This window comes from Narcine bancroftii, chromosome 11, assembly GCF_036971445.1.
Source record: "Narcine bancroftii isolate sNarBan1 chromosome 11, sNarBan1.hap1, whole genome shotgun sequence".
NCBI classification, from domain to species: Eukaryota; Metazoa; Chordata; class Chondrichthyes; order Torpediniformes; family Narcinidae; genus Narcine; species Narcine bancroftii.
In genome coordinates, this window is record NC_091479.1 from 104,544,370 (window position 1) to 104,789,521 (window position 245,152).

General features: G+C 45.9%; 5 protein-coding genes across 19 annotated transcripts in view; 1 reads left to right on the plus strand and 4 right to left on the minus strand.

The window, feature by feature from the left end:
* The window catches only part of mybpc1 (myosin binding protein C1), a 101,064-nt gene extending 50,703 nt beyond the window's left edge, over positions 1–50,361 (minus strand). For 3 of the 4 annotated variants that reach the window (XM_069904429.1, XM_069904428.1, XM_069904430.1), the window contains exons 1-7: positions 50,252–50,361; positions 33,355–33,621; positions 15,156–15,197; positions 13,030–13,134; positions 9,987–10,135; positions 4,515–4,632; positions 1,607–1,655 (exon numbers count right to left, since the gene is read on the minus strand). In XM_069904429.1, coding sequence (XP_069760530.1) covers positions 1,607–1,655; positions 4,515–4,632; positions 9,987–10,135; positions 13,030–13,134; positions 15,156–15,197; positions 33,355–33,621; positions 50,252–50,279 — 758 coding nt within the window. In that variant the 5' untranslated portion in view covers positions 50,280–50,361. Of the gene's footprint in view, positions 1–1,606; positions 1,656–4,514; positions 4,633–9,986; positions 10,136–13,029; positions 13,135–15,155; positions 15,198–17,112; positions 17,132–25,508; positions 25,693–33,354; positions 33,622–50,251 lie in introns of all 4 variants that reach the window. The other variant, XM_069904431.1, reaches the window with a different exon arrangement.
* Positions 50,362–61,258: 10,897 nt separating this feature from the next.
* Positions 61,259–79,883, minus strand: LOC138745688 (transcription factor Spi-C-like). 2 transcript variants are annotated; one of them, XM_069902974.1, is made up of 6 exons: positions 79,797–79,883; positions 69,644–69,691; positions 69,462–69,555; positions 67,060–67,172; positions 65,377–65,491; positions 61,259–64,893 (listed from the first exon to the last, which is right to left on the minus strand). In XM_069902974.1, the coding sequence occupies exons 2-6, from the start codon at positions 69,644–69,646 to the stop codon at positions 64,565–64,567; spliced, it is 654 nt and encodes a 217-aa protein (XP_069759075.1). In that variant the 5' UTR covers positions 69,647–69,691; positions 79,797–79,883; the 3' UTR covers positions 61,259–64,564. The 2 variants fall into 2 exon arrangements, with proteins under 2 accessions (XP_069759075.1, XP_069759076.1); XM_069902975.1 differs by lacking the exon at positions 79,797–79,883 and adding an exon at positions 79,672–79,790.
* Positions 79,884–84,251: 4,368 nt separating this feature from the next.
* On the minus strand, positions 84,252–161,898 carry LOC138746272 (transcription factor Spi-C-like). Of its 7 annotated transcripts, none has more exons than XM_069904433.1 (7): positions 161,804–161,898; positions 157,381–157,468; positions 92,315–92,342; positions 91,467–91,569; positions 91,284–91,381; positions 86,798–86,909; positions 84,252–84,740 (listed from the first exon to the last, which is right to left on the minus strand). In XM_069904433.1, exons 3-7 carry the CDS (start codon positions 92,315–92,317, stop codon positions 84,346–84,348), a joined length of 711 nt encoding a protein of 236 aa, XP_069760534.1. In that variant the 5' UTR covers positions 92,318–92,342; positions 157,381–157,468; positions 161,804–161,898; the 3' UTR covers positions 84,252–84,345. The 7 variants fall into 7 exon arrangements, with proteins under 7 accessions (XP_069760534.1, XP_069760535.1, XP_069760536.1 ...); XM_069904434.1 differs by having other exon boundaries at positions 161,813–161,892; XM_069904435.1 differs by lacking the exon at positions 161,804–161,898 and adding an exon at positions 158,327–158,341.
* Positions 161,899–162,091: 193 nt separating this feature from the next.
* arl1 (ADP-ribosylation factor-like 1) lies at positions 162,092–176,800 on the plus strand. Of its 2 annotated transcripts, none has more exons than XM_069904440.1 (6): positions 162,092–162,192; positions 166,093–166,230; positions 168,728–168,809; positions 170,507–170,618; positions 173,917–174,095; positions 176,255–176,800. In XM_069904440.1, exons 1-6 carry the CDS (start codon positions 162,102–162,104, stop codon positions 176,283–176,285), a joined length of 633 nt encoding a protein of 210 aa, XP_069760541.1. In that variant the 5' UTR covers positions 162,092–162,101; the 3' UTR covers positions 176,286–176,800. The 2 variants fall into 2 exon arrangements, with proteins under 2 accessions (XP_069760541.1, XP_069760542.1); XM_069904441.1 differs by lacking the exon at positions 162,092–162,192 and adding an exon at positions 162,294–162,302.
* Positions 176,801–185,008: 8,208 nt separating this feature from the next.
* LOC138746274 (serine/threonine-protein kinase 38-like) lies at positions 185,009–243,161 on the minus strand. 4 transcript variants are annotated; one of them, XM_069904443.1, is made up of 14 exons: positions 241,571–243,161; positions 216,188–216,330; positions 212,915–212,966; positions 212,246–212,368; positions 208,253–208,336; positions 206,119–206,242; positions 203,666–203,820; positions 201,980–202,082; positions 201,817–201,878; positions 198,836–198,953; positions 196,546–196,669; positions 196,321–196,416; positions 192,029–192,120; positions 185,009–190,880 (listed from the first exon to the last, which is right to left on the minus strand). In XM_069904443.1, exons 2-14 carry the CDS (start codon positions 216,319–216,321, stop codon positions 190,753–190,755), a joined length of 1,395 nt encoding a protein of 464 aa, XP_069760544.1. In that variant the 5' UTR covers positions 216,322–216,330; positions 241,571–243,161; the 3' UTR covers positions 185,009–190,752. The 4 variants fall into 4 exon arrangements, with proteins under 4 accessions (XP_069760544.1, XP_069760543.1, XP_069760546.1 ...); XM_069904442.1 differs by lacking the exon at positions 241,571–243,161 and adding an exon at positions 234,903–235,010; XM_069904445.1 differs by lacking the exon at positions 241,571–243,161 and adding an exon at positions 234,903–234,999 and having other exon boundaries at positions 216,188–216,327.
* Between the last annotated feature and the right edge of the window lie 1,991 nt (positions 243,162–245,152).

The window sequence follows — 245,152 nt, forward strand, 5'->3', positions numbered from 1 at the left end:
GTATGGATGGTTGAATTTGCTTCCCTCTTTGCAAATATTACATGAAGAAGCCACAACCCCAAGATCCTTTCTGTTCTGGCATCACCTCAATAAGCTTCAAACTAAGCCACACCACACCACCACCTCATTGAAGGGCAGCCCCTGGTCCTCAGCCCCTGGACTTTGGGGACCTTGTGACCTCCTCAGCAGTCTGCACTCAGGCCTGGTCCCAGGCCATCACTTGCCCCTCTTCCGAGGTTATCTTCATGCCCATGGGTGCCTGGAAGGGGAGACATTCTTTGGATGGTGGGCATTGCAATGGTTGGAGTGCATTCAGGACGTGGACGGACGATTAATTTGAGAACCATGTAAAACTTTGCTGAAAATTATGTAATTGTGAAAATAAATCTCTAGTCAACGCGTGCCCGTCATCAATATATTGGTATACAAACCTCAAACTCAGCACTAGGAAGTTGCCTCATTGTCTCCATCCATTGAATTCCTTAAACAAAACACTTTTATTTCATCTGAAGACAGATGAAAGATTAAAGTGGGTGACTGCAAGGATTGTGACGGGGTAAAGTGGGGATTGGGGAGAACAGTCGGTCAGTAATTGGAAATACTGCTACACACAAGAGCTACAGTGGACCATAGACATTACAGCATAGGAAACAGGCCCTTTGGCCTTTCAAGTCCATGCCAAACTATTATTGTTCCCAGTCCCACTGACCTGCATCCAGCACAGACCCTTCCCATCCATGGACCAGTCCAAATTCCTCTTAAATGTTAAAATCGAGCCCACATTCACCACTTCAGCTGGCAGCTCGTTCCCCACTCCCACCGCTCTCTGTGTGAAGAAGTTCCCCCTAAACTTTTCCACTTTCACCCTTATCTCACTGATCCTCAATAGGAAACACCTACTTCCCGTCTCTTTATCTAAATGCTTACTTTAAATGTAATACTTACATTTTAAAGTATTGAAAATTACTTTAAAGCAGCGGTTTGCTGTGAACTTGCATGTTCTGCCTGTTTAAAGAGGAATGCCAATGGAGAACTGGTGCAGTGAGGCTTCAATAGTCCAACCTTTGGGAATTTCTGATGGATTGGCACCTGGCCCATGTCCCCTGCTCCCTCTCATTCACCAGGACCCTGGGTTCTGACCTCCCCGTAAACTTAAATGTGTGGCATCTTAAAACTAAGGGGATGGGAGGAATGAGAGTGAAAAGTAAAAGCAGGAATAGGTAGAGATGAAAGGTCTTATCTACTCATTCTGTTCTAACTTTCCCTCCTCCCCATGGTCTCTCCCTCTACCTGTCTCTCCCCTCTCCCTCATTCTGTCCAAAAATCCATCATCTCAGCTTATTTTACCCTCCACATTCCTGATATCTCCACTTTCCCTTTAAGTCTAACTCATGACTCTCGACCTGAAGTGTTGACTGACCACGGACACTTCCGAGTCCCTCCAGCTTCTGAATGTTTGCAGAGAGATGTGCCAATGTGTTGAGATGGAGAGAAGTGGGAGAAGGCTGGTGTGGAGCATAAACACCTCCAGGGATATGGTGGGCTAAATGGGGTGAACGGGCATCAAGGAAGACTTGGAATACCACGGAGGTTTTGTCATAGTTACCTGCGTTTGAAAGCAGCCCGGATATCGATCTGCTGAACCTCTGGGGCTTCTGACAATAAAAAGAGACAACACGAACAGTTTCATAACGGATTCGCTCGTCAAGTCTGGGCTGACCACACCAACATCTATCTAATCGATCCTATACAGGACAGATTGGAAGGGGCAATAGGGAAATTGCTTTACTTGGAAGGATTGAGTTTAGGAACAGGAAGGTTTTGCTGCAACTGTACAAGGTGCTGGTGAGGACCCCCACGCCCCCAACCCCCAAATCTGGAGAACTGCGCACAGTTCTGGTCTCCTGACTTCAGGAAGGATGTCCTGGGTGTGGGGACGGTGCAGAGAAGGTTCACCACATTGATTCCAGGGACGAAGGGTTGGCCTATGAGGAGGGATTGAGTTGACGGGCTGAACTTGCTGGAATTCAGAAGAATGAGAGTGGATCTTATAGAAACATATAAAATTATAAAGGCAAAGGTAAGATAGAGGTAGGCAAGTTGTTCCCATTGGTGGGGGAGACCAGAACGAGGGGACATAGCCTCAAGATTCAGGGGAGTAGATTTAGGCTGGAAATAAGGAGGAACTGCTTTTCCCAGAGGGTAGTGAATCTGTGGAATTCACTGCCCATTGAAGCAGCGGAGGTGACCTCAGTAAACAGATTTAAGACAAGGTTGGATAGATTTTTGCATCATAGGAGAATTAAGGGATATGGGGAAAGGGCAGGTCAGTGGAGATGAGCTGATCATCAGATCAGCCATGATCTCATGGAATGGTGGAGCAGGCTCGACGGGCCGGATGGCCGCCCCCTGCTCCTATTTCTTATGTTCTTATGTCTGAGACAAGGAGGGATAGAGGTACAAGGGATGTTGGAATCATTACTTGGAGACCACATTTGGATCGTTGCATTTCAGTTCTGGTTGCCCCATTACAGGGGGCAGAGGAGATTTACCAGTCTGTTGCCTGGATTGGAGAGCATCAAATGAAGGAAGGTAGACAGAGCTTTTTTATTTGAAGGAAAGGGTGGGAAGCGACTTAATAGAGATATACAAGATTATGAAGGGCTTCGATAGGGTGGGCGACCATTTATCTAGGGCCACAATAGCAAATACCTGAGGACATCTGTATAAAAGTTTAGGGGAGATATCAGAGATAAGTTTTTTTTTTATACAGAGAATGGTGGGTGCCTGGAATGCATTGCTGGGGGTGGGGTGGAGGCTTGTACAATAGGGACCAATCAAAATACTCTTAGACCGGCACATGGATGTGAAAAAGAGGGTGAGGTAGCAAAGGGCTAGATTGTTGTGGAGTAGGTTTACATAGGTTGCACCACATGGGCTGAATGGCCTGTATTGGGCTGGAATGTTATTTAAGATTGCACCACAGGATAACAAAGCTACAAAATAGGATGATCCAAACACCACCATTCACCTCTGGAGGGATGGGTCTGGAAAGTAGGGCAGCGACGCCAAACCTTGGTCTAACAACACTGAGAACTGCGTACAGTTCTGGGAGAAGGCCGGACTGGATGGATCAGGACACATAGACACCACACCTTTGAAAGGATGATTCCAGAAATTCAAGGGACTACCTCAGGTAAGGATGGACAGACTGGGGTCATATTCTCTTGAGCAAAGGAAGTTGAGGGAGGGACTGATGATGAAGGTCTTTAAAATGGTGAAAGGTTTAGGTTGGGCAGGTTCAGAGAATGTATCCATGTGAGAAGGGCAGAATCAGGGTGCATCAGTGCATGAAGGTCAGGGAGATGTCCATATGCAGATTCAGAAGGAGCTCCTTCACTCAGAATGTGCATTTGGTCCAATGGGGTAGGTCTGGGCCCCACGTTGAAGGAAGGATGGGCTGGCATTGGAGAGGGTTCAGAGGAGGTTTACGAGAATGATGGTGGGGATGAGAAGGATGAATGGCTCCTGGCAGCTCATTCCAGGCACCCACCACACTGTGCACATCTCCACCCCCCTTTACTTTTAATGCATGTCCTCTCGGGTTAGGGTTACTCTGGGAAAAGTTTTTGACTGTCTACCCTATAATTGCCTCTTATACTTTTATAAACTTCCATCAGGTTTTCCCTCAGACTCTGATGCTCCACAGAAAACAATCCAAGTTTGCCCAACCTATGCTTGTGACTTATTCTCTCTAATCCAGGGAATATCCAGGGGAACCACTCCTACACCCTTACCAAAACCTTCATATCCTTCCAGTGGTGGGGCACCCAGAGTATTCCAAGTGTGGGCAAACCAAAGCTTTATATAGATGCAACCTGACTTCCTTACACTTATAGAGAGGGTTCAGAGGAGCTTTACAAGGATGATTCTGGAAATGAAAGGGTTATCATATATGAGGAGTGTCTGACAGTCCTTGGCCTTTACTCATTGGAATTTAGGAGAATGGGGGGAGGAGTCTCATTCAAACATTTTAAATGTTGAAAGGCACACATAGAGTAGATGTAGAAAGGTTGATGGTATGACAGTCTGAGACAAGAGGGCACAACTTCAGGACTGAAGGGCATCCACTTAAAACAGAGATGCGGAGGAATTTCTTCAGCCAGAGGGGGGTGAATCTGTGGAATTTGCTGCCACGGGCGGTTGTGGAGGTCAGGTCTTTGGATGTATTTAAGGCAGAGATTGATAGGTTCTTGATTATCCAGGGTGTCAAAGGTTATTGGGAGAAGGCCGGACTGGATGGATCAGCTCATGATTGAATTGTGGGGTAGACTTGATGGGCTGAATGGCCTATTTCTGCTCCCATGCCTTATATTCAATTATTTGTTTTTCTTTGTGCCCTGGCTGTTGGGTGGAGTATAGGTTGGCTTGTCTGGATAGCACACAAAACAACATTTTTCACTGTAGCTTGAAGGAAGCAACAATTAAAAATGTTAAACAAAAATGCCTCTCACCTATGACTTCCAGATCGAAGGTGCAACTGTCAAACTTGTCCTTCCAGGTCACTTCACAACGATAGTTCCCGGCATAATTTTCCTTCGCTTTGATAATTTGCATTTCAAATGTGTGAATCTGTAAATGAAAAAGGATGTGGTTTTAACTTCACACTAACACAGAGTGATCCAGGCACAATATTCTGGAATCCTCCAAACAAATACTCTGCCATGAGTTATGTTTTGGGGACGGGATGGTTTGAACCCACTTTAAAAACGTTGTGTTGGATGTTGCCCTCAGGTTCATGAATCACAGTGCTATTTTCTCCGCTGATCCACCTTATCTGGAAATTTTGGAGGATGTTAACGTGAAGTGGAGCTTCCAATGGGAGGTGAACTTGGGTATAAAGTAAACGAGCCTTGGTCATGGCTGGTCCAAACATGGCTAGACCCCGACCTGTCCCAGGGCTGAGGTCAGTTAGACAGGCACAAAGCAGTGGCCACCCTCGTAGGCGTAACCAAAACCTGACTCGGGAATCTGTGGTTCTGCTTCTCTGTTTTTAAAAAAAATTTCAATTCAATTTTCTTTTTCAAATTTAGACATACAGCACGGTAATAGGCCCTTTCGGTGCAGACCTCATGCCCCCCAATTGACCTAAAACCCCTTATGAAAAACCCACGCAGACACAGGGAGAATATACAAACGGCACTGAATTCGAGCACGGGTCACTGGTACTGTAACAGTATCACACTATCTGCTACGCTAACCTTGATGTCCGTGGAAGCGCCCATGCCGATTTCTTGGAATAACTTCCTTAAAGTTCAGCATACTTCCCCCCCCAATCCCCGTCCATCAACAACTTCCACAGGGGCACCATCGAGAGCAGATTCACTGGAAGGATCCCAGTGTGAGACGGGAGCTGCTCTGCTCAAGGTCGGAAGAAGCTGCAGAAGGTGGCAAATGCAGCTCAGCACATCACGCAAATTTCCCTCCCCTCCACGGACTCCATCTACCTCCTCAACCACCTTGGGAAGGGCCCATCATTCCCCGAACACACTCCCTTCTCCCTCCTCCCCTCGGGAAGAAGCTCACACCAACAGACGGTTTCTTCTCGCAGCCATAGGCTCCTGAATGAACCCCTCGACTGTGCTCCTCATGCTGTGAAACAAAAATGTCTGTAGATGCTGTGATTGCTGAAGAAAGTCAGCAGACCCCACAGCATCCTTAGGTGGCTAAGATACACAGTACAACCAATGTTTCGGGCCTGAGCCCTTGTCAAAGTATTGTGCTGGGTGAAACACGATCGGATGCAGACGCTGTGATTGTAGTAAACACACCGAACTCAGCCGGCCTTTTCAGCGTCTATAGGAAACAAAGATATGTAGCCTAGTTTCAGGCCTGAGCCCTTCTTCAAGAGAAAATTATAAAATGCAGAATCAGGATATATTAGAAAGGCTCAGAAATCAAACAACAGGGGAGGAATCCAAACCAACAAAAGGTGTTAATTGAATGTGATAAGGGATGAGATAGAATTGATCAGGTCTATGCAAAAGGAGACGGAAGGGAAAGACAACAGGGAAGGTGGGGGGGGAGGGGGGAGAAGGGGATGGGGTGGTGCTTTAATGAAAGCCAGAGAAATCGATATTAATCCCAGCCAGTTGGAGGGAGCCCAGTCAGAGGATGAGGAGTTGTCCCTCCAATTTACAGGTGGTCTCGGTCTGGCAGTCCTTGCTTGGTGTTAATGGATTTCTCTCCCTGAAACCCATCTGAATCTATGCTCCTCCCTGCTACTTTGAACGGCGGTATGAATGTTAGAGCTGACTTGCTCAACTGTTTATGGAAGAACCTTCTCACTGTACCAGGTAGAATGTGACAACAAATCTGAAACTTCTGGCCCCCCATCTTCTTTCCTCTAGTTCTCATTCATCCTCTCCCTCTCCCCCCTCCACCCACCCCCTTCTCCTCTCCCACCCCCCTCCTATTCCCCCACCCCCTCTCACCCCCTTGCCCCCTTTCCCCTACATCCTTTACCCCCTCCCTCCCCTCACCGCTCTACCTTTCTCTCTCTCTCTCTCTCTCTCTCCCCCCTTTTTCCTTCTGTCACCTTTCAGAGCCAAGATATTTTCTCACCTTTCCTCATCATATCCAACACTTTTTGGCTGTTGGTGTGGATTTCCCCCCCCACCCCCAGCCCCCCCCCCTCTTCCCCCTTTCTCTCTCAACCTGCTTTTTGCTTATTCCTCAAGGAAGGGCTCAGGCACAAGATGTCAGTAATATATCTTCACCTCCTTTGGACGCTGTGAGATCGGCCAAGTTCCTCCAGCACTTCTATGTGTTTTTACTACAATCTCAGCATCCGCAGACCTTCGTGTTTCATTCCAGTGTTCAAAAGCAAGACTGGGAACATATGATGTGAATGCTTTTGGCAAGTCTGTGTGTTTGCCTTTGGAAAAGAAAAATTTGCAGACCCTGGGAACATTTACTTACAAAGGACTATCTCCCCGAGCTCAATTCAGTGGGTTTAAACGTTTTTTTAAACATACAACACGGTAACAGGCAATTTTGGCCCATGAGCCCGTCCCAACCAATTACACCCAATTAACCTACAACCACTGATACATTTTAAATGGTAGGAGGAAACTGGAGTCCCTAGGGAAAATCTCGCGTAGACACAGAGAGAATGAACAAACTCCTTACAAACGGCCCTGGATTCGAACCCAAGTCCCAATCGCTGGTGCTGTAACGTGTTGTACTAACCACTACACCAACCATGTCGTCTAATTGGACTGCATGAGGACAGGAGGAACAGCAGTCATTCTTTTCAAATTAATATTTGAGGAAGGAAGAAACCAACATAGGAAGATGCTGCACAATGTTTTCTAATGTTCTTGGATGTACCTGGATGGAAATGGGTGCACCCATCCCAGACACAACTAACTTAAAAATAGTCCAGGGCAATGGCACTTCATCCGCTTGGCCAAATAACTCCTGCATTCCTTAGATGGCCTGTGTCTCGACAGCTGAGAATAATTTACACTGGCATGTGTACAGCTTGGTTATTTGGGGAACAGAGCAGAGGATAAAGAGTGGAAGGACCAACCCCTGCAAACACTGTCCCAGCAATGGAAGTGCAATTGGAATCCGAGCCTCCTCCCTGAGGGAGATGGTTGGAGGTAGGCCCTCCCTCGCATGGGTTGGTGGAGTGTTGGGGGCTTTGAGACAACAACTGGCGGATCTCCAGGTCTCATTGCTACCTTCCAAATATGCAAGGACTCTGCTTCTATTCCATTTTCTTCAAAAGACGCACGGCGCCTGTCCGGGGTAAGGTGTTGGGGAGGGCAGAAGCAGCTGGTGGGGAATAGAGAATCCTGTTCCAGAATTAGGAATCACGGGTTATTCATAAAGGTTGGTTATTTGAGGCAGGGATTCATTGAATTTCTTTCTCATAGAGTTACTGCATGGAAATAGGCCCTTAGCCCCAACTTTTCCACACCAACCAAGTGGCCCACCCAAGCCAGTCTGACATGCTTGTGATCGGCCTAAGTCCTGCAAAGCCTTTCTTATCCAGGTGCCTGTCATGAGAGGGAAAGGAATTGTCCTCGAATTAGTGGAAGAAAAATCCTCACAGTTTTGTAAGGCAGAAATAGACAAGCAAGAGGATGAAAGGTTTGGAGTGGCAGAGCACAGTAGCACAGTTCAGAGACCTGGGTTCAATCCCAGCCTCTGGATCCATCTCTGTAGAGTTTGCACATTCTCCCTGTGACCTCGTTAGTTTCCCCTCGGACGTTACAGTTCCCTCCCATGTCCCACGACGTGGGTGAGTGATAAAATCCGAGGGTGGGAATGGTGGGAGCTAGATGGTCAGTGTGGCCCAGATGGGTGAAGGGCCACCTTCCACTCTGTGCCATGGGAATGTGGAGTTCAGATTCCAATCAGATCAGCCATTGTCCTTGTGAATGTGGGGGAGGTGCACGAGCTCACATTGCTGGGATGGGCATGAGGTCATCAGGGTGGGTCTGTTAGGGGAGCTGGCCTTTTGCCTGGGGGGAGATTGGTGGGTCGGCAGTAACGGGATCCTGCACCATGTTTCCACCACATCACACCCCAGTTAAAACTCGTCGCTCAATTCTGTGTGAACGGGTGAACAGTCATCAGTCAGCATCACACACCGTGGAATTTCAGCCGTTAATTCCCTCCAGAAACTCAGCATTTCCCCTCGGCGGAAGGGTCATATCCTGGAGTAGAGGATAGGTGCAGGTGGTGGGTGGGGAGATTTATTCAGGGTGTCTGGAGCTCACGGTGTGAGACCATACCTGGAGAAACACTGGCAAAGAACTTGGCCCTGGCCTTCATGTGCTGATAGGCAGCCGACATACCAAAGGACCCATCACACCCCTGCTTTATTCTCTTCTCCCTCTAGAGAGTGAAAGTGTGCTCCACCAGGCTTAAAGACAGTTTATTTCCCGTAGCTATCAGATCCTGAATGGACCTTCTCACTCACTGTACCAGGCAGAGTAAATGTGAACATGAACCCCACAACTTCTCCAACTGGACGGCATTAACACCGACTTCTCTGGTTTCTGAGAGACCTCTCCTGTTCTCCTTCCCTTCCCATCCCTCTGTCTCCAGCTCTCCACTCCCTTCCCTCCCCATTCATTGAGCCATCCCTTCTCCTCCTGCCTGCTGCTGTGCCCTCCCTCCCTCTTTCACCTGTTACCTCCTGCCTATGGGAATGTGCACCTCCCCCGTCCCTCCATTTTAGTCTGACGCCTGTCTACATTTTGCTTATACCTTGATGAAGGCTGAAGCCTGAAACATTGGTTCTGTATCCTTGTCTTTGCTACTTAAAGTTCACTCTTTGACCTGCAGAGTTTCTCCAGCGTTCTTGAACCCCACAATTGCGCTGCCACAATATCTTGTTACGTACCAGCAGATCTTCTCACTACACGTGTAACGTGCTAGCACTCACCTACATTGGATAGCTGCCTGAACGTTGGAACTGACTTTCTTGTGAAATAAACCCTTCTCCCTGTACCAGATATAACAGCAATAAGCTTGAACTTGGAAAACCAGAACAGGGAGGTGGTCTAAGGCTCGACAGCCAAACTAATGTACTTGCTCTACTTTCGTTCGTGGGAGCTTTCTGTGTGTGAATTGGTTACAGCTCAGATGCATTTATTTGGCTGTGAGGTGCCCTGAGGTGGTTTGAAGGGAACGTTAAGGCCTCTAGTGTAGTGTGGAGCTCTTAGTTTTAGCAAAGCAGAGACGTAGGTCATGAGATCAAATCCCAGCCCTGGACTTTGGTGGACTATCTCATAGTATTGGACGGCCAATGTAGGGCACACTGTAGTTAGTATGTGCATAGTGAGACCCCACAAATGGAGACCTGACCTGTGCTGGTTGAGGGGAAAGTTTTGGCCAGGGCTTCAAAAGGATATGAACGGGAAAGGACAATGCAGAGGGAGATGTTGTGACCAAGGGGCACGCCTCACCCTGGTGATTCTGTCGAAGGACTCCTTCAGCTGCAGGTGTTTCCCTGCCTTGCTGGCAAGGTCCAGCCACTTGCCCTTGAACCATTTTGCGTTTGGTTTCCTCAGAAGATCTTTGGCTTCCACCTTTGCCACGAAAGTGATATCCCCACCTTTGGAGAAAAAGATCCACACATGGCATCAGATGAAGTGTTCAGAGTACTCCCAACATGGCCTCACCAGGATCTTTGTCGTGACCCTAGCCAAAAGAAGTTCTCCTCCGACAGGGGTTCTGGGAGAGCATCTCTCACTGCTCCCCTTCTGAAATCCCCACTACTCTGAGGCTCCACCTCCCACCTGCCAGTCTGTGCTCTCCCCCTCCACCTCTCCCCTCCCCAAGTTTCACTTCCTTATTTGGGTCTGCTTGTTTTGTTTTGACATTTCTGAAGAAGGGGTCAGGCTCAAATCGTTGACTGCATTTCGTGGATGCTGTCTGAGCAGCCATGTTCCTCCAGCACCTTCGTAGCGTGTTCTCGTCCTCCAGGACCTGCAGACTCTGTGTTTGCCTCCATTTCACTGAACCAACTCCCACGCTCAGTGCCCGCTGGATGGGGGCAGATCTCATCACCCTGCTACTTTCAGGGAATGATGAAACTCCGGCATCGATGACACGGCAGCTGTTCATTCTAAATCCAAGATTGGTTGGGGCCACACCAGAGGCTGCAGTTGCAAAACACAGTTTGCTGGAGAAACTCAGCATCAGTGGGGAGGGAGGGAACGGTTAACGTTTTGGGTTGGAGCCCATCATCAGGAGATAAACAAGACAGTTAGCAGACACCGGGGTTGAGTGCAGAAAACAAATGCCCTGGAGAAACTCAGCAGGTCACGCAGCGTCCATAGAAAGTAAAACTGTCCAATACTGCCTGTGGCTGCTTTGTGATCTGCTAAGTGTCTCCAGCACAGATAGAACCCTTGATAAAGGCACTCAATTGATTAATTGTTGACCCACAAGTACTGAAGGATGCGGGGAAAGGGTCCTGGGGAAGATCCCTGTTGGGGCTACCTGGCAGGATCTTCCATGTCCTGGCGGATTTTCTGCTCCCTATCAATTGTTCCTGGGTGAGTAAGAAGGGATTGAGGCCCAATGAAATCCATGGACTTGTCTTGGTAATTCATCAATCAGAATAAAATTCTCAAATAAGTCACAAAGAGAATGTGCTACTGAGGGAATAATCAAGAACCATAATAGATCTCAACAGCATGGAAATAGGCCCTTTGGCTCATCTGTGCCAAACTATTTATTTTGCATAATCCCATTGACCTGCACCTAGACCATAGTCTTCCATACCCTTCTATCCACAAACCTATCCAATCTTCTCTTAAAGTTGAACTCAAACCAGCACTCACCATCTCTGCTAGCAGCTCATTCCATATTCTCATCACTCTCTGAGTGAAGGTTTCCCCTAATGTTCCCCTTAAACATTTCACCATTCACACTTAACACGTCCTATAGTTCTCGTCTCTAGTCACTTGCATTTATCCCATCTATACCCCTCAATTTTAAATACCTCTGTCAAGTCTACCCTCATTCTCCAATGCTCCAGGGAATAAAGTCCTAACCTGTTTAACCTTTCCCTGTAACTCAGTCCCTGAATTCATTCCATGCAACATCCTAGTAAATTGTATCTGCACTCTTTCTATCTTATTGATAACTTTCCTGTATTTAGGTGACCAAATCTGCATATAATACTCCATATTTGGTCTCACCAATGTTTTATACAGCTTCAATATAACATCCCAATTCCTATTCTCAATACTTTGAATTATGAGGCCAATGTACAACCCTCTCCACCTGTGATGTCACTTTCAGGGAATTATGTATCTGTATTCCCAGATCCCTCTGTTCTACCACACTCCTCAGTCCCCGACCATTACATTGCACATCCTTTCTTGGTTTGTCCTTCCAAAATGCAACACCTCACACTTGTCTGCATTAAATTCCATCTGCCATTTTGCAGCCCATTTTTCTAGATGGTCGAGATCCCTCTGAAACCTTTGAAATTCTTCTTCACTGACAACTACACCCCTAATCGTTGCACCACCTGCAAACTTGCTGATCCAGTTTATTACATTATCATCCAGATCATTGATATAAATGACAAACACCAATCCCTGAGTCACACCACTAGTCACAGGCCTCTAGTCTGAGAAACAACATCTACCACTACCTTCTGGTTTCTCCCATCCAGTCATTGTCAAATCCAATTTATTGCCTCACCATGAATATTGAGCGTCTGAACCTTCCTGTCTGATCTCCCATGTGGGACCTTGTCAAAGGCCTTACTGAAGTCCATGTAGTCAACATCCAGAGCCCTTCTTTTGTCAACATTCCGAGTTACCTCCTCAAAAAACCCTACAAGATTGGTTAAACATGACCTACCACTCACAAAACCATGTTGACTATTCCTAATCAGTCTGTGTTTATCAAAATACTCACCCACTACCAACATCAGGCTCACTGGCCTATAATTTTCTAGATTATTCTTAGAGCTTTTCTTAACGGAACAACATGAGCTACCTGCCAATCATTTGGCATCTCATCCATGGCTAAGGACATTTAAAAAACCCACCAGGGCCTCTGCATTTTGTACACTGGCCTCACTCAAGGACCGAGGGAATACCTTGTCAGACCCTGGGGATTTATCCATCAATTCTGAAGAAGAAGTTGGGTTGAAATCTTTGAAAGGACTACCCTGGGAGGGTTGGTAGCACTGGGGCAAAAGGGTCTGCAGCAATGAGAATAGGGAACAGCAGAACTGTTGAGACCAACCAACCAATGAATTTGATGAAATCTGCTCACCAAGCCCATCAAGGATCTGGTGGTATCAGATACAATTACTACATCCAGAAACATTGAGGTGGATACTTGAATGAATAAGAAGAATATGGTCTTAATGCAAGCAATAGGATTAGTGTGAACAGATCAGCATAAATGTGCTGGGCTAAAGGGCCTGTGTCTGTCCTGAGCAACTCTATGACTCTCATTGACCCGACACTGGGAACTCACCGACAGTGACAGTTCCGGTCTGGGGCCTCTCCACAAACAGACTCGACTTTTTGGAATCCTCCAATTTTTCTGCCTCCTCTGTCGACCCCTCTCCACACGACCACACTTCAGAAAGTAAAAGAAAGGGTGTTATAATCTGCATGGCGATACCAAAATGTCCCCTATTGTTTAGTGTATGTGCCCCTCCTGCGAACTCCGTGAATCGTGCTGTTAAAACACAGGTTAGCCAGGGGTAAAGGATCCAGTTTCAGTCATGGTGATGTTGGTTAGGGATGATGACATCGATGAGAATGAGAAAGGACCGTTTTGTGTTACACAGCACCAACCTGAATGAGATAAAGAAAGATTTGAGGTTCGGACTTCAGCAATCACACGGGAACGTAGGCGGCAATGCATCCTTCCCCGCAAACTGAACAAGGCATCACCATCGGAAGAGGAACATCTTGCTGGTGCAGATGTGGTTCACTGGGAGCGTCAGGGTGCCCGAAGGAAGGCGACAATCGTGGGTCACGTGTCAAAACAGCTGGAAGTTGAAGGTTACAGGCAGAAGTTTGTTTGCAGGGGACCTGGGATAATGTCAAAGGCAGGAATGACATTTGGAGGCTGCAAGGACTTTCAATTCCAGCCCCACCATCAGGAGCTCCGATCTGCATGTATTTGATGTAACTCTGGCCCTGTGGTGTTGCCGTGCTGTGACAGGGCCACCCCTGTCATCTGCCTCAGAGGGAGCAGTGATGTGGAGGGGTTCACTAGGATGATTCCGGGAATGAAAGGCTTGTCATATGAGGGACATTTGACACTCTTGTCCTGTACTTGTTGGATTTAGAATGGGTGGGATCGCAATGAACCTTTTCAAATGTTGAAAGCCATGGACAGAGTAGATGTAGAATGGTTGTTTTCCATGGTGGGAGAGTCGAGGACAAGAGGGGCGTCTGCTTAGAACAGAGGTGTGGAGAAATTTCTCCAGCCAGAAGGAAGTGAATCTGTGGAATTTATTGCCACAGGAGGCTGTGGAGGTTGGGTCATTGGGTATATTTAAGGCAGAGATTGGTAGGTTCTTGATTAGTCTGGGTATCAAAGGTTATGGGAGGGAGCTGGGCAGGGGGCTGAGTGGGAAAATGGATCAGCTCATGACGGATCAGCTCATGATTAAATGGTAGGGAAGACTCAATGGGCTGAATGGCCTGTTTCTGTTCCTAGGTCTTGTGGTCTGATGGGTTCAAGAGAGAGGGCCAGCGAGGGTGGCTCATCCATGTCAAAGGAGCAGTGGAGGAGAAGAGATTCTTCACAGGTGATTGATCCCACAGATACCCACAGCTTGCAGGAGAGCTTGTAGTTGGTTCCCCTGTGGCAAGTTCTTGGACAGGAGTATGGATTCATCAGCCAGTGCCAAGGACTGCCATCATCACCAGCTGGGAGATGGGCTGAAGGGCTTATTTCTGTGCTGTACGATCTGTGACAGGTTTCCGGAGTATCGAAGCTGAGGAGCGACCTGATGGAGGTTTATAAACTGATGAGATAGGGTAGGCAGTCAGCGACTTCTCCCCACCCTCCCCTTTCCAGAATGTAAAGTCACACAAGACAGGACGTAGGTTTAATGTGAGAAGGGGAAACATTTAAAGGAAATGTATGGAGCAAGTTATTCTCCCCTGCAGAGAGTGGTGGGTCCCTGGGAGTGGGACAGGGTTATGGGAAGCAGATACCATCGTGGTGTTTAAGATGCATTGAGACAGATACCAGGATAGGCAGGGTGCGCAGGGATATGGACCGTGTACAGGGAGGTGGGCTGGAGGACCTGTGCTATATGGTCCCATGTTCCGTGTCAATCCAAAAAAAGTGTTTGTCTATTCGTGTGGGCTTTATGTACTGCTACTAGTGTTGGTGAGGGCACTGTTACTTTAAGAAGCTGTGATGGCTGGTTAGTTTGGCAACATAGAACATTCTAGCACAGTAAAGGCCTTTCAGCCCACGATGTTGTGCTACCCTATGTCAACCTACTCTCGCGTAGAATTGAGTACAATTACGAGACCCACTGTACCCCGCTGAACTGAACCATGTAAACCGGAGGATGCATTGCCACCTGTGTTGCCCAAGTAGTGAGGTAGGTCGTTTCCCAGCAGACATACCCGAGTCCTTCCTGGCTGAGGCAGAATCGAGAGACTTCTCATCTGTTTTGGGAACAGATACTGGTCAAACTGGTATTCAAGTCACACAGAAATGTTAGCATTAACACCAGCTGCTAGATCACACAACTCCTCCCATCTCCCCCTCCAACTGCTCTGCCACACATCATGGTGATCTCCTTCATCTTCTCCTCTCAAACAGGGCATGTTAACCAAAGCCTCTTCTGGCCAATTCAAACCAACGCTCACAGGAGATGGGAATATCGCTCTCCATTTTAATGCTGCCAGGGCTGTAACCAGCAGAGTCTCAGAGAGAAATCTTTTTGTTGTTGGAGAATCGTAGAAAATAGCAGCAGGAAAAGGCCATTCAGCCCCTTGAGCTTGCTCCATCATTCAACACAATCATGGCTGATCATGGGACCTCAGACCCCTGATCCTGCTTCATCTCCACACCCCTTGGTCCTTAACTCGTCTGGTTACAAAAGGAATTTGTAGCCTCCAAAGTCAATATGAAGCTTGGAACCAGAGCACCTGCTGGTGAAACCATTATATTTCCATCCTCTTTCTTTCCTATTTGTTCTTGAAGGAACTGTGGCTGTTGGCATTGAAGAAATTCTCAAGAACCACTCAGATGGAGGGAGATTCTTTCCCACTGGTCCTGGGGGTTGGGGGGGGAATTGATAAGGGCATTGTGGGAACTGCAGACTCTGCCACAGGTGGGGGGCAGGAAGGCCTAGAAGGGGTGAGAGGACAGTAGGTGTCCTCATTCCATGCACTCTCCTGCTTCACTGAGAAAGGTACTACATTGTCCCATAGTGAACTCATCTGTCTCACGAGAAACCTCCCACCGTTCAAAACACACCAGGGTTGTAGGTCAATTGGGAGGGATGGGATTGTGGGCGGTAAGGGCCTGTTACCGTGCTGAATGTCAAAATTTAAATTTAGCCTGCAGGTCAATGTCTCCGGCACAGACTGGTCACACCATGCCAAAGGACAGCTGGGTTTTCATGGGTGCACCCTTCCTTTGGATATCTCTGGGCCCATCCTTCTCCCAGCCACCAGCCATCTAAGTTTTGAAGTCAAAACCACATTCTGCTGGAGGAACTTAGCAGGCTGAGCAGCATCCATGGAGGGAAAGAGCGGATGGTCAAAGTTTTGGGTTGAAACTGTTTCTTGAGTCTGGGGAAATGTAACAGAGAAGCCAGTGTAACGAGGACAATGTGAGAGGGATGGGACAGGGTCCCAGTGCAGTATCTCACACTGGTGAATATTTTAATCTCTTCTCTTCCCCACCTCCCCCCATAAACTCTGGCAGCAGTTTCACCACATGGACTGCAGTGGCTCACTGCTACCATCCTGAGGCCAGTCAGGGATATTGAGAAAAGCCCAGATCAGAATCAGGATTTATTTTCATGAACAAGTCATGAAATTCAGTGTTTTGGGGCAGCGTCACAGAGCAAACATTCATATTATAACCATCTTACATTACTATAAAAAATAAAAATACCAGTGCACGAAAAGTGAGGCCATGTCTTTGGTTCATTGATTATTCATGAATCTGAGGACAGAGGAGAAGAAGCTGTCCTTGTGCTCCTGTACCCTTTCCCTGATGGTAGCAGAGTGAAGAGGGCCTGGCCTGGGTGGTGGGGTCTTTGAGGGTAGAGGCTGCTTTTTTAAGACCCCACCTCATGCTGATGTTCTTGATGGAGTGAAGTCTGTGTCAGTGATGTCACAGGCCAAGTTCACAACCCTCTGGAGTTTATTCTTGTCCTGAGAGTTGGCGCCTCCACACCAGACAGTGATGCCACCAGCTGGAATGCTCTCCACGGTCCACTGGTAGAAGTTTCCGAGAGTCTTCGATGACATTCCGAAGTGCCTCTGACACCTTACAAAGAGGAAGAATCCACTTTGCCCTCCACAACTGCCCCATTCTATACGATCATGGCAGATCCACACCAACCTCCTCTTCTGCACCATTCCTTATTACCTCCAATTTTTTCATCTTTCGAATAGTGATCTGTCTCCAGCTCAAATACATGCAGTGATCTGGCCTACATCTCTGCTGGAGGAAGAGATTATCTCCCATGGGTAGGAGAGTCCAAAATGAGAGGGTTTAGCTTGAAGGTGAGGTGGAGAAAGGTTTAAAGGGGAACTGAGTGACAGAGAGTAGTGGGTCTGTGGAACGAGCTGCTTGTATGTTTAAAAGGACAGATTCTTGGATAGAAAAGTTTAGAGGGAGATGGGTCAAATGTAGGCCAATTGAACTAGCTCAGCATGGATGAGTGGGGCTGAAGAGCCTGTTTCTGTGCTGTATACCCTCTAGGTGAGATCACCTACAACCATATGAAACAGGGCCACAGGTTGAAGGCCTACTTCTGCACCTAATTTGTTAGGTCTTTGCATTCTTGTCACTGATAATGCAGTCCAGCAAGGAGCCAGCATGGATTTGAAGGGCTGAACAGCCTCTTTCTCTGCTGTTATTGGCACGATTGGCTCAGTCTGCCCCAAGACTCCCATCATGCTGTTCGTGGCCTGTCCCTGCCCCTTTCCCTCACGCACCCAGTACCTCTCCACTCCTTCACTGAGTGTCTCGATGCACCCTAAAGTTTCCTCCCTTTGACAATACCAGCGCCGATCCATTGCAAGCAAACTGCCCACTGCTACGATGGGCACAGGTGCCAAGGTGGAGGGCTCGACAAGTTAACACAGGTTGGCCGAAGCTTCTACAGTTTCAGAGGATTTATCTCCCCAGAGATAAATTGAACAGGGAAAAAGGCAACCTTTGTTCCACTGGTCAATCTCTCATTCGATTGGAAGATCCCCTCAGTCGATCCATCGTAACCCAACTGGATCCTTCACTTGTCTAGTTCCATAATGAGAATGAGCAGGAAAAATATTACTCACCCTGGGTTTCATTGGATGGCTGAGGACTAAGGGTTTCTTCTGCTCAAAGAAAGAATTATCAATAGGGGAAAAACATCAGTTCAAATGCTACTGTCTTAAAATTTACTTTTAAATTGCCCCTCTTTGGTGTTACCAATAATAAGCTCTTGTCTAAGCATCTGGCTGGGGGAGGTCACTGGGAGCTCTGCCAACACATGGGTTAAATGAATTAAAAGAGGTGGCAGAATCACAGACCACAGCAACGAGGAAGTGTACAGGAGGGAGATAGATCAGCTCGTTGAATGGTGTAACCACAACAGCAACCTTGCACTCAACATTAGAAAAACCAAGGAATTGATCATGGATTTCTGGAGGGAGAAAGAGGAGAACACAAACCAGTCCTCATCGAGGGGTCAGCAGTGGAGAGGGTCAAGAACTTTAAATTCCTGGGGTCAACATCTCTGAAGAACCATTCTGCGGCCTTCCTGTCAATGCAATTACGAAGAAGGCTCGCCAGAGGCTGTACTTCATTAGGAGTTTGAGGAGATTTGGTACGTCACCAAAAACTCTTGTAAATTTCTACAGGTGTATCGTGGAGAGTATTCTGACTGGTTGCATCACTGCCTTGTATGGACAGGACAGGAACAGGCTACAGAGAGTTCTGAACTCAGCCAGTGCTTTCAGTCTTCATTCCATCGAGGACATCTACAAGAGGGGGGTGTCTCAGGAAAGCAGCCTCTATCCTCAAGGACCCCTATCATCCAGGCCATGCCCTCTTCATCTCTGGTAGAGATGCCAACACAAGCTCTCTGAGTGCTGTGTTGAGTAGATCAGACCACATCATTATATTAATTAAATTTGACCTGGAGCGAGACCACTCAGCACAAAAACAGCTTCTTCCCTTCCACCAACAGAGTTCTGAACAATGAACTAGACACTATCCCATTTTTTCTCTTTTTTTAAAAATTTACGGAATTATAATTTAAAGTAATCTTGCACCTTGTTCTGTACAACATTGCTGCCGCAAAACAACACATTTTGTGACATGTTCATGACAATAAACCTATTCTGAAAACGTGAACATTACACAACACACACACAGACGTGCAACATAAAAAAGAGAAGGCCATTGTAAACAGTGTGGTGCATCATACAGGGGTGGCTGAGTCATATGTGAACCTTGGTGGTTAAATGAATGGTCATTAATTCTTAAATTTAATTTAGACGTACAGCACGGTAACAGGTCCTTAAGACCCACGAGCCCGTGCTGCACAATTACACCCAATTAACCTACAACCCCCAGTACATTTTGAATGGTGGGAAGAAACTGGAGATCCCGGGGAAAACTCGCAGACACGGGAGAATGTACAAACTCCTCGCAGACAGCCCAGGATTCAAACCCCAATCCCGATTATTGGTGCTGTAACCACGTTGCGCTAACCGGTAGGCCAACTGTGTCACCCTTCACAGGAAATATTCCGATTGAAGATTGGTACAACTGTGTCACCCTTCACAGCAAATATTCCGATTGAAGATTGGTACAACTGTGTCACCCTTCACAGCAAATATTCCGATTGAAGATTGGTACAACTGTGTCACCCTTCACAGGAAATATTCCGATTGAAGATTGGTACAACTGTGTCACCCTTCACAGGAAATATTCCGATTGAAGATTGGTACTGCCTCAATTGATTATTCCTACTGCAAAGCAGGAGAATAGCTCATCAGTGAATATTTTGTGCTAACCTTTGATCCAGAAACCCCATTGTTCCCCTGATTTGAAATATCCCTGGGCTGTTCTGGCACTCAGTCTGTGGTCTGTGATCAGCATTAGTGCATTCTCCTCCACACTAGTGGAATAGAGCGGGGGAATGCACAAGGACTTTTTCCCAGTGTAGGGGAATAGGTGAGCGGGGAGATTTAGGGGTGACTTTTGTTTATGCAGAGAGGGTGGGTGGAGGGAGTGTGGAACGGGCTACCGGAGGAGGTAGATGAGGTAGGTACTATTGCAATGTCTAAGAAACTTTTATACAGATACATGGAAAGGATGGGTTTAGAGGACATGGGTTAAGGGTGAAAGGGAAAAAGTTTAGGGGGAACTTCTTCACACAGAGAGTGGTGGAACGAGCTGCCAGCTGAGGTGGTGAAAGTGGGCTCAATTTTAATATTTAAGAAGAATTTGGACAGGTACATGGTTAAGAGGAGTTTGGAGGGCTATGGACTGGGTGCAGGTCAGGGGACTAGGAAGAAAAATGGTTTGGCACAGACTAGAAGGGCCAAAGGGCCTGCTTTCTGTGCTGTAATGTTCTATGGAGGGATACAGGCAGAAGGGACTAGCTGGGTGGGACGCCTTTGGTCAGTATGCACAGGTTGGGCTGAAGGGCCTGTTTCCCAAGCTGTAGGACTTTGATGTTGTTACCCTCAACAGGACAGAGCACAATTCCCTTAGGTTCATCCATAGCTAACTGACAAAGGACAATACACTCTTGCTTCACTCTCTTGTCTGAGTGTCACCTTTCGTTAATGATTTACCCAAAATATGTGTACAGCATGGAAATAGGCCATTCAGCCCAGCTCATCCATGCTAATGCCATTGGGTCCATAATCCTCTAATCCATTCCGATCCAAATGTCATAATAGTCCCCACCTCCTCCATATCCACAGCTGCATCTGTGCTCAAGGTGTGTGGAGGTAGAGATGCCAACACAAGCTCTCTGAGTGCTGTGTTGAGTAGATCAGACCACATCATTATATTAATTAAATTTGACCTGGAGCGAGACCACTCAGCCACTCTCACTATTCAATACACTCCTGGTTGATCTGTCCCAAGTCTCGTCTCCTCTTCAATGCCAGTTCCTCACTCCCTGATCTTAGAAAAATTCTCTTTGTTTAAATTCTCCCAGTGACCCAGCCTCACGAGGTACGAATTCCTCCCCTTTACGACCACCCCCTAATCTGTTGCCCTAGCGCTGCCAAGTGATCCAACACACAGGCGTCTGACCTAATTATAAACATGCTATGTGTCCGGGCATGACTGTGAGCAGGGGAAACCTAATCTCCCATACCATGACACTAAATACACTGTGGCCTTGGTCCATTGTGTCAAACCAGACCATGTTACCCATTTGTCCTGTCAAAGTACAGCTGCAGTCCAGAGAGAGTCTCGACACTGATGCAACTGGTCAAGCTGCTAATGCCCTCCCCCCACCCCTACCTCTCTGGGCAAGAAGAAAGAGGGAAAAGTTCAATAAAAATTTGTTCATCTCCTTTCTAATCAATGGGCCCATTTGTAGCCTGACATCTAATCTCAACAGCTGCATTCAGTTCCAGCCACCTTGATTGAAGTTCATTGAAGGGGTGACATGGTTGGCTTAGTGGTTAGAGCAACACTGTTACAGCGTCAACGGCCAGGGTTCGAATCCCGCGCTGTCTATAAGGAGCTTGTACGTTCTCCCCATGTCTGCGTGGGTTTCCTGTGGGGGCTCTGGTTTCCTCCCACCCTTCAAAAACGTACAGGGGTTAATTGGATGTAATTGGGCGGCACGGGCTTGTGGGCCAGAAGGGTCTGTTACTGTACTGTATGTCTACATTTAAATCTTAAATTACAGAGAAAGGATGCAGAAGCTACAGAGAAGGTGCAGAGGAGATTTACCAGGATGTTGGGGAATGTGTCTTATGAGACAAGTTTAGCAGAGCTGGGGCTTTTCTCTTTGGAGCGTAGAAGGATGAGAGGAGTCTTGATTGAGGTCTACACGATTATGAGAGGCGTAGTTATAGTGGACAGTCTGTGTGTGTTTCCCAGAGAAGGATCAGCAAACACCAGAGGACATGTGTAAAAGTGAATGGAAGGATGTTTAGGGGAGACGTCAGGGGTAATTTTATTTTTAAACACAGAGTAGTGGGTGACTGGAATGCATTGCCAAGGGTGGTGGTGGAGGCTGGTACAATAGGGACATTTAAAAGACTCTTTGACACATAGATGGAAGAAAAATAGTGGGTAATGAGGGAGGGAACATTTAGTCTTTGAGTTTATACAAGAACATGAGCAGGAGTCGGCCATCCAGCCCATTGAGCCTGCTCTACCATTCAGTGTGATCATGGCTGATCTGATCATCGACTCAACTTCACCTTCCTGCCTTTTCCCCATATCCCTTCATTCCTTTTAGGTTGCCACAACATTGTGGGCCGAAGGGGCTGTACTGTGCTGTAATGTTCTGTGTTAAATACTGCCAGTGACGTTGCCCAGATCCTATCCAAAAACAGTCTCTCATACTTTAGGCCAGAAACCACCTCTTCCATCACTTTGTCCTCAGGAAGAGGGTGCCTTGTCTCAGGATCTACAATGTAGAAACCTTGGCATGGGAATGGGTAGGCTTCACCGCTTTAATTATCCATCCTTCTCTGTTACATTTGGCCAGCTCATTCTTTCAAGCAATTAATCAGTCCTAAAGACATTTGGATCAAGAGTTCTTCAAACCTGTAATGAAATAAATAAACCCTTTATTTCATTTCAATGTTATCGAGGGTCAGACCCAGCAAATAACGGGTTCAATCTGGTAGAATTTATTTATCCAGAGATGAATAAATATAATTCAGTCTTAGAATAAGTTTCTCACATTCACTTCCACAGTAATGCAGAGTTAGTCGCCCCACAGTTAATCCACGGAGTCAGGGATTGTAACTGGTCACACAGTGTCTAACCTCCTGCTTGTGATGGTGGTGTAACCTTTGTTTGATCCTCATCGGCCTCAGCAACAGGACCGTGTTCTGACTGGCCTTGGAGAGCTAACATGATACAAAGTACACATGGACACATAGCCTACATACGTAGACATGTATGTGCACCGACTCACATGCACAGATAAATGCACACACTCTCCCCCCCCCACCCCACCCCAAACAGGCAGAATAGATGACAGCTGTGATACAAATTATCCCTCAGTCTCCAAACCATGCACTGAGTGGTGGGGGAGCTGATTAGCACTGAGATCTGTCTGCCAGGGAGATCAGCCTACTGAGGCCCCTGTGTCACACGCTGGTAGAACTGACCACGCTGCAGAAAAGTGGACCCAAGTGAGTGGGGTACAACGAACAATGAACAGAGATGCTTTAGCATCCCACTAACTAATATTTCACTCGCTGATGATTTAATGCAGCGAGGTTGCAGGCAGAGGGTAGTTGGGCGAAGCAATTAGCTCAAGTATTAATGTGCTCCAGAGCCATGGGGTCTTAACCCGGCTGAGCTGCAGTGGTTGCCGAGAGCTCACTGGAGTCTGACTGTACTCTTGCTGCATCTCCTTTACATGCAGGTGACAAGCAAAGCAAAAGCCTCATTCCTGGTGCCCCCAGACAACACAGGACCTCAATAAACTCTGCCTTGGAGAGTCTGGGTTCTTTGGATGAAAGCCCAAGAGTTTGGCTCCATTTCAGCAGTTCTGGATGGTGAAGCAACCTTGTGGAGTGAGTACAAATCCCGGAACGTAGGGTCTGGCCATCCAAACTTCAGCTTCGACCGCAGGTTGGCAAAAAGCATCGCTAAATCAGCTAACTCCAGATCCCAACAAGGATCATCTACCTCAAGGTGCACAAGTTTCAATGGGAGCTGATCTTACCCGTACTCTTCACCGCAAAGGAATATGCTCTATACGGCTATTTGGGGCATTTCCACGTTCATGGTTTTCTGAGGACAGACACCTCATTGGATAAAACATTCTTGCTCAGCTACAGCTGGGAAATTGTGCTGTAACTCGCAGGAAGTGTGGTCTGGTACATGGGGGGAAGGGCGCCCCCATCCAAGTGAAAGACCCAAACAACATTGTGCCTCATTGACCAATGAGATTGGAGGGTGGAACAACAGCAGAGAAGGAAATGTTCGATTTCAGAAAGAAAACAACATCAAAGTTACACTGTGGTGGGAGGGGGGGTTGGGGGGATGCGGGAGAGAGAGAGAGAGAGAGTGACAGGGATATGGACAGACAGAGACAGAGAGAGCAACACCTCAGACCTTTCTCCATTAAGTGTTTTTCTACTTTCCTCCCAGATGTTACACGACACCAAATCAGAAGATAGATCAACAGAGAAACACAAAATTTGGTTCTGGAGTCCTGGGCAAACAGTGAGAGGCTGGAGACACTCAGCAAGTCAGACAGGGTTCATGGGGGAGGGGGGGGTGGTCAGCCAACATTTCGCTCATGACCCCTATTCCTCCAGCATCTCACTGCCTGCAGAAGGTAGACGAGTCCACAGACCTTGCATTAACCTGTGTGATAATAGAAATAACTGGAGCAGGGTGCAGCACTCGGAGCAGGTAATGATTTCCACAGTGTGAAACGTTGGACGAGGGCTGTGAGATATGAAGACAGTTTAGTGGACCCGTCCAAAATAACCAAAAAAACCCCCAGCATCATCGGGAGCTGGAGGGGACTCCTGTTAGTAGAACAGATGAGAAATCCCGTTAGTCAAACAGTGGCAGGAAACACGAGTGTCTGTAGATGCTGTGATTATAGTAAAAACACAGAAATTCTGCAGAAACTCAGTCGATCTTGCAGTGTCCACAGGAGATAAAGATATTTTACCGATGTTTCAGGCCTGTGCCCTTCTGAAAATATTTACCTGTTGTTTTGAGCCTCAGGGTTGAAACGTCGGGTATATATCTTCAGAAGGGCTCAGGCCCAAAATGTTGGTTATTTATCTTTACCTCCCGTGGGAACTGTGAGACTGGCTGAGTTTCTCCAGCATTTCTGTGTCAAACAGTGGTACACAGCTGGGTGTCCTGACCCACTGTGACTCTTCCACCAAGGGTTAATAGGATGTGGGTGTACCATCACAACAGGGTCCACTTACCTGCCGGGCTTGCTGGAACATCCACTTCCTGTTCTGAAAATAAATTGGTCACCACTGTGATTATTTTATTACAAAACCAATTTCTTTGGAACAGCAGGCGTGGACAATATGTTTGTAAAGTCAGTGAATCTCTCCCCGCCTGTTTTCACTGACAGTATCTAGGAGTTAATTTTACTGAGAATGCTCTATTCTAGCTTGGAGCTTTTGACCTCCTTTGGCGTCTTTTTAAATTAATTACGCTTAAATCACAACCTAAGATGATAAAAAGCCGAGATGGTTAAATTTTGGCTCAGTACAGGCCCTTTCTGCTCAATTACACTCATTGCAGGCAATCCTGAACACCGAGGCTACTTCCCATCGCACCTACTTTTGACCCCTAGAACCTTCAGTTCTTTTCCCGAGAGGAAACTCAGTGGGTCAGGCAGTGTCCGTGGAGGGATGGGGGAGGCAAGAGAGCAATTGGAAGCTACTCCCAATGGAGGTCGCTCATCGCACTGAGTTCCTCTAGCCAGTCGTTTTTGATTGTTATCATTTCACTCACCAGCTGGTTTTGCGGGCGCACCTGGCGTGGCGGGCACACCTGGCGTGGCGGGCGCAGCCGGCGTGGCGGGCGCAGCCGGCGTGGCGGGCGCAGCCGGCGTGGCGGGCGCAGCCGGCGTGGCGGGCGCAGCCGGCGTGGCGGGCGCAGCCGGCGTGGCGGGCGCAGCCGGCGTGGCGGGCGCAGCCGGCGTGGCGGGCGCAGCCGGCGTGGCGGGCGCAGCCGGCGTGGCGGGCGCAGCCGGCGTTGCTTGACTGTCCGAAGCTCCTTTTCCATCTGCAAAGAGCATCAAAGACATCACACCCATTGGTTTCTCCACTGTCAAAACAAACTCACAGTAAATCAGAGGTCAATCCACAGGACTGTAAGAGGGGCAGAGAGGATCACGGGAGTCTCCCCTATCCCCATCGACGTGATCTACCAGGACTGTTGTCTGAAGAGGCTGTGCAAATCAGCGAGGACCCCTTCCACCCTGTACACAGCAGCTTTCAGCTGCTCCCATCAGGAAAGAAATACAGATGGATCAGAGCCAGCACCACCAGGCTGAGGATCAGCTTCTTCCCACAATTGAAGGAAACAATAATGGAACAGACTCGATGGGCCTGATGGCCTGCTTCTGCTTCTTTAACTTGGAAATAACTATACAAGATAGATCATAAATATTCACAGTAATCCTAGAGCAAAAAGGTGACTTTGGAATAGTGTAGATAGGCCTCGTGGTGTCCGAGCAGGTCCCTGATTTGTGTACTAAAGGGAGGTTAAAGAGCCTGATCACTGTTGGAGAGAAACTGTCCTTGAACCTAGAGGGTCAGCTCTTCAGGCTTCAATACTTTCTGCCTGAAGGTGGCAGTGAGAGAGGGAGTGACCAGGGTGGTGGGGGGTCCTTTATAATGATTTTCAGGTACAAGTGCTGCTGACAACATCGGTAAACTGATCCCACCAAGATTCACATGTCTGTCCATGGCCTCATGTTCCTCCAATTTATGGATGGGACAGTACCACACTTGATTTTCTGTCTGGGCCCTCTTCAGCCAGATGGAAATAAGCAGGGAATTCTCCCGTGTCAGCGAACCTGCTCTCTGTTCTCCCTCCCTTCCCTTTCCCCTTGTCTTCTTTCCCTCAGCTCCCCATCCCATTCCCTCTCCATTCATAGAGCCATCCCCCCTTTCCCTGTTTGCTGCTGTGTCCTCCCTCCATTCTCCACCTATTACTTCCTGCCTGTGGGACCATGTTCCTCCCCCTTACCTTTTTATTCGGACGCCTGCCGACTTTTTTCCAAACTGTGATGAAGGGCTCAAGCCCGAAACGCCAGTTCTGTATCTTTACCTTTGCAACATGAAGGACAGTGTATGACCTGTTGAGTTTCTCCAGCGTTGAGTTTTTACATCAATCACAGTTTAATTCAGTGTGGTTCTTGGCACTAGCTGTGGGATGAAGGTCGGCGCCCTTTCACAGTGGGGCCGATTAAACATTAAATCATTGCGGCACATTCTTACAAAACCTCCCTGCTGTTTTTATTTAAATGGAGATGCTTTCCCTTCAAGACCATTCTAGCTTATTGACCACATGGGAAAAGATTAAATCCTCAATGCTCCTGACCTGATCCCAGTGCTCTGCGTGTCCCAGTTGCCCTGTAAGTCAAGACCAGCCGACAGGTTGTTGGAGCTTTTAGTGGCCTGTTTACTTTGACACGTTCTAGTAGGTGATGACAAGACTAACGCGAAAGATGATGGCAATGCTCTCATGATGAGTGCCCTCTCCTTTGAGACCATAAGGCTCCAACAAGCTGGTTGCAAGAATAGAAATACATTGCCCAGAACCTCATCTGACATTGAATAATTGCGGATTGAATTTCCAGGGAACTGGAACATAAGCAAAGGATCAATATTAATGAGACAGGAGGTTTATCCGAAAGCCAACTGAGCCTGAGGAAGGGTCAAGTACTGAAGCTCAGCATCCCACAAACTGCTCATTTAAATTGGAAAAGATGACACTCAGAAGAAGGTTCTGGTGTTCTCCCTCACCCAGGGGAACAGGGTGAGACCTGAGTTTGGAAAAAAGGTTCAGTTCTTGTCAAGTTTGTTGTCTTTTGATTGTACGAGTACATCCAACAGCGTTCTCTGGTCCTCGGTGCAAAACACACAGACACACACCCGGACTTAACACACAGACAAACGATACACATGCAGGACAAGTATTTCATCCATACAAATAAATAGTTTTGTGAATACGAAAGTCTCGGGGGGGGGGGGGGGGTCAGTGTGACCCGTTCCTTTGGTCGTTCAGCATCCTCCCTGCCCGTGGGAAGAAGCTGTTCCTCGGCCTGGTGGTGCTGGCTCTGATATTCCTGTATCTCTTCCCCGATGAGAGCAGCTGTAAGATGCTGTTTGCGGAGTGGAAGGGTCCTCAACGATTTTCTGTTCCCTCTTCAGACACAATTACGATCGATCACATTAATGGCGGGGGAAGGAAGACTCCAGTGATCCTCTCTGCTACTCTTATGGTCCTGTGGATTGACCTCCGATCCATTTCTCTGTAGTAACTGTACTACACCGTGATGCAGCGGCTAGGACACTCTAGGTAGAGCTCCATAGTAGGTTGATATAATAGTGCTGGTACCTTTGCCCACTTCTTGCTGTTACATTCATGTGATATGTTCACAAGGCTAAAACGTACCTGAAGATCGATTGGGTGCAATTGGATGGCACAGGCCTGTAGGCCGAAATGACCCATTACTGTGCTGTATATATGTCTGGTGAGAGTTGGAGGCAATATGTGTTCCTGGAGGCTTGAGGTGGGACTACATGGGAGGGATGTGATTGGGGAACAGACTGACCTGGGACATAGAAGCATGCTTGGAGTGAGGTGAGGGGGGAACAGTGAAGCTCGGTAATTGTCAGTGACGGAAGGATGACGAGGGGCACTGGCAACAGAGGAACTGTCTATGCTGAGACGGAGTGAGCCAACATCTGAAGGTCATGGATTTAAAACCATTGACTAGACATGACAGGGGATGCAAGGAGACCTGTGAGCGTCTTCTCTCCGAGATAAGTCAGGATCAGAAGTGAATTCCACAGTTCATTTTGAGATTGAGTTGAGCAAGTGCTGGTGGTCAGGGAGTTCACAGAAGCCACAGACAAAAACAGGCATTCCCGGGCTAACCACAACTGCTCCTTCAAAAAGCTAGTGCAGACATGATGGGCAGAACAACCTCTTGCATCCTGCTGGCTTTTGAGTTTCTGCATTGACTTACAGGCCGCAGGAAGAGCACAAACACAATTATGGCCAACCTAAATATGTGGATAAAAGGAATAGAATGATGGGACATTCCATTGAGATTCCACTTGGCAATATCTGAACGAGCCTTTCAATTGCAACTGATTTACGGCCCTTGATTGATGGCCTGGTAGCCATCATTTATCCTGCACAGGTCTCCAATGAGGAACTTGTAATTCATTAACATGCATCCCCCACCTTGAACGTTGTGGCAGAATGTCACCCAGAGCAAGCAGGTAGTAGTGGAGGAGAGCCCTGTCCATGCCTTGCTGACAAATATAGAACACACATTGCTGCATTTGTTCTGAGATATCACTCTCCCTCAGGCGTGATAACTTTACATCAACCCCGAACAAACCCCTGGCCAATTCCACTGTATTGTCTCGAAACAGGAAAGTCTGCTGTCACTGTGATTGTAGTAAAAACACACCAAAATGTTGGAGGATCTCGGCCCGTCTCTTAGTGTCCAAAGGAGACAAAGGTATATTACTGATGTTTTGGGCCGAGCCCTTCCTCAAGGAAAGAATGAACAAGAAACAGGAAATCTCGGAATAGAGACAGAGTCGGCTGGGGGAGGAGTCCAGACCAACAACAGGTGTTAAGTGGATATGATAAGGGGAGAGGTGAGAATTGATCATTTCTGTGTGAAAGGAAATAGATATGTTGTTGTTTTTTTTTATATATACACACAGCCGCTGCAATCTAGGAAATTATTCCCAATTTCCCAGAACACAGTCTGTGTAAAAAGATCAGAACGAGAATAAGGACTCATTCCCATTCCGACATTTTACTTCCTCGACCCCAAGTTATTTTCACGGATCACCTACAGTCTAAACTGAATTACAGGTGATCCGTGAACAACGGGCTAATGAATAGGACGACCAGCCTCCTTAAACACCCCCCTTCAGGCCTTCTGTCTGCACTCACAGAGTGATACCGATATTTGGAGTTTTTCATTCCTGTGTGAGAGGCCACTTCCAGAAGGTAGGGAGACACTTCAGAACAGAAAATACACACAATCTGTATGTAAAACAACATAGGAGAAGAGAGAAACGAAGCTGGGAGAAGGCGACGGGGAACAAGTTGGGGGGGGGGGGGGCGGGGGGGGAGTGGTTTAACCAAAGCCAGAGAAGTTGATATCAATGCCATCTGGTTGGAGGAGGCCCAGATGGAAGGTGAGGTGTTGCTCCTCCAATTTGTGGCAGTCTCAGTCTGGCCATGCATGAGACCATGGACAGACAGGCCAGCAAGGAACTGGGACAGGGGATTGAAATAGGTGGTCACTGGGTGTAGCGTGTCGAATGACTCAAAGACTTGTTGACTCAAACCAAGGCTATTATTAACAAAAGACTGGAGCATAGTACATCGAGGTCAACCAGTCCAGACTGACCTGGGTCTGGTGAGGAGGAGCTCTTTATGACCTGCCAGTAGGTGTGGCTACGGCTCTCAGCCAATCATTATAATGATATGCAAATATATACAAATCTATCCAGTGGTGATAGGATCCCTTACTATCAGACTGGGAGAAATGAATTGTCTCAACAAACCACCTTAGAGCTGGTGAGTTCAACAAGGAGGATTCTAAAATACTGTTTAAAAAAAGAGGTACCAGTAATTTGTTTTGGACATCAGGCGTACCATCATCTTTGGAACTCTCTTCCAAAAGAGACCGAATCTTCAAAGCAGAAAATAAATTATTCTTGTTAAGCAAGTGGGCGCAAGTTTACTGGGGGTTTGTTGGCAGGCGGAGGTGGGGAGGTCAGCCCTGGTCTCACAGAATGGGAGAGTGAGCTGTAAAAGTACAGAAAAGATTTACAAGGATGTTACTGGGACTCGAGTGCTTTAAAACAGCCTGTTAATGGAGCCGACGATTTTATTAAAATTATGCGACCTCGGGGTCCGGGCCCAAGGTGGCAAAAAAAAAAAGCAGGGCCTGTGGATGGCAGCAGCCTCGAGGGGTTGCAGACTCCAGGGAAGCAGAGGATTGGTACAGAAAATGGGGAGACCACTCCCCGTTTGAGAAGGAAAAGCAGAGGAGACCACCCATGGGATGGTGACCACAGCGGCGGACTAGTGAAGGGTTCTGCAGCTGAAGAACAGGCTGTGGGCTGTTGGAGACTCGAGGCGAGGAACTTGCACAAGCTGAGGGCTGCAGGCAACTGCGGTCATGGGATTCACACCAGGCTGCGGACTGCTGGAAACTGGCTGAACGGGTACCAGGTTTCAGAACCAGGATGCGAGAGGGGGCCGAAGGGTCCCTGACCATGTCAGAGGTTTGGATCTGGAGCTCGGGCTGCCGATGATTTGGACTGGACTCTTTGTGGCTGCAGGGGCGGGAGGCAAATCCACAGACACTCGGTGACTTGGGGGGGCTCTTTTCCTTCTCTTTTTCAGACTGTAAGGAGCCTCAGCCAATTTCTGCCGATGGTGAATCTGTCTGCACTATGGCATTCGAAAGCAAATTCCATGTAATATTACACGGCAACAAAGGATTCGTGAACCATCTGGAGTTGGAAGAGAGTTTGGGGAACTGAGACTTTCTCCCTGATGTGTAGGAGGCTGATAGAGGGATCGTTTAGAGACTTACAAAATTATAAGGGGCACAGATAAGGTGCATATATTTGCATATCTTTATCCCCCAAGTAGATGAAAAAACCAAGGAGAAATTGATTTAAGGTGAGAGGAGAGATTTAAGGGAGAACTTGAGGGGCATCTTCTTCACTTAGAGGGTGGTGGGTAAGTGGAACGAGCTGCCTGAGGAAGTAGTGGAGGTGGAGACAGTTGTCATGGTCAAAGGCCATTTGCACAGGTAGGAAAGGTTTGGAGGGATATGGGCTGAATGAGATGACCTTTGTTGGTATGGACAAGTTGGGCTGAAGAGCCTGTTTCTGTGCTGGAGAACTCAATGACTTAATGGCAGAATGATCTATTCCTGCACCTAATTCCTCCATTTGTATCTCTGAAGGAGGGATGAGGCGGATTACAGAGAGAATTCCATGCCTTAGACAGCTGAGGGCACAGCTGCCAATAACAGAGTGATTATATTTTGTGGGTGGACACGAGGCAGGAACTGGAGAGCAGCATTTTAGTTATTTCTACCAGGCAGGACATGGGGTGGGATGGAGATTGGAGTAGCAGTCTCTGTTATACTGGAGTGGAGTGCTCACCCAGGCCAGGCCACACCAACACAAAGTACAACATGGTGGGCTGAAGGGACAGCACTGCTGGATCCCTTCCAACAGTAACACCACCACCTACAGGTGTCCCCCCCTCCACAGGTAACACCACTACCTGCTGGATCCCCCTTCCCCCACAGATAACACCACCACCTCTTGGATTCCCCCCCCCACAGTAACACCACCACCTACAGGTTCCCCTCCCTCCACCATAGGACAGATCCCAAACCAGCCAACCCGACCACAGCGGAGAACAAGGGCAACAGGAGCAGGACGCACCACATCTGCTGGATTCCCCCTCCCCCCACAGTTACACCACCACCTACAGGTTTCCCCTCCTCCACAGGTAACACCACCACCTGCTGGATCCCTTTTAACGGTAACACCACCACCTGCTGGATCCCCCTTCCCCCACAGATAACACCACCACCTGTTGGTCCCCCCCCCCCCCCCCACCACCACAGGTAACGTCACCACCTGCTGGATCCCCTTTCCCCCACAATAATACCTCCACAATCAGGTTCCACCCCCCACACAGGTGACACCACCACCTACAGGTTCCCCCCCCCCCACAGGTAACACCACCACCTGCTGGATCCCTTCCAACAGTAACACCACCACCTACAGGTGTCCCCCCCCCACAGGTAACACCACTACCTGCTGGATCCCCCTTCCCCCACAGATAACACCACCACCTCTTGGATTCCCCCCCCACAGTAACACCACCACCTACAGGTTCCCCTCCCTCCACCATAGGTAACACCGCCACCTGCTGGGTCCCCTTTCCCCCACAGTCTCGTAAATACTGCTATTACATGTGCATCCACCACTATTCCAGATACCCACCACTCTGTGTAAAGTATTGCCCCCCCCGCCCCCCCCCCATCTCCCTTAAACTTCCTCAACCTCACCTTAAGCACAAGTTCTTTCGTGTGTGATGCTTGTACCCTGGGGAAAAGGCTCTGACTGTCCATCCTATTGAAACCATAGTTTTATGACCCTCTATCTTCCTTCAGCCTCTGTTGCTCCAGAGAAAACAGCCCAGGTTTATCCAACCTCTCCCCACAGCTCATACCCTCGAAACATGGCGACATCCTGGTAAACCTCTTCTGTCCCCTCTCCAAAGCCCTCAGTACCTTCCTGTAATGCGGTGACCAGAACTGCATAGGTTATGTCATGTGACATCACAGCTTTGTATCAATAAGCATCTCACATGTGATCAATAGTGATCAGGCTGCGAGCAAAAATCTAAATGCTGCTGAAAACCCGAGATAAAAACAGAGAACACTGCAAACAGTGTCTGTGGAGAGAAGAACAGGGTGAATGGTTCAGGAAACACCCAGCAGGTCAGTCAGTCTCTATGGAGAGGGGAACAGGGTGAATGGTTCCAGTTGAAAGCCCTGTGCTAAAACTGGGAAAGGGAGAATAGCAGACCACAATATTTGAACAACAGAATGAATGAAATAAACTGCTGTTCCAGTCCTACCTTCTTCCTTGACTTTGAGTTCAAATTTGACTTTAGAGGCGCCACTGATGACTGCGTACACCACCTCATCCTCCTTTGTGACGTTGTTCACTATCAGCTTGTGTTGTGCTCCTTCCGACGTGACCGTGTACTTTTCGTTCCCTTGAATATCTTTGCCATCTCTCTGCCACTTCACCTTGGCATCTGCCTTCCCTACTTCTGCCACAAATTCTGCTGGATTCCCAGCTGTCACCTCCAAGGTCTTTGGTTTCTTGATGAAGGCCGACGCTGTGGATTACAAACCATTGTCACACTGCATCGTGCCCAACCGATCTCCGCTCCAAAAAAAACAATGTTCCCCTGGATGAGTTTGCAGGATGTCAGAAGGAGTCTTCTCAAATCACCCACCCAACCCATCACCCTTCACTCCTCCTACCCCCAACTTGCTCCCCTTTGCATTTGTCAGCAGCGCTGTGAGATACTTTGGTTCTGGATGAGTAAACAACCAGGTGCTTCCAGCTCAGAGTTCACGAAGAGTCAAACATGGAGAGGACCACTGGCTTCCATCAGCTAAATCTTGCACCATCGCTCACTAATCTCATTCTATTCTCCACGTATTCCCATCGACTGCCCTCACCCCCAGATTCCATCCCTCACCCACACACTAGGGATAATTTACAGTGGCCAATATATCCACCAACCCCAATGTCTTTTGGAACATGGAAGGAAGCAGGATCTCTTGGGGGGAAACGTGGAACATGCAAATTCCACATCAACAGCGGAAGGCGGTGTCTCCACCAGCTGCATCGATGTGTTGCCCTCATTCTTTTGTCCCCTTGGTTCTTAATCCCAATTAATATTCCCTGGATTGAGGCCGATAAGTAACACATCATTGAGATGGAATTCACACCACAGCAACATCAGAACAGTCGATCACACGTGAAGTTAAACTAGATCATCGTGATACCGTGACGAAAGGCTCGTACTTACCTGCGACTGGTGCTATGAATTATTCATTCGGAGTGGCGTGTGTGGGAAGGCATGCACAAGCTGGCCGCCATTAGTAATGCGCGCGCAGGGGTCGGAGCGAGGAGTTGTGATGACATGTGTGGGGGAGAGCCAATAGGTAGGCAAGGGGGTGGCAAAATTGGGCATAAGTAGAAGGGGAGACCATTGGGGACCATTGAGAACGGTTGGAGAATAGAATAAAAGGAAGGCAGATTTAAATTATGGGCACTGCAGGCTCAGGCCCAAAACTCTGGTTACCCTTTATCTCCTATGGATGCTGGCTGACCTGCTGGGTTTCTCCAGCATGTTTGGGTACTGCATTTACACGTGGAACTAAGCGCAAAGACACAGCTGATTCTGTACATGTTATCAACAGTAATACACAAGAAATAAGCAGATTTGTCTGTCACAGAAGTGAACGTTCTGGTAGATTTTAATTCCTTTTAAAATTTAATTTGGGGATACAGGCCCTCTGGCCCACGAGTCTGTGCTGCTCAATACCCTAATCAACCTACCACCCCTGTATGTTTTGAACAGTGGGAGGAAGCCCAGGCGGACATGGGAAGAACAAATACACACCTGACAGACAGCGCGGGATTCGAACCCTGGTCGTTGGCGCTGGAACAATGTCACGTTAACCGTGGCCACTCATATATTCCTCCACACATTGGCTGCCCACTGAGTTACTAACCAGCCCTTCATCCTCACCCAATCACCACATTACTGTTTGAGGGAGCTTGCTGTGTACAAACTGTTGCAAGACAGTTGCGCTTTCCAAAGAGGTGACTGGCTGCCAAGGAGAGGTGTGGGTTGGCAGATGGTAATGGCAATGAACTTCCAGCTTGTACAGCCGGTCCCTCCGAGGCATCGTGTGTGACCCTGTACTGCTACCTGGGGAGATGTTAGTGCCCCAGGCATCTCTGTGGAATCTTTGCCTGATCCCTACTGACCCAGTCCACAGTCTAACATTGCAGCCTGCATTATTCCAGCCTGACCCAATTGCATTCCACATATATTTTCCTGAACTTAATAGCAGAAGTGACACCAAGTTCCACAGTGTGTTGCCCATCCCTATCTATATTTATCCTAATAACCTTCAAACTGTTCCAGAACCACACAGTCATCCATTACCTTTCACATAATCCTCTCTGTGGACTTGTCCAACAACCTGAATGACATTCTGAAGCTAGTTTCTCAATCATTCCATATTGCTTTTAAAAATCTGTTTACATGTGTAGTTGTGTACAGTATTTTTGCGCTACCAGTATGTGGAAATCCTACCTGGCCCACAGGAGAAAAGAATCTCAGGGTTGTATGTGATGTCATGTATGTAATCTGGCAATAAATCTGAAATCTGAAAAAAATCTGCTCTGTGCCACGACTGGAATGGAACAACTTGCTTTACTGCTCAAGGAACCAGCTCACAGGGCAGCGGAAGGGCTGTATCTGGTAGTAATTATCCCGAGATTTATTTCTCATGACAAAGGAGGGGGCCATTCGACCCATCACATTGATGCCAGCTCTGAGCACTCACCTCTGCCCCATTTCCACAAGATATGGGAGCAGAAGTAGGCCAATCAGCCCATCAAGCATGCCCCGCCATTCCATCATGAGCTGATCTTTTCTCCCACTCTGCCCCACTCCCCTGCCTTCTCCCCATAACTTTTTACACCTATCAATCTCTGCTGTGGGCAGCACAGTCAGCAAAGCGATTAGTACAACGCTGTTACAGTGCCAGTGATTTGGACCAGGGTTCGAATCCCACTCCATCTGTAAGGAGTTTGTACGTTTGCCCCGTGTCTACATGGGCTTTCCCCAAGGGCTCTGGTTTCCTCCCACCGTTCAAAATTTACTGGGGGTGCAGATTTATTGGATGTAATTGGGCGGTACGGGCTCGTGGGCCGAAAGGGCCTGTTACCGTGATGTATGTCCAAATTTAAATTGAAAATTTAAATACACCAACAACCTGTCCTCCACAGCCACCCATGGCTGCAAATTCCAAGGTTCAACCCTTTCTGGTTTAAAAAATATTCTTCCATTTTAAATGGGTATCCTTCAATGCTGGAGTTTTGCCATGTAACCCATTCTCTCTCTCACGTTTATCAGCTGCACCCTGCTTCTCCCATTCACGGCAGCTAATTAACCTATCGGCCCACTGGTCTCTGGGATGCAGGAGGAACCCAAAGCACCTGGAGAAAGCCATGACAAAGAGAACAGGCAAACTTCACATAGACAGCCCCAGACGTCAGTGTGCATCATTTCCTCTGCCAATGGGCCAGTCACAAGGAGCTGAGGTTTCTTTTAATTCAGTTAATTATTATCATAAAATTCTCATCACACAATGGTGACTGGTAATCCACTGGGTGCTACATAAGCTCAGCTGGGTCATACATGTCCACCAGCCAACAACAGTGGTTCTCAACCTGTTCTTTCCACTCATGTACTACCTCAAGTCATCCCTTACTAACCACAGAGCACCTATGCATCCTATGTCATGGGTACTCTGTGGTTGGTAAGGGATTAGTTAAGGTGGTATGTGAGTGGAAAGAAAAGGTTGAGAACCATTGGCCAAGGAAATCTCCCATCCTTCCTCAGTTGTTCCTTTGCTCGTGGTATAAAGAGTAATAAGGAGAAGGTGGGAAGAGGGACTGAGTGGGGGAATGGATCTGCTCATGATGGAATGGCAGAGCAGATTCGATGGGCTGAGTGGCCTACAGGTTAGTAGCAAGCCAGTGAACCAATGATTGGGGAGATGTTGGATAAATTTGGAAAGGCGGGGGCTGATCACACGTGGTTCTGTGAGGGGAATCCTGCCTCGCTAATTGGATTGAGCTTTCGAGGAGGTAACTGAGAAGATTGATGAAGGCAGGGTGCTAGAGGTGGTCCATATCGAATTAAGCATGGTTTGAAGCAGGATGGTGCATGGAGGTTAGGACACAGGGTGAGCTGACTATGTGGAACCAAGATTGGCGATAGAAGGCAGAATGTAGTACTGGAAGAATGAGTGGAAATGAGTGAGTATGGTGCAACACAGCTCCCAGAGCTGGTGCTGATGTGCATTAATGACGGGTATGACATTGGAAGGTGGGATGAGTAGGTTTGCAGATGACCATTGAGTTGGTGACATTGGAGAAGTATTATCCAAGTCTACAGATAGAGATTAGATGGAAAATTGATTGAGTATTTGCACAAGGAAAATCATGGAGGACCCCTTCCACCCTGCACACAGCATCTTCCAACTACTCCCATCGGGGAAGAGATACAGGAAGATCAGAGCCAGCACCACAAGGCTGAGGAACAGTTTCTTCCCACAGGCAGGGAGAAGGCTGAACGACTGATAAACTGCTCATACAATCTCTCCAAGACCCCACAATACTGTGTTTACTGTATCTATATATGCATCCATGTCCTGCATGTGCATCACGTCTGTGTGTTATGTCTGGTTGTGTGTCTGTGTGATTTTGGACTAAGGAACGGGGAATTCGGTTTCAATTAGATGATCTTGAACTTGAATTTAATTCTGACAAGAATAAAGTTATGCACCTGGAAGTCATGTTGAGATTGGATAAAAACAGCAACTGATGGGGTGGTGAGGAATGTTGATAATCCGAGGGACCTTGGAGTTCAAGTAAACATCTCTGAAAGTGGAAACACAAGTAGGTAGGGTGGTGAAGAAAGCCTGTGGCATGCTTGCCTTCATAGGTTGAGTTGGATCATGATCTCATAACTGTCCCAACCTTTGTATGAACAGTTCATCAATCATTCAGCCAGTGGAAAGAAGCTGTTTCTGGTTAGACTGGACATGGAATATTACATTCAGTCTGGTCACCATGCTGTTGGAAGGGAGTGGGCATGCTGGAGAGAGTGCAAAGGAGATTCACCAGGATGATTCCTGGACTTATGGGGAGAAATTTGCTTATTTTCTATAGAGGGCAATAAAATGATGAGGGGCTTAGAGGGAGGAGTCAGAATTTATTCCATGGTAGAGGTACCAACAACAAGGGGGCATTGGTTAAGATGCTCATGGTGACTCTTTCTTTGCCTAACATTAAAGTAGATCATGTATGTAACATTTTTAACATGTTATTATGTGACAATAAAAGATGCCTTGAAGATGAGATGAGGAAGGTTCAAGGAGATCTGAGGGGTACGTTTTTCTTATTCACAGAGTGGTTGATAGGTGGAACATTGTCAGAGGAGATGGCGGAATCATATACAATCACTACATTGGACGGGTAGATGCTTAACTAGGCAAAGTGTAGAAGGATTCAGAGTGAAACACAAAAATCTGCAGAGGCTGCAATTGTGGTAAAAACACACAGAACTGCTGGAGGAACTCAGCTGGTCTCGCAGCATCCACAGCAGGTAAAGATCTATTCTGACATTTTGGGCCTGAGCCCTTCCTCAAGATGTAAGCAAAGAATAGGAAGGTGTCTGCTGGGAGAGGAGTCCAGGCCAACAAAAGGTGTTAATTGGATATGATAAGAGGCGAGATGAGAATTGATTTTGGCTCTCTGAAAGGAGACAGGGAAAAGGGAAGAGAGGGGGTCAGAGAGACAGAGCTGGGGGAAATGCTTCAGAAGGATGAAGTGGGGTGTTTAATGGAAACCAAAGAAGTTGATGTTAATGCCATCTGGATAGAGGGTGCCCAGACGAAAGATGAGGTGTTGTTCCTCCAATTTGCAGGTGGTCTCAGTCTGGCAGTGCATGAGATCACGGTCAGACATGTCAGCAAGGGAATGGGACAGGATATTGAAATGGGTGGCCACTGGGAGATCCACACTATTGCACTGGACAGAGTGTAGAAGGATTCAGATCCAATTCAAGCAAATTGAATTAGGGTAGCTGGGTAAAAGGGTCAGTATAGATGGGATGGGCCAATGGGTCTGTTCCTGTGCTGTGCCACTCTGTTTAATGCTCTATAAAATATTGTCCATCATAACTCCTTTAATCCTTCTACCAATCTCTGCTCCTTGGTGACGAACCCTCATTATCTGATAAAGTCCAGTTCTCGAGGAAACCTCTCCAACCTTTCCTCAGTTATTCTTTCAGGAAGGCAAGGCCTGTCTGTTTGCTCAACTTTGTCATGGCTAGTTCTTCAAGGCTCAATTCAAAATGGTGATTCAAAAGCCTTCCCTCTGCAGGTTACTCCCTTCTTGGCTTCTTTTTACTAACCTAATCACACAATTAAATTAATAACACCAATAATTACAGATGCCCTGTTTTAAAGATGAACAAGATGCCTTATTTGAATGGAGTCCTGTTCACCTGTCACCCTTCAATTATATGGTGGTGACAGACATTGGACCAGCCAGACATCAACCAAGTGTGAACCAGAACTAAACTTGTTCTCCTACATACTTCATAATGACTCCTGATGCCCATGGAGTTAAACAGGAAAGTCTACAGAGGATCTGAATGTAATTGTGATACAATTGACAAAAGTGCTGGAGAAACTCTGCAGGTCATGCAGCGTCTATAGGAGTGGTTCTCAACCTTTTCCCCCCACTCACTCATCCCACCTTAAGTAATCCAGTGTACGATCCAGTGACCATTGGGGGATCAGAGGTGAAGAGGATGAGCACATTTAACTTCTTGGGAATCACCATCTTGGAGGATCTTTCCTGGACCCAACACACTAATGGCATCGTGTAAAAAGCACGTCAGCGCCTCTATTTCCTCAGGAGTTTGCCGAGGTTTGGTATGACACCAGAAACCCTGGCAAATGTACTGACCGGCTGCATCACAGTCTGGTTTGGGACACCAATACTTCTGAGTGGAAAGGCCTGCAAAAGATAGTGGGCGCAGCCCAGGATATCACAGGAAAAATCCTCCCCACCATTGAGAACATCTACAGGGAACACTGCCGTTGGAGAGCAGCAGTGATCATCAAAGATCTCCACCACCCACCACACGCTCTGTTCTCACTGCTGCCATCAGGAAAGAGGTGTCGGTGCCACAAGACTCGCAGGTTCAGGAACAGCTGCTTCCCCCCACCCCCACCCCCCCCCCCAACCACCATCAGACTCCTCAACAACAAACCCAATCAGAGACTCATTTAAGGACTCGGACTTGTGCACTTTATTGATTTTTTTTCTCTCTGTATTGAACAGTTTGTTTACATTGTCAGTTTTTTAGCACTACCAAAAAGTGGTAATTCTGCCACGTCCACAAGAGAAGGAATTTCCGGGTTGAACGTGATGCCATGTATGTTCTCTGACGATCAATCTTAAATCCCTACTATTACCATCCTTTACCATCAGGGCTCTGTGGTTAGTAAGGGGTTACTTAAGGTGATATACGAGTGGAAAGAAAAAAGGTTAAGAACCACTGAGATTATAACCAATGTTTCCTCAAGGCCTCAGGCTTGAGATGCTGGTTATATCCTTTTGTATCCCACAGACAGTGCCATGACCTGCCGAGGTTCTCCTGCTGTCCACTCTGCAGTATCAGTTGTAACAAAGACGTCCTTAGTGCCGGCATTTCAGTTCCAGTGACCATATACTGTGACCAAACATGAAACCACTCACATTTCGGCACAGCAGATCCAGTCACATAGTATTGGCAGGCTCAGTGAAACGTATCCGAGAACTTTGAAGGAAGGTCACCTTCGAACGGTATCTGTTAATAGATGGAAAATGAGACCAATGCTCCCAGCTGTTGTCACCCCGCAGGATGCCCACAGTTCCCCTTACAGTTGGAGACTCGCCAAGATATTGAAGGATGCAGGAGAAGCGGTCCAGTGAGATTGGCAGCTCGCCAACAAGGGCTAAGAAAGTCAAGCTCAGCTCTCTTTGGGATCATTTCTGTTCACGGGAAGGATAAAGAAAGAAAATAGTTGACATTCTTCTCTCCTTCCTCTTCCCCTACGGCCTTACAGCCTTCTCTGACTTTTGTCTCCTCCCAGCCCACCTTATGTCAGCACTAACCAGCTGTAACCTGCATGGCTCGAGACCTCAGGGATTCCCCTCAGGACTCTGCCGCCAATTAAATATTTACTGTAGTGATGTCTACTGGAGGGGAAGCATTTTATACAAAGCAAGAGCCCACAAATCAATGAAATATATTATTGGATAACTTGCTTATTTTTAAAATGAAAAACATGATTTTTGGCTGTGGCCTGGGAACTTCTGGGCTGAAATGGTTTCCAAAAATAGATATGGGTAGCAAGGAAGGTTGTCTACAGCTATGGAGAGCACAGAACAGATGGAAAGTTGGTGTAGTACTGGCAAATTTAAATTTAGACATATAGCACAGTTACAGGTAATTTCAGCCCACAAGCCAGTGCTGCTCAATTACACCCAATTGACCTACAGCCCCCAGTACATTTGGAGGAAACCGGAGCCCCCGGGGAAAATCCTCCCAGACACGGGGATAACGTACAAACTCCTTACAAACAGTGCTGGCACTGTAACAGTGTTGCGCTAACCTCAGCGGTAGATGGAACTTAATCCTGACAAGTACAATAGGGACGTATAACAGACTGTTTGACAGGCACATGAATGTAAAATAAAGAGGGTTATGGGTGTGAGGGGGGAAAAGGGTAGATTGTTATGGAATTGGTTTACGTGGGTCAGCACGACTGTGGGCCGAAGAGCCTGTAGTGTCCTGCAATGTTCTATGTTCTAAGTGCAAGATGATAATATTGCACTTTAGGAAATAAGATGGAGGTGGGATATATGCAGAAAATGATAAGATGCTCATTCAGGTACATTGATGGAGAGGGTACTTGGTGACCAAGTTCATAGTTCCCGCAGTGTGATAAAGGCATAGGCCTTCATGGTTTGGACCATGGAATAAAAACATTGGGACATAATCTTCCAACTTTGCAAAATACTGTCAAGGAGTACTTGTACAGATCTGGGCATTACAACATTAGAAGGTCATGGTTGTGTTTGAGACGGTGCAGAGGAGATTCAACAGGGTGTTGCCTGGACTGCAGGACTTTAGAGATGGGAAGAGATTGGAATCGGCTGGGCTAGTTTTGAAGAGAGGGAGCCTGATCAAGACTTACAAAATTATGAGGCATTAGTATGGTAGATAGTAGGAAAATAATGTTCCCCATGGCAGTGGTATCAAAACCAAGAAGGCACAAGTTTAAGTTGAGAGGATGGAATTGAGTGGCAAGTTTATTTTCCACAGAGGGTGGTTGATATCTGGAAGCCGCTGCCAAAGGAGATGGTGGAATCATATACTGTCACTATGTTTGAGGTGAATTTGGACTAGCCATTCTCAACGGGGACCCACAGCACATTTAAGTAAAAGCATTGTTTTCTTCTCACCACATGTAACGTAAATGTTTTTTTTAATGTAGTCGGTAGGAGAGAAGTACAGAAGAAACCAAAACTTGACTACTTTGTGGGGTAGGGGGCCATAAACCTTGAGTCCTAAGGAGCCCATAACCAAAACAAGGTTGAGGATAGCTGGTTTAAACAGATGTTTAAATAGGCAAGGCATAGAATAATTGGGATTGGTTCCAATAAAGGTCGACATGGACACAATGTGTTGAAGTGCTGGTCTGTGAGAAGGAAGTCAGGTCTCGTTGGTCTATCCTGATATTTATAACCTAGTTCTGGCACCAACCCTGTGCTCACTTTGATATCCTCCCCAGTGCCTCAATAAACTGGTTATAACATGGCATCATTAGCTTGAGAAATCTCAGTGGGCCCCAGGGTCAGATCACCATCTTTGCTGGGATCAGTTCCTGGAGGCCGACTTACATCTCCCCACTCCCACAGAAACGATTGGTTGATTCACCCCCAATCCCGTCATCCACCTCCTGCTTCGCCAATCAAAAGTAAGCTGCCTCCTTGTTATGCCATTGGATGAATGGTTAAATAATTTAACTTCTGGCCCCACCTTCTCACCTTTCTGATGAACAAGTGTACAAAGTGATTGACAGAAAATAAACACAATGAACTTAAGCGCTTCCCTAACTTTTTCTCCTGGCTTTTCTCAGGCCCAGGAGACTATCCCTTTGGCCAGAGGTCCAGGATTATCTTGGAGCACTGGTATTTCCAACCAGGGCTAATGTCTGTAGCAGTGAATTCTTGACAGTTTTACTGCACATCAGTCACGCAATTGCCCAGAATTAAAACCAAGACATCATCTGGGTAATGTATGCCAAATGGTTTGCTATAAACCCCATTTGGTTCAGATTTCAGATTTATTGTCACATGACATCACATACAATCCTGAGATTCTTTTTCCCGCAGGCGCAGCAGAATTTATACTTAACAGAGGAACAGATGGACCTTGGGGTTCAAAGCATACATCCATGCATCCCTCAAGGTCACCGCACATATTGAAAGGATAGTTAAGAAGGCCGATGGGATATTCGGTATCATTAATAGGGGAAGGGCTGGCTGTTTTGCAGAAACTGCCAAAATGTTTAGCCTGGAAGTCAGCCTGAAGAAAACTGAGGTCCTCCATCAGCCAGTTCCCCACCATGACTACCAGCCCCCCCCCCCCCCCCCCACATCTCCATCGGGCACACAGAACTCAAAACGGTCAACCAGTTTATCTATCTCGGCTGCACCATTTCATCGGATGCAAGGATCGACAACGAGATAGACAACAGACTCGCCAAGGCAAATAGCGCCTTTGGAAGACTACACAAAAGAGTCTGGAAAAACAACCAACTGAAAAACCTCACAAAGATTAGCATATACAGAGCCATTGTCATACCCACACTCCTGTTCGGCTCCGAATCATGGGTCCTCTACCGGCATCACCTATGGCTCCTAGAACGCTTCCACCAGCGTTGTCTCCGCTCCATCCTCAACATTCATTGGAGCGACTTCATCCCTAACATCGAAGTACTTGAGATGGCAGAGGCCAACAGCATCGAATCCCCGCTGCTGAAGATCCAACTGCGCTGGGTAGGTCACATCTCCAGAATGGAGGACCATCGCCTTCCCAAGATCGTGTTATATGGCGAGCTCTCCACTGGCCACCGTGACAGAGGGGCACCAAAGAAGAGGTACAAGGACTGCTTAAAGAAATCTCTTGGTGCCTGCCACATTGACCACCGCCAGTGGGCTGATATCGTCTCAAACTGTGCATCTTGGCGCCTCACAGCAACCTCCTTTGAGGAAGACCGCACTGACAAAAGACAAAGGAGGAAAAACCCAACATCCAACCCCAACCCACCAATTTTCCGCTGCAACCGTGTCTGCCTGTCCCGCATCGGACTTGTCAGCCACAAACGAGCCTGCAGCTGACATGGACATTACTCCTCCATAAATCTTCGTCCACGAAGCCAAGCCAAAGAAAGAAGAAGAATAGGGGAAGTGAGTTCAAGAGTCGAGAGGTCATGATGCAATTCTACAAATCTCTGGTGAGGCCACTCTCAGGGTATTGTCTTCAGTTCTGGTCACCTCATTACATGAAGGATGAGGGCCCAAAGGAGATTTACCTGGATGTTAGGGAATGTGTCTTATGAAGCAAGGTTAGCAGAGCTGGGACTTTTTCTTTGGAGTGAAGAAGGATGAGAGGAGACTTGATAGAGGTCTTCAAGACTCTGCGAGACATAAATAGGGTGGACATCTGTACCTATTTCCCCAGCAAACACCAGAGGACATCTGTACATAGTGAAGGGAGGGAAGTTTAGGGGAGACATCAGAGGTAAGTTTTTTTACCCAAATGCAGAGAGTTGAGGGAGCCAGGGATGCCTCACAAGAGGTGGTGGTGGAGTCTGAAATATTTGGGGCTTTTAAGAGACTCTTAGATAGGCACATAGATGGAGGAAGGTTACGAGGTAGGGAGGGTTTAGTATTTTTTTGGTAGGAATATATAGGTCGGCACAACACTGAGAGCTGTAGTCTATGTTCTATGTTTGTTTCTGTGAAGTCTGAGTTGATTTCAATGCATTGAGTGGTGTTCTCATTGTTTAAACTACTTTTGTTAGTCCTTGAAGATCAGGGAAGTTTAATCTTCTTGACAAACACTGGGTTCTGCGCCTCCCTGTCAGTAGGATGGGTGGAGGAGATGGAGGAGGGTGTTGAAGGGGGGGGGACTGTGGATTACAGCCTGTAACTCAAAGTGGCTCCTTGTTTTTCCATGGTCCTGAAGAGCTGTCAACAAGCAGCTCCGCACTGACAGACAGCAACTGGACAGCACAGACTGGTTTGCAATTCCCTGGAATAAGGTGCTGACAACCGGTTGAAGACATATAATCTGCTCCACTAAAATCTGACCCCAAAGCTACTGCCCCCTCGTGACTGACAAGCAGTGGGCTGCTCCACCAGGCACTGCCACCACATGACTGACAAGCAGGGGGCTGCTCCACCAGGTGAGGTTGCTCCACTCTCTGTTAGCTTCTGTCCCTGAAATCTAGAACGTGACAGAGAATGGAAGGAAAAGGAGGAAGAGAATTAAAGGGGAGCCACCCTACCTTTGTAGAACCTTCAAACAGCTCCAGTGATACCAAAAGCCACTTACTGATCACAAAACATTTCTGTTCGACCAGAGTTTCCAGACAATTTATGTTCTCCCAAAACAGAATGATGGAAGTCTGGACATGAAGGGAATCTCAGAGTGATAGAATCTTACAGCACAGAAACAGGCCCTTTGGCCCATCTTGTCTAGTCCCATCTGTCTGCAGTTAACCCTCTAAACTTTTCCTATCCATGTACCTGTCCAAATATCATATAAACATTGTGACATTCCCCACCTCTACAACATCTGGGAGCTCATTCCACTCACCCACTCTCCTCTGTGTGAAGGTGTTGTCCCTCAGATCCCCTTTAAATCTTTCCCCTCTCACATTAAATCTACACCTCCAATTATGTACTTCCTCACCTTGGGAGAATAACTGCGACCATTCCCCTAATCCACACGTCAAACTCTGGCCCGCAGGCCAAATTTGGCCCGCGATATAATTATATTTGGCCCGCAAGATCATATTAAATATATTAGAGTTGGCCCGCTGGCCGCCGCGCCAGTATAGCGCATGCACACTGAAGGTGAAAATGAAGACGCCGGAGGTGTGGAGGGATCTCAGAGTCCCGAATCCCGGGGATTGGAGTGCCGCACTCAGCCCGCCCGGCTCCCGGACACACAGACGCGGCTGGAGTTGGGGACCATCCTCGCTGGGTCTGCGCTTCAGTGGCGACGCCGAATCGAACGTCTCGTTGGCGATGCCTTCCCCCTCGCTCCGTGCGCAGTGGACCCTGCCTCCCGCTCCTTTTGTTGGAGACGAGCCCGGCGCCGTGAGATCGCAGTTTAATCCCTCTCCAACCATGGGAGGGGGAGCAACGCGCTCTTCTCAGCCAATTCCTCCACCGCTCCGGACGCCAGCGTTTCAACGGGGGGTTCGGGTGCCTTCATCAGGCGACCGACCTGTTGGTCCAAGACAAGGGGAGGGCGTACAAACTCCACACAGACAGCACCTGAACTCGGGTGAACGTGGAGCTGCCACCCCACATTCCACATCTGGACTGTGTGTAAGATTGGGAACAGTGAGACGGAAGCTTATTTTGTTCCTGTGATTTAAGCCTTTCTTGGGGTGGCGGGGGGGGGGGGGGGTCTTTCTCTGACCACTTGCCTAACAATTAACCTAATCAGATGTGGAGTTACCACAATACAACAATTCTCAACCTTTTTCTTTCCACTCGCATCCCTGTGCCATTGGTGCTCTGTGATTAGTAAGGGATTGCTTAAGGTGGTCTGTGGGTGGAAAGAAAAAGTTTGAAGACCACTGCTTTAATCATCCCTCATTGACTCGTTATGTGCACGGTTTCAGAACGCTAAAGGAAATGGCCCAATGACAATTTTTCTCAAGCAAAATATTTCAGTAACAATTGGGTCTAGAGCAGTGATTCTCACCCTTTCCTTCCCACTCACATCCCACCTTAAGCAATCCCTTACTAATTACAGAGTTCCGATGGCATAGGGCACACATGTCAAACTCTGGCCCGCGGGCCAAATTTGGTCCGCGATATAATTATATTTGGCCCACAAGATCATTTCAAAAATGTATTAGAGGTGGCCCGCTGGCCGCTGCGCCAGTATAGCGCATGCACAGTAATACAACAAATCCCAGAATGCATTGGCGTCAGCCCGCTAATCGCCCACACCTCCTCTGTTTACATTCCAGGGTCTCACCGTGGACTCTGGTTTTGGGGCCTGGCCAGTGTCAGGGGAAGCCAAGGCCGCTTCCCAGCGCCCGGAACCGGAGGCCTCGGGCCTGACCTCGCCAGGACCGTTGCCCACTCCCCCTCCCTGCCGCAGGCCGACCCGCGACTCACGGTGACGGGGCCGCTGATCCGCCGAGATGCCGCCCTGCAGCGAGAGCCGATGCCCCCGCACTGTCGTTGTCCAACCCGATCGCCCGCAAACCCCACCCTCCCGCACACAGGCCTGAGTAAGGATTATGAACTTTAATCTCAGGATAAAACGATCTTCCAATAGTTTCATGTCACAGTGATCAATATATTCGTGGTTAAAAATGGTCCTGCACCTGGATACAAGCTCATTAGGCACAAAACTTGAAAAGTGTGTAAATCAAAGCATATCTGTACCAATGGAAAAAGGGCATGGCAAATAACCCTGCTAGAGTTCATGCCCACAATCAGTCACCCATTTGATTGTTTCAGGAATCATGTTATTCTCCCACATTCTCAATAGCCCTCAGATTTTACTATTCGACAGCACACTAGCAACATTTGACAAATCCTCTATAGAGAAATATTATTTATTGAATATTTTATTTCTCATTTGTTAATGCTTCTGGAAAGAGTTTATCCAAAACTATTATTAAACATTTATTTTAATAAGAAAAAGTTTAACATTACATATGTTGAAAGAAGAGAAAACATGCAGATGTTGTAGAAAGTTTTCAATAAATATTTAGTTCGGCCCTCGACTTAGTCCAAGTTTTTAATTTTGGCCCTCCGTGAATTTGAGTTTGACACCCCTGGCCTAATCTGATTTTATAAACTTCTATAAGATTTCTCCCCTCAAAACTCATCTCAGCCTCCTATGCTCCAAGGAGAAAAGTCCCAGCCAATCCAGCCTCTCCCAACTCAAACTCTCCAGTCCTGGTAACAACCTTGTGAACCTTTCCATCTGATATCCTTCCATTAGCCGGATGACCAGAAGAATGGAAGAGTGTGGACTTTGGAGGAAGCAGGCAGAGTTCCAGATGCCCACGGCTGGGCCAGAATGAAGATAAAAAACAGTTTAACATTCTTGAAATACTGCCTAGGGGTTCGAACCGGGATCGGAAGTTAGTTTTTCCAAGGTGCTGGTCAGATATTTGGCCAGGGTAATTTTTGTCAGAAATCATTCTCATGTTGTGTGAGGTGGCAGGAGGAACTGACGGAGGGCGAGGGTGCGTGTGGGACTGACGGAGGGCGAGGGCGCGTGTGGTGGTAGGTTGGACTGACGGAGGGTGAGGGTGTGTGTGGTAGTAGGTTGGGGAAGGTAGGAGTGAGCACAGAGTCGTTAAGGAAGGTCAGGACAGGGGCGGGGAAGGGGAGAGGGGCGACGCAGGGAAGGCAAGGGGTGTGAGGCAGGGAAGGTGAGGGCAGCAGGGTGGAGATGAATGCTTCAGACAATGGATTTGGGAATTGAAAGAACCCAGAGCCCTGGAGGGGAGTTAGGTGCTAAAGGTAAAAGGCAATTCAATGTTCCTGATGGGAAACTCTTCTCTGAAGAGGAAAGCGTGCCTGGGGTCTGTTACCGCCCCATCCTTCCCCACGGTGCCACCTGTTCACCTTGACTACACTGAATCAGAGCAAAAACGCTCGAGGAACTCAGCTGGTCTTGTAGTGTCCATAGGAGATAAAGGGAAGGTCAGAGCATAGGGATGACTGGTTGTGTCTCAACGTGTTTTTGCACCGAGGACCGGAGAATGCTGTTTCGTCAGGATGTACTTGTACAATGAGACGACAATAAACTTGAACTTGTGTGTAAGACAGAGTTAGATGGATTTTTGCTTAGTAAGGGTTACGGGGAACCATGATCAGCCACGATCTCATTGAGTATTCTGCACCGTTCTGGTCGCCCAGTTATAGGAAGGATGTCATTAAGTTGATAAGGGTGCAAGAGAGTACAGTATAGGAAGGCTTTAGCTAGAAGGAGAAGCTGGATAGGCTGGCCTTGTATGTCCTGGAGTGGAGGAAGCTGACGGGTAACCTCACAGATCTAAAATCGTGCGGGAAAAGGTGAAGGGTAGAGAAATCTAAAATTAGAGGGCATAAAGGAGTAAATTTTTCCCCACATGAGCGTGGTGAATGTGTGGAACGAGCTGCCAGATAAAGTGGTTAAGGCAGCGACTGTTAAACTTTTAAACCACATTCAGACAGATACATGGATAAGAAAAGTATAGGCCAAACACAGGCAAGTGGGACGAGCTGGGGTAGGCCACTTGCTGGCATGGACAAGTTGGGCCAAATGGCCTGTTCCCCTGCTGAAATTTTCTAGAACTAGTTGAGACTGACTGGAGACTGCAGATGCTGGAGTTTTGGTGCCCAATTGATCTTCCTTTCCCTTGTCATCTACTCTCTGTAAACGGTGCTCTAGACATGGCTGTGTGGGCCTGCTGGATGGAGGAGGGTGTGGAAGGGGTGGGGTGGGGTGGGGTATGGACCTTCAGGAGACTATAGGTGACATTATACCCCGAAAGTTGGGGGGGGGGGGGAAGAAGCCGAGGTGAGAGAGGCTGAAGGTGTGGGAGATGGAGACACGGGCAGGGGGAGAGGGGAGAGGCTGAGCCCGGGGGGGGGGGGGGGGGGGGAGTTGAGATGGAACAGTGGGATCAACCGGGGCAGCGGGCGCTCCAGTTACAGCCACCCATGCAGTTGGACCGGGACCCGGAGCCGGACCCAGAACCCGGACTAGACCTGGACCTGGAGTCGCACCGAGATCCAGCCCGGGAGCCGGGCCGGTGTGTCAGAGCACCTACCTCCTAGCTTTTTCAGTGGCTCTGGCATGGCCGGCGTTAATTCCCCGCGTTACCTGCTGCGGACCGTGACCCTCTCACCATGTCCCTCCGCAGAGCGGTGCAGGGATCCGCGGCTATTTTATACGGTGCAGACAGGACCCCCAGCCCCGCCCCACCCCCCCAGCCCCGCCCCACCCCCCCCCCCAGCCCCCTCCCCACCCCCCAGCCCCCTCCCCGCCCCCACCCCCCCCCCGCCCCAGCCCAGCCCAGCCCACCTCCCCATCCAGGAACGCCCTCTGGCAGAGACCCCATCAGGGCGGAGCCTCGGAAATCACTGCTGGAGACGGAGAGAGAGTGAATGAGAGGAGAGGGGTAAAGGAGGGAGGGGGAAGGGGAGGGGAGGGGGAAGGGGAGGGGAGGGGGAAGGGGAGGGGAGGGGGAAGGGGAGGGGAGGGGGAAGGGGAGGGGAGGGGGAAGGGGAGGGGAGGGGGAAGGGGAGGGGAGGGGGAAGGGGAGGGGAGGGGGAAGGGGAGGGGAGGGGGAAGGGGAGGGGAGGGGGAAGGGGAGGGGAGGGGGAAGGGGAGGGGAGGGGGAAGGGGAGGGGAGGGGGAAGGGGAGGGGAGGGGGGAGGGGAGGGGAGGGGGGAGGGGAGGGGGAAGGGGAGGGGGAGGGAAAAGGAGGGAGGGGAGGAGGGGAGGGGAGCGGGAGGGAGGGAGGGAAGGACAGGGGAGGGGAAGAAGGGAAAGCGGAGAGGGTGTGAATGACAGGGGAGGGAGGCAGGGAAGGAGACAGGGAGGGAGGGAAGGGGAGAGGAGGGAGGGAAAGAGAGGGTGTAGGAGGAGGGAAGGAGAGAGGAGAGGGGAGGAAAAGAGAAGGGGGAGACAGAAGGCCCTTTTATAGATTGGTTTCTTCTGCCTTGAAATCGCTTCACTTACCTCCATAAAGGTCCAGAGGAGGATTGGCCAGTCCACCTTGCTCCACATTCTCTCTGGCTCAGGTGAGGCGGGGTTATGTTAGAGGAGGGGCGAAGTTGTTCCACCTCATCTATAAAAGGATTCCCACTGAATGTGGCTCCAAAGGGGGAGGCTGACGATGTCAGGATGACGCCATCAGCCCGCGACCCAGGAGCGTGAATATATGATCAAAAGAGGCGATTACGTTGCGTAGGAGATCTGCCTGGGCCCAAAGATCTCTACTAGGACTCGTACCTGCTCTTCTGTCGCCATTTTCGGTATAGACCACTTTCCATATGTCACGGTGGTGAGCGGCACTGCTGGTCTTCCCACTCCACCTCCTTCAGCTTCAGAACCCGGTCACGATTCACCCCTGCATAAAAGCACCACACAATCTATGTGTTGATTATCAGCATAAAACGTCAATTTTCCTTTTGATTTAAACTTGAGCGGACGATTACACGGGGTTTAGCATTAAAACCCCAACAGAGTCCAACGTGAGGTCTGCTTGATTTTAGTAACCCCTTGCTCAGGGTTTTGGCCAGCACCTGCCTGCTCCTTCCTCGCATGAACTCAGCTGTGTCCTGGGCAGGAGCAGTGGGGGTGAGACACCTACATTGAAACCAGCTCAACCTCCCCAGGTTTTGTGCATTAGTTTTACCCCTCGCTGCGGTGCAGAAACTCAGTTGAAAGCCAAGTAAATTCATTGCTTTGCAAGTTGCCAGGGGAGTTCTCCAAAGCCCCTTTTATACAGAGCTTGAAAGCTGAATTTTCTCCACCTTTGAGTTCTGTGTAAACACCCTTTTATAGTGAAATTTAGTGAATTGTAAAGACAGGTTCCTCTGCTTTTAAAATGCTCTACTTACCTGCATAAAAGGTCAAAAGGTGGATTGGCAGGTCCAAAACAATCCAAGTTCCCTCCACCAAGGGTGGTAATGTCATAAGTGGAGCGACTTCGCTCCACCTCCTGTGTAAAAAGGGGCAGGGTTGATGACGTCACAACGACTTCGTCAGCCCGCGATCTAAGAGCTCAAATTTTAAAATGCCCATCTGTGAAAAAGGAGATTACGATCCATAGAAGTTCTGCCTGAATTCTAAGACTGCTCAAACAGATCTCCACTAGCGCTCCACGACCAATCTAAAATGGACCGGGAAGGGCTGATGACGTCACGATGATGTTTTCAGCTGGCGACGAAAGTGCAGGAAATTCAAATTCATTCTGGCTGCCCAGCAGTGACACTTCTGGGCGCGTATGTTTTATGACACAGTTAACACCAACATTGATGCGATAAACGTCCTGCTTCCTTCCCTTCGGGAAGCCGGCTTGCAGTGTGAAATGTCTCATGGAGCCAGCTTTTTTGTGCTCAGTGGGAACACGCAAAACCAGCTTCCCAAGACGGATCATGTCTACGGAGATACTACAGCTTTGCCATCTAAAAGAGGCCTCAAATCTCCTCTTTCTGCCGCGGTGTGAAACTGAGATAATCCTCTCGCAGTGGGAAGGGATTTGCATTTCGATGGCGCCTTCACATCCTTTGAGGAATGCAGTAAAGCTCCTCTGGGGGTCAAAGGAGAATCCGTTTACCTTGTGGTCGCTTTGTGACTGGAGTAAACCATTTCTCGGTTGTCTCATTTTCAGAGGTCCCCCTGTCTCAGTCTCGACGCTCATTGATCAGTTCTTCTGGCAGAAGCCAGCTGCTGTGTAACACAACGCTGGGGCATGTCAACCCATGAGTTAACCAGAGACCACTCAAATCCTCCTAAAATAACCCAAACATCCTTCAACACTCACTAGTGGCATGGAGAAAGTGAATAGTAGCAGCCCTTTTCACCAGGGTACACGATTCTAGAGGACATGATTTTAAGGAGAGAGGGTAGAGATTTAAGGGGGGCATCAGGTTACTTTTTCACCAAGAGAGTGGTCTGTGTCTGGAAGGAGCTGCCCAAGGAAGTGGGTACAATTACAATGTTCAAAAGGCATTTGGACAGATATCTGGATAGGGAAGGTCAGGCAGGAGATGGGCCAAATGGTCAGCATGAATGATTTGGACTGATTGACCTGTATGCCACCAGAACTTGCTGGTGACATGGCAGAGGAGTGAGCTGGTACACTGAGTCAACCCTACCTACCCACCTCACACCAACCAGACATTTTGTTTTACTCTACTTAATGTACCACAGAAGAAATTAAGGAGGGGAGTGGAGGGGTGGGAAGAGGAGAAGGGAGGGGTAGAGGAGAGGTGGGGAGTAGGGGAAGGGTGGGGAGGGGAGAAGAGGGGACGGGAGGGGATGGAGAATTGAGGGGAGGGGAGAAGGAAGAGGGAAGGGGAAAGGGTTGAAGGGAGGGAGGTTGAAAGTGAGGGGCAGGGAGTGGAAGGTGGAAGGGAGGGAAGGAGAAGAGGGAGGGGACAGGAGGGGAGAATGGAGTGGAGGGGAAGGTGGAAGGGAAGGGAGGGAGGTTGGAAGTGGGGAGGGGAAGGGAAGAAGGAGGGGAGGGCATTCAGCATTTACACCTCTGCCTCACACAGTCAACGACCACAGGGCTGCAGGATTGGAGAGGATGGGAGAGGATGAACAAACAGGTTGTTTTCTCTCGAGCATCAAAGGTGAGGCGAGACCTGATAGAGGAGTGTAAAATTATAAGAGACACTGATAGGGGAATCATTGAACACTTCAGCACTGTTGAGGCCCTTCATCCCATGATAGGTTCAGACTAGGGAGGCCCATTCAAACCTACTCCATGATGAATCTAACCCTTGTCTCCCTCAGGACAGAATTATTTTATCCCTCAATCAATTATTAACATGTGGTGGGATCTTGCTCTGCACAGACCGACTGCATATTGTGGTCAATATCAACCACACCCCCCGCAGTACCTTCATTAAGAGGCTTTGGGATTTTTTGTTGTCAGGCACTAATGAAATGCAAATATTTACCCTGGCATTTTTGGTTTATCTCATGTACCCAGTCAGGGGGTCAGTTATGTAACATTATGCATTGTTTTGACAAATCAATGCCTTTAATAGGAATTGGATTCAGCTGGAGTCCAAATATAAACTGGTCAGGCTGCCGTTTAAAGAGATGTGTGTCCCGATCAGGACAATAGAATCCCTGGCGACCCAGTGCACTGAGAGAGAATTTATAGGCTGCTTGTTTTTAGACTCGCTGTAAGCACTCAGGATCTTGCATTATTTTTGGACAGAGGGTTAAACCATCGAACTGATCAGCATGTGTCTGCCTGAGCACTGAGCAGTGGGATCTTACCTCTGAAAGAAACTGAGTGTGGGCGGTGGAGCAGAATAGATGAAAGAATTAGTTTGAAAAGGAGATGGGGAGAGGATGGGGTGGGTGGGAATGCAGGAAATTCATTGCCATCCTCACTCCATCAATCCTTCTCCCTACATTCACCGCTTCAAGTGTTAAATCAAAGTCAGATTTAATGTCAGAGAACATACATGATATCACACACAACCCTGAGATTCTTTCTCCTGCAGGCCAGGCAGAATTACCACATTGGTTGTGCAAAGAAATGTACTTAAGAAGATACTGTCCTTTGTTATATCTAAAGATCAGAATGGATTTATTAAAGGTCACTATTCACATTTTAATATCTGTAGGTTATTGAACATTATTTACTCCACTTTCGTTATAATTCCAGAATATATAGTTTCTCGAGATGCTGAAAAGGCTTTTGACAGAGGGGAATGGAACTATTTATTTGAAACATGAAGGAGATTTAATTTTGGTATGGGCTTAATATCATGGATTAAATTAATTTATTGTAACCCCCTTAGCAATGGTGGTTACAAATAAGAACAAATCCTCCTCATTTAGGTTGTTTAGGGGAACAAGACAGGGATGTCCCCTTAGCCCCTTGCTATTTCATCTGGCTTTATCCCTTAGAGACACTCATGAGGTTCAAGGGATTGTCAGGAATGGAGCAACTCGTAAGGTTTCTTTGTCTGCAGATGATCTATTAGTTTATATTTCTGCCCCCGAAAGATCAATCCCAGTGATGTTATCTGTGTTTTCTCACTTCACTGCTTACTCTGGGTGTAAATTAAACCTTCATAAAAGTGAACTTTTTCAGATTAATATGCAGGTGTGGTGGTACGCCATTAGGCAGGCGAACCGGCCCCGCTTGTCACGCACGCGGCGGGGCAGCCGGCCAAAATGGCGCCGTCAGGGATTTCCTCCCGACCTCGGTACTGGGCTCAGAAGCCTGCGCATGGGGACCCACATGACTCCTCGGTGATGTCGGGGCCCCCCAGCGCGGTTCTCAGCCAGGTCCGGGCTGGGAGTATAAGACCAGCCAGGCAGCCTGCAATCAATCAGTTTTTGCTCACTGAACTCAACCCGTCTGGTTGTGCGATCCTTCAGTTAGCAGTGGAGCCGCCGCTACACAGGTCCCTATCGACACCCAAGTTCCATTAAAGTTTGTCAGAGATAGTTTCACATACTTAGGGGTTAAAATGACTAAACAATTTAAAGATTTATATAAATTCAATTTTTCTCCTCTATACAAGGACAAGATTATCTTTTTCTAGGTGGTCTCCTTTATTAGGTCATATGAATGCAGTTAAAATGATAATATTATCTATTCAAGCGATTCCAGTTTTCATCCCAAAGTCTTTTTTTGATAATATTGACTCAAAAGTTTCTTCCTTTAATTGGAAGAACAAAAACCTCTTGAATGAGTAAATTGCATTTACAAAAATTGGAAAAAAAAAGGTCTGGCCCTTCCTTATTTTAGATTTTATTACCGGGCTGTTAATATTTGCTATTTAACTTTTTGGATTTTTTATTCTGATAAATTGGGATCATCGATTATGGACAGATTTTGAATTGAAATCTATACAACAGTATTCGTGGGCTCTTCCATTTAGTTTTTCCAAGATCAATAAGGATAAATCGAATCCAATATATTGCAAATCTGGTGCCAATTTAGGAATTTTTTAAATTTACAAACTTTGTTTGATCATAATTACTTTTTTCTTCCATTAATAATTGACCAATCCTCCTGCATCTGGAAAATCAAAGGTATTATTTCTTTTGCAAATTTATTTAAGGAAGGTTCTTTAATGTCTTTAAACAGCTGGCAAGTCAATATGACTTACCATATATTATTATTTTAGATATTTATAGATTAGAAATGTCTTAAATACCATATGACCAGACTTTCCATTTGTATATCCACCAGATCGAGTTGATATTATTTTTCAACTGAATCCTTTTCAAAAAGGATTAATTATACATGATAGATTATTGAAATGATGTCCAGTCCTTCACGATTAGATTAAAAACTGGAAGTTGAAAGATCCTTATCGGAGGATGTATGGGACAAGGCTCCAAAGCGGGATGTCAGCCCGCAACCCAGGAGCCCGAATATATGGTCAAAAGAGGCGATGACATTGCGATGGAGAGCTGCCTGGGTCCCGAACATCTCCACGAGCCCTCGGACCTGCTCTTCTGTTGCCATTTTCAGTATTGGCCCCTTTCCCTACGTTGGCTGTTGGATTTCCCGCCCCACTTCTTTCGGCTTCAGAACCCGCTCGCAATTCACCCCTGCATAAAAACACCGCAGAACTCTCCCTGGTTTTTCGGCTCAAGTCGAGTTCATGGCTCGATCACCCCCTTTCATTGTGTCCAGACTCGTCTCTTGCGGACCTGACACTCTCTCAACACAATGAGCAGGGACCGACAGCATTACTGTCCACGTTACCATTATAATCCTAATTTCAACCTGGTGTAAAAAGCCGCAGGAGTATTTCTGAGCTCTTCTTTGGAGAAAAACTAGTGGGTCAACACGACAGTAGATGCAGACCCCAAGGCTGTTGAGTTCCACGTCCCGGCCCTTTTATTTGCTGCCCAAAATCGCAGACAGAAATGGGGATTTGCTGTTTTGAATGTTCCTGTGCGAGGGACCAATGCCGGGATATCGGAGACTTCATCGTGGCAAAGTCTGTGTTAAAATCATAATCGAATTACTAAAACCAGAAAAGAAATTACAACATTGAGGCTCATGACAGAATTCCAGAACAAAACGTGCAAAGAGGAATGGTTTTACCCACTGCCTCAACGTTTTGTTGAAATTGCTCAGCAAAGAAAAATTTGCTCATGAAATTAAGTGTTGGATTTATATGAAATTAAATCAGTGGTTTCCCTTCAAAGGTGATGTTGATCGTTTGATCCCATGAAACATTGACATCTCCTAGGGAACAGTCATCGCACTGAGAGCCTCCATGAATGATGCTGGGTCTGTTATGGCGTCCTTGGTCTGTGGACATTGGCTGGAAAAGAAAAGAGTAAAATTTACCAGCTGAAACTCCACTAAACTGCAGCCATGTTGGACTCATTTGCTCAATTAAGAAGAGGACATGGCATCATTGAGGCTGGGCCAATGAGAGCACAGTCTGCTGTTACGGCTTGGCCAATCAGAGAGGGGTATTTCATGATCTGCGGACTCTTGGGCCCATGGTGTGTATTTTCCACACTGATCCCCCTCGTCATGTTGTTGCCCTGACCCTCCGAGGGTGGTCTGCATCTGGAACCAGCAGCCAAAGGAAACTGGGGACCATTACAATGTCCAGAAGCTATTGGGAGGGATGAATGCACAGGAAGGGTTCAAGAGGATCTGGGCCAAGTGCAGGTAAATGGGACTCGCCCAGAGTTCTAACTGGGTCAGCACGGACGAGTTGGGCCAAAGGGGCTGTTCCGTGACTCTACGATGATAAGAATTGCAGAGCATTGAAAAATGGGGCCATTCAGCCCCTCTCTCCCATTCAGTTATTTCTGTCCACGATGACTCACTCCACCCATGCACCTTGGTTCGATTATCCTTAACCTCTGCCCCTTGACCTGCAGTTGTGAAATTAGTGTTATGTTCTTCACTTCACTGTGTGAATGAAGGTGAGCCGATCTCTGGATCTCTACCCAAACAGCCTGGCCTGGGTTGAGTGGATCCTGTAAGTTTCAAACTTTGACCACTCGCCCCTCACTCCTCCCACAGAGGGAAGAATTACCTCCCACAGAGGGAGGAATTAACCCCTCTCCCCCCACTCCTCCCACAGAGGGAGAAATTAATCTCTCTCCCCCATTTGCCCCAACAGTCCACCCACACTTCCCTTTCCCACCCACACTCCCCTCTCCCACCCACACTCCTCAGGGAGAGTAATGAGCTCCTTCACATCCTTTAATCACTGACCCTAACCCTATTACCCAATTGTTCTCTAAGGGCTGAAACGACAAATCTCAGGCAGCAGAATGCACTTTGTTCCTGCATGTTGCAACTTTGAGATGATTCTTGAAGTTTAGGCTGAAATAATAATGTTGACAAGTGCCAGGAAATGTTGGCAACTGTGCAGAAAATGGCTCACCAGCTCCACCCTCTGCTGAGAGACTGTATCTGCTGGGTCCCTCCAGCTTCTCATGAGGCGCTTTCAAGCCGGGCAAGGTTAGCGCCCCACTCACAAGGCAACTTGAAAGGATCCGACCCGGTCAGCGGGCTCCTAAATCAACCAGGATCCCGTCCTACCTCGGAGGTGGTCAAGGAACCCAGTTAAACTTACCTGTGTCGCATCCACTGGCAGCTTGAAAACAAAAATGGCCAACCCAAAATTATTCCAGTGACGTCAGCACTTGTGTGCGTCAGTGGGCAGCAAGTGTCAGAAAAGGGGACATTATATCGTGGTTTAGACGTGCTTCCCAGGAAGAGAAGGTTAAAATCTTCTACTTCATTTCATCCGGTGAGTGAGGGACACGTCACTCACTGTGTCAGCGTGAGGGCGGGATCCCCCTTAAATCGCCGGGTTGGCAATTTAATGGGGCGATCCCCCTGCAGGTTAAAGATGCTGGGAGCACCTTCAACCCATTAAACCCCCCGGGTCCCAGGAGGGCTACCCAGGTGCAGCAGTTTAAAATCGCCTATTGAATGCAGATTATAAGGCCTGTTAATGGATCAGAGAGCCATACACTGTGGGCACACATTCGTTGGATCACCAAGTCCATGCTGATCATCAGACCTTGTCCCCAGGGGTAAATATCCAGCATTTCAACATGTTTTTACTGCATCACTACGTCTGCAGACTTTTGTGTTTCACCCCCTTCCGTTGTTCCCTGAGAAATCTCTTCAAGGGCTGCCTGCCCTGACACAGTTCTCCTCTTCAAAGGTAGGTCTGTGAGTCTTTCTCACTGCTCCCCCTCTGCACTCCCAGCTGCTCTCAAGCTCTACAGCTATGTTCTCACCTAGACTCACAACTATCACCTCTCCTCATCCAATTTACATTGTTTGTTGGCCTGGACTCCTCTCCCAGCCGGAACCGTCTGTATTCTGACACCTTCCTGTTCTTTGCTTATTCCTTGAAGAAGGGCTCAGGTCAGAAATGTCGACACTATATCTTTGTCTCCTGTGGACACTGCGAGACCGGCCGAGTTCCTGGGCCATTTCAGTGTGTTTTTACAATCACAGGATCTGCAGAGTTTCGTGCTTTAAAATTTAAACTTAAAATTAGACATACAGCACGGTTACAGGCCATCTTGGCCCATGAGTCTGTGCCATCCAATTTCCACCCAATTAACCTACACTCCCAGTACATTTCGAATGGTGGGAGGAAACTGGAGCCCCTGGGGAAAACCCACACAGATACAGGGAGAACGTACAAATCCTTTACAGACAGCGTGGGACTCGAACCTCGGTCCCAATCATTGGTGCTGTAAAGGCATTGTGCTAACCGGTACGCCAACCGTGTCACCCCATGTTTCACTCTAAGCATCTCCAATGACTGTCCTGGTTTCACCCACGTCAATGGAATGAGCAAGAAAGCACATCAAGGCCTCTACATCGCCAAGGCCTCTGCATCGCCAGGGCCTCTATGTCACCAGGGCCTCTACTTCACCAGGGCCTCTACTTCACCAGGGCCTCTACGTCACCAGGGCCTCTCCGTCATCAGGGCCTCTCCGTCACCAGGGCCTCTCCGTCACCAGGGCCTCTCCGTCACCAGGGCCTCTACGTCACCAGAAGCCTGAGAAAATTTGGCTCATCACCTGTACCCCTCAACAACTTCTGCAGGGGCATTGCTGAAAGCATCCTGTCAGGGTGCATCACTGTGCAGGACAGGAGGTGCTCTGCAGAAGAAACTGCAGAGGGGTGTTACTGCGGCTCAGACCCTCACACACACCCTCTCCTCTTCCCTCCATTGACTCCATCAGACACACCACCTTCCCTCCATCACTGTCTCACACACACATATACACACTCCCTTCCATCGACTCCATCACACAATCCCCTCCCATCACGCACACCCTCTTCCCTCCCCTCCATCGACTGTCTCTCTCACACACACACTCCCTTACATCGACTCCATCACACAATCCCCTCCCCTCCATCTATAACTCCCGATGCCTTGGAAAAGCAGTCAACATATTAAACGGCTCATCCTACCCTGGCCACCCCACCTCCCATCGGGAAGAGGATTTGTCAGTGTGAGATCACGCACCCCAGATTCAAGGACAGTTTATTTCCCACTGTTATCAGACTCCTGAATGAACCCCAACATAGTACTTCCTTTGTACCAACTCTGCCTTCTGCATTGTGTTTTACTTGTACTGTGTATAAGATGCCCACTGGACTGGTTATTAAACAACCTCTATTGCTCCATCTTGATACCTGTGTCAATAAACTTGAATTTGAAGCCCCTATTAACATTAATCCTAATTTATTCCCTCCACATTCCCATGAACTCCCCCAGATTACATCCCCCCACCCTTATGTTGGATGCAATTTGCAGCACCCAATTACCTGCACAAGTTTAGATTATAGAAGGGCCCCAGTACAGGTGGGGGTAACCCATGCAGTCATGGGGAATGTATCTCCAACCACCAGGAATGTAATCAACACATCTGAGAAAATGTGGAGGTAGGATGGCCTTGAAGGAGCAGAACGAGTCCAAGAGGTTAGGGGAAGATTCATGTCACCTCTCTCCCAAGCTAAGGGGATCCCCTTCACCTTGAGAAGATGTGCCCTCATGCATTTGAATCTGACACTTGGATTGTAAAAAATGTTTATTATTTTTTCAGAGTTAAGAACGGTATACACAGTAAAATACATGGTCGATCAGAAAGTCCACAGACATTCCTTACTTCCAGAAAGGCAGGATTTAGCTCAATGCAACAGGAGATGTTGTCCTCTTGCTTCATCTGTCTGGTAACAGAGCCAGTTGGTTTGGACAGAATTATGGTTTGGTGGTGGTGAAAGTAGGTTGCAGGTTAAAATCAAAGCTTAGAGAGCTGACCTGATAATTTAACCACGTGGAAAGGTTTTGGCACTAATGGTGTGGAAACAGGGAAGTCTACAGATACTGTGATTTGTAGTAAAAACACTGAAATCCTGGACGAACTCGACCAGTCTCGCAGCATCCACAGGAGATGAAAATATATTACCAACATTTTGGAGCTGAGCCCTTCTTCAAGGTATTTGGCCCTTGTGCTCAAAGATTGTACCAACATACCTCTTTGAGTGTCTTTCTGGTTCCATTCATGTCCAGTGGGCCAGTCTAACACTGTGTTGGATGGAGAGCAGAGCCAATGGACAGGCAAGCTCTGCTAATTGAAGTGTGTGGGTGGGGTCATGGCCTTGAAGGGCCAAAGGGCCTGAAGCCACACTGCTTGTCTCTGAGTCAAGACGTTACAGAGAAGGAAGGGCAGCTTTGTCATTTGGGGGTTAAATCCCAAACCTTCCTGGGGGCCAGGGTGGGGTCTGCAGGAGGAGGAGGCTTACTGCCTGACCACCTCACCCATCAACCTCAACACCCCCTCCCTCCCTCTCTCCCTCCTCCGTGGTTCCAATAGAACACTGCACAATACAGGCCCTTCGGCCCTCAATGTTGTGCTGACCATAAAAATGTACTAAACTCTCCCTACCCCGTAACCCTCCATGATTCTTCCATCCATATGTCTGTCTAAGAGTCTCTTCAATGCCCCTAATGTTCCAGCCTCCACCACTACCCTGGCAAGACATTTCAAGCCCCCACAACGTTCTGTGTAAAAAACTTTACCTCTGACGTCTCCCTGAACTTCCTTCCCTTAACTTTGTTCACACATCCTCTGAAGTTTGTGCTAATCCTGCCCTGGTAAGCAGGCGCTGGCTGTCCACCCTACCTTGTAGATTTCTTTTAAGTCTCCTCTCATCCTTCTGTGCTCCACAGAGACAAGTCCCAGCTCTGCTAACCTTGCCTCATAGACTTATTTCCCCATCCAGGCAACATCCTGGTGAATCTCCTCTGCCCCCTCTCCACAGCTTCCACATCCTTCCTGCAATGAGGTGACCACACTGAACACACACCAGAGATTTGTAGATTTGTTAGTGAGTAGTGTCCACATAATGCACTCACCCACCCAGGCCTCTCCCACAGCACCCCCATCCCTCTATGGCCAGAACCTGGAGATCAGCAGGTCTGTTGAAGGCCCCAGAGAGACCCCTCCTAATTCATATGCTGTCACCACCTGGCTCGCTCCCAACCCTCCCAGCAGCACCATGAGACTGTTCTCACAAGGACTGCAGTGACTTGAAGAAGCTTGAACCCACCTTGTCAAGGTTCATTGGTAAAAGGGCAAATAAATATTGCCCCAACCAGTGAGGTTCCTGCCCTCAGGGTGTGGGCATCTGTCATCTCTCCTGGATGGCGAGGCAGTACCTACTGTATATACATGTGTAATAGTCTAGGTTTTTGGACCAATTTTTTGAGTCAACTTTTGACCCCGGTAACTATCTGCATTGTGCGAGGCATTGGGAGTGCACATGGCCAAGACAAAGTGGCGTCTGCAGTTGGGGTGTCAGGAGCTCGGATGGATGGGCTGCTGGGGAGAGGGTCTGCGACCAGGAGCTCTGGTGGGCAAGTAGCCAGGGTGAGGGTATGTGGTCGGGGAGCCGGAAACTCGAATGGGCAGGTGACCAGGGTGTGAGTCTGTGGTGGGGGGCGTTGGGAGCTCAGGAGGCAGGCAACTGAAGCCAAAAATTGTTGGGGGGGGGGGTGACTTTTACATGGGTCATATGGAAAACATGATTTTTGGTCCTGGGGGTGGGGGATGAAGAGGGGGTTGACTATTACATGAGTATACACAGTACACTGGAACCAGTGAATTGCCACTAACAGGAAACGTGCCACACAGCTGGCACAGTCGTGAAACTGACTCACACGTGTGGCGGAGAGGTTCAGGCAATGGCTTTCACACTTGGGGAATATCAAAGTTGTGAGAATGTGGCCTCCTGACCAGGAACATCATGTGAATTCATTCGCAGTGAGAAGGAAAGGAAGTGAGTTGTGAAGAGTCAAAAGAAAGGAAGGATTTTTACAACTGATGCAACATAGAAGCTGCTTTGAGCAGAAGGAGCTCCCTCAAGCGCCAATGAAGTGGATATGGTGGACCATGGGCCTATGGGTCTGCTCCTGTGGTTTGACATGTGGCCTGCCAAACATGCAAAAGGAGTTTTGGGAAAATGCCTGATTCTAAAATAATAACTTGTTCAGTAGAAGTTGGTGGAGAATTCCATGACCTTGACTCCCTGAATGTAGAAGCATTTCCTAAATTCACTCCAAAGGCCTTCAAAAGCATCCTGTCCAGGGTGCACCACTGTGTGGGGCGGGGACTGCGAGGGGCGGGGACTGCGAGGGGCGGGGACTGCGAGGGGCGGGGACTGCGAGGGGCGGGGACTGCGAGGGGCGGGGACTGCGAGGGGCGGGGACTGCGAGGGGCGGGGACTGCGAGGGGCGGGGACTGCACTTTCTAAGACAATAAGAAGCCAGAGTGCTGTGAATATAGGTCAGGTCATCACACACATTCCCCTCTCCTCCATCACACCAACCCCCACCCTCCCCCAACAACTCCATCCATAACTCCCTCTGCCTCAGGAAAAGAGCCAACATATTAAAAGACCAAGCCCACCCTGGCCACACTATCTTCATCCCCCCTCCCCCATCAGGAAGAAGATTCATGAGTGAGGGATCGCGCAAGTTCAAGGACAGTTTCTTTCCCACTGTTATCAGACTCATGAATGAACCTCACAATAGTAGCCTGATGCTGCCTTTGTTCCGTACCACCTTTCCTCTTTGTGTAACTTTAGTGCTGTGCTTTGTTTGCTGTATGATAAATGATATGTTTACTGCTCTGCTCGCAAAACAACTTGTATCACTGCGTTTTGGTAAATGTGACAGTAAATGACTCCCTCAGAACAGCCCAGCAACAAGAAAAGATTCTCTCCCTTTTACTCCCAGCTCGATATCTTGCAGAAAGTAATTTATATTTATATAGTGTCTTTTAACATTGGAGAAGTGCCAGGGGAACTCAGAGGGCACTGTTTCTCCAGGGGCACATCTCCCATAGCAGCTCAGTTGATGATGGGGTAACTGATTGGCTTCTTGCTGCCTCCCTGCAGCCGGGCAATGATCTGCTGGCTGAACTGATAGGTCAACTTCCGCTTCACCTTGGTGATCTCACCGGTCCGAGAATAGTTCCTCAAAGCCCGAGCCATCTTCTGATAGGTCATGGTCTTCTTGTTCCCCTTCCTTCTCCCCCAGATCTCTGCCAACTTCTCCTTGTTTTGGGAGGAGAACTGGAAGAGACCTCTGGTGGGTTGGATCCACCAGATGCAGTGCCCCATCTGTGGGTTCTCCAGCATCTCAAAAAGGAATTGGAAGAGCCTTACCCTCCTCTTCCCTGCAGGGAGAAAGAGAGAGAGAGAGAGAGAGAGAGCGAGAGTGAAAGAGAGGAATTGAGTCAAGGGATTCAAAGAGAAACTAACCACTTTCCTGGTATTTCTGTTGCCGCCTGTGAACGTAGGATCGGATACTAACTAATTCCTGGCATGACAAGGTTGTTCTATCATGAGCAGCTAAAGAAATCACCGTATCTACTCGTGTAAAAGTTCATTTTTAAAAAATTCTATTTAAATTTAGACATAGAGCGGGGTAACAGGCCCATTTCAACCCATGAACCCGTGATGCCCAATTGACCTACAACCCCAGTAAGTTTTGATGGGTGGGAGGAAACTGGAGTCCCCAGGGAAAACCCACAGAGACACGGGGAGAACATCCAAACTCCTTACAGATAGCGTGGGATTCAAGCCCCAGTCCCTATTGCTGGCGCTGTAACAGCACTGCATTAACCACCCAAACTGTGTTCTGATGTTACAATCCTTACTCTTGTAGCTGTTGTTGCTTCTGAACATGCATTCTGAAGGCAAAGTTGGGCTGAATTCAGAGAGTCGAGAGCAGCCAGGGTTGTACGCACACTCTGCACCAATAGAGACCCCACGCTGCAACGAGAAGGGAAAAGTGGTCAGTAAATGGCTGGCTTGCCCATTCCCTTCCCCTATCCTGTGTGTCAGTGCCACCGTCTCAGCTTGCAATGCATTGAACAACCTCCTGATCAGTCTCTCCCTCCCCTATCTCTCTCTCTCTTTCCTTTCCCCCTGTCTCTCTCCCCTCCTGCTCTCCCTCCCTCTCTCTGCCAGGCATACGGAGCCTCTGAGAGACCACACCTGGAATATTGTTGATCCAATAAGGGACCCTTTGCCTCAGAGGGAGGGTACCAATGGTTCATTCAGTGGACAAATTCCTGGAATGTCGGGATTGTTGTACAAGGGGGCATTGGGTGGACAGGTTTGGAAGGGATCTCTGAAGCCTGTAAACCTCTGAGAGGGGTCAGGGTGCAGGAAGGCTGCTGGGGTCCAGAACTGGGGGTCTTTGACTCCGCTATGTGGCATGTAGATAAGGAGAGGGTGGTGAAGCTGCGGATCTGTGGGCTTCTACTGCGAGGCTAGACACTGCAGATTCTTCAGAAAGAGAGAGATCTCTGGATATCAGGTTCAGTGGCGTGGGAAGAGAATTGGAATGAAACAGGACCAGCTGTGAGGGGCCAAATGGCCTCTTCTTCTCCTGTGTTTCCATGTGGGTCTGTAGTTCTGAACCATGTTCATACAGGGCTCTTCAGCCCAACCTGTCCATATAGCCCTCTGTATCTATCTAAGCTAATCCCATTTACATGAATTGGGACCACACGCTTCCCTGCCTCAAGTTACTTGTCAGGATGCTTCTTAAATATTGAACATAGAATACATAGAAAATGGCCCTTCAGCCTACGTGTCTGTGCTAAACATGCAGTCCAAATCAAACTAAAATTCAGCTGCTCAACAATAAGATATCTCTACAGCCCTTCCTATTTATGTGTCTGTCTGGAAGCTTTTTAAACACTCCTAGAACCATGGGCCACATTACAGGACAGAAACAGGCCCCTTCAGCCCTTCTAGTCTGTTCCAAACCTTTTTTTTGCCTAGTCCCAGGGACCTGCACCTCGTCTATACCCCTCCATACCTCTCCCATCCATGTACCTATCCAAATTCTTCTTCAAATTCTTTTCCTGTTGTACCTGCTTCCACCACTACCCCTGACAGCCATTTCCAGGCACCAATCACTCCGTGTAAAATACTTGCCTTACACACATCTCTCAAACTTCCTCCCCTCACCTTCTCTCACTCACTGTCACTCTCACCAGTCTGCCTCTATCTCTCTTCCACTTTCTCCTGTTCTTCCTCTCTGTCACTCCTTCTTTCTCTCTCTCATTCTGTTTCCATTTCTCTCTAAATCTCCTGACTCTCTGAACCTCTTCCCTTTCTCTCTCCTTCTCCACCTGATTTCCCTTCCCCTCTCACTCCCTCTCTGTCCCTTTCCCTCCCTCTCCCCTCCTCTTCCTCCATTGTTTTCCCTCTCTCCCTCCCATCTCCTCACTCCTCTTTTCTTCCCCTTTTCTCTCTCTCCCTCCTACCCTCTCTCTCTCATTCTCTCTCTCCGATTCTCTGACTCTCCCATTATCCACAGTTCTTACCGGATGAAAGGCATAAAACTGGGATGGAAGAAATATTTCTTGAAAGGGTGAGTTCCTGTTCATGTTGGAACCAGGATGCCAACTTTCCATGGAGAATCCAAATGCACAGGATTCTGGAGGATACAGAAAACATTTGGCTGGATTGAAAAAGCCAAGTTTATTGTCATCTGATTGTACAAGTACAACCTGATAAAACAGCGTTCTCCCATCCTTGGTGTAAAACCTGCAGACACAACCAGACAGAACAGACAAACAATACATATGCAGGGCAAGTGTTTATATATCCATTTCTCTGCGGCAACCGTACCCACACTGTGATACAGCCGGCCAGGACACTCTTGATGGAGCTCCTGTAGAAATTTGGCAGGATGGTGGCCGGTAGGAATCAAATGCAGATTGGGGAGATCACAGTTTATTTTGAAGTCTTTCTTTCCCTCCTGATGTGGAGAATTTACTGGCACTCTCCGACAGAGGTTGGTGCACCAGATTCCATATTCAGTTCATCAGTGCTTCCTTTAGTTGATGGTTTTGGACAATCTCTCACTACCCCACTCACTCAGGCATCCAATACCTGTGTAAGAATCTTCTCTGTCCATCTGCCTCCCCATGCCAATTATCAGGTTCACCCTTAAATCACACAAGCAGGCCATTCAGCCCAATTGACTATACTGGCCCTTTCACTCACAGAAGCCTTTGCTCTCTCCATCCTATCTCTCCAGTGTAAGGTGCCAGTTGGAGGTCGGAATTCCTGAAGCAAGGCCTTCTTTCTCTCACTGTATGCCCAATCCCCCTTTACTTTCTGGCCCACAAGGTCATAGGATGGAAAGAGGCCAGATTTACCATCAAGGGATTAGTATGGATACATTTAAGACAGGGATGAGGAGGAACTGCTTTTCCCAGAGGGTGGTGAATCTGTGGAATTCTCTGCCAAATAAAGCAGTGGAGGCTGCCTCATTCAATGTATTTGAGAGAGATGGATAGAGTTTTGAAGGATTGAGGGTTATGGGGAATGGGCAGATTAGTCCACAGCCAAATCAGCCATGATCTTAGTGGATGGTGGGGCAGGCTCGATGGGCCAGATGGCCAACTCTTGCTCCTGTTCTGGGCAGCAGATCCAGGCATCTGATGCCCTTATTTCTGTTCTGGTGCCTCAAGGACCCCTCTAATCCCGTTTTATTCCCTTCTCCCCACGGAGAGGATCAATGAAGTCTCCCTTTGTCCTCCCCTCCATTGACGTGATCTACTGGGATCATTGTCTGAAGAGGATGCACAAAATCATTGAGGTCCCTTTCCACCCCACACACAGCATTTTCCAGCTGCTCCCGTTGGGGAAGAGAGACAGGAGGATCAGAGCCAGCACCACCAGGCTGAGGATCAGCTTCTTCCCACGGGCAGAGAGAATGCTGAACGTCCAAAGGAATGGCTCACGCTGACCCTCCGAGACTCTTACATTCATGAAATGATATTCATTTATTTATTTGTGTAGATGAAATACTTGTCCTGCATATGTATTGTTTGTCTGTATGTGTGTTATGTCTGGTTGTGCGTCTGCATGTTTTGCATCGAGGATCGGAGAACCCTGATGTGTCAGGTTGCACTTGTACAATCAGACGACAATAAACTTGACTTGAAAGACTCCCAGCTCCATTCATTTTGAGATGAGACAATAAGTTTGACTTGATTTTGAATGGCTGCCCCACAGTATCTGCCACCCACTCTCACCCTATAGTCCACTGACCGACCTCCATGTCGTTGGGAATGAGGGAGGAAATCAGAGAACCCAAAGAACACCCCCCACACAGTCACGGGGAGTGCGTGCAGATCCCACATGGACAGTAACGGAAGCTGGGATTGAACCTAGGCCGCTGGCGTGGTGACGCAGGGTCTCTGCATGCTGAGACACTGGGCAACGTCACTTTCAAACCCCATTATGTTCTCATCGGACCTTGTCAGAACATCATGCATCCTGAAGCGAAGACCCTAAAGCACTGCAACACAGACGCTGTAATTTGATTCAATGCCAGAAGGTGCTCAGGGCTGATTGGCCTCCTCATGTTCCCAATTAACACAATAAACCCATGAATGATGAAACATCCACTTTTGTGATTGTTAGTTCTTGTTGATTTCAATCCAGTTATACAGTGACCAAGAACTCTGCAAACGGAAGTGTGTGTGTGTGTGTGTGTGTGAGTGAAAATGAGTGAGTGTGTGCATATGTGTGCGTGTGATGTGTAAAATCTATACATGGTTGAGCCTGAGTGTGAAGTGTGCCCACGTGTGTGTGTTTGTGAGTTTGTGTGGATGTTTGAGTGGAGAGCCTGGATGATATGGACCCCGCCTCAGTGCCAGAGTTGAAGTCAATGCCCCGGTCCCAGAATAAGTGTGCGAACACCCACACGCACCTGAGCCCGAGGCAGCCTCCTGGTCAAGTACAAATGCTCGCTGCTGCTCATCCAAGAACTCCATGATCACTTCCAGATCCTCCACACACGGGTTCTAGATAAGGAAACAAACCTCACATCAGATCATGCCGTGTGTGAGCCATGGGGCTGCAGTGCACAGGCAAAGGAGAAACAGATCTTACCATAGTTTGGGGAGGGAGCAGTTATCCAATCTCCACTCAGATGCAGACCTGTGCTTAAGACACAGTAAATTAACATCAACCATGACAGTATACCCATTTATCACACCCACACCGAGATATACGGCCATGTATGAAGATTACATTTATAGAGCATCCACAAACATCCTACAGAGCGACAAAGCCAATGAGGTTCTTTTCGAAGAGTCCATAATAAAAGAACTCAACAGTGAAATTGAGCCAGGAAAGATCCCACAGTGACAAGGAAAGATAATCATTTTAACTACGTTTTGCATTGGGTGAATGTTGACAGTAGATGGTCCTTCTCTGTGATGTATTCAGGCCTGTTAACTTCTGCCCGCATACTAATGCCCTCTGTCAGTGCTACATTCCCTCAGCTGCGACAAGACTCATGTTTTGTCAAGACTCTCGTGTGCTGTGGAGGACACAGCAGCCGGCAAACCTACACCAGTTGTGACTGGTTGCATCACGGTCCAGTTTGAAGGTGCTAATCCACAGACAGGAAGAGGCCGCAGAGAATCGTGAGCTCGGCTAGCATTATCACGGGCATCACTCTTCAAGGACATCTACAAGAGGCAAGAAAGCAACCTCTATCCTCAAGGGCCCCCACCACCCAGATCGTGCCCTCTTTTCACTGTTACCATCGGGAAGGAAGAACAGGAGGAAAATCATGACACTGGAGAAACACAGCAGGTCAGGCAGCAATGATAAAGAGACATAACCAATGTTTTGGGCTTGAGCCCTTCATCAAGGTGAGGGGGTGCAGGAGCCTGAAACGAACACCCAGTGGCAATGGCTTCTTCCCCTCAGATTTCTGAACAATGAACCACAGACACTGCCTCACTTCCTCTCATCTTAGCACTAATTTATTTATTTTTAAATGTAATTTACAGCAATATTTGAACCTGTGAAGCTGCCACGAAACGGTGAATTTTATGACATGTTCATGACAATAAATTCAGATTCCTGACAAAGGTTCTTTGACCTGTAATATCTGTCTCACGTGCCGCAGATGTTGCCTACTTGTCTTGCAGCCTGTTACACAGACACACAATCACATGCTGGTTTGTGACCTAACTCCGATGTTCAGACTGTGCCCTTAGCCTTGTACCACCTGCTCTGCTTGTGTTCCCTGCTCAGGCTACCCTCCCACTTTAAAATGTGCGATTAAAGGGGAACTAATAGAGACTGATGAGACGAGAGGCATAGATAGGGTGAGCAGCCAGCACCTTATCCCCAGGGTGGCAATGGCCAATACCAGAGGACATCTGTGTAAGGTGAGTGGAGGGAAGTTTAGAGAAGATGTCAGGGGTAAGTTTTTTTTTTTTTTTTTTACACAGTGAGTTGTGGGTGCCTGCAATGCATTGCTGGGGGTGGTAGTGGAGGCTGGTACAATAGGGACCTTAGACAGGCACACAGATGCAAGAAAAATAGAGAGTTATGGGTGCGAGAGAGATATTAGGTTGTTGTGGAGTTGGTCTACATAGGTCAGCACAACATTGTGAGCTGAAGGGCCTGTGCTGTGCTGTAATGTTCTGTGTTTAGAACTTTCCACATTGCAAGGAGTACAAATCTAGTTTGTCCAATGTAGTCTTGTAGTTCAATCTTTTGGGAGTCCAAAGTAACCTACCCTCTTCACCCTTCAGGTCTAATCTCCTTCGCTGCAGGAGTGGTCCCCAGAACTGCCCAAGATGTTCTGGGGATGGTCAAATATGTTAATAATTCATCATCAATTCCTTGACTTTAGCTTCCTTTATCTTAGAGCAAGACGATCACATCATTTCTGGACAGCCATTAAACCATCATCTATTGACATTCCCTTAGCTAATTCAAATAATTCATCACTCATTAGAATCCATTTTGTTTTTCACACAGAGAGTGGTAGGTGCATGGGATGCACTGGTGCCGGCAGGTTCAATAGGATGACACAAGAGATTATTAGAAAGGTACGTGGAACTGAGAAAAGTGGAGAGTTATGTAGTGGGGAAAGAAGACCATTTTTGGCAAGAAGATCGCTTGCTCCAGGCAGTGTCGAATTAACTACCATCTGGGCCCCTAGGCTGAGCTCTAGCAAGACTCCCCCTGACTTGCTCCCCTGCCCCACCCATTGTGGAATAAAGTGATTGTGACATTAAATAACTTACGAGAGGTCTTCAAAGTGGTCAATATCGACTCCTTGGGGATTGATGGGACTATCCAAGTGGTTGAAAAATGCCAGGTGTTCAAAAGGGGGTTGATTGAACTTTTGAGGTTGAAAGAACTGTAGAATTCAAGGTGCCCGCCCCTGCCCAGGAGCCAAAAGTCCCTTCCCCTGCCCAGGAGCCCAAGGTCCCCGTCCCTGCCTGGGAGCCCAAGTTCCCCACCCCTGCCCGGGCACCCAAGGTCCCCATTCCTGCCCGGGCACCCAAGGTCCCTGCCACTGCCCGGGTGCCCAAGGCCCCCACTCCTGCCCTGGAGCATTTTTCTTGTTGGGAATCTGAGGTGCCTGCTCCCTTCTGAGCCTCTAGGCTTCAGCCTAATGGGTCCAACGATGAAATAAGTTTCTATCATGATGAGACCTCCCACTAATCAACTGTTATTTCAAGCAATGATGCCTCACTCACTACGGACAATTACTGAACGTCCTGGTGAATGTCAACATCTCCTATCTCTTACACTTTTCTTTTTTCAATTTTTCAAAATCAAACAGTATCACATTTGAAAGAACAATTATTTTTAATGTATTTTCTTTTAATATAATTCACTTCTCAGATACAAACACTATGTCAGCTTACTTGTAATTTCCTTCCTTCTCCCCAGAATTTGGAAAATTAAACAACAACTAAAACAATTAAAGTGAAAAAATGGTAAAGAGAAATTCAGCGTCTAATTGCCTTCCACTCTTTGAAGGGCTTTGCTGCTGTTGTCTTGATGTATTTTGTTGGCTTTTTAGAACTGTGGGCTGTTGTTATCACTGGGCACCAGAGTGTTCTAGATAAGATTGCCATATTTTGGCAAAAATATTGTACTTATTTCTTCAATTACATGTTATTTTCTCCATGGGCACACAGTTGTGCATCTCCGTGGACCATCGAGTGATGAGAGGAGGGAGTCAGACCTCCAAATGATGGCAATGGATTTTTTTGCTACTGACAGGGCAATGTCTACAAATTTAATTTGGAATTTAGTTTAGGTTTCCCAATAAATACAGTTCTGGATCCAGCAGGAAGTCTGTTCCCGTAATCCTAGTTAATATATGAGATAATTCCAACCAAAAGGGTTTCACCATCACACAGGTCCATGTGGGGTGTATAAAGGTACCAATAATCTAACCCACATCAGAAGCACATTTCCGATATCTCTGATTTTCCTTTATGTAATTTTTGTGGGAGATAGAATTGGTGCAAGAAATTATATTGTACCCATCTTAGTTGGGCTTTGATCACCGATGTTACACTTTCCCTACATTAATCTGACCAATGCACTTTATCATTCATTGTTCCCAAATCCGTCTCCCACTTCTTCCTCGACATTTGCAGGCCCAGTTTTGGGCTCTCACTTTGAAGTACAAAGTACATTCTGGATATAAATTTGGGAACACCACCCCCAGCTAAAGTAGCCCTTCCACCTCGTTCCCTTCAGTGGAGGTCATAGTAGGGCCCAATTGTTCCCTCAGGAAGGATGTTAACTGGAGAAAGTAGTGAAAGGTTCCAGTAGGCAAATCATATTTATCCTTCAGTTGTTCAAAGGACATGAGCTATCTATTCTCATATCTTTTACACTTTTCAAATGCAACATGGAATTAAGTTGAGTCATGATGATTGTCTGATGAACACTGTATCCAGGTCTATCACAGGCTCTGACCCCCCCTCTATTGCAGACATCTGTGAGAGGTGCTACTTCAAAAAGGCAGCCAACATCAAAATGGACACCCACCACCCTGGTCACAGCCTCTTCTCACTGTTCCCTTCAGGATAAGGTACGGGGGGGGCGTGGCAAGATGGCGTAGGGAACAGACGTGCCTTCCAGACCTCTCCTGACTCTGATTTATTGTTTGGTCTTTAAGTGCCCATTAAAGTTCTTTTAAAAGTTTATAAATAATAAGAGGTGTTGGATTAGTGCCTAATGGTTTATATGCAAAAAAAAGGTAAAAGAAAACATCAACAGACTGTTAAAAAACTACATTTTCCGAAATTGTCTGAGCCTACTTGTTAACAAGAAGCCAGGTCTCAGCGTAGAATGGATCCAGAGGAAGACGTACAGAGTTCGGCATTGAAGCTCCGTTTTAAGCCGGTGAGGCTCTTTGAAGGTCACATTCAACAGCTTTCGGACCAAAGAGCTGGACGGGTGCCAGTGTTTCACACAACGGCCACTGTGAGTGCTGTTACTCAGACTTTGACAGTTGAATCAGCTGGGGCGCCACCAGCTGGAGAGTTAAAGAGTTGTCATTCGACTGCTATAGTGGTGGCGCCGCAAAATGCACCTTTAATTACAACGGTTTTTCCAGACATCGATTCAGTGAAGATGATTAAAGAGATTTGGCTTAAAGATAACTCTGATCTTCAGTCTCCTGGCATTGCTGGGGGGACTTTGAGAGGGATTTTTATACGAAGTCAAACTGATAGAAAAGATACTAAATTAAGGGAAGGGACAGAAGATCCCGTGGTCTCTAAGGAACAGCAAGACCCCATTATGCCTGAACCTACTTCTGTTGAAATGTCTGTTAAGGATCTTGAAGATAAGATGTATTCTGTATCGAGTCACTTAGCTAATTTTGTGAACCTGTTTATTTCCAAGATTAATGCGATGGCGGAAGTCATTAATGGAGCTTTTAAGCTTGAAACCATTGAAAGATTTGAAATGTGTGATCAAGGTTTAGTCGATGCACAGGATCAACTACAAGATGAAAATAGAATAATTGAAACATTGCAGATCCAAAATAAAAATTTAGCAAAAAAGGTTGATTATTTGGAGAATCAATCTAGACGGAACAACGTGAAAATTGTTGGTTTGCCAGAAGGGATAGAAGGACCAGATCCAAGAAAATTTTTTACTGAATGGATTCCACGAGTGTTAGGACAGGATAAATTCCCTGAAGGTTTAATACTGGAACATGCTTATAGAGTTTTAAGAAGAAAATCTTTTTCAGGACAGAATCCAAGATCTGTTTTGATCCGTTGTTTAAACTATTGTGACAGAGAGACAATTTTACGTACGGCTATTAGAAATGCCCAGCAAAATAGATCTCTTTTGATGGTTCAGAATAATCCTGTTTTCTTCTATCAAGATTTGAGTCAAGAAATTATGTTTCAACGACGCGAATTTAATTCTGTGAAAGAACAGTTGTGGAAAAAAGACATAGGACAACATTCAGGTATTCTGCAGTACTGAAGATTTTTTAGGATGGAAATTAGCCAAAGTTCTTTGACAATCCTAAAGAGGTTATGGACTTTGCTTAGTCTCTACCAATCATGCAGTTTCAGGAACGATGTAGTCCTTCAAGGTCTCCAAAGAGAGTAGAGATGTAAGGTGGGATCCAGATTTTTAAAAGAAATGGAAGCAATGGTGACCGAAGTGGTAACGTTGATTTAAAAAAATAAATCTTTTACCTTTTTTTTTTGAGAAGAGTTTAAATAGTTTAAATAATGATGATAGTTTAATGAAATGGGAGTTGGGAGAGGGAACTGGGTGGGCACTAGTTTCCAGAAGTCATCAGCTACCTGTGAGTTATCTCACACCCAATATTTTGGGGGAGTTACCGCTTTGGGCGGTTTAAACAGGAGGAGGTAGTTGTGACCTCCGACCTGTTTTTTTTTCTTTTTAATTTTTGGGTTAAGAAGTGAAGGTTTTTTTAAATTATTTTTTAAAAATAAATATATTTTTTTAAATTCTTTTTGTTTTCTGATTGTAATTGAGAGGGAATTAGTAGGTTTTTTTTTCTCTCTCCTTTTTTTTCTCTTTTTTTGGGGGGTTTCTCTTTTTTCTTTCTTTTTTAAGAGGATGATGTCACAGAAGATAATAAGTCAAAAACTGAGGATGTTGAATTAGATGAAGAGGAAGATGAGGGGAAAGGTGATAAGAAGAAAAAGAAGAAAATTAAGTACAAATATATTGAGGGAGAAGAGTTTAATAAAATTAAGTTAATCTCGATAGAGAATTTTGAAGATGTTATAAATGAAGAATATGGAGAATTTTATAAGAGTTTGAACTTTTTTTATATAAGGGGAGGGGAAGGGAATAAAAAGTTTATCTGATTGTTTTTCGAAGGGATGTTTTTGTTCTCTCGATGAATTATAAAGGAAACTTGGTATTAATGGAAATTCTGTATTTATGTATTATTAATTATGATTTTTTGTATAACAGATATGTGGTTGATATATGATTTTAATATTTGAACTTAGTTTTAAAGTGGATTTCATTTGTTAAATACATGTATTATGTTTGATTTAAATATATGTTTAAGGGTATTATTTTAGTATTGATTTTTTTTTGTTGTTAGTAATTTTTTTTGTTGTTAAGTTTTATCCTTTTTTTTGTAAGTGGGGTTTTTTCTATTTTATTTACAACATTGTTAATTAATTCTTCACTCTTTATTTTGGGGGGGAGGGTTGGACTAATTTTAAATTAGATGATTAATGTTGTGTTATAATTATTGGGGGGGTTAATTTGTGTAGTTTAATGATGTAGTATTCTAATTTTTATTATCTTATTTTTTATTATTTCTTTAAATGTAATTTTTATTTTATTCATGTCATAAAATTTTAAATAAAGTTAAAAAATAAAGGATAAGGTACAGAAGCCTGAAGACTGGCACTCTAGGTTCAAGAATAGTGATCAGGCTCTTGAACCTCCCCTTGGTACATTGACCCACCCCACAAAAAAGACTGCCTGTGCTAGTGTAACGCCACTTCTTCTTTTCCACTAGGGGCCTTGCGAATATTTATTATGTATCTTTTGTAATTCTCGTCTCTTTTAAATTTAATTTGATGAAGATCATTGCACTTGGGTTTTTGTTCAGCTACAACAAGTAAGAATTTCAGTGCAAGGTACATTGTACAATGTATATGACAGTAAACTTATTTCCATTCCTATTATATTCCCTGAGATGGTACACACATTTCAATATTAACGAACCCTGCCTCTTGCTGGATCTTGAGGAATCTTCTCAAAACTCACTTCCATCTGCAATTTATTCAAAGAGTTCCGTTTCCTCCATGTAATTCCATAAAGAAAGCTCACCTACCATTCTGATGCCCCCCCCCCCCCTTCCTCTCTGTCCTTAACTCAGACTCTCCCTGTAGAGTTGAGAGCAAAATTTCAGATGATCTTCTTGCTTCACGTCATTTAGTTTTATTCTGTTTCCGTCCATCTCCTGATCCACCTTCCCATCTCCTCTTTACAACCAGCTTGTTTATCAAGGCCTGAGGAACTCGTTGGGTACCCGTCGGGTCAGACTGCATCTATGGAGCAGCGTGGATATTCAACGCTTCATATGGACTTGATAGAGGGTTTGAACCAAAACCATCCGGTGATCTTATCCCTCCACAGGTGCTGACTGACCCAGAGTCCTCCAACAGATTGTTTTTCTCTTCAGATTCCAGCATCTGCAGTTTTTTGTGTCTCCATCTTTATTATCCTCTCCTGACTCTGCTTCTCTCTCCACAGATGCTGGATGACCTGCTGAGTGTTTCCAGAACTTCTAACAGCATTCTGGCTGGTTGCATCACTGTCTGGTATAGAGGCGCCAACTCTCAGGACAAGAATAAACTCCAGAGTGCTGTTAACTCAGCCTGCGACATCACAGGCCCCAGACTTCACTCCATTGAGGACTTGAGGTGGTGTCTTAAAAAACCAGCCTCGATCCTCAAACACCCCCCCCCCCCACCACCCAGGCCAGGCCCTTTTCACTCTGCTACCATTGGGAAAAAGGTCCAGGAGCCTAAAGACGAGCACTTAGCGGCACAAGGACAGCTTCATCCCCACCGCCATCAGATTCCTGAATGATCAATGAACCACAGACACGTCCTCACTTGGAGTCTTCGTGCTCTATTTTTATTTATTGTTGTAAGGTGGTTTATATGGATATTTGCTCTGTGAAGCTGCCGAAAAACAATGAATTTCAAGACTTGTTCATGACAATAAATTCTGATATTTTTCCTTCAGATTTCCAGCATTTGCACGTAGCTGCTTTTCCTCATCCTCTGGGACATGAATCATGGCCTTTTTCCAACAGAATCCATCCTAATCATCTCCACTTCCCATCAACTGGATCTTTTCTTAATCCTCCCAACATTTCACAAGATCACCAGATATAGGAGCAGAAGTGAACCAATTAGCTCTGAGTCCGCTCCGCCAATCTAATCATGAGCTGATCCATCCTCCCACTCAGCCCCACTCCCTGGCTTTCTCCCCGTAACCCTTGATGTACTGTCAATCTCTGCCTTAGATACACCCAACGACCTCCCTGACACAGCCACCTGTGGCAACAAGTTCCATGGGCTCACGACCCTCTGGCTGAAGAAATTTCTCCGTATCTTTATTTCAGATCATATTTTCCTTCTTTAGCCTGCCTCTGCCTTGGACAAGATCCAGAGATTGTACTCTAAAATTTAGATCCTAACCAGAGGTACCCTCCTTAACAGGACCTGTTGCTACTTGTATACAAACAAGTTGGATTAACAGGTGATCTCAGCGCAGATATGGCCGCCGGTTCTAGATAACCCTTTTGAGATTTACAAGAACTAAAGCTCTAAAGTTTCAAAATCATGAGACAGGGGATCCATGGTTACACTGTTACAGTGCCAGCGATGGGGACCTGGATTTGAATCCCGCACTGTCTGTAAGGAGTTGGTACGTTCTCCCCACGTCTGTGTGGGTTTTCCCCGGGGCTCCAGTTTCCTCCCACCCTTCAAATCATACTGGGAGTTTATAGGTCAATCGGGTGTAACTGGGCGGCACAGGCTCATGGGCCAGACTAAATCCTTTTTAATTAAAAGTTTAAATTTTTAAAAATTAAATTTTGAAAGAAATTAAAAGAAATGGCTGTATTGATTCAATGACTTGGAGGAGGAAGTGGAGGGATTGGTTAGTGAGCTCGCAGGCTCATAGGTTGGAGGTGGTTTGGATAGTGTAGAAGGTTGTGGGATATGGACAGTATACCAAGTCGGGCAGATAAGTGGCAGATGGAGTTCAACCTGGAAAAGAGTGAAGGGTTGCACTTTGGAAGGTCGAACTTGAAAGTCCAGAACAAAGTTACTGGCAGGATTCTTAAAAGTGTGGAGGAACAGAGGGATCTTGAGGTGCTGGTCCAGAGATCCCGCTAGGTTGCTGTGCCCAGTGGTTGGGTGGTTAAGGAGGTGTTAGCTGGGGGTTGAGTTCAAGAGAGATTAGTTATTGCAACACACTTAGAGTATTGCATTCACCTCTGGTTGTCTCATTACAGAAAGGATGGGGAAACATTAGAGAGAGCACAGATGAGATTGACCAAGATGCTGCCCGGTTTAGAGAACATCTTACGAAGAAAGATTGAGCGTGCAAGGGCTTTTCTCTTTGGAGCGAGGGTACAAGATTATGAGAGGCATCAATACAATGGGCAGCCAACACCTTTTCCCCAGGACGGCAATGGCTAATATCAGAGGGCATCTGTTTAAGGTGAGTGGAGGAAAGTTTAGGGGAGACGGCAGAGGTCCTTCCTTCACACAGAGAGCGGTGGGGCCTGAAGGAAACGTTGCTACATAAAGAAGGCTGCTAAATTTTTCCAGCACTTTCGTGTATTGGGTGTGAGGGAGGGAGGGATGGGTTAGTTTGACATGGAGTTGGTTGGCACAACATTGTGGGCTGAAGGGTCTGCACTGTGTTGTAATGTAACACAAACATACGCACACACCTACCCCCTTATTCCCTGGCCACACACACACAGTGCCCACCCCCTGCCCACCGGGAAGCTGCTCCCCCCCCCCCCCCCACCCCCCCCACTGGGCTCGGGACCCTCGGCTCAGAAGCAGGACGTCCCAGCGCAGGATTCTCCGTACCTGTGTCCCCCGCGCCACGCTCCCTCCCAGGACAGGCTCCTGCACCGCGGTGTCCGTGGCGGTCGGAGGCACCGGCGGTGAACGGGACCCCTGTCCCAGCGCAGTAACGGAGGTCTGTTACTCACCGGCTCCAGCAAAAGTGCATGTCCCGCCGGCCCCTGCATCCTGTTTATACCCCGGGGGCCGGCGTCCTTGGCGAAGACAAGCCACCCCTCTCCCCCCTTGCTGGCTCCTCCCCGTGTCCCGCAGTCCAACGCTCCTATCCCTGAAGCGACCAGCACCCCGCCCCCAGCCTGGGAATGCCCCCGGCACCCATTTATCCCGGGGTGTCAAACCCAACCTGATCAGGCCGCACAGCATCAGAGACAGGCAGGTATGGACAGGTGTAACAGCCAGATGTTGGACATTCAGACAATGGGGACAGACAGATGTGTGGGGAAAGGGAAGTGTGGAGTATCCAGGTATGGGGAGGCCAGGTGTTGGATATCTGGGATAGGGTATCCAGGTGTGGGATAACCACATGCGCAGGAAGCAGACAGACGTGGGACAACCAGATGTTGCAGCATTCTGCATGTGGTGGACAGATGTGTAGGATGTACCAGGAGGGTAATAGCCAGGTTTGGCAGATCTGAGTGCAGGTGTGAGGGGCTGACAGGTGATGAACAGACAGGTGTGTGGGGGGATGGACAGGTGTGTGGAGGGATGGACTGGTGAGGGGACAGACAGGTGTGTGCGGGGACAGACAGGTGAGGAAATGAACAGGTAATGTGATGGACAAGTGTGTATGAGAAGATAGACAGGTGAGGAGCAGACAGGTGAGAAGATGGACAGGTGTGTGGGGGATAGACTGGTGAGGAGTAGACAGGTGAGAAGATGGACAGGTGTGTGGGGATAGACAGGTGAGGAGCAGACAGGTGAGGACACAGACAGGTGAGTGTGGGGACAAACAGGGGAGGGGATGGACAGGTGTGAAAAAGGATAGACAGTTGTGTGAGGGATATACAGGTGTGAGAAGAGACAAAGGTGAGGAAAGAGCCAGGTGTTGGACCCCAGGTCCAGATGAATCTGGCCAACCTCCATATGTGTCTGCTGCTGGAATGAAAATCCCCAAGGTGCCAGATGTTAGCTCAGCTCTAAATCCAAATGTTGTGTTGTCACTGATGTTGCCTCGGGCATGGGCACTGACCTGCCCCTTTACCCTCTGCCTCAGCTGGTGGATCCTTGGGTTCAGGTTGTAGGGGGAACCTTCTAGGGATCCTTGAGTTCAGGAGTCCTGGTGGGGAGACCACCTTGCTGTAGATGAGCAGCTGCTGTGCCTGTGGGAGGAATCCATCCCCCGGTGGGGAGCATTCACTGGGAACACTGCGTTCCCCACCCCACCTCCACATTGATGTGATTTACCCGCAATGTGAATATTCTTCTTCCCTGCCTTGGCCATTTCCACATTGTTTGTCCAGCCCTAAATGCCAAGATGTGGAGGGAGTGCATGCACCTCCTGGACTGGGGGAGAGGAGGGTGGAGGAATCGTTGAGATCCTATCTTTTCCCCTCTGCCATCAGATTTCTGAACAAACAATGATCTTCCTTTACATTTCACTTTTTTGCACTGGTAATTTATTTATTAAAATCTTGTATTTACGGAATTGTAATGTATAGTAAATCTGCACCTTGTTCTCCACAATTACTGCTTCTGCAAAACAACACATTTCACGACATGTTCATGACATTAAATCTGTTTCTGATTTCTGAACTGTTGAAAGGACAAGTGAATAGGCCCTTTGACATCCTTTCCATTTCTCTTGCATATCACAGGTTTGTACAGCCCTTCAGTCCATGTGTCCAGGCTGACCTTTTTGCCAATTCCAACCCATCCCATTTGCCCACGTTTGGACTGAATCCTGTTTCAGCTTGCCGATGTGTCTGTCTGCATGCCTCTTAAACGGAGCAATTCTGTCGTCAAGTCAAGTTGATTTCATCTGATTGTACAAAACACACAGACATAACACACATACAAACAGAACATATGCAGGACAAGTATTTCCTCTAGAAAATTAATATTGTTTTGTCCAAATGAGAGCCTCGGATGGTCAGTGTGAGCAGCTCCTTTGGTCGTTCAGCATTCTCACTGCCTTGGAAAGAAGCTGTTCCTCAGCCTGGCTCTAATACTCCTGTACCTCTTCTCCAACAGGAACAGCTGAAAGATGCCATGCCCAGGGTGGAAGGGGTCTTCAATAGTTTTGTGCACCCTCTTCAGCCAACGACACATTGGTGTGTCCTCTCTGCCTCTCTTATGGTCCTGTGGATTGATCTCCGATCCGTTTCTCTACAGCAACCACGCTGTACTGTGATTCAGCCGGTCAGGATGCTCTCGATGGAGCTCCAACAGAAGGTTGGCAGGATGGTGGCCGGAGGCCTTGCCAGCTTCAGTCTTCTCAGGAAGTGCAGTCACTGTTGTACCTTCCTGACAAGTGAGGAGATGTTGAGTGTCCACTATTTAGTGAACTCCAAGGAACTTGGTGCTCTCCACTCTCTCTACTACAGAGTTGTTGTTGTGTAGTGGAGGATGGTCGTTCCTGTTCCCCCTGAGATCCACGATCATCTCCGTCATCTTATCCACATTGAGACTCAGGTTGTTCCTCTCGCACCATTTCACAAGATTTTCCACCTCTTCTCTGTAGTGTGACTCATCATTGTTGCCAATTAGGTCAACGACTTGTGTCATCTGCAAACTTGATGACACTGTTGAAGCTGGACCTGGTGATGCAGTCGTGGGTCAGTAGTGTGAACAGGAGCGGCCTGAACGCACAGCCTTGAGGTGTTCTGCTACTGATATCTTCATCAACTCCAGCAGTGCGTTCCAGATAGCAACGACTTGGAATACTATACACAGTCTGGTCATTGGGATGTGGGAATAATCTCATTAAAATGGAAGGGGTGCAGGCCAGATTCACTGGGAGGTTACCAGGACTGGAATATGTGGCTAGAAGACAGATGTCATTGTTGAACAGGATATAAAAATTGTTCCAGGGAACTGGTAATGTAAGTGATAAGGAGAGACTGGAACTTTTCTTGCTGGAGTATTGGAAGTTGAGGGGGAACCTTATAGATCAGTGGTCCTCAACCTTTTACTTTCCACTCACAAAATCTTAATTAATCCCTTCTGAACCACAGAGCACTGATAGCATAGGATGCATGGAAAGAAAGAGGTTGAGAAACACTGTTATAGAGGTTTAGGAAATCTTGAGGTTTATAGACAAGTTGAATGGTCATAATCTCTATCCAAGTGTAGGAGAGTTGAAAACAAGAGATACAGGTTTAAGTTGGGGAGGGGTGATTTAAAGGGGACTTGAGGGGCACCATTTTCTCACAGAGGGTGGTGGGTGTGTGGAACGAGCTGCCAGAGGAAGTGGTGGATGTGGGGACAGTTACAAGATTTATATGACATTTGGACATGGATAGGGAAGGTTTAGGAAGTTGGGGCCAAATGCAGGTAAATGGAACTCACTCAGATAGACCACTGGGATGGCACGGACAAGTTGGGTCAAAGGGCCTGTTACCATGCTGTAAAGCTCCAGGACTCTAGGTCACTCTCTGGGTATTCAACTGGATTTGTTTTGTATTGAGTCTCACTATACAACATCCCTCTTCCCTGTATATATCTTGTTCTCTACACTCAACTGCCGACCTCTTTAGCCAAACCCCCCTCTCTCAGCCTAGATCTCTCCTAAAGTATAATTCCCCTGTGACCAAGGAACACCATTCCAGATTAAGGTGGGGTGGGGGGGTGGGAGGAAGAGGAAGATAGAGTTGTTTTACTTTATATGTATATATATATACATATAAAGGAGAAGGGGAAAAATAAATATTCCCAATTACAGTAGTGCAAGAAAAAAAAGTTGCATTTCAATAGTGCAGTCAGGTCTTTTGTGGTGCCAGAGTAGTTTGCATAGTGCAGGGAGATTCAAGAACATATTAGCCGTTGGGAAAAACTGTTCCTGGCTCCATCCCGAATGAGGTGAAGAGACGGACAGGTGAGTGTGGGGATGGACAGGTTCCATCCAGAATGAGGGCTCTCAGGGGAGGCCATTTACCGCTGTGATGAGAAGAAACCGTGCCAAGAGCTGTAAACATGGGGTACTCCCTGCCACAGGAAGTTGTCAAGGCCATTTCTTTAGATCTATTCAAAGGGGAGATGGACAAGGTTCTGTGAGCTAAAGGGATCAAGAGGTCTGGAGAGAAAGCAGGAATGGCGGACTGAGGTCACATGATCAGATGTGATCGTATTGAATGGCGGAACAGGCTCGAAGGGCCAAATGGCCATCTCCTGCACCTATTTCTGTGATTCTATTACGTTACCCTCTGAAAACTTATACTTTAACCCTGTTTAACTCAAGTCAGGACATACACTGTATTAAGTGGGGAATTCTTAATTGGTCATGAAAACAGATAATGCTGGAAGCACTCAGCAGGCGGGGCAGTATCTGTGGAGAGGGAAGCAGTCAATGTTTCGGGTGAAAGAGACTGCAGTAATATGTTGTAGAGTACCTGCCTGCACGCTGCATACACTCACACACACACAGGTTTTAAAATATGGGAGAACTTTATATTTACAAGTAGGAATGTGTTTTGTGTAGTTGTTGGGACAATTGGCACCATGAGGATGTGTCCAAGTTGTTCATGAGGTGTGGTCCTGTAACAACTCATTGTAGCTGTAGTTGAGGTGCCAGTGGTCCCAGCTGTAGTGTTGGTGGTCACTGTGGGGACAGGGGGAGGCCATCCCACCTCCCAGTCTCTGCAAGACCTGTGCGTCGAAGCGGTAGGTGAGCTTCCTGCGGACCTTCACAATCTCACCAGTGCGGCTGTAGTTCCTGAGGGCGCGGGCCATCTTCTGGTAGGTCATGGTCTTGCGATTGCCCTTCCTCCTGCCCCACATCTCGGCCACTTTCTCCTTGTTCTTGGAGATGAACTGGAAGACACCGGTCTTCCTGTCCACCCACTGAATGCAGTCAGACATCTCTGAATCTCGCAGGGATTCACTCAGGAACTCGTAGAGACGAAGCCTCTTCCTGCCTGAAACAGAGGTTGGAGTGAACAGAGAAACACAGGAAATGGAGATGCTGGGATCTTGAGTAAACAGGAGGGAGCTGGAAGGACCCTCTGACACAGGCAGCATCAAGGATCCTGATCCAAAATGCTGTCTGGCCATTTCTTTCCATGAATGCTGCTTGACCTTGCTGAGTACCCTCCAGATTCTCACTGTTTTCTCAAAGTGAACAGAGCTGGGTCAGTAAAATACACAAAATGCTGGAGAAACTCAGCAGGTCAAACAGCGTCCTTTATTTGGCAAAGGTAAAGATACATAACTGATGTTTTGGGCTTGAGCCCTTCATCAAAGTTTTTTTTACCTTGATTTACTTCAACCACAGGTCTACAGAAATTTGTGATTTAGAACTGGGTCAGTGACAGATCGGCAGGAAACGGAGAGTGGGAATAAAGGGATCCTACTCTGGTTGGCTACTGGTTTCCAGAGGTGCTCCACAAGGGTCTGTGTTGGGGTCACTTATTTTTATGTTGTATATAAACTATTTGGATTATGGAATAGATGGTTTTGTGGCTAAATTTGCAAATGATTCCAAAATAGGTGATAGGGAAGGTGGTGCTGAGGACACTGAAAGGCTGCAAAGAGACTTGGCTAGATGAGGAGAACAGGCACAGAGATGGCAGATGGAATACAATGTTGGAACGTGGATGGTCACGCAGTCCTGCTCTTTGGTAGAAGGAATAGATGGGCCGACTATTATTTGGATGGGGGGGAAAATTCTGAATTCAGAGGTGCAAAGGGACTTAGGAATCTGCATGCAGGACACCCTTAAAGGTTAACCTCGAGGATGAGTCGGTGGTGAAGAAGGTGAACACAGTGTTGGCGTTCATTTCAAGAGGAATAGGATATAAAAGCAGAGATGTGATGTTGAGACTCTATAAAGCACAGTTGTGACCTCACGGAAAACTGGGTACAGTTTTGGGCACTGTATTTGAGAAAAGACATGCTGGCTTTGGAGAGGGTTTAGAGAAGATTTACAAGAATGATCCCAGGAATGAAAGATTAGTATATGAGGGACATTTGTTGGCTGTTGGACTGTACTCGTTGGGTACAGAAGGATGAGGGGGGAACCTCATAGAGCTATTTTGCATGGTGAAAGGCCTGGACAGAGTAGATGTGGCAGGGATGTTTCCCATAGTTTGGAAGTCCAGGACAAGAGGGCACAACTTCAGGATAAAAGGGCCTCAATTTAAAACAGAGATGTGGAAACATTTGGTTAAACCACAGGGTGGTGAGTCTGTGGAACTTGTGGCCACAGGTGGCTGTGGAAGCGAGGTCATTTAAGGCAGAAATTGACAGGTATTTGATTAGCCAGGGCATCATTAGCCAGGGCTTCAAGGGTTATGGGGAGAAGGCAGAGAGTGGGGTTGAGTGGGATGAATCAGCACATGATAAAATGGGGGAGAAACCTCGATGGGCCAACTGGCCTACTTCTGCGCCTATACCTTGTGATCTTGTGAATGATCTTGTGATCTTGAGGATAGCACCACAGTGCACTCCATGGTCTTTAAGCAGTGTGGTTTGTGTACCAGGAACCTGAGGCAGCAGTTTAAGTGCTCTTGGTGCCAGTTGATGCCTGTTCTGCAGTGCAATACTGCAGATGGATCTTATCCCAGAGTTAAAGGGGGATAAACTGTGATGCAATTGGTGGACCCCAGCACCTAGTTCTGGCTGAGCTGGAGTCAGTGTACAGTGAACAGGTTTGCAGGGAGACCTGCTTACACCACAAAGTGAAAAGAGAAGAGTAAAACAAGGAAGTCAGCGGACACTGTGGCTGGAGTAAAATCATGATGCTGGAGAAAATGAGCAGGTCAAACAGTGTTCTTTATATGACAAAGATAAAGACATAGAACCAATGTTTTGGGCTTCAGCCCTGTGGGCATCTGCCTACATTTTGCTCATACCTTGATGTTGGGCTCAAACCTGAAATGTTGGTTCTTTGCTACATGAAGGAGGCTGTTTGACCTGCTGAGTTTCTCCAGCATTGTTTTTACACCATAGAGAGCTGTATGATAAAGAGACTAACCTTTCCCTTGCCTCGGGATGAAAAAATCTTGGATATGACTCTCTGAGTAATAGTTTGGAATCTGGATCCCGTTCTCATACATTAGTTTGTTGCTATCCATGTTAAAATCCACCTGGAGAAGGAAAAGAGAAGGCCTGCTTAGAATCACTGTGTTATGGCCTTTTCCCCCAGCCTAAAACTAGATGGATAAAGGCAAGCATGCCAAACGCTTTCTTCATTGCCCTGTCTACTTGTGACGCCACTTTCAGGGAACTGTGTACCTCTATCCAAGGGTCCTTCTTTCCACAACACTCTCCGTGGCCTTACTATTTACTGGTTTAATCTCCCAAAAGGCATCACCTCAAAATTATCCAAGTTGCACTCATTCTCCCATTCCTTGGCCCACTTCCCCGGTTCATCTCAATCCTGCTAGATGACCTTCCTCACTCTCCACTATATCTCTAATGCAATCTTACTGACCACTGCCACCTAAGCTGTTAATGTAGCCGACAGTGGCACAGATTCCTTCAGCACACCATTCATCACAGGCCTCTAACATGAGTAACAGCCCCTCACTACCACCCTCTGACACTTCCCAGCAAGCCAATTTTCAATGCAATTGGGCCTGCTCAACCTACCATGCTCAAAGGCCTTGCTAAACTCCATGTAAACAACGTCTACTGCCCTGCCCATGTCAGTCCACATGGTGATCTCTTCAAAAGTCCATTGACTTTTTTCCTAATGGTCATTTGTGCTTTTGATGGCATATTACAATATTGTTGAGGTATGGTTACCATAGATTATCTTCCAACCCAACTTGTGGACAAAATTGGCAGGAAGGTCTGTAGATCAGAACTTGTTTGTTGCCTGGAGATGCCTTGCATTGCCCTTGCTGTACGCTCTTCAACACTCACCTGGACCACAGGGCCAGGTCACTGAACTCATCATCACTGGATTACCTAGAATCTTGATGATGGTGGGGTGGAATGGTTAGTGTAGTTACAGCGCCAGGGTGCAGGGTTCAAATCCAGTGCTGCCTGTAGGAATTTGTACCTTCTCGCCATGTTTGTGGGGGTTTCCTCTCATTGTTCAAACAAAACTGTTGTAGGTTAATTGGATAATCACAGGCTGAAAGGGTGATGCCGTTTTCCTCAACTTAATACATTTAATTAAAATATGACGAGTCAGAACATAACGACTAAGGTTGAACGTGGGAGTTATCCCAGCCTCCTCATCCCACCAAATCAGCCTATCCAACTACTCCATTCCCACTTCAATCTGGACCATGGCCCATGGGAACCAATCCTCTTCACTCTTTGGGTATAGAGGCTCCTTGTGGACCCCATAGGATTTATTGCTGGCATATTAATGGCCTCCAGTGTGGTACTCCAAGTTCAAGTTTATTATCATCCGATTGTATAAGAACCCGATGAAAGAGCATTCTCTGGTCCTCAGGCAAACACACAATCGATACATATGTGGTACATATATAAAAATAAATAAATATTGCTTAATAAATAATGGTCTCAGGGGATCAGTGTGAGCAGTTTCTTTGGTCGTTCAGCATTCTCCCTGCCTGTGGGAAGAAGCTGATCCTCAGCCTGGTGGTCTCACTCTGGTCCTCCTGTACCTCTTCCCTAATGGGAGCACCTGAAAGATGCTGTGTGCGGAGTGGACATCTCAATCGAACTCATTGGTAATTTTTAGTGTAACAGATTAGAGGAAAATAAGAAATCTGTTACATCAGCTACCATCTCTCATCCCTACTTTACTGGTCAATAAACTTGAGGCCTATCTGAAGTAAAAGTAAAAACACACAAGATGCTGGAGAGACTCAGTGTCCAGTGTAGCAAAGGCAGAGACATAACTGACATTCCAGGCTTGAGTCTTTCATAAGAAAATGCTGGTGAGCATCAGAATAAAACAGTGGGAGAGGGAAGGGAGTGGGGGGGGGGGGGTACATCTGATCTTGGCCTTTTCTGACAACACCTCTCTTCCCTAAAATTAAACCCAAGCCTCCCCTTCTGGATGAGGGGCTCCAGTCTGTTCAACCTTCCTGACAAAATATATCTTATTCAGTTCACATATAACTAATGAAGGGCCTGTACTATGCTGTTCCACATTCTGCTGCTGGTTGAACGGAAAGTATCAGGGTTAGATTGGATTCAATTTCCTGGGGTGGACACATCTGGCTTGGTTTCAACATTGCCAGGCAATTGTCCGTGTGGTACAGCTGAAACACTAACTGCACTCTGACAGCCTGCATGGCATGTGGCCACGGAGTGAAAGTGGGACATTGTTGCCATCAAATTGAGGCAATCCTCATGGACGTAAACAGACCATTCAGTCCCACTCATCATGCCAACCAAGATGAAGGTCTGGGCTAGTCCCATTTGCCCGCATTTGGTCCACATTCTTCAAACTGTTCCTGTCCATAGATCTGTCCAAATGTCTCTGAACATTATAACTGCCCATTCTGCAGTTTTGTTTCCTCTGGCAGCTCATTCCAGAGACAGGCCACCCTCTGAGTGAAGAAGCTGCTCCTCTGAATTCTCTTGAATCTCCCCTCCTCATCGTCAACCTCTGCTTTCTGGCTCTAGAATCATTTACCCTGGGGGAAAAGAGTGAAATTCCCAGTACTGGCATGGACAGACATGCCTGCGATGGCCAGGTTAATGGGGCAGAGATTGAGTAGCTTTCTCCCTTGTTCTGTTTCACTCTCCATCTGCCATGGACTGTGTGGCAGCCAGTACATCCTGCGTCCTGTGTCACAGCATCTCCCCCAAATGTTGGTTAATGCAGTGAGACTGGGGGATGTCAGTAGATGACCATCAGGGGAAAGTTCCTTGCTCATGTTCCATGCAATGCCACGAGGATCCTTAGGATCTGGAGTCACCTTAAGATCTCCCAGGATCCTCCCTCCAAACCATATGTCTCTGCATCCCCTCCTTCCCCCTTCTGTTCCGAAACAGGACTGACCTGGGGTTTTGGTGGAGATGGGATGTCATTGATGGGTTATGTTCCACTGAGGACAGGAGTCAGATTAACTAATCTGAGGGACAGATCTCCCTGCGCGATCTGTTCCTCAAACAGATCGGATGTGGACCTTCTGATGGGTCAGCAATTCTTACCTACAGTCCTTGTTGTGCTCTTTCACAACCTGCAATTCAATAATATGTTTGTGGAATGCTGGAATCATTCAATTCCACAGCAGGCCATTTATCCCATCTACTGATGTGGGTTCTTTGATGGTTTAGGCAAATTAGCTACGTTTCTCTGATCTTTCCTGTTGTTCCTCTACTTTATTTAATTCCCTTTCAAACAGGTGATGACATCTTAAGCATTTCCACACAGTGCTGTTTTTAACACCTGTCACAGAACAATTCTGCTGTGGTCAGTCACATCTCCTCTTGACCCATCCATTACCTTGATCTACCCATCCTTCATTTTGCCCTCCTACCTCATTCTTGTTACCTTCCCCCTCTCATCTCCATTCACAGACCTTACCTATTTTTCTCATTCCTGATCCCTATCCCTGCACCTTCATTTTTAATCTAACTTTTCCACAATCCTGATCTCAGGACATAGACCTCATTGATTTCAGATTGATTGTCAGAGTACACACACACACACACACACACACATATATATATATATATACACAACCCTGAGATTCTTTTTCCTGCGGGCCAGGCAGAATTCCCACTAACAAACTGACTGCCATACAAAGAAAAGTTTTAAAAATCAATAAAGTGCACAAGTCCGAGTCCTTAAATGAGTCCCTGATTGAGTTTGTTGTTGAGGAGTTTGATAGTGGAGGGGGAGTAGCTGTTCCTGAACCTGGTGGGGCCAGTCTTGTGGCACCGATACCTCTTTCCTGATGGCAGCAGCGAGAACAGAGCATGTGCTGGGTGGAGGGGATCCTTGATGATGGCTGCTGCTCTCCGACAGTAGTGTTCCTTGTAGATGTCCTCGTTGTTGGGAGGGTTTTGCCCATGATGTCCTGGGCTGCATCCACTTTTTGCAGGGATTTCTGCTCAGGGGTATTGGTGTCCACATACCAGCAGATACACATGAGCTGTTGAATTAGCTCTCTCTCCTCTCACCCTCTCTCCTCCCCCCCTCTCTCTTTGTTCCTCCTCCTCTCCTCTCTATCTCTCCCTTGCTTTTCTCCTTTCCTTCTCTCCCCTCCCCCTTTCACTCTCTTCCCTCCTTCTCTGCCCCTCTCCACAGATTCTGCCTGACCTGCTGAGTTCTTCCCCTTTTTTAGAGTTTGTGTTAAAGGTCACGGAACATCATGCTTTAAACAGTAATTCCACCCACATGCAGCAAAGAACATCGAACAGTACAGCACAGGAACAGGCCTTTCAACCCTTGTGTCTGCAACAAACAGGATGCCCAAATTAAATCAGAACTCTGATGCATTATTCCATCTTCACCTGTCCTCACCCAAATAGACATTGTGTGCTTGGTCATCAGGGCCGAGTTACTTATATTTTGGACTCACCATGTCCTGGAGTGGCTGGAACTGGTTGTCTAGAGATTGGTAAGGTCCAGGTCCTGTCTCCTGATGGTGTTGGAAGTTGTACATTGAGTGTGGAGGACCTAAACAAGAAGGGAAAAGGGTTATCCAATGGCGCTGTGCCAATAACTCCAAGGTTCCCAGTGAAGTTCAGGGGGAGATACTTGCTTGGCAGGTATTGGAGACCGGTGTCCTGGCGAAACTGCTGAGGCTGCTGGTGGTATATCACCTCCAAGGCATCACTGAAGTAGTTGTCTTGAACCCAACAACTCTAGGAATCAAAAGAACAAATATATTAACTCACCTGTAAGTACAAAATACAAACACCCTTAACTTCTCATAGCAATCAAACGAATGGTTTATATTCCATAAGAAATAAGAGCAGGAGTCGGCCATCTGGCCCATTGTTCCATCATTCATTGGGATCAAGGCTGATCTGATGATAGGCTCATCTCCACCTACCTGCCCTTTCCCCATATCGCCGTTACAGTACCAGCGACAGGTTCGAATCCTGCACGGTCTGTAAGGAGTTTGTACGTTCTTCCTGTGTCTTTTTCCCGGGGCCTCCGGTTTCCTCCCACCATTCAAAATGTATCGAGGTTGTAGGTTAATTGGGTGTAAATTGGGCAGCATGGGTATGTGGGCTGAAAGGACCTGTTAAGGCAGTATATCTAACATTGTCTTTAATTTTTAAAAAAGTTAATTCCCCTACCATGCAAAAATTCTATCCCATCTTGTCTTAAATGTATTCACTGAGGCCGCCTTCACTGCTTCAATGGGCAGAGAATTCCATGGGTTCATCACCCTCTGGGAAAAGCAGTTCCTCCTCATCTCCGTCCTAAATCTACAACCCTGAATGATTAAATGAGGGAATCCAGTCTACCTTAAATGACCCCAACATGCCAAGACAGATAAAGGGAAAGGATAAATGCATAAAGATTGCCAGTTGCAACAATAATTTTAACAACAAGCAAGTAGAAGGGGAAGGGATCCATGCGTTTCCGAGGCTGACTTACCATGGTGAATGTCCCACGACGTGATGACCTGTGAAATGGAACATTGAAATCATTAACCCTCTCTCTTTCTCTCTGCACAGGTAACGAGTCACCTTGGCCAGGATCAACCTCGGCACTGTCCCGGGATGGCTGGGCGCTCGCGGCGTTGGGATGCAGACGGAACCTGGCTCAGGTGAGACCTACCTGGCTAAACTCCCTGCCAGTGCATTGGAGGCATTTTTAAATAGACGGGCTTGGCAACAAAGGGCGAGACGTCATGTCGTCACTCGATGAACGCCCGCCGTGGCCTGGACGGCCCTTCTACATTAACATCTCTCTGGGTCGAGAAAGAAGATCAATCTCAAACGAAAAAATCCAGAGCAGCCCTTAAATACGTGGAGTCGTTTTAGGGATTTTTAGTTTGTTCCCTCACTTCCTCCTCCTTGTCGCCCTTTGCAGCCACTTTTAAAAACTTATTCCCGGACTGAGTCAAGGAACTTTCCTCTGTACAACAGCAGGACGGCGTGGCAGCGCCCGGACCCTGGGTGGCAGCGCCCGGACCCTGGGTGGCAGCGCCCGGACCCTGGGTGGCAGCGCCCGGACCCTGGGTGGCAGCGCCCGGACCCTGGGTGGCAGCGCCCGGACCCTGGGTGGCAGCGCCCGGACCCTGGGTGGCAGCGCCCGGACCCTGGGTGGCAGCGCCCGGACCCTGGGTGGCAGCGCCCGGACCCTGGGTGGCAGCGCCCGGAGCCAGAACTGCAGCAGGATCGGGCTGCGAGATCCGCTGGGTTCCTCCGTGTGGGGCAGATTTACTGCACATCACCGCGTTGACAGACTTGGGCTTCACTCACCTCATCCAACCCCAACTTAACGCGTCTTTTAACAGCAGCATAATTTGTGTTTAATTTGAAACGATCTACTTTCTCGAGGACGCATGAATAAGGGGCAATTTCGCCCACCTAGTGCCTCACACCCCAGAGAACTGTGCATTTGGATCATTTGGAGGATTTGTGGACAGGATATCAATAAGATAGAAAGAGTGCAGAGATTGACTAGGATGCTGCCCGGACTTGAGTTAGAGGGAAAGAGTAAACAGTTGAGGGGAGATTTGATAAGGTATTTAACATTATGAGGGGGACGGACAGTGTAAATGTAGATCAGCTTTTTCCACTGAGGGTGGGTGAGATACAAACCGGAGGACATGGATTCAGGGTGAAAGTGGAAAAGTTTAGAGAAAATTTCTTCACACAAGGAGCGGTGGGATTGGGGAACGAGCTGCCAGCTGAGGTGGTGAATGTGGGCTTGATTTTAACATTTAAGAGGAATTTGGTCGGGTACATGGATGGAAGGGGTCTGGAGGGCTATGGACTGGGTGCAGGTTAGTGGGGCTAGGCATAAAAATGATTCAGCACAGATTAGAAGGGAAAGCAAAAAAATAGACTCAAAGGGTTACCCCACTGCAGCCACACTCTCTTCAACCCCCCCCCCCACCCCACCCCACCCCACCCCATGGGTAAGACGTTTCACAGGTGTGAGATCAGGTGCCCTCAGGTTGAAAGACACCTTTTCCCCCGTTACCGGACTCCTGAATAAAGATAATGTAATGATGCTGCTTTGCTCAGTCCTAACTACCCTCTCTCTGTAACTCTGCCCTTCTACACTTTACACTGGGTCTTACTTTACACTTTAAATTTGGTGTTATGTCGACCTCCTGTTCCACTGCCGTAAAGCATATCAATTAAATGGAGTCCCTTCTACATTGCCTGAGACTCTCACTGGAGCTTATGCCCCTCCCAATTCCAAGTGCAAACAGGCACTTACAAAGCTGCATAATGTGGATACCACGAGAACAATAGGCTCAATCCGAGATTCATTTAGGGACTCTTACTTTGAACATTATTTAATTTTTTAATTGAGATAGACAGCATGGTAATGGGCCATTCCAGCCCATGAGCCCATGCCACCTCAGTACAGCAATTAACCTACAAACCCCAATGTTTTGAAGGGTGGGAGGAAACCAGAGCACCCAGAGGAAACCCACGAAAGTGTACAAATTCCATGCAGACAGCAAGGGATTGAAACCCTGGTCCTGATGTCTGGCGCTGCAACAGCATTGTCCAAACTGCTCCACTAACCATGCTGTCCATGTTGTACTATGTATGAGATGCCTGCTGGTCTGCTCACAAAACAATTACCACTACATTTTCAGATGCATGTGATGACAAGGTTAAACTTGAACTTGGACAAAAGGTGATGATCCTGATTTTTTTTCCCCAGTAGCACCACGCCCACACTTCAATTTGCTGTACCTAAATACGAGTTGATTGGCCTGGATGGCACACAAAACAAAGTTTTTAACTGTATCTTGGTACATGTGACAATAAATAATTCAATTCCAGTCAATTCAATAAGAATCTGTCCATCTCCACAGTAAAGATATTTCAAGATAGCACTTCCGCCTGTGTGTGAGGAAGAGTTGCAAAGGTTCAAGTCATCCGACTGTACTGGTTCAACCCGACAAAATGACATTCTTTGGTCCTCAGTGCAAACAAACGGCATTCTCACTGCCAGTGGGAAGAATCTGTTCCTCAGCCTGCTGCTTTCAATACTCCTGTATCTCTTTCTCAATGGGACTAGCTGGAAGATTCTGCACACAGGGTTTTAGGGGCCAGTGCTGATTTTATCTGAGATCCCCGAGACAAAAGAAATTGCCCCATCTCTGTTTTAAGTGGGGTCTGTTTTTCCAGTAAGCCATTGTTCTAATCTAGACTCTCTCACTAGGGAAAATGTCCTCTCCACACCCACTGTGTGACGACCCCTCACCAGTGTTCAACAGTAAAATACAGAAGGCTACAGACACCTGAATGAAGTAAAAGCTCAGCAGGTCAAATGGTTCACTGTACTTTATACAGCAAAGTTAAAGATAACATAACCCAGTTTGAGCCCTTCATCAAGGTATGAACAAAATGTGGGCAGGCACCCGAAAAAATTATAGGGGAGGAGAGGCAGGGGGAGGAGCACGGTCCCACAGTCAGTAGGTAATAGTTGGATAAGGGAGGGAGAGCACAGCAGAAAACAGGGGGAGGGGGGAATGTCTCTGTGAATGGAGAGGGAAGGGGGTGGAGAGCTGGAGGAAAGGAGACAGAGGGAAGGGGAAGAGAGGGAGAACGGGGAGTGGTCTGGCAGGAACTGGAGAAGTCGCTGTTGATGCCATTCGGGTGGATATTGGATATTAGACCTCCAGTTTACGGGTGGCCTTGGTTTGGCCATGCACGAGGCCATGGACAGATGTGTCAGCACGAGGATGGGATGCAGATTTGAAATAATCGGCCACTGGTCACTCTGTCAATTTTTCGGACAGGGTGAGGGTGACCTGCGTCCAGTTTCACCGGTGTTCAATCAGGTGTCAGCACGAGGATGGAACACAGATTTGAAATAGTTGGCCACTGGTCACTCTGTCATTTTTGCGGACAGGGTGAGGGTGACCTGTGTCCAGTTTCACCGGCGTTCAATCAGGTCAATGTTGATCTTCGACCTCATTGCTACATTCCTGCACCAACCATATATCTCTTGAGATTCAAAGGTCTATTGCTTTCTGACTGGGGATCCCTCTGGCTACTCTGTGGGCTTAGTACTGTACCCATATAAATCTAAAACAGGAATCATGTTTCCTGATTAAAACCAGGATTAGAGTCAACATTCATAGTGAAATCAAATGAGTGCTTTAATGAAAGGGAACACCACCTGAACTCGATGCAGATCGCGCTTAGAGGAGAGAAACTATTTGGAAGTCCTTCTCTGTGTTGGAACCGATGCCTTGGATGGAAGAAACATTTGAGGGAGTGCAGAGCCGGAGAGGTAGTAAAACAAGTTATAGGATAGGATCCCAATAGTGGACGCAGACAAGCCCATTAACTGGCAGCAGTGAAACAAGCCATTGAGCCCATTGAACCTATGCTAGATACATTTATTACCACTTCCAGCTCAGTCCTTAGCCCTCCAGGCCACAGTTCTTCAAGGGTGAGCTGAAGGCGTGAACCTGACTGGGTGTTGTTCGGATGGGGTGATGTCCCTCAACACGTTAGAACAATCAGTAAGTCACCTCTTCCACCATCATTTTCAACACTGCAGTTCCCCGATTGTCACAATCGCTCCACAGCAGACACAATATCGCTGGCTCTCCACTCAGCTCTGGATCACCTCGAAAACAACAACTCATACACACGGCTGCTCTTCATCAACTACAGCTCGGTCTTCAACACCATTATTCCCTCAGTGATGGTCAACAAGCTCCAAACTCTGGGCCTCTGCACTCCCACCCCCCTCTGCCACTGGATCCTTGACTTCCTCATCAGAAGACCACAGTCAATATGAATTCAAAACAATGTCATCTCCCCCCCTCCCCCCCCCCCCCCCCCCCCCCCCCGATTATCAACACAGGTGCATCCCAAGGATCCACGCTTAACCCACTGCTCTACACATGATACACTCATGACAGTGTTGCCAGGGACAATTCCAAAGCCATCTACAAGTTTGCCGATGACACCAGAGTTGACATTAGAATACAAACAGCGATGAGGAAACGTATACAGGAAGGAGATCGATCAACTCATTGAATGGTGTAATGACAACAACCTCAGCAAAACCAGGGAGATGATTGTGGACCAGGATGAAGTCAGGGGTACACGAACCAGTCCTCGCTGAGGGCTCAGTGGTGGAGAGGGTCAAGAACTTCAAATTCCTGGGTATCAACATCTCTGAGGATCTGTCCTGGAGCTTCCATGTTGATACAATCATGAAGAAGGCTCAGCAGCGGCTCTGTGAGATGTTTCAGTACATCACCGAAGACATTGTAAACTTCTACAGATGTACCGTGCATTCTGGCTGGTAGCATCACTGCCTGGTATGGCGGCACCAAGACAAGAATAAACTCCAGAGGGTTGTTAACTCGGCCTGCAACATCATAGGCACCAGACTTCACTCCACAGTTGGCGTAGTGGTTAGCATAACACCTTTTTAGCGCCAGTGATTGGGCCTAGACTAAGGTTCGAATCTCACACTGTCTGAAAGGAGTTGTTTCATTCTCCCTGTGTGGGTTTCCCCCAGGGGCTCCAGTTTCCTCCCATTCAAGACATACAAGGATTGTAGGTTAATTGGGTGTAATTGGGTGGCAAGGCTCGTGGCTGAAAGGGCCTGGTATTGTGCTGTATGTCTAAATTTAAAAGTGTAATTTAAACATACAATTGAGAGCATCCCATCAGGGTGAATCACTGGTCACTTTTGCTCCATACTAACTGATCTCTCTCTGCACTTTTGTATTGTCTTTCTTTTTGTCCTATGTATGAGATATCTACTGGTCTGCTCTCAAAACAACCTCTATTACTGCATCTTACTACATGTGACAATAAATTTCAGGTGAATGTGAAATCATCCCCTGGGATTAACTGTAGTTGAGCAGGGGATTCCCTAGGTATTCTGTTTGAAATCGACACAAACCACAACTCAGTGGGGCTGTCAATCAAGATTCAAGATTCTATTTCTTATCGTGGTAATAAAACATTGTCATATTACATGAAATTTCTTTTTGCTGCTTCAAGGCAGACGGATTCACCACCAGAAGGAATTGCCAAAGTGCTTCTTACAGACAGAGAGAGAGAAGCAAAAGAGAGTTTCCGCAGAGTCCCCGAATGTCCATAGATTTGCCTCCAGCCCCTGCAGTTACACAGAGTCCAGACCATTGACAGCCCGAGCTCATGTAGGATGCTGAGTCAGAAAATTTGCCTATACTTTGACAAAGGGGCACAGGTCTGAAATATCGGTTACGTATCTTTGTCTTTGCTCCAAAAAGTACACTGTGTGATTCGTTGAGGTTCTCCAATGTTTTTGTGTAAAGTCTGCATTCTTCCTTGTTTAACCCCACTCCAGAGAATTATCTCAAAAATGGAAGCCGTGAAAGGGGACTACAAAGCAATTTATTTCCTACTTCGAATGGGTTACCCGAAACATAAATCGAGATGAAGATGGGAGCCAGATTTGGTGCACTAATTGATGAAAAAGGCCGGTCTGACTCATGTCAGGACAGCACGACCAATCCTACTAATGTCAGGTATCGACTGGCACACATCAGTATTTTTACACCATCTATATCTTAAGCCGCAAAAATCGCACAAATTTAAATCAGAAATATCAGATCAATGTTTTAGATGCAGCGAAGAATGTTTTTACATTCAACCTGGTCATGTTCCAAGGTGAGGCCTTTCTAGGAAGATTTAGGAAATATTCTAGAAGAAATCATTAAGAATTAATTTGTACAGATATCAGAATTGTTTTATTGGGAAATACAGCAGATGTCAGACCTCGAATGAGGCTGTCGAAACACCATTTAGAATTTGTAAAGATCGCTTTGGTGGTGGCCAGAAAGTGAACAGCAGTAACCTGGAAACCTGATTCCCATTTTGACGTGATTCATTGGAAAGCGAAAATATAGGCCTGAAACCCCTTGGAGAAAATACTTATAACCTGAGGAAAAAATACAATGTTTTTCTAAAAATTTGGAGTCTATATCTTCAACAGGTAGGTGTAGATTCTTAACGATGTCCCCCCTCCACCCCCATCCCATCCTCAGCTCCCTGCATCCATGAACCACTTGGGGTTCCGGGTAAGTCCAGATATTTGTCCCTTGGCAGGAGGTTGATGAATCCAATGAAACCTTTTATTTTTCTGTCTTTTTTTTCTTTTCTCTCTTCAATTCTATCAATGATTTCTCTCTTTTTTGCCTGGGGGTGGGGTGGGGGGGGGTGGAGTTTGGGCTTGTTCCACTTTTTCTTGTTTTTTTCTTTTCTTACTCAAAATCAATGTCAAATGGATAAGATTACGTTAAAATAACTGATGAATTTGAAAATATAAATAAATTAATATTTAAAGATGGAGGCACCGCCCCCCAACTCCAGTGTAAAGATGGAACATGGAAGTAAATGGAGCTGAGTCCACAGGCAGATAAGTCGTGGTTATATGGAACAGTGGGGCAGGCTTGACGGGCCGGATGGCTGATTCCTGTAGATCTGGCTGGAGAGAGTTGTTGAAGGGTGTTCCTCGAGACAGAGCAGCAGGTCAGGGAGAGCAACTCCAGATATTCCCTGCCTAATTCCACTCAACTCTGCTCTAGATTTGGAGAAATCTCCCAAACAAAATTGGATGGGAAAGTTTTATTCAGTGTCCCATCCCTGCAGGAAGAAATCCAGTGCAGAGATATCACAAGGGTGTATTTGGGGAGCATGGGCTTGTGGGCTGTAGGGGCCCATTAATGTTCTGTATGTCTAAATTTAAAAATCAAATTTAATTTTGCAGGTGTACAATTTAAGGCATCCCATCAGAATTCATCACTTGTCGCTTTTGTTCTCCCTGTGACTGTACTTTCATAGAGCTGCTTTCTTTTGTCCTATGTTTGAGATATCTACTGGTCTGCTCGCAAAGCAACCTCTATTACTGCATCTTGCTGAACATGACAAGAAACCTGAACTTAAAAGTTCCCCTGGTAGATTATGGAATAGATTGTATAGATTTGCTTTATTTCCTTCTGTTTATAGATTTCATCTGCAAGGAAAGGCTTAAAAAGAACATTTTTATGGGAAAATACGAGAGTCTCTTAAAGAAATTGTTTTCTTTTAGTAGCGGAGCTGCGAGACATGAGAACCAAGGCCGTGCTGGTCTTGAAACTCGTGCTAGATGTCTGCAGATGACAGGTCATGTGAACAGTCGTGAACAGGCTGTAGAATGGGAAGCTAAACCAGTTAAAAGGGTCGGTGCCCATCTGTGTATGAGCTTTCTTACAGAAAGACCCTATTGTAGTTGACACCACATCTTCCCGTGTAACAGAGCCAAGTGAATAAAGTTGTGTTGTACTCGTATTAGTTGTCAGACACTAAGTCTCTCGTGGACTCAACACGCTAATGTCATCATGAAAAAAGCCCGTCAGCGACTCTACTTCCTCAGGAGTTTGTGGAGGTTTGGTATGGCACCAGAAACTCTGGCAAATTTCCACAGAGAGGTGATGGAAAGTGTGCTGACTGGGTGCATCACGGTCTGGTATGGGGTCACCAATGACCCTGAGCATAAAGCCCTCCAAAAGATAGTGGACACAGCCCAGGACATCACAGGCAAAACCTTCGCCATTATCGAGAACATCTATAGGGAACGCTGCTGTCGGAGAGCAGCAGCAATCATCAAAGACCCTCACCACCCAGTACACGCTCTGTTCTCACTGCTACAATCAGGAAAGAGGTATCGGTGCCACAAGACTCGCACCCCCAGGTTCAGGAACAGCTGCTCCCCCTCCACCATCAGACTCCTCAACAACAAACTCAATCAGGGACTCATTTAAGACTCTCACTTGTGCACCTTATTGATTTTTTTTCCTCTCTGGATTGAACAGTTTGTTTACATTTCTTTATTTGTTTATATGTGTATGTTATGTACAGTTTTTTTTGCACTGCCAATAAGTGATAATTCTGCCTGGCCCGCGTGAAAAAGAATCTCAGGGTTGTATGTGAGTGGTGCCATGTATGTACTCCGACAAGAAATCTGAATTTGAATCGCAGAACTCCCAAAATACAAATGAATTAAACAAAATGACTAAACTAATGAAAATCAAACTAACCGTGGATGTTGGAAATTTAAGGTAAAACCAGGACGTGCTGGAAATGCTCAGCAAGTCAGGTAGCATCTGTGGGAAGAGAAACAGAGTGAACGTTTCATGTTGAAGACTCTTTATCAGAACCTGGGAGGAAAGAAAGGAAGTTCATTGTGCTGCAGCGAGGGTAGGAGCATGGTCTCCGATGGGGAAAACCAGGGTGACCATGGAATACGCTATAACAAGGTGATCTGGTCAACGTACAGGAGACCGCATTGTGAACACACTGACCTGATCTCCATTACGCACAGACTGTCCAATGAGAAGTTACTGAATATAACCGGTTAACTAAGGTGGCCATGTGATAAGCTGTAAACAAGGTTATCTGGCCAATGACTTGAATGGGAGCAGAGAGAGAGAGAGAGAAAACAGAGGTGGTCAGTCAACGCTTTGGGTGCGGAACCTTTATCATCCAAGATAAAATCAGTAAAATTACCACATAAAGGGTTTACCTCCACCCCCCCATTATACTTTCATCTATTTTAAATTCAAAAGTTTAATTAAAAAAAAATTCAGACATACAGCATGGTGACAGGCCCTTCTGGCCCACAACCCCATGCTGCCCAATTACACCCAATTGACTTGCAACCCCCATATGTTTTGAAGGGTGGAATGAAACCAGAGTCCCCAGAGAAAACCCACACAGGGAGAACATGCAAACTCCTTACAGACAGCACGGGATTCGAACCCTGGTCTCTGCTACTATAACAGTGTTGCGCTAACTGTACTGTCTTGATGAATAATCCTGACCCTAAGCGTTGACTGATCATTTCTACCCACAGATGCTGGCTGACCCACTCCATTTCTCCAGCGATTCGTCGTTTGTTCAGGATCCCAACATCTGTAGCTTTTCAAATAAATGTTAAGAGTTGCAAAATACAGAGCAGGAGGTTAGGTTGGACACAGAATCCAGGCGCAGACAGGTAAAAAGGAATTCAGAACAACCCCCTGATGTTCCAGGTGGACTTAGACAGTCAGAAATGTGGAACTGGAGATTTCAATATCAAATCCAAAAGGCAGCAAAGTGCCATGTCAGAAGATGAGGTGCACTTCCTCGTGTTTGTCTCGGATCTCATTGTAACAGCGCAGCAGGCACAGGCCCATAGCTGTGAGTGGGATGGAGCATTAAAGTGGCAGCTAACAGAAAGCTCAGGGGAAGAACATCGTAGCAAGGGCCCATCAAGCCTGCTCAGCCATTCAGTGTGATCATGGCTGATCTGATGATGGGCTCATCTTCACCTACCTGCCTTTTCCCCACATCCCTCAATTCCCCTACTATGAAAAAATCCATCCAACCTTAAATTTATTTACTGAGGTCGCCTTCACTGGGCAAAAAATTTCACAGATTCACTCCCTCTGGGAAAGGCAGTTCCTCCTCATCTCCATCCTAAATCTACTCCCCAGAATCCTGAGGCAATGTCCTCTAGTCTGATCTCCCCCGCCAGTTGTCCAACCGAGTTTCATTGGTTAATATATTGAGTGAGAGGTGGCCTCACTGTGACACATAGGTTTCCAAATGGATTGATGAGTGGATGTCATACAGATCTTCACTTGGGCTGGGGTGTCTGGAACTGGGGCGTGTGCTCCTGGACCCTGCACATTCAGGCAACCGTGAAGAAGTCACACGATCACCACTACTTCCAAAGGAGTCTGAGGAGATTTGGCAAGGTGTTCAGTACTCTGTCTTAACCCAGCTACACACGTTTTGTGGGAAGGTGTAGCCAGGATTTCTGGAGTATGGCAGCCACGGCACGTCCTGGGCATGGGTAAACTGCGCAATGGCCGTCTTTGTTACCCATAATTCCCCACGCAGCTGGAACTGCTCTGCCAATGCCAGGGAAATGCAGAATGGTTCCAGCTGCGTGGGGGATTATGAGTAAGGAATACGGCCATTTTGCCTGCAGAGGCTGCAGCTTCTAGCCGGGAAAGGCAGGCAGGTAATAAACACAAGACTTGGGTCACTTCAACACTCTTGGTGACTGGGAGTATTAAATCTCAATGTGGTATGGTGTGGCTCACAATCAAGGGTTCTGTTACTGGGGGAGGGGAGCCGGGGGGTACGAGAAGAGGGAGGGACTGAGAAAGGGGGGGGCAAGAGGAGGGGGGGCAAGAAGGAGGGGGGAGCAAGAAGGGGGAAGGGGAGGAGGAGGGGGAGTGAGAGGAGGGTAAATGGAGGGGGGCACAGGGAGGGGGAACAAGAAGGGGCGAGCAAGAGGAGGGGGAGTGAGAAGAGTGAAAGGAAGGGGGAGCAAAAGGAGGAGGAGTGAAGGGGCGAGAGAAGGGGAATGGGTGCAAGAGGAGGGGAAGTGAGAAGTGGGCGTGGGGAGTGAGAAGAGGGGGGAGCGAGGAGGAGGATTGAGGGGGTGAGGGGAGGGGGAGTGAGAGGAGGGGGAGCGAGAGGAGGGGGCAAGAGGAGGGGGAGTGAGAGGAAAGGGAATGAGAGAAGGGGGAGTGAGAGGAGGGAGAGTGAGAGGGGGGAGTGAGGAAGGGAAGTGAGAGGATGGAGAGTGAGAGAAGGGGGTCAAGTGAGAGGAGGGGGTGAGGAGGGGGAGTGAGAGGAGGGGGTCTTTCCCTTACGGAGGAGGCCTGGGTGGGAGTTAATCCACTAGTTCACTTCTAGGGCGCTGTGTCAGGGGGCACAGTTGGTCAGCGCCAGCCAAGTTGTGCATGAAAATTTCAGTGCTTGCCATTGGTGCTATTTACCTAGATACACTACTAGTTGTAACGTTCTTCCTGTGACCACAGGACCACAGGACTCCAGTTTCCTCCCCTGTCTCAGAGACATGCTGGCAGCTTAATTGGCTTCAATGACCCCTGCAAGGGCTTATTTCGACCATCCCTATATTTTATTCTTCCGACGCTCCCAGATTCTACCACTTACCTCCCGAATGGGAGCTCAGGAGCAATCCCAGTGGCGAATAAACCCACCGACCTGCAAATATTTAGGAGGAAACCCGGAGCACCTGGGGGGGTGGGGGGAAATCCACGTGGTCACAGGGATAGCATGTGAGGTCAGGATCGAACCCAGGTCTCTGGGACTGTGAGGCAGCGGCACTACCTGATGCACCACTGCACTGCCCCATTAACAACTGTGCTTCCAGTGGTGGTGAAGCACTCTGGAATGCAATGAGAGGGATATGAAAGGTGCTACAGAAATGCAAGTCCTTCAATTATTAGCTTTTCTTATCAATTGGCAGCTCCTGTTATTGCAGAATTACATTTAAATCCACCAAAGAGCCCTTTGAAAGCAAGGTATTGTGTTTATCAACTTCTCTGGTTGGCTGAATGATGATCAAAGGTTTTTGGCAGTCAGAGTGAATCTGCAAAAGGCTGGTTGTGTCCTATGACTTGGCAGCTGATTAGCGGAAGTTGGTGAGGCAGCTGAAACCATCACAGGGCTGAACTGAGAAGGCAGTGAAATTCCCCCTCTGCCATTTGTAAGGGTCATAAGATGAGGTGAACACAATGCACAATGGCGTGGACTATCGACCCAGAGCACTTCCAAAAATTTCCTATCCAACCTACACACAGAGTCCAGACTGTGGTGAAGCATTCAGGGATGCCCCCTCACTTCAGGGGGATTCTGGACTCTGAACATTTCCCAAAGAAAAGAAAGAATTACATCCAGAAGAGGGAAAGTAATTTAATGCAAGACATTGATCTGGACTGGAATCCCTCAAAAAGGCAGCCAATGTTCAGAGAACCTGTAACGTCCCACCCAGACACAGCCTATGGGTATGCAGAGAAGGCAGGAATAGAGTACTGAGGTCATATGATCAGCCATGATTGTACTGAATGGGCAGAATGGAAGGTTCAAGAGTGTGAAATCGCACACCATCGGGCTCCTGAATGAAACCCACAACAGTGCTCTCATGCTTGATATTAATTGATCTTTTCCCTATAACACCATACACTGTAATGTGCTCTTGTTCTTTGGCTTAGTACAGAATGAACTTGCTTGCAAAACAAACCCTTATCTCTGCATCAGGTATAATGTGACGCTAAAACTGAACCCCAATAAACCCCAATCAGTGCGGACTGACAAGAACAATCTTCATCAGCACTGGAGCATCCCAGGGCTGTGAACTTAGCCCCCACTCTACTCACTACACGCCTATGACCATGACTTTCAATATAACCACAACACCATATGCAAATTTGCTGGCGGTACCACTGTAGAAGGTTGTATAAAAAGGGGTGTTGAGTCAGTACGCAGGAGGGAATTTGAAAGCTTGACTGAATGGTGCACCAACAGCAAAACCTCACATTCAATGCCATCAAAACCAAAGAGATAGTTGTAGACTTTACAAAAGGAAAACCAGAGGTGGACGATCCAGTGGTCATTGGGGGGATCCAAGGTGCAGAGGGTGAGCAAATTTAAATTCCTGGGAGTCACTACTGTGGAGGACCTTTCCTGGAACTTGTATTGTAAGTCGCAATTATTGTAAGTCGAAACCGTGGCGTCGGGAACTCGGACGAATGGGCAGCCAGAGCGTTGGGAGCTCAGATGCGCAGGTGGCCGAGGTGTCAGGAACTTGGATGCACAGGTGTACGGGGTATTGGGAGCTTGGACGCGCGGGCGGCTGGGGCATCAGGAGCTCAGACGAGTAGGCAGCTGGGGCATCGGGAACTTAGATGCACGGGCGCTGTGGCGTCAGGAGCTCAAACGCGCGGGCAGACACACAGAAGGCCGAGACATCACAAATGCGGATAAACATTGGAGCTCAAGAACAAAAGTACAGATTCTGCCCATCGTAACTTTGAATTATTGTAAATCAGAACATCGTAAGTTGGCATCTATCTGTAATGATATAGTGAAGAAAGCACGTCACCGCCTCTACTTCCTCAGGAATTTGCGGAGGTTCAGCATATCATCGGAAACCTTGGCAAACTTCTACAGATGAGTAGTAGAAAGTGTGCTGACCAGCTACATCATGGCCTAGTTCGGAAGCACCAATATTCCTGAGCAGAAAGCCCATAAAAGGTAGTGGACACAGCCCAAGGCATCATGTGCAAAACCCTCCTCACCATCGAGACCATCTACAGGAAACACTGCCATCGGAGAGCAGCAGCAATCATCAAAGACCCACACCACCCAGCACATGCTCTGTTCTCACTGCTGCCATCAGGAAAGAGGTATCGGTGCCACAAGACTCACACGCCCAAGTTCAGGAACAGCTGCTCTCCCTCCACCATCAGACTCCTCAATGACAAATTCAATCAGAGACTCATTTAATGACTCGGACTTGTGCACTTTATAGATTTTTGTACACATTGAGTCCAGTTTTTTTTGCACTGCCAATAAGTAGTAATTCTGCCTGGCCTGCAGGAAAAAGAATCTCAGGGTTACATGTGATATCATGTGTGTACTCTGACAAGAAATCTGAAATCGGATCTGAGACAGACTACATTCTCTTCACCTCCCCCACACCCCACCCCACCCCCGGCCTGTCAGAGAAGACTTAAACTGAGAATGGAAAAATATTTATCTCCCCTTTTATATTTATTATCTATTTCTGTCTCGTGGAATATTGTGGTAGTTAAATGTATACTAAAGTTTTAAATATTTTTTATGTGGCTGCAGCATGTAAGAATTTCAGTGCATTGTACAAACACATTGTAGTATGACAATAAGCTCATGTACAGTACTCACCAATAATTACTCCAACAGGCACCATCACTCAAACTTCCCTCCCATCCATGGATTCATTCTACATCTCCCGTTGTCAAGGAAAGGCAGCCGGCACCCTGAAGGTTCCATCACAGCCCATCCTCCCATAGGGAGAAGGCTCACACCAACAGGCCAAAAGACCATTCAGGCAGACATCAGTCTGCACTTATTAGGCTCCTGAACAGACCCCAAAGCAGTTGCTTTCATGCTACCCTTGTTTGATGCTAATTGGACATCCTTTTTATTGGGCACCCGTTCCTCTTCTTTATACAGCGGTGTGGATGTTAGAGTTGGCCTTCTCGGTGTACTGGGCATAATGTGACAAATAATTCCTTTCTCATTGTTGTGTGGCACCTTGCCGTGCACACACCAGCTTTACGTGACATTGACTCTAGTGCCTTGGGTCATCCGGAGGTCATGATGTAAGTCTGTCTTTCTGTAGTTTGCTTTTCCCAGTACCAACAAGTCCCATCACAATTAGGACAAGGCTTCTCTTTATCTTGCAGAGAATGTGTTCTGGGTTTTTACAGTTAGCAGACAAGCAGCCATGGTGATCCTTGTTTACTTGCTGTGTAAGGATGTGGGCTGTGGTTAGCAGTTAGGACTGTTACCATGTAGGAAAATTAATTCCACTATCTCCGACAGGCACCAGCCCAAAATCTTGAGGAAAACCTTGGAACGAATCAATCAATGGAGAGTTTAAACCTCAAGATGTCAGGCTGATTTTCCCTTCGTTCCCTCGGCCAATGACTGTGGGCTGTGTTCTATGACATGCACACTCACCATTAGGAAGGGACCCTCTGACGCTGCAGTTAAAATCCAGAGAGGACACCCACTCATCTGTCCGTGAAGCTCTGAGCAAGGAAACAAACCAATGCATGCAGCTCCTCTCTCAACAGTTCACTTTATGATCACACAATTCCAGAGGCCATTGAAACAAAAAAGGACAAATCAGACCAAGTCCTCTGTCCTCAACCTCCAACACCCCTTAGGAAGGTCTTGAAGCCCTCCACCTCCCTCTGCAATAAAGACCTGACCGGTTCCCCTCCACCAACACTCTCCACTGTCTGGCAGAACTTGTTCTTACATGGAACAACCTCCCTTTTGACTCCTCTCACTTCTACTTCCTACAAATCTAAGGTGTAGCCACGGGCATCTACATCAATCCTGGCTACACCTGTCTTTTCACTGGGTACACGGTACAGTCCTTGACCCACATCCCAAATCTTTCTCTGATACATTGACGAGTGCATCAGTGCTGCTTCCTGCACCCATCAGAACCCACCAATTCTACCCACCCTGGCTACAATCCCACCCTGCTCTCAAAGGCACTTGGACCATTTAAGGCATCTACTGCATTCAAGATTCACTTTATTACCATGGTATTAAACACTGTCGTATTCCATGAAATTCCTTTTTGCCTGCTGCAAGGCAGATAGATTCACCACTGGCAGGAATTGCCTAAGCGCCTCTTACAGTCAGAGAGAGAGAAGCAAAAGAGAGTTTCCCAGAGTCACCGAGTGTCCACAGATTCACCTCTAGTGCTTCTGCAGCTCCTGCAGTCACACAAACTATTGGCAACCTGAGCTCCAGATCCGAACCTCCAACAGGGTCAGGAACCCTTCAGCGCCATCAACACCTCCTTGCACCCCGGTTCTGATAACTGATATCTTTCCAGCCAGTTCAAGCCAGTCTCACGGCAGCCCAAGGCTTCCAGGGGTTCCTCACTTTGAGTCGCCAGAAGCCGCCATATGCACTGGTCCCTCAGCCACAGAGCCCCTGCACTGGTCCACCGTCGTGGTCACCGTTCCCGTGGATCATCTCCTCTGCTATTCTCAGTCAGATGGGGGGGAGGTGATCATCCCATCCTCTGGTGCCCTGCTCCAGTCATCCTCTTCCCCGGAGTCTGCAGCCCTTCATGGCTGCTGTCGATTAATAGATGCTGCCATCTTGGACACAGACCCGTGATCATGGGATTTCAACTAAAACCACCATTGGCTCCCTCAACAGGCCATTCAAAGCCCATCTGGGAGACTGGACCCTGTGGGAGCATTGCACCTCTGCTCCCTCACTCCCCACGTCTGCATCAGCAGCGCCATCTTGGTCTTCATGTGACCTCCTTGACCTCGGTGAGGCCACGTGCAGATGAGATGACTGGTTTGCAGAACATCTGCCCTGTGTCCGCACCCAAGATGACCTTTTCAATTCTCCTTCCTTTGGACACAGCAACCTGCCTGTACTGGACCTTCTCCAATGCCAAAGTGATGCCCGACATAAACAAGTGGAACAGCACCTCACATTCCAGCCCAAAGAACGGAGTTTTCCAATGACAGCTATCAAGATGCATCTCTCTTCTTCCAAGATACCTCCGTTCTTCCCCTTTTTCTCCCATTCTTGTTCCTTTATATAAATCAATGGTGCTGTTATTATCTGTACATTTTGTCACAAGATAGCTCTTACAGTCAGAAGGGTTCTCTCTACATTCATGCAGCATGTAAAGACCATGATTTACAGATTATAGGATTACAAAGAAAAAGAAAAAATGGATCGGAGGTCAATTCACAGGGCCAGAAAAGTGGCAGAGAGCATCACTGAAGTGTCCATTCTCCCCCCCCCCCCACCCACCCCACCCCCACCACTGATGTGATCTACAGGGATCATGGTCTGAAGAAGGTACGCAAAATCATTGAGGACCCCTTCTACCCTGCACACAGCATCTTACAGCTGCTCCCATTGGGGAAGAGATACAGGAGTATCCAACCCAGCACCACCAAGCTGAGGAACAGCTTCTTCCCACGGGCAGGAAGAATGTTGAATGACCAAAGGAATGGCTCACATTAACCCCCTCAAGACTCTCATATTCATGAAACTATTTATTTATTTATTGATCAATACCTATCATGTATATGGTAGGGTTTGTATGTGTGTTATATCAGGTTGTTTGTCTGCATATTTTGCACCAAGGACCGGAGAAGGTTATTTCATCGGGTTATACTTGTACAATCAGATGATAATAAACTTGACTGTGGGGTGTGGAAAAAACTCTCTTTTAGCTTTTTGGAGTGTGGTTTCACACTCTTCAAACCTTTTCCCGAATGGGAGGAGGGGGAAGTTTCTGGCCTGTGGTGAGGTGGGTGCTTTAATGCGAGGCAGTGAGAGATGGGCCTCTGCTACCATCAGGGGAAAGGTACAGGAGACTGAAGACGAGCACTCAGCGGCACAAGGAGGGCTTCTTCCCCGCTCCCATCAGATTCCTGAATGATCAATGAACCAAAGACACTGGTTTTTTTTACAATGATGTTTTAGGATGATTATAATATGAATGTTAGCTTTATGATTGCTGGCGCAAAACCCCAAATTTCATGCCTTGTTCATGACAATAAATCCTGATTCTGTAGAAGGGAGGGAAATTTTCCGTGATGTTCTGAGCTGTATTCACCATCTTTGGTATTGTCTTCCAATCTTGAACAGAGCCCCCCCACCCCACCCACCTCCCCCACCCGTACATTGCAGAAGTTGTTTAAGGACAATGGGTACATGCTGATCTTCCTTAGTCTTCTGAGAAAGTAGAGGCAATGGGGGGCTCTCTTGGATGTCACTTTGATGTGTTTGTCCTAGGGCAGGACATGGGAGATATTTATTCGTAAGAACATGACCCTGTCCACCCTTGACTTCAGTCCCAGTAAAGCAGACAAGGATTTTTAAAATTATTTTCTGGGTGCCTGTTACCACTTCCCCAATAAAAGAATTTTCTCTATCACTGATCTGCAATTCCTTCTTTGCTCTCTCCAAGAGGGATGTAATCTTTGCTCCTTTCCAATCTGTGGGATCTGTTCTCGAATCTGCGGAGATTTGGAAGGTGAAACCGTTGCTTCCAATCTTTCCATCATCACCTCTTTTGTAACCAGTATTTATGCCAATGGATTTACTGGCTTTAATTTACTTTCATTTATCCAAGTGTAATTTTTTACACTGCTATTTTAGACCCATAAATAGGAGGGGAGCAGATTGGAGGAATATCTAGCAATAGCAGAGTTTTCACTTTATTTGGATGTGACTTCCCACACAGATGTGTGGTTCCTGAGCTCTACTGCTCCAAGCTCCAGTCTTCATTCACCCCAAATGTCCTCCACTATTTTCAGGTGTTTTTTTGGTGTTTAATGCCCATCAAAACAGAATTATGTAGTTTCTCTGCTTTTCTTTCTCCCCCAAAATTATTTCTCTTGAGGGTCACACGCACCGACTGTAACTTTGGGTAAACTCTTCTCTTTGTACATGTCAGCTTTAGCTGCTTTGATTCTTGCCGGAATGCTCCCATATTCTATTTCTGATATTCATTTCTGACACCTCCTTTGCTTAATTCTGAAATGTTCAAAGTATTGAGGCTTGATGATCTTTTTTGGCAATAATAGGAACCTTTTCCTACGACCTAATTGGCCAAGAGGTTTACATAATTGTTGTAAATTGTTAATTCTTTAAATGTTAACCATCTGATTTATTCTTAAACCGTAGAGCACCATAGTTCAGAAACAGGCATTTCGGCCCATCTAGTCTGTGCCGAGTCAAGTTTATTATCATCTGATTGCACAAGTCTAACCTAATGAAACAGCGTTCTCCAGTCCAGCTCCACCCCAGCATGTCCAATTGACCCACACCGAGATCACAACCCTCTATGCCCCTCCCATCCACGTACCTGTCCAATTTTTTCTTAAATGTTAAAGCTAGTTCACACTCTAACCACCCTCTGAGTGAAGAAATTCCCCCTAAAATTCCCCTTAAACTTTTTCCCTTTCACCCTGAACCTATGTCCTCCAGTTCTTGTCTCACCCAACCTCAGTGGAAAAAAGCCTGCTTTACTCTGTCTAGACCCCTCATCATTTTTAATACCTCTATCAAATCTCCCCTCATTCTCCAATGCTCCAGGGAATTTCCTAACTACTGTACTCAATATTTTGATGAAAACTAATGTGGAGAAGGGCTTGGGTCTGAAACATCAGATATAAATCTTTACCTCCTATTCTCGCTGCAAGACCTGCTGAGTTCCTCCACCATTAAAACAAGATATAACTTTCATCTGATTTGTCATTAATCCATTCACAAAAGGCTTATACTTTTTCTGGAAAAATGCAGAAGTGATTGAGAGAAAATTACTTCCTGTTGCCAAAAGCCTGGGTAATGAACAGGGGAGCAAGTTGGAGTTGGAAGCTTCATTTCAATGATAAAAGCTCAAAAGGCTTTGCTCAGTCACATAATTCCAACCCTGTGTTACCACAGTTCCTGTGCAGGTGGAGATGATAAGTAATTTGTTACCACAGACACTGCTTAACAACTCGATTGCCTGAAAAGTTAAGAGAAGCCCTGTAATTTCCATGAAATTTCTCGCCGGCACTGACCACAAGAACTGGACACACTTTCAAAAATGTCAGTCCCCTCAAAAAATTCAGGAGGCAGCAAATATATCTCTCTCAACACCACTCATTTTGCACCAGTTACCATCCTAGCTCTAGAAACCTGCCGTGTAACTGGAGCCAGGAAACATTCTGGAATATTCATCTCCAAACATTCAATTACACTGTGCAGTTCTTAATGTCCCCAGAAGACCAGCATTTATTGCCCATCCCTCAATACCCCTGAGAAGGTGGCGGTGAGCTGCCTTCTAGAACTCCAGGTCCTTCTGGTAAAGATACACTGGGGGAGAGAGTTCCAGGATTGGGACTCAATATTGACAAAGGACTGGTGATATATTTCCATGTTGGCAGGCAGGGGAGTGGGCTAGGTGGTGGTGCTCCTCTGCCTCAGCTGTAGATGTTCCTCTGGACGGTAATGGTTGTGCATTTGAGAGGTGGTCTCTGGGAGAAAAGAGGAAGCTCCTAAGATCCTGAGGAGCCTGGACTGGGTGCTGTGGAGAGAACGTTTCCTCTTGCAGGAGAATCTAGGCTTAGGATACAGTTTAAAAGGAAGTGGTTGCCTATGTCAGACTGAGATTAGGTAAGAGAAATTCCTAAATTTATCATCCTGTGTACTGAGGTGCAGTGAAAATGTTTCTTTTGCCAGTAAGTATCCCATACATAGAACAGCAGTTTAAAATACAGCACAGAGTGCTGAATTACAGAGAGTGATCAGTGAGAACCGAGCAAAGACAACGTTTGGGGCAGCAGTTAGCGTAGTGGTTAGTGCACCGGCAACTGGGACCGGGGTTCAAATCCCACGCTGTCTGTAAGGAGTTTATATGCTCTCCCCATGCCTGCACGGGTTTTCCTCAGAGGCTCCGGTTTCCTCCCGCCGTTCAAAACGTACTGGGGTTGTGTGTAATTGGGTGGCATGGAATCATGGGCTGAAAGGGCCTATTACCATGCTGTATGTCAAAATTTAATTTCTTCTTGACTTCCCACAATAATTTATCTAAAGAAAGAGAAACCTTGAATTTCTGTACCATTCCCCGCCACATCTCGTACCACGTTACAGCAGAAGTACTGACATGTAGCAGCCAATCTGCACACAACCACCTTGCCCACTTGGCTCTATGATAATGATCGAATAGACTGCCATCCAAAATATCAGGCATGCAAAGTACGCGGATCTTCCCTTTAAGGACTCTGGTGGCTGATGGATCGAACAGGAGTGTGTGTAGCTACGGAGGTTGCGGGAGGTGAATCCACAGACACTCAGTGTCTCTGAATGGACTCTCTTTTGCTTCTCTTTCTCGTGTACTGTAAGGGGCACTGGGCGATACTATCGGCGATTCTGTCTGCCTTATGGCAGAGTGCAATTTCATTCAGGAGTCTGATAACGGTGGGAAAGAAACTGCTCTTCAATCTGGTGGTGTATGTTCTTACATTGGTGAATCTTCTTTAGAAGTATATAAAATTATGAGAGGCATAGATGGAGCAGGTAGAGACAACTGTTTCTCATGGAAGGGATGTCCAAAACTAGAGACCATTGAATTAGTGTGAGGCCAGGAGGTTTAAAGGGGATCTGAGGGGTAAATGTTTCACACACAGAGTAGCTGGAGTCTGGAGTGAGCTGCCAGAGGAGATGGTGGAGGCTGGAACGGTGACAACACCTGGGCAGCACGGTTAGAACAGTGGTTAGTGTGATGCTATCACAGCATCAACGAGCCAGGTTGAAATCCACCTCATCTGTAAGGAGTATGTACGTTCTCCCCGTGACCACATGGGTTTCCTCTGGGTGCTCTGGTTTCCTCCTATGGTCCAAAGAGGTACGGATGGGTTTAGGCAGCGCAGACTTCTGTGCCGGAAAGGCCCGTTACCGTGCTGTATCTCTATATTTTTAAAAGGTTAAACATTTAAGATGCTTTTGGACACTTACCGAATGAGCAGGGCACAGAATTAATGCAGGCAAGTGGGATTTATATAGCTGGGCAAGATAGTCAGCACAGAGTGGGCTGAATGGCCTGTTTCTATGCTGTGCAACTTTGACTGTGGACTTTTTTCATGAGTCAGGACTTCCCAATGCAAGGCACCCAGTGAGCCATTTGGAACCTTCACTCTGAGTGGTTATTTTAGGAAAAGCCCTTTTCTTCTGCTTAATTCTGTTGACGTCCAACTATTTTGAGTTTATTCTGAGAAAACTACTTTCCAGTTCTGCTTATTTGGCTGATGATACAGATTGAAGGTTTATTCTTGGGTTGGCAAATAAATCTAGCAATGAATCTGAAAAACGGAGCATTTACTGCATGGCCTAATGCATTGTTGTGCAGTGGTAACCAATAGATGATCCCTGTAGTTTGTGAGGAGTTGGGAGTGATTTAGTGGGAAGCACTTACTTCTGAGTAAGGCAGTCATGAATCCACAGTCCCACTCTACGCTCCTGCCTCAAACAGACAAAGCTGAAGCTCCCTTATGGTACTGTATGGGTGCTGCAACATACAAAATGCTGGAGCAACTCTACAAGTCAGGGAGCATCCATGAAAGGCAAAAGACAGTCAATATTTTGGCCTGAGTAGTCCAGCAACATAAGGCCATAAGACAGAAGTAGAAATAAGTTATACAACCCATTGAGTCTGCCCCACCATTTAATCATGAGCTGATCCATTCTCCCACTCAGCCCCACTCCCCTGCCTTCTCCTAATAACCTTTGATGCCCTGGCTAATCAAGAATCTATCAATCTCTGCCTTAAATACACCCAATGACCCGACCTCCACAACTGCCTGTGGCAACAAATTCCACAGATTCACCAACCACTGGCAAGAGAAATTCCTCCACATCTCTGGTCTAAGTGGACAACCTTCAATTCTGAAGTTTTTCCTCTTGTCCTAGACTCTCCCACCGGGGGAAACAACCTTTCTACATCTACTCTGTCCTTGACTTTCAACATTTGAAATGTTTCAATGCAATCCCCATTCATTCTTCTAAATTCTAACGAGTACAGGCCAAGAGTTGTCAAATGCTCCTCATATGATAATTCTTTCATTTCTGGAATCATCCTTGTGAACCCCCTCTGACATCAACACATCCTTTCTTAAATGAGGAGCCCATAACTGCTCACAATACTCCGAGAGGTCTCACCAGTACCTTATAAAGCACCCACAGCACATCCCTGCCCTGTTATTCTGTTCCTCTTGAAATGAACGCCAGCAATGTGTTACATCTCACACACAGGAAGCCATGGTGCAAATATGGAGAGTTAAAGAGAGAGAAAGATGAGTTGGTATAGATCAAAGATGGCATATTTCTACTATTTTGAGGTTCATTCAGGAGTCTGATAACGTCCTTGAACGTGGTGGCGCATGATCTCTCAATGGTGAATCTTCTTTATGGGAGAGGGTGAAAAGAGTGTGCCTGGGGTGGAATGAGCCTTTTAATATGTTGGCTGCTTTTCTAAGGCAGTGGCAGTTATAGAGGGAGTAGATGGAAGGAAGACGGGGTGTGTGATGGTCTGAACCATGTCATTCACAGGCCTCTGCAGTTTCTTATAGTCTAGGGTGGAACAGTTCCCATCCCACACAATATTATAACCCTGGCAGGATACTTTTAATGGGCACCTGTAGACATTGTTAAGGGATGTGGGTTGTGTGAGAAATGTCCTTAAGGTTCTGAGGAGGTAGAGGTACTGATGCATTTTCTCAGCTAATATGGCCAAGTGTTCTTGATGATAGTCAGGCTTTCTTGGTCCAACTATCACCAGGACATCTCATTAGTGTACAGTCCCCAGTGTTTGAGATCTACTTTTCAGCACAGACTCTTGCTTAACGTGGAAAGGACCCTATGAGTGAGCAACAACTAAGACCCTGCCCCAGCGCATCCTGATGGATTTGCTGTTAGAGGGCCTTTTATTAGTTAATTTAGAAACATTCAAGTCATTCACAAAAATTTAAAAAAGTAAAAATTCATTTAAATCCACATTCAAATTGTAAATTTGTTTAAAAATGACCACTAAATAAAACATCGTTTCAGTGGCATAAAACAGGAGAGACTGCAGATGCTGTGATTGTAGTAAAAACACAGGAATGCTGGAGGAACTCAGCCAGTCTCGCTGTGCCCATCCATGGGAGGTAAAGATATATATCTGACCTTTTGGCCCTGAGCCCTTCCTCAAGGAATGGTAAAAAGTAGGCAAGCGCCTGAAATAAAAGACTGGGAGAGAATGGAAGAGAGAATAAATTATTATGTTGGGAAAAAAGCAGGTAACAAATCGATGTAACAAAATATTGATTTCATGGTATGACAAAGGAATAAGTTATGTTGATTGTCATATGGAAGGATTTCTTATGTCTTTTGAACAAATAAAAAATAAGTATGAAGTAGCTAATGGGACTTTCTTCTGCTTTCTCCAGTTAAAATCGTTCTTGAGAAAGATGGGACTAAAGTTGGCCCCACCTGAAATGAATGAGATGAAATGAATAATTTGTCTGGGAACACACCTAAATTTATATCTAAAATGTACTTTTCTCTCCAAAATGAAAGTGCAAAACCAGGTTTACAGAGATCGATAGAGAGAAGTGAGTCTGATTTAAGAGTTTCAATAATGGAAAGATGTTGGTCTGATTGGTGTTTAGATAGCATGACGTGAGTTACAAATGCAAGATATGGATTAGTACAATATAATTCTCTACACCAATCATACCTCACACCACAGAAATCACATAAATCAAAGTTGGAAATAGCAGAGACGTATTTTTGATGTGGAATAGAAATGGGACATGCTACATGGTCATATGTGAAGGTGAGACCTTTCTGGCAGGATATTACTGAAATACTAACAAGGATAATGGGGGTGGCCTTCACGGACCTTTATCTTGTGGGCAACTTTATTGAAATAAGTAATAAACTAACTAAATTCCAAATTTCAGTTGTTAAAATGGCTTTAGCTGTGGCTAAGAAATGTGTTGCAATTATTTGGAAATCCACCTCCCCTCTACAGACAGCCTGATGGAAGACAGAGATGAACAGCTGTGGGGGGGGGGGGGAAATCACATACAATCTAAAGACCAAATCTGATGTAATTATAAAAAATATGGCAACCATATTCAGACAAAATGGGGCCCCAAATATGACAATAAAAGCAATATAGTATAAAAATTTAAGTGACTGCCCCAATTAAAACTTTATTTTTTTAAACCCAACTGCAAGCCCTGACGATTTTCGGATTTATACTCTGAAGGGGAATGGAGGGAAAGGGATGTTGGGTTTTGTTTTGTATTAAAAAGTTAAAAATATATTTTTATATCTATATTTCTTGAAAATGTAACATTTTGATATGTATATTTAGTGAAAAAAATCAAAAAATAAAAAATTCAAAAAAAGAGACTGGAAGATGGGTGTGCGTGTGTGTGTTGCAGATCCCCCTTCATGATCACTGAGCTCCCCAGTCGCTCTTTCTTCTTAATGATGTTCCACACATTCATTTTAGTCATCCTCAAGTTTGGACGAAGTCTCTGACTGTCTTATTCTTGTTTTACAGCCTCATATAACGACCTCTTTGACTTTTATCAGCACAACTCTGGTCTTCGTGTAGAAAAATGGCAACTACAGACCTCAAAGGTGATGAAAAGCTTCGAAGCAGGCCCAGCTCCCTTCTACCTGTACCAATGAGGCAATGAATCATACCATACTCCCGTGTAGCCAAATGACCCAAACATTCCGATGCACTGAATTGGGGGAACTATGTATAAAAAGGGCCGTAATTTCTACATGGTCAAACCAAAATGTACACAAATAACCCTGAATAAAATCTGGAAGGTGCTCTTTAATCACGTGAATTGTTTGATAGCACGTTTAAAACTGTGGAGCACATAGGCAAATAAATGAAAAAAGTGTCTTTGTCCCAAGCATTATGGATGGCCCCGTAGTTGCCTTAGTAGAGAGTTTAGCCTATCTGGACATCATGCTTGGCACAGATACATAGGCTGAAGGAACTGATCCTGTGCGGTACTGTCTTTGTTCTCAACTGGCAGTAAGATTAAAAGTTGCAGAGAGGAGATAGAAACTGGAACCTATTGTCTGAAAAAGTCATGAAGGCAAAAACCATCACTGTATCTAAAATATGACCACTTAGAAAGCTATGCACACTGCTGGGAAATAGGATTAGATAGCATTGCATTGGCTTGATGGGCCAAATGGCCTCCTTCTAGATTTTAAACTTCTTCCATTAATCTTAATGTTTCTGACTGAAAAGCTAATGATGTCAGCTAGTGGAGGACTGGAGCAGGGCACCAGAAAATGGGAGACCATCCTCTCATTTAAGAAGGGGCACCAGGCCATTTCTGCTAATAACAAATCTTGGTCTGCCTTACTGTAGACTAAAGGAAATTTTGTGTAATATCACATTTTCTGTTTTATTACATGATAATAAAATAATCTTGAATATTGTATTAATTTCAGGGTTGAGGGATGACTAGGTTTTGGTCCACAGTTAATGAATAGAAGTGAATAATCACTCACGTGCCAAAAATGTGCTGTAAAATGCCTGGAGCCATAAATTCTAATTAAGTAACCAAGACAGAAGGGGATTCTCCATACCTGCCCCACCTTTCAAACAGTTTCAGAAAGAAAACAAAAGGTAAGGGTGTTTGCCGAAATCCCCCCCCCCTACAGTCATGCACTCACCTTTCTGAATACTTCCACAGGTTGGGTATTGGAACAACAAGCAACAACTTCCCTTTCTTGACACTTCCCCTTTCACTGTAAGAGCATATTCTTTGAAGAGAATGGCCTCGGGCAGTGCATGGGGATGTCAGTAATTTAGATCATTTCATCTGCCACACAGCTGTAGTCTTGCAAATTCTGTGCCTTTATAGGAACTTCCTAGCACATTTACATTTGCACAATTCGATCACCACCTCAATTTTGAATACTTTATGAACCGTACTTATAAAATTCTAATGTGAGGGAAAGTAACACAGTTTATACAGAGGAAGATCCCACAAGCAGCAATGAGATGATCATCAAAACATCCTCTTTTTAGCAAAGTTAGTTGAAAGATAAATATTGGTTGGGACATTCTATAAGAACTCTTTAGCCCTGAGTTGTCGTGTGTTCACTTGAGAACAGAAGCGCATCCTATTTGTCAACAGATATCACCTCAAACAGTGGCACATCATTAGTGCAGTGGTTAGTGCCACACCTTTAGAGTGCAACGATTGGGACCAGGGTTCGAACCCCTCGCTGTCTGTGAGGATTTTGTACGTTCTCCCCGTGTCTGCATGGGTTTTCCCCGGGGGCTCTGGTTTCCTCCTACCATTCGAAATGTACTGGGGGTTGGAGGTCAATTGGGTATAAATTGGGCACCACTGGCTTGTGGACTGAAATGGCCTGATACCGTGCTGTTAAATTTAATAACATCTGTGGTTCTGGACAAGGAAATTCAGACTGTATGATATGTCCAAAGTTCTGGTGCAGAATTTGAACTCATAATCTCTTAATACAGAAGCAAGAACAACTCCTCCTGAACCCCAAGTATCAGCACTGATGAACATTTGGGTTGTAAGTGCAATGCAGTTAAATAGAGGCTGTTCTACACTGATGTCAACACGCACTCTGCTTGTGAGCTTAAGGAGACACCGTGCTCCTCCACAGGGTTCCACAGCCCAGTCCAACTACTGGCAGCTTCTCCGCAGGGTTCCACAGCCCAGTCCAACTACTGGCAGCTCCGCAGGGTTCCACAGCCCAGTCCAACTACTGGCAGCTTCTCCGCAGGGTTCCACAGCCCAGTCCAACTACTGGCAGCTCCGCAGGGTTCCACAGCCCAGTCCAACTACTGGCAGCTCCGCAGGGTTCTACAGCCCAGTCCAACTACTGGCAGCTCCGCAGGGTTCCACAGCCCAGACCAACTACTGGTAGCTCCTCCGCAGGGTTCCACAGCCCAGTCCAACTACTGGCAGATCCGCAGGGTTCCACAGCCCAGTCCAACTACTGGCAGCTCCTCCGCAGGATTCCACAGCCCAGTCCAACTACTGGCAGCTCCGCTGGGTTCCACAGCCCAGTCCAACTACTGGCAGCTCTGTTAAGACTTTAAACAGCCTGTTAACAGAGGTGGTTTATTTTAAAATCCTGCAACCATGGGTCTGGGCCCAAGATGACGGTGCCTATAATTGGCAGCATGAGGATGGCAGCTCCAGGGAGCAGAGGACTGGCAAAGGGCACCACAAAATGGGGAGATTAACCCCTCCCCCCCCTGTTAGAGAAGCAGAGGAGACAACCTACAGGACAGTGACCATGGTGACAGAACAGCTGAAGAACACACAAGGCAATGGACTGCTGGTTACTGTGGTCAAAAGACTTGCACCGGGCTGAGGACTGTTGGCAACTAACTAAAGGGGTACTAGGTTTCTGAACCAGGATGCAAGAAGAGGCCAAGGGTATTGAAGGGTTCCTGACTGTGTTGGAGGTTCGGATCTGGAGTTCGGGCGGCTGATGGTTTGAACTGAACTGCAGCTGCGGGAGCACTGGTGTTGAATCCGTGGACATGGTGACTCTGGGGGAACACCCTTTTGCTTCTCCTTCTCTGACTATAAGGTGCTCTGGGCAATTTCTGCTGATGGCGACTCTGTCTGCCATACGGCAGACTAAAACTAATTTGATGTATATTACCCATGTTTTATTACAGGACAATAAAGGAATCTTGAATGTGACACAGCAATTAGTGTTGCTGCATCACAGCTTCAGAGGAACCTAGGATTAATCCCAAGCTCTGGGCTCTCTACACAGAGTTTGCACCCCAGGTACAATATCTTAAAGATGTGCTGGTGAGTTAATTGGCATTTTTAATTATCCCTTAGCGTAGGTAAGTAGGAGAGGAATTCTAGGGAAGATGGTGGTCAAGTGGAAGAAAGTGAGCTCTGGGGTTGCAGAGAAATAAGTGGAGGCAGAATGGGATTAATGGGATTGTTCTTCTGTGAATTGGCATGGACCTGATGGGTTGAATGGCCTCAGTCTGTGCTGTAAATACAGTCAAATTAGAGTGCCTGGAGGAGGAGTTTGACTGCAAGCCAGAGTGTGGGTGAGTACTGATAAGAAGTGGGATTATTTTGTACGTTTGGTGCTTGTGGAATCCTTTCCTGAACCACATCTACATTCACCACTTCCAACACACTTAGTTGATCATCCTTTCTTCACCGATCAAATTCTCCAGTTACCTCCTTAGTCACAGCAAGTGCCAGTCAATTACCACCCTGTGCTCACTGAGACATCCTCTGAATTTCCACCAACCTCCTAAGTTTAATGCTCAGCCTTTGGTTTAAATTCTTCCATGGTCCTGTCAATCCTTCCCCGCAAATCTCCCAAGAACTCTGTGTTCCCCATCTCTGGCCCATGTTGTGTCCACTGCTAAACATGGGCTGCTATAATTTTAGCAATCTACATCTCGAGCTCTGAAACTCTCTTGGAATGTAGAACATAGAGCACTACAGCACAGTACAAGCCCTTCAGTGCTCAATGTTGGGCCAACCCGTATATTCCACCAAAAATAAACTAAACCCTCCCTACTCTGTAACCCTCTATTTTTCTTCCATCCATGTGTCTGTCTTTTAAATGCACCTAATGTTCCATCCTCCACCACCATCCCCTGGCAAAATATTCCAGGCTCCTGCAATTCTGTGTAAAAAAATCTTACCCCTGACTTCTCCCCTAAACATCCCTCCCCTCACCTTGTGGAGATGTGCTCTAGTGTTTGCTACTGTCACCCCAGGAAAACAGCACAGGCTATCCACCCTATCTATGCCTCTCTGAATCTTGTAGACCCTTATTAAGTCACCTCTCATCCTTCTTCACTCCAAAGAGAAGTCTCAGCTCTGCTAACCTTGCCTTGAGGAATGCTATGGAATTTTGTTTTCAGAACAGTGGTGCCTGACCCATGATCTGGTGGCACTTGTGTACAGATGAGTTCACCTACTGCAGTGGTTTTCAAACTTTTTCCTTCCACTCACATTCCACTTGAAGTCATCCCTAGACCATCGGTGCTCTGCGATTAGTAAGGGATTGTTAAGGTGGGATGTGAGTGGGAAGGGAAGGTTGAGAACCACTGCTCTAGGCCCAATTGTTACTGAAATATTTTGCTTGAGAAAAATTGTCATTGGCCCATTTCCTTTGGAGTTATGAAACTGTGCACCTAACGAGTTAATTAGGAATGATTATAACAGTGGTTTTCAAACCTTCCCTTCCCATTCACATCCCACCTTAAGCAATCCCTTACTAATATCAGAGCACCGATGGCGTAGAGAATACCTAAAGTGGGATGTGAGTGGAAAGAAAAAGTTTGAAAACCACTGATTCAAGTCATTTATACATATCACAAAGAGGAGGGGGTCCCAGAACAGATCCCTATGGCCCTTCCACAAGTCACTGACCTCCAGGCAGAATACTTTCCTTCTACTTTCTACAAGCAAGCCAGTTTTGAATTCACACAGCCAAGGATCCATGGATCCCATGGCTCATGATTTTCTGAACGAGTCTCTCATAGAGAATCTTATCAAATCTCTTCCTAAACCTTTCTCCTCGCTTGAGAAACACAAACCTTGCAAATGCTAGAATCTTAAGCAAACTGTGAGAAGCTGGAGGGACTCAGCATGTCAGACATTATCCATGAAGAGAAATGGTCAGTCAACATATTGGATTGGAACCCTCTGTCAAGACCTGCTGGGTCCTTTTCAGAGTAGGTTCAGAGGAGGTGAAGATGTGATTTAGGGTGGAACTCCAGAGGTTAAAGCCCAGACAGTTGAAGGCATGGCCACCAATTGTTGAACAAATGGAGTGGGGGGTATGGAAGTCTCAGATGTCATCACCTCTTACTTGAACTCACAACTTTTGCAGTAATTTTTGCACTTGACAGAAGTGTGATGTCAAAGAACACATTCGCAATAAAATGGCCAACAAATCAGTGGTGACGAGACTCAAGATCTCCAAAGGCTTTTTGCTTTTTCTCAATATGGAGATTTGATTTTCTCATCCCAATTCTCACAAACATTGAATAAAAATGGTTTATTTTTCTGCTCCCCCACCCCCGAAAGACCATATGACCATTCAGCCCATCAAGTCCGCTCCACCATTCCATCATGAGCGGATCCATTCTCTCACTCATCCACACTTGCTTATCTTTTACCCATAACCTTTGATACCCTGACTATTCAGATGCCCATCAATCTTTGCCTTAAATACACTCAATGACCTGGCCTCCACAGCCGCCCATGGTAGCAAATCCCAGAGGTTCACCGCTCTCTGGTTAGAGAAATTTCTCTGTGTTTCTGTTTTAAAATGGACACCCTACATTCCTGAAGTTGTGCCCTCTTGTCCTTGACACCTCAACCATGGGAAACAACTTTGCCACATCTTTATCTTTGCTCTATAAAGTACACGGTTTGATTTGCTGAGTTTTTCCAGCATTGTGCTTTTACTTTGCCACATCTACTCTGTCCAAGCCTTTCAAAATTCAAAATGTTTCTATGAGGTCATCCCTCATGCATCTGAACTTCAGACCAGACCGGCCCCTATCCTCCCATGGCCCGATCCCACCCATCAACTTGACATGGTCCAAGGAGAATATTTAATTTCAGTTGCTGTGATTGGACCATGTTTTCTGAAAAGGGCTGTGAATGCAGATTTGATGGAAACTTTTAAAAGTGAGGATACCATGTGGGCTGGGGGCAGAGCTAGGTGTAGGATCGATAGGTTTGCTCTTCCAGAATCTATTGTCATGAACAAGTCACAAAATTTGTTGTTTTGCGGCAGCTTCACAGTGCAGACATTTCTATAAACAACCATACAACAATTAAAAATAGTGCCCAAAAGTCAAAGTGAGGCAATGTCTTTGGTTTGTTGATTTTTCAGGAATCTGATGCCAAAGGGGAAGAAGCTGTCCTTGTGCCATTGAGAGCTTGTCTTCAGGCTCCTGCACATCCTTCCTAATGGTAGCAGAGGGAAAATGGCATGGCCTTGGATGGTGGGGGGGTCCTTGAGGATAGAGGCTGTGTTTTTAAGAGCCCACCTCATGTAGATGTCCTCAATGAAGTGAAGTCTGGTGCCTGTGATGTCGCAGACTGAGTTAACAATCCTCTGGAGTTTTTCTCTTTTCCTGAGAGTTGGCACCTCCCTACAAAGCAGTGATGCAACCACCCAGAATGTTCTCCACAGTACACCTATAAAAGTTTACGAGTCTTCGGTGACATTCCGAATCTCCTCAGCATGATGGGCTGAATGGCCCCCTCCAAAGGCATCCACAATTGTGCAAATCATGTAAGGAAATGTGGCTTCAACAGCACATTGTGTGGATAACTACAGAGGATTCAGAATACATTTGATAAACTATTTTGACAGTTGAAATGAGAAGGGTATTTCTCAAAATACAGAAGTGAAATGTGTTGTGGTAAACCAATTATCTCTGACAAAACAAAAAAATACAGGCTGGGCAATCGGAATCTACTTCTTGTTTTACTAGTGGAAGTTTTCAATCGGAATTATCAATTAGACAAAGGACAACAGGTGTTTGTTTGGCTTTAGGCCACCAACATTTATGTGATTAGTTTTTTGATCTACATACCTTTTCCTGGGGCTTGGGCCTGCCAATACGTCCAACACTGCTACATTTCACATAGCTTGATCATGGTCAGAGATAGAGGTTGGAGGCCATTTCTTCCTCTTCCCTAGTGCTTTCTTTTCAGTACCACCAGTGGGCTCTGTAAATAGTCCACTCGCTTCTGGGTCAGTGGACATGGATTCAATCCTGACTGCAGAGAAGCCAATGTGTTGTTCCTTTGTTTAAGGGGGGGAGGGGGAGGTAGATATATCCAGCAAATTATAAGCCAGTGAATCTTAATGGCAGGGAGCTGCTGGAGAGGGTTCTTAGGGATATTACTTACTTGCATTGGAAATGCTTGGGTTTATTAGGGACAGTCAGCATGGCTCAGGATGGGGGGAGGGGTCATGTCTTAAAAATCTAGTAGTTTTTTGGACAAGGTGGTGAAGATGGTTGATGAAAAAAAGGCAGTAAATGTTGTCTAATGGATGTTTTTCAGGTATTTGACTAGACAGAATCAGAATTTATTGTTGTGAACGTATGTCACGAAATTCGTTCTTTTGCGGCTGCATCACAGGTGCAACAAATTGCTATAAATTACATTTTTTTTAATAAATTAATTCAAAAGAAGAGAAAATGTTTGATAGTGTTGATTGTCCATTCAGAAATCGGATGGAAGAGGGGAAGAAGCTGGCACTGAGGTCCTGGGTGTTCATCTTCAGGCTCCTGTACCTCCTTCCAGATAGTAGCAGAGTGAATGGCCTGGGTGGTGAGGGTCCTTGATGATGGAGGCTGCTTTGCTGAGACCCTCTTGTCAATGTCCTCAATGGACTGGAGTCTGATGACCATGATGGTGCTGGCCAAGTTCACAACTCTCTATAGCCTGTTCCTGTCCTGTCCATACCAAACAGTGATGCAACCAGTCAGAATGCTCTCCATGGTACACCTGTAGAAATTTGCAAGAATTTTTGGTGAAATACCAAATCTTCTCAAACTCCAAATGAAGTACATCTGCTGGAGAACCTTCTTCAATATTGCATTGACATGAAGTCCCAGGATAGATCTTCAGAAATGTTGACCCCAGGAATTTGAAGTTCTTTACACTTTCCAATGTTGACCCCTTGATGAGAACTGATTCGTGTTCTTCTGATTTCCCTTCCTGAAGTCCACAATTAGTTCCTTGCTTTGCAAAGTTGCTGTTGAGGCACCACTCAACCAGCTGATCTATCTCACTCCTGTACTCTTCCTCCTGTTTGGATGATACTAAAGATTAAGACTCTTGGGACCAATGCTGTCTTGGCAGATGGGATTCAAAGTTGGTTTGGCCATTGAAGACAGAAGATGGTGGTAGAGGGGTATTCCACTGATTGTAGGTCCATGACTAGAAGTGTTCTGCAGGGATCAGTGCAGGTACCTGTGTTGTTTTTGACATTTAGATAAATGAATCTGATTAAAATATAGATGGGCTAGTTGGTTTGTAAATATCTCAGAAATTGCTGGAATTGTGGATAACGAAGGAGGTGGTAAAAGGATCAGCAGAATATAGATCAGCTGGAAATTTGGATGGAAAATCAGCAGATGGAGTTTAATCTGAACAAATGTGAGGTTACACTTTGGCAGATCGAATCTAAGGGGAAAGTATGTAGTAAATGTAGGATCCCTAAAAGCACTGATGTCCTGATGATCTTGGGGTGCATTCATAGCTCCCTGAAAGTAGGAGCATATGAAGCCAACAGAGAAGATGTACAGCATTCTTGATGATCATGGACTTCAGGAATCGCACTACAGAGAAGAGGTGTAAAATCTCGTGAAAGTAACAACCTGAGTCTCAATGTAGACAAAATGAAGGAGATGTTCATGGACTTCAGGAGGACCAGGAAAGACCACCCTCCACAGAACAACAACAACTATGTAGTTGAGAGAGTGAAGACACCAAATTCCTTGGAGTTCACTTAATGAGTGACCTATTGTGGACACTCAACATCTCCTCACTTGTCAGGAAGGAGCAACAGTGACTCCACTTCCTGAGAAGACTGAAGTGGGAAAGGCTACCAGCCACCATCATGTCAACCTTCTACAGGTGCTCTATTGAGAGCGTCCTGGCCAGCTGTTGCTGCATAGAAATAGATCAATTGACAATCCAGAGGACCACAAGAGTGGAGTCTCCTGTCCCCACCACCCCCCCCCCCACCACTCCATCGACGTGATCTACCAAGATAATTGTGTGAAGAGGGCACACAAAATTGTTGAGGACCCCCTTCCAGCCTGCAGGCAGCATCCTTCAGCTGCTCCCATCAGGGAAGAGACAGGAGGACCAGAGTCAGTACCACTAGGCTGAGGAACAGCTTCTTCCCATGGGCAATGAGAATGATGAACAACCAAAAGAACTGCTCACACTGATCATCCGTGACTCTCATATTCATGAAACAATATTTACTTATTTATATAGATGAAATACCTGTCATGTATATGTTATGTTTTGTCTGGGTGAGTGTGTGTTTTGCATCGAGGACCAGAGAATGCTGTTTCATCAGGTTATACTTGTACAATCAGATGACAATAAACTTTACTATTTTCCCTTCTTTTATGTGTTTTATGTTCATGTGCAGCTGTAGTTGGAAGGCTTTCATTGAACCTGCGCATTGACCTTAAAGAAATGACTGTAATTACTTTATTAATTAAATCGCGGGAATGAAAGGGTTATCATATGAGAAGCGTTTTTAAGTTCTTGGCCTTTACTCATTGAAATTTAGGAGAATGGGGGGGGGCGCCTCTGAAACATTTTGAATGTTTAAAAGCATGGGCAGAGTAGATATAGAAAGGTTGCTTCCCATGGTGGGAGAGTCTAGGACCAGAGGGCACAGCTTCAGGATTGAAGGGCGTCCACCTAGAACAGAGGACTTTCTTTAGCCAGAGGGAGGTGAATCGGTGGAATTTGTGCCACAGGCAGTTGTGGAGGCCGGGTCATTGGGTGTATTTAAGGCAGAGATTGATAGATTGTTGTGAAAACACAATGCTATAGAAACTCAGCAGGTCAAACAGAGATGGGTTCTTGATTAGCCAGGGCATCAATGGTTAAGGGGAGAAGACTGAGCAGGCAGATGAGTGGGAAAATGGACCAGTCATGATGGAATGCAAGGGAAGATGATGGGCTGAATGGCTGATTTCTGCTCCTATATCTTATGGACTTTACAGAATAGAAGTTGCTTGCTGTATTTCCAACAACTGTTTGATATAAGCATTTGAAGCCAACACAAAAATCTCTATAGTAATGTCTGTTTGGTTATTGGTAAATAACTGAAGAAGATGTCATAAGCTTGAAAATTCTCTGGATTGTATTGGCTGACACTGACCCAACCAAATATAGGAAGCAGGAAATCTTGTGCAAAATTAGCCAGGCCTCAATCAAATTTCATTTAATCTTGTTTTAAGGGAATTACCAGAGCCATGAACTGAAGCTCAACCTCGGGTGTGAATATTGTGGTGGTGAAATGCCACTTTGGGGTGTTCTTCAAATTCCTCTATTCTATCTCATGCAAAGTGTTCGCCACACTTGATTATTATTTCAGTATAATTTTCTGTGAAAACCCCAAACTCAGTGGAATAATAAAAATGCCCCAAATTGTCATTCTTTAATATGTCATCGATTCCATCAATGAAAAATGTCATTCTAAATTTGCTGAAAATAAACTGTGGTTGTTGAAATTCCAAAATAACATCAGAAAGTGTTGGAAATACTCCAAAGGTCAGGCAGCAAAAAGGTCAAGCAGAAAGGGCAGCGCGGTTGGCTTAGTGGTCAGCGCAATGCCTTTACTGCACCAGTGATTGGGACCAGACTGAGTTTCTAATCCCGTGTTGTCTATGTGGGTTTTCACCAGGGGCTCCAGTTTCCTCGCACCGTTCAAAATGGCACAGACACTTGGTATGTCTAATAAATAAAACTTACAAATTAATAAAAAGAAAGAGGAACAAACTTAGTGTTTCAGGTCCAAGACGTCACCGGTGAATGACTGAGCACCTGAAACTTTCTGGTTGCTGGCCGATTGTGGCAGCTTGCAATGGGGTTCCAATTGGAAGATGTGCAAATACCTTGGAGAAGTAACATTGGAAAATATAACAGGCTTAATCACAATTTGCAATTTCAGGATCACGAGCAAGAAAAGATGGATGCTGCAAAAGTGGAGCAACACACAAAGTGCTGTGGGTCGGACAGCATCCGTGGAGGATGATAAATAGTCAGCCTGTTTCTTGCTACTCCTCCTGAAGAGTTTCAGCCAAAACATTAACTATCTATTGAGTTCTTCCAGCACTTTGTGTGTGACTCAACACTGTTACAGGGAGCTGATAGTGAAATCTTAACATGATAGCTATTTGGTTATATTTTAGCGTTTGAGACACATCTATTGACAAAGGCCTGCTGATGTGGTCCACATGGACTTTAGTCAAGCCTTTGACATTGGCGATTAGCAGGAAGGTTCAGACGCTCGGTAACCACAGTGAACTGGATTCAACAATGGCCGGACGGGAGAAGCCAGAGAGTAGTGGTTGATGATTGTTCCTCAGACTGGAGGCCTGTGACCAGTGGTGTTGCCTCAGAGATCGGTGCTGGGCCATTGTTGTTTGTCATCTATATCAATGATCTGGATGATAATGTGGGAAATTGGATCAGCAAGTTTGCAGATGACACTAAGATTGGAGGCGTCGTGGACAGTGAAGAAGGTTTTCAAAACTTGCAGAGGGATCTGGACCAGCTGGGAAAATGGGCTGAAAAATGGCCGATGGAATTTAATGCAGACAAGTGTGAGGTGTTGCATTTTGGAAGAACTAACTAAGTAAGGACGTACACGGTCAATGGTCAGGCACTGAGGAGTGCAGGAGAACAGAGGGATCTGGGAATACAGATACTTAATTCCCCGAAAGTGGTTGGAAATAGAGCTTTTGGCATATTGGCCTTCATACAACAAAATATTGTTTAGGAATTGAGGGATGTTAAGGTAAAGTTATATAAACATTGGCGAGGCCAAATTTGGAGTATTATGTGCAGTTCTGGTCACCTTACTACAGGAAAGATATCAAAAGATTGAAAGAGTGAGTGCAGAGAAGATTGACTAGGATGTTGCCTGGACTTCAGGATCTGAGTTACAGGGAAAGATTAAACAGGTGAGGACTTTATTCCCTGGAGTGTAGAAGAATGAGGGGAGATTTGATCGAGGTATCTAAAATTATGAGGGGGATAGACAGATTAAATATAGGACGGCTTTTCCCACTGAGGGTAGGTGAGATACAAACCAGAGGACAAGGGTAAAAGTTTAGGGGGAACTTCTTCACACAGAGAGTGGTGAGAGTGTGGAACGAGCTTCCAGATGAAGTGGTGAATGCGGGCTCAGGTTTAACATTTAAGATGAATTTGGACAGATACATGGATGGGAGGGGAATGATGGGATATGGTCTGGGTGCAGGTCAGTGGGACTAGTCAGGAAAATGGTTTGGCATAGACTAGAAGGGGTAAAGGGGCCTATTTCTGTGCTGCAATGTTCTCTGGTTCTATTCAATGACCTCTTATCCTGTTATAATTAACTCCACTCCCAGTATCCTCGCTTCTGAATTCTGAGCAACTATTTGGATTCCCATTGGAGGTTCAATATAATAATGGAACTGGGATGTAAAAGCACAGGTAAAAATGGCACAGTCCCTTCCTGAAAGTCATCATCTGCCACAACATAGAATAGCATGGTACAGAAGGAAACCTTTCCACCCATCTTGGCTCTTTGAAAAACTGTTCCAATGAAAGTTCAGAACCAACCTTTCCATATTGGTCTACAGGGATTTACTTCTATCATTAGATTTTTGGACCATAGGGGTATTAGAAGTTAATTCCAAGATTAAATCACCCATGAATTCATTCAATTATATAGTAGCTTGAATGGCTGAAAGGTCTACTCCTGTTCCTATTTCCTACATCCTTGTGTTCAAAATTCACATCCATTTTCTTTCCAAAATTCCTTTGGGATCAAGTTCCACCCATCCTTTCAGGAAGTATGTTCTAGACAGCAACATCCTTTTGAGATGGGAGATATTCTTACAATTCTCTCTTGCTTTTTTGCAGCCTATAATATTTGGCATGGACTCATTCGCCAGTTTTGATCCTTTGACTCCAGTGAAACTTCTCAAAACTCTGACCATCTCTTCCATTGAGCCCAAGGTCAACAAGCCCAGATTCTCCCACAGACCTAGAATCAGTCAAGATGGTATTGTCTCAGGGAACCCACTGCACACTCTTTCCTGGCCCTTGGCACTGTTCTCAGGAGAGTGACCCATAACTGGACACAACTTCAAAAACATTTTATATTCTCAACTACAAGTTACAAATATTGATTTAATATCATATCACACGTAATTAAAATGCATGGTCACCATCAAATGTTTGTAAAAGTTTGGTCAGGGTCGCCACTTAGATGACACAACCTCTCAAGGAGGAAGTGGTCTTGGGTGGGGAGTGAAAAAGATGTTGGAGAAGGTGTAGTCAAGAGTTTCTGTGTGTTTGTATGTGGGTGGGTGAGTGGGTGTGTGTGTGCACGCGCGCATGCGTGTGTGGGATTATGTTTGTGCATGTGAGTGTGCACACCTACACACTATTCTCAGTATGTCTGTATGTGATTGGGTGTGTGTAGTCGCCCTTATTTGTGTGTTATTACATGCGTTTAACCTACGTACATTCAGCAAAGCCTAATCATCATCTTGGACATACTTGCTATTGGATCTAGAGCTCACTCTATCAGGTCCAGCGTGCAGTTGGTGCCCATGTTACAAAAAGAAATTCATACATAGGTATCTCCCATCCCCAAAACTGAAATGGAATCAGTCAATCTCAATCTCCAGGGATGTTTAAAGAAGAGCAGTGCTATCAAATTTGCAATATTGCCAAGTTTAGCACCATTATATGTTTCAAAATTCTGATCCATGGGTCCACATTTATAAATAAACAGTAAGATTTTAATTCAAAAACTGGGGAACTCACCACTTAGTTCACTTCAAATAATAAACCATTAACCAGTTACTGTTTACCATCTCTTGGCCAAGTCCATACCCAACCAACCACCCCCTATTGCCAGAACAGGTCTTTTGCATTAATTGAGGAGTAAGGTTTGTCGTGGATATCAGGAAGCCCTCCCTTCCTCATTCTGTAAATAATTGATCACCCTGAGGATTCCTCTGGGCAGGTGTCTGGCAAAGTGAGATTAAACTGAGTTGTTGAGGAGGAGCTTGTGAGCTTAGTACAAAATAAGAAAAAGGTAAAGACAAATGTAGAATTAAGAGTGGTTGGATTTTTAATCCCTGATTAAAGACAAGTGTAGAAGAATGAGTGGAGATTTGATCAATGTTTATGAGGGGGATAGACAGAGTAAATGTTGGTAGGCTCTTTTCACTGAGAGTAGGTGGGATACAAACCAGAGGGAATAGGTTAAGGGTGAAAACGGAAAGGTTTAGGGGGAATTTCTTCACACAGAGAGTGATAGGGGTGTGGAACGTGCTGCCAGCTGAAGTGGTGAATGCAGACTCGATTTTAACATTTAAGAAGAATTTGAACAGGTACATGGATGGAAGGGGTCTGGAGGGTGATGGACTGGGTGCAGGTGAGTGGCACTAGGCAAAATAATAGTTTGGCACAGATTAGAACTTCCAAAGCGCCTGTTTTCTGTGCTGTCATGTTCTATCATTCTATGAAGAAAAATTGCCCACTCATGATTTCCAGAGTTTCCTCATGCTGTTCTAGGGGCCCCTGTGCTGAGTTAACAAGTTTCACATCCTTTCCAAACTGAAGAACATCTTTTCTCACAATGTTTAACTTTCCTGTTTAAGAGTTGCAGTGTCATGTAACCCTCAATATTCACCTTGAGTACACAACATATGGTGAAAACCCCCCAATTCTTGGCACAAAATGTGTTGGCAGTGATCTGAAGTCTGTTCCCAGCATCAAAATAGAAAGGCAAGGTTCACATTTCAGTCCCAAAACACTTTACGGCCACTCAAGTTCCTTGGATGTGTGTTGTGTAATACAGCAGATACAGTGGTCAATTTGTGCACAGGGAGTTCCCACGAAGCACAAACATTGTTAGAGTAAACTGTGGAAGCAGGAATAGACAGTTGGATGGATGAATGGATAGGAAGGGCTGAGGAGGATATGGACCAGCCCAGAATGCCAACTTGGCCAGCATGGATTTTGGCCGAAGGGTCTGACCCACACTGTATGACTATTGGAGTCGATGATGGAGAGAAGCTATTTCTTCCTTTTTTTGAACTTGTTCCGTGGAATTTTTTTATGCTAAAATAAAATCTGTCTTAAGCATTATTAGTTACAAGATTAACGCCAAAGCTAAATGGCATGGCCAGTGGTTAAATTCAACAAAACTACACTGGATTGTTCCCTTGGCAGAGGCAGACAAGGATTTTCTTTGTCTGGCCAAGACCACATTCAATCCTTCATCCTGAAGGGTTGCAGCAGGACTTCCTACTTTGGTTGTCCATTTCTAGCAACATTTCAGTTGGTGCCTTGTGCACTGCCTTCCTCTGCTTCTTGTACAAAACATTTCTTAATGGCTGGTGGGATACAATGGTGGGTTATCATTTTAGTTGCCCGTCATGAGCTGCACAAATATGATGGCATTCTGGGACTGACGCATGAACACAGAGAAGTCAGCTACCTCGATGTAGGAGGTAACACAGAGCACATCAATTTTCCTCAACTGCTTCACTTCTACCCCTCTTGTATGTTTTCTGGGTATCACTGATGCCTAGCTGTCTGTGTACCCCTAACTAAGGGAAACTAAAAACAAAACCAAAAGCCAAGATCAGTCTGAGGCAATGACATAAATCCAATGGGAAATCCAGAAAGATTCCCCCATCCCCCAAGGAGTGAGGAGAACATGGAACTTGCATGCACAGGCAGTGAACAGCAGAGAATGGTTTCAAGGGAAGATGGATGAACAGAAGGAGATAGTAAATGGGGGTGTGACCAGAGGCAAGAGGTTACAGTGCCACTTGGAAACACTGATCTGCACCTGATGAGCTGAATGGTGTGCTTGTGTGCTGTAGTTTGTTTAATTACATCTATTACCTGAAGACCCCAGAGAAAGTGACAGGCCTTCGAGTGGATATAGGGTTGCCTGCTGTAACCTTCATGGAAGATCTCCAGGATTCCCATTATTCTCTACCAGTTAGAATGGATAACTAGGAAAATGTGCAAGGAAAATCCATCTGCAGGTTCTGATTATGCTGCCCAGGCTAAGCTCATTGATATTGCTTTTCATCCCCAACTGAGAAAGATCAAATCAGGCCACAGTGGATGTTTTTAGGCAGGCGTTGCAAGGGATGGTGAAGTGGCAGATCAGTTGTGTTCTAAAAGGGTTCAAGAGGAGACACAAGGGGTTGCATGTTTCTATTGGCCTAAATAGCCAGATAGTGCCTTGATTTAACCACTGGCCATCTCTAGGTTTCAATAAAAAATTCTGGGGGGGGAGGGGGGTGGAGTGAAATCCACCCTTCAAATACTGTGTCATCAAGAACTCTACGAAGCTCCTGCTTCTGCTGTGCCCTCCCTCCCTTATCCACCTCTTACCTCCTTTGGGTCCATGCTCAACGCCCTACACCTACCATTTTGTTTAGACACCTGCCAACATTTTTCCATCCCTTGATGAAGGGCTCAAGCCCGAAACATTGGTTCTGTATCTTTATCTTTAATATGTAAAGGACACAGTTTGATCTGCTGAGTTTCTCCAGCGTCGTGTTTTTACGGCTGACTTTTGTGCTTTATTTCTACAGTTGTACTATGGAAAGTGTACTGACTGGTTGCATTACAGCCTGGTTTGGAAGTGCACTGGAACTCAGAAGGCTGCAGCAAGTTGCAAACCTAGGTAAGTCCATTATGAGCAATAACCTCTCACCCAATAAAGAAAAGGCAGCCAACGACATAAAGAACCCCCATTACCCTGGTCACAGCCTTTTCGCACTTCAGGCAGAAGTTACAGAAGGACTTTGGGGGGGCACGGTTAAGCGTAGTGGTTTGCGTTACAGTGTCAGCAATTGGGACCGGGGTTCAAATCCAACTCTTCCTTGTATGCTCTAGCTGTGTCTGCATGGGTTTCCTCTGGGGACTCTGGTTTCCTCTCATCATTCGAAACATACTGGGCATTGTAGGTCAATTGGGTGGCAGGGGCTTGTGGGCCGAAATGGCCTGTTAAATCTAAATTTAAAGTATTTAAGTCTGAAGTCCAATACCCCTAGATTCAAGGACAGTTTTTATCCAACTGCTATCAGGCACTTGAATCTCCAGACACTACCATAACCCTGACCATAAACTAGTGTCTGCACTATTAGTAATTTCTTGTCCTTTGAGTAACTGTTAACATTTCTTTCTTTCCCTTAATATTTATTATCATTTTGTCCATCTTGGCATATTGTGATAATTTGATTTAAACTATTGTAGCTGGTATATTGTACATACCTGGGTGGATGCCACAACTAAGAATTTTGGTGAAACTGTGTATTGTACTTGTGTATATGACAAGAAGCTTTCATCTCATCAACCTTAAATGATCATTCTATTCCTCTTCCCACAGATGCTGACTGGCGTGTTGAGTGTTTTTAGCATTTCTAAATTCAGATCTCCAGCATCCACAGTTTAATGTTTCACAGAATGTGCACATTGCAGTTACTGATAAAATATCACATGAGCATCTAAAACATTCTGGGATGAATTTTGCTGAGTCAAGATCATTCAGTTATAATGACACACCAGAATCACAAGTCCACAGAAACTATCAATGGAATTTAGAGAGCATTTTGCTCCAAAGCAGCATCATTCACACATGGTGATGCTTGTGGTTTAATATTTATATTCCATCACATGGTGCAGGAACTGACACACCAACAGAATCTGATGGTTCCTTTTCTGTTTATTAGAGTGGCCACAGCTATAATTGGCAAACACAACCACAAGCAAGGGTCAAAGATTCATTCTAGGTTGCAAACCCTACTGGCCACCATTATGTCAGCCTTCTACAGGAGCTCTTATCAAGAGCATCCTGGGCAGCTGCATCAGTGTGGTACAGAGAAATGGAACGGCGGTCAATCAACAGGACCAGAAGAGTGGCAGAGAGGATCACTGGAGTCTCCCTCCCACCCCCCTCCAATTGACATGATCTACCAGGATCATTGTCTGAAGAGGGCGTGCAAAATCACTGAGGCCCCCTTCACCCCACACACAGCATCTTTCAGCTGCTCCCATTGGGGAAGAGAGATCAGAGCCAGCACCACCAGGCTGAGGAACAGCTTCTTCCCACAGGCAGTGAGAATGCTGAACAATCAAAGGAACTGCTCACACTGACCCTCCAAGACTCACACACTCGTGAAATAACGTTTATTTATATGAATACTTGTCCTGTAAATGTACTGTCTGTCTGTATGTGTGCTATGTCTGGTTGTGTGTTTGCATGCTTTGCACTGAGGACAGGGAGAATGCTGATTTGTTGGGATGTATACATACAGTACCTGTACAGTATTTCAGCTCATGTATCTGGCCAGGTAATGCATGGGTTAAGTAGGTTAATACTGTACTGTGGTGATGCACGTTTGCAACGGTGAACCAGCCTCGCTTGTCATGCGCAGTCGGCGGGGCAGCCGTGGCAAGGATGGCATGGTGGGACCATCTCTTCCAGTCCAGACTGAAAGATCACGTACGCGCTTGCGTCATCAGGCCACAAGGGCCGAGACTTTAGGGGTGGGACCGAGGACGGACTTAAAGGCTGCAACGCAGAATTGAAAATGAACCAGTTGTGATACACGAGCTCACAGCCTGTTGTCTCAGTCTCTTCGCTCACAACCTGCTACAGTACAATAGAATATAACAATACATTGTATATATACACACGACTGTATACATAGATTAATATATAATCCGTACTTACCACAGTTGGAGCTTGAGTGTTGAGTGAGTCTGGAGACAGTTGCTGGTACAGTTCTGTTCTGTACAAGATACTGAACTTACATTAAACTTTTTAATTTTTTTCACTTTTTAAACTTTTACATATGTCTGTTACAACCCGTTCTCCAATCGAGATTTCTGAACTCTATTATAACTTTTCGGGACCACGGACGCATATGCGGTCGGACGTGCTCGAACGGACATTATGCAGCGCATGACTGTATTTGGACTCTGTATCTGGATGTAGATGGTTGAGTGAATGGAAAAACTTGGCACATGTAGTAAAGTGTGAGGTTATGTACTTCAATAAGAGAATCTAAAGCCAGTGTTATCTAAATGGGGGGAGATTGCAGATGAATGGAGTACAGAGAGATCTAGGTGTTCTTGTACGTGAATCACAAAGATCAGCAGGCAAGTGCAACAAGTGCTTAGAACAACAAATGACATTTTATTTGCAACGGGATACAGTTTAGAAATAGAGAAGTATTATTGCAATTGTACAGGGTTTTGGTAAGTCCACACCTGGATTATTCCTGGAAGGAAAGGGTTGTCCATTCATGAGTGGGTACAGAGGTTGGATCAATATTCCTTGCAGTGCAGAAGAATGGGGTGATCTTGTTGAGACATTCAAGATCCTGAAGGGAATGACAGGGTGAATGTTGAGACGTTTCACTGGGAAAGTCTCAAATGAAGGAAACATGGCTTTGAGGTAAAGAGGTGGTCTTTTAAATCTGAGGCTTGCATGCATTTCTCCTTGCAAACTGGGGGGTTTCTGGAATTATCTGCACCAGAAGGGCAGCATGGTTGCTGCAGCAGTTTCCTGCAATCCCTTTAGAGCGCCAGTGATCGGGACAGGACGTGGGTTCGAATGTTAAATGACATTATTGAATGACGGGGCTGGTTTGAGGGGCCAGTGGGCCTCTTCCTGGTCCTATTTTCTTGTGTTTTTGTGTTCTTATTTTTTTATTTAAATTTAAACATACAGCATGGTAACAGGCCATTTCAGCCCACAAGTCCATGCCGCCCAATTACACCCAAATAACCTACAACTTGGTACATTTCGAATGGTAGGGGGAAACCAGAACCACTGGGGAAAGCCCACGCAGACACGGGGAGAACATACAATCTCCTTACAGACAGCGCGGGATTCGAACCCCAATCCCGATTACTGGTGCTGTAAAGATGATGTGGTAACCGCTACACCAACCGTGCCACCCCAAACCACAGCAATTATAGAACAACCATGCAATATATCCCCATTAAATGCTGCAGTGTTGGGATTTCACATAGCTTTAAGGTTTAGAAGAGCAGCACTCCCACAGTACCAAGTTCAAGTTTATTGTCAAATGGACCAAGATGCTGTGATAATTACTGGCACCATGTGCACACCTTGATGAAGGGCTCTAGCCCAAAACATCGGTTACGGATTTTGACCTTTGCTATATAAAGGACTCTGCTTGACCAGCTGAGTTTCTCCAGCATCATGTTTTTATGTATTTAAATGTCCACTTTGGATTTGAGACAGTCACATTTGATCAAATGGGCAACATTCACTGCAAAGCACTTTGTCGAGTAATAAAGTTTTGTAAAGCATAATGAGGGGCATAGATAGGGTGGACAGCCAGCACCCGTTTCCCAGGGCAGGATCAGCAAGCACCAAAGGACATGTGTACAAAGTAAAGGGAGGGAAGTTTAGGGGAGATGTCAGGGGTGATTTTTACGCAGAGAATTGTGGGTACTGGAATGCCTTGCCAGGGATGGTGGTGGAGGCTGGACTATTAGGGACATTTAAGAGACTCCTATACAGGCACATGGATGGAAGAAAAATAGAGGGTTACGGGGTATGGAGGGTTTAGTATCTTTTAAAGGAATATATGGGTTAGCACAACATCAAGGGCCAAAGGGCCTGTTCTGTGCTGTAGTGTTCAATAGTACAATGCATCTTTTTCTCTCTAGCCCTGAATTTGCAAGACTATTCTCTCAGAAGTGGGTGAGAAATTCATTCAATTAGCTCCAAAAAAGGCCAGCATTGTCAAATTGATCATTGGTTTAACCCAGATATCGTTGACGGTGCATGCATTTATGAGTACCTTAGCAATTATCTGGAAATTTAAATAATTTTCAGTGGAATTCTCCATCTCCTTGACCACTTTCCCAGCATGAAGTGCCCCCAAATGATATCAGCCACAGTTCAAGTTGCGGGAGTTCTCTGCAGAGATGTTTTCAGGCTCTGTTGTTCATTTACTCACAAAACAACAATGTGTATTTCTTATGTCATTGTGACAGAGAAGGAGGCCACTGATCCCCTGAAAAGTGAGAAGGACCATAAGGTTGGCAGAGAGGATCACTGGAATCTCCCCCATCGACATGATCTCCCAGAATCGTTGTCTGAAGTGGGTGTGCAAAATCCTTGAGGACCCCTTCCACCCCGCACACAAAATCTTTCAGCTGCTCCCTTCAGGGAAGAGATCCAGGAGGATCAGAGCCAGCACCACCAGGATGAGGATCAGCTTCTTCCCACAGGCAGGGAGAAGGCTGAACGACCAAAGGAACAGCTCACACTGACCCTCCGAGACTCTCATATTTATGAAACGGTATTTATTTATTGATTTATATAGATGAATACCTATCACGTCTATGTATTGTTTGTCTGTATGTGTGTTATATTAAGTTGTGTGTGACTTGACTTGAAGCCCATGTTGGCTCCTAGAACAATCCTATCAGTTGCAGTCACTCACTGATTTTCTCTCTCTCACGTCCACAAACTCCACTATCTACCACCCAGCTACACAAGGGGGATCTTGCAGTAACTAATTAATGCAGCAAACTACCACACCCATGGGATGCAGGAGGAGACAGAACACCTAGCAGAAACCTATGCGGTCATGGGAGAATGTTCAAACTCCATGCTATAAATTACATTTTTAAAAAATAATTAATTAATGCGAAAGAAGTGAGGTAGAAGGCAATTGAGAATGTCGAGTTTCTGCAGAGGTACCACATGGAACCCAATGGAAACAGCAGAAGGATCATACAGTGGGGGAGTCTCTGCTTTAGCCACAGCAGCCACCTCATGACCCACAGAACCTGAGACCCAGAAGCATCCTCAATCCTGAGGGATTACCTTCAAAGAAGATGGGGGCTTTGTGGAAAATGGAGCTGCAGAGATCACACTTGTTTCACCACATGAGGATAACTGCAAGAACTTTCCACATATTATTTAGGGGCATGGAGCTGAAAAAGGAATAGACCAGGTAATGGTGAGACCTCACTTGGAGTACTGTGAGCAGTTTTGGGCTCTTCATTTAATAAAGGATGTGCAGACATTGGAGAGAGATCAGAGGAGGTTCACAAAGATGATTCCAGGAATGAAAGGGTTATCATATGAGGGGCATTTGACAGCTCGTCTGTAGATGTTGGAATTTAGGAGAATGCGGGAGGGAAATCTCATGAAATATTTTGAATGTTGAAAGGCATGGTTAGAGTAGATGTAGAAAGATTGTTTCCCACAGTTGGAAAGTCTGGGACAAGAGGGAACACTTCAAGATTGAAGGGTATCCGCTTGGAACAGATGCAGAGGAATTTCTTCGGCCAGAGGAAGGTGAATCTGTGGAATTTGCTGCCACATGTGGTGGTGGAGGGCGGGTCATTGGGTGGATTTAAAGCAGGGATTGAAATGTTCTGGATGAGCCAGGGCATCAAAGGTTATGGGGAGAAGGACGGACAGTGGGGCTGAGAGGGAATTTCTATTATCCATACTTAATAGGAGGTACACACAGAGTCTGACTGTCATTTGCTCATATCTTATTCAAGGCCATTCACACGATCTATTTGTAACTCCAGTTTTCCAAAAATTTCCAGAAAGATCTTGCAGTAACTGAATAACTACACGTGTAAAACAGAAATGGTCACAGTTTTCCAAATTGTGGTAACTGAATTTCGCGTTGAAGTAGTGTGAAGCAGTGTTTGCCTGTATATCGTTACTTTCCATGGACGCTGTGAGACCGACCGAGTTCCTACAGCATTTCTGATTAAAGAAGTGTGAAGCAGTGTTTGCCTGTATATCGTTACTTCCCATGGACGCTGTGAGACCGGCCGAGTTCCTACAGCATTTCTGATTGAAGAAGTGTGAAGCAGTGTTTGCCTGTATATCGTTACTTCCCATGGACACTGTGAGACCGACCGAGTTCCTACAGCATTTCTGATTGAAGAAGTGTGAAGCAGTGTTTGCCTGTATATCGTTACTTCCCATGGACGCTGTGAGACCGGCCGAGTTCCTACAGCATTTCTGATTGAAGAAGTGTGAAGCAGTGTTTGCCTGTATATCGTTACTTCCCATGGACGCTGTGAGACCGGCCGAGTTCCTACAGCATTTCTGATTGAAGAAGTGTGAAGCAGTGTTTGCCTGTATATCGTTACTTCCCATGGACGCTGTGAGACCGGCCGAGTTCCTACAGCATTTCTGATTGAAGAAGTGTGAAGCAGTGTTTGCCTGTATATCGTTACTTTCCATGGATGCTGTGAGACCAGCCGAGTTCCTACAGGATTTCTGATTGAAGAAGTGTGAAGCAGTGTTTGCCTGTATATCGTTACTTCCCATGGACACTGTGAGACCGACCGAGTTCCTACGGCATTTCTGATTGAAGTAGTGTGAAGCAGTGTTTGCCTGTATATCGTTACTTCCCATGGACGCTGTGAGACCGGCCGAGTTCCTACAGCATTTCTGATTGAAGAAGTGTGAAGCAGTGTTTGCCTGTATATCGTTACTTTCCATGGATGCTGTGAGATCAGCCAGGTTCCTACAGCATTTCTGATTGAAGAAGTGTGAAGCAGTGTTTGCCTGTATATCGTTACTTCCCATGGACACTGTGAGACTGGGCGAGTTCCTACAGCATTTCTGATTGAAGAAGTGTGAAGCAGTGTTTGCCTGTAAATCGTTACTTTCCATGGATGCTGTGAGACCAGCCGAGTTCCTACAGGATTTCTGAATGAAGCAGTGTTTGCCTGTATATCGTTACTTCCCATGGACGCTGTGAGACCGGCCGAGTTCCTACAGCTTTTCTGATTGAAGTAGCATGAAGCAGTGTTTGCCTGTATATCGTAACTTCCCATGGACGCTGTGAGACCGACCGAGTTCCTACAGCATTTCTGATTGAAGTAGCGTGAAGCAGTGTTTGCCTGTATATCGTTACTTCCCATGGACGCTGTGAGACCAGCCGAGTTCCTACAGCATTTCTGATTGAAGTGGCACGAAGCAGTGTTTGCCTGATTACCGTTACTTCCTATGGACACTGTGAGACTGGCTGAGTTCCTACAGTATTTCTGTGTTCTAATTACAATCACACCATCTGCAGATGTTCATGTTTCACCCCTCCTTTTTGGATATTGACAGAATAGCATTGCTTGATTTCCCTCTGCGGACGCACATTGAAGAGGACATTGTAGGTTTCTAAATATCACAAGGCCATAAGACATAGGAGCAGAAATAGGCCATTCGGCCCATCAAGTCTGGCAGTGCCAACAGTGTGAAAATCGGACACGATGAGTCAACATTAAGTACAATTTTAAGTAAAAAGCATTAATATAAAGAACAAGGAAAAGTTGCATCTGTTTCTCTGTGTAAATTACTCAAACGAGAAGTCCATTAATATTGAAATGGAACGGCTACTTCATCTTTGGATTGAAGATTGTAACAAAAAGCAAACACCACTTTATACAACAAACATTCAAAGCAAAGCTTTAAACATTTTTTCGATGCTTAAATAAATTTCAAGGAGATGTGGAAACTTTGCTGCAAGGTGAGGTTAGTTTTATCGCTTTAAACATCAAACAGAATTACACAACACAAGAGTCTCAGGGAAAGCTCCTAGCACTGATAAAAATGCTGCAAATTTTCCAGAAATTTTTCAAAAAGAATTTGAACTTGTTGAAGCCGCTAAGGATTTTTATCTAAACGTCAGTCCTAACATGGAAAGAAGTTTGGAAGTCTGCAGCAATTTAGAAAAGGTGATTACTGGCTAAAGGAAATTGTTTAATGAGAAAAAAGTCAAAATCTGTGCAGTCAACTTCAGATAACTATTTTTAAAGAAATAGTTATGAAATAACTGAAAAATATCATAATTATTTTTATGATATTATATTTTGGCATTATATGCAGCTATGCTGTTTTTAAAAAACATTTTTATAATTTTTGATGGATGGTCTGAAAAGCCGGGTATTCATTGTCATTTTTCCCATAGATTCTATTAATTGCTTAACATGAATTCGTCTTATGTGAGTAAAAATTTGGACACGCTAATCATGTAAAACAGAGTTCGCCTGTATTACCGATGTTTCGGGCCTGACCCCTTCCTCCAGGAAGACTGGGCAGAAAGTCAAAATTCTACAAATAAAGGCTGATTGATTGCAGATATTTTACAGTGAACAATGCAAGTTCCCTTTACCATCCCATCACTTGCAAACTTCCGTATTTAATGTTCTCCAGTGAGCTGAAGGACAATTGGAAAGCAGAAGCTGTTCCCACACCTGAAGGAGTTGAATTGCCAGCATTGAATACAATGGAGAGCTGGCTCAGAAGAGGGGTTGAGATTGATGCAGGCTATCAGTGACCATATTGAATGACAGGGCATGTGTGAGGAGCTTGTGGGCATCTTCCTGCTCTTCTGTCTAAGATCTATGATTTTAGACACTGAAAATGATCTTACCTTCTTCAGAACAAGGGGCTGATTTAAGTAACTAAAAGAAATTTTTTAAAATAATAGCTGAGCTGAGATGAGGAAAAATAGTTTTTCCCAGAGAGTAGTGAATGTTTGGAATTCTCTAACCAGGGAACTGGTTGAGGCTGCCTCATTAAACATATTTAAAATTCGGTTAGATAAATTTTTACATGATAGAGGAATTAGGGTATATGGGGAGAAGGCAGGTAGGTGGAGTTAGGTCATAAATTAGATCAGCCATGATCGTATTGAATGGCGGAGCAGGCTCGATGGGCCATTTTTGGCCTACTCCTGTTCCTACTTTCTATGTTCCTATGTTAATAATTTATTCATTTTTGGAGTCTGGACATTGCCAGCATTTATACCCCATCTGTCTTAGAACCATAGAACATTGAAGCACAAAAACAGGCCTCTTTAGGTCTTCTAGTCTGTGCCGAAACATTTTTATTGCCTAGTCTCACTGACCTGCACATAATTCATAGGCCTCCATACCTTTCCCATCCAAATTCTTCTTAAATCTTCTTGAAACTCTGCATTCCTCCTGAACAAAATGTTCCAGAGCTCTTCTGTGGAGGGATCACCATGATTTCTTTTTAGACATACAGCACAGTAACAGGCCCTATCAGCCCATGAGTCTGTGCTGTCCAAATATCCTAATTAACCACAATCCCCATATGTTTTGAAGGGTGGGAGAAAACCAGAGCACCCAGAGGAAACTCATAGACACGGGGAAAACGTACAAACTCCCTACAGACAGCACGGCATTTGAACCTGGGTAGCTGGTGCTTTGATAGCATGGAGCTAACTGCCACCCTAACCGTGCCACCATGCAGCAATTATGAAGGATCAATGTTAGATCTCCAAGTGGTTTCACAAAATAATGCAGTTGAAGCCTCTGCCTCATGGATCTGGGAACTAGGGTGTTATCCTAGTGTTGTATCACAAGGTATTGGAGCAGAAGTAGGCCATTTGGCCCATCAGGTCAGCTCCAACATTTTATCACAAGCTGATCCATCTCCCACTCAGCCCCACTCCCCAGCTTTTTCCCGATTACCCAATTCCCTAATCAAACACCTGTCAATTTTTGCCTTAAATACATCCAATGACTTCACTTGCACAGTTGCCTGTGGCAAAAAGTTCAACTGACTCACAACCCTCTGACTACAGAAATTATTCCACATCTCTGTTTTAAATTGATGCCTTTTTATCCTGAAGTTGTGCCCTCTTGTCCTAGACTCCCCGACCATGGGAAACACTCTTGACCCACCTACTTTATCCAGACCTTTCAGCATTCAAAATCTCTCTACGGACCCCCTCATCCTTCTGTGCTCCAACAAATACAGACCAAGAGCCTGTATGCATGGAGTTTGCACAGAACCATATAACGATGAAACACTACAGCACAGAAACAGGCCCTTTGGCTCATCTTGTCCATGCTGAGCTATTATTTCACCTCGTTCCATTGACCTGCTCTTGGATTCTAGCCCTCTGTGCCTTTCCCATCTCTTAATGTGGCCACAGAGATTTCTCCCAGGTGTTCTGACTTCTTCCCACAGAGACATGCTGGTGGGTTAATTGGCTGATGTAAATTAGTGCAGATGAATGGCAAAAGGATCAGACGCACAGCATAGGAACAGGCTCTTCAGCCCATTGTGTCAATACCGACTATGGTGCCTACCTGCACTTAATCCCACCTGCCTGCATTAGATTCATATCCCTCTATGCCAGTGGTTCTCAACCTTTTTTTCCCACTCACATACCAACCTCTTCTTCTTTGGCTTGGCTTTGCAGACGAAGATTTATGGAGGGGTAAATGTCCACGTCAGCTGCAGGCTCGTTTGTGGCTGACAAGTCCGATGCGGGACAGGCAGACACGGTTGCAGCGGAAAATTGGTTGGTTGGGGTTGGGTGTTGGGTTTTTCCTCCTTTGTCTTTTGTCAGTGAGGTGGGCTCTGCGGTCTTCTTCAAAGGAGGTTGCTGCCCGCCGAACTGTGAGGTGCCAAGATGCACAGTTTGAGGCGATATCAGCCCACTGGCGGTGGTCAATGTGGCAGGCACCAAGAGATTTCTTTAGGCAGTCCTTGTACCTCTTCTTTGGTGCACCTCTGTCTCGGTGGCCAGTGGAGAGCTCGCCATATAACACGATCTTGGGAAGGCGATGGTTCTCCATTCTGGAGACGTGACTTACCCAGAGCAGTTGGATCTTCAGCAGCGTGGATTCGATGCTGTCGGCCTCTGCCATCTCAAGTACTTCGACGTTAGGGATGAAGTCGCTCCAATGAATGTTGAGGATGGAGCAGAGACAACGCTGGTGGAAGTGTTCTAGGAGCTGTAGGTGATGCCGGTAGAGGACCCATGATTCGGAGCCGAACAGGAGTGTGGGTATGACAACGGCTCTGTATATGCTAATCTTTGTGAGGTTTTTCAGTTGGTTGTTTTTCCAGACTCTTTTGTGCAGTCTTCCAAAGGCGCTATTTGCCTTGGCGAGTCTGTTGTCTATCTCGTTGTCGATCCTTGCATCCGATGAAACGGTGCAGCCAAGATAGGTAAACTCGTTGACCGTTTTGAGTTTTGTGTGCCCGATGGAGATGTGGGAGGGCTGGTAGTCATGGTGGGGAGCTGGCTGATGGAGGACCTCAGTTTTCTTCAGGCTACCAACCTAAGTAATCCCTTACTGACCAGAGAGCAGCCATGACTCCTCCCTTCACCTCCTCTTCTAGCATTTTTCCAGATACCACTTACCATTTGTGTGAAAAATTTACCCTTCCAATCAAGTTCAGGTTTATTGCCACACTAATCCTGTTAGAGAGAGGGGTTAATTCCTTCATAAATCCAGCAAGTCAACTCCAACATGCATGCAGCAGTACAATGTAAGAGCACGTTACAGGGTTTACTGTTACTGAGAAGGATCAATGGGTACATAACCAGGACAATGTAAAATCACTACCGCATGGCTCATTCAGGAGCTAGGTGGGAGTGGGGAGGAAACTGTCTTTGAACGAGTTATGTACAATTTCACTCTTGAAACTTCTCCCTCACAGGAAGAAGGAGGTGAGGGTGTCTTTTTTCAACCTCTTCCTTTTCATTTTGAACCCAAACCCTATAATTTTAAGCACCCCTACTATGAGAAAGACAGTGCCATCTTCCCTCAATGCCTCTCATAATTTAATGTACTTCGTATCGTCTTATAGCCAGGAAAAACTGACTTAGCCTATCCACTCTCTCCTGATAACTCAAGCCCTCCAAAGCAGGCAACATCCACATGAATCTCTTCTGCACGCTCTAGCCTTATGACATCCTTCATCTGGCATGGTGACCAGAACAGCCCACAACACTCCAAGTACAGCTTGACCAACATTTTGCACAGTTGCAACAACACATTGCAATTCTTGTCTTCAGAGCGCTTTGGCCTATGAAGGAATGATCTCACATAGCGCCCCATTTGTTCCACCCATCCAGCTCGTTTCTCGACGAGGAATGATCTCACATAGCGCCCCATTTGTTCCACCCATCCAGCCCGTTTCTCTACGAGGAATGATCTCACATGGCGCCCCATTTGTTCCACCCATCCAGCCCCTGTTTCTCTATGAGGAATAATCTCACATAGCGCCACATTTGTTCCACCCATCCAGCCCGTTTCTCGACGAGGAATGATCTCACATATTGCCCCATTTGTTCCATCCATCCAGCGCCCGTTTCTCGACGAGGAATGATCTCACATAGTGCCCCATTTGTTCCACCCATCCAGCCCCAGTTTCTCTACGAGGAATGATCTCACATGGCGCCCCAATTGTTCCACCCATCCAGCCCGTTTCTCAACGAGGAATGATCTCACATAGTGCCCCATTTGTTCCACCCATCCAGCCCCTGTTTCTCTACGAGGAATGATCTCACATGGCGCCCCATTTGTTCCACCCATCCAGCCCCTGTTTCTCTACGAGGAATGATCTCACATAGTGCCCCATTTGTTCCACCCATCCAGCCCGTTTCTCTACGAGGAATGATCTCACATGGCGCCCCATTTGTTCCACCCATCCAGCCCGTTTCTCGACGAGGAATGATCTCACATAGTGCACCATTTGTTCCACCCATCCAGCCCGTTTCTCTACGAGGAATGATCTCACATGGCGCCCCATTTGTTCCACCTATCCAGCCCCTGTTTCTCTACGAGGAATGATCTCACATAGCGCCCCATTTGTTCCACCCATCCAGCCCCAGTTTCTCTACGAGGAATGATCTCACATGGCGCCCCATTTGTTCCACCCATCCAGCCCGTTTCTTGACGAGCAATGATCTCACATAGTGCACCATTTGTTCCACCCATCCAGCCCGTTTCTCTACGAGGAATGATCTCACATAGCGCCCCATTTGTTCCACCCATCCAGCCCCAGTTTCTCGACGAGGAATGATCTCACATAGTGCCCCATTTGTTCCACCCATACAGCCCCTGTTTCTCTACGAGGAATGATCTCACATAGTGCCCCATTTGTTCCACCCATCCAGCCCCTGTTTCTCTAAGAGGAATGATCTCACATAGTGCCCCATTTGTTCCACCCATCCAGCCCCTGTTTCTCTACGAGGAATGATCTCACATAGCGCCCCATTTGTTCCACCCATCCAGCACCTGTTTCTCTACGAGGAATGATCTCACATAGTGCCCCATTTGTAACCCCCATCCAGCCCATTTCTCTACGAGGAATGATCTCACATAGTGCCCCATTTGTTCCACCCATCCAGCCCCTGTTTCTCTACGAGGAATGATCTCAGAGCCCCATTTGTTCCACCCATCCAGCTCCTGTTTCTCTACGAGGAATGATCTCACATAGCGCCCCATTTGTTCTCCCATCCAGCCCCTGTTTCTCTACGTGGAATGATCTCACATAGCGCCCCATTTGTTCCACTCATCCAGCCCCCGTTTCTCTACGAGGAATGATCTCACATTGTGCCCCATTTGTTCCACCCATCCACCCCTGTTTCTCTACGAGGAATGATCTCACATAGCGCCCCATTTGTTCGACCCATCCAGCCCCTGTTTCTCTACGAGGAATGATCTCACATAGCGCCCCATTTGTTCCACCCATCCAGCCCGTTTCTCGACGAGGAATGATCTCACATAGCGCCCCATTTGTTCCACCCATCCAGCCCGTTTCTCTACGAGGAATGATCTCACATGGCGCCCCATTTGTTCCACCCATCCAGCCCCTGTTTCTCTACGAGGAATGATCTCACATAGCGCCACATTTGTTCCACCCATCCAGCCCGTTTCTCGACGAGGAATGATCTCACATAGTGCCCCATTTGTTCCATCCATCCAGCCCGTTTCTCTACGAGGAATGATCTCACATAGTGCCCATTTGTTCCACCCATCCAGCCCCAGTTTCTCTACGAGGAATGATCTCACATGGCGCCCCATTTGTTCCACCCATCCAGCCCGTTTCTCAACGAGGAATGATCTCACATAGTGCTCCATTTGTTCGACCCATCCAGCCCGTTTCTCAACGAGGAATGATCTCACATAGTGCCCCATTTGTTCCACCCATCCAGCCCCTGTTTCTCTACGAGGAATGATCTCACATTGCGCCCCATTTGTTCCACCCATCCAGCCCCTGTTTCTCTACGAGGAATGATCTCACATAGTGCACCATTTGTTCCACCCATCCAGCCCGTTTCTCGACGAGGAATGAGCTCACATAGCGCCACATTTGTTCCACCCATCCAGCCCGTTTCTCGACGAGGAATGATCTCACATATTGCCCCATTTGTTCCATCCATCCATCCCGTTTCTCTACGAGGAATGATCTCACATAGTGCCCATTTGTTCCACCCATCCAGCCCCAGTTTCTCTACGAGGAATGATCTCACATGGCGCCCCATTTGTTCCACCCATCCTGCCCGTTTCTCAACGAGGAATGATCTCACATAGTGCCCCATTTGTTCCACCCATCCAGCCCGTTTCTCAACGAGGAATGATCTCACATAGTGCCCCATTTGTTCCACCCATCCAGCCCCTGTTTCTCTACGAGGAATGATCTCACATTGCGCCCCATTTGTTCCACCCATCCAGCCCCTGTTTCTCTATGAGGAATAATCTCACATAGAGCCACATTTGTTCCACCCATCCAGCCCGTTTCTCGACGAGGAATGATCTCACATATTGCCCCATTTGTTCCATCCATCCAGCGCCCGTTTCTCGACGAGGAATGATCTCACATAGTGCCCCATTTGTTCCACCCATCCAGCCCCAGTTTCTCTACGAGGAATGATCTCACATGGCGCCCCAATTGTTCCACCCATCCAGCCCGTTTCTCAACGAGGAATGATCTCACATAGTGCCCCATTTGTTCCACCCATCCAGCCCCTGTTTCTCTACGAGGAATGATCTCACATGGCGCCCCATTTGTTCCACCCATCCAGCCCCTGTTTCTCTACGAGGAATGATCTCACATAGTGCCCCATTTGTTCCACCCATCCAGCCCGTTTCTCTACGAGGAATGATCTCACATGGCGCCCCATTTGTTCCACCCATCCAGCCCGTTTCTCGACGAGGAATGATCTCACATAGTGCACCATTTGTTCCACCCATCCAGCCCGTTTCTCTACGAGGAATGATCTCACATGGCGCCCCATTTGTTCCACCAATCCAGCCCCTGTTTCTCTACGAGGAATGATCTCACATAGCGCCCCATTTGTTCCACCCATCCAGCCCCAGTTTCTCTACGAGGAATGATCTCACATGGCGCCCCATTTGTTCCACCCATCCAGCCCGTTTCTTGACGAGCAATGATCTCACATAGTGCACCATTTGTTCCACCCATCCAGCCCGTTTCTCTACGAGGAATGATCTCACATAGCGCCCCATTTGTTCCACCCATCCAGCCCCAGTTTCTCGACGAGGAATGATCTCACATAGTGCCCCATTTGTTCCACCCATACAGCCCCTGTTTCTCTACGAGGAATGATCTCACATAGTGCCCCATTTGTTCCACCCATCCAGCCCCTGTTTCTCTAAGAGGAATGATCTCACATAGTGCCCCATTTGTTCCACCCATCCAGCCCCTGTTTCTCTACGAGGAATGATCTCACATAGCGCCCCATTTGTTCCACCCATCCAGCCCCTGTTTCTCTACGAGGAATGATCTCACATAGTGCCCCATTTGTAACCCCCATCCAGCCCATTTCTCTACGAGGAATGATCTCACATAGTGCCCCATTTGTTCCACCCATCCAGCCCCTGTTTCTCTACGAGGAATGATCTCAGAGCCCCATTTGTTCCACCCATCCAGCTCCTGTTTCTCTACGAGGAATGATCTCACATAGCGCCCCATTTGTTCTCCCATCCAGCCCCTGTTTCTCTACGTGGAGTGATCTCACATAGCGCCCCATTTGTTCCACTCATCCAGCCCCCGTTTCTCTACGAGGAATGATCTCACATTGTGCCCCATTTGTTCCACCCATCCACCACTGTTTCTCTACGAGGAATGATCTCACATAGCGCCCCATTTGTTCGACCCATCCAGCCCCTGTTTCTCTACGAGGAATGATCTCACATAGCGCCCCATTTGTTCCACCCATCCAGCCCGTTTCTCGACGAGGAATGATCTCACATAGCGCCCCATTTGTTCCACCCATCCAGCCCGTTTCTCTACGAGGAATGATCTCACATGGCGCCCCATTTGTTCCACCCATCCAGCCCCTGTTTCTCTACGAGGAATGATCTCACATAGCGCCACATTTGTTCCACCCATCCAGCCCGTTTCTCGACGAGGAATGATCTCACATAGTGCCCCATTTGTTCCATCCATCCAGCCCGTTTCTCTACGAGGAATGATCTCACATAGTGCCCATTTGTTCCACCCATCCAGCCCCAGTTTCTCTACGAGGAATGATCTCACATGGCGCCCCATTTGTTCCACCCATCCAGCCCGTTTCTCAACGAGGAATGATCTCACATAGTGCTCCATTTGTTCGACCCATCCAGCCCGTTTCTCAACGAGGAATGATCTCACATAGTGCCCCATTTGTTCCACCCATCCAGCCCCTGTTTCTCTACGAGGAATGATCTCACATTGCGCCCCATTTGTTCCACCCATCCAGCCCCTGTTTCTCTACGAGGAATGATCTCACATAGTGCACCATTTGTTCCACCCATCCAGCCCGTTTCTCGACGAGGAATGAGCTCACATAGCGCCACATTTGTTCCACCCATCCAGCCCCTGTTTCTCTACGAGGAATGATCTCACATTGCGCCCCATTTGTTCCACCCATCCAGCCCCTGTTTCTCTACGAGGAATGATCTCACATAGTGCCCCATTTGTTCCACCCATCCAGCCCGTTTCTTGACGAAGAATGAGCTCACATAGCGCCACATTTGTTCCACCCATCCAGCCCGTTTCTCGACGAGGAATGATCTCACATAGTGCCCCATTTGTTCCATCCATCCAGCCCGTTTCTCTACGAGGAATGAGCTCACATAGCGCCCCATTTGTTCCACCCATCCCGCCCTGTTTCTCTACGAGGAATGATCTCACATAGCGCCCCATTTGTTCCACCCATCCAGCCCCTGTTTCTCTACGAGGAATGATCTCACATGGCGCCCCATTTGTTCCACCCATCCAGCCCCTGTTTCTCTACGAGGAATGATCTCACATAGTGCCCCATTTGTTCCACCCATCCAGCCCCTGTTTCTCTACGAGGAATGATCTCACATAGCGCCCCATTTGTTCCACCCATCCAGCCCCAGTTTCTCGACGAAGAATGATCTCACATAGTGCCCCATTTGTTCCACCCATCCAGCCCCTGTTTCTCTACGAGGAATGATCTCACATAATGCCCCATTTGTTCCACCCATCCAGCCCCTGTTTCTCTACGAGGAATGATCTCACATAGCGCCCCATTTGTTCCACCCATCCAGCCCCTGTTTCTCTATGAGGAATGATCTCACATGGCGCCCCATTTGTTCCACCCATCCAGCCCCAGTTTCTCTACGAGGAATGATCTCACATGGCGCCCCATTTGTTCCACCCATCCAGCCCCAGTTTCTCTACGAGGAATGATCTCACATGGCGCCCCATTTGTTCCACCCATCCAGCCCCAGTTTCTCTACGAGGAATGATCTCACATGGCGCCCCATTTGTTCCACCCATCCAGCCCCAGTTTCTCTACAAGGAATGATCTCACATGGCGCCCCATTTGTTCCACCCATCCAGCCCCTGTTTCTCTACGAGGAATGATCTCACATAGCGCCCCATTTGTTCCACCCATCCAGCCCCAGTTTATCGACGAGGAATGATCTCACATAGTGCCCCATTGGTTTCACCCATCCAGCCCCTGTTTCTCTACGAGGAATGATCTCACATAGTGCCCCATTTGTTCCACCCATCCAGCCCCAGTTTCTCGACGAGGAATGATCTCACATAGTGCACCATTTGTTCCACCCATCTAGCCCCTGTTTCTCTACGAGGAATGATCTCACATAGCGCCCCATTTGTTCCACCCATCCAGCCCCAGTTTCTCTACGAGGAATGATCTCACATAGCGCCCCATTTGTTCCACCCATCCAGCCCCTGTTTCTCTACGAGGAATGATCTCACATAGTGCCCCATTTGTTCCACTGATGCAGCCCCAGTTTCTCGACGAGGAATGATCTCACATAGTGCCCCATTTGTTCCACCCATCCAGCCCCTGTTTCTCTACGAGGAATGATCTCACATAGCGCCCCATTTGTTCCACCCATCCAGCCCCAGTTTCTCGACGAGGAATGATCTCACATAGCGCCCCAATTGTTCCACCCATCCAGCCCCTGTTTCTCTACGAGGAATGATCTCACATCGTGCCCCATTTGTTCCACCCATCCAGCCCTTGTTTCTCTACGAGGAATGATCTCACATAGTGCCCCATTTGTTCCACCCATCCAGCCCCTGTTTCTCTATGAGGAATGATCTCACATAGTGCCCCATTTGTTCCATACATCCAGCGCCCGTTTCTCTACGAGGAATGATCTCACATAGTGCCCCATTTGTTCCACCCATCCAGCCCCTGTTTCTCTATGAGGAATGATCTCACATAGTGCCCCATTTGTTCCATCCATCCAGCGCCCGTTTCTCGACGAGGAATGATCTCACATAGTGCCCCATTTGTTCCACCCATCCAGCCCCCGTTTCTCTACCTGCAGATGCTGCTGGATCAATTGACTGTTTCCAGCATTTTTGTTTTTTACTTCATATTGCTAGCAATTGCAATTTTTATTTTCATTTTCTGCTTACAAGGAAACTTTGTAAGGTCAACTCGCAGTCAAGTGGCAATACAAAGAGGAAGCAACAGAGGGCACCATCTTCCACAAGGAAATCATTTTTATGAAACTGAGTAGAATCTTACGAGGTTTTTAACGTGTGCTACAGTGAATAGACACAAGGTGATGTGGCCTCCTCAACCCTCATTCTTTAGAATAACCACCCTCTGCGAAGAAATTCCAAAAAACCTCAGCTTGAAATTACTTTCCCCTTTCCTTATAACTAAAGACCCTCATTCTCATACTATCCCACGAGTATTGTCTCCCTTAGGTTTCAATATGATCACCTAAACTCCAAAGAATATAGATATTTTAATCAACAAAAAGGACAAAACGCTCAACCTGAAATTAGCTAAGTCAATCCCGTTTGGACTCCATCCAGTGACAGAAGTAAAACACGAAAATCTGTAGACACTATGGTTGAAGTAAAAACACAAAGTGGGAGAAACTCAGCAGGTCAAACACTGTCCTTATGTAGCAAAGATATTGGGACATAACTAATGTTTTGGCCGTGAGCTCATAATCAAGGTATGAAAAAATGTGGGCAGGCGCTCGAACAAAATGGTGGGGAGTGGTGCAGGGGGTTAATACAATTTCAATATATCTTTTCTCAATAAGTGGACCAAAACTGTGCTCATTTCTCCAGGTATGGCCTCACCAACACGCTGTACAATTGTAGGAATACTTCCCTATCTCTGAACTCCAGCCCCTTGCCATAACTGACAAAACACCATTTGTCTTCCAACTTGCTGCAAAAAATAAACTGCTAGAAGAAATCAGCAGGTCAGGCAACATCTGTGCAGGTGAACAGGTGGTCAACATGTTGGGTCAGAGTGTCAAGCGAGGATAGCCAGTATGTAGAATTGAAAGGGAAGGTGGAGACAGAGGTTTGGTAGGTGTGGAATCAGATGGGGGAAGGGTGAAGGTGATGGCCAGATGGAGCCAGGTGGGAGTTGGGGAGTGTTGAGGTAGCAGTGGATGATAGGTTGAAATGGAAGAAGGAACCAGGAGGGGAGGAGGAAAGTTTAATAGGTGATTCATGGAATCAGAGCAGAGGGAAGCAGCTGAAGGTTGATGAGTCTCAGTTACGGGGTGGGGGGGGGAAGTGGGAGAGAGAAAAGGTGACCAATGGGAGAGAGGCGCTGGGTGGACACACCACTTGTGGGCCACAGCATTTTTCCACTTGGATCTTTAAAAATATTAAATAAAATGGTTTAAATTAGATTAAGATGTCTTTCTTACAGAGCTGACTTTGAAAAGTTGAGAACCACTGAACTAGGGGGAGTGGGAAAGGAACCTAGGGAATAGGTTGCCTGAGATTGGAAAATTCCATGTTCATGTTACTCAAGCAGAATATGAGGTTCTTCTCTTCTAGTTTACACTTGGCCTCATCGTGGCAGTGGAGAAGGCCAGGGACAGGCAGGTTGACATGGGAATAGGACAGGGAGTTGCTGAACCTGCTAACTTTTCCTGCATTACACTCACATGTAATCTCTCTTTGTTTGGATAACAAACTTTCCTTTGATTCATCCAAGCCTTGGACATGAACCTCACGCTTTCCTTCATTAAACAATGCACTTTTTCCCTGCCTGCCTGGCTCCACACCTCCACCCACTTTCATCAAACATTGCCTCACCCACTACCCACTGCCTCAAGGGTACGGTGGTGCAGTGCTTAAGTTGGGTGACCACGGCAGTGGACCAGAGAGAGGATCAGTGGCTGAGGGACCTACACAGGCTGGAGGCAACTTGCATTCAGGGGACCTGCACAGGCTGCGGTCGGGCTGCTGGAGACTGGCTTTGGACAGGTATTAGAATTGGGATTCGAGAGGGCGCTGAGGGCAAGAAGGGCTCCCGAAAGGGCTCGGTGCTGAAGGCTTCCAGATTGTGTCAGATGTTTGAATCTGGAGCTCGGGTGGCCAATGAATTAGGAGTCTGTGCAGCTGCAGAGGCTGCAGGAGGTGCTGGAGGCGAATCCATGGACACTCAATGTCTCTGAGGAAGTCTCTTTTACTTCTCTTTCTCCTATTGTTAGGGGCGTCAGTTTCATGGCAACTCTGTTTGCCTTTCAGCAACAAAAGCTAAAGTATATCATGAATGTAATATTTTTGATGCATTATTATGTGACAATAAAAGGACTCTGAAGTTGCTGGATGCCAGAGGTGTGGACGATTGAGAGATGCAGGTTCAAATCTCAGCACGGCAGCAGGAGAATTAAATTTAAATTATTTGTCACTGAAGACCATCTGGATAACTGGACTTCTTTAGGGAAGAAATTCTGTCATTCATACCCAATTTTCTGTCTATGTTACATCAGACTGATCAATATGGTCTGGAGTTCAACAATCGAAGACCCGCTAAAACTTCTACAGGTGTACTGTGGTGAGAATTCTGGCCAGACGAATTACTGTCTGGGATGGAAATGCCAATGCTCAGGACAGGAAAAAACTAGAAGGTTGTTAACACAGCCTGTTAACAACCATTTTATCGAGGACATTTACAAGAGGCCCTCTTCACACTGCTATCAACAGGAAAAAGGTCCAGGAGCCTGAAGATGAGCACTCAGTGGCACAAGGACGGCTTCTTCCCCTCCCCATCAGATTCCTGAATGTTCAATGAACCAAAGACACTGCCTCACTTTGACTTTTCGAGCACTATTTTTTATCATTTATTTTGTCAGGTGGTTTATATAAATGTTTGCCCTGTGACGCTGCTGCAATACAATGAATTTTGTGATTTGACAATAAATTCTGATTCTGAATATGTTCATCAAACATATGAATGTGGTTGAGTCTTAACTGCCTCTGCAGTTTAAAAAAACAATAAAGGGTGGGCAATAACTGATTGCAGTGCCAGTGAGGTCCAAATAAATCTATCGTCCTGCCACAGCACAACCATTCCAGTGTAGACAAAGCATGAATTTGATTTACTGCTTTTACAACAAAGAAAATAATTTCACAATTCAAATAAATTTAGGCATTATTGCTAGTTTTTGTTGATTTCCTTCATATAAATAAATTACTGTGATTATGTGCAATGTTCCCACTAATTAAACCTACATTTTACAGAATTACAGAAAGATGCAGCACCCAACAAACCAATCGACCCAGTCATTTCAAAGATCTTTCCAAGTTGCTCCCATCCCCTGATCTCTCTGTGCAGCTTTTCCCAAATATTTATCCAATCTCCTTGAGAACTCTATTGTATCTGCTTTGACCTCATTCCAGATGACCATGACCTGCTGTGGCAAAACATTTCTCTCCACCTTTCTTCCGATTCCCTTGGCAATCTGACTCCACTGGTCAGCAACCCTTAGACTTTTGGCAAAAAAATGTTTCCCTTCCTTACTTAATCAAAATTCTTCGTGCTTTTATAAACTGCTATGAAACTTCCTCTGTGCTGGTGAGAAAAAATCCAGTTTTTCTACTCTCTCCCCTTGAAATGAGGTCCATTCCCAGTAAATTTCCCCTGCCTCTCTCCAATGCCTTGCTATTCTTTTCCAGAATCAGACGCAAGCTCTTCCTGAAGCCTAATACCGGATTTGTAAATATCTAATAAATTCCAAAATCTCCACAGTTTAACACCATTCACTTTCTCCTGACATCTTCCGAGATTTGCAATATACAGTCGAAATCTCTCCATTCTTTCCCACTTTCACAATAGTGTTATCAAGTCTATATGCCATTTCTCAACTGCCCAACCACAATTGTGTAATTCTGTTTCTCCCTTTCTCTTTCTATTGTGTAATTTATTTCTTGTGCAATGTATTTCCTTACCTTGTCACTGCCTTCCAAAGCACTGTTATTTGTTGAAGATAATTTCACCTTGATGTAATAAAGATGGACTTCAGAGAGCGTGGTCAAACTGCTAGGTCCAGAAACGAAGAGTTCAGTTTGTCACCCGGTTTACTTTCGATTAAGCTAATAAAAACTGAACTCAGATGTTTTACCAAATCCATTTTACTGCAGCTAAAAAAGGGGAAAATATGTGCACAAATAATTCTTCACTGGGGAAGTTGCTTTATGTTAAAGGAGTACTTTTTTTCTTCCCCAGGAACATAAACATGATTAGTTTAAAAAATAAATCCCCTGATGATTGAGGCTCTAGACAAATGGTTCTCAAACTTTTTCTTTCCACTCACATCCCACTTTAAGTCATCCCTATATCATCGGTGCTCTGTGATCAGTAAGGGATTGTTAAGGTGGGATATGAGTGGGAAGGGAAGGTTGAGAATCCCTGCTCTAGACCCAATTGTTACTGAACTATTTTGCTTGAGAAAAATTGCCATTGGCCCCATTTCCTTTGGAGTTCTGAAACCGTGCACCTAACGAGTCCATGAGGGACGGTTAAAACAAGCCTGGATGTCAATGTCTTCGAGGGAAATCTCTTCCTTCAAATGTGCTTAAAATTTAATTACAGACAGAGAACAAACTGATGGAGTTTTTCTCAATCAGTGAGAGATTGAAAGGTGTTAGTATTCCTGACCACAAATTACTGAAGCACTTTCAGCAAGGAACAAGGAAGGCAACCAGAGCCTTGAAAGAGGAATTATCACACTCTCATTATATTGAACTGTGGTGAGATAGAATCTGCAATATTGTTTACGGGTGTGATGTCGCTACCTAAGGGAGGATGTCACGGGCAGCACAGTTAGAGCCACGCTGTTACAACACCAGCACTTGGGTTCGAGTCGGCCGTTGTCTGTCAGGAGTTTATACGTACTCCCATGCCTGCGTGGGTTTCCTCCCACCCTTCAAACGTACTGGGGGTTGTAGATCAATTGGGCAGCATGGGCTCGTCGGCCGAAAGGGTCTGTTGTCATACTCTATGTCTAAATCTTGAAAAAAAAATATGTATATCACACAGCAGCCAAAAACTGAAAAGCTAAAAAGGAGAAAATTAATAATGAGGTAAAATTGGAAAGCAAGATCAAACCAAAGGTAGAGGTCAGCTAGGGAAAGGATGGGACACAACGAGGTGGGGGGGGGGGGGGGTGGTGGATACTGAGGAATTAACACAAGGAAATGATAGATACGGAAAGTCATGTTTTAAAATATTGCTCGAGTTATTTTGAGGATGTAGCAAGCAGAGTTGACACAGGTGAATGAGTAGATGTAAAAACACAAATGCTGGAGGAACTCAGTGGATCTCGCAGCATTTATAGGAGGTAACGATATATTACCAACGTTTCAGGCCTGAGGCCGTCAAAGTATCTGCACTTCAATCACAGCACCTACAGATTTCCACTCAAACTAATAGATGTAGTGTATCTTGATTTCCAGATGACAATGGACAAGGGGCACAAGAGCTCATGATTTGGGGGCAAGGGTATGAGCCTAGACTGGTTATCGCATAGAAGACAGACATTTGGAAGAAATGGCTTCTTCAAGCTGGAAAAATCTAATTGGTGGTCTGCCCCAAGGTTTGGTTCTTGGCCCTTATTTTTATGACATGGGGAGGGGAGAGGAGCAGTCAGAGTGTCAGAGGGTAATCAATAATTCTAAAATAAATTGGATGGCAGTTGTGTACAAGATATTTGAACTTGGCAACTCATAGGTTGAGTGAATAGGTAAAATAAATGGCAAATAGTGTTTAATGCAGGAAAAGTGAGCTCAGTAAATGGAGAGAGATCACAAATTTCTCCCACCTCTCTCCAATGCCTTGCCATCCTTTTAAAGATAGGTTTCCAGAATCAGATGCAAACACTACATAGAGCAGTAGTTTCTCAACCTATTTTTTTTCCACTCACATATCTCCTTATGTAATTCCTTACTAACCACAGAGCACCTGTGGTTAGCAAGGGATTATTCATGGTGGCCTGTGAATGGGAAATAAAAGTTAAGAACCACTAACCTAGGGTCTAATTCCTGATTTGTAAATATCTAATAAAATATCTGTTGTACTCAGAATACAGAAGGATCTAGGTGTCTTTGTGCGTGAATGATTTAAAAAAACTTAGCAGGCATGTACAGCAGTTAGGAAAGAAAGGTGCATGTCAGCCTTTGCTTCAAGACAATTGGCATTTAGAAATAAGAACATGTAGCTACAATTATGCAGGGTGTTGGTGAGGCCTCCTGGGGAACAGTAAATCACGACGCTGGAGAAACTCAGCAGGTCAAACAATGTCCTTTATGTAGTAAAGATAAAGATACAGAACCAATGTTTCAGGCTTGAGCCCTTCATCAAGGTATGAGAAAAATGTAGGGAAGCACCTGAACATTTTGCTCATACTTTGATGCAGCTAAACATGGCTCAAACCACATCAAGTTTGCTGACAACATGACCATGGTGGGCCAGATTAGTAAGAATGAGGATTGAACATACAGAGATGAGGTGCAGTCACTAATGGACTAGCGCAGAGCCAACAACTTGTATCTGAACATTAGTAAAACAAAAGAGATAGTTGTCAACTTCAGGAGGGTCCGGGAAAAGCACACTCTGCTGACCATTGATGGCTTGACTATTGAAGTTGTCAAGAGTATCAAGTTCCTTGGAGTGCACGTGGCAGAATCTCACCTGGTTCCTTAAAACCATCTGCGCCTCTACTTCCTGCAAAGACTGAGGAAAGTTCATCTCCCACCCTCCATCCTCACTACCTTCTACAGAGGACATATTGAGAGTGCAACCGTATCACTGCCTGATTTGGAAGCTGAAAACACCTCGGACTGTAAAACCCTGCAGAGAATAGTGAAGTCAGTGGAAAAGATCATTGGGGCTCTCTTCCTACCATGATGGACATCTACAACACTCAATGCATGTGGAAAGCAATAAACATTGTGAAGGACTCCACACATCCCTCATGTAAATTGTTCTTCCTCCTACATCTGGTAGGAGGTACCGTAGCACTTGGGCCCTTATGTCCAGATTGGGGAAAAAAAATTCCCAAAGCCAACAGGCTCCTGAATTCCCAGAACTTATGTGGATAGTGTACTATGGACTTTTCCTGTATACATTTTAACATTTTAATATTTCAATGTGTTTAACTTCTATTCTAACATATTTATGTAAATGTGCTTTATGGTCCTAGAGAAACGCTATCTCATCTTTACCGTGCGAGCATGTTATGAATGATAAACAAAGGTGAATTAACTTTTTATTTCAACCACGGTGTCTGTAGACTTTTATGTATTACTTCTGGAGAATGATACACAGTTCTGGTCCCTTTATTTAAGAAAGGATATGTTGGTATAAGAGGCAGCCCAAAAGAGATTCTGAGGATAAAACAAGTTATCCCAACGAGCAGCGAAAGATGGTGGATTTGCATCCTTTGAAGTTTAAAAGAATGAGAGGTGACCTTATTGAAACATATACAAGATGCTGAAGGAAACTGACAGAGTGCATGTTTCCAGCACTAGGAGGATCTTGAATGAAGGGACACAGCTACAAGATGGCATAGTTAGTATAAACTATTAGAACATCAGCAATGCAAATTTGTCTGTAACGGATTTAAACGTTATCCCCGTAACCATGTGGGTTTTCTGCAAGTGTTCCGATGTCCTCCCACAATCCAAAGATATACAGGGTTAGCAGGTTAATTGGTGACACGGGTGTATTTGGGCCGTGAGGGCCCATGGACTGGAAGGGCCTTTAACCGTGCTGTATCACTAATAATAAAGAGGGTCTTTTATAACCAAGGTACAGAGAAACTTCTTTCTGAGATAGGGTGCATCTGTGTTGAGGAGACCAGATTATTGAGGGTATTTAAGGAGAAGGTGTCTACATTTTTGGAAGTCCAGGAAATTGGGAAAACAGAAATGGAATGGGGGGGGGGGGCAGATGAGCCATGACAGGGCAGGTTTGTGTGGTTGTGCTACCTATTCCTGGCGCCTGTCCCTCAGCAGGTTAATGGCAAAGGTGTGAAGAGCAAAGAATAGGAGCCTCAGGTTCATCACCTTCACAGGCACCTCAGGAAGGCAGCCCCTCCCCATAGGCAGCCCCCCCTCCCCAAAGGCAGCCCCCCCCTCCCCACAGGCAGCCCCCCCCTCCCCACAGGCAGCCTCCATCCCCCCTCCCCATAGGCAGCCTCCATCCCCCCTCCCCACAGGCAGCCTCCATCCCCCCCTCCCCATAGGCAGCCTCCATCCCCCCCTCCCCACAGGCAGCCTCCATCCCCCCTCCCCATAGGCAGCCTCCATCCCCCCCTCCCCACAGGCAGCCTCCATCCCCCCTCCCCTGAGACAGCCATTAATTGAGAGTTGCCTCGCTTGCCATCCATCCATTGTATCATTGCCCAAGCCTCTTTCAGTTGGTCTCGCGGGGGCTGCGCGTCATCGCCCCGCATGTGGTCCGGCGGCGGGAAACCACCCACAGCGCCCCCCAGCGGCCGGGAGTGGTCCTGGCGTTCGTCTGCCGCTACCCGGCTCCCAGTCTGTGGCGAATCGGCGGATTGCTCACTGAAAGACGTATCCGCCAATCAATTTGGCAACGTTTGTCTGAATAAAAATTAAATATTTATTTACTAATTTAGAAGGGAACAAAATCACTTAATTTACCTTCAATGCAAGGGATGAATCTGCTGGCGACGGACACAGTTGTTCACAGGGAGGTGCGCGCGCAGCCCCGAGTGACGCCACGTCGGAGGGAGATGGGTGAGTGAGGGAGGGAGATGGGTGAGTGAGTGAGGGAGGGAGGTGAGGGAGGGAGGGAGGTGAGGGAGGGAGGTGAGTGAGGGAGGGAGATGGGTGAGGGAGGGAGATGGGTGAGGGAGGGAGGGAGATGAGGGGAGATGGGTGAGGGAGGGAGTTGAGGGGAGATGGGTGAGTGAGGGAGGGATTGAGGTTGGCAGAAGGGGAGGTGGAAATATGCTAGGTGAGTAAAAGGGGAATTGAGTGGAGTAGGTGGGTGGATGATGACAGGGAGGAAGCAGATCAGGAGGACAGAATGACACCAGAGAGAGTGGATAGTGGCAAGTAAGGAAAAGGCAGAGGTGGAGAAGGCAAAGCAGGATGTTGTGCTTGATGAATATAAAGGAAATAAAGAATATTTTCATTTCTGTATGGCCAAACATTTTGTTGTCAGTGAAGCCTCACAACACAGACACCTATATAAATATCTAATTCGGACAAAACAAACTCTTAAGTTTATAGCCCAACACAAAACTTGATGAGTGGCAGATACTGAAGGAAGGAGATCAAAGGATGCATCATTTGGAATGATGTAGGTGGAGAAATTGCAGATGGTGTTTCATCTGAACAAGTGTGAGGTGCTGAGGTTTGCCAGGTCAAATCTAAGAGGTAAGTCTATTGTAAAAAGCAAGATCCTTGGGCACGCTGATGTCCAGAGAGATCTTGGTGTGCAAGTTCACAACTACCTGGAAGTGGATCACATGTAGGTAGGGTGCTTTGGTTGGGGCACTGAGTATAAATGTTAAGAAGTCATGTTGCAGCTATTTAAAAAAACAGCACTTTTTGCATAGGTCACACTTGGAGTATTGTGTGAGGTTCTAGTTGCCCTATTACAGGAAGGATATGAAGCTTTGGAGAGGTTGCTGTAGAGGTCCAGTGGAATGTTGCCTGGATTAGAGAGCATCAGCCACAAAGAGAGGTTTGGTATACTTGGATTGCTTTATCTGCAATGTTGGAGGCGGTGGGGAGACCTGACAGAAGAACATACTGAGTGGCATAAAGAGGGTAGATAGTCTTTTTTACCAGTGGAAATGTCCAAAAAAAATCAGAGGACATAGAACAGTGGTTCTCAACCTTTTTTCCCCACATACTTTGAGAAACCCCTTACTAATCACAGAGCACCATAGGATGCCATGGGTACTCTGTGGTTAAGGGATTACTTAAACTGGTATATAAGTGGGGGAAAAAAGAGTTAAGAACCACTGGTGTAGAACACTACAGCACAGTACAAGCCCATAAGTCCTCAATGTTTTGCTCACCCAGATATTCCTACCAAAAAAAAGTTCTAAGCCCTCCCTTCCCCATAACCCTCCATTTTTCTTCCATCCATGAGCCTGTTTAAGACTCTCATAAATGCCCCCCATGTTTCTGCCTCCACCACCACCCCCGGCAATGCATTCCAGGCACCCACAACTCTCTGTGTAAAAATAAATAAATAAATAACGACACCGATAGATCAATAAGACTTGCCCCTAGATTTAAAGTGAGATGGAGGTAGATTAAAGGAGATGTGTACCAGAGTGTGGTAAGAGTGACAGTTAAAATGTGCCTTAAACTAATGAGTTAAGAGTGTTTCGACAGGTTTCTGAATGGACACTTGATTGAGGGAAAGGGACTGAGACCAGCCAGATTAGTTTAATTTGACTTATGTTTGACACAGATAGAAAGGTTTGTTCCTGTGCTTTGCCATTCTATGTTCTAATGTATTTAATTGCCTGTAAAATGCCTTTGACTGATCTGAACCTGCTGAAAATCACAATTTGAAGAAACACATGGCCCCTGTATTCTCTGTTTCATTAGGATACCTTAACTGGAATACATTTTGAAATGGGTGCAGGTGGAGGAACAGATGGAGGAGTTCCTGTGCCACTGCTCTGTCACTTGTAAAATCAAAACCAATCCTCTACTTTTTCTATCAAATTTATCTCTTGTGTATTTGGAGACTAAGCACTGATATCTGGAATAGAGCATTCAAATAATTGAATAAATTCCTTAATCTCCCCTTACCCTGCCTCCTAATGCAGTCAGAAGGAAAGGTGTTGTGAAATTGGAATTATTATATCTAAGCAGTTTTATCATTCAGACTTTGTTATCCATGTGCAGTTTAATGGTGTTTAATGCTGCATAACTTTGAAATTAAAGCTGCTTGACACATTTAGGCTCAGATTATTGTCACGTGCCAAGGTGCAGTGGTCGTTTGTTTTGTGAATAGTACATAGTACAGCAAGTAAGACAGTACAGAGCTGTAGATACAGAGTTCAGAGCCAAGATAACATAATTTTATCTTTGGTGAAGGTTCATTCAGGGGTTTGATCATGGCAGGAATGAAACTGTCCTGAACCTGATGGTGTGTGACCTCATACTCATGAATCCTCTGAACTGGAAGGGTAATATGAAGAGAGTGTGGTTGGGGTACTCTGAGTTTTAGCCTGCACTCACAGCATTCTGCAGTTTCTTGTGGTCTTGGGCTGAGCAGTTCCTGGACCACGCAGTGATGCACACTGACAGGATGCTTTCAGTGGTGTCGTTGTTCAAGTTGATGTGTGAATTTCCTTGGGCTTCTGAGGAAGTAGAGGCGCTGGTGTGCTTTCTTGGCTATTATGTCGATGAGGGTAGACCAGAACAGGTCACTGGAGATGTTTGTTTCTTGGAACCATCTCCACTCTGCACAGCTCTGACCCTCTTCCAGAAACCTAACCAGCCCCTTGGTGCACACAACCAACACCAAGCCTCATTCTTCTATCTCTTCTTTGTATTTCGACTTGTCGTTGTTACAGATCCTGCCTATGATGGTGGTGTTGTCCATGAATTTATAGACGGAGTTGGAGAGGTGTTTGGCCATGCACTCTTTGGTGTACAAGGATTCTAGTAAGCGGTTGAGTACACAGTCTTGCATGGGCCTGGTGTTGTCTATAAGGAGATTATACGTTCTCCTGGAGTCTGCATGGCTTTCCTCCAGGTGCTCTAGTTTCCTCCCACCCTTCAAAATGTATGGGGGTTGTAGATTAATTAGGTGTATTTGGCCGTCACAGGCTCATGGGCTGAAAGGGGCTGTTTCTGCGCTGTATTTCTAAATTAAAGTACTATGATAAAGTGATTGGAGCCTGCAGAATAGGCGGTCATGGATACAATTGCAGAAGAGGGTTCTGAGGCCCCGTCACTGACGTGAGGATGAGTTTGTTTGGTACTGTTGCGTTGAAAGCAGAACTATAGTCTGACGCAGGTATCTTTGTTGTCTAGGTGTTCCAAGGGTGTTCATGTAATATACATGATTATGAGAGGCATAGATAGGGTGGACAGCCAGCAGCTGTTTCCCAGGGCAGGATCAGCAAACACCAGAGAACATAGTACAAAGTGATGGGAGGGAAGTTTAGGGGAGATATTAGGGGTATTTTATTTTTACACAGAGAGTTGTGGGGGCATGGAATGCCTTGCCGAGGATGGTGGTGGAGGATGGAACATTAGGGGCATTTAAGAGACTCTTAGACAGGCACATGGATGGAAGAAAAATAGACAGTGGGCTCTTACTGAGGCCCTGGCCCCTTGCCCTCTGGAGCTCCCAACACCCTAATCACAGACTTAACACCTGGTCCTGCCCACCCATCTGAGCTCCCAACTCCTCAAATGACACAAGTACTTACATGGTCAAAGTTAGTGTGCGTGTAATAGTTGACCCCTAAATTTTATCCACAAATTCCGTCTATTTTATGTGTATATATGGTCTGAATGTGTAAGGTAGATGGGGGTTATAATAAGACAATTAAATAAATTAAAAGTGGATCTAGAAATTATGGTCAATGAACTCTGAGATGTTGACATGAATTTGCATTGTTATCGCCGTGCTGATTCTGTGTTACGCTGCAGGGGGGTGGTTATCCACCTTGATTTCCGGCCTGCTTGGGTCAAGAGAAATGAGAATATTGATCCTAGGTCTGGATGGAGCAGGCAAGACCACAATACTCTACAAACTGCAGGTGGGCGAAGTGGTCACCACCATTCCTAGTAAGTCATGTTTTGCCACCTACCTATGCTGTTAACTGTTGCAAACCTTTGCCATATTGGAGGGTTCTGTTATGTTCGTACACTTCTATTATGTATCCTTTCACTTAAAGGGGAGCATCTGGCTTCTGATCAAAGTAAACTGGAGTGTTCGCCTGTCGCCAGCAGAGCTTTTGTTTATTTTGCTGTTGGGGAAAGAACAAACCAATCCCATGACGATGAGAGTTATTGTCCTATACACAAGTACAATGTACAGATACACTGAAATTCTTGCTTGTTAGACCATAAGACATAGGAGCATAAGTAGACCATTCAGCCCATCGATTGTGCCCTGCCATTCATTCATGAGCTGAATGATTTCCACACTCAGCCCGGCCCTCTCCCTATAACCTTTGATCCCCTGGTTAATCAAGAACCTATCAATCTCTGCCTTAAATACACCCAATGACCCAGCCTCCACAACCACCTGTGGCAGCAAATTCCACAGATCCATAGCCCTCTGACTATAGAAATTTCTCCATGTCTCTGTTCTAAGTGGTTGCCCTTCAATCCTGAAGTTGTTCCCTCTTGTCCTAGACTTCTCCCAGCATGGGAATCAACTTTCCTACATCTACTCTGTCCATGTCTTTCAATATTTGAAATGTTTCAATGACAGCACCCCCCCCCCCCCATTCTCCTAAATTCCATGGAGTATAGGCCAAGAGTTGTCAAACGCTCCTCATGCGAGAACCCTTTCGTTCCCAGAATCATCCTCGTGAACCTCCTTTGAACCCTCTCCAATATCAACACTTTCTTTCTTAAATGAGAAGCCTAAAACTGCTCACAATTCTCCGACCTGTTGCAACTACACAGGAATATAGGATATTACCAACTAGATTACTATAAATTAAGTTATCACAATATGCCAAGGCAGAAAAATGGCTAATGAATATAAAAGGGTTGATAAATGTCCTGATAATCACGTTGCTGTATGAGGAGCTGGGAGAGATTTGATAAGGCTAACAACAGCATCCTTTCTGGAACAGTCCGATGTCCTGCTTGGCAGGTTGATTGGCTGCTGTAATCTAAACCAGCTAACCTCAACCTGTTTTTGGCTATGCTCCCCCCCACCTTTAGCACTGTACTCATTTACAGGCCCCCTTCTCTGTGAAGCAGTCAAGTTTAGTTGCTTTCTTCCGTAATTCTCTCCTACCGACTACATAAAAATTTGTGATTTCAGTCTGTGCCCCCTTCCCCCTTAAATGTGCTGTAGTCCCAACCCCAGGGGCTACAGCATCAGGATGGACCCTGATGCTGCAGCATAGACCAGGCTTCGACCTGTGAAAGAAGAAGGGGCAGTTGGCTGCAGCTGGGATTTTATGTGGAGGGAAAGCTGACTGGTTTATCCCACCTTAAAATGGGACTGCTGAGACTGTTTGGAGCTGGTCATCCACTGATGACGTTAAAAAAGACATTCATAAGAACTTTTTGATTTCAGTCCATGGCCCCCCCTCCCCCCCCCCCCCCCCCCCCCCCCAGCCTTTATATGATTGTGGCCCCTAGGGCTGGCCATTGGGCCCTGCTGAAAATAGCTGGTCAAAGGGGATGACCCTTTATTCTTGAGGCTACGTCCTCAGATCATGAATCCAATAGGATTTGCAGGGAAGTTGGCTGGATTAGACAGCTTGAATTATCAGGAGGGATTGGATAGACTGTCTTTTCCCTGGTACAAGTTAGGCCAAGAGAGGAGATGATAGAATGTAAAAACATGAGAAGTACAGATAAGGCAGAGAGTCAGTGCCTAAAACTAAAGGGCACACGTTCAAGGCAAGATGAAGGACGTTTAAAGGGGATCTGAGTACATTTTTCACCCAAAGTAGTTGGTATCTGGAATGATCTGCCAGAGGAGATGGTGGCGACATTAACTCGAGTTAGTAGAGCAGAAAGGGATGGGCAACTGGGATTAGTATAGCTGGACACGATGGTCATCTTAGATGTGTTGGTCTCCTCTGACAGCCAATCTTCACACTTGATCATAGCCAAAAGGCCGAGAAGCGATGACAGCCATTCTGTACATTTTTTTCAGCTATGGTTTCCCACCCCCCACCCCCCAGGATTCTGCTCAACGTTTATGGGCCCCCTTCCCTGTGAAGCAGTCAAGTTTTGGTTTCTTCCGTACTTCTCTCCAACAGACCACATAAAAAACAACAAATATTTATATTAAGGGAGTTTAAAAAGAAAACAAAGCATTTATTTAGATATGATCCTCAGGGGGAGTGTAGGGCCCCCATTGAGAATGGCTGTTCTATGCTATACAACTCTAACTATGACTGAAACCACCCCAGTGTATGTAATACTTCCTCATGGTACACTCATTTTGTACTGTATGTTATTAGGTTACATCTCAAATTGGAAACTTTTTCTTGGTGGATCGAGGGTACCTTTGAAATTGGTCTCCTGAACTCTTCACCAATCTCTGATGTCTTTTCACACTAATGTGAAGTTAACTTTTTTTTTGTAGCAATTGGCTTCAATGTCGAAACAGTGATGTTCAAGAATCTTAAGTTCCAAGTGTGGGATCTGGGTGGACAGACCAGTATACGGTATGGAACTAGGCCCTTTCAGTGTCACTGACCATTCGGGAAAATGATTTCCCCACGACGATCTGTGATTAATGGATTTTTTGCTTGTCAACGAGTAACTTGAGTCCTACACGATAAGTATCAGGGTGTGTGAAATCAAGAAATGTGTAATTGAAGAACAAGCTAACAAAAAAAATTCCAATCGGGCCAGCAATCTACTTCATAATACTTTTGCCTCTCCCATCACACCCCCCCTCACCTCAAAATTCACTACATTTATTTATTCATTCAAGGGATGTGGGCTTCACAGCTGAGCCAACATTTGATTACCCATCCCTAATTATTCATCTAATTGAGAAGGTTCTCTTATCTTGCCATCCTTGCCCTTCCTTCTCATTGGTACATGCTGGTCCTGGATTCTAATTAATTGATCCCTCAACAACTGCCATATGCTTGTTCTGGGCTTGTCTGATAACAGCTGCTCCCAGTTTACTCCCACCAGTTCCTGACTAGTCCTGTCACAACTTTCCCTCTCCAATTTAGTACTTTTCTACAAGGTCCAGGCTTATCCTTGTCCATCCTTATCTTGAAAGTTAAGGGAAAGTGATCACTGTTCCCAAAATGGTCTCCAATGAAACTGATCACTTGGCTGGATTTATTTGCTTACACAAGGCCTCCTTCCTGGATGGGCTATCTGCATACTTCTTCAAAAAAATCTCTCTAGGATTCACTTATCAAATTCTGCTCCATCTAAGCCTCTGGAACAAAGTACATCCTAATCAATATTGGAGACATTAATGTCTCCGACTACAACAACCTTATTTTGCAACTTTCATAATCTGAATATGCAAGATCACAAAATATAGGATCAGAAGTCGGTCCATCGAATCTGCCCCACTATTCTAATCATGATCTGATCCATCCTCCCACTCAGCCCCACACCCCGGCCTTCTCCCTGTAATCCTCGATGCCCTGACTAATGAAATATTTGTCAATCTCTTCCTTAAGTAGACCCAACGACCTCACTTCCACAGGCTCACGACCCTCTGACTAAAGAAATTTCTCCGTATCTCTATTTTAAATTGACATCCTTTTATCTGAAGTTGTGCCGTCTTGTTTTAGAATCCCTGTTTGAAATGTCTCTGAGGTTCCCTCTCAACCCCTTTCATCCCTGTACTCAAGTCAAGTTTATTGTCATCCGATTGTACAGGTACAACCTGATGAAGCAGCGTTCTCCGGTCCTCCGTGTAAAACATGCAGACACACACCCAGCCATAACACATATACAGACAAACAATACACATGGAGGACATATTTCATCCATACAAATAAATCATACATATCGTTTAATGAATACGAGAGTCTCAGAGGGTTATTGTAAACAGTTCTTTGGTCGTTCAGCATTCTCCTTGCCTGTGGGAAGAAGCTGTTCCTCAACCTCGTGGTGCTGAGAAACAGCATTCACTGGTATATTCACTGAAGTATTACTTATCGCTACAGAATATAAATCACAGTCCCTTGTTGCTTCATTCCCCCACTATTCGATCTGTCCTACCTCTTTTCCCACCCTCTCCAATATCTTTCTTCCAGTACAATGTTTGCGTGTGTAGTGAATACAGCCAGTTAATTATTTCTGGTGAAGATACAGAGCTGCTTTGTATCAGAAACCTGAAGTCACCTCAGCATGTGTAATGAAGTAATTGCTCTCCTTTTCTTAGCCCCTACTGGCGTTGTTATTACTCCAACACTGATGCAATCATCTACGTGGTCGACAGTTGTGACAAGGAAAGAATGGGAATCTCAAAATCGGAACTTGTCGCCATGCTGGAGGTGAGGAAGAGACTTGGCGAGTCTCGTTTACAAATAGAATGTAATCAGATAAGTCATTTGGAAGTGATTGTGGATGAGTAATACTGCTCATAGAGGAAGTTTAAAATCCAGAAGATACACTGAAAGTGGTAAAAGGTTACACTTCAAGCATGAGTGATCTCTCCTTTGTTAATATTCCCTGATCTGCCAGTGAAGTATTTCAGGATGGTGGTCAAAAGAATGTGGGCAGTTGGTTTGAGGGGATTTGCTATGGACAGTGGAAACCCGTTATAATGAGATAGTTTGGGTCCAGAAATAGCGGGGTCGCACTAAATCGGGGTTTCAATAAATCACTGTAGTTACACTTGAAATTTTGGGTAAGTTGACTGTCCCCGCTCCTCACGACAGCCCCAAGTCCTCGCTGTCCGCAGCAGCCCGAGTCCAATGACTCATTGCTTTCTATCTAGATTTACGTTAAATCGGGGTTCCACTGTAGTTTCTACAATGAAGGGGAAGGAATTTGGAACAGTTCATCGCTTTCAGAAATTTTGGCACAATAGCTCATCCCAGAACTTTAGTGAGTGATTCCCTTGTGAAAATTGGAGAAACCACTTTCAGGCTACACAAGTGTCCCTGATCTTCTTGTTGCCTCTTGCATTAATTCCCCAATCCCCTTTATTTGTGGTTTCCACAACCCAAGACAAGCTTAAGAAGCAACAGTGGTGCACCTACCTGGGCCTGGCACGGTCATGTACCTGCCCGGGCCCAGTGAGTGTTCATTTGGAGTGACACGCGAGGTAGGTGTTGTGCACACGCAAGCCGGCTGCTGTTGGGAACAGACACGTACAGTCAGAGTGAGGAGTTGCAATGACACAAGATGGGAATAAGCCAATGGGTGGGCAAGGTGAGATTCATGCTGGCAGGAGGAAAGGAGACTGTTAGACATGTTTGGAATAGCGAAATGAAGGATGTTAAAACTTAAGAGTTTTTGCTTTATTTTTGGATACAATGCCTCTAGCTCCACCTTTTGTAAATAACAGTAAATTTCTGATTTGTTCATAGAACATGCCTTTTTGCAAAAAATGTGGACTTCTGCATTTTATAAACAAGAGTAACGGGTAAACGTGGAAAGTCAGGGAGAAGGGCAGGTTTCAGTGCTGTGAAACTCTATGACAGAATCACTGTGGATATTAAAATGTATCTCCATTGTCATGTGACAAAAAGCCTCCAACCTCAGTGAGGAACCTTTGGGCTCGAGCTCAATGTTTAATGTCTGTGAATCTTACACATTCAGGCAAATTAAGTAGGGGGTGAGAGTTAATGTTTGAGGGTGAGATTGTCCCTGGGCTTCCACTGTACTACATCCCCACTCCTGTATCCTATCCCTCTGGATATGGACGCCAACATTTCATTCACCTTCTTCACCACCAACTCAACCTGGAGGTCAACCTTTTAGGTATCCTTCATGAGGACTGCCAAGTCTCTTTGCACCTCCAAATTTTGAATTTCTCCCCATCCAAATAATAGACTGCCCTTTTATTCCTTCTACCAACATTGTACAGGTGCTCACGATGGTACGATTTACAATTTTTCAAAGTTACGATGGTTCGAATTGTTACGAGCCCAGAGGATCCCAAAACCTAGAGCAATAGATATTCACTAAGACAAATGGTTACTTAAACAAAAGTTGCTTTTAATTATCTTTAAACATGAAAACAGCACCACACTTTAACTTAACTAACCTAACTCCCTTCTAATTCTAAGCACATGGGTATGTAATGTATGTGTAAGTTCAGAAAAGTTCATTGGTTCACAGTCCAATCTCACTTCTCATTCCTCCAAGTTCACTCGTTGCAGTCATTTTTTATACTGTGCACAAATTTAACATTTATAAAGTTCACCAGGCTTTGGTGCTTAAAAGGTAAATGGTTACCACTCAGGAAGGTTCTTGTTGGTTTTCAGAGAGAGATTTGTTGTACATTTACTTCCATCAGCCACTTCAGTGTCTTGCCGAAGAAATTTGCCCCCTCAGGGTTCTCCAGATGATAACCTCTTTCTTTCAGGTCATCACAGAGTTCCTTCTTGTTTCTCTTATTCCAAGTGAAACATTAGACAGCCAGTCCTCTCCTCTTGCATGAACCACAAAGGCTTTGACTAGGCCGTCTTATAAATGGCTTTCCACAAGCTTGCCAGCTTGTCTTGTTCCAGTCCCAGCTACTTCTGCTGGCTGTAACACCGTGGAAGTGAGCTGTGTGTGTGTGTGTCTCTCTCTCTCTCTCTCTCTCTCTCTCTCTCTCTCTCTCTCACTCTCAGAGAAAGCCTGACTCTCTCTGCTTGCAAAACCACATGACCCTCTTAGAACAGCAAGTTCCCATCCAGACAGAAGGCAGCTCCAACAAGGTCTTTCATCTGTTGCTTTTTGTAAACAACAGTCCATTAGTGAAATCTCTTGAGCACTCTTCAAAGCTCTTGCAAAAGCTGTGAAGCCGATATGTCTAGCATGAGCAGAGCTCCAGTATTTCAAATCAGATCTGTTTTAAAGTGATTGTATGTGACCTACTCTAACAAACCTTTCCAAATTTATTTCTATGTACTTTGTCACAGAATCTGTACTTTCAATTTCAAATTCGATCTGTTCCCGCGCTTGCGATGTGCAGTACGCTGCTCTCTCGCATCCCCACCTTCCAGCAATTAATTTTAGTTCAGTACTTCAAATAGTCATCATGTCCAGTGTGCTTTCAGCTGTGTACGTGAATGGTATTTTCCAGTGTGGAATAAAGGTATTCAAGATCTCATTATAAAACTGGTAGGTGAGGTTTCCTTCTTCAACTTGCGAGGGGTTGTAAGTTGAGGAGCACCTGCATTTAATATGCCACTTCTTCACCCATTCTCCCAATCTATCCAAGTCTCTCTGCAGCCACTATCTTTCCCTCCATTTATTTTTGAATCCTCTGGATAGTTAGCCACAAAGCCGCTAAATAGTGCTGGGGGTAGAGAAAAGGACCATTTTTAAAATAAAACCGCAGTGCTTGCCACATCTTCTTTTGATGACATGAGGTCCAGTTAAGAGTCTGATAACAGAAGGAAAGAAATGGTTGGTGGGGTGCTGGAGCATTTTGGTTCTCTTGGTTGTGTTGAAGACATCTGTAGCATTGTGTGCGCAGACCAAGCAAAAGCCAGAGGCTATGATTCACGAACAAAGGGTTGGGATTTTTCTGGCCTTTTAAGTGTTAAAATACTGAAATTGTTTCTTGCCTTAGTGTGTTTTTTTTCCCCCCTCACAGCCAATAAAAATAGATTTTTAACTGCTTGCTTACAGGAGGAAGAGCTGAAGAAGGCTGTTCTTGTTGTTTTTGCCAACAAACAGGACATGGAGCAAGCGATGTCTCCCACAGAGGTGGCCAACGCACTCGGCCTACCCGCCATGAAGGATCGGAAGTGGCAGATATTCAGGACCTCTGCTACCAAAGGAGTTGGTCTGGACGGAGCTATGGACTGGTAATTAAACTGATGCAGTTAATGCGCAAGCTGGCTTTTTTTCTCCTTTTCGGTTGTGTGTCTCGGAGGGTAGCCTTGCTTCTGTCACTAGAAGGTGTGTAGAAGAATGTGAGCTGCTAATCCAGGTGAACATTCCCAAAGCATTAATGAAGATTAATGGGGATGTTTTCTTTCAGTTCAAGAGCCATAAAAGATTTTGCAGTTCTGTGTGCAGTTTGTCAGCAGACCATTTTGGGCTATTGGTCATTATTAAACAATCCACACAACTCTGGTTAGATCTCATCGAGGGTTAGGGTGAGCCCTGTATCTAAAACAGCTTAGTTAATTTCTTAAAGGTAACATTCAGATTCTACGTAATTAGACATTAATTTAAAGGATTTTTTAATCAAAGAAGATTGTGCGCGTGTGTTACTCAATATCGTCCTCAATGACTCGGTCAGTTTAAGATGGGCTGAGTTAATAAGATGGTTTTCATGAATTTAAGAGCCAGGAAGGTACAGGTGAGGCATGATCTTATTAAATGGCGAAGCAGGGCCAGAAGGCCAACTCCCTGTTTGTAATGTTCCGCTGGCAAGGGGTTGGAGGGGCAGAGAGCACAATCTTAAACAGACAGAACGGCGGAAATTTGAAAAGGCCATGTGAAGGGTCAATAGAATTAATATATTGTTGGCCAGGTGACTTTAATGGCTATGGAACCAAGGGAAGTAAGTGGAAAGTATGGGTAAGCCATGATTGAGATGAAACTGGTTACTAGTCTTCTGTTAGCATTTGGAAATTGGTTAATTAATGCTCTTCTTGGAAGGACTTTATGATGTGTTAATTTTGCCACCACCAAACATTAGTAATTAAACTGAAGAAATAATTCATTGTTTAAGGCATGAAAGTTGTTGGATGTGCAAATAGTTGGTGTTTTGGGTGAGTTCAGCAGCTATTGAGGCATCTTGTGCAGTCTTGTCTGTGCTGACATCCTCTGATTTTGGGGGCAACACTTTGAACTGACCTGCATTTTGAGATGCCTTTATAGACCTGGTAATAATTCAAAACGTAATATTACATGAAATTGCCTTCTGCCTGCCACAAGGCAGACAAAGAGTTGTATTAGTGTCAACAGGTACCCCTTTCTGTATGAGACAGAGTCCCTTCAGAGATGCTGAGTGGCTGTGGAGGCTGGAGGTGAATTTGTGGCAACAAATTCCACAGATGCACCCCACCCTTGAGTGCTGTCGGTGTGGAGTTTTCACCTTGTGCCTGTAACCGGGTGGGTTTGCTCTGGTGTTGTCCAAGAGACGTGGGTTGGTAGGTGGTGTCCCTGAGTGTTCAGCTGGGCAGTAGAATCTAGGGAGAGTTCACGGGAGTGTGGGACTAGTGCAGGATTGGTGTAAATGAGTGATAGTCAGTGCATGCGATGGGCTGAAGGCCCTGTTCTGTGCCGTAACTCTTTAACAAAGCCTTTTGGAGTTAACATTCACGTTGTGGGTGCATTAGCAAATCTTCTCACAGGATCCAGGCAACTTAACCGTGAGTTCTGCATCTAGAGGACTAGGATATCCATCAGGTTCTTGGACATGAAAGCATGAGAAATGGGCCAGTTAAGTGCTACTAAGGCAGGCACAAACAGTGGAGCAGGCTCAGGGCTGAATGGCTTTTCAGTTTAAAAACCTTCGACATATAGGATGGCAACAGGCCCATCCGATCCACGAGTTCGTGCTGCCCAGTTAACCTACATTCCCCCATACATCTTTGGCACGTGGGAGGAAACCCAGCAAGACACAGGGAAAACATACAAACTCCTTACAGACGAGCTACTGGCACTGGAATAGCATTGCGCTAACCATGTCACCTCTTCAGTTGAAATTGAGGTGGTGGATTAAGACATGTAATTGGCCAAAGTTTGTGATAAATTAGTAGCTGCTTAAACACATTCATTTTTTCATTTTCCCATCCTCCGGATCTGCATGAATGAGTCATTGTTGTAAAATTCTTGCTGTGTATTGGTGTCCCAGCACCACGAACATCGCAGCCACTCTCCCTGTGGACGTTGGGCCAAAGTTTAGCCTGTTGATAATCTCAAGAGTGAATTTACAGGTGGGGGAAATAAATGGCAGGAGATTTGCAAGCTGTTGTGGTTATTAAATTGGACTTTTTTCTCTCTTTTTCAGGTTGGTTGAAGCCTTGAAATGTAGACAATAAAAAATGTCCATTTTTTCCTGTCATGTGATTGCAACGGAGCTATGATTTTTTTTACCCCTGAATCTCAAGAAGTCTTTTAACACAAGGACTGTCTACTCCAGTATGCTCAATTTACTCCTGTTTTTTTAAAATCTTATTTATGTTGGGTTTTCCTTGCTTGGGATTATCTTTCACGTCTCTTAATGGGGGGGGGGGGGGGGCTAAAGAGTTCTTGCACAAGGAGATAGAAGTTGAACTTTGCTTTCTGTTTACTCCTTGTTTGTGATTTAAATGAGCATAAAAAAACACTAATAAAACATTCCTTCCTTTGATGCTCTGGGGTTGATTTTAAAGAGAGGAACTGTAATATTTAGGAGTTTATTGAAAGTTTATTATCATTTGATGTACAAGTACAACCCGACAAAACAGTGATCTCCGGTCCTCAGTGTAAAACTTGCAGGCACACGCCCAGACATGACCCACAATACAATTATTTCATCAATATAAATAAATAGTTACTTACTGCTGCCACAAAACACCTCATTTCATGACTTGTTCATTTAAATTCTGACTCTGGAATATTGTTTTGTGAATGTGAGAGTCTCAGGGGGGTTAGTGTGAGCAGATCCTTTGGTCATTCAGGATTCTCACTGCCTGTGGGAAGAAGCTGTTCCTCAGCCTGTGGTGCTGGCTCTGATCCTCCTGTAACTCTTCCCTGACGGGAGCAGCTGAAAGATGTGTACAGGGTGGAAAGTGTCCTCTTCAGAAAACGATCCTGATAGATCATGTCAATTGGGGGCAGGGGGGAGGGAGTCTCCAGTGATCCTCTCTGCCACTCTTATGGTCCTGTGGATTGACCTCTCCATTAACCGTACCACAATGTGATGTGGCCGGCCAGGATGCTCTCGATAGATCTCCTGTAGAAGTTTGACATGATGGTAGGTAGTCTTGCCCACTTCAGTCTTCTCAGGAAATCCAGTTACTGTTGTGCCTTCCTGACAAGTGAGGAGATGTTGAATGACAGGTCACTAGTTAAATGAACTCCAAGGAACTTGGTGTCTCCACTCTCTCTCTACTACAGAGTTGTGGATGTGGAGTAAAGGATGGTTGTTCCTGGTCCTCCTGATCATCTCCTTTGTCTGTCCACATTGAGACTCAGGTTGTTCCTCTCGACCCATTTCACGAGATTTTCCACCTCTTCTCTGTAGTGCGACTCATCGTGTAGCCGATGAGGCCAATGACTGTTGTGTCATCTGCAAACTTGATGACACTGTTGGAGCTGGATGATGCCATCATGGGTCAGTAGTGTGAACTGGAGTGGCCTGAACGCACAGCCCTGAGGTGCTCCAATGCTCAGTGTGATGGTGCTCGATGTTCTGCTGCCAACCCGGACAGACTATGATTTGAACAATCCCTGAGTTGGGAAAATGCGAAGGTGCAAAGTCTTTTTTTTTCTTCAAACTTTATTTATTGAAAAATTATTGGTAAACATACAAAATGTTTATATATATGAAAATAAAGAGAAAAAAAAGAAATGAAACCCCACCCCTCCCACCCCTTCAGCCAGCTCTCTTGAGAGCCAAAGAAAGATATATTAAAAAAAGAATAAAATAAATCAAAGTACCTCTAATTGCCTATATTCCAAATATAATGACCATTTATTAACAAAAAAGAATAATTATCATGCAAAACATAAGTAATTTTATCGATAACAATACAAGCTTTCATTTCATTCTGCCATCGCATTATACTAATCACTGTCTTATCCTTCCATGTACTTGCTATACATTTTCAAGCTACAGACACTGCTAAATATACAAATGCAATTTGAAATTTATCCAACCCCAATCCCCTTAAAGGAATCACATAACCCAGTAAAAAAAACAGATGGATCTAATGGTAACTTAATCTTATACAATTTTTCCAAAATTGACTTAATTTCTTCCCAAAATGGTTGTACATAAATACAAGACCGAACACCATGTAAAAAAGTTCCAACACACGTACCACATCCAAAACAAGAATCTGAATTACTAAAGCCATATTTTTTAAATTTCTCAGGAGTTAAATATAACCCTTTTTCGGCACAGAAGAAATCAAAGTCTCAAACTCCGACAATACAGGTAAAACCATCTCTCTACCAGACATTTTTTTTAACCAGCGACCGAAGTTGATAATAAACAAATAAAGAAGTTTCAGCAATATCAAAACGCTCTTTCAAATGAGTAAAAGAAATTGACGTTCTACAAAACAATCCTGCAATATTTTTATACCCTTAAAATCCCAATTCTTTAAATGAAAAAGGAATAAGCTGATTATTATATAATGGCGTTAAAATAGATAATTTACCTTTTGATCCTATAATCTTATTACTTTTTGTCCATAATATCAATAGATGTTTTAATATCAACACATTATACTCTCGTAATAAATTATATTCCACCGAAATATAAATTGGTATACTGCATTTTCGGAAATGCATGCCATCTCAACTTTTACCCCAACTTGGAGATTGATCCAAATCCATCAAACCACTAATAAATTTAAGTTGGGTTGCCTCATAATAATTCTGAAAATGAGGTAATTGCAATCCACCTAATGCATACCAAAGTAAGCTTATTTAATGCTACCCTTGGTAATTTAACTTTCCATAAAAATTCCCTAGTAGCTTTATTTAAATCCTGGAAAAAGTTCCTTGTAAGAAAATATGGTATTGATTGAAACAAATATTGAATACTTGGAAAAATATTCATTTTAATACAATTAACCTGGCCAATTAAAGTTAATGGAATGTCTTTCCACTTAATTAAGTCTGCTTTTATCTTTTTCAATAATGGAATTTAATTTATAAAGATTGATACTCAGTATTCACAATTATTCCTAAATATTTAATTTTATCTGTTCATTTCAAATTAATAACATTTTTATAAACTGAATAATCTCCTTCACCTACCGGTAAAATTTCACTTTTATACCAATTAACTTTATAACCAGATAATGATCCATACTGTAATAAACATTCCTGTAAATGCGGCAAAGATTGTTCCGGATTTGTTAAGTATATCAAAACATCATCTGCAAATAAATTAATCTTATATTCTTCATCCAAAACTCTCATCCCTTGTATCTACTCATTTTTCCGTACTAATTGAACTAACGGTTCAATGACCAATGCAAATAGGGCTGGTGACAATGGACAACCCTGTCGAGTAGAATGTGTTAATTTAGATGATGACGAAATCTGTCCATTTGTCACCACCCTAGCAGTTAGGTTTGTATATAAAGCTTTAACCCAGCCAATAAAAAAAGGGCCAAGTTTAAACTTTTCCAAGACCTTAAACAAAAAATTCCATTCAACCCTATAAAAAACTTTTTCTGCATCAAGTGCAACCACCATTGGATGGTTAGGCTGCTGTCGGTATGCATTGGTCAAACTAATTAGTTAAAGAATATTATCTGAAGCATGTCTATTTTTAATAAAACCTGTTTGATCTACATGTATTAATTTAGGTAAATATTTAGCAAGCCGATTTGCTAACAATTTAGCTATTATTTTATAGTCCACATTCAATAAAGAAATAGGTCTATACGAAGACACCTTTAATGGATCTCTATCTTTCTTTGGAACTACAGTAATTAAAGCATGAGAACAAGATTCTGGTAAATCATAATGTTCAGTCACTTGTTGTAATACCTCCCTAAACACCGAAGATAAATCTTCATAAAAAACTTTATAAAATTCCACCGAAAACCCATCATCTCCTGGTGACTTACCGTTTGGCATTTCCATCATAGCGGTCTTAATTTCTAGATCTGTGAAGGGAGCTTCCAAATCTATAATATCCTCTTCATCTAATGCTTGTAACTTTAATGTAGATAAAAAAGAATCAATAGATCTATTATCCTGTTTCCCCCTCAGAAGTATATAATTTTTTATAAAATGAATAAAACTTCATTGATTTCCTGAGGTTTATAGGTAAATGTTGAATTCTTTTTAACAGCATTAATAATCCTTTAATTTCCACGCAAGTACTTTATGCGCCTTCTCACCCCACTCATAATATCGTTGTTTGGTTCGATTAAGTAAACATTCAAATTGATAAGTCTGTAACGTATTATATCGCAATTTCAATCTAGTCAAAGCTATTTTCAGATCTTCTGTTACTCCCTTCTGAAATTCCTTCTCCAATTCATCAATCTGCTTTTCTAATTTAATACTTTCAGCCATACATCCTTTCTTATCTTTAGTAGCATAACTAATTATTTGTCCTCTTAAATAAGCCTTTAACGCATCCCATACTACAAATTTTCTTTGAACAGAGTTAACATTTTCTGTTAAGAAAAAATCAATCTGTTTCTTAACAAAAGCAACAAACTCAGGTTTTTTCAACATCGTATTAAACCTCCGTCTATAAGATGAACATAATGCCTCCAAACTTTCATAAAAAAAATAATAAAAAATGATCAGATATTACTCTACTTTTATAATCTGCCTGCAATACCTTTCCTTGTAAATGTGCCGATATTTTTTAAAAATCTATTCTAGAAAAGGAATCATGCCTAGAAGAATAAAAGGAAAAATCTTTCTCTGCAGGATTAATCCTTCTCCAAATATCTACCAAATTTAAGTCTTTCATTAAACCCCCAATTTGTATCGCCATCTTTGATTTTCTGATACATTTTGGGGATTTATCCATGAATGGATCCAAAATACAATTAAAATCTCCCCCAACTAGAATATTTTCATTAGCTTGACATAATAACAAAAAAAAACATCTGAAATAAAACATTCATCATCTACATTAGGTGCATAGATATTGAGTAAAGTCCAAAATTCATAAAAAAAAATTTGCAGTCCATTTTTAAAACCCTCCCAGCATTCCCTTCTACAGTCTGTAACTCAAAAGATAAATTCTTATGAACTAAAATCGCTACCCCTTTTGCCTTAGAGTTAAATGAAGAAAAAAAAAACATGACCAACCCAATCTCTTCAATTTCAAATGTTCTTTTTCAGTCAAATGTGTTTCTTGTAAAAAAGCATTATCAATTTTCATTTTCTTAATATAAGCTAAAACTTTCGCTTAATTGGATTATTTAATCCCTGAACATTAAAAGTTGCAAATTTCAAACTAGACATTTTAATAAACTATCAATATAAGCACGTAATATTTAAAAAATGCTCTCCTGTTAATAAACAAAATCTACACTCCCTCCCCTAATGTTATAAAAAAGTTAATATGAAAAGGAATACAATTAATTCCCCCCCCCCAAAAAAAATACCCAAAGATAGTAATTCCCTAAAAAACTAGGTGTGGATCACCCCACCAATGGCAGATGACTATCAAAGATATCAGTGCCATCCACCTCCCCCCAGCCAGAAATACAATATATATAATAATCTAATTCAACATCATTAATATATTCAGCCCTGGGACTCCAGTCAAAGCCTCCTTCTTCCCACCTTTCCTGTTTCCATTCTTTCTGGTGCAAAGTCTGTGAATTTTGAGAAATTGAATAAAAATGATTTGGAAAAAGTCCACACGGAGGACCATTCATCTCACGATGCCTGCGACAGCTCTTTGTAAGAACTCTCCAGTTAGTCCCACTATCCTCTGGATGCAGCAATCCCCTATTCAGTACAAGAAAGTATGGTCGGCAAATACCTCTATATAAATAAGTAAATATTGTTTCATGAATATGAGAGTCTTTGATGATCAGTGTGAGCAGTTCTTTTGGTTGTTCATCATTCTCATTGCCCATAGGAAGAAGCTGTTCCTCAGCCTAATGGTACTGACTCTGGTCCTCCTGTCTCTTCCCTGATGGGAGCAGCTGAAAGATGCTGCGTGCGGGCTGGAAGGGGGTCCTCAACAATTTTGTGTGCCCTCTTCAGACAATTATCTTGGTAGATCACGTCAATGGAGTGGTGGGGGGGGGGGGGAGGAAGAAGACTCCACTGATCCTCTCTGCCACTCTTATGGGGGTGTGGCAAGATGGCGTAAGGATCAGACGTGCCTTCCAATCCTCCCCTGACTCTATCTTATTGTTTTGTCTAGAAATGCCCGTTAAAATTCTTTAAAAGTTTAGATAACTTCAGTGCTGTTAATTTAACTTCTGACGGTACAATTGGTGAAAAAGAGCAAAAAAAAACAACAGATCATCAAAAAAACTACATTTTCTAAAAGTTAAAGTTTTAGAGCCTACCTACAGAAAAAACATCGAGACTCAGCCTGAAATGGATCCCAGGAGAGAGGTACAGCTTTCGGATGTAGAGATCAATGTTACATTGGTAGAGCCCCCTAAAGAGGGCGCTAAACAGCCTTTAGAACAAAGAGTTACTCAGGTTCACACATGTGGAGTAGCATCTGACGGCAATGTTATGAATGAAAGACTTGTGAATCTTGAATCTAAATTATCTTATACAATGCAGGGATTATCCAAGATTATGACTGAACTTGGTACTAGGTTTAATACCCTGGTGAAAATACATTCTCTGCCACTCTTATGGTCCACTGGATTGTCAATTGATCTATTTCTCTACAGCAACTATACTGTGATGCAGCTGGCCAGGACGCTCTCAATAGAGCTCCTGTAGCTACAGTGCTGGAATCTGGAGCTGAAGGAACTGAGACACTCATGAGGGACACAGACCCTGGAGGTTGAAGCCAAACACAATCTGTGCAGCGTCTGTTGGAGACCTGGAATGGCCGACGTTTCTCAATCAAGGGTTGGCCTTTGTTCTCCCACTGGTGCTCCCCGATCCTCTGAGTTCCTCCAGCAGATTGTGTTTGGTTGCTGGAGGAACTGAACGGGTCAGGTGGATTGTGTCTTGAAGGGTCTTGAACTGAAGTGTGGACTCTCCATTTCCCTCCTCAGATGCTGCCTGTCCCCTCAGTGACTCGTTATATTTCTGGTCCATTGTTAGTTGGAGGACATGGATTTAAAGCGTCTGGGAGAATCATCCAGTGCTACACAAGGAGAGACTTTTACTGTCCCATCTGCAAGAATCAGGAAGCAGATTCTGTGTGAACATTAGGAAAACTGGTAAATAATTTAAAAGATAAACCCGCCAAGAACTAGAGTAACTCCATGGGAGGTGATAGTGAACAGGGGCCCTCCTGGGACCAGGTGCAATTACTGGGGCAAAGATGTTGGAAGCTCCTTTTAAATTGCAGGGGGGTCGATCCATTAAATCGTCAACCTGGTGATTTAAGGGGGATCCCACCCTCGCAATGACACGTATTCACCAGAAGTACTGCCAGATGTTCGGATGCTGGCTGCCTGGTGACACACACTTGCAAGTGCTGACGTCACTGTAATAAGCGCTTTTCATTTTCAAATCGCCTGTGGACAAGACCTAGGTAAGTTTAACTGAGGTAGGTCAGGGACCCAGTTGGATTCTGACAGGGTTGACTTTCTAACTGCCACATAACTGGGGCACTAACTAGGCAAATTGCCCAGTTAACCCCATTTTACATGGCAGTTTGAAAGGGCCTCATGTTTACAGCCAGAACCCTTCATCAGGAAAAGGACACCCAGGTGGACACCCGGAGAAAAAAGGGGTTTGGAGGAGTATGGGGTGGCAGAGATTGGAAATGGAGGTGGGGAAGGGGCAGAGAGACTGATGGGAGGAAGCGAAATGGGTGGGAGGTGAGGAAGGATGGTGTGGGTAATGGTAGGAATGGGATCAGGGATTTGGGTAAGTAAGGGGGTGGGTTACTGGAAATTGGTTGATGTTGATGGCAGTTGGTTGGAGGCTGATAGAATACACCCCCTCCCCCTCACTTTCCAATATCTCTCTGACCCTATTCCTCTTTCCCCTTCCCTGCCCTCTCTATCTGCTGTCACCCACGCCTTTCCTCTTGTCTGTCTATCAGCCCTCTTACTCCTATCACCTCCCAGCCCCCCTCCCACCTGCATTCACCTATTACCTGCTAGCCTGTGCTCCTCCCCCTTATCCAACCTTCCCTGCTGAGTGTCTATTGCCAGACCTGCTGAATTCCCTGTGCATTTTGGGTATTCTAAAACTGACACCATCTGCAGTCCTTTAAAACGATAAATAGGGTGGAAGGAAAATAGGGAGTGGAATTCTCAGCCAAACAGGAAGCTGGCAAACGGGTCCAACTGGTTCATTCACAAAGCTCGGGTTTGCTGGGATTTAAGGTCCTACATCACCTACAAAACAAGGTCAACACGGAAGGGAAAGCTAATCTAGAAATTCCACTTGCATCAGTAGCCACCCGTTTCACTTCTCCATCCCATTCCCTTGCTGACATCTCTGCCCATGGTCTCATGCACGGCCAGACTGAGACCACCTGCAAGTTGGAGGAACAGCATCTCTTGTCTGGGCCTCCTCCAACTGGATGTCATTAATATCAATTTCTCTGGCTTCCATTAACCCCCTACATCACTTCACTTCCTCCCCCCCTCCCCCCCCAGTTCTGTCTCTCCTCTCCCTGTCTCCTTTCGCACAAACATAATAAATTCTCACCTCTTCCCTTATCCCATGAACCCCTTGTGTGGATTTGGATTCCTCCCCCAGCCGCACCATCTCTATTCTGAGATTTCCTGCTTCTGGCTCATTCTGCTTATTTCTTGAGGAAGGGCTCGGCCCGAAAAGTCAGCGATCTATCTTTGCCTCCTTTAGATGCTGAAAGGACATTAATGTGCGCACAAAAGGTTCATTACCTAAAATAATGTAGTAATTAATAATTAGACTAATTGAAAATAATCTCTTCACTTAGAACTTGGAATACAATTGTATATATTATATTAAAACGTGCCAGTACAGTTTTATCAGCCATGGAGAAAGGCTGGGCCAAAATGATCTTGAAACCATTTCAAGTTTACATTTGCACAAGCATGCAGAGCGCACGTACTTTTGTCACAGGAAAAAAAGTTGTACAACATAAGATATTTGTGCACACTGGCGACTAAACATTAGAGGAAAATTGGTGGTCATCCTGAAGTCCATGAACATCCCCTTTGTCTTGACAACGTTGAGACTCACACCATTTCACAAGATTTTCCACCTGTGGTCTCTTCTTGGGTCAGTTTGAAGTTCCAGCAACATGCTGATTAATTGAAGATGTTTTTAGGACCTTGTCAGTCCTGTTGGTTAGTTTGAAAACAGTCACTGCAATGGCATTCCTTGGAATGAGAAAAAACCTGAGTCTCATTGAAAGGAACTGTCTGTATTAATCCCAGAAATCAGCCCTGGGTCTTCAAGGACTTATTCAGGATTCCTGATTAGTACACAAGCCCATTACCTGCTTCAAATGTAGTCAGGCCCTTCTGGCCCACGAGCCCGTACTGCCCAAATACACCAATTAACCTACAACTCCCATACATTTATGCAGATTAGGGAGCAGGTCCAGAAGAATGAGGGGGAATTGAGGGGGAATTGAGGGGGAACCTCATAGAAGCATTTCAAATGTTGAAAGGCCTGGACAGAGTAGATGTGGCAAAGTTCTTTTTCCCCATGTCTTGGGCAAGAGGGCACAATCTCAGGAATGAAGGGCGTGCATTTAAAACAAAGATGCGGAGGAATTTCTTCAGCCAGAGTGATGAAGCTCTGGAATTTGCTACCATGGGCAGTTGTGGAGTCCAGGTCGTTGGATGTACTTAAGGCAAAGATTGATAGGTATCTAAATAGTTAAGTATCAAACTGGAAGTCTGTAACTATACTGGTGTGCCTCAGGGGTCTGTGTTGGGACCAATGTTGTCTATATCAATGATCTGGATGATAATGTTAATTGGATCAGCAAGTTTGCAGATGACACAAAGATTGGAGGCGTCGTGGACAGTGAGGAAGATTTTCAAAGCTAGCAAAGGGATCTGGACCAGCTGGGAGAGTGGAGTTTAATGCAGATAAGTGTGAGGTGATGCATTTTGGAAGGGCAAACTAAGGTAAGACGTACACAGTAAATGATGAGAATACAGATACATTGTTCCCTGAAGGGTTGTGAAGATGGTGTCGCAAGTGGACAGGGTTGTAAAGAAAGCTTTTGGCATCTTAGCCTTTATAAATCAAAGTATTGAGTACAGGAGTTGGGATGTTATGTTGGGATTGTACAAGACATTGGTGAGGCCAAATTCAGAATATTATGTGCAGTTCTGGGCTCCTAACTAAAGGAAGGATATCTGTAAGATAGAAAGAGTGCAAAGAAGACTTAATAGGATGTTGCCAGGTCTTCAGGAGTTGAGTTACAGGAAAAGATTAAACAGGTGAGGACTTTATCTCTTAGAGCGAAGAAGAATGAGGTGAGATTTGATTGAGGTTTATAGGATATTGAGAGGTATAGACAGAGTGGATGCAAATAGGCCTTTTCCATTTAGATTGGGGGAGATAAATACAAGAGGACATAGTTTTATGCTGAAAGGGGAAAGGTTTAGGGGGAAGTTCTTCACTCAGAGAGTGGTGGGAGTGTGGAATGAGCTGCCATCTGATGTGATAAATGCGGGCTCAATCTTGTATGGTAAGAATAAGGGAAAGGTCCGAAGGGTTATGGCATGGGAGCAGGTCAGTGGGACTAGCAAGATGATGGTCAGCACAGATTAGAGGGGAAGAATGGCCTGTTTTCTGTGCTGTAGTGTTCTATGGTATATCTTCTGGGCTTAACATTCAGGTGAGCAGCCAAAGTTGGGAAAGCAGTTAGCCCAACACCATTATAACACCAGCAATTAGGACCAGAGTTCAAATCCCATGCTGTCTGTAAGGAGTTTGCATGTTCTCCCTGTGTCTGCATGGGTTTCCCCAGTGGCTCCCACCATTTGAAACATTCCAGGGGTGTAGGTCAATTGAGCAGCATGGACTCCTGGGCCAAAATGGCCTGTTTCCGTGCTGTATGTCTAAATTTAAAAATAATAAATCTAATTTCAAGGTGTAAATGCAGAATAAGCAGCAGATTTGAGATGGTGCTCAGAGAATTGGATGGAAGTGAGTGAAAGAGAAAAGCTGAATAAGGTGGAGAGATCAGGTCAAGAATGTCATGTGTGGCTGGAATCTACTGGGTGATGGATCATCCTGGAGAGAGCTGGTCTATCAGATTTCTGTCAGATCAGGAGTTTGAGGAGATTTGGTATTCACCAAAGATTCGCAAAATTCCACTGGTTTAACATGGACAGCATTCTGACCAGATGCATCACTCTCTGGTACAGAGGTGCCAATTCACAGGACAGGAAAATCTACAGAGGATTGTTTATTCAGCTCCAGCACAGGCTTCACTCCCCACTCCATTAAGGACATCAACAAGAGGCGGTGTCTCAAGAAAGCAGCTTCTATCCTCAAGGACCTCCACCACCCAGGCCACACCCTCTTCACTCTACTACCATCGGGGAAAAGGTCCAGGAGCCTGAAGACGAGCGCCTAGAGGCACAAGGACTGCTTCTTCCCCTCCGCCATCACATTCCTGAATAATCAATGAACCACCACATTTTTCTCTTTTTGCACTAATTATTTATTTTTAAATACATTTACATTTCTGTAAATTTATAGCAATTTTGCACCTATTTTTAGACATGCAGCATGGTAACAGGTCCTTCCGGCCCACGAGCCCCTGCCGCCCAATTACACCCAATTGTCCTACAACCCCCAGTCCGTTTTTGGAGGATGGGAGGAAACCGGAGCCCCCGGAGAAAACCCACGCACAGTACAAACTCCTTACAGACAGCGCGGGATTCGAACCCTGCTCCTGAACGCTGGTGCTGTGAAGACGTTGCGCTACGTGCCGCCCCAATGTACAATACCGCTGCCGCAAAACAACACATTTTGTGGCACGTTCGTGGCAATAAACCTGATACGGAGTCATTTCCCCCATCAGACCACACGACCTGAGCCCAGACTGGGCAAACAATGACCCCTGCTGGTGTCAATGTTCAACTGCAGATCCTTCTGCAATGATGCCTGGGTACCTGCGGTGTTTAATAACTAGGGTATCACTGCAGGAAATAAAGAACATGGCAAAGCACAGGTAGGAAGCAAGTTAGATCTACCAGCCAGGACATGGAAACACTCCTGTGGTATAATACACATTCATTCACTCATATCACATCCAATGAAAAGTCGATTCGTACTGCAGAAATAAAAACAAGAGTGCAATTTTACCGAGAAAAGTTCAGGTAAAACAGTGCAGGGAGCGCGATGAGGTCAGGTTTGTGGATTAAGAGGATCAGCGGCTGAGTTTCCCACATCGGCTGGGGGAAACTGAGAGTCGTGGACCTGCACAGGCTGCTGGAGAAGGGTTTGTGGGAGCCAGGTATTGAAGCCGGGATTTGAGAGGGATCCCAAAGGGCCCCGGGTGCTGGAGGGTTCCTTGTCATGTCGGAAGTTTGGACCTGGAGCTCGGGTGGCTGATGGATTGAACAGGAGTCTGTGCGGCTGCGAGAGCAGCTGGAGGAGAATCCACGGACACTCAGTCACTCTTTCGCTTCTCTTTCTCTGATTGTGAGGGGAGGGGGGCAACACTAATGGTCACCCTTATGGCAGGTGGGTGGCAATTTCATGTAATAGTACGTCCTGTACAATTACATGACAAAAGGATCTTGAATAGATCATCTGTAATGGGTGATCCATTCAAGAGTCTGTTAAGCAGGAAAGAAGCTTCCTTGGATCTGGAGCAGCACATTTTCAAACTCATGCATCTTCCGCCTGATGGGAGGGGCTGGAGTGGGATGGGTCCCTTAACTGTTGGCATCGTTCCCAAGGTTTAAGGGTAAACAACGAACTGTGTGAACACCTGAAGGTTTGAACGCAATGCTCTTCTGTCTCCCAGCATCTGTCCCCCTGCCATTGGCCACCCAACCTGTTCGTCCTCTCATGCTCCGCCTTGCCCTGTCCAGTTGCAATCGACTCCAATATTTCTGGCTGTTTCATCATCTCCTGGAAATGGCCATACTTTATGATATTGAAGAACAGCACCTGTTTCTCCACGCCTTTTGCCAGAGTCCGAGAGGACTGACAACCCTGCCCTGAATCACAAGGTATCAAAATGCAGCAGTGTCTCTTTCTCACTTATGACCCATTAGACCAGAATATATTGGAGCAGAAGTATGCCTTTCGACCCATTGAGACTGCCCCATCATTCCATCATGAGCTGATCCATTCTCCCACTCACCTGCCTTCTCCCCATAACCTTTGATACCTTGACTATTCAGATACCTGTCAATCTCTGCCTTAAATTATACCAATGACTGCCTGTGGTAGCAAATTCCAAAGTTTTGCCACTCTCTGGCTAAAGAAATTTCTCCACATCTCTGTTTTAAACAGGTGCCCTTCAATCCTTAAGTTGTGGCCTCTTGTCCTGGACTCCCCGACCATGGGAAACAATTTTGCCACATCTACTCTGTCCAGGCCTTGAAACATTCAAAATGCTTCTCTGATGTATCCCACCCACCCACCCCCCCCCCCCCAATTCTTCAATGCCATGGAGTTTTCTGTTAGCTCTGGCAGATGAACAAATCTTGATGAAGGGGTCAAGCCCCAAATGTTGGTTATGTGTCTTTATCTTTGCTGATTGACCTGCAGAGTTTCTCCAGCTTTGTGTTTTTATTTCAACCATAGTATCTACCGACTTTCGTGTTTTACTCCTGGCATTATAAAAATCTTCCTGCTTTTCTCTGGTGTGGGACTTGGACCCACCACCTACACCAAGTGAGATTACATAAAACAAAACAGGAGGTCACTCAAGAGCTAAAGTAACCGGTGCATGGCATTGGGAAGGGAGGGCTGGTGAATACTGAAAGCTCGTTTCTGCACCACCAAATCTGGCTGTTGTGTAGACCCCAACTACATGAGAGAACTGTAATGCAGCTACAACTGGAAGGTTCAGGGGTAAACAAAAACACACGGATACCAATTTACACACAGAAATACCCCCAAAGCAGCAACGTGGTTACTGACCAGATCCTCTGCTTAATTGTGACCTCAGTTGTGCCCAGCACACAGGGGCCTCGGAGTCTTTAAATACTCACATGGAAACAATGGGGAGGCCTTGATTCAATGATACCTTTGCCACTGCACTGGAGTCAGGCTGTGTTACCCTTGAGCTAGTAGAGTGGGAGTCCAGAGTATGTGATTCACCTGTGAGACCAACACTATCTCAGCATGCAGTGTCATAATGTGCAGGCTTCCAGAAGGCCGATCATCTCACGACCATGAATGGGCACTTGCCACCTTCCTCTTCCCTTTCACCTCTCAGCTCAGAGGCAGCTCATCCTGTCTCGTTCCTTTATACAGTGAGGCTGAATCAGATCATTTTACCAGTGGAACCCCAGTTACGTTTTACAGAGTTGAAGGCAAGTCTGTTCTGGCTCTTCCCCCCCACCCCACCACAAAGACCATAACAGGAGGAACGCTTGGCATTGGCCCAGTGAACCCAAGTAAAGTTATGCTGTGGAGGCAGAAGCTCCTTATCCAGAGGACACCTGGGATGGGGATCTCTCCAGGAGGGCAAGCAACAAGTCACTGTAGATCCCTGGCACATCACCATTTTCAAAGCTTCTCCGACTTCATGTAGGATGGGATGGTTCCCCGAGCAGCCAAACCTTCAAATCTCTTGTACGTGTAGTTGATGAAGACCCAATCCTTCGAGTTATAATCAGATTCTGCCTCGTTTGGCACTGGAATGAAATGCAATGAGGAATTGGTTTGATCATAGAACATTCCACCATAGTACAGGCCTTCAGCCCATAATGTCGTACTGGCCTATGTAAACTACTCCACAACAATCTATCCTTTCCTTCCCTCACACCCATAACTCTCAATTGTTCTTGCACTCACGTGCCTGTCCAAGAGCCTTTGGCCCTAATGTATCAGCTTCCATCAGCACCCCTGGCAATGTATTCCAGGCCCCCACCAGCACCTCCAGCTATGCATTCCAGGCCCCCACCAGCACACTCCGGCAATGCATTCCAGGCCCCCACCAGCAACCCCAGCTATGCATTCCAGACCCCCACCAGCACACTCTGGCAATGCATTACAGGCCCCCACCAGCACACTCCGGCAATGCATTCCAGGTCCCCACCAGCACACTCCGGCAATGCATTCCAGGCCCCCACCAGCACACTCCGGGAATGCATTCCAGGCCCCCACCAGCACACTCCGGCAATGCATTCCAGGCCCCCACCTGTGTCAGAGTAAAAAAAAACTTACTGTGATATTCTGCCCGAACTCATCTCCACTCACTTTAAACACCTGTGGAATTGCCATTCCCACCCTGGGAAAAAGGGGAAGGTTGTCTACTCTATCTAAGTCCATTCATCGCTCCAAAGAGCTCGTTCAGACATTCTCCAATCCAGACAACATCCTGGCAAATCTCCTCTGCCCCCTCTCTAACACTTCCACATCCTGAAATATGGTGTCCAGACTGATCACAATATTCCAAATCTAACCAGAGCTGCAACAGTGCCTCGTGGCTTCAGAACACTGGTCACATGACCAACACAAGCTGAGAGCATGTGAAGGCCATTCAGCCCTCTTCCCCCATGCTACCTCATTGGACATCAGGAAAGAATGCTGCTCCTTGTCTTTGCAGCAGTGAACCAATGGATATTTCACACCACAAGTATGGCTCCTGGTGAGGACCAAGGAAAGTGGAGAGCAAGGCACAGCACTCCTCCACAGGGTCCTACTGCCTCCTTGTTACACTAACAGCCTCATACAGGTTTTAAATTGCTTGTAGAAAGGGCCGGCTGTTGTTTTATTTTTTTTAAACTTCAACCACGGTATCTTTCCTGTTTCACTTGGAACTTGACCAAATCTTTTGTACCTGGCTGCAAGATATCAGAATCAGGAAACTCATCAAAATTGGAAGTGTCGTCGATGCTCCTTATTTCAATTGGAATTGGTGCCGGGCGCTCTCTGTCAAACAGAAATACACAAAGGTTAACTTTCCCTCCAAACATCCTCTCTCAGCTGCAGATGCAGGGATCAATGAGCAAAGAAAAGCTGGAGAGACTCAGCAGGTCAGACAGTATCCGTGGGTAGAAATGGTGTATCAACATGATGGGTTGGGATCCTTTACCCTCCCGAATGAAATTGCCAACATCAGGTGCGTGATCTCTATGATGGAGTAAAATGTTCCCAGACACTTCTCAGGAACATTAGTCGGGTTGCAAAAAGTAGGTTTCAGGAAATTGAGAAAGTGGGAAATTTTGGAAGGGGTATCTCCAGGCTTCTGGTCCCAGGGAGTTGAAGGCACAGCCACTAATGGAGTGGTGAGAATCCAGACCTGCAGAATTGGAGAACAGAGGTCTTGGGTTACAGAGAATCTATGGAGAGACCAAACTCTCACATTGAGCAGGGAGACCCCTTACTTTCTGCTACTTCAAAGGTGATGAGGTAATAACCAGATGGAGCACAATGTTGGTAAATGTGAGATTCTCCCCTTTGGAAGGAAAAACGAAAAGTGGTTGCAGCATGCTGCCAAGTAGAAGGGCTTGGGAGTGCTTGTGCATGAATCGCAAAAGGTTTGTTTGCAGGTGATCAATAATGCAAATTGAATGCTGGCCTTCATTGTTGGAGGGATTGAATTTAAGAGCAGGGAGGTTCTGCTGCAGCTGTACGAGGTCCTGCATCCGGAGAACTGTGTGCAGTTCTGGTCTCCTTACTTGAGGAAGGATGTACTGGCTTTGGAGGGGGTGCAGAGGAGGTTCACCAGGTTGATCCTGGAGATGAAGGAGAGATCAAGTTGTCTGGCGCTGTACTCACTAGATTTTATACGAATGACAGGGGATCTTACAGAAAATTATCAATGGCATAGTTAAGATAGAGGTCCAGTTGATCATCTGGACCAATCGTTCCCATTGTTAGAGGAGACCAGACTAGGGGATATAGTCTCAAGATCCAGGGGAGTAGACTGAGGACAGAGATGAGAGGAACTGCTTTTCCTAGAAGGGGGTGAATCTGTGGAATTCGCTGCTCATTGAAGCAGTGGAGGCGACCTCAGTAAATATACTTAAGACAAGGTTGGATAGATTTTTACACAGTGGGGGAATTAAGGGATATGGGGAAAAGGCAGGTCAGTGGAGATGAGCCCATCACTAGATCAGCCATGATCTCACTGAATGGCAGAGCAGGCTCGACGGGCCGGATGGCCTCCTACTGCTCCTATTTCTTATGTTCTTAACCAAAGAGGGCAACGCAGTGAACAATGTGAAGTTGGAGGTGAGTCAGGTCCCTTGGAGAGGAAGGGTCAATCACTATTTTGGGTGTGTGGACCCTTTACGGAAACTACAGTGGAAGTGAATTAGATGGCAGGAGGCAGCCCTGCAGATCTGGCACAGCCTGTTATGGAATGCACGGTCACAGGTGAAGTCAGCATCGGTCCCTAGCTGCCCCAGAGAAGGTGGTGGAGAGTTGCCCTCAGGATGCATGCAGTCCTGTAGGTGAAGCTCTTCCCACGCCAGTGTGGGGGAGGGAGGATGTCAGTCAAGGTTCAGTACACTCAGCCCCTATAGCCCCACTGTGGAAGTGTCTATACTTTCACTGCTGCTTTTACAAGCCTTGCAAGGATTGAGTGCAATAAGAACATAAAGAAATAGGAGCAGGAGTAGGCCATTTGGCCCATCGAGCCTGCTCGAGCAATGAGATAATTTAGATCAACTGGGAGAATGGGCCAAAAAAATGGCAGATGGAGATTAATGCAGATAAGTGAGGTGATGCACTTTGGAAGGGCATACAAGGTCGGACATGCACAGTAAATGAGGGGGCACTGAGGAGTGTGGAGAAGCAGAGAGATCTGGGAATACAGATACATTGTTCCCTGAAGGTGGCGTCGCACGTAGACAAGGTTGTAAAGAAAGCTTTTTGCATCTTAGCCTTTATAAATCAAAATATTTAGGAGTTGGGGTGTTATAAGACTTTGAGGAAGCCAAATTTAGAATTTTGTGTGCAGTTCTGGTCGCTTAACTACAGGAAGGATATCGATAAGTTTGAAAGAGTGCAGAGATTTACTAGGATGTTGCCAGGTCTTCAGGAGTTGCATTACAGGGAAAAATTAAGCAGGTTAAGACTTTATTCCTTGGAGCGAAGAATGAGGGGAGATATGATAGAGGTTTGCAAAATTATGAGAGGTATAGACAGAGTGGATATGAGTAGGCTCTTTCCACTTAGATTGGAGAGATAAATGAGAGTTATTTTTAAGCTGAAAGGGGAAAGGTTTAGGGGGAACATTAGGGGGAAGTTCAGAGAGTGGTGGGAGAGTGGAACGAGCTGCTATCCAATGTGGTGAATACGGGCTTGATCTTGTGTTTTAAGAATAAATTGGATAAATGCATGGATGAGAGAGGCCTGGAGAGTCATGGAATGGGAGCAGGTCAGTGGGACTAGCAAGTTGGTCAACATGGACTAGAGGGACCAAATGGCCTGATTTCTGTGTTGAGGCATTCTATGATTACATCCTGTTGACTTGAGAATCGATGCTGTTTGATCTCAGATCTATTCCCATCTACAGAAGATTTCCAAGTTCCTGCCTTCTCTGATACCCAATCTCTCTGACCTTCAGATTCTCAAGTCGTCCCTTTTATTTGTTGTTCATACCATGCTCGTACAGTAAAGACAAGATAGTGTTTCTCCAGGACTACGGAGCATATTTACATAAATACGTTAGAATAGTTAAACACTTTAAAATATTAAGCCATAAAAGTCCACGGTACATTATCCACATATGTTCTGGAAATTCAGAAGCCTGATGACTTGGGGGGGAAAAAAGCTGTTGCCCAATCTGGACGCAAGGGTCCAAGTGCTACGGTATGTCCTACTGAATGCATAAGGGAGAACAGTTTACATGAGGGGTGTGTGGAGTCCTTCACAATGTTTATTGCCTTTCACCTGCATCAAGTTGTCGATGTCAGTCATGGTAGGAAGGGGTTCTCCAATTATATTTACCACTGGCTTCACTATCCTCTGCAGGGTCTTGCGGTCCGGGAAGGTACAGCTTCCAAACCAAGCAGTGATGCAGTTGCACAGGATGCTCTCAATACATCCTCTGTAGAATGTAATGAGGATGGAGGGTGGGAGATTGACTTTCCTCAGCCTTTGCAGGAAGTAGAGGCGCAGCTGGGTTTTCTTGGCTATGGAGCTGGGGTTAAGGGACCAGGTGAGATTTTCTGCCAAGTGCACTCCAAGGAACTGGATACTTTTGACGACTTCAACGGTGGAGCCGTCATGGTCAACTGAGTGTGGTTCCCCCCAGGCCCTCTTGAAGTCGACAACCATCTCTTTTGTTTTATTAACGTTCAGATGCAACTTGTTGGCTCTGCACCGTCCATTAGTGACTATCTGGATGGCCTAAGGTCTCCCCGACAGGAAGTGAAGGATCCAATTGCACAGGAAGGTGTTTAGACCCAGCAGGCTCAACTTTCTTAGCAGGTACCGAGGCACGATTGTGTTGAATGCCGAACTACAAGTCCCCAAGTCCCAGACTTATCTCGGTCAGTCTCAGATGGATGGAAAGAAACCTCTTAAAATCCCAGCAACAATTCAGGCAAGTGTAAGGGGAATGGAAAAATACACAGTTAATGGCAGGATTCCTAAAAGCATGGATGAGCTGAGGGATTTGATGGTCCAGAAAAACAGCTCATTGAAAGTGGCCTCACAAGTGGATGAGGTGGTCAAGGGGTTGGGTACGCTTGGCTTCATTAGGTGGGGCATTGAGTATAAAAGCCAGGAGGTCATGTTGCAGAGATACAAAACTTTGGTTGGGCTGCACTGAGAGTACTGTGTGCAGTTCTGGTCGCCCCATTACAGGAAGGATGTGGAGGCTTTGCAAAGGGTACAGGTGGGATTTGCCTAGGGTGTTGCCTAGTTTAAAGGTTATAAGCTATGGGGAGAGGTTAGACAAACATGGGAAGTTTCCCTGGAGCATGGGAGGCTGATGGGAGACCTGATAGAGGAGTATAAAATCATGAATGTTATTAAGGTGGACAGTCAGAATCATTTCCCTGAGGTAAAAGAGCATTTCTTCCCCAGACCACATCACAGTTCTGTGATTCTGCCCAACACCAAAGTGGAGCACACCTCCTTCCTTTCCTTGCCGTGTTCTCCCACCGCTGAGCTTACCTGGTGTGTTCCCAGTCGATTCCTTCGAAAAAAGGGTGGTTTTTAATCTCCTCCACTCCACCAGCTCCGATTCTCTCACCAGCTCCACAACAAAACCTGAGGGCGAGCAACAGAGAACATCATGGAGTCAACATTCCGAGACAACTCTGGTGAGAGCATCTCCCTTTACCACCCACACAACCAACACTTGGCTATGTATTCAGCCACCAGGTGAGACCACCGTACCTCAGGATCAGATCCCTTGATCTGTCGGAGATTGGAACCTCTGGGGGGAAGGTCAGAGTTTCCTTCCAGTTCATTACTTTTCGATAGGTTTCTTGAGGGGTCTCAGAGCAGAAGGGAGGATACCCTGAAAAATTGGCAACAGTCAGCATCACATCCTCAGGACTTCACAGGTAAATGGAGGTCAGTCCGGCTAAAAGGCAGCAAACTTGGGGCTCTCAATAATCATTTCAACTGGAACCTACAATCATAACTGTACAAACCATGGAGAATATCCTGTCCGATGCATCACCACATGGTACAGGAACTGCTCTCCCCGATTCTGCAAGAAACTACGGAGTTGTGAATGCAGCTCAGTGTACCAGATCCCCCTCCTCTCCATCACACCACACTCCTTTCTGCCACACCCCCTGCCCTCCGTTGGCCCTTCCCTCTGGCATCTCCCAGTCTCAGGAAAGCAGACAACTCACTAAAGGGCCCATCCTACCCCCTCCTCCTCCTTCCGTTAGACAGAAGAAAGTTAAAAACACACACATCCAACTTCAAGGACCATTTCCTCCCTGCTATCATCAGACCTTTGAATGGGCCTCCCTTTAGGGAAGATAGATGCCTTGCTCTAATTACCTGCATCTTTCTCTTCAGCACGAGCCCCCAGGCTGACTTCCCTGACACTTTTCATTGAATTGAGATTCATGTGACAACACACAATTCAATTCATTCAGCCCCATACTGCCCAGAGTGAACTCCCTCTCCCCCACCTGATTCACCTGTTGCCTTGCACCATAACTAATTCGAGGGCTTGTCCAGATACCAGTCAATGACCCAGCTTCAACCAAGGTGGGAAAGTCCAGGTCAAGAGGGCTTAGCTTCAGGATTGAAGGGTGTCAGCTTAGAACACAGACGCGGAGGAATTTCTTCAGCCAGAGGGTTGTGTATCTGTGGAATTTGTTGCCACAGGCAGTTGTGGAGGCTGGGTCATTGGGGGTATTTAAGGCAGAGATTGATGGATTATTGATTAGCCATAGCATCAAAGGCTATACTGACCAACTGGATCATGATCTGATACGGGGACGCCAATACCCCTGAGTGTGAACCCCTGTAAAAGATAGTGGACACAGCCCAGGACATCACAGGCAAAACCCTCCCCACTACTGAGAACATCTGTAGGAAACGCTGCCGTCGGAGAGCAGCAGCAATCATCAAGGATCCACTCCACCCAGCACACGCTCTGTTCTCACTGCTGCCATCAGGAAAGAGGTATCGGTGCCACAAAACTCGTCCCACCAGGTTCAGGAACAGCTGCTCCCCCTCCACCATCAGACTCCTCAATGACAAACTCAGTCAGGGACTCATTTAAAGACTCCTACTTGTGCACTTTATGGATTTTTTCTCTCTATTGCACAGTTTGTTTACATGTATACATTGTGTATAGTTTTTGTTGCGCTACCAGTAAGTAGTAATTCTGCCTCTCCTGCAAGAAAAAAAATCTCAGGGTTACATGTGATATCATGTACATACTCTTGACAAGAAATCTGAAATCAGTGTGGCAGGATTATTAAGCTGTTCAATTGTGTGAAGCTCCAAGTGATGCCAACAAGACCTTCAAGGTGAGAGAACCCTCCACAATGGAGAAGTGGGCAAGGTGCAGTGGGGCACTCACCTTGGCCCCAATGGGAACCATGTAATCCATGGCTGGATTTCAAATCTCTGCTCTCTAGTCCTACACCACCTGATCCAATGCCATGGCAGCAACATCATCCATGAATTTTAATTTTTAAAAACTTACTTAAAAGAATTTAGAGATACAGGATGTTATCAGTCCCTTCCGGCCACGACCCCGGGCTGCCCAAATACACCCATGTGACCAATTAACTCACTAAATGTCCTTGCAACATGAATGGAAACCAGAGCCCCTGAAGGAAACCCACTCAGATCACAGATGGAGGGGAGTGGGGGGAGGGGGGGGTGGGGGGGGGTGCAGCAGAAGGTGAGTGTGGTGTGACAGAGGGCAGGGGGATGTGATGCCCTGAGCTGCATTCACAACTCTGTAGCTTCTTGCAGTATTGGGGAGAGCATTTCCAGTACCACACGGTGATGCATCGGACAGGATATTCTCCATGTGTGTACAGTTCTGGTTACAGACAGTATCACATTCAAACCTGGGACAGGGTGAACAATGACAGATCCAGGTGGCCAATACATCCAGAGATGATTTGTACTTCGCCTCTGCCAGCTGATCGGCCCTTTCTATTGGCTCACGGCAAACTCTTAAGTGTACTGGCTATGGACATACCTATCAGCATTTCGTACATGATGACCCCCAAGGACCACCAATCGCAGAGCTTGTTGTATCCATTCTGCATGAACACCTCTGGAGCGATGTAGTCCGGGGTGCCAACGGTGGAATATGCCTGAAATGTGGAAGCAAAAGCATCATCTGGCAGAAGCCAAACAGGACGAGACATAGTCTTCCCCAGAGGAAGGGAGGCAGTGGCGGAGGGGAGAGGGAGGTCCAAATAGTCAGTCACCATTTCAGGGTGGAACACTTTAAATTTACATTGTTATCATGCTTATTTGTCACAAAATAGTGAGAACATAGGTTATCTCGAACATTCATGCCTGCACAATTTACAGAGTGTAGGATCACAATGAAAAGGAAGGTCAATTAGCACCAAGCAAGGGCAGAGTGAGAGCACTGCTATGGGGTTGATTCAAGAGCCTGACAGCTGTGGAGAAGACACAGACTTTAAGCCTGTTTGTGCGTGATTTTACACTCATGAGCCTTCTCCCTGAGTGGAATGGATCCTTCAGTGTGTTGGCTGCCATTCCCAGGCAGCGGGAGATGTCGATGGGGTCCGTTGTGCGGAACGAAACTGCATTCACCACCTTCTGACCTCGAGCAGAGCAGCTCCTGTCCCATGGGTCTGCTCTTGATGGTGCCCCAGTAGAAGTTGTTGAGGGACAGGGCAAACATGACCAACTTCTTTCCAGGCGCTGGTGCTTTCTTAACCATTGTTTTTAAACTAATTTTTTTTCAGCCATACAGTGCAATCACAGAACCTCCCAGCCAATGAGCCAGTACCACCCAATTACACCCATTAACCTGAAAATCCCGTACATCATGAAGTGTGGGAGGAAACCCACGGATTCACAGGGAGAACCTACAAACTCCTTACAGACAGCGCTGTAACAGCGTTGCACTAACCACTTATCCTACGTCAGGTCATCGGAGATATTTATTTGGAAGAACTTGGCGCTATCTACCCTATCCGGTTCAGCACCATGAAAGATACCACCCGAAATGGTAACCGGCCTGACCTGCTGAGTCCCTCCCACTTCTCACCAACTCCTCAAAGTTCCAGCATCTGTGGTTCTTGTGTTTCGCAAGAGAAACAACAGGATAATGTGGGGACAAATACTTCCATAACACGGCTGAGAATGAACACTGTCCGTTTCCCCAGCCGACTTTCACGTCTTGGTCTACAAGAGGCGGTGTCTCAAGAAAGCAGCCTCTATCCTCAAGGACCCTCACCACCCAGCCCAGGCCCTCTCCTCACTGCTACCATCAGGGAGGTGGTACAGGAGCCTGACGGAGAATATTCAGTGGCACAAGGACAGCTTCTTCCCCTCCGTCATCAGATTCCCGAATGATGAGTGAACCCCAGAGAATGCCTCACTTTGACATTTTCTTATTTGTTGAACTTTTATTTCCATATGCAGTTGGGCCCCCAATTAACCTCATTCTAACCAATATGCAGTCACCCACATATATATTTAACCATATGCCCATGGTGACACCTTTGAGCTTAAAGAGGAGAGGGGCCAGAGTAAATTGTATTGGATTTAATCACTGTGTCAGCATCAAATTATGCACTTGGATACAATCACAATCTTATCTGTTTACATTCCTCCAATTACTGGTCGAACTCCTTCCCACCGAGATTTCAGAAGTTATATCCTTAATCGGTAACTAGTATTACTGGTGACCACGATGTTGAAAACATCAGTCCTTAGTTGGAGTTTAGCTGTTCTGCTTTCCATCAAACATACACTTTTTAATCTTTCCCTCCATTGTTGGACTGACTTTTTCTTGCACTATTTTTATTTATTTTGTTTTCTATTGGTCGTCCTTCGATTCGAAGAAGACACATCACTGTGCAGTTCATCTGTGGACATGAAGGAGACTTTGCAGTCCCAGTCTGGAAGCGCAGAGTCTAGTGCAATGAGGGCACTGGAAGTCCGATGTTGGAATCGCTGTGGCTGCTGCTTTGCGACGCAGTTCACAGGTTTCCATCAGTTTTTGGCAGCGCCCATCTTCAAAACTGGTGGAAGCTTCATAGCACAGGGCTCTCCAACGGGATCTGTCAGTAGTCGCAGCTTCTAGCTCTCTTGGCTGGACGTCAGAGTAGCATAGGGTTTCCTTCACAGTGTCTTTATAGCGCTTGTGTGGATGACCTTGAAGTCTCAGGTTTTGTAAGGTGCTCTATATAAATGTTTGCCCTGTGATGCTGCCACAAACAACAAATTTTATGATATGTTCATGAGAATTAAATTCTGATTCAGGAGGCCTTGAGATGCCTTGCAGCCATTGAAGTTATCACTGCCTATCCCCTTTGTGTACTGCAAGCTTCCACAAATGATGCATAGGTCAGGACTTGGGAAGGGAATGCCCCTGCTGTTGCAGAGTGCCAGGGAATCTTCGATATCCATCTGTGGGAGCCATGGTTCAATATTTCAGGCAACCCACAACTCCTGCAGCACTCCCACAGTACAGCACTCGCGTACCTGCCTGGTGTTGGACACAGGGCAACAGGGTGGAGCTGGGAGGATTACTGTGCCCCCCCCCCCCCCCGATGTCAGAGCATTGGGATTACTGCCCCCCTGACATTGGTCCACAGTGTTCCAAACAGGAGATAGCCCAATATCCACACTGCTGTCTAAGGAAGGCCAAATAATAATCATACACCACAGAAATAGGCCCTTCAGCTCAACAGGACTGTGCTGACTGTTACCTACCTGAGCTAATTCCATTAGACTGTGTTCAACATCCCTCTAAACCTTCCGTCCCACTAACCTTCTCAAGTGGCATTGAAAACGTGATTGTTTCCCCCTCAACCTCTTTCCCACAGTCAGAGTGAACAATGTTCCAGAGGGTATTGGCAAGGGTGCTCCTTTCAGATGTGTGGGAAAGGCTGCCCCTCACGTTCCCTGTAGACTTCAGCCCTCTGACCTTGAACCCACACCCTCTGCACAGAGGTAAGAAGGAAATCTCACCAGTTGACGTCGGTTTTTCTTCCACGTTTCTGCTTTCCGTTTTGAATTCATGTCCTGGAAGGCTGGAGAGGAAGAGGTTCATTACTGATTAGTGCGCAGTAATGGCATGTGATGTCAGCTGTGGCCAGGAAGGAAGTCATGGCAGCCCCGAGAATTAACTTACTGAAGTTATTGGGAGGGTTGTGAGTGAGATTGCGGTAGAACTCGGTCCTATGAGCCTTCTTCAGTCCTGTACAGAGTCCAAAGTCAGAGAGCTTCACGTGACCCTGTAGAAGAACGAGAGAATCGTTTCCAAAAGCATTCACTGAGGACCCATGAAGAGATGCAGACGCTGCAATATGGAGCCAAACACACCCTGCTGGAGGAATTTGACCAATCGAGCAGCGTCCGTGGGAAAGAATGCTGATGGTTTGCCATTTCAACCTGAAATGTCAACCAGGACAGGTAGGGCAGGAAGTTTCCAGACTGGGAGGAGGAGAGGGGCAGGGAGTTGGGGGGGAAAGAGGGAGGGGGCAGAAGGGGTAAAAGGGGAAAGGTGGGAGATAGGATGGGGAGAGGGAGGGATAGAGAGAAAGGATGGGCAAGGGGGAGCTCACATGACCTAGCAGCAGAGATCATACTGCATGCAAAAGTCAGTTTTGGAGTCTCACAAAAGAAAACAGGCCCTTTGGTCCAACTTGTCCATGCTGACCAAGTTGACATTTTGGGCTCGTCCTGTATGCTTTAGGACCACATCCTTCGAAACTCTTTCTATCCATACATTGTTCAAATGTCTTCTGAACATTGTAATTGTGCCTGCTTCTCTAGTTCCTTCTGGCAACTCATTCCAGATACGAACCACCCTCCGAGTGAAGTTTCTACTCATGTTCCTCTTCATTCTCACACCCCTCTTCTTCAACCAATGCCCTCTAGTTCTGGAATCTCCTCCCTGGGCAAAGAGTAGGAACATAGATTTCATCTGTGCCTCCCTGTAAATCCTATGATTGACATACCAGCCTGACAGAGGCACAGTGCTCTCGGCTGTGAGAGGCAGGCCTCTTTGGCCAAACCCACATGGTTCAAGCCTGGAGCAGTCAGAGCGAACAATGTTCCAGAGGGTATAGGCAGGAGTGCTCCTTTCAGATGGTCTGCTCTCTCCTGGCACCAAAGGAAAGCTCTGGGCAGGCTGAACTGGAGTAGGTACAGATCAAAACCCAAGTCAGGAGGGTGAGAGGCCTGCTGGCAAAGGAACAGAGGACCAGATTGTTCCTCTGCTGGGTTATAGCAACACAACACTTTGGGGGGAGAGTTGGTCTTCAACCACAGATTGGGGACATTCAGCCCATCAACCTGCTATTGCAGAGGAGACGATCCTACAGATGGTGACCACTGTGGTGGACCAGTGAGGGGACCATGCAGCTAAATAACACAAAGGTGGAGGGCTGTTCATGACCCGAGATGAGGAACCCATGCAGGCTGTGGGCAACTGTGGTCAAGGGACTGCTGGAGACTGGCTGATACCTGGCTGGTACCAGGTATCAGGACTGGGATGTGAGAAGGTGCCGAGGAGGCAGAGGGCTTCCTGATTGCGTCGTAGGTTTGGATCTGGAGCTCGGGCTGCTGAGGGCTTGCACAGGGTGCAGGGGTGGTGGAGGCAAATCCACGGACACTCAGTGACTCTGGGTGTGGGGGGGTGGGGAAATGACTGTATGGAGTATTAGGCAATTTCTGCCGTCGGTGAATCTTTGTCTGCCTTATGGTAAAATAAAGGACATTTTGTGTAATATTTACATTTTCTGTTTTATTACATGACAACAAAAGAATCTTGAATCTAAGTGGTTGAATGTAAACTGAAGAGGGAGTGACTCACCCTGTTGTCCAACAGGAGGTTGTCAGGTTTAACATCTCTGTGAATGAAGCCCAGCTGGTGGATGCAGTCAATAGCCAACACCGTCTCTGCAATGTAAAACTGCGTCTCCTCCTCCGACAGGGTGTCCTTCTTCATCAACAAGGTCATCATGTCGCCTGCAGGAAGGAGGCCACCTCAGTTATTTCGTTCAGCCGTCCACAGGATCTGGGCCAATTTGTTAGCTCTCAGAACATGGGGGAAAGCTGCCACTTTCACGCACTCCAGTCTTGGTTGATGTGCTCCCACAGTGAAAAAGGATAGAGTGGCATGCAACTGGGAGGGGAATCGACAGGGGGTGTGGTTGCTTGGGTGGGGGGGTGGGGGGGTGGGGGGGTGGGGGGGGTGGGGGGGTGGGGAGAGAACCCAATTTGGGGGTGGGGGTGGGGGTGGGGGGGGGGGGTGGGGAGAGAACCCAATTTGGGGGTGGGGGTGGGGGTGGGGGGGGGGGGTGGGGAGAGAACCCAATTTGGGGGTGGGGGTGGGGGGGGGGGTGGGGAGAGAACCCAATTTGGGGGTGGGGGTGGGGGTGGGGGTGGGGGTGGGGGTGGGGGGGGGTGGGGGTGGGGGTGGGGGTGGGGGTGGGGGTGGGGGTGGGGGTGGGGGTGGGAAACAAGTTACCAGAGGGTAGGGGGGCAGGGAAATCAATGGGACAGGTTAGAGGGGGTGAGGTGGGATGTCCAGCTACCCGAGAACTGGTGAAGTTGCTGGGGTATCTGGATGTGAGACCCACATTCTGACCTGCTCATGGCAGTGGGATTCTCGTGGCCAGTTCCAATGAACTACTCCCGAAATGTTTATACTGTCAGATTTAGTGACTGCGTGGTGGTCTTGTTTGATCTGTATCCTATGGCCAAGACTGGTGGTTTCTGAGCAGTAAAACCCTCTTGTGTGTGGACCACACACCGATGCCCCCTTCAGAGAGATCGCAGCCAAACATCAGTCACCCCACTGGAGACACGTGGGAAACTACAGACACTAGAATCTGGTCAAACCATTGCTAGAGGTATTAAATAGATCAAGTAGCATCTATGGGGGAAAGGGAATGTTTAACATTTTAGACTGGAACCTTTCGTCAAGACAGATCCTATTTTCCAGCCCAGAAATCTGACCACGTCCAGACAGCAGACAACTGTGATTAGAGAGGAACTCTCTGATACAATGAGAACCCTCTGCCCTCCCTACCTCCCACAGGAGTAGGGTCAGGGGACACAGCAGGTCAAGGGGCAAAGTGCATGCTGCGGGGGGGTTCGGGGGCAAAGTGCATGCTGTGGGTGGGGGGGGTTCAGGGTACAGAGTGCGCCGGTGGAGGGGTCAGGGAACAGGGTCAGAGGGAATGCTTCCTCAGATGTTAATGATCTAATGGATCAATGTGGATCCTTAATGCCATGGAGATCCTGTTTGCTCCTTGAATCCTCCAATGAGATTATCCACCTCCATCCTGGGGAAAGAGGGCCTTGGTTTACTCAATGGGACGGCCCGTCCCCAGACCCCCCCCCCAGTGTGAGCCCCTCCCCAGTGTGAGCCCCTCCCCCCGTGTGAGCCCCTCCCCCCGTGTGAGCCCCTCCCCCGTGTGAGCCCCTCCCCCCGTGTGAGCCCCTCCCCCCGTGTGAGCCCCTCCCCCCGTGTGAGCCCCTCCCCCCGTGTGAGCCCCTCCCCCCGTGTGAGCCCCTCCCCCCGTGTGAGCCCCTCCCCCCGTGTGAGCCCCTCCCCCCGTGTGAGCCCCTCCCCCCGTGTGAGCCCCTCCCCCCGTGTGAGCCCCTCCCCCCGTGTGAGCCCCTCCCCCCGTGTGAGCCCCTCCCCCGTGTGAGCCCCTCCCCCCGTGTGAGCCCCTCCCCCCGTGTGAGCCCCTCCCCCCGTGTGAGCCCCTCCCCCCGTGTGAGCCCCTCCCCCCGTGTGAGCCCCTCCCCCCGTGTGAGCCCCTCCCCCGTGTGAGCCCCTCCCCCCGTGTGAGCCCCTCCTCCCCGTGTGAGCCCCTCCCCCCGTGTGAGCCCCTCCCCCGTGTGAGCCCCTCCCCCCGTGTGAGCCCCTCCCCCCGTGTGAGCCCCTCCCCCCGTGTGAGCCCCTCCCCCCGTGTGAGCCCCTCCCCCCGTGTGAGCCCCTCCCCCAGTGTGAGCCCCTCCCCCAGTGTGAGCCCCTCCCCCAGTGTGAGCCCCTCCCCCAGTGTGAGCCCCTCCCCCAGTGTGAGACCCCCCCCAAATTCCATCTGCTGATGATCTAATAAAGGGGCTGATGAAGTGAATCCTATTGTTGAACCTTCAGTGGATCCTTTCGTCCTATCCTCTTCCCTCCAAAATCACCCTCACCCCAACAGTACTGAACCTGCCCCTTCTGGGTCCCGGGTGTAACCCGACTGCAAGAGAAGTGGTTCCACCTGGGCCCTCAGAGGGACACAGATTGAGGAGATGTTCACTCACCTCCCGGCAGGAACTCCATGATTAGATACAGGTTCCTCTTGTCCTGGAAGCTGTAGAACATTCTGACCACCCAAGCGCCATCTACCTCGACCAGAATGTCCCTCTCCGCCCGAATATGAGCCACCTGCATTGATAACGCAGCACAAGGTCACCACACAACGGGGGACTTATTGGATGGCTCAAAAGCACTGTTTTAGAGTAATGTAAAAGTTCAAGCACCATCCTTGGGGGAAGAAAGAACAGTCGCTGCTTCAGGCCAGAAGCTTTCCTCGTGGAACCTGAAGGGTGACTTTTTTTAATATAGAGAGAGCAGGTTAATGGAACATGCCATCAGAGCAGGTGGTTGAGGCAGGAAATATCGCAATGCATGAGCAACATTTGGACAGATACATGGCCAACAACAACCTTGCACCCAACGTTGAAAAATCCAAGGAGATGATTGTGGACTTCAGGAGGAAGTTCTCATCGAAGGGTCAGCAGTGGAGAGGGTCAAGAACTTCAAATTCCAGGGTGTCAACATCTCTGAGGATCTGTCCTGGAGCCTCCATGTTGATGTAATCACGAAGGCTCTCCAACAGCAATACCTTGTGAAGTATTTGAGGAGATTCGGTATGTCACCAAAGACTCTCGAAACTTCTACAGGTGTACTGTGGAGAGCATTCTGGCTGGTTTCATCACCGCCTGGTGCAGAGGCGCCAACTCTCAGGACAAGAATAAACTCCAGAGGGTTGTTAACTCAGCCTGTGACATCACAGGCACCAGACTTCACTCCATCAAGAATATCAGCACGAGGCGGGGTCTTAAAAAAGTAAACTCTAATCTCAAAGACCCCCACCACCCAGGTCATACCCCCTTCACACTGCCTCCATGGGAAAAAGGTACAGGAGCCCAAAGACGACCACTCAGCAGCACAAGGACAGCTTCTTCCCCTCCGCCATCAGATTCTTGAATGATCAATGAACCACAGACACTGCCTCACTTTGTCTTTTTCTTGCATCATTTTTATATATTGTTGTAAGGTGGTTTGTATGGATTCTTACACTGTGACGCTATTGCAAAACAATGAATTTTGTGACTTGTTCATGACAATAAATTCTGATTCTGCATAGAATTAGAATCAATTACAATCAGAATTTATTCACTGTATAGAATTAGAATCAATTACAATCAGAATCTATTGACTGTATAGAATTAGAATCAATTACAATCAGAATTTATTGATTCTGTAAAGAATTAGAATCAATTACAATCAGAATTTATTGATTCTGTAAAGAATTAGAATCAATTACAATCAGAATTTACTGATTCTGTAAAGAATTAGAATCAATTACAATCAGAATTTATTGATTCTGTAAAGAATTAGAATCAATTACAATCAGAATTTATTGATTCTGTAAAGAATTAGAATCAATTACAATCAGAATTTATTGTCATGACGCGTCGTGAAATTTGTTGTTTTGCGGCTGCATTTACACGGGCAAAAATTAGTTTAAAAAATAAATAAATGTGAGCAAAAAAAGATAATGCATTCAGAAAGCTGATGGTAGAAGGGAAGAAGCAGTTTTTGCACCAATGGGTTGAGAGAGATATCGGCCAAAAGCAGGCAGGTGGGACGAGAGAGGGTGGGACATTTGGTCAGCGTGGACAAGTTGGGCTGAAGGGCCTGTTTCCTTCCTGTGTGACTCTACATGTATCTCCAGTTCTAAGATGGCAAAAGTTCAAGCCCCATCTCATTACAAGAAATGGATCTTCTGCAGTTGATTCCGAATATGGACTACCCTCTGATATCCTGCGTTGCAGCATTTTGGGATTTATTTCACAGGGAAATAGATAGCAGAGGATACAGGGATAAAAGTAGTGGGGTGAACATCAGCATGGAACGTGAACCAGGACACAAAAGTGCTGGAGCAACTCAGCAGGTCATGCAGCATCTAGATAATGGCTTTGGGCCTGAGACCTTTAAACTTAAAATTTAAATGTCGTACAGGTCCTTCCGGCTCCCGAGTCCATGCCACCCAAATACCCCAATCAACCTACAACCCCTGTGCATTTTGTAGGGTGGGAGGCCATCCTTCTTGAGGAAAGCGCCAAGAACACAGAGAGAGACCAAGTTAACGTTTAGCAGCTTCCCCACCTGCTCTTTTTCCAACATGTCAGTCTTACGAAGGATCTTCATGGCATAAATGTGACCAGTGTCCTTCTTCTGCACGAGGCGCACCTGGAGAAAAGGTGTACAAAATCCAAAATCAGCACTTTTGAAGGTCGGTTTCACCCCGTTCATCTCTGCTGCGGATATCTAGTCAATGCAGTGGAATTGCGGAACATTTCAGAGTGACTCTGAACCACAGATTTCCAAGTCAGGATGGTGTGGGGGTCAGAGAGGAACCAGCAGCTGGTGGTGACCCCATGGCCTACCGCAATTGCCACCTTAGTGGCAGAGGTTTGACAGGAGCCGTGGAGCATTTCCCTGAGCATATCCTGTACATTTGTCCAAGAAACAAAAAGGCTGCAGATGTCTGGACCCACCTGTGTATGGGTCTAAACTCGATCCTGTCACCAACTGTTTTGGATCCTCCAACCTTTCCTACAGCGACATGATCGTCTTCAGTCTCATCCGTGGTCAGGGAGAGGTAAATTTGAAGAGCGACCATATTCCCCTTGAACAGCCTTAAATCTAACGGTGTGAACATTAATTTATGGCAACCCTGCCCCCATCTGATTCGGTCTCCTCTTTATCAATTCTGGACTGATTAATTTTCTCTCGCTAACTTTTCATTCCCAACCTCCCTGCCTAATGGCTTCTTCCTCTACCATTTTCACCACCTGCCACACCTTCTGTTCTATTACCCCTGGACCCTTCATCCAGCTTCTTTACATGAGTACTTTCACCTGTTCTATCTCAGACGATCAAGGGTTTCAACCTAAAATGGTGACTGACCATTTCTACCCATGGATGTTGCCTAACCCGCTGAGTTCTTCCATCTATTCTCAGTCCGCTGCATATCCATTGCTTTATATTCCAACCCAAGATGTGAAGTGACTTGTTCCTGGTGTCTTGGGCAGAGTGGAAACACAATGCTGGAGAAACTCAGCAGGTCAGACAGTGTCCTTTATATTGCAGAGGTAAAGGTACAGAACCAACAGTTCAGGCTTGAGCCCTTCATCAAGGTACTAGTGCCCAAACCTCGGGTCCCTGCCTACATTTTGCTCGTACCTTGATGAAAGGCTCAACCTGAAACGTTGGTTCTGTATCTTTACCATTACTATATAAAGGACACTGTGGACCAGCTGAGTTTCTCCAGCACCGGGATTTTACTTCACCCACAGTATCTGCAGACTTTTGTGCTTTACTTTGGCCAGCGTGGAGTTCGCTGCTTAACATCATTGAGAGTCCAAAGTGAAAGCCGCAGATGATGCTACAAATATTCAGGTGGTCTGGATGAATCTGTGCAACATTTCAGGTGGGTAGGGGACAAGCCATTTGGCCCTCAGTGCCCATGCAGACCATGATGCCACTTTTAACCTCATCTTCTTGCCTGTGCTGTAAATTGCTCCATTCCATACATGTCCACATTTGTCTAAATGTCCGTTAAACATTGCTATTCTATCTCCATCCACCACCTCCTCTAGACAGCAGGTTCCAGGCACCTACTATATTCTCTGTAAAACAATACATACCCCAAATCTCAAAGCTCAGATTGATTGTCACCGTACGTACATGACATCACATACAACCCTGAGATTCTTTTCCCTGCAGGCCAGGCAGAATTTCTACTTATCGATAGCACAAAAAACTGGACTCAAGAAAAAAAAGAGAGATGTAAACTAAGGAAGAAAGCGCAGTTTGTGCAATACAGAAAATACATATTCAGCAATAAATAAAATGAAAAGTATGAGTCCTTAAATAAGGCTCTGATTGAGTTTGTTGTTTAGAAGTCTGATGGTGGAGGGGCAGCGAGTATTAGTATACAAGAACATAAGAAATAGGAGCAGGAATCAGCCATTCAGCCCGTTGAACCTGCTCTGCCATTCAATGGGATCATGGCTGATCTGATGATCGGCTCATCTCCATCGACCTGCCTTTTCCCCATATCCTTTCATTACTCACTACGTAAAAATCCATTCAACCCTGTCTTAAATCTATTTTACTGAGGTCGCCTCCAGTGCTTCAGTGGGCAGCAAATTCCACAGATTCACCACTGTCTGGGAAAAGCAGTTCCTCCTCATCTCCATCCTAAATCTACTCCCCTGAATCTTGAAGCTGTGTCCCCTAGTTTTGGTCTCCCCCACCAATGGGAACAACTAACCTACCTCTATCTTATCTATGCCTTTCATAATTTTATATATTTCTATGAGATCCACTCTCATTCTTCAAGAACAGAGAACATTATAGTACAGGCCCATCAGCCCTCAATGTTGTGCTGACCTATATATTCCTGCCAAAAAAAATTAAGCCCTTCCTCCCTCATAACCACTGTTCCCTCCAAGCTATGTGCAGGCACACACAAGTTTTGCAACCAGCGCACAACGGAAATGGATATGGGCCCAAAAGGCTAGTTACACAAAATAATGTAGTAATTCATAACTAAACGGATTGAAAATAATCTCTTTGCTTAGAACTTTGAATACAATTATCCATGTACATTAAAACATGCTAGTACAGTTTTATCAGTCATAAGAGAAAGGCTGGGCCAACAGGATCTTGAAACCATTTGCACAAGCATTCAGTGCGCAGGTACTTTGGACACAGGAAAAAAATTTGCACAACATCACACACTGATGACTAAACATTAGAGCAGGGGTTCCCAACCTAGGGTACATGTACCCCCAGTGGAACATTTGCACTTTTCAGGGGGTACATTGGGTCTGAGAGAATAACCACTACTATACAATACATGGTGTTGTAATCTGCAGATTGCACAATGTCATTTTTTTTTAATCCTTCATTTTTAGGGGTACACGGAAACCTATAAAAATGCCCAAGGGGTACAGAGAAACAAAAAGGTTGGGAACCCCTGCATTAGAGGGGACATTACCCGTAAACCTCTATTTTTCTTGTGATACCTTTACCTCTTTCCTGATGGCAGCCGCGAAAATTTTAAATTCCTCCATTTACCCTAAATCTATGTCCTACAGTGTGATTCTTCCACCCTGGGGAAGGAATTCTGTCCACCTGATCAATAACTCTTTTAATTTTATATACTTCTCCTCAGCCTCACCCTCCCCCTCCAGGAGAAACAATCCAAATGTGGCCAATCTCTCCTTGAAGTTAACCCTCCCAATCCAGGCAAAAGAACCATGTAGTTCTGCAGTGCAATGTGTCTGATTGGGTAAAACAGGGGTGACTGTGGGAATAAGCTGCAAAATCAGGTTACCTGTTCAATGAGTAAATAGGAGTGATGATAGAGTGAGAACACAGGCAAAGAATGTTGTTGTGAAATACAGAGCTGGGCTGTAAAATGTAGGAACAAAATCAGGCCATTCAGCCCATCAAGTCTGTTCCACCATTCAAATCATGCCTGATGTAATTTTTCCTTTCCATGCCATTCTCCTGCCTTCTCTCCATAATCTTTGACCCTCTTAATAACCAAGAACCACTTTAAATCTAACCAATGACTTGGCCTCCACAGCTGTCTGTGGCAATGAATCCCACAGATTCTTCATCCTTTGACTGAAGAAATTCCCCCGCATCTCTGTTTTAAGGAGATGTCCCTTTATTCTGAGGCTGTGCCCTCTGGTCCCAGACTCTCACTACCAGAAACATCATGTCCAAGTCCACTCAATCCAGCCCTTTCAATATTTGATAGACTTCAATGAAATCTCTCCTTATCCTTCTAAACTTCCATGAGTGCGGCACCAGAGCTATCAAACAATCCTCCTATGTTAAACCTCTCATCGGGGATCATTCTCATAAACATCAGCACATCTTTCCTAAGATGCGGGGCTGAAAACTGCTCACAACTCTCCAAATGTGGTCCTGCCTACACCTTACAAAGCCTGAGCATTATATTTTGTTTTTATATTCTAGTCCTATCAAAATTAATGTTAATGAATTTGGGAGGACGGTTTGAAAAGGAGAGGGGATAAGGGAAAGGACTCCTCTACCTTCACGCAGCCTCAGACCAACCTCTCCGAAGGCACCTCTTCCGATAACTTTTAGAGATTCAAAGTCGTCCAGTCCCAGTCTGGTCCTCTTCAGGCGGAGGAATTCAGTCTCCTTTTGAGCATGTTGTGTTCTTCGCATTTGCTTCTGTGGCAGAACACACCAGGAGTTTTGTATACAAAACGATGAGGGGTAGGGATGGAGTAAACGCAAACAGGGTCTTTCCACTGAGGTTGGGCAAGGTAAAAACCAGAGGACACGGGGTAGGGTGAAAGGGGAAAAGTTTAAGGAGAACATGAGGAGGAACTTCTTCACACAGAAAATGGGAGTGTGGAACGAGCTGCCAGATGGAGTATGAAGGCTCAATTTTAACATTTAAGAAAACTTTGGACAAGTACATGGATGGGAGGGGTATGGAGGGATAAGGACTGAGTGCAGGTCAGTGGAATAATAGTTCAGCACAGAAGAGAAGGACTGAAGAGTCTGTTTCTGTGCTGTAGTGTTCCATAGATTTTAAATCGCCATTACATGCCAGGGCTTGTTTACTGACAACCCAAAGCCACAGTATTGCAGAAATGCAAAAGTTTGCTCATTTGTGCACCACTCAAAACACTTCCTTGGTCTTGCATGCAGCTTGGTAAATGTTGTAGGAAGAGACACATTACAAGGGGCAACTCAGGAAAGGAGACTTACATCCTCATCGGCCAGTCCTTCTTTCTCCATAGCCTTTTCCAGTTGCGCTTGCCTGTGGAGAAATTTAAACCACTCATTAATCATTGCACAAAAAGTCATCAACTCCAGGTGGCGGAGGGAAGGGCAAAGACTCGATGTCACATTTAGAGAGAGAGAAGCAGAGGCTCCATCTATACTTCAGAGAAGGCTGCTGATAGGTGAAGCAAGAGCAATACACATCCCCATGGGATGAATTGTTTATTGCTGCATGTACTTAATGTGGTGAAAAAACTTTGTTTTGAGTGATATCCAGGTAAGTCAACCCATACGTAGTACAACAGGCAGTGCGAGAATATCAACAAAAACGCAGAGTTGAGAAAACAGTGCAGGGGCGCCTTTTTACTAATGAGAGACTCCTTCAAGAGTCTGATAACAACTGGAAAGAAACTATCCTTGAATCTGGAGATTTGTGTTTTTAAACTTGTAAACCTTCTTTAGATCCAAATCTGCAGATCCTTCAAAGTAGCTGTGCACGTTGATAGAGTAGTTAAGCAAGCGTATGGTGTGCTGCCTTTATTAATCAAAAGATCGAGTTCAAGGTTGTAAGGCAACTCTCTTTGGGTGGCACAGTTAGTGTAGCGGTTAGCACAATGGTGTTGCAGCGCCAGCCATCGGGACTGGGGTTAGAATCCCACACCCTCTGTAAGGAGTTTGTATGTTCTCCCTGTGTCTGCATGGCTTTCCCCGGGTGCTCTGATTTCCTCCCACCATTCAAAATGTACTGGGGCTGTAAATGGATGGCACAGGCTTGTAAGCCAAAAGGGCCTGTTACCGTGCTGTGTGTCCACTTGTGGATTATGGCGTTGGGTTCTGGCTGCCTCATTATTGGAAGGATGTGGAATGATAAGGAGATTTACCAGGATGTGGCCTGAATTGGAGAACACATCTCATGAAGCAAGGTTGTCAGAGCTCAGGGTTTTTCCTTTGGAGCAATGGAGGATAAAAGGTGAGGTGTACACGATTATGAGGGGCTTAGATAAGGTGGACAATAGCAAATACCAGAGGGCATCTGTTTAAGGTGAGTGGAGGGAAGTTTAGGGGAAACATCAGAGCCAGATTTTTTTTAAAATACAGAGTAGCGAGTGCCTGGAATGCATTGCCGGGGTGGTGGTGGAGCCTGGCACAAGGACAATTAAAAGATAGGCGAATGGATGCAAGAAAAAGGAGTGGGTGGCTTATAGGGTGTGAGGGAGGGAAGGGATAGATTATTATGGACTAGGTTTATATAGGTCAGCACAACATAGTGGGTTGAAGGATCTATACTGTGCTGTAATGTTCTATGCTCTGAGGCAGGGATGACCCAGGGTGGGATGGATCTTACTTCCCTGAGGCAATGGGGTATAGGTGGAGTCCATGGATGGGAGGGGGTGCATGATGGTCTGAGTTGTGTTCACAACCCTCAGTGGTTTCTTGGGGTCATGGGTGGAGCAGCTCCCACTCCACACAGTGATATACCCTGACTGGATGCATTTATAAAAACTGACGAGGGACATTGGGGACATGGTGAATTTCCTCCAAAGTGAACATTACACCAAGGCAGCTGATACCCAGCTCCCTTATCACCAAGTAACACTGCTCCCACTATTGCCTGTGCAACAACGTAGTTGTCATAATGTTTTTAGGTGATTTGAAGACGACGGCAAGAATAAATCTTCCTGTCCTGTGGTGACAACAGTTGCACACATGCCCAAAGACTGCTAGAGACACTATGGTTGGGTTTTGACACATTCAACCACCCGACATTTCTCCCCAACGTCTTGACTCTCAAATCCCACAGGGCAAGAGCACTGAAGCTGCCACTGAACAGTCTATCATTCTAAGACTGCAGACGCAGAAAACAGGACGTGCTGGCAACATCTGTTAGGAGAGAAGAAATGAGTAAAACACAAAAGTCTGAAGTAAAAACAATGCTGGAGAAACTCAGCAGGTCAAACAGTGTCCTTTATATAGCAAAGATAAAAATATTTTGCCCTCCATAATGTTTGGGACAAAAACACTTTTTTTCCTTTATTTGCCCTGTGCTCCACAGTTTTAAATTCAAAATCAAGCAATTCATAAATCCAGAGATTGAATTCAAGATTACTCGTTTGTAGAAATTTCAGCAGGGGTTAACCTCGGGAAGTGGCTCCACTTAGCCCAGTGTTTCAGAACATGAACAGACAAAATATTGGGCCACACATCGTGGATGCAAGAAACACCAGCACTTCACAGAGTATTTATGGTAGGTTTCTCCGTAGGGGTGGAAAATGGAATTGCTGGGCATAAGAGAGACAGGGGTGAGAGTAGTGGTTTGTTCTACCAGGAGCTCCCATTAATACAATGGGATGAATGGCCTCCTTCAGTGCTGTGACAAGTCTTTGACCTGCTGATTATTCAGAGAAGTAAATCAATTGATGTGCCTGTAACACTGTTCGGAGGAGTGGGGGGGGGGGGTGCAATTAATCCAGCCCTTCCCAGGAAAACAACACCCCTCAAATTTTTAGTTTTAATATAGAGATACAGCAGTGTAGCAGCCCCTTCCAGCCCACGCTACCCAAATACAACCATGTGACTGATTAACCTACTAACCTCGTATGTCTTTGGAACATGGAAGGAAACGCTCACAGTCATGGGAAGAACTTACAGACTCCTTACAGAGAGTGGTGGATTCGAACTCGAATTACTGGCACTATAATAACGTTGCACTCAGCACACTGCCCTAAAGTATCTCCTGGGAAACACTTTCAACATAGAAAATCTACACCTTCGGCTCACAAAGTTGCGCTGAACTTCCCTACCTTAGAAATTACTAACCTTTCCCATAGCCCTCGATTTTTCTAAGCTCTGTGTACCAATCCAAAAGTCTCTTAAAAGATCCTATTGCACCTGCCTCCACCACCGTTGCCGGTGACCCATTTCATGCACCCACCTCGCTCTGCATAAAAAAATCTTGCATCTCCTCTGTTCCTACTCCCCAGCACCTTAAACCTGTGTCCTTTTGTGGCCAACATTTCAGCCTCAAGAAAAAACCCTCTATCCACATGATCAACGCCTCTCATCAGGTCTCCTTTCATCCTCCATCGCTCCAGGGAGAAAAGGCCGAGTTTGCTTCAGAATTTCTCATTTGGGGGTGTTCAAGGCACAGGTCAGGAGAGTGGTTTTCAATCAGGGTGTGGAAGCAGGCAGCAGAGCAGCTGGGGTCACTTTGAAAGAGGGCTGACTGCCCTTGGAACAGCGGCATCAGATAGACGTTACCTCATTTCCCTCTCCTCATGCTGCGTGATCAGGTTACTGTAGAAATTTTCCAGTGTTAATTTGGCCACGGTTACCCTCTCCCTTGTGTGATTACTCATCGGAGAGGATGTTGTGCTGCCTCCAAGCATCGCCATGGCAACCTGCTGAAGAAGGAATGATAAACACCTTGTAAGCACTTTTGGTTTCTTGGCCATTCTATGTAGGACTGATTCACTCCATCGAGGACATCTACATGAGGCGGTCTTAAGAATGCATCTTCTATCTTCAAAGATCCCCAGCTCCCCTCTTCACTTTGGTACCATTGGGGTAAAAGGTACAGGAGCCTGAAGACAAGCACTCAGCGGCACAAGGACAGCTTCTTCCCCTCCGCCATCAGATTCCTGAATAATCAATGAACCAAAGACACTGCCTCACTATGCACTATTTTTATTTATTGTTGTAATTGTTATATGAATGTTTGCTCTGTGAAGCTGCCACAAAACAATGAATTTTATGACTTGTTCATGACAATAAATTCTGATTCTGAAATAAAGCTGGCCTAAAATGTCCTTGCTGATTCACACCATAAGAAGGCAAATTGTTTACACCACAGGCACCATGTTTCATTGGGGGGTTGCCCAGTGTCAGAACTTCACACTCGTGAGTCAACTCTGCATTCAAAACCAACACTCATCAGGTCAGTGCTGCAATGCCAGAGTAAGCTTCCTTTATACTAATGCGTACACAGCTCAGGAAGCCGGAGTTATCTCAGTGTGAGATGAGGGCTGCTCTGCTGAGATCAGAACAAGCCGCAGAAGTTGGCGATTGCAGCTCAGAGCATCCCGCAAACTTCCCTCCCCTCCACCAACACCTCCCAGTGCTTTGGAGGGGCAGCCAACACACTGAAGGACCCATCCCACCCTGGACACACCCCCCTTCTCCCAACTCCCATTGTGGAAAAGGTTCAAGATCATGAGATCATGCACCCACAGGTTCAAAGTGTCTTCCCTGCTGCCATCAGGTTCCTGAATGAACAAATATTCCATCCCTCTTTCCCTTATTGGTCTTTATCCTTCTTATCCATATGTCTGTCTCCCTTCCTCCAGCTCCCCACCCCTTTGCACCTTTCCATTTGAGAAACTATCAATCACAGCCCTTTCCCAATCACTTTTCTTCTACCCTTCTACCAGCTGAAGGAACCACACAGGTGGTGGGTGCCTTGAGCTGAGGAACCCATGGAGGCTGCAAGACACTGCAGTCAAGGGACTTGCACCAGGCGGTGGACTGCTGAAGACTGGCTCAAGGGGCACCAGGTATCGGAACCGGGAGGTGAGAGGGTGCAAAAGGCACTGAAGGGTTCATGAGATGCCAGTGGTTTGGATCTTGAGCTCAGGCTACTGATGGCTTGGACTCTGTGAGGCTGAGGGAGCGCTGGAGGTAAATCTACAGACACTTGCTGACTCTGGGGGAGCTTTGCTTCTCTTTCTCTGTCTGTAAGGGGTGCTGAGCAATGTCTAATGATGGTGCATCTTTGTTTAGCTTAAAGGAAATTTTGAGTAATATAGTATTTTTTCTTTTATTATAGGACAATAAAACCATCTTGAATCTTACTCTGCCGTCTGCCTGATTTTCAACACTCCTTCAGCCTGAAACGTCAACTGCCTTTTACTCCCATGGATGTTGTGTGATGTCTTTTGTGATATGGTAAATAAATGAATCAGCTCAATGAAAGGTCATCAATCTGAAATATCCACTTGGTTTATTGTGCTTTCAGAAGCAGCAGTTTAGATATTCCCATGAAGGCCACGTGAACTCAGCCACAATGTGATGGGGTTCAGGTTTCCATAACTTCACAGTTTGGAGTCACAGTGCAGAACAGGCCTTTTGGCCCAACTTGTCTATGCTAGTGCCATTTACCTGCATTTTCCCATATCCTTCCAAACCCTTCCTGTCTCAATATCTGTCCAAATGTCTTTTGAACATTATAATTGTCCCCACTTCCAGAGCTTCCCTGGCAACTCATTCCAGACATGGACCACCCTCTGAGTGAGAAGGATGCTCCTAAGGCCCCTCTTGAATCTCTCCTTACCTTGTACCTGTGCCCTCCAGTTCTAGAACCATCTATCCAAGGAATGTCCAAGAATTTACTTTATCCATGCACCTTATAACTCTATAAACCTCTCCAAAAGATGGTGAAGACCCTTCTTGTGCCTCCCTAATCTCTCCTCCCACCTCCCACAACTAACCTCACCACTGTTTCCCCCTCTACATACCTTTACACTCCACCCGTTCCCCTTCTAACCATCAGAGGTCCCTGGCCTGGAATCTTAGAACACGAATCTAAATCACGAGAACATGAAAAAACAAAATGGAAATAAAAAAAAATGCCCTTGGTCCAGGAAATCTGTTACTCTCACCCAGAGAGATCTATAGGTGACTCCAGTCCACACCAAAGAGATGCTCAGCCAATTCCTCTAAACTAATCCCAATTTAAAATTCCTGGAAATCTGACCATAAATGTTTTGCCCTTGTGTTCTCCTTGCTGACGTTAAGTTTCTAACTCACCAGAGTGAAAAACATTCTTGCAACTTACGCTGAGGTTAGAGTATCAAAGTCAGGCATCTGAGAGTCGCAGAGAAAATTAAAAAACAGGAAACAGATGCCCTCTGATTACAGTGAGCAGGTGATGAAAGATGGATATTGGTGCAATATCGCGAGGAGGCAGACTTCCTCAATATATCAATGAAAAATGTTTATATTTTAAAAATGCCTCTTGCATGCCCAATAGCCTGAGGAGCTTCAGAGCCAAGGATTCCACATGTGGTCATGAATGAAATCAGTACTCACTGCAGGAAGATGTGCAAGACTGCTGGAGTCTGGGGCCAAAAACACAGTGTGGGGGGCAGGGAGGGGGGGGGGGGTGGTCAGGCAGCATCTGTGGAGGTAAAGAGGTGGTCACTGTTTCAGGTGGCCTCTTTCAACTGGCCACCTCCCCTTCTACATGCCTGGTCCTGATGAATGATCCTCACCCAAAACCTTGACCATCCCTCTGCCATGTCTCACAGCGTTCCTCCAGCATTCCCATGTTTAAATTACAGTCTGCAGAACTTTCATGTTTCATCCCTCTGCCAGGGGCAGTGGTGGAAGCAGATACAACAGTGGCATATGAAGGCCATCTCGAGAGACTTGTGAGGTTGTGGGGAATAAGTTTCTGTGCAAGCAGCAGAGTTGTGGGTTAGTTCTGGGCATTGTATCTAGCACAGTCATCGTGGGCTGAAGGGCCTGTTCCTGTGCTGGATTTGTTCTATGTTCTCGAGCAGCCATTCACAATGGGAGCCATATGACCACCCGCAGGGGCCCATGAACTGAAATCATAAAATATTTTTGTGTGTTTTATGTAGTCAATAGGAGAGAAGTATGGAAGATACCAACTAAACTTGACTGCTTCACTTGGAAGAGGGCCCATAAACTGTGAAAAAAATCACAAGGGAGCCATCACCAAAAAAAGGTTGAAAATGGCTGGTCCAAAACAACAATCCTTTCCTCATTCAATCCAACAGTGGAGATTGTGACCATAGACAACTACAGGGCCAACAAAAGATCTGTCTGAGTTATTCATGGATCACTCTTTCGCATTAACCACAACTGTGAACATTTATCTATCCATTTACATGCCTTGTGGCATGTTGGGGTAATTTAATAAAGATAGATTACCAATATTTCTGGCATTGGTTATGTACCTTTATCTTTGCTTCCTAAAGTACATTGTTTGATGGCTGAGTTTCTCCAGCATTTCTACATTGAACAGACCTGGCAGTGAGAAGCCACATGGAGTATACGTGGCTTCTAGCTGCCAGATCACTGTGTGACCTGCTGAGTTTCTCCAACGTCGTGTTTTTACTTCAACCACTGTGTCTGCAGACTTTTGATAATTTAATTTATGTTCTTGTTATTGCTGTATCTTCCCACCAAGGGAAGGAACGTTGCCATAAAGAGCAGACTGATCCTCTCACTGAGCAACTGTGTGCTCAAATGAGCCAGGAAACCAAGGACCCATGCACTCCCTCAGCTGGACACAGGCAGTGTTAGCCTCTCACATCGACGTGTGCTGGAACTTGTGGGGTATAAATTGGCTGCAGAGTTTCCCAAGATATCATGGTGACTCCACATCAGGAAGAGCAGTGCAGGCTGTGGAAAGCTATGATGAGCCAGTTTCAGTTCCTCCTGCATCTTCTCCTCCCTCCCCGGGACAAGCCCACCGCTACCCCACCTCATACAGACAGGCAGATTTCCATCCTCTGCACAGAAGCATCCTGCTGTGGTACAAAATTAGGCTCAGTAGGTGGGGGTCTGAGAAATAACAGCATCAGAAATTAAAACTTGGCTGAGGATTCAAAATTACTTCATTTTCAGCCAGTATTCTCCAAAATACTTATCTCCAGGAAATTCCACCCAGCTCAAACACAATCAAACCTAGTCACCGCAGACTCACCCCACACTTGGAACAGTGTCAGTGTTTCCAGGCCTTTCTGTAACACTAAATTGAACCAGATCACTACTTTAAAGAGTGTAAACCCCCACAGGACAATCAGCCCCTTCTAACCTTGAGTGTAAAGAGGTGCAGTCAAACAGATATTAAACCAATAGCAAGTACCATCCACATCCTTAATGCATTCCAGTAAAAAACTGTTCCTCCAACTCATTAAAGATTCCTTCCCCATGTGGTCACATCCCTCTCTAGACTCTCCCCTCAGTATATGTACCACCCACACCTTATTTCCCTCAGACTCTCAAGAACTGCTTTCCTGAGCATTCTCAGCTGGAATTGTTTCACTATTGGCATTTGTGGCTTCAGCTCCATCATCTGGAATTCTCTCCCCAAACTCATTCACTCCTCTTTCATTATAACACAACAGGACCTTCTGCCCAACTTGTCCACACTGATCCAGTTGGCATTCTGGGCTGGTCCCATTTACCTTCATTTTCCCCATGCTCTCCTCAACATCCATCCATCCAAATGTGGTGTAGAAAGATGAGAGGAGACTTAAGAGGTCTACAAGATTATGAGAGACGTAGATAGGGTGGACAACCAGCGCCTTTTCCCCAGGGTAAGAGTTTTAAACACCAGAGGACAATAGACACAGCCCAGGACATCACAGGTAAAACCCTCCTCACTATCAAGAACATCTATAGGGTACACTGCCATTGGAGAGCAGCGGCAATAATCAAGGACCCCCACCACCCAGCACACGCTCTGTTCCTGCTGCTGCATCAGGAAAGAGGTCTCGGTGCCACAAGACTCACCCCACCAGGTTCAGGAACAGCTGTTCCCCCTCCACCATCAGACTCCTCAACAACAAACTCAATCAGGAATAAAACACGAAACTCTGCAGACACCATGGTTGAAGTAAAAACACAATGCTGGAGAAACTCAGCAAGTCAAACTGTGTCCTTTATATAGCAAAGATAAAGACAGATAACCAACATTTCAACCAACCCTTTATCAGGTAATTTTATTTTAACTCAATCAGGGTCTCATTTAAGGACTCTCACTTTATTTGATTTCTTCCTCCCTGTATTGCACAGTTTATTTATATTTCTTTATTTGTTTGCATGTGTACAGTTTTTCTAAAAATTGCCCACAGGAAAAAGAATCTCAGGGTTGTATGATCTCTGATAATAAATCGGAGACCTGAAATCTGAATCTGTCGAAAGAAAGTTACAGGGAGACATCAGGGGTAAATTTATTCTTTATACACAGAGTTTTGGGTGCCCGGAATGCATTGCCAGGGGTGGTGGTGAAAGCTGGTACAATAAGGGCATTTAAAATGATGGACAACAGAGCCAGTCTCAGTGAAGACCAGCCCCAAGCAAGGATGTTTCATTCCTTTGACACGTTCATCCAATCACTCTTGCCACAATGTAGCTCCTGCCTCAAACAAACCTCCCCAAGGAGTGGAGCTAAATCTTTGGAACCATTTATTTGCCATTGACTCTATGTACAGCATATCCTTGTGGAACCAAGGTCATCTTGAATTTTGTCATGGAAATGAAGGGATATATTATACATTACACCGCAAAAGTTAAATAAATGGGACCCAACAGTATCTGATAGATGTTTTCGATGTAAAAAAGAAATGGGAACAACAATTCATGCAATCTGGACATGTGAGAGAGTAGAAAAATTTTGTGATGATCTCAATCAGATATTAAATAAAATAACAGAAAACAATATACCAAAGAATCCAGAGATCTTTCTCCTAAGTAACATAAAAAACAAAGAATTTGGAATTGATTTGGAGGATGCACAAAAAAGATTTGTTAAGATAGCCCTAGCCGTAGCAAAAAAATGTATTATGTCAACCTGGAAATTGGAAGATAATTTGAAAATACAACAATGGTATATAGAAATGAATAAATGTATTCCATTAGAAAAAATAACATATAGTTTAAGAAATAATATTGAAATATTCAAACAAGTATGGGAGCCTTACATTAAATACAATAGCGAAAACCTACCGGGGACAAACATTACCTAAGTTGATGGAAGGAGAAGGAAAGAAAAGAATGGACTCTGTAGAATTTCTGGTGTATTTTTGTTGAATGACAACATTGTCTGACTGAATTAATGCAACCTAGATTGTATACCTAAAATGGATGAGAGGGGGGGGTGGGGGGGGTGGCTTGGGAGGAGGGAGGGGGGGGGGGAGAAAAAGTCACTGTAAATGTGTGAAAAAGAAAAAGTGTATATCATGGCTAATGTGATTTATGGTGTGAAAAATAAAAAATTTTTAAAAAAAAGAAATGAAGGGATATGGGGAAAAGGCATATAAATGAGGATGAGCCTATCTTCAGATCAGTCATGATCACATTGAATGGTGGCACAGGCTCAACAGGCCAGATGGCCACTTCTATATTTGGAGGCCAATCTCTAGATGAGGGTGGATCTGTGCCCCCAACACTCACACGGCAAAGGCCCCATCCTATACAATTGGTAATTGAAGATCAAGCAGAAACCCCCCCCCCCCCCCAGAAAATGAACACAATTCCCATTTTAAGGGACCCCCCCCTCTCTCAGTGAAGCAATGACAACTTTAGCCATCATCTCCAGAGCACCTTACACACTTTGATCAATTAAGGCAAAGAAGATTTGAAGATCTGCACTCAGACCTGGTGCAAGACTCATGATCTACTAGATAGCAGCAATCCCTGTATTATGTGGTTTTGAGCCTTGGAGCTCCTACATCAGGACATGTAGCACCACAGAGCTCCAAATCTTCAGGTGGGATAGATAAACCAATGTCTTCTGGGACCACCCTGCAAGCCCTCAAGTTCACTAATGGTGAACTTGGTGGGGACAGGCTCACCAGCCAGTTAGATTTCTCTTCCAAGCTCCAAGACTCCTCGAAGAAGCATTGTATTCACACTGGCTCCTGGGAATATCTGGTCCATGAACACGCAAGTTAAAAGAAAAGGATATTCAAATGGCCTCCGACACTCCAGAGAAAACAATCTAAAGTGTATCCAACTTCTTCTTATAGCTAATACTCTGTGTAAGGCAACATCCTGGTGATCTTCTTTTGCACCCTCTCCTCGTTCTCCCCGTAATATAGTGACCGGAATGGCAGTCTACACTTCAAAAGTTGCCAAACCAAAGTTTTAAACAGCTACAAAGTGGCTTCCTGACTTTAAAACTCAGCACCTATTCATACTCCAGTTATCAGATCCTGGCCCACTCACTTAAACTATCATATTCCTCACCAGATTGTTTTCCTTCCTCCCTTTGTCCCATCAGAAAATTTAGCAATCTTTTTCTTCATTCAAACTGCTACATGCCAGGACCCAGCACCAATCCTCCAGGCACACTGTTGGTCAGCCCTTGCCAACCACACACTCAGACAGCCAAGCTCCTGCTCCAAATGCTTTTACCTTCCACAACACAAAGGTGGCCAATATCATAAAGGACCTTTCACCCTGGCCATAATCTCTTCTCACTGTTACCTTCTGCCAGAAGTCTGGCACCCCAGGTTCAAGAACAGTTTCCCCTCCCTCCCCCCCAACAGCTATCGGGCTCTTGAATCCTGGCACCACCAAAAGATCAGTCAGAGTGACATCATTTTGTTTAAATTTACTGCAACTGTGAATATTGATCATTCATTTTACTCCTTTTCTGTCTGGTGGTATAGGGTGGTAATTTAACATACACTTTTATGTAGTTGGATCACCTTACGTGCCAATGTGCTGCAGCAAGAAAGGATTTTGGGACAGCTGTATTGTCATGTCTGTAAGTACAATGTAAACTCTTATCTCAACCTTTGATGTCTTTTGGAAATCTAAATGTTGTGTATCTGAGGCATTACTTCAAAGAAACCCAATAAATTGGCCAAATATGATTTCCTTTTCACTAAACCATGTTTACTTATGCCTGATAACCCTGAAACGTTTCTAAGTGCCCTGTTATAAGTAAAGCATGTTCCTTTTGATTGATGTTTAGGTAATCAGCCAGCAGTTTCTGGTTTTCTGTCTCTCTCAATAAAGGAGTCAAATTTGCTATTTTTCAATTGATCTTCCCAAAATCCTTTAATGCCCAAGATCAGTCAACTTAATCTTGAGTACAACACAGTGACTGTTGTCTTGAATAGAGAATTCCAAAGATTCCCTGCTGTCTTTATGAGGGAATATATTCTCTTTTCTGGTGGGAATGACCGGCCACGTAATTGGAAGCTGTGGTCCCTGGTTTCAGTCAGGGGAGACATCATCCCTCAGTTTCTAGGCACTCTTCTATTGTCCATTGCAGACATCTATGTGAGGCACTGCCTCAAGAAGGCCGCCAACATCATGCAGGACCCCTACCACCCTGGCCATGCTCTCTCCTCACTGCTCCCATTGGATGTCTGGACCTTCAGGTTCAAGAACATATTCCCCCTCCCCCTACCCCGGACACCCTCACCATAACACTCCGACACCACCATTGCTTGGTCTGTGAAAATGGATCATAATTTGAGACAGAACTGTTAGTGTAGCGATTAGTACAACCCTGTTCCAGCGCCAGTCATCAGGATCAGCCATCCCAGGAATCCAAACTTTTTAAAATGCAGATGCTTGAAATCTGAGATAGACACAGAAAATAGCAGAAAACATCAACAGGGTTGAGGGGGAGTCTCTGAGCTGGTGTGTTACCTGTTTTTCTTTCTCCACGGATGCTGCCTGACCTGCTGAGTGTTTCCAGTGTTCCTTGTTTCTGCCAGTTGATACAGAGAACCTTCTCAAGTTTCAAGATTCTTCTGTTGTCAGGCAATAAAACAAGCATATTACTCAAAATTTCCTTTAGCCTGTGAGCCAGACAAAGACTTGCCATTGGCAGAAATTACCCAGCACCTCTCACAGTCAGAGAAAGAGAAGCAAAAGAGAGGCCCTTCAGAGTCACTGAGTGTCTGTGGATTCACCTCCAGTGCTCCCACAGCCACACAGACCAGTCTAAACCATTGGCAACCCAAGCTCCAGATCCAAACCTCCAACGCAATCAGGAAGCCTTCAGCGCCCTCGACTCCCTTTGGCATCCCAGTTCCAATGCCTGGTACCCCTCTAGCCAGTCACCAGCAGTTCACAGCTGAAGGACTGGACATCCAGAGACATAGGCTTAGCTTTTGGTTTATCAACATACAAGAATAAAACTGAAGCAGATCACTCCTTTGAGTACATCAAGGGTTAATTCAAGGGAAACAGGATTATGGTCTCTTATTCTGTTTTTTTCCAAGTTTTACATTTGTCATGCAAATTAACTTTCAAGATCAGAAACCTGAAGTATAACTGAACCAGTGCAGTTTGTCTGGTTTGAATTTGACATGCATTCATGTGGTCAGCGGGTTGTAGAATATCTACTGCACAAAATGGGAACAAAGTTTGTAATTTACAACTGCACCTGGAAAACTTGTTCGCCAAACTTAATTTGCAACCTCCACGTATGCAGAGGAAGGGTTGGTACAGAAAAAACTCCAGGGGGGTGGGGGGAAGGGGAGGGGAAGGGAAGGCAGGAGGGGAGGTGGGAGGGTGGGGAGAGGAGGGAAGGTGGGCCGGTGAACTGTCTGTAAACTACTTGCTCCAGGTCAGAAGGGTCCCCTTTCTCTAGCTATCCCTATCACATTACTCTATATACATTTGCTCTAATTCTCAACCTATAAAGCAGTTAGCGCAATGCTGTTACAGTGTCAGTGACTGGGATTTGAATCCTGCACCATCTGCAAGGAGCATGTACTGCGTGGGTCCCCTTGTCTGCATGGGTTTCCTTCCACCCTTAAAAACATACTGCAGGTGTGGGTTAATTGGGTGTAACTGGGTGGCACAGGCTCGTGGCTGAATGTCTGCATTTTAAAAAATTTAAATTTAAAATTTAAATTTCAGAGAGGAGTTGGAACCTGGTTGTGAAGACAGCAGGACAGGAGCTCCGACAACATTTAAAACGTTGGTGGACAACTTGGTCCTAGCAGGATAAGGGACTTTTGCTGGTTAACAGGATTATTAGAGATGGTGGATGGTCAGCATAGATCCAGTGGGCAGAATGGCCTGCTTCTCTGCTGAATGACTAATAACATCTTCTGAGCATCATCATAATTCCTTCATTCATAGACAGAATGTGAATATTGCTCCCACATTGACTCGTTCAAGTGAAGGGCACAGATGCATTCAAGAGGAGTTCATTAACACTGAAAGGAATGGACCTGTGTAATTATTCCTAGGATGTGAACATCATTGCCACTCCAGGCTCTGCCCATCCCCAATCACCCCTAAACCGAGGGAGCAGTAGAGAGTTGGCGATGTTGCTGGGTCTGGAATCGACCAGGCAAGGAGGGCAGATTCCACATCTACTTCTGCCCTACTATGTCAACACCACTCTCATTTTCCCATTTATTTCCCTGTAACTATTCCCTTGTATAGACCCAGCTTCTGGATTCTCCCATCAGAGATGATTTTGCCGAATAACCATCAACCACAGGTTGTTTCCCATGGTAGAGGAGTCTAGAACAAGAAGGCACAACTTCAGGATAAAAGGGTGTAATTTAAAACAGAGATGCAGAAAAAAATACTAGTCAGAGGGTCATGAGCCTGTGGAACTTGTTGCCACAGGCTGCTGTGGAAGAGAGGCTGAGATTGACTGGTATTTGATTAGCCTGCTTGGTATAACAAGGGAAGGATCAAGACCCTGATAGCCATCATTTGTGAATTAGGTAGATTTTTATAACAACCTAATGGCTGACTGGCTAAAAATCCAGATTTGTTTAATTACTTGGATTACTTCTGCAGGTTCCATTGTGGGATCTGAACTCATGTTTCTGGACCAATAGGCAGATCTGACAGGGAATTCAAGTAACACAGGTACTGCCTTGGAATGGTGGGTTGAAGGACTCCTTTCATTCACATCTCTCATCACAGCCCCTCTTTGGTTTCTTCCCCTCCCCACTCTCCCCCACCCCTTGATATACATTACTTGCTATCAACCCTTCCAACTTTACTCTCAATAAAGGGCTCAACACAAAATGTAGACTGACCATTTCTCCCCACAGATGCTGCCTGATCCATTGAGACCTTCCAGTGTCATATTGTTCACTTATTAACTCAGAATAGACATCAGGTGGAATCTGCTCTGGGAGCTGACACTGTGGCCCATACTCAATAGGTACTGAGCTGTTTGTCAGAGGGGCTAGGTAGGAGTCAGTTCAGATGGAATGGTTAGGAGGCAGTGGATTCAGTCAGAACAAATATCACTACAAGGGCTTCAGCTTGGGGACATTGGGATGGTGAAAGAGGTTGGAAGAATGTGTTATCTGGTTGCCCTCACTCATACATCTGCATTGCAAGACGCGATTATGCAGCATTTCAACGTCTTCCCCAAAGGTTCTTCAGCCAGTGAAGTGTCTCTTTGTAATAATGTGAAAATTCAGCGACTATTTTGTGTGCAAACTGCCACAATGATGTTTTGATAACAGCAAACTAGGAAGAAATATAAATACTGGCAGTTCGCCAGGGTAATGTTACCACTCCCATTTTAAATGGTGCCAAGGTCATCAGCGCTCAGGTTGGCCCTTGGCTTCAGTTTAGTCAGGATCGATCTGGTACCTTCCTCTGAAATTCCCATCCAGAATTTGGCAATTGTATTTGCATCAGTAACCTTAAGTCTCAAGGAACCCGGAGAGACACTAGAGTACTAATTCACAGAAAACAGTGGACATAGAACATAACATCACAGTGCAGGTCCTCAGCCCCTCAATTTTGTGACAATCTATAAATTCCTACCAAAAAAAACTGTCCTCAACTCTATCACATTTAATTCACCAAATTCTCTTTTTTTTAAAAAAAAAGATATTTGAAAATTAGGGACCTTCTCCATTGTCAATTAGAAACAATTTACAACAGGAGCCTGGGAAAGCTTTTCTATCAAATTCATAATCTTACAACCATCTCATAAAAGGTTAACATTTGTCGTACGTGACACTTTGTTGAAATCAAGGCAAATATCATTGGACAAAATTAAAAAGACATGAGAGCAGGACATTTCAATTTCTGAAGATTCTTTGAATTCCATTTTTAAGTTGATTAATAAATAATCTCTATGCACCTGTCACTCACTATTACAATTTGAAATTGTGCATAGAGCATATATGCCATAAGTTTAATTAGCTTGTATTTATGCTAATATCAGCCCTCTTTGTGACAGATGTAAGAATGAGGTCGGTTCACTAATTCATATATTCTTGTCTGACCTTAGTCAAATAATGATTGGGAAGGTTTTCCATACTTTATCAATAATTATTAATGCAAACTTAACACTAGATCCATTAAAAGCCTTGTTTGGGAAGGGTGAACTGAGGGTAGTGAAATTGTCTGCACCTCAACGTCTTTGCCTCTCTTATTGATCAGATGGAAAGATGCTGTCCCGTCCACTCTGAACCAATTGTTACACGATTTGATGTCATATTTAACTTTGGAGAAAATAAGATGTTCAACAAGTGGTTTAAATTTAAATTGTTCTAATCTTTAAGGTTCCTCTTTGAATGACTTTCATAACCTTTAATGGGAATGATAATTATGATTCACGTGGCTTTATGTTTCTTCTTTTTACTAGTAGTTTATCTTTACATTGTCAAACAACTTTGGAATACTTTATGGATTATATAAAATCATATTTTTAATTTTTTTCTCTATTTGATCTTTTTAAATATATCCTTGAATCAATAATGTTGCACAAGGTAAAAAAAAAACTGTTCACGAGTTTGCTTACTTTCTTACAATTATATCAGGGTTATACATCAATCTTTCTTCTGTATGTATTATATAAAAAATTAAAATATTGAAAAAGAAAAAGTACCAATCCCTTCCTACCTCATAACCATTTTTCTTTCCATTCATTTGCCTGTCCAAGAGTCTCTTCAATGCCCCCCATGTTTCAGCCTCCACCACCACCCCTGGCAATGCATTCCAGGTGCCCACTGTGTAAATAAAAAACTTGCCTGACAAACTTAAATTTAGATATACAGCATGGTAATGGGCCATTTCGGTCCATGAGTCCGTGCTGCCCAATTTACATCCAATTAACTTACAATCCCAGAAAGTTTTTTTTTTAAAAAACGGTGGGAGGAAACCAGAGCCCCCAGGGAAAACCCATGCAGACACGGGGAGAACGTACAAACTCCTTAGAAACAGTGCGGGATTCCAACCCCAGTCCCAATGGCTGGCACTGGAACAGCGTTGCACTAACCACTATGCCCACCAAACTGACCTCTCCACTAAACTTTGCTCCCTTCACTTTGTAGAGGTGTCCCCTGGTGTTTGGTATTCCTGGGAAAAAGGTGTTGGCTGTCCACCTTATCTATGCCTCTCTGAGTCTTAGAGATGATTTAAGCTGAGGTCAAGGATGGGGATGTCCCACTGCATAACTTCAAAATGATTTCAGAACCGGAGGTGGTGAAGCCTGCTGCAGATTATCCAAGTTGGACTACACTTGCCCAAAACCTGCTGCTGTTCCACTGAAAACAAACTTCCCTCTTCAAAGATGCTCCAACTCCTGACATTCAGAGTACATGTGGAGTACAACAAAACCCCTGGTTTCCAGAATTAAAGCAACTGGCAAAAAAGGTAATTAAAAAATACGTAGGAATAAAATAACTGGTCAATATGCAAGTTTAAAATTGTAAAAGTAAATGTTCTCAAAAGTAACACACAAATCTTTGGTGAAGATGGGAGCAAATATTCAGCCAGCGGAGGCCTTGTACATGCTTTGCTCATAGCAGTTGTTTGAATAACATTACCCAGGTTGAAGAGCTGGATGATGCCGCTTGCCGTTGGGGAGATTCTCTTCAAGTGTCTCCTAATCCCTGCTTAGTAAGAGTTGCCCAAGTCAGAGGCTTTAACTGTAAACTTAGGGGAGAGGGGGTTAATTATCTATAATGTTATTTTTCGACTTTTGGGTGGATCCATGGAGGGGAGGAACCTGAAGATGCAGCGATGGTTAAATGTTTTCAAAGAATGTGACTGAAAATAAAGTAAAATGCATTAAGGTTTATATATTCAGGCAAGTGAAGTTGGTTCAGTTTAGGTACAATCTAGTATTTTTGTCTTTTAAACTGTTTATTCTTAATGCAGGTGTATAGGTTGGGAATTGTGAGAGTAAGTCTCAAGCAACTGGAAAATAAAATTATCCGACATCTACCAACCCCCGTAGGGGCTGGATACCAGGGGTTTTACTGTACTTTGTCTTTCAATTATAAATCCCTGAAAACTCACACACAAATATTAAATCCTCATTTTGTCTATTATTACTGTACAAAACCTACACATCATCTTCCACAAAGGAGATTACCCAAAGATATTTCACTGGCACTAACCAAATAACAACATTCTGGAATACAAGAAAGGAAATGGAAATTCTAATGGCGTACCAACATCTCTCATTGTCACGAAGATGAAGGAGATAATTATTGAGCTCAGGAGAGGAGGCAGAGTCTACATCAACAGAGCTGAAGTGGAAAGAGTCGATAGCTACAATGACCTGCCCTTGGACAAGCACTTTGACACAATGGTCAACAAAACACACCATCTCTGAAGATCTATCCTGGGCCTCCATATCAAAGCAATTACAAAGATAGGCTACACTTCGTGAGGAGTTTGAGGAGATTGGCTATGTCACCAACGACTTGTAAATTTCAACAGGTGTACCGTGGAGAGCACTCTAACTGGTTGTATCATTGGAATGGAGGTGCCAATGCACAGGACAGGAAGATGACAGAGAGTTGGGATGGCCATCAGTCTTCACTCTTATCAAGGACATCTACAAGAGGCAGTGTATTAAGAAAGCAGCCTCTATCGATCAAGGACTCTCACCACCCAGGCCAGGCCCTCTTCTCTCTGCTACCATCAGGAAGGAGGTACAGGAGCCTGAAGACAAACTCCCAATGGTACAAAAACAGCTTTTTCCCCTCTGTCATCAGATTCCTGGGTGGACAATGAACCACAAACATGACCTTATTTTTCTCTTCACCCATTTACTTTTTAAAAATGTAATTTAGAGCTTTAATATTTGCACCTGTGATGCTGCTACCAAACCACAAATTTCATGTCATATTCATGACAAAAATCTGATTTGGATTCAATGCTTTAACTTTGGAGAGTTTCCCCTGTCCCTCCACAACTTCTACCATTGAAATCATGCCTGCCAGGTGCATCACAGCATGAGACGGGAGCTGTTCTATTCAAAGTCGGATGCTCTAGGACACACATGTCAAACTCTGGCCCGCGGGCCAAGATATAATTATATTTGGCCCACAAGATCATATAAAAAATGTATTAGAGGTGGCCCGCTGGCTGCCGCGCCAGTATAGCGCATGCACAGTAACCGCTGTGTCCCAGGGTGAGAGAGAAAAATCCTGGTCCTTGAAAAGTAGTGGTGGGTGGTTTTATAAACACGCTGTTGTGTCCCCCCGACCACCCCCCCACCCCCCCACCGCAGCACAGCCTGGCCGGTGTCAGGGGAAGCCAAGGCCGCTTCCCAGCGCCCGGAACCCCAGTGGCACAGCGTTTCTTGGAGCTGCAGATGGAGTCGGGACGCCGGAGGGAAGATTGGGGCTCCCCGCCGGCCGCCCTGCGCCTTCCCACCGGACCAGCGGCGGGTGCCCGGAGTACACGTGGAGAGCAAGGCTGGTCGGGCAGGTAGGGTGGAACCCCCCACCAATCTCGGGAGTGGCGTGGGATGGATCGGGATTAGCCGCGCTCACCTGCTCCTCCACCGCCGACCGGGATCCCAGCGCGGTCCTGAGCGCGGAGACTGCCCTGGAAAGGTCCTGGGACACCGGCACGGAAAGAAGAGCAGGGTCCGTAGAACATTACAGATCAGAAACAGGCCCTTCGGCCCTTTGACTCTACCTCGTGAAAACCCAACACTGGAGAAACTCAGCGGGTTAAACCGTATCCTTTAACCAGCAGAGAGGTACCTGACAATGTTTGGCCCTTGATCCCCCTCATCAATGTATGAGCGAAAGTCTGTGGTTCTCGTAAAAACACCAGAAGGGAGAAACTCAGCAAGTCAAAGGGGGTCTGGGAGAAACTCAGCAGGTCAAAGAGGGATCCGGGAGAAACTCAGTAGGTCAAAGGGGGGTCTGAGAGAAACTCAGCAGGTCAAGGGGGAGGGGTCCGGGAGAAACTCAGAAGGTCAAGGGGAGGGGTTCCGGGAGAAACTCAGCAGGTCAAGGGGGGTCCGGGAGAAACTCAGAGGGGCCTGACCTCACCAGGGCCGTTGCCCACTCCCCCTCCCTGCCGCAGGCCGACCCGCGACTCACGGTGACGGGGCCGCTGATCCGCCGAGATGCCGCCCTGCAGCAAGGGCCGATGTCCCCGCACTGTCGTTGTCCAACCCGATCGCCCGCAAACCCCGCCCTCCCGCACACAGGCCTGAGTAAGAATTATGAACTTTAATCTCAGGATAAAACGATCTTCCAATAGTTTCATGTCACAGTGATCAATATATTCCTGGTTAAAAATGGTCCTGCACCTGGATACAAGCTCATTAGGCACAAAACTTGAAAAATATGTCAATCAAAGGATATCTGTACCAATGGAAAAAGGGCATGGCAAATAACCCTGCTAGAGTTCATGCCCACAATCAGTCACCCATTGGATTGTTTTAGGAATCATGTTATTCTCCCACATTCTCAATAGCCCTCAGATTTTACTATTCGACAGCACACTAGCAACATTTGACAAATCCTCTATAGAGAAATATTATTGATTGAATATTTTATTTCTCATTTGTTAATGCTTCTGGAAAGAGTTTATCCAAAACTATCATTAAACATTTATTTTAATAAGAAAAAGTTTAGCATTACATATGTTGAAAGAAGAGAAAACATGCAGATGTTGTTGAAAATTTTCAATAAATATTTAGTTCGGCCCTCGACTTAGTCCAAGTTTTTAATTTTGGCCCTCCGTGAATTTGAGTTTGACACCCCTGCTCTAGGAGATGGTGAATGCAGCTCCCAACACAATGCAAATTCCCTCCCATCCACGAATAGGCAGCCAACATACTGAAGGACGCATCGCATCCCCAATATACTCTCTTCTCCCCCTCCCATCGGGAAGGAGGCTCAACAGAGTGAAATCACTCACCAACAGGTTTAAAGACGGTTTGTTCCCTGCAGACGTTAACGAGTGCATGGGCCTGTGCTCTTTCCCCTGCCCCTCTGCCATTTTGTTTGGGCGCCTGCCTACATTTTGCACATACCTTGAGGGAGGGCTCGAGGCCGAAACATTGGTGATGTAACTTTGACTTTGCTAATATAAAGGACTCTGTTGGACCTGCTGAGTTTCTCCAGTGTTGTCTATTTACTTCAATCACGGTATCTGGAGGCTTTCGTGTTGTACTCATTAATCTTCCTTTTTATTACAATTCTCTGCTCTTGACACGGCCGGGTAAATGTTAGAGATAAGCGGCTGGATTGCTCACAGAAGAATGCATCTCACTGAACTAGGTTTGCAACTAATATGCAAGAGATCACCAGGCACCGAGATGGGATTCCAGAGACCAAGTTCTGAATCGGAGGCAAACGGAACTGTTGGTGCTGGCCCATGCAGGTGAACCGCGGTCTGCCCGATGATACCAGCACGAGTCTGCCGGGAAGGCGACTTGTTTGATAGAAACAAACCCAAAACAGGGCGGCATGAAGGAGAACGTGCTGAGTGGCGAAGAGCCGCCCGATCTGTCCCGAGGGCGAGTTTGGAGAATCTCAGTTTTACATTCCGGGGGAAGACTCGGCCACTCAGACAGAAAGGGACTCGACCACACGGAGCCTGTGCGGAGAGCTTCGTGAAGCACCGGAGAGCTGGTTCTGCCCGGGAACAGTTCGGGACCTCGAGGAGGAACCCGCACGGGTCTGGGTGGGGAAGGACGGCCCCTGGATGGAGAGAGGTCATTCCCGTCCTCTCCGCCGCGACCACACGCGTCCATTCTCTTCCTCCGTCGCCTGGAACCCTTCTGATGTAGTACTTACCCCAAGGGGGTGTCCATCCAGGGGTCCCAACCGCTCCCTACCTGGCCGCTCAACCCAACCACTCCAATCAATGCAAAATCCATTGACCCAAATCAACTCAACCCAATTCCAACTCGCAACCTCCATCAACTCAGCCGGACCCCGGGCGAACTCGACCCTAACCCTCCGCACAAGCCAAACCCCGTGCCGTCAGCTCGGAGTACCTGTGGCTTCGATCTGACCAGCCGCTGTGGGTCGCGGGGAAGCTGCCACCTCGGACCAGACCAGCCCGCAATCCGCTCGCATCAATCCCATTGGACTCGGGCTTCTTCCGGGCTCAACCTCGAAGACCAACCCAAGCGGTAGACCAATCAGCAAACGTTTGGCAACAGACCAGCCAATCGGAATGAGAGAACGGAACCACGCTGGGCGGTGCCTCTTGCGAGAAAGTAAAAACTCAATGCTGTCGAAACGCAGCAGGTCACCAACGTTTCGGGCTTGAGCCCGACATCAAGGGATGAGGACAACGCAGACAGGAGCGGCCTCAAGCCCGAAACGTTGGTGATATCGAGAGGACACGGCCTGACCTCAAGATTCGGTGAGGAGATCGAACACGTCAAAGAATAGTATAGCAGTGGAAGTCTCCCTAAGGGAACAGTCGAGGCTGCCTCACTGAATGGAGAATGCAAGACCCGTCGAGATAGATTTTTGAATAGCTCAGGAACTAAAACTTTTGAAGAGAACAGCCAGATCAGCCGTGATCTTGTTGTGCAGGCTTGATGGCCGATTCCTGCTCTTGTTCCTTATGTTCTAAAAATTTGCATGACAATGTGCTCCACCATTGACATTATCTAATGAGAACAGACAGGGAATGATCACCCCTGTGCTACCAAAGAGACCTGTGCCAAAACCACAATCTTCCTCTCAATGTCACCAAAATGCTTATTGTGGATTTTAGGAAGGAAAGGGTGAGGGACCATGCACCTGTCCGCATTGATGGGACGGAGGTGGAGAAGGCTGTCACCTTCAAGTTCCTGGGAGTCCATAGATCCGTACACCTCTCCTGGAACAAAGTGGGAAGAAGGCACACTAAGATTTCCAAGGAGATTTGGCAGGTCTCAAATACTCCATTAAATCTCCTCAGTTGCATGGTGAAAAGTATACCAGATGGGTGCATGACAGCCTGGTTTGTATTCATGCCCAGGAATGCAGAAGGAAGCAAACATAGCTATGACTATAGCATGCTCTGACCTCTCATTGAAGACGTATGGAAAGCACTGGCTCAAGGCAGGCCAGCAGTATCAGAAAGGACTCCCGACACCCTTGTCACAAACTCTTCTCACTAGTACCTTCAAACAGAAGTGCAGAAGCCTGATTATCGGCACCTCCACATTCAAAAATTTCTTTCCAATGGCTATTATCTCAAGGAAAATATTTGGAACATGTCTTAAGGATTCACATTTATCTGTGATGATGATTTGGTATTGTTGGTTGGTAAAATTAAAAAAATTGGTTCCCAACCTTCCCTTCCCACTCACATACCACCTTAAGCAATCCCTTACCAATCACAGAGCACTTATGGCATAGGGATTACTTAAGAAGGAATGTGAAGTGGAACAGGTTTGAATCCAGTGCTGTCTGCAAGGAGTTTGTACATTTTCCCTGTGTCCAGGTGGGTTTCCTCTAGGTGTTCTGGTTTCCTCTCACCCTTCAGAAACGTACAGGGGTTGTAGGTTAGTGTATTTGGGTGGCATGGGCTTGTGGGGCGAAGGGTCCAAATTAAAAAATTAAAAAAAACAGAGGACTTTGTGCCCACAGCTCCAGCAACCTGAGTTCAATGCTGACTTCAGGTGGAATTTACATATCTCCCCTTGGGCACTCCAGTTTCCTCCCACATCCCAAAGATGTGATACTATGTAGGTTAATTGGTTCATTATTAAGTACACTGAACAATGAAGACGCTGTTTACATCCGGTACCGCACGGATGGCAGTCTCTTCAATCTGAGGTGCCTGCAAGCTCACACCAAGACACAAGAGCAACTTGTCCGTGAATTACTCTTTGCAGATGATGCTGCTTTAGTTGCCCATTCAGAGCCAGCTCTCCAGCGCATGACGTCCTGTTTTGCGGAAACTGCCAAAATGTTTGGCCTGGAAGTCAGCCTGAAGAAAACTGAGGTCCTCCATCAGCCAGCTCCCCACCATGACTACCAGCCCCCCCACATCTCCATCGGGCACACAGAACTTAAAACGGTCAACCAGTTTATCTATCTCGGCTGCACCATTTCATCGGATGCAAGGATCGACAACAAGATAGACAACAGACTCGCCAAGGCAAATAGCGCCTTTGGAAGACTACACAAGAGTCTGGGAAAACAATCACCTGAAGAAACACACAAATATCAGCGTGTACAGAGCCGTTGTCATACACACGCTCCTGTTCGGCTCCAAATCATGGGTCCTCTACCGGCATAACCTACGACTCCTAGAACGTTTCCATCAGCGCTGTCTCCGCTCCATCCTCAAGATTCTTTGGAGTGACTTCATCACCAACATCGAAGTACTCGAGCTAGTTGAGTCCGCAAGCATCAAATCCACGCTGCTGAAGACCCAACTGCGCTGGGTAGGTCACATCTCCAGAATGGAGGACCATTGCCTTCCCAAGATCGTGTTATATGGCGAGCTCTCCACTGGCCACCGGGACAGAGGTGCACCAAAGAAGAGGTACAAGGACTGCTTAAACAAATCTCTTGGTGCCTGCCAGACCACCGCCAGTGGGCTGATCTAGCCTCCAACCGTGCATCTTGGCACCTCACAGTTCGGCGGGCAGCAACCTCCTTTGAAGAAGACTGCAGAGCCCACCTCACTGACAAAAGACAAAGGAGGAAAAACCCAACACCCAACCCACCAATTTTCCCTTGCAACCGTTGCAACCATGCCTGCCTGTCCCGCATCGGACTTGTCAGTCACCAACGAGCCTGCAGCAGACGTGGACATACCCCTCCATAAATCTTCATCCGCGAAGCCAAGCCAAAGAAAGAATTAAGTACACAGTGCAGGAAGATGGGAGAATTGGGAGACAGTTGGGGGAGAAACTGATAGCTGTGTGGTGAGGTAACAATGGCTGCACTGGGGCCAGCACAGACCTGATGGACTGAATGGCCACATTCTATGCTACAAGACTAGGTGTTTGTGTCACAGTAGACTGAATGGTAGCTCTTTGCCAAACAGATCACTGAATAAGGAGACAAGAGATTGTTGGTGCGAGGAAATGGAGCAAATTAAAACAGATGGGGTGGGGGGGAGAGAGAGAAGTTCTGGGTTCAAGTAACATCCATGGAGGGGTGAGGAAAGGAATTGTCAACAGTTCAGCTCGAAACCCTGCAACAGGACAGAGTGGAGGGGAAAGATAGTCATAAGAAAGAGAGAGGGTGGGGAAAGCAGGGACCACTATGTAACAGGTGGGCTGAGAAATTCCACTAGGCTGGCACCATAGTCTCAAGAGCACCAGATTATTAGGGTTCTATAATTCAATCTTTCTCATGCACTCTTTATTAGGTGTAGACATAGGGAAATGTATTAGCACAAGGGGGGCATTTGTGGCACTAAAGAATGTGGAGATCTCACAACATTGAGCTGAAGGGTTAATGTTTGATTCAAGATTCCTTTATTGTAATATAAGACAATGCAATATTACATAGAATATGAGTTCCAGATCCAAACCTCTGACACGACCAGGAACCCTTCAGTGCACTCAGCACTCTCTCACACCCCGGCTCTGCTTCCAGGTACCCTTTCAGCCAATTTTCAAGCCAGTCTCCAGCAGCCCGCAGCCTGTGAGGGTTCCTCGCCTGGAGTCACAAATAGCCCACCACCTGTGTGTTCTTCAGCCACGGAACCCCTCACTGGCCCAGCTCTGTGGTCAATGTCCTGTGAGTCGTCTCCTCTGCTTCTCCTCTTCAAATGGGGAGGGGGGATGGTCTCTCTGCTTTCTGGTGCTCTGCGCCAGTCCTCTGCTTCCCCAGAGTGTGCAACCCCTCATGGCTACTGCTGATCAGAGGTAATGCCATCTTTAAATCAAACCATCGGCTCCATTAACGGCACAGAGCTGACAGCAGTCGGACTGGGCAGTTGGACCCCATAGGAGAGCGCAGCAACTCCGCTTCCTACTCTCCGTGGATCCCCAGCAAAGGCAGCACTGCCATTACAGCAGCTCCGCTCATCCCTTCTATCCCCAGTTATGGGGAAAGGATCAGACAGATTCAAACTACTTGACGCTTTAATTGGTCTTCAAGTCGATGCACTGTAACCATGGAGGAAATCACTAGAGACATTTCTTCTGCATGCATTCGTTGAGTGCACGTGCCCAGTTAAGTTGCCTTAATCAACCCATTCCCATGATACATCGTGACATCACGCGAAATGTGCGGTGAAGAGAATTGTAACTCATTTCCTAGGTTTATAGTTGCAGCAGGAACAGTGACAATATTCTAGATTAGACTGGTTGGAAAGGGAAAAGGGTTGAAAGAACAGAGGAGATGATGAATGAATGCACCAAGAACAACCTGCTTGCTTGCTTGGAGGAAAAGCACCAACGCGGGCAAGTGAGCCGAATGGCCCATTTCCCCATTATAATAGCATACATTCATTCACACACCAGTCAGTTGATGAAATCATCTTCAGATTGGTTTTGAGCAGCCATTCTCCACAGGGAATCCTGTGCCGTGCGCACCCTCCCCACCCCCCACAGGACCCTGGGGCTAAAGCAAATTTAATTAAAAGCCTTATTTTCTTCAACTCACATAATATAAATTTTGTTTTGTTTTGTTTTTTATGTAGTTGGTAGGAGAGGAGTATGGCGGAAACCAAAACCTGACTGCTTCACAGAGAGGGGGACCCATAAGCCTTGAGCAGCTGTGCAGGGGTTGTAGGTGAATTGGGATATTTGAGTGGCACAGGCACTTGGGCTGAAAGGGCCTGTTATTGTGCCACATGTCTAAAATAAAACTCCTGGGGGAGGGGGGTGCTGAAAAAGATTAAGAACCCAGCAATCCTGACCTTGCGTGCTGTCTGTATATTTACACAATAACAGGTAGGGCCCTGGGGAATATTGTAGAACAGAAAATGATGTCATAAATCTAGAAAGGGTGCAGAAAAGATTCACAAGTATGGTTTGAGAATTGGATGCAATATCCCAGTTATGGCAGAAATAGTGTTTAATAAAAAGAATTGCTAGAGGAACTCTAGTAGCAATTCTTGTAGTGTCCACTGGATATAGATGTATCCCGACATTTCGGGCCTGAGCCCTTCACGGTATGAGTTATAAGAAGGCAGGCATCTGAATTAAGGGTGTTATGGCAAGCAGGCCAGAACAGAGGGAAGGTGAGAATTGATGGGGGGGGGGGGGGGGTTGGCTCTATGAATGAATAGAGACAGTGGGGGAAAGGGTGAGATAGAGAGAAAAACAGTATTCATGTTCAGGATAATGATAAAGATATTTAGAAAACAATAATACAATAACTCAACATTTCTTGTGTATTACTGGAACTTCACAGGCAAGTAGTATTCCAACACACCCAAATCTGCCTTAAAGATGGTTTGAGGAGTCAGGAAGTAACTTTCTGCAGGATATTCAGCCTCTGGCTTCCACTTTTAAACACACCTTTTGTGACCCAATTTCCTCCCCACTCTTCTTCCCCCCCCCCCCAACTCTCCAATTCTCTCCTCAAATCTGTGCTCTTCAGAGCCAACTCGTACCATATCACAGTTCCTTGGGGGTGAAACCTCAGCCCAGCATTTCTTGCATGATCTCGCCATTCTCAATCACGTCCCCAATCATGTCTCCTTCTTAACAGTGGAAAATAACACTTAGCTGCACAATTTCCCCAAGGAAAATACAACTTCCATAACCTTTCCTCAATGCTTACTGCCTGACCCCAGTAAAACCCGCAGAAGTAATTGTAGTCATTGCCAACAAGTTTCATTTGATGGTATGCCCTCATCATCTAGTCCATCATTTGATCAAGGTGTTACAAAACTAGCACACAAAGCAAAAAGGCATCCCCAATATAAAAGGCCGGGTACTTTACATCCATCATCATCTCACTGCCTCGGTTAGCAGAAGCTCATGCAGGGAGTTCCCTCCCACACCAGCAGAGCTCTCTGCTCATTCTCTGGACTCTCATACCCATGAATAGAGCAATCAATAATGAACACATTCCAGCATTATTTACTCAAAGAGAACTTCCATTAAGAAGCCAACATTGTGATTAAAACCCATTAAACTCTGCAAAACAGAGCAGTGATGAAAACTCGTGGGTAAAGCTCAGGATTCTGTTAACACTGTAGTTAAGTGAAAAAAAAAACACAAATGCTGGAGAAACTCAGCAGGTCAAACAGTGCCTTTATGTAGCAAAGGTAAAAATACATCACCAATGTTTCAGGCTTGAGCCCTTCATCAAGGTGTGGGGGAACACTCTCATGGCTATCAAATAACATTGCTTTTTTAGAGTAATTGATGAAAACCTGCAACTGCCTGAAACATATGTACTCAAGCAATGGTGCTGTTGACACCAATTAATGAACTTTTACTGCAGCACACATCGCCAAGCAAAAAACCATGTGCTCCATCATTTTTTACTCCCCTTATCGGTGTCTCCTCTGTCTTGTCAAGTCCTTATCACAGGTTACACATCACTGCTCGCCACCCTTGTATTTTATCAGTACATAGTTACACAGAGTTGCTAATTGGATACATAGTAAGTAAAAAGTAAATGTTTAAAAGTACAAAATAAATCTTTCCATATATTTTCCATAACCTCAAAACTTTTAAAGAAATTTACCACTTCCTGTAACAGACATTCTGCTTACCTGAGCTTTGGTTTAACACCTTACCTGAACAATAGTACTTTCGGCAGTGTGGCACGGCACTGTTTACAACCTGCTGAAAATCCCCTGGTGAAGAGCACTCATCTCTCCCCTCTGAGATTTTGGCACTGAATGAGTCACATTCACAAATCAAATTGCCTGCAGCACAGAAACATGAGGCAAGACTAAAAAGGTCTGTTGAATCTTTCCTATAATTTACACTTGCATTTTCTTGTATCCTCAGGGATTAGAAGTGTTGAGTACTCCAAATATGGAATTAAATGTTCCACTTAAATTTGACAATCACCCTATTATTCTAATATTTTAGAATAAAGTACCCCCTTTGAGCCCACCTTGATACAATTTCATTTAAACCGATACATTTGTCAAACAAAATAAAACTGCAGACCAGACAAGGTTGCTCATTTAATGCATAAATATTCCATTTCCAGATACAAAAGACAACAAATTTGTTCATGTCACAAGATCTACTTCAACGATAGATGGAGTTAAACCTAGTATACAAGAACATAATTTGTATCCATGGAAACCCTAAAATGTGTTGTCCAATTTCTTTCAATTTTTGAAATTTTATTTTTCTCAACCAACTGACAATGGCATACGTAAATATGCACGCTCCAGCTGTGCAATCCAAAAGGAACAACTCATAACAATGTGCTGCTGCAGGAGGGAGTACAATTCAATGCTGAAGTCAGTTTATCAACAGTGGGCACTGACTCGTTCCAGTCCCATGTCCAAGTTCAACCACAATCATATATCAACAAGCTATCGCAGGGAGGTAGTAGGGTATAACCTGTTTTGAATTGACAGAGGGGTTTTGCAGATAGTTATGTGGCCGTGTGCATTATAGGAACCGTGACCAAGTCATTTCGAGAGAGAGCCCATCAGCAGCAGGGCCTCACTGGTAAAGCAGGAGCTTGCCATCATTGTTGCCTCACAGACTACACATAACATGCCCAAAAGGTCAAAGCCCTCAAACGCCAACTGTATGGGATATCTGCATCCCTACAACAGGACAAGGATCTCCTATGCCTCAAACATACATCTGGAATGCAGGAAAATAAAACAAGAATGGTCACTTTCCTCTTCCACGACTGCTACACTCCAGTAATTAGGTAGTATGAACATTGATGCCATTCATGTCGCCACGCAGTGCTGTCCTTACACTGGTATGGGTGCAGAACCCAATAATAAACCCTAGCTTACCTGATTTTGAAACATCTGGCAAAACAGGTTTCAGGATAAAAGTGGAGAACACCACACGTGGAACCCAGTTTGCTTTGTTGAACATTGAAAGAAATAAAGGGTGTGTGTGGGAAGTGTGTGTGGTGGTGGGGGGTGAAGGAAGAGACGAAAACAAAAAGTTCCATATTGACTGGAATCATCTTTCAGGATCAGGCCACAACTAAAATGGTGTACACCAAGCTCCAAAGAAGAGTAATTACAACACATGTAGTCACAGTACTGATGTTTAACTATTTTACCAAGATCTTTTTCTTCATCTTCCTCAACTGCCAACCTGCAGTTATTCTTTTTGCTAAATCCTGCCTTTTTTGTGCGTGCCGGACTGAGCAACAGAAACTGTCACCCATCTTAAGATTCAGAGGCACGTTGGCAGTGGCTACTGCTTCGTGTGCCAAGCTGAGACTGGGCAATGTCTGCTAAGGCGCACTGAATCTTCTCCAAAAGTACATCTCCCCGGTAAACAACTTCCTCCAGACGAGCTGCTGCCTCATGGTTCTCCTCTTCAAGCTGACGCAGACTTGCAGCCTAGATACCAAGAAACACAAGATTAGGCCAGAGTGCAAACTCACCACATTTACATTGGGGCACACATTTAAACAAGATAACTGAATATATCCAAAAAGATGAAGTGCGGAGGACTGATACTCAAAAAATAAACAAAACTTCTTCTGCAAGATCAAATAGCACTAAGGTCCCAGACAACATGCATCAGTCAGTAAGAATTACCAACTATGTTGAGCTTCCTGTACACAAAATGATTGCCATTTTTTCCTACAGAGACTACATTTGGTAAAGTATTTTATTAACAATACCCAAGATGCCAAATGCTGCTACATAAACATATTTGACATTAAGGAACTTTATCCAAAGGAAGTGAATTGCTTAATTTCAGTCAACATAATGAAACTACTAGATGTCAACATTTCCACTTTCATAATTACTTTCTCGCTCTGTTTACTTTTGAGAGGTATATACTTGCAATCCTCATATCAAATCTGCGAGTAATTTATGAAGTAAATGAGGGCTCTGTGGTATTGTGGACAGTGTACATGTTCTCCTGGCTGGGCCCCTAACTTGAAGTCAATATTTTATTATGTACTTTAATACTTTCCTGTCCTTATAGATCTCTACAATAGCTTTGTTGAGAGCATCCTGGCTGGCTGCATCACAGTGGATGGGAGGTCATAAGAGCAGTAGAGAGGATCAACGGAGTCTCCCTCCTCCCCATCGACATGATCTACCAGGATCGTTGTCTGAAGAGGGCACACAAAGTCACTGAGGACCCCTTCCCCCCCCACACACAGCATTTTTCAGCTGCTCCTGTTTGGAAAGAAATACAGGAATATCAGCTGAGGAACAACGTCTTCCCACAGGCAGTGAGAATGCCAAATGACCAAAGGAACCGCTCACATGAACTATCCGAGACTCATCTTCACAACAGAATATTTATTTATTTGTATAGATGAAATATTTGTCCTGCATATGTGTGTTAGTCTGATTGTGTGTCTGCATATTTTGCACAAAGGACCAACAAATGCCATTTCAATCGGTTGCAATTGGATAATAAACTTGACTTGACACATTGTTCTATATGTGCCAGCACCTCGTGGTGGAACTGTATGAGTAGTCCCACCACTTCCACAAGATGGCACCCTTGCCAAAGCTACTCAGCGCCACAACTATGCAAATTTCGGCCTCCGTTGTCAAGTTGACAAAGGGTCAGATCCTCAAATCTACCATGAGAGGTCCACCCAGAAATAGGCAAAAACAAGTCAACTCTAAAATCAGTCGGACTTGAAGAAAAGTTAAAGTGAGCTTACACTGGAACATTTTGCAGTACCATGAATGATTGCAATGTATAGAGAATGAAATGGGTTAAGGTTGGATTAGTGGAAAAGCAAAGGTCAGCCAAAGGGTCTGTTTTAATGCTCTCTCTCTCTCTGATTACATTCCTGAGGGCTGTGCTTGACCTTAGCAAGCCCAGGTCAATCCAACAACAAATACCCCATGCCCATCACCTAGTCACCAGTTATTCTTGAACGAGAAATGAGAGCAGGATCCAATGAGAAAATGTCTTCCAACATCCACCCGAGAAGTGGATGCATTATTTTCATACAATTCACTCAAGTGTTTTGGCACAAACACTATTTAAAAAATTCAATGTTCATTCTACTGGGTTAAACCACAAGACCACAAGACATTGGAGCATAATAGGCTATTCATCCCATCATCTTCCCAACCATTTTCCCACAGCCCCATTTTCCGGCCTTCTCCCCATAACCTTTGACATCCTGACTAAACAGGAATCTATCAGTCTCTGCCTTAAATACACCCAACGGCCCA

Coding starts and splice junctions, on each gene's coding strand:
- LOC138745688 (XM_069902974.1), bottom strand. Junction 67,173..69,461: donor GGAGGCTGCCTCGGGCTCAG/GTGCGTGTGGGT, acceptor TGTATCCTCCAG/AATCCTGTGCATTTGGATTC. Junction 65,492..67,059: donor AGTTTTATGCCTTTCATCCG/GTAAGAACTGTG, acceptor TTCTCGTTGCAG/CGTGGGGTCTCTATTGGTGC.
- LOC138746272 (XM_069904433.1), bottom strand. Junction 86,910..91,283: donor TCCAGCCACTCCAGGACATG/GTGAGTCCAAAA, acceptor TTCCTTCTCCAG/GTGGATTTTAACATGGATAG. Junction 84,741..86,797: donor CATCCCGAGGCAAGGGAAAG/GTTAGTCTCTTT, acceptor CCTCTGTTTCAG/GCAGGAAGAGGCTTCGTCTC.
- arl1 (XM_069904440.1), top strand. CDS start 162,102: ATGCAAGGGATGAATCTGCTGGCGACGGACACAGTTGTTCACAGGGAG. Junction 168,810..170,506: donor GGTGGACAGACCAGTATACG/GTATGGAACTAG, acceptor TCCTTTTCTTAG/CCCCTACTGGCGTTGTTATT. Junction 170,619..173,916: donor AACTTGTCGCCATGCTGGAG/GTGAGGAAGAGA, acceptor GCTTGCTTACAG/GAGGAAGAGCTGAAGAAGGC.
- LOC138746274 (XM_069904443.1), bottom strand. CDS start 216,321: ATGGCGATGCTTGGAGGCAGCACAACATCCTCTCCGATGAGTAATCAC. Junction 212,967..216,187: donor CATGAGGAGAGGGAAATGAG/GTAACGTCTATC, acceptor ATTTCTCCACAG/GCAAGCGCAACTGGAAAAGG. Junction 206,243..208,252: donor ACATGTTGGAAAAAGAGCAG/GTGGGGAAGCTG, acceptor TTATCAATGCAG/GTGGCTCATATTCGGGCGGA.